At 41.0% G+C, this 221573-nt stretch overlaps 3 protein-coding genes across 3 annotated transcripts; 1 reads left to right on the plus strand and 2 right to left on the minus strand.

Moving 5' to 3' along the window:
* Positions 1-27034: 27034 nt before the first annotated feature.
* On the plus strand, positions 27035-48421 carry LOC126469808 (calmodulin). Its single transcript, XM_050097073.1, has 4 exons — positions 27035-27130; positions 31000-31174; positions 35092-35334; positions 47376-48421. Exons 1-4 carry the CDS (start codon positions 27128-27130, stop codon positions 47402-47404), a joined length of 450 nt encoding a protein of 149 aa, XP_049953030.1. The 5' UTR covers positions 27035-27127; the 3' UTR covers positions 47405-48421.
* An 11514-nt stretch (positions 48422-59935) lies between these two features.
* On the minus strand, positions 59936-68243 carry LOC126470715 (uncharacterized). The gene is made up of 5 exons (XM_050098717.1): positions 68152-68243; positions 62037-62200; positions 61764-61947; positions 61397-61661; positions 59936-60058 (listed from the first exon to the last, which is right to left on the minus strand). Exons 1-5 carry the CDS (start codon positions 68241-68243, stop codon positions 59936-59938), a joined length of 828 nt encoding a protein of 275 aa, XP_049954674.1.
* Positions 68244-90434: 22191 nt separating this feature from the next.
* Positions 90435-217603, minus strand: LOC126469809 (tyrosine-protein kinase transmembrane receptor Ror-like). Its single transcript, XM_050097074.1, has 12 exons — positions 217418-217603; positions 193220-193406; positions 173591-173715; positions 173175-173497; positions 150576-150809; positions 150352-150494; positions 142276-142486; positions 110410-110630; positions 96240-96366; positions 95993-96128; positions 92528-92660; positions 90435-92412 (listed from the first exon to the last, which is right to left on the minus strand). The coding sequence occupies exons 1-12, from the start codon at positions 217504-217506 to the stop codon at positions 91648-91650; spliced, it is 2694 nt and encodes an 897-aa protein (XP_049953031.1). The 5' UTR covers positions 217507-217603; the 3' UTR covers positions 90435-91647.
* Positions 217604-221573: the final 3970 nt, after the last annotated feature.

Raw genomic sequence — 221573 nt, forward strand, 5'->3', positions numbered from 1 at the left:
TCATCATCACTCACCTGGAAAGCATACATCACCAACACAGCAAATTACAAATCGTCCTGGTTTGTTAACATCTAAATTTTTTTATTCTTTTTATTTGTAGTACAAAGGTTGATGATTAGTCACTTGGCTTTTGTCATCCTATCTCCAACACAAGGAAGGTAAATAAGAATGGCGTAAGAAACGTGCGGCATTGGGAGAGTTCCAGTTCTCTGACAAAGAACTACGTGATCATCTGCACTGCTCTACGAAACATAAGGATGAGATAGATGAAGTACCGTAGGATATTATTTACTAGGTGGAAACGAATAAAAGTGCGAGAGGATATTGCCAGAGCTATCCCAGTCGTGCACAGTAAGCTGTAACTCACATGGAGTGACGTCAGCGTGGCTGTAATGCCAAAATGGCCGTCGCCACAATACGAGGGAGTTAAAGGAACGGGGAAATGATGATGATGATTGGTTTGTGGGGCGCTCAACTGCGTGGTCATCAGCACCCGTATAAAGTCCCAATTTTTACATAGTCCAATCGAGACACAGTCACGAATGGTGATGATGATGATGATGATGAAATGATGAAGACAACACAAAAACCCAGTCTCCAGGCAGGGAAAAATCACCATCTCGGCCGGGAATAGAACCCGGGACCCCGTGATCGAGAGGCAGCAATGCTAGCCACTAGACCACGAGCTGCGGATGGAACGGGAAAAGGCAATGTGTGTCAATCAGCGAGGAGTTACGGTTCACTGTGATGGTGTTCTTCATTACAAAATGGGCCAGAGACAACATCTGGACAGCTTCACACGCGGAAGACTTACCAGGAAACTGGAAGAAGGGCGAACTTCGACGAGTGTAGCCCAGGAGTTCGGTATTGCTGACACCAATTCTGGATGTACCCTTATACGGAGAGAGGTGAGAACACGTAACGCACCCTGGAACATTGTCGAACATGATAGTTTTGTTGTCCCAGGTGTGTGGGGAGCCATAATGTTGCATGGGCGTACTGACCTCTACTTCTTTCAACACGGTACACTTACCAGTCAACATTATTGTGGCATTGTACTCCTTCCCCATGTGCGTCTTTCAGAGGTACATTCGGCGCTGATGGATAACAGCACGACCGCAATAACAGCGCAGGCAGAGGAGCTGTCGGAGCGAGAAGATAGTTGGCGATCGAACTGGCCTACCCATTCCCTCTATTTAAATCCCATCGAGTACGTGTGGGATGCGTTGGGAAGACGTATTGCAGCATTTCCACATGCGCTATGCAGCCGTTGTCAGCCACGCTGGTGGAGGAATGAAAAGCCCTATCACAAGAACTCCTTTCCAACCGTGTGCCCAGAATGGAAGCACGTTCTAAAGTATGCATTACTATCCCTGGTGATCAAACACCCTATTAAGAAGCACCTACCGCCGTTTGTAATGTCCAGCATAACATCATAAATCGGAATAACTTCAGTGTTATTATTGTCCGTGAATGAAAGTGCCATTTCTGTTCATCTCATCTCGTATTTCTTTCAGTGGCCTTCTGTATTGTACTTTAGATGTTCTTGCTATGTGTGGTGTCCATTTCATCGAAATACGTTACTTGGCGGTGACATATCATGTCTTAGGTTACTTCTGTCCTTAAGCTTCGTACACCAGCGTATGTGCTGCATGTCAGACACTGTTCATTAATTACTCAGGACAAGGGGTTGCTTTAATATCGTTTTGGCGTATTACAGCTACTTTCAAACAAAACATTAGGCATTAGTATGCCAGAAAAACTGTACGATAGCATGGAGTGTACACTATTTATCAGTATACTGTGCAATCTCTTTTCTTAGTGTAATCATACGTTAACTCATTTTGTATTGTCTATCTTATGATGAAATAGGTAATCAGTTCGGCATTTGTTGAAACGAATTTGGAAACCGCCATTTTATTTGACACTCGAGCGAGTGAACGTTCAATTAGACGGTTGCTTAATAGTATAGCTGAAGTGTGAACTAAATAATACGCATAGACACTCGTAAGACAACGTTACATGCAAAGAAACAAATGAATGGTCGTCTAGATTGTACACACATCAAAAAAAGCTTTGCATCACCTCGGTTCCAAGACCTCCTGAATACAGACGTTGACTGAGGATATTGTATCATAGACACAGTCCCTTTGACTGTTCAGTGACGTGACTAAACCTGCCCAAAGATGTAAACAACCATGCAGGAGCAGCGCCTATTAGACGGAGGGGGTCCGACAGCCGATCGCTTCCAGTCATTCCACCAGAGAGGAGGTACACGGCTCGTGTTTTCTGTAGTTCAACCATGCCTAGACGGCCAAAATCGCGGTTCGATCGCGTCCGCATTGTTACTTTGTGCCAGGAAGATCTCTCAACAAGGGAAGTGTCCAGGCGTCTCGGAGTGAACCAAAGCAATGTTGTTCGGACGTGGAGGAGATACAGAGAGACAGGACCTGTCGATGACATGCCTCGCTCAGGCCGTCCAAGGGCTACTACTGCAGTGGATGACCGCTATCGACGGATTATGGCTTGGAGGAACCCTGACAGCAACGCCGCCATGTTGAATAATGCTTTTCGTGCAGCCACAGGACGTCGTGTTACGACTCAAACTATACGCAACAGGCTGCATGATGCGCAACTTCACTCCAGACGTCACTGGCGAGGTCCATCTTTGCAACCACACCATGCAGCGCGGTACTCATGGGCCTAACAACATGCCGAATGGACCGCTCAGGATTGGCATCACGTTCTCTTCACCGATGAGTGTCGTATATGCCTTCAACCAAACAATCGTCGGAAACGTGTTTGGAGGCAACCCGGTAAGGCTGCACGGAGTTCCCTGCTGTTTTTGGCCGGTATTATTTGGGGCCGACGTACGCCGCTGGTGGTCATGGAATGCACCGTAACTGTTGTACAATACATGAATGCCGTCCTCCGACCGATAGTGCAACCATATCAGCAGCATATTGCAAGGAATTCGTCATCATGGACGACAACTCGCGCCCCCCATCGTCCACATCTTGTGAATGACTTCCTTCAGGATAATCGCTCGACTAGAGTGGCCAACATGTTCTCCACAGATGAACCCTATCGAACATGCAGGATGGATTGAAAAGGGCTGTTTATGGACGAAGTGACCTACCAACCACTCTGAGGGATCTACGCCGATTCGCCGTTGAGGAGTGCAAGAATCTGGACCAATAGTGCCTTGATGAACTTGTGGATAGTATGCCACGACGAATAAAGGCATGCATCAATCCGAGACGACGTGGTACTGGGTATCAGAGATACCGCTGTATACAACAATCTGGGCCACCACCCTTGAAGGTCTCGCTGTATGGTGGTACAAAACGCGACGTGTGGTTTTCATTAGCAATAAAAAGGGCGGAAGTGATGTTTATATTGATCTATATTCCAATTTTCTCTACAGGTTCCGGAACTCTCGGAACCGAGGTGAAGCAAAACTTTTTTGATGTATGTATGTACGTAGTAGACCTGGCGTATGAACTGCCGCCTACAGGGACACTAAACTTTCCAGGTATTCTATTCAAATGCGCTCATCTTGTTGGTGCTGATTTTGGATATCTCCAGATTACGCAAAAGGTACAATATCCAACTGTCGTCAACGTGAACGTTCATTCCTGCAAGAGTCGTGTAGATTGGGTTATAGTTCGATCCACGAACGATGGCGGTTCGCCCAGGTCGAGACACGGATGGGCACTGCATTGTTGTCGGCTCCAAGCGACAGTTGTGATACGAGCACACCATGCTTCGAGGTTCATGAAAGCGTGTATCCCCCAGATTATATCTCTCGCTTGATTGTGTAGCATTTGTCACTTTCCACCACCATCAGCCATGATAAATCACAACAAATGGAATAAAAAGTCACTAAATAATTCGCAACGCTCAAGTTTAATGCTCGTATTGGCTGCGACATCCACAGCAGGGCGCTCAGAACACTACTGATCACTGATTGGATGCCGGAGAATGCTTTACTCAGTTGCGCAGAACAAGTCTCAACTCAATCGCCATCATTCGTGACTCCAACTATAGATACATCACTTAAGCATCTTAAGGGTCGTTAAAATGAAACAGTTACACCATTTTGATTCACTTCTAGCTCACTTCTTTTAATACCTTCTTCTAGATTAACTTCCTCAAAAAGATCAGATCTGTTTGTCGCCAAGATATCTAATATGTTCCCATCTCGAGTTAGTTTTCTAACCAATTGCTCAAGGTTGTATGTTGAGAGCGCTCCTAGAATAACTTCATACGAGTCATTGCTTCTGCCCCCTGTGATAAATGTGTAATTTTCCCAGTCAATGGACGCTATATTAAAGATTCCACCCATAACTAATGGATAATTTAGATATTTATTTCCTATGTACTCAAGATTTTCCCTGAAACGTTCTGCGACGTTTGTTGCGGATGCTGGAGGTCTATAAAAACATCCTAATGCAGTGGTCACTCCTTGTCTGATTGACAGCTTTATCCAGACTATTTCACAATCCGACACAGCATCGATCTCAACTGCGTTTAAACAGCTTTTAACTGCAGTGAACACACCACCTCCCATAGCACCAGTCCTATCCTTCCGAAACATTGTACAATCTGAGTTCAAAATTTCACTGCTATTTATGTCTGGTTTCAACCAGCTTTCGGTACCTAATACAATATTGAAATTACTACTGTTTATTTCGGAGAGTAACTCTGGGATCATGCTACAGACGCTTCAGCAATTTGCTAACATGAGATTCAGCGCATTTAAATCCTTTGGAATGACCTGTTTAGGCGAACTAACAATTTTTACAGTTGGCACACCCATATCAATGTCATGAACTGGTAATTTTTCAGGCCAACGGTTTCTTTCTCGTGGGGAGGAACCTACTGTAACAAAAAAACATGTACTCGTCACTAGTACAGTGGTACCAATATAGCTGCTTCCTGTGTGTAGTGCACCCCTGATCTATCGATGGACGTCCTAAAACCTTCCACCCCACAGTGCAGGTCGAGGAATCTGCAACCATTTTCGTCACAGAGTCGATGTAGCTTCTGGTTTATATTCTCCACTCGACTCAAAACCAGAGGGCCCTGGTCCACCCTGGGTCGATGCTGCAAATCGTCAGCTTGGCTTCCACTCCTCGAGAGATGGCTGCCGCCTTCGCCAATTTAGCCAGCCTTCGAAAGAACCCAAGGATTTCCTCGGAACCCCGACGACTGGCATCGTTGGTGCCGACATGTGCAACAATCTTTAGCTGGCTGCACCCCGCGCGCTCGATATCCGCCAGAAGAGCCTCTCCCACATCCTAAACAAGGCCCCCTGGCAAGGACACCGAGTGAATGTTGGACTTCTTCCCCCCCCTAGCAGCTATGTCCCTGAGGGTCTCCATGACCCACCTAACATTGGAGCTCCCAATAACCGACAAACCCCTATCCCCACGTGCCTGTCCGGACCTTGCAGAAAGAGTGGCCACTATCGTGGCAGAAGGTGCACTCTGATCCGACTCAGACTCTCCCCCCCCCCCTCCCCAGCATCAAAAATGGTTCAAATGGCTCTGAGCACTATGGGACTTAACATCTATGGTCATCAGTCCCCTAGAACTTAGAACTACTTAAACCTAACTAACCTAAGGACAGCACACAACACCCAGTCATCACGAGGCAGAGAAAATCCCTGACCCCACTGGGAATCGCACACTTGAACCCGGGCGTGGGAAGCGAGCGTCAAACATCACACTGAATCTATTAGCAGAGTGCATGGGATTTGCCAGGAGCCTGCATCCCCCATGTAGCCTTCGCCTTGAGGATTGAGACCTCGACACAGTCCGCCACCCACACTGAGGTGAGAGTGGGCTGGCTGGTTCAGTCGCACCTGATGTCGGCTCAGTGACAGAGAGCTGTGACATCCCCCCCCCCCCCCCCCCTGCACGTCAAGTACCGCAGAGGTTGCCCCAGGCACCCCATCACCATCGCACCTCAAGGTGGCACTCTGGAGCCTGTTGACTGTGGCCAACAAAGCTTCCAGCTACGTTTGGACTGTGGCCAACTCCTTCTGCATCCTCACACAACAGAGACAGTCCCTATCCATCTAGCTAATATGTGATTTACTATAAGTAACTTAAGGAAATCTACTGCCACACAAGGTTAACAGCTACACTCTAGTTAGCAGAAAGGACACTCAACAATGAAAACCGTGATATAAAGATGTGACGGAGATTTCCAGGGGTTTCAGGTGGTATGAGAGTCGAAACATCGCAGAAGATCTAGAAGCTAACGGAAATAAGACTTGTGGATACTGTATATCATTTAGTCACTAGCTGCCCGGAAACATGTGATGTGTTTCAGAGCGCCATTACACTGATACCATACACTTACATGCAGAAACAAATAATTTCATTGATAATTGATGTGGTCCATGCATTATGTCCTCATACAAGACAGCAACGATAGGGCAAACGCTAAGGCGCCTGGTGCACAGAGTTGGCGTGGCGCGGGCGTGTGGCGGCGGCGTGGCGGGGACGTGACGCAGATAGGACGTAGGCAAAGAACATTGGATTGGCGCTGCCATGAGATGCGAGATGATCTTAATATAGAATAGTCGCAAGTACTCTGAGGTGCAAAAGTCGTGGGATAGCAATATGCACATATACAGATGGTGATAGCATCACGTACACATGGTATAAAAGGGCAGTGCATTGACGGAGCTGTCATTTGTACTCAGGTAATTCACATGAAGTTTTCCGACGTTGTTATGACCGCGAGACGGGAATTAACACACTTTGAACGCGAAATGATAGTTGGAGCTAGCCACATTCCGGAAATCATTAGTGACTTCAATATTCCGAGATCCACAGTGTCAAAGTTATGCCGAAATTGCCAGATATCAGGCATTACCGATCACCATAGACAATGCAGTGACCGACGGACTTCACCTAACGACCGAGAGCAGCGGCGTTTGAGTAGAGTTGTCAGTGCTAACAGACAAACAACACTGCGCCATATAAGCGCAGAAATCTATGTGGGACGTACGACGAATCTATCGTTAGGACAGTGCGGCGAAATTTCACTTGAATGGGCTACGCCGGCAACGAAAGACGTGAGTAATTTGCTAGATATACGACATCGCCTGCAGCGCCTCTCCTCCAATCTTGACCTTATCGGTTGGAACCTAGGCTACTGGAAAACCATGACTTGGTCAGATGAGTTCCGACTGCTGATGGTAGGGTTCGAGTGTGGCGGAGACCCCACAAAGCCCTAGACCCACGTTGTCAACAAGACACTGTGGAAGCTGGTGATGGCTCCAAAGCGGTGAGGGCTTGTGGGCTGTGTTTACTTGGAATGAACAGGGTCCTCTGGTCCAACTGAACCGATCATTGACTGGAAACGGTTAGTTCGGCTACCTGGAAACCATTTGCTTCATTTTCTGAAACAACGATGGAATTTTTGTGGATGGCAATGCGCCATTTCACCAGGCCACAATTGTTCGTGACTGGTTTGAAGACCTTTCTGGACGATTCGAGTGAGTGATTTGGCCAAGCGTCGAATATTTACGGGACATAATTGAGAGTTCAGTTCGTGCACAAAAGCCTCCACCGCGAACGCTTTCGCAGTTATGGAAGACTATACAGACAGTATGGCTCAGTATTTCTGCAGGGGACTTCCAACGACTTGTTGAGTCCATGCCACGTCGAGTTCCTGCACTACACCCGGCGAAAGTAAGTCAAACACGATATTAGGAGGTATCCCAAGACTTTTTTCGCCTCATTCTATGCTGTCTTGACCAAATTCAGACAGTAATGCACTCCATATTTCGTACCTTGTGGATGTTAGGCTATGAACAAGGTATTTGGCGCTTCCATTATAGTTGAAAAAGAAGAATAAATACAGCATTTAAATATGTATTTCGACCATTTCCAGAATATTTATAGGATGTTTGGTAAGTGTTTCTATATTGTGTTAGTGAAGGACATCATTCAGAGAATAGTAACGAACTACGCCCAATGACACAAAATACCTAATCACTTCGACGCTTTGTGGTACCTGTCCAGTTGTGTCAGTGGGACGACAAACACACAAAAAATAGTGACACGTGCATGCTCGGAATGCTTTAGCGAAATACATCTGCTTTTTTTTGGATGTGTTGTTAGCATTCGCAGATAAAGCCGAAAAGAACTCCTTAATTTACCATAATCAGTTCCATTACCATATGTAACGCTTGAAGTTCTTTCTGTTCCTTGACAAATGGGGCGCTCTCCCCTTGCACAAATTAATGAAATCTTTTTCATGGGACCCACTAACATACGATCGAAGAATATGAAAGTTCCTGGCATATTAAAACTGTGTGCCAGACCGAGACTCGAACTCGGGACGTTTGGCTTTCGCGGTCAAGTGTTCTATCAGCGCACACTCGACTACAGAGTGAAAAATTCATTCTGGAGAAAATAAAACTCGATAGCAGGTTTATTAGGGGACGAAAATCGGCACAATACGCATTAAGTATGCCAATACAAAAAAAATCAGAAACTATTAATACGCAGTTGGGTTGCAAGCATTCGAAAGCTGATGTCATCATTCAAGGCATTTACATGTTGCACTACACAACGTCATTCCAATTTCTGGCAGGACATTCTCAAGACCTCAGCGCGGCAATACGATAATAGGAAGTCGATCTAACTATTAACTACAGCCACATCCGTCATCTACAAAGTTCATTACAAAATGTATTTCCACATAATTGCTTAAATTCTCCCCCATTTCATTTCAAAGTAGCTAATGCATTGACTCAACTCTCGTATGTACGAAATTTGATTTGCAATTGTTTTCCAGATGAAGGTTTAGGTGTTTCACTTACGACAATCACTGAAGTAAAATGCATGCTTTCGGTTAGGCCTTAACCTTACAAACCCTCTCGAGTGGTAGCTCTCATTAAGTTCAGTCTCATTAACCATTAAATCACGTTTGCCCGAGAATGAAAACAACGGCGCACCACTTGGACGTCTCCACCATACGTCGTTTCGGAGCGCCACTCGTGGCTGCAGACGGAGGAGTCGCCGCTACGCCGCCTCTGTGTGCGATCTTCCACTTACACTGAGGTGGCAAAAGTCAAGGGATACCGATACGCACGTATACAGATAGCGGTAGTATTGCGCACACAAGGTATAAAATGGCAGTGCATTGGCCGAGCTGTCATTTGTACTCAAGCGATTCACGTGATAAGGTTTCCGTCGTGATTATGGCCGCACGACGGGAGTTACCAGACTCTGAACGTGGAATAGTAGTTGGAGCTACACATGGGATATTCCATTTCGGAAATCGTTAGGGAATTCAATATACCGAGAATCACGGTGTCAAGAGTGTGACAAGATTACCAAATTTCAGGTGTTACCACTCACCACGGACAACACAGTGACCGACGGCCTTCTCTTAACTACTCAGAGCAGCGGCGTTTGCGTAGAATTGTCACTGCTAACAGACAAGCAACACTGCGTCAAACAAGCACAGAAATCAATATGGGGCGTACTACGAAGGATCCGGTATGACAATATGGCGAAATTTGGCGTTAATCGACTATGCCAGCAGACGAACGACGGAAGTCTCTTTGCTAACAGCACGACATCGCCTGCAGCGCCTCTCCTGGGTTCATGACCATACCGGTTGGACCCTAGGCTACTGAAAAACCGTGGCCTGGTCAGATGAGTTCCTTTTTTTCAGTCGGTAAGAGTTAATGGAAGGGTTTGCGTGTGGCGCAGACACTACCAAGCCATGGACCCAAGTCGTGATCAAGGCACTGTGTAAATTGGTGGCCGAGAGGTTCTAGGCGCTTCAGTCTGGAACCGCGCGACCGCTACAGTCGCAGGTTCGAATCCTGCCTCGGCCATGGATGTGTGTGATGTCCTTAGGTTAGTTAGGTTTAAGTAGTTCTAAGTTCTATGGGACTGATGACCTCAGATGTTAAGTCCCATAGTGCTCAGACCCATTTGAACCATTTGTAAATTGGTGGTGGCTCCATAATGGTGTGGGCTTGCCGGCTGTGTTTACATGGAATGTATTGGGTCCTCTGGTCCTCCCACGCCCGGGTTCCCGGGTTCGATACCCGGCGGGGTCAGGGATTTTCTCTGCCTCGTGATGACTGGGTGTTGTGTGATGTCCTTAGGTTAGTTAGGTTTAAGTAGTTCTAAGTTCTAGGGGACTGATGACCATAGCTGTTAAGTCCCATTGTGCTCAGAGCCATTTGAACCATTTTTTTCCTCTGGTCCCACCGAACCGATCATTGACTGGAAATGGTTATTTTAGGCTACCTGGAAACCATTTGCAGCTGTTCATGGACTGATGTTCTCAAGCAATGATGGGACTTTTGTAGATGTGAATGCGCCATGTCAGTGGGCCAAAATTCTTCGCGACATTCTGGATAATTCGAACGAATGATTTGACCACCCATCGATCATTTATGATACATAATCGAGAGTTCAGTTCATGCACAAAATCCTGCACCGGAAACACTTTCACAATTATAGACAACTATAGAGGCAGTGTGGTTCAGTATTGGATTTCCAACGACTTGTTGAGTCCATGTCAAGTCGAGTTGCTACACTACACCGTGCAAAAGTAAGTCCAACACGATATTAGGAGGTATTCCATGACTTTTGTCACCTCAATGTATTATGCTAACAGCCCCACGTCCCCGCCACTACTCTGCCACATATTCATTTGCAATGAATCTAAGGCCTATAATGTTGCTCCACTTTAGTGTCAAAATGGTGCAGATGGTAAAGTATTGCAAACTGAATGCTTCGAGGTAACACACTAACGCTCCGGAATGACTATTCAAATTTTTATTGGCATGAACAAGTTTACAATCTTCTTTCCATTTATGCAATTTCACAAGATGGAATAGCTTGTAATATTAGCTATCGGTTTCTACGGGTTTGAGAAGTCAGGATTTCAACGTCTCTATATAAATGGAACTCTCTGCAGATGTGGCTAGCACAGATTCATGCATGCCCACGAACACCATGGCTCGCACTCACTTTAGTTGGTGGAGCGGCTCTCTTGCGCGCTATTTGCTGCGTGAGTTCATCCAACACTGCGCTGCTTCTGGTGGCTCATCTTCCCGTCATTTAACCTGTGTCTTACTTCTCTTTAAATCAGAAGGTTTGAGGAGCTGTGTTAGCAGCTCCAAGTGGAACCTCTTCCCCACACGTCAGCAACCTGATCGCCATCGCCTCTGCTCGTCAGGCTGTTCTTCCCCTCGACCCTTCAGAACAAAAGAAAACATGGGTCTCTGTTCGTCTCGGAACATTGTTGCTCCGATACCTTCAAAATTGGACAGAACCCGGACTATTGGTCTGATTTTGATGTGGACTGCAGCAGTAAACTTAGAGTTTTTAGTTGCATGTTATCAAATACAAGAAACAATAATGCCCTTTAAGTAATTTTAAGTTATTATGAAGACTGACATGCTGGAATGAGAGTGGGCAGGAAAATGAAATAGCACTGCCATACCTCACTTCGCCATCAGTGGTTTTAAAATGATTTAGTTTCAAGAATCAATATGCCTTGAATACATTTCTCCTCAAACTTAAATTCTTTCCCTAACCACGTATGCTTCCTTTGATTGAAGAAAATTGCTGTTCTGATGCATTCTGTCAAGAAACATATTTCTGGCTCTGTTAGTGATTTGTTCTAGAAAATTATCAGTCGCAGCGGTTTTAACAATATTACATATATCCCTATCAAAGGTGTTATACGACGCCTCTGGAATAAACACGAATTATCCAAAAAAACTTTCTTCCCACTAGATAAACATAATACGCATTAGCCGGCCGGAGTGGCCGAGCGGTTCTAGGCGCTACAGTCTGGAACCGCGCGACCGCTACGGTCGCAGGTTCGAATCCTGCCTCGGGCACGGATGTGTGTGATACCCTTAGGTTAGTTAAGTTTAAGTAGTGCTAAGTTCTAGGGGACTGATGACCTCAGAAGTTAAGTCCCATAGTGCTCAGAGCCATTTGAACCATAATACGCATTATTGCCAAACACACTGATAATAAAACCTGCATGAACATGAAAATCAGAAAAATATAAGGGGTGATCAAAACGTTTCTAAGCACGGACATTTAGGCAAGGATTAGTGTATCATTCGTGTCTTTCTGCCATGCATGTGGTAAATACAGAAATATGAGCTATGGCGACGTTATTACCTAATGCGTCCAAACAGGACCAACAATCTGTTATTCTTTTCTTGGCTGCCGAACACCAGTAGACATCCACCGGAGAATAAAGAATGTGTATGGGGCAGTATGTCTGACGAAAACCACTGTTGTGACATGGTGCGCCAAGTCTCGCGCTGGTCACGAATCGCCACAAGACGCCGGTCGATCTGCGAGGCCAGCAGAAGTTACACCACCTCAAGTGGTTGGCACCTGAGCGGTCGCCCTATAGTCCTGATCTCTCTCCAAGTGATTATCGCGCCTTCTGTCGACGATTCCTGTCGGACGAGGATGTACAGTAGGCAGTCACAGACTCCTTCACACAGCAGGACACGGTGTTTTATCAAATTTGTCTCTTCAGTCTGCTGTTCGGTGGGGTGATTGCCTCAGTGCTCACGGTGATTTTGGCTGATTGGCGTATTGATTCTGGACAGTATGGCCTTCGAACGGAAACTTTTTGATCGCCCCGTATATAACAACAATACTTTAGTTTTCACCCTTTTGCTAAATCACATCTGACGCGATTGTACTTTTTTCACTCTGTAGAACTTGAATCGCATACTAATGCTCCTTTTACTGTTGAATTCGGTAATAGATGAAACAGAGACAGTCGGCAAGGGCAAGGTGCTCACCAACTGTTCGTTTTCCTTCAGGTGGGATGCGAGCTGTGGGAGGGGGGAGAATATTTCTGCTGATTTCCTCCATCCTCTTCAGTCTTCTACTGCACACACAGCCGTCTAATCCGTAGAATCTTTTCCTCTTGTGCAACTGCAGACAGAGATGACAAATGCCAGAACTGGCCTAACAACTGTGTCATAATGCCTTCGAAGCACCCTTCTGTCTGTCCACACATCAATATTAACTGCCTTTCTAACAAAAGACTTTAATTACCACAACAGAACCGTTTTACAAATGCACCTAAAAATACATATTTGCAACTATTTACACTATAGACATTCAGATGCCCAGGCTATACTTGAATGTCAGAAGATTCAGTCGAGTTGAGCACCTTGTCAGATGTTTCATGTTGATTCTTGATACCACCAGGAAAAAGTCTGTTAACGCGCACATTTACAGTGTGGCTCATTTTATAGATATCATCACAGTCACATGTCCTGTCAGTGGAAATGCCCCACTTGTGCGTTTTGTATTTGCACATACCTTCTTCAGTCAGGAATCTATTGAACTGTACCTGCACCTCCTTGAGATGATGAAAGCCTGGGACTTTAACAATTGGGTTGTTAATAAGCTCGTGATACCGGATTTTCGTGGCTTTCCACTCGCTTTTCCATTCAGAGTTGTGGCTGAATCCAGTGAACAGCATTTGAACTACTTCTTCATATACCGGTTTCTGGATTCGAGGCGTTTACAAGTCAGCGGAGAGTAAATCTTCATGAAAAGGAATAGACTCAATTTACAAGCTTACTGACAAAGGTTGTAGGCAACCACGTTCCAGCCAAGATGAGCTGGACAGATGCCCAATAGTGTTGATGTCAGCATTTAGGTGTACATTTGACAATGTGCATTAGATGAGTATGTGCCAAGCAAGATCGTAAGAGATGGAAAAGAGCCACCGTGGTACAACAACCGAGTTGAAAAACTGCTACGGAAGCAAAGGGAACTTCACAGTAAACATAAACATAGCCAAAGCCTTGCAGCCAAACAAAAATTACACGAAGCGAAATGTAGTGTGAGGATGGCTATGCGAGAGGCGTTCAACAAATTCGAAAGTAAAGTTCTATGTACTGACTTGGCAGAAAATCCTAAGAAATTTTAGTCTTATGTCAAAGCGGTAGCTGGATCAAAACACAATGTCCAGACACTCTGGGACCAAAATGGTATTAAAACAGAGGATGACAGACTAATGGTCGAAATACTAAATGTCTTTTTCCAAAGCTGTTTCACAGGGGAAGACTGCACTGTAGTTCCTTCTCTAGATTGTCGCACAGATGACAAAATGGTACATATCGAAATAGATGACAGAGGGATAGAAAAACAATTAAAATTGCTCAAAAGAGGAAAGGCTGCTGGACCTGATGGGATACCAGTTCGATTTTACACAGATTACGAGAAGGAACTTGCCCCCCTTCTTGCAGCGATGTACCGTAGGTCTCTAGAAGAGCGTAGCGTTCCAAAAGATTGGAAAAGGGCACAGGTCATCCCCGTTTTCAAGAAGGGACGTCGAACAGATGTTCAGAACTGTAGACCTACATCTCTAGCGTCGATCAGTTGTAGAATTTTGGAACATGTATTATGTTCGAGTATACTGACTTTCCTGGAGATTAGAAATCTACTCTGTAGGAATCAGCATGGGTTTCAAAAATAGACGATCGTGTGAAACCCAGCTCGCGCTATTCGTCCACGTGACTCAGAGGGCCATAGACACAAGCTCCCAGGTAGATGCCGTGTTTCTTGAGTTCCGCAAGACGTTCGATACAGTTCCCCAAAGTCGTTTAATGATCAAAGTAAGAGCATATGGACTATCAGACCAATTGTGTGATTGGGTTGAAGAGTTCCTAGATAACAGAACGCAGCATGTCATTCTCAACGGAGAGAAGTCTTCCGAAGTAAAAATGATTTCAGGTGTGCCGCAGATGAGTGTCGTAGGACTGTTGCTATTCACAATATATGTAAATGACCTTGTGGATAACATCGGAAGTTCACTGAGGCTTTTTGCGGATGATGATGTAGTATATCGAGAGGTTGTAACAATGGAAAATTGTACTGAAATGCAGGAGGATCTGCAACGAATTGACGCGTGGTGCAGGGAATGGCAATTGAATCTTAATGTAGACAAGTGTAATGTACTGTGAATACATAGAAAGAATGGTCCTTTATCATTTAGCTACAACATAGCAGGTCAGCAAATAGAAGCAGTTAATTCCATAAATTATCTGGGAGTAGACATTAGGAGTGATATAAAATGGAATTACCATATAAAATTAAACGTCGGTAAATCAGATGCCAGACTGAGATTCATTGGAAGAATCCCAAGGAAATGCAGTCCGAAAACAAAGGAAGTAGGTTACGGTACACTTGTTCGCCCACTGCTTGAATACTGCTCACCGGTGTGGGATCCGTAACAGAAAGGGTTGATAGAAGAGATAGAGGAGATCTAACGGAGAGCAGCGCTCTTCGTTGTATGATTATTTAGTAATCACGAAAGCGTTACGGAGATGACAGACAAACTCGAGTGGAAGACTCTGCAAGAGAGACGCTCAGTAGCTCGGTAAAAGCTTTTGTTGAAATTTCGAGAACATACCTTCACCGAGGAGTCAAGCAGTATATTGCTCCCTCCTGCATATATCTCGCGAAGAGACCATGAGGATAAAATCAGAGAGATTAGAGCCCACACAGAGGCATACCGACAATCTTTCTTTCCACGAACAATACGAGACTGGAATAGAAGGGAGACCCGATTGAGGTACTCAAGGTACCCTCCGCCACACACCGTCAGGTGGCTTGCGGAGTATGGATGTAGATGTAGAATGGTTCTCATAGCTACATTAAAATGGGCGTCAACTTTCTTCATATGAGCGCTGCGGAGCCAAACTGGTGCGCAATATTCTGCTTTACAGTATACCACTGCAAAGGGTATTTTGCAGAGAACTGATGTATTTACGCCCCACGTACTACACGCCAATTTCTTCACCAGGTTCACTCGTGTTTTTACCTTCTTAACTGTGTTGGAATGGTGTCTTTGGTACGTCAGCATTCTGTCTAATGCGAGACCAAGGTATCTTAGCTTCGTTCCATTTGACTATGACAAGAGGATTGAACCGTGACCTGATCTTTGCTGGTGCTAGACGATTAGAGAGATGGAAAAGACGTACGTCTGTTTCAGAAACATTACATCTAGGTCATCACGTCTTAAATAAACATAAGATTTAGTGAGGCGGTTTGTTAGGTGATCGTAACACCCAGAAAGATCTTCGCTCTCATATGAGATTCTACAGTCCTGTCAAAACGTTGCAAGCATCATCGTAGTTTTCACTGTACCTTATGGATCTGTTCACAGAAAAACAGTCTTTAGCTATCCGAGCTTTGGAAAATAAATTCCATTTATCTATAAGTATCACACCTTCAGTTTTACATTTTCCTACTTAAGGTGACTACACCTGTTGTATCAACACAATGAAACTGGTAAGATCATATTCAAGGGTCTTACATACACATACGAGTATGAGTCTCAATTATTAGTCAACACATCACCTTAAAGTAGTGCTGCACAACACTATGCTTGCAGAAAAATTGCAGCATTTATGTGCGGAAAGGCTAAGGAAATGTCGCAATCGTGATACAGTACATACACTCCTGGAAATGGAAAAAAGAACACATTGACACCGGTGTGTCAGACCCATCATACTTGCTCCGGACACTGCGAGAGGGCTGTACAAGCAATGATCACACGCACGGCACAGTGGACACACCAGGAACCGTGGTGTTGGCCGTCGAATGGCGCTAGCTGCGCAGCATTTGTGCACCGCCGCCGTCAGTGTCAGCCAGTTTGTCGTGGCATACGGAGCTCCATCGCAGTCTTTAACACTGGTAGCATGCCGCGACAGCGTGGACGTGAACCGTATGTGCAGTTGACGGACTTTGAGCGAGGGCGTATAGTGGGCATGCAGGAGGCCGGGTGGACGTACCGCCGAATTGCTCAACACGTGGGGCGTGAGGTCTCCACAGTACATCGATGTTGTCGCCAGTGGTCGGCGGAAGGTGCACGTGCCCGTCGACCTGGGACCGGACCGCAGCGACGCATGGATGCACGCCAAGACCGTAGGATCCTACGCAGTGCCGTAGGGGACCGCACCGCCACTTCCCAGCAAATTAGGGACACTGTTGCTCCTGGGGTATCGGCGAGGACCATTCGCAACCGTCTCCATGAAGCTGGGCTACGGTCCCGCACACCGTTAGGCCGTCTTCCGCTCACGCCCCAACATCGTGCAGCCCGCCTCCAGCGGTGTCGCGACAGGCGTGAATGGAGGGACGAATGGAGACGTGTCGTCTTCAGCGATGAGAGTCGCTTCTGCCTTGGTGCCAATGATGGTCGTATGCGTGTTTGGCGCCGTGCAGGTGAGCGCCACAATCAGGACTGCATACGACCGAGGCACACAGGGCCACCACCCGGCATCATGGTGTGGGGAGCGATCTCCTACACTGGCCGTACACCACTGGTGATCGTCGAGGGGACACTGAATAGTGCACGGTACATCCAAACCGTCATCGAACCCATCGTTCTACCATTCCTAGACCGGCAAAGGAACTTGCTGTTCCAACAGGACAATGCACGTCCGCATGTATCCCGTGCCACCCAACGTGCTCTAGAAGGTGTAAGTCAACTACCCTGGCCAGCAAGATCTCCGGATCTGTCCCCCATTGAGCATGTTTGGGACTGGATGAAGCATCGTCTCACGCGGTCTGCACGTCCAGCACGAACGCTGGTCCAACTGAGGCGCCAGGTGGAAATGGCATGGCAAGCCGTTCCACAGGACTACATCCAGCATCTCTACGATCGTCTCCATGGGAGAATAGCAGCCTGCATTGCTGCGAAAGGTGGATATACACTGTACTAGTGCCGACATTGTGCATGCTCTGTTGCCTGTGTCTATGTGCCTGTGGTTCTGTCAGTGTGATCATGTGATGTATCTGACCCCAGGAATGTGTCAATAAAGTTTCCCCTTCCTGGGACAATGAATTCACGGTGTTCTTATTTCAATTTCCAGGAGTGTATAATCCCAGTGCCTCGTCTCGATGTGTTATCAAAATTGCTCGCCAGTGGTGTGTCAGAGAGACATCGACGACACTGGCGTTGAATCAGTGTGATATGGCATCGTGTAATTGCAACAGTTTGTTACAACAATAAGTAATTGATCAAAGAGTCTCCTCACTGTAGAGCACAAAACTCGACTGGTTTTACTGGATGAGATCAAAAAAGGAGTGGGAGAAAGCTCGATTCACATTCGACTACCTTCCTCTCGCCTCCCCCTCACCAGTCTTATTCGCCCCTGGGTGACCTCGCCATGTGTCGTTAGTGACCTTCAACATGCAAAGCTGTAATACGACAGAAGCCAAAAAGTGCTGACAGATGATTAGTCAGTGATTTGTGCCAGAAAGAACATTGCCCCTCTACATAAGCAGCATGGCCTTTTTTATGTTCGTTATTTCATTTATTATAACATATTTGTTGTTGTGTTATTACAAGCATGTATGTGCTAGATTTACACGTATTTATTTAAGTTGAATTGCTGACTTCAAGCATATTGTGTTTAGTATCATTGGAAACATAAGCAAGTGTGCTTTTATTTAAAATATATGTCTAGTTTGTGGGATTTTTAGTATTAAAATGGCGGTCCATTTTGTGCATTTTCTGACATTGAAGAAAGTCGTGTTTTTGTTGGAGGTACCTCAAGTCCTTGTTGGTGGGAGCATTAGGTTACTGGTGAATGCCGGGATGTGGAAGAGCTCTTGGGCGCAAGGGAGACGCGAGAAGGACACTTCTGTATGGGCAATCAAAGGGATAGTAACCAAGTTTTACTGTGATGTCAAGCTATAGAATGATATAGGACCTCATAATTTAGTTTATGTGATAGGAAAGTTTTGCAAAACTTCTTGTCTGGGGCATCGAAAATGCGGTCTTAGTAAAATTCAGCTACAAATGGGACTTGGAACTTTCGAAGAAGCATTGAACTGTGAAATTATTAGGGACTTTACTAACTTTCAGTTTACACAACATCGACCGCTGTTTAATATTTACTATTCTATAACCTTTTTAGCTATATTTTAGGACCACCGTTTCTGCATAATATTGCTTTATTTCTCAATAAATTATCAGATTTGTGCAACTTTAAACTCGTGGTACCGCCTACATTAATTTGCAAATGTTTCTCAGTTATATAATTTCTGATCATTGCTCATAACTACGACTTATTATTATTAATTAACTTGCATAACTTGCTTGTTCTTAATTTATTAGACCTTAAGATCACAATTTACAACAGATCATCAGATTGGTTAGATATCTTAGCTAAAAACTAAACTAAAAAGTCCTCCCGAACAGGCCATGAAGGCCCAACAGTACCGACCGGCCACCGTGTCATCCTCAACCCATAGGCGTCACTGGATGCGGATATGGAGGGGCATGCGGTCAGCACACCGCTCTCTCTGCCGTATAGCTACTGGACTTAAAGATGATGTGTATAGCTCGATCCTACAACATCAACGAGCCTCATTTTTATTTAGAGCCATACACAGCCCGATTCCGATTCTTATTGCTAACTCACATACCTGGGCGTAGGAAAGCGTAAGAAACTCGTAACTCGCAAATGGAGTTTTTCTCGTCCGTGATGTCTCAAAAAATTTGACGCAATCTGCAGTGGCGTGTAGTGTGGCTAGTTTCCGCTCGAGCTTTCTCTAGCCAAAGAACATTATACATTTTCTAACAGGTCAGGGGTGTGGACCGGACTGCACAAGAAGCTATCACCGGAAGGTGAGTGGACATATTCAGTAGGACGAACAAGAATATAACAGTGCAGTTGTAATATGTGCATCCAACCAATTACGTCAACATAACTGTATCCTTTCTGACTAACCTGTGTAACAATAGACTACACTCATTCCCAGATTTTCCATCCGAGTGTATGTGTGTCCCAAGAGTAAGTTCTATCATCACGACTTTAGCTCTTCCACGCAGCTGATGTGCAAACACCACACCCTCCCTAGTACTTGTTTCAATATGTTGATGACACAGACATTTTTCATCTACCCAGCCCTCCATTCATCCCAGGAACCCCTCCAACTCCATCACAACGACTTCACAGACCACTGTAACCAGTGGTAGTAGTGCAGTGAACATGTGAAAACAGAAGCAATAATTATAGCAAAAACCATTCAAGCATACCGTCCTCATCCCCCCACCTAACAAACCACAACCATCCAATCTACATAAATAAAATAGTAAAATATCTAAGACTGCCACTCAGTCGGAAAGTAACCAAGAATACCCATCTGGTAACCATCCAGAAGAATGCTCACAGTAGACTAGCCAAACATGGCGACTAAACACCACAGCCATCTTCAGGGCCCCAATTCTAATGACCTAAAAAACGGTGAAATATGCAAGCATTTATGACATAAAACTTATGGAAATATGACCTTAAAAAAGAAAATACGATTTTCTATAAATTTATTTAAAAATATCCTTACTGATTTCCTTATATACGACGTAATACAAAATTCAGTTCTGAACAAATTGTGAGTATAGTATTTACTTCTTACAGTGTTTGAAACTAACTAGCACTTATTTCTGTAACAGCTCTACAAACAATAAAACCCTGTTTTTACTACTGCACACCACTTGTATAAAGTATTCCAAATTACAGTATTCAATCCACTCGAGTAATTCTAGTGCTGCTACCGGCTAAAGCGCCCAGCTGTTTGGCACCCAGGCCAATACGATGTACGCATGACTCTACACTGTCCTCTACTTGCTGCTATAACAGTTCAAAGATATTTCTAATTCTTCGTTGCTTTCCTGTATCAGTTTTTCAGACGCCGTTTCCGCCGTGGTTATGGGCTGATTTCCGAAACTGTCTATGTTCCCATAGTTCAAAAAGAAATGGTACAAATGGCTCTGAGCACTATGGGACTCAACTGCTGAGGTCATTAGTCCCCTAGAACTTAGAACTAGTTAAACCTAACTAACCTAAGGACATCACAAACATCCATGCCCGAGGCAGGATTCGAACCTGCGACCGTAGCGGTCGCGCGGTTCCAGACTGCAGCGCCTGTAACCGCACGGCCACTTCGGCCGGCGTTCCCGTAGTTCCTTTTAGTTATTCTGACGGGCGGATCTTCATCCAGACAGTTTTGAGTGTATGTGGTTGACATAGAACTTTGATATCCGGCGCAGTGAACTTCATTTGACAGTTTCGCGTGAGTGTTGTTTACGGTTTTAATAAGATTATTGGTGCAGCTTAGAACCATACCTTATAATGTCTATAAGATAATTGTTTAATTAACCTCCATTTTTCTTTTGGGTAATCCGATGATGCCTAACCACGGTGGAACGCGTTATTTTTAAATAAAAATAACTTTGCAACCATGACTTTTATTTCAGATATATTCCAAATTAGTTAACACGTCCTTTCAATCTTCAGTTTCCGCAAGCTGCACTGGATAACTCGGTCCATTTTCAGGTTTTCCATTTTGAAAGAACTATGATTGTCGCTGAGGAAGGTTTTGTACCTAGAAAAGCTCCTCTCCACATCATAGGGCGTCACAGGAGCGTTTCTGAAGGTGGCAAGGTCTCTGCACGCCATTTTTGTTTCCCTGTCTTCGAATGTTGTGGCAGTCCTAGTAAGACTGTCGCTAATTTTGCACATTGTAGAACATACAGGACTCTGCTAGAGTACACTCGGCGCACATCACTCTGCACATGTTGCACAATATCCAAGGAGTCATACAATTGACTAGCAGCAGCTTCCAGTCCTCTGTTACCTTTTGATACTACTGAAAAGTTGACGTTGATGTATGCCACGTTTCCAGACAAGGTATCTGCAAAAACCTCTTTCACAGCTTCGATAGCACTTGATTCATTGCTGTCAAGGTCACAAAAGATTGCCTCTGTTGTGGTGTAGTTGGTGCAATAATACTCAGCAGCTTCAAGCCAAGAACCCATCGTGTAAGAACAGGCTGAGGGGTAAGGGGGAGGTGAAGCTGCTTGATCCTTGAATTTCTGCACCTGCAGTGGAACTTTCACATAGATTTTCTTGCCAATGGAAATTAATTTGTCCACATTAATTTGAACGAACTCTGTGTAACGTCTGCGCAGGCCAAGTGACGCATGCCATACGGTGGCGTGTACGAAGCACCGAAAAGTAGCAAAACGTTCTCTCAGTTCACACCACCCGGCTACAGTAGCTTCACAGGGTTGTCAGACAGAATGGCAGTTGTCGAGAAGTTTACTCTCTTCAGAGCTTCACACGTTAGGAGACGCAGTCCTCCAGGCCCAACAACATTTTTAATATGACGCCCACCCACATCGGTGGCTTCATCTATAGACATCCAGACCTTTTAGTCAGCAACACTATTTTATATATTGTTGAGCACCTCCTCGTACGCTACGGTCGCAGGTTCGAATCCTGCCTCGGGCATGGATGTGTGTGATGTCCTTAGGCTAGTTAGGTTTTAGTAGTTGTAAGTTCTAGGGGAATGATGACCTCAGAAGTTAAGTCCCATAGTGCTCAGAGCCATTTGAACCATTTTTGAACCTCCTCATAGCACACAAATAAATAGTTCTTTCCACTGAAGATCCGTCTGGAGCTGCACGTTTGACTACTTCTCAAAGAACTGCTTCTTCAATTGGATGCTGCAAGATAGTATCCTCTCACACTATTCGTTGAAGAATGATTGTATGGTTGAAGATGGACCTGTCTGCTCAAAGAAAAGTGTTTGCTATCTTTTTCAACACTTCTCTTCACACAGCCGCAGTGATTGGCGATATTACAGTGTTGCTGCACATTAAGGGTATACGGAATGAGTTTTTTGATGAAAAAACGATTTTTGGGTAAATGCATTTTCGAAAAATTTAGACTCTCCCGTTTAATACCGTGTGTAAAATATTTGGATGACATGAATAGAACTATTTTAAATAATTTCGACACACGATGTTCCGCACCTTGTATATGAGACGCGAAATATACCTGATGTAGACAGCCTTGCCAGAGATATAATTGAGCAGAAGAGAGTTAGCTTTTCTGTTGGCTACACTGCTAGACAGTTGACAATAGATTCTGCACCATTTGTATTGTTTCCATTGTGGGTACATCCATGTCACTGTTGTGAAAGTCGTATGTGGAGAAGTCATTGAGTTTTCTTTCCTTCAACATGCCAAGACCTAGTCTGAAGATATTTAGAAAGCGTGTACATTGGCACAAGAAAGTAAAGTGTACTAAAAATTCGTCTGATTCATCTTCATCAGTATCTGATGTCCCAGTAGTGACTAACCTCAACACTGGTAGTGATACATTGAGTGATGCTGCTGCCACTACACCGGAAAGTGCTTCAAGAAGAAAACTAGCTGGAATTGAAGAAGAATACAAGAAACTAAAAGCTGGGACTACAAAATATTAGGTAATTAACGTCTCTTTATTATCAGACGTTTTGGAGAACAATGTGTGCTGCAAAAATGTGGAAAATGTGGTGTTTCATTGAAAACAAACTTACATGTAGGACTTGCTTGAGTTGATTTGCAGTTATTACAAACACAGTGTTACTTTCTTCAATTCCTCACATGTTACTGCAGATACAGGTGAACTATACGATATAAACTGGTTTATGGATTATGGTGTATAGGAAAGGGCAGGGCTGCAGGTGCCATGTTGTGTGGTGTGATGAACCTCCCTCCTCCACCTTCAAAATTTAACAAACACATAATTGCAATAGGCTCTGCTGTAGAAAATGTGGCACAGGAAAACATGAAAGATGCTGTTGAGGAAGCAGTTGTTGAAAATAATAGTAGCAGAGACTTGTCCACAGCTTTTGATGGAAGCTGGCAGAAGAGAGGCCACATCTCTGAATCGTGTAGTAACAGCTACAAGTGTGGACACTGGTAAGGTAATTGATGTGGCAATACTTTCCAAGCATTGCAGATGCAAGGAGAAAATGAAAAATAAACATGAAGAGGAGTGCATGGCAAATTACTATGGGTCAAGTGGTGGTATGGAAGTTGCTGGTGTAAGAAGTATTTATCAACGCCCAGTAAAATGGTACAACGTTAGATACATAAATTATCTTGGAGATGGTGACTCAAAGGCTTTCAAAGAAATTGAGGAACTGAGACCCTATGGTAACGATGTGAAAATTTCCAAACTGGAGTGTGTTGGCCATGTTCAGAAAAGGATGGGATCAAAACTTCGACGGCTCAAGGCTAGCATGAAAGGCAAGAAATTGAGCGATGGAAAAACTTTAGATGGGAAAAATAGACTGACAGATGCTACAATAGATCATATTCAGAAGTGCTATGGTCTAGCAATAAGACAGAATATCGCAGATGCAGAATTAATGAGAAGAGCAGTCTGGGCTCTGTTTTTTCATACAGCTTCAAACAATGAGAATCCCCAACATGGGCTATGTCCAAAAGGAGACGATAGTTGGTGCAAGTACAACAGAGGCAAGGTAACTAAGAAACAATACAATCACCCTCATCACCTGCCACCTGCAATAATGGATGAAATAAAACCAATATTCCGAGACCTCGCAGATATTAGTCTACTAAAGAAATGTCTTCATGGCCGGACTCAAAATCCAAATGAGTGTGTGAACCATGTGATATGGAATAGACTACCTAAAACTGTGTTTGTGGGTATAAACACACTTCACTTTGGCGTTTATGATGCTGTTTCATCATTCAATCAGGGTAATATAACAAAGTGCAAAGTTCTGCAGAAGTTGGGGTTCTGTGTAGGACTACAAACTGCCGCAGCTATGCTTTGTTTGGACAAGGAACAGCTCAGGTCTTCAGATAATGCCATAAAAGTATATTCAAAGATGGCTAGACAGCATAGCAGAGCCGTCAAGAGGAAGCTGTAAACTTTGAAGCTAATTTCCCGTAACTTTAGTTTTTTGTGTATAAGGTACATTTTCTCAGGGCCTATTTATAGTAGAAAGATGAAATTTTCTGTAGTTGTTCCTTAAGACCTTCTAATATATCTGAATTAAAAGATATGTGGAATTATTTTGTATTAATGGATTTAATTTTAAAATACTTGTTAAAATGTATAACTTTTTTTAACATTTACAAAAAATAAAATATCTGAAAAACTATACATTATTTTTTCAAAATTAATAATTCAGCATAAAAGTAGAACATATCTCTGCGTTCTGTGAAAAAATCAAGAGTATCGTCCTAATAACAAATGAGAAAATGTTCGTAACTTTTAGCTCAATTTAACATTGTAAGCATAGGGCGTTCCGTATACCCTTAAAGCGCTTTTCTGCACTAACTTGAACTTCACATTGCTTACAATATATTTCTCCGTCAGTGCCGAAGAATTGCTCTTCAAAATCACGTACGAAGCCTGGCAACTTCATGCCGTTGGAACACTTTACTTTTGGCATGTTCAGCAATATTGAGTTTGTATTCAGACTAATGTTATCACGTCAGAAGTCGCCTTAGTTGGCTTCGAGAGGATTTTGTCTACCCCGCGCAACAATGTCTTACGTCAGCGGACTGCTAGTGTGTTACGCTGCTTGACTATATAGTCCTGATAAATAAAACTTAGTAATTGTTGTGTTTGTGACAAAAATCACCTGAGCGATTGTCATGTGAGCAACGTTTTCACGTTTTTATTCTTGTGCCCTTAAAGATACGACAAATATATGTATTTTTCGCAAAAGTTGGTCGAAATATGACTTATTACTAAAAGGTATGCATATGACTAAATGCAAAATATAAATACATTTTTCTACAATACAATACCTAGATTCGATCATGAATTATTCTAAACTCTTTCCTAAATTTCAGGGGGAAAAAACATTACTTTGATTAACATACGGGCTCTAGTCCTCCCTACTTACAAAATCCACATCCGACTGAATCTGATCTACTGAAATGCATTTAGTACTCTTGAGGCATCTGCGACACCTTCACTTGTTCTGTATTTCCTGCAAACTCGCCTCAGCACCCTACTGTATCTGCCATCCTTGGTAACCCTATCCTACTGCCATGCGTCTTTGAACAGATTCCACTTTTTACTTTTAAAGTTTCGTGAAACGCACAGCTTGAGTTTCTTTTACGTTCACAACTCTTTGTCAGCCTTTGCGGTTCGCTGATATCTTGACGAGATCTAACTGCATACTTCTACTCTTTATCGGCTAAAACTTCTACCTGCGTAGACTGAGAAAAATCCGCGATTGCAACCAACACTATCCATGAAGTCACAGATGTATATCGCGAATATTATTTGCCCTACTTCAGTTCCCTGGGACACACTCGGTATTTATACTTTCGCAGTTATTGCATTGTCTAGGGCATCAGAATGGACGACAAAACGCTGATTCGCCCACGCGATTTTATGTTCTGGGAATAAATAATTGAAACATTTGACAAAGAAAAGTGGTATGAACTGACAAAGAAAGTCTCTCCCTTCGGGTATCATGTAAGTTGATTGTACTGTCAACGGTAATGAGAAATCAAATGATGCACCGGTAGCTAGGCGACTTCTTAAAACCTCTAAGCCACTGCCTGTTGGATGCCTTTTTTTTTTTTTTTTTTAATCCTGAAGACAAACAGGAAATATGCACGACATATCAAGTCAGAAGATACGAGTCTTTTACGAAATAATCACCCGAAAGTCCTTCTTCAAGAATCACTAATACAACCAGCCTAACAAACCATGTTACATTCATTCATTCATAGAAGGAAATAAATCTCATTTTATTCGCTTCGACAATCAAGTTACGTATCTTAATTTACGGCAAGACCAGCCTCTACCACCCTGTTTCCTGGACGCCCGAGCTGGCACAAATGCCCGCGTTTCAGTACCACACGCAGCTACTTGACGCATTGCAGGTACGCCCCAGCCAATCAGGGAGACGCTGCCACAATACAGGCAAGAATGTCAGTAAACAGCCGCACCCTACGTCAGGGGAGCAGTTCTCTTGCGCGCAGAAAATAAAGTCCCTAATAAAAACACTTGTCTCGAACTTAGAAAAGACCAAGAGTATGTTTTAGAAGTTAGTTTCAAATGTTCTATGCAAATTTGATATATCTATACTGTGTATTATTCATATTATGATAAAGTGTTTCTTGTCGTGGCGGAGCAATACATGACCGTACTGTGTACCAGGCTTCTGTGATTCAGAGTAGCCCTTGGCGTCACGTCGTGTAGTGTGCTCGGAAGAAGGGTAGTGGGTGCTACGCAATGGTGAGTTTAAGTTATAAGATTAGGCGAAGCTTGACCGGTTTCTTATTCTATTTAGATAGAATGTGATTATTTTACTAAAGAGTTCTAGAATAACCTAACGCGAAACAAATAACGTTTTCCAGTTCTTATCGTTTTTAATGATGGAAAAGTTCGAAACTTTGCCGCTCTGTGGTTAGTGTTGCTGCTTAAATTTAGTTTTACTATGCTAACTGATACATATGTAGTATTTCTTTTCCGGCTGTTCAACGTATATTCAGTTTATTGAACGTTGCGTTTTCCTAGTATGTCATTCAGATAAAAAAACTATATACACTCAGGACATAGTTTTCACTCCATTTTGTGTACATAGAATTAATCAGGTGGTGTGAACTCGCATCCGGTCACGAAGGTTATGGGCCAGACATCACATGGACATGTTGTCACGCACTCATGAGTTTACGCGTTAGTACACAACTGTTCCGAAGATCCACATCAGTTGTCTGTGGAAAGGTCCCGTGTCAAAGCAGCATCCGCTGTATTTGAAGCCGCTCTTTTTGTTGGCATTGTTGTAGAGCAGAGTTTCAGCACGCGAGTTGACTTGGATTTCCTCTTAAATACTTGCTCAAGAGTGCTCATTTTTTGCCTCATGTAATAATGAATAGCAAACGTATGTTAAACATACAGACTGCAAAAATTTCATTACTTCACATAGTCATTTAGACTGCTTAGAAATCCTAGAACAATGTATCGTAGAGAGTAATCATTTGTTATTTCAAAAGAGGTGTTAATTTTGGTACCTTGAACAGGCTTGATTTTTGTTTTGAAAGAAACTTGGATATGCATTCACTAGATCATAGTAGATGGCAGTCAGCAACTTTGACGGAATAAAGGACGCTGGAGAGGCTTAAACTACTTCCGTATCAAATCAGGTATTGCTTTTGTTCGTAAATTACTTAAAGGGACTTGGGTTCATATCCATAAAAGTAATTTCTTATGCAGTGCACATTGCATCTGATATAAATAGGCCTACATATGTCATTATTAGCAGTAACTTATATTTATATTGCAGTTGGTAATATATACAATCTGTTCTTCATATAACACCTGACAGGATACCATGTCTGCATTAACATGTCACAACTGCAATACGCAATGTGACCGACTGGCAGTTTTTTGTGATATGGAGGTAGGGGCAGGCACTTCTTAACAAAGTAATTAATATAGAGCTTTAAAAAGAGTATGTAATTGTGTTGCAATTCATAAATTTCAGAAACTTGACTGATTCACTTCAGTAGGCAAACCTGTCCACCCTCCCCCCCCCCCCTTTCCAAAAAGAAGGAAAAAAACCTAGTTAAATGTCAGAATTAAAATCTCATCTACTGCTGAATTTTCAAAGAATTTCAAACTTTTTGTATCATATTTTCATTTTTTACTAACTTGTCAACTTCAAGCATTAATTGTAGTCATTAAAATACCCAAAAAAGAACTGTAAATGTGAAAGAGTTAATTACAAATATTTTCTAGACTATGACAGTGTTACTGTCATAAATTTAGCTGTCACATTGTAACATGAATTCATCAATTGAAGGAATTACTGCACTGCTTTAAAAGAAAACTTGCATGCGGACTGATCACCACATAGTAACAGTAGCATTTCTGAGAAAATTACAGCCAGTTCATATTTTCCCACATCAGAGCTGTCACTAAACCATGTAAAGCATTGCATTTAGTGTAACGGGGGGGGGGGGGGGGGGGCAGGGAAGGGAAGGGAAGGGAAGGGAAGGGAAGAGGATTCCAAAGTTTGTGAATGGACTTCCAATCTTCAGTGGGAGGGCTAAAGTCCCAAATTCAAATTTTGGTCTTCTGTGGTGCCACAATATTGTTAAAGCAAATGCAGGCATGGTTCCTGTCATTTGAACACTGTACTGTAGATTTCCTTTACCATCCTTGACCAGTCAATCCGTATTTCACATGTCATGATTTCATTCTCAACAGGAAATCAAACCTTTTTTTTCTTCAGTGGTGGAAAAGACAGCTATTAGGATTTTGAAATTTTTGCTTTAGCAAAGGAATATAGTGTTATAAATTAGCAATATTTACTGGAACTGCTAGTCATTTAGGTTAAATAAATTATTTTGTTGTGAATCATCTGTTGGGAAATTTGATTTGGTCCCACAGTGTATTCCACAGTAAAAAAGCTGTAAATTGTATCCCATACAGAAAGGGGTACACAAAGTATAATCTTAAAATACTGTTATTGCCATCTGATGTTCATTACAAATTTAGAATAAAAGTAACATAGGTTAGTAGGTTGACAAGTTACAATACATCCATTACACTTACTGACAATAACTCATTATGGAATATTCTACATCCATATTCTTCAAACCAGTGAAGTGCACTGCAGAGGGTACATCCCATTTCACCAGTTATTAGGGCTTTCCTGTTACTCGTGTATGGTGCACAGAAAGAGTGACTGCTGAAACCTCTGTCCATGCTGTAATTAAACTTTGCAGTTCCTATTAGACCAATAGGTGGTTGCAGGACATGTATTCATTACTGAAAGCTGGTTCTTGACATTTTGTAAGTAGGCTCTCACTGTATAGTTTCTAATCTGCAAGTGTTTGTCAGTTCAATTCTTCTTCTGGTGATTCCATATGTCCAACATCCTGTACTCACTCTTGCTGCCCTTCATATCTATTCACTATCCCCTGTTAGTCCTATTTATGAGACAATGTAGTTTTCTTCCCTGAAGATTATATTGTCTTTCAATTGTTTTCATCTTGTAAGCCGTGTTATGTTGGTAGTGGTTTGAAAAGTTGCTATTGTCACAGCTGAACTGCTTGATACTGTTTAACTTGATCTTGAGGGAGATGTCAAATTGCTTTTCTTAAAAATGAGATGCAGTTTGTTGTGGAGCCTTCTTCTTCTTATAATATTTGAATGCAGTTGAGGCTTCTTACATACTGTCAGCGTTCACATTTCATAGTGATGTGATTGTACCTAAAGCTGTATTCTTACTCTGCAACTTACTTTGACTCTGTGGCCCCATAGGTCCTATTTTACTGTAATCATGGCCTTGACAGATAAACTTTTTGTTGCTATCTCAAACTGAGGGATAATTTCAGTGCTTTACAGCTCCTCATTTCATATTTATAGATATTGAAATATTGTACTCAGTATTCATTTTCTTATCTGGTGGTAATATACTGTCCCAATCTAGTGAAATATGCACTCTGCTGTTAAAAAGTGAATACAGTGTTTCTGTAATGTTGACTGCTCCAAAGCTACAAATGACATGCACTCCTGGTCTATAGACCTTCTATGTTAAGTGTTATTGACTGGTTTTATGCAAATGGCATCAACCTAAATTTTAAAAATACACAATGTATTCAGTTCAAACCAAAGCTTATAAATGTTAAAAATGTAACCATAGTTACAAACTAACCTGTTATGTCAGTGTAAAATTGCTTGTCCCACATCGACTTATCTTGCAAATGATCCATGAAGTGTGAATCTAAGATGTTACCTTACATGTTTGGAATAGTGAGAAAAGATTAGTTCTGATGTCATAGCTAAACTGGCAATGAGGCAAGTACTACACAGTAGTGCTTTAATCATTCAGAATTTAGCTAGTGATTAAAAGCAGCAACACTTATCTGAAATTGAAACGTCAGATGTGTTTATCATAAGAATTGACAACACTTACACGTATCTACATTAATATTTCACCTCTTTACTGTAACAGACCTTTGACAACTGACAGGATGGTTTTTGTGTGCCAAACATGAGTCTTCATTGTTATGTTAAGTACTGTAGTGAAAAGTTGATATCCAGATTTGTATGTGTGCTCCTTGTGTACTATTCCATGGATTTGTTTAAAATTACAGGCAGATCAGCTAACAGAGGAACAGATTGCAGAGTTCAAAGAGGCTTTCTCCCTCTTTGATAAAGATGGTGATGGGACAATCACCACAAAAGAACTCGGAACTGTGATGCGCTCACTTGGTCAAAATCCAACAGAAGCAGAATTACAAGACATGATAAATGAAGTTGATGCAGATGGTAAACTTCGCATATTTTTCCTTTTCTGTTGACTGTCGTAAAACACTGAAAAACAAAAGTACCATCAAATGGGATGAAGTTGACTGATTTTGGACTTTAAATACTTCAAAATGCAGTAACAGTAATGTATTGGTTTTTCTTTCAGACCTTGGGTACTGAGCTGTGGTAGCAAAATTTTTGATCTATCACCTGTTGCTGTAACAGGTAATAAAATTTAAAAAAGCTGTCAGTCAACTTTATCCCCAGGTGGGGGTGAAATTGATGAATTCTGTCAAAATTGTGGATTGTTAGTGGCTCAGGGGGACTTTGTTCTGAAATGTCCAATAACTGAAAAATAAATCTGGTACAATAATTAAATCTTAATACCAGTCTCATAACATTACAAAGAAAGGTTGACAAAAAATGTGACCAGATTTCTTTAGCACTAAAAACCGGCTGACCACTTTTTGTTTTACTAATATGACCCTGAATCCTATTTATTAGGGTTTCTTTGGGAATTTGAAACATTTGGCTAGCTTTCTTAATGTTTGTTTTTCAATTTAAAATTTCTGAGAGGCATAGTTCTAAAACATACAGGCTATATTTCCTCTATTCACTTCTTTTCATTGTGTACACACACAGCATTTTTCGCACTGACAACTCTTATTAACTGTATGGTGCAACAAACAGAACAGTGGCCTACAAGACAAATTCGCAAGTTAACATACACACACTTCCTCTTTCCACCATTAGACTTGTTTGTAGAAAACTATTGTTGGATCCTGTGAGTCATTGTTGCTGCATTCATTGGGTCACATTCTTGCCACATTCACAAATTTTTTCGTATAACTGCTAAAGCTGACAGTCAGCCTCACCCTAATTCCACCAAGAATTTGCAGTGTCTATAAATAGAAAAGTACAATAGATTAGGTTTTGTTATTGCTCTAGTGAAGGGTCATTGTACAACATACACAAGTTATTTTATGTTTTATGACAGTCACATTAATAAGTTTTAGCTCATTAAGTTAAAGAAAAAAATCCTTCTGAAAACAATGAGTATTCAGATAGAGATTCAGAATATTGTACATTGAGCCATTGCCACAAATTAAAAATTTATCACCAGTATGTAGTTATGACAATTTTTGTAACTTCATGGTGAACTTCACTCCATCTGATAACTTCAACTGATAACTGAACTGACATACATTTATATTATGAATAAATGTAGGTCAGCAGTTTTATGGATTTTCAAACCAGAACACTGTTTCTTATTTTGCATTTTATGTGGGAGTTGATAGACTGAATCTGTTAGTGGTACATTTTTAATAAAAGCAAAAGAAAGCTGTAGTACTGATTTCATGCATGTGACATATTTAGTTTTCAAACATTGGTAGAAACCCAGTAAGTACTGATTTTTAGATCAGAGCTGGAAAATTAATTTTCCATTCAGGATTACAGTGAACTAGCTGTACAGGTACTGCACTCAACCTCATTAGATACTAGACATTTGTAATCCAAATGTATTTCTGTAGCAGTGGCATAGGCCAAACTACTTGGGGCATTAACTAACCAGTGGGAAAGGGTGTACTTGGAATGTTCCTGAGTGACAACTAATGGTTGTAATGTTGTTGATATTACTCATGGCAAACGTTTTTGAATGGGGTAAATGCAAAACTGACACACCTCATTGTGGTAGGTCCCTAGTCTGTCTGTTTAAGAGTGTAGCAAAGAGGTGTGCTTGAAATTTATTTTCCTCCTGTAATTACATACATTAGCTAAATTTGGTAGATTCTGTATTTGTAATGTAAATGTATCCACCATTCAGAGATTAGGCCTTAACCTGTCCCTGCTGGCAGACTGCTGCCTAAAACACAGGAGCAGTCTAAGATTCTGAAATGTGATCGCTGTATCACTGAACTTCCCCGCTGTAATTGTCAGTAGATGAATCTTGGTCATATTGCTGCTTCTTTATTCAAACAGATCCTAATTTGGCATCACAAGGCTGAATGTACCCCATTCCAGGCAATCCCACATCAGAAACTCTGAAGTGATGCTGAAATTGAATCCAAGTCCTTCCACACAGTGCTAACCAGTTAGAGGTGGTCATTCTGTATTGAAATTGTTTTTCTGTTACATACATCAAATTCGGTAGGTTTTCTGTTTTTACTGTTTATTTGTGTAGTGTTTTTGCATTGTGTTGGAGATGATGATAGAAAGGAGAGTGAAATCTGGTGCTGACACACAGCTGCTGCCTCCTCCTCCTTCTCCTTCTGAACAGGGCCACTGAGCTTAACATCTCCATCTGACAGACGAATCACCATCAACAGTTTCAGATGCAGTCACTTAGTGATGGTGGAGAGAGGTTTGGAATTTATTCTGGGACATTGGTGCAGAATGGTGATGGGGAACTATTTGCCAGCATCTTTCCTCCCCTTACCAGCCACCATCAGAATTTGAACAGGCTTACCTCAGAGTAGAGCACCACTGCAAAAACATGAATAGTGACCTCAGCCGTGGAGCAAGGTTATATTTCTGTAAGTGCTTATCAGTGGATTGGGACATAAATCTATTGCTAAATTGGATTAAAAGATTTTAATTTTACCAAGAAATTGAGAACTTACAGAATGTGAAGACTCTGCTTCTGATGTAACCTTAAAAGCAGGAAGGCAAGTGTTTGATTCAACACTTATCATAAAATTACAGGGTCAGTGATGCATTATTTACCCAGTCAACACATGTGCCTACAGAGTATTAGAGTATACAGTTGAGTTTACTTATTAGTGAAAGACAGTCAGTGTGTCATTCTTACTAAAGATGTCAAAAGCAGAAGTAGCATCCAGCATACTAAAAGGATGGATGGTAGGTACATTAGTGTTGACAATATTTATAAATGTCCTGGCATGTGACATTTGTAGCTCTCTAAAAGTGCATTTATGAGCCATATCTTACGGCACTATAACAGTGTAGTGTTGCTGTAGTGTGACTGCAACAGATGGCAGTTTTATTGTATGGCTGGGTAATATTGCTGATATCACAGGTAGTTGCCATTTATATTGGTGAGGGATTGCTGGTGTTGCCCACCAAAGGTGGAGAATATTTTGTATTGTAGGGCAATATTTATGTCCTTATCTCTAAATGGTTGCCACTCACTTTCACCTTTATTTCCCACATCTCCCACTGAGAGCAGTTCTCGGACAAATTGCTTGTAAGAGAGTTTAAAAGTTCTGACATTTTGGTAAATTCTGGAACATGTATGTTCATTAGTTTAATTTTCTGAAGCATTCTCCTTGCTTAAAGATCACATCAGTAAAACCCAATTTCTCTTGATCTTTTTAACTTGATTCTTTGTGTGATATTAAAACAGTGAGGTGGAAAAGTGTCCAACAATTTTTTTTAATATTTTTTGTTAGTGTGACATAGTAGTAGGATTAATAAACAGGAAGAGAATATTTGCAGAAGCTAGGCCTGTTGCATTATGAGTATGCTTAGTCATAGTTAATACAGCAGAAATGTTCAACAAGCCCCAGTGGGAAATGATGAAAGAAAGGTTCTGCATGTTGTGGAGAGACATATTTTCAAAATTATGCAGGACCAGATTTCTCGAATGTACATTTCACATTATAGCCACATCATCAAAATTTGAGATATTTACATTATGCAGAATATCAATAATAGTTTTATTGTGTGCATCTCTAAATGAAATAGAGAGGAAGAAAATAATTCTGGTATGTTGTGTAACCTGCATAGCATATTGTACATGGAATTCAGGATGCAAAGGTAATTAAAATCCTAACTTGTGTGGAAAAAATTGCCTATATTATGGAGCATTAAGTGAACATTTATTTGTATGTCAGAAGTTAGTTTTCACTCAGAACATAATGTATTCCATTTATTATTATTATAATTATTATTATTAATATTATTGTCATTATTTTTAGGAAATGGTACTATTGACTTCCCTGAATTCCTCACTATGATGGCAAGAAAAATGAAAGACACAGACAGTGAAGAGGAGATAAGAGAAGCCTTCCGCGTATTTGACAAGGATGGTAATGGTTTTATTAGTGCTGCAGAGCTAAGGCACGTTATGACAAATTTGGGTGAAAAGCTGACTGATGAAGAAGTTGACGAAATGATAAGGGAAGCTGATATTGATGGTGATGGACAAGTTAATTATGAAGGTAGGAAACAGCAGCAGCATTGTTTTTTTACTTGTGTGTGTGTGATCTTGAACGTAGCTTTTCCCCCATATGAAATGGTACCTGGGATTATCTGTTTTCAGTTGTTTCTTCTCTCGCATATGGCTCTTTTGTGTGTTGTAGATCAACTTACCCATGTTTTCTTCTGTCAGAGGAGGATGATGATTGATTTCATTTGCATGTAGGCACTTAAATGTTCAGATTGAAGTTGCTGGTACAAGAACAGTTCACTTGAATCCTAATACCACAAAAGTATTACAGAAGAAGTCTTTAATTTTTTGTCTGCCAGATATTCCCTCATATTGTGTGGCTGATAAATTCTTTAAAATAGAAAATGCTTTAGTTGTCTTGCATGATAAACAGCACAAATCTTTTTCTGGATATGTCTTCCCTTGACCATATTGTGTTCCACATGACTGTGACCCTGTGCCCCAAATTAGTTGACTATTCTAAGCTTTCATTGCAGCCAAGTTGTGTATCAAGTTTAATTTCAGTATGTGGCTTTGCTGTCAGCTTTCTACCAGTTCAGTGACAGCATAGTTCTAAAATATTTTAATTACTCAGCTCTCATGGCTTCATTCATACTCTCACGGAGTGTGAAAAAGTCTGATATTTTGTGTTGAAGCTGCACTGAAGTCTTTATTACAAGACCTAATTCTTAGGTATGATGTGGTGGTAGTGGTGACCACAATACACATCATATCTGCTCACACACTAAGGTGTGGAATTTGATTTTTTAATGCTGAAAGTTACACATCAGTATTGTGAAAGAATTCAGCCATGTATAAAATTGTATAGCATTTGAAACTGCATTCTGAAATATTATCATTGCAATTTTGGTTATAATAAATACTTTTTTATTGAAAATGGGACAAAAGTGAGATTTCAGCAGGTCTATTGGTATGTTGACCAATGGGTGGGGATAGGGACAGAATTTGCAGGGGTTGTCAGAAAGGAATTGTCCTGTTGGTGTTAAGATTATAGTCATAGTTCATGGAACATTAGTTCAGCTGAAAGGTATTGTGGAAATTCATTTGTGTCAAGTGTGCATTTCTCCTAAAAAGAACTGTGATGCTAGTACTTATCTGTTATATCTTTCCTGAAATTACCAATGCGGATTGCCTCTAACAATTAATGGAAGCAAATCCCAGGGATTCCCTTCCAGATTTTTAAGATTGTGCGTGAAACTTTTGTTCATTTAGAGAGTGGAAGATCATTTTAATACAGGGACCTTCAGTGTATTTCTATAGTTTGAAAGAAATATACCACTTTAATCTTTGTTTCAGGACGTAGACATTATAGTAAAAATGAAACTATTAATGTTCCCTGCAGTGAAGTAGTTTCATTACCTAGAGGTAACAGCTGCACTGATGGTAAATTTGTGGTGGCCAGGTGCAATCATCAGTAGACAAGCTCTTCAAAAAAGTTGTACTCCTGAACATTGAAGAATTTGATGATTGTATCTTACCACACACATAATAATACTTAGTTTCAAATTAAATTGTGTAACTGTAAATATGTCAGACCTATAGCCGTGACTTTGTATGCACAATAATGCTTGTATTATGAAGTGGTCACTCTTGATTGCAAATTTCTCCTCTTGCAGATTTCCATGCCCTTGCTCAAATAATTTTCACTCGGTGTAGCAGTTAGACTGGGCTCAGGCCAAAGCTGTCTAAAGTTCCGGTGGTCAGTGCTTTAAAATGCTTTTTCGGAATGTTATTTGTCTTCAAGCACCCCCAGTATAAGGTTCTCAGTGACTTTTTGTTTCATTATTTTTTTTAATGTTTATGTATAGTTTTTACTTTTCTAACCCATTATTCATGCAACCAAACAAAGCATTGCTGTGCATCGTACAGAACATTTTAACCCTGGACACAGTTATTGTAGGTTTAGTCCATTTTACTGACTTTAGTTTCTTTGTCACTGTTGGTACATGATTTTTTTTTCTTTGCAAGCCAGTCTACATAATTTTCATTTTGTGAAATTGAGTGTTTAGCTAGTTAATGGACAGTAAATGTAAAACAGCAGCTTTTAACAGTCCCTGCAAATTGTGTTAATAACTAGAGGACTGAATTAGCTTCTTTTGTAATTTTTCATGTTACTAAATTATGTAACTAGCAGACTTTTTTGTCCTATAACATAACTGTATAAGCTGTTGGCAGTGGAATTAAGTGTTATAGTTGCAGTTTGAATGCAAGTGTTCCTGAATCATTACTAATGGCATGGTTGTCTTCTCACACAGTCATAATAATTATTGTATCTGCAAATGAGGGAGGATCTCTAATTGTGTGCTTTGATATGTTAGTTGTGCTAAGCAGACGTCTAAAAGATTTTCTGCAAGGGGCTGTCATATTTTGTAATATGCGGTTATATAATAAACTGACATTCATGAGGTAACTGACATTATTGGGATTAATAAGAAGTGTCTCCATTAGAATGTTCAGCATCCATTTCATCTAATTAGAATACTCAGTTAATTGTAAGCATATTTAGCATTGATTTTGTGTAGGCTTGGGGTAAAACTTTTTTTCAGTTCTGGTAATACCTTTTTCACAATACCAATTTCTGATTTTAGCTTCCTATCCGAAATGTTGACTTTATAGCCATGTTGGCTACTGCTGAGAAAAATTAAAACCTTAAACATCATTATTTTTATTTTTTATCCATTTCTCTCACAGTGTCCTCCTTTGTAGATTTTAATTTTCTTGGCATTCCAAATTTTAATCAGTGCTAAATAGCATGCAACAGTTCACATAGCTTGAAAATTAGTCTTCACTTATGTGTTTGACATTCACAGTATGCTTTTTATCTTAAATTTAGTGATACTTTTAAGATTGTTTGCCATTTTAGTAAGGCAGAAACTGCTGTAGATCTGCATGAATAACAGATAAATGGAATTATCATATTTTGCTGCTAAGAAAGAAATTCTTACACTGCAGTGTTATGAATATGTAGATGTTGATCCACTTTGTGTTACTTCTTCTAGTATTTTGCAGTTCAGAATTGTAATTGGTAATTAGTTCCCCATTGTTTAGAATTTGTTCCTGTTTGTATGTGAAGATATTTGGTTAATTGGTATTCTTTGTAGTATGTATGTTATGTTGCAATGCTTGAGAGAGAAAAACGAAGTTGATGCTCTTGTATTTAGTGCAAGTAGATGAAGTCTCTGCAAGTAAAATTAAGGCAGATAAATCTTTTTGACAATTGAGTTTTTTTTTTAATTTCATCATAGATGCATTCATTTTTTGTACTGGGAACTAATATCAAACTCGTACCAAAAACGTGCCTATTCATAATCAGAATGAATTTAGTTTTTATTAATGTAGGAGTTCGTACAACAATGAAATATACTGTAAGGAAGATGATAAATGAGGAAAGCAAAATGACTGTTAGTAGACAGGCCTTCTAAGTTTGGATACAATAGTACATTCAGTGCCAAATTTACAGTATGTCTACAGTGCCGAATGGAGTGGTGACATGCCAGTCAACTGAAGAAAATCATGACAATGTATCTGATCACTATTACATGTTTCCTAGGCAGCAGTTGCATTTTTATGCAGGAATTTCGTGTTCTGGTAGTAAACTGTTCACTCCTTGCAATTGATTAGTTTTTCCCCTGATCACTGTGGAGGGATGTGGTGGGAATGTCAAGTTAGCTTTAATAGTGCTTGAAGTGAAAATGGGAAATCTGTACAAGATTTGGTTTGGGGACTTGGTATGACCTCTCAGGCTCCAAAGGACAAAATTATGCCCAGAATGTTTTGGGTGGCATAAACCACTCTGAGATTAATGTGAAGAAATCTCTGTTGCTCTGGATAAATCCCATGTTGATTCATATTCATAAAAATGTGACCAAAGAGGAAGGGCTTTAGATTAGTGATCAGTTTAACTGTTTGCTTGTAGCACAGGAGATAAATGTGGTAAAATTAGTTCTGTCTGTTAGGATTGATGACTGGAAAAGTGAAATGGGTGAACAGGGTTGGTACCTAATGTTACATCCAGGGAGGAGGAGGACTGTCATTTTGCAACAATTAGTCGTGAACTGTTGGCATGTTTAAAGACTGATCCAAATCTATTTGGACAGTAAGACAGCTGGTGAAACAAAAACATGTTATTGGAAGATTTCAAAAGGCAGATTCTGACTGACACTAGCAACTCTTCTGAAACAAAACAAAAATCCACAAGGGCAAATCAATAATGAAATAATGTTAGTTTTCTTTCATTCAAGAGTTGATTGAAATGGAATGTGTGTCTGCTAAAGGAATAGAGAATGGTAAATTTTACACAAGTGTGTGTGTGTGTGTGTGTGTGTGTGTGTGTGTGTGTGTGTGTGTCTGTGTGTCTGAAGGTTATGGTCCACCATGTTACCAGATGCCCCAATGTGAGGGAGGTGCTGTTCAGATTTGCTGTGGAAACTCTTCTCTAGATCCTAAAGTCAGAGTGGGGTGGCACAGTGTTTAGCTCACTGGACTTAAATTTGGGAGGATGATGGTTTCAAATTCACGTCTGGCCAACCTGATTTAGGTTTTCTATGATTTCCATAAATTACTTCAGTCAGATACTGCGAGTGTTCCTTTGAAAGGACATGGCAGACTTCTTTCCCCATCATTCCCTACTCAGATGAAATCAATGACCTCACAACTTCTTTCCCCAAATCAACCAACCTAGATTTTAAAGTCAAGACTTAGGTCCCCTGGACTTCTTTCCTCAAACATGTAGTCTGCAGTGACCACTGCAGGAAATTTTAAAACAGATACGGCAGTTGAGCATGAATTTGTGATCTGTTAAAAGATCTCCTCTGCAGTAGATGCAGATAAAGCACGTTTGTAATGGGTCTGGATACATTTTGAGCACGATAAGTATACACAGTGCTGTTTTACATAGTTCCCATAATTAAGTTACTTTGACTTAGGAGTTCCAGACTGTTCTTATATTCAGTGAAAACAACTAAACAATCGCATATCTTTTGAGAAATATGAACAGTAATAGTTTTAAGCAATGAACCAACCATATATTGCCCTAATAGTAAAGCAGTTATAATTTAAACAATTATTTGAAAATAGTTGTCTGTTCTGGTTTGTTGCAAAGAGGTTAATGTTTTATGTGTGCAGTGTTTTAAAATTATGGCAGTTGTGCGGTTGTCTTTGAAATCATTATAAGTGAAATCCCACTTTCTCAATTTTCAAGAAAATCGAGAAAAAAATATCTAAAAATGTGACAAAATATAAATGTGGGAAATAACTTTTTAAGCAGTAAAGGTTACGTATAGGAACTTCCTTGCCTATGTGTAGTTTATAATACGCTCTATACTCACCAGGGTCTTTCATTACCTAATTAAGGTTATCCAATTTTTATACTAAGTTTAGCTATTGAAATAAGTAGAGCTGGTAACTGTCTGGGAATTAGAAATTTTGACTTAATTTCATTTGTTATAATGAATATTTATGAAAAGCCTGCAACTCTGTCTTTCATTATTTAAATAATGAAACAGTGCACAGTTACTTTTTTTGCTTTGCATGGTATTTAGAGAATTTCTGATTGTCAGGTGCAAATATTTACTCAGGTATTGTGTGATATTTTGCCTCTTGCACAGTTGTAACTTTTTTGTGGTTATAAGGTGCTGTGCTGCCTTCATGATGCGGAAAACCATACTGTTAGTGAAACATCACAAAAATACTTAAGTAAATATTCACACTAGACAATGAAAATAAATTCTCAATGTGTCATGTTATGCTTAAAAAGTATGTAACTTGTGCAGTGTTTAGTTATTCAAACAAAAACATTGGAGCAATGCAAAGGGAAGATAAAGGTGTCACATGGCACTGCTAATGGCCAAACAACTAAACACTCGAAACGTGTGTAATGCAAAGTTTTCATGATGATCACAACCATCATGAAGTGGTGCATGCACAGAAGGGACAATTTGAAAACTGTTAAGAGGCCATGATACCTTCATTTGAATGAACCTGGTTTCTCCCATCAACCGTCATGTCAAATAGAGCTCAGCAGTGACAGGAACACAGCACAAATTTTTCAGATTCTTACTGACTTGGATGTGTTGAGTAGAGCATTAAACACTACTTTTAAGGCCAGTGCCATACAAGCTTAATTTTATGTCCATTGCATCAGTTTGTTCTTCAGACATTGTTTCATAAACTGTAAATCATGCAAAAAGTGTATGTTAATACAAAACCTGGTGTGAATTAACATTGTGAACATACATAATTTAATGGGAGTGATAAAAATGTTGTAGATTGTTGGAAAATGTTAATTCTGGGAATGTAAAAGTGGTCATTTCTTTTAGTATGAATGAAATATGCAAGTGAAAAAGAACCCTAATTGAGATCAGAGATGCAACTAACATGTCAGCAGCTATAACCAAATCCACATCACTAAGAGGTAGCCTGAATACAAGAGTATGAGCAGCTGGAGCAGGGTTGTGCAAATACGACTTTCCTTCATACTCGTGTTTTCTACATTTTGCTCTAACAGCACCTTCATGGCACTGACTTTATAAATTTCAGTTCTCTGAATGGTGTCCACAAAAGCTGTAGGGGTTTCTCTTCTACATTCTGTTGACCAGTGAAGCATAGTTGACAAAGCATGGGCAAATCAGTTGTAGCAATTACACACTGTTGACTTAAAAGTGGATGGTGTGTGTGGTGTGTTTCAAAAATAGGTTTACTGATGACTCTAAATAGTCAAAAGTATCTACAGATATGCTGCCACAGTTACTGGAAATCGTTCTGCTGGGCATACAGAAATCCATGTGATGCCATCATTACTGACATCACCCATTCTTCACAAATAACTACATATCTGAACATGCCATTTGGAGATTATTGTATTAATCATCTGAGGACTTGTAATGGCCTGTGTACTCACTAGAAAACTCCAGAGTATTATCTGTGTGGGAGGGTGGAAGTAGAGGTCTGCTATTAGATACTCCAGAAGACAAGAAATGCTGTATAACCTGACTTTGACAAGTCCAGATGAAATGGAGAGAGGAACTTTCGTATTGTGAAGAAACAAAATATCAATATAATAGGGCAAAACACACAATCAAGTGTCATGACTTACTGCTGTATTTCCCTCTACTTGAAATACCACAATATTAGCAAAAAAACTTTCTACTGATATGTTTTGTGTTACAGATATGAAGTCCAGATGTGGGATTTCAGTGAAGTGGTCAAAGCAAATTGAAACAGAATAGGCACATTTGAATAAAGCCTTTGTCACATTAAGAATTGCTTATGCATTCAAACAATCCAGTCAAATGCAAATGTGATTACATTATGAAATGATGCTTTGGGACTGCTTGAATGCAGAAGCAATGTTGAAAGTGAAAAAATGGCTTTTGTCAGCTGTGCACATTACGTACCATTTGACTTTGGCCACTTCATTGAAATCCTACACTTCCATTTTGAATAGCTACGTAACACTGCCAGGTCAGTAGAGAAGTTTGTTGTTCAGATTGAATAAGAAGTCACAGCACTGAAATGTTTCTAGTCGTAATATATTGATGTTCGTTTGTGTTTGAGTTCCCCCTCTTAGATCTTAAGTGATCAGTTCTCATGGTAAGACACAGTTTTCCATGTGAACTATTCATGCCACTGTTTTTGGAATGATTGATTTTATATTCTGGGTAGTCTTCTGCAGTTCTGTGTGTTAGAGATAACATACTAAAGTTGTTAGTGAAAACTACAGCCTGACACACATTCACTCCTGCTGGATATATTTAGGGTGAGCACTCTTAGCAGACCCGTCAACCTAGTTTTATTACAAAGCTGAAAATGAATGCTGTTGACACGTGGAATAGCTCATTTCACTAGTTTCCAAGCTAGTGCTCTTCCTCTAGCTGTAGCAAACGCTGACCTATGTTCCCACTAGTGGCTCTCGGGCTTTCCTCCAAGCGAGCCGTGTTGTGAAAGGCATATTCATTGCTAAGGAAGTGGGTGCTCTCTATGTAGTAAGAATACTAACAAATAAATTGTTGTGAATACATAGTGGAAAACTGTTATCCATTTAAGATACTAGTTTCTGACCACTGGCCTTGCACTTGAGTGACTTAGTAAAAATTTTATTTTTGTTGAAGGTTAGAAAGGTTTGGTTGATTTATAGATCTGAAGAAGTTTAAGAATGAGGAATCATTATTGGTTCTGTAAGGTGTAGGTACTGTAATGTGAGCATTTTCAGAAAAGGTGCCAGCTACAATTACCCATGGATGTGTACATTTGGATTCTGAAATTTTTACGTAGTTACTCTTGTCAATCAAAATTTACCATCAGTTAGCAGACTACTGCAAGCCTTCTATACCAGCCTTTTACTGGCTTGTAAATGGATTTGTAGGTAGTGAGTGAAGTGACATGTTACTTCCTGAAAATAGGTTGAGAGCTTGAAAAGTATATGCTAAGTTATTGATTTTGAAAAAAATGTTTTTAGTAGCTTACTCACATGCCATAATCTTGTGCTATCTTAATGCATTTGTGTGAAGATTGTAGGGTCTATAGACCCATTTCTTTTTCACACTTACGGTCATGCGTATTATGCATGGATAGACCTTTTTGGGAATTTTAATTGTTCTGGAATAATGTTTAAATCTAGTCTTTTCCAACGTATATTGCTCACATAACTGCAATATTTTCTTATTTCCATAAATCATACAAGTACCCAACTACAGTGTTCTTCAGTAATTTGAGCAAGTCATTTTTCTACTTCCTTGGAAAAATTAGTTCACAGGAAAATGATTGGGGGGGTGGAGGTAATATTTGGTCGGTGCAAGACATTTTAACCCTCGAGCAGTTTAACACGTGGGCATGTGGCACACTTTGTGCAGCGTAAAGAATAGTTGCCCTTTGTTAACAAGGTAAACATGTATGAGCAAAATCACAGTTTAATCTTAGTTTAATTAGACAATGTTATCATAAACTGAGATACATTACTGTTTACTGAAACAATAATAAGACTTTCATTACGGACAGATGCAAGTGTTACCCTCAGTAATGAGCCCCTCAGAGCATTAAACAGTAAAGTTGGATCAGATGCCTACCAAATGCTCATTTGATTACTAATTATCTTGTAGATAACAACCCAATTACAGGATTCTGCTGCAAGCTTGGAATCTGGGTGTTTTCTTGCGTGGATTGTAAACTTTTTCTTGCCTACATTGCTGTTTATTTTATATTACTGCTGTTCATTTGGATACATGACAACTTATTACTGTGTTACCGGAAGCAATAAAGAAGCAATAGGTAAAACAGTGGAACAGAACAAAAACAGTCATTTGTTGTTGGTGTGCTTTATACATGGGCACACCCACTTGAGGGTTAACATAAGTATAAAAGTTAGTTTTGGCAGCACCTACCATTCAAATTTCTTTCCAGTTTTGTTTGTTCTTCAATTTATGCAATGTGAAAGTTGATATGATAGTATATAGATCGGCAAATGTTGGGAAGTAATGTTTGGTTGTGTTATAATAATTACTGTGACACTTCTCTTATTCTAATATTGGTTCGTGTTGGTAATTGCTGGTATTGCTAGTAATTGTGCATGGGTTGTAAATGTATTTTATGTCAACATTTTTGATTTGTGTGGAAAAGAAATATATCCATTGCTTAATTCAGACTTTTTCCTTTATTATAAATGTGGCCAAAATGTACTGGGAAAGTGAGCCTTTGATTTCTGGCAGTTATGTAGAAGTGTCACTTACCCTCAAGTAATTCTGTTAGGTTGGGGACAATTCAGTTAGGTTGTTAATTTTTCCTCTTTTTGCATTTGAAGTTGATTGTATTTTTGGCAGGTTGCATTATTCATGAGATTTATTTCTTTAATATTGGCCAGGGAGTTACAGGTAGCCCTTGTGGAATAACATTGTGTTCCTTCTGTCATTTGTAGTCTGTTTGGTGCCAATCAGTGTATGTTTACACAAATTGGGATAGTCTCTTAGTATAAATAGTTAACATTCTGCTCAGAAATTATTCTGCTGCTATATTTGTCATGCTTACCCTACTTAAAAATTTAATTACAGGATTTGTGCTTCATACAAAGTTTTATACTGAAAGCTGGTACTACTATAAATCAAAAACTTTCATAGTTGTTAAGGTTCAAAACAGTTAATAAATATTATGCTGTGGTTTGAGATTTTCTTGAAAATCTTAAAATTTCATCTGCTGAGAACAGAACTCACTTCTAATTGAACTCAATTTTTGTTGCAGCTACAACCCTGCAGATGTGACATTGCTTTTTTAAATTGTGGTTCAGTTTGGCTGTTACTTTTTGTCAGTCATTACTGATATTTTCGTACAGTGAAAAGATGTTTCATTTCAGCTTCAGCTCCAAACACTAGATGCCATTTTGCTTTGTCTTCATCTTTATCATTAAAATCATGTCATCTGTAGTAATCTCATATCACTTCTTTCTTCACAATGGGTTGCAGTATCTGATCAGTGTTAATCGGGTATGGCTCTTGGTATTAATACTGTAGCTTTTTCACTGTGTATTAAATGGATTGATGAAATTGTCCTAACTCTCTCTTTCCAAAAATGGATTGGTGTTCCTCTGTCATCTTTTACCTTCATTGTCCCACATAATCTGCCCCATAAAAAATTACTGTTTTCCTAATGGTTCTGTTCTGTATAAAAGTTTTAGTGATTCTTTTCTTACCCAAGCATATGTTGAGATTGCTGTTGGTTGGCTCTGCATCCCCACCCATATTCTCAACAATGGGAATTTGAATTCCAAAAATGTAATTAACTTCTTCACTAGTTGCCTGAATTTTTGGTGTAACTTGATTCATGTGTCCATGAAGAAAACTTCTTTCCTGTTTGCCAGGCCTCCACATTACAAATATATGAACAACATAACAGCACCAGATTCTTGGCCTTCAAGTGACAGCTCCTAATGGCTGTTACTAAATTTTTCCCCATGACGTTTGACATCACTGGACTTAGGGAGGACTAGAAAAATTAGAAATATAGTTATGAGCAAGTTTACATGGTCAGGTGACATGAAGAATAATGAAGGAACAAGTAGAGGTACATCAAGGCAGTTGTCAAAGAGGAAATGGGATAAATAATATACAATGTAACTTGCCAGAACTCGACCAAATAAAGAGCCTGTGAGTCTTGAGTAAATGCGAAGATAGTACAGAGAGGTAATATATAGTCTGTTATTTTAACTGGAGGAAAGAGGACAATTTAAAGCTTGATTGTTTGTTTCCTAAAGTTGAAAAGGAGTGCCCCAAGTCTTCTACAGGGGACTATTGAGGGTGTGGGGGGGGGGGGGGGGGGTTGCTCCATAGTGGTAGTGCAATAGACACTGGCCAAACTGTGCTCATTATAAATTGTCACCCCTCTGTAGAAACGTACACTGCAACAGAAATTCACAGCAACCTGTAGCAAGCCACAAGGTACATTGATCAGATATTGAAGCCAAGTGGTGCTCTCTGCAAATGGGTCTGGAAAGTTGGAATTTTCAAGTTAGTTACATAAACCTGAAAAATTTTGATGTGCTGGATATGATAGTCTTGAAAAAATAGTGCAAAAGGGATGGTCATTAGATAACAAAGTAAAAACAATATGGGGTTGTACCAGGCTTGTAGGATCTGAGTAACATCATTTCTATGCTAGAACTTTGTTAAACCCAAGTGCTCATTTCTGTTCCAAAGTATATGTGGGAGAGTTCATCCATACATACATATTCAGGCAGCTCTTTGCAACCATGGAAAAATTCAGTGTACATAGTCATTTAGTTCTTTCACTTGAATTATCATTATTTTATCTACATATTTATGTATACAGACGTATTGGTTTGGAGTGATTCATTACTAAGGCATGAGACTGCACTCAAAATTTTAGCATATTGCTGTGTGCTCAAGTTTCTGCTAGCCTTTAAATTTTATAGATGTGATGTGTGTGTGTATTGCTGAAATGTGCTCTTCATGTAGTAGTGTGTGAAGCTTCTTTTTGTATTGTTTGACAATTGTGGATTGGCAGTTGCTCACCTTAATACTTAATTTTCAGAATTCGTCACAATGATGACATCAAAATGAAGTGACAGTTCAAAGTTGACAGTGGTGGAGAAGAACGCTGAAACCAAGAATTAATGAACCTGCATTTCTGCTTTCCATTTAACACTTCTTGACAACACTTCTTGACAAGAGTAACTAAAGTGGAAAGAAGCTTGAATCAGTTCAATGTATCTAAGTGGTTGTATAAAAGAATTAATGAATGAAAATTTTTTGTGTAGTTTTCTTTCATGTAATGTTTTATCCCCAATGTGCAGTTTGCAGTTTTATTGATCATATATTCAAAATTGTGTGTGCATTTCAACTGGATTCATGCTGTGTAGTTCTTAAGTACTTAATGCTACTTACAGAAACTCACCTATTTGTCTTTCCTATAAAGGTAACAACAGTGTTACAGAAATCCTTTCATGAATGTTGGTCATTTGTGTATATTTTTAAGTACTTTTCTAAACCCAGTGCTGCAGAAAAAAGTGCTGTGGTGAAGGGGTGGTTGTTCCAGCCTCTGACATTCCTTCAGTAGCTTGTACAGAGTGTTTTGTGATGTGTCCTACACTTCTGAAATGTAATATGGAGTCAATGATATCAGTGTAATGGGCAGTTTCTTGCTTCACTGGACTTCCTTCACAGCATCACTGCCTACTTCTGCTGCACTGAATGTAAAAGACAAAATTGATCTGTTCCTTCATGTGAGGTATTGTCTGACAGTTATTTCATTCCTTTCCCAGTCTGAGATTTTTCGTATTGTTAGTATAAACAATGAGTATGTGTTAAATCTTTAAAGCTATAAGAATACATATTTGTAAATTGTCTTCAATAAAGAATTTCATTTATTGTGTATCATGTAAAACTGTTAATAGTTAATATATCTTCATTGGATTCTTAACCTTCATTCCTAGCTATCTTGCAAATTAGTTTGGAAAAATGTCAGAATACAACATGCTTGGCAGGCAGAACCTAGATTCCTTCTGTCCTATCTCAGAGCTAAAAGTGCAATGTGTTGTAGAGAAGTTGTACAATAAACTATTACTTTTTGGCTGTGAATATCTTCTGTGCCAATTTTTCAGATATTTAATGCCACCTGTGTTCAATGTTACCTGTACCATTATAAACTGAAGTTGGTGTCAGAAGTTTCCTTGTGTACAAATCATGGGGCAGTGGGGTGTTGCAAATGGGAGTAATGAGAATGCAAAACTTCTGTGAAAGGGTGAAATTTTTGATAAAGAAAATATGGTCACTTCTTTTGCAGAGAATGTTTCTGGCAGAAAACAAGATTGGCCTGCTGTACAAACAATAAGTTAGGGTTGCATTCTATAGAATATACTTGAAGTGCTAGATTTTACTGTAGTTAAGCCTTTAACAAGGTGTGTGCATGTGTACACACACACACACACACACACACACACACACACACACACACACACTCTTTCCATTCAAATTGGTTGAGAAGAGTGAGTAAAGTGGAATAAAGTTTGAATCGGTTCCATGTTTCTAAGTTTTGAGCAGTATTATGCACTTCGTGTGAGCAGGAAAGAGTTGTACATAATACAATATTTGTAAAGCATATATAGGGCAAAAAGAGGAAATCGTGGTTGAGGATTTCACAGAAGTCCTTGAAAATAGTGTAATAACTTTGTTTCCAGTGAAGCAGGTTCAAAAGTGGAAACACAACTGGCAAGATTCATCATCTAAAGAACCATGAAATATTTAGTGAGTTTTACATCTAGTAGCTCTTCTTTGTAAGTTAAGGGTATAGGAATAACTACGGACTGGGGTTAAAAATTTAATGTACATTAGGGATCAAATATTTTGAATATCTTAAAGTGCTGTATTCATTAGATGGGTTTCCTTTGTAATAGCATCACATAATTACTTCCTTAACTGCCTCTGACCTGTGTTCATGTACACTGTGAAATGTTTTGCAACATATAGATAGTAAGGTTTTGGAGCCTATTAAGAAAATTGTGTTAACAAGAATGTGTACTTCAGGTTATAGATGCTGTAGTATTTATTTATGTCTGAAGTAAACAAAATAATTAGCCACAGGTATGTTTATTGCTGTCAAAAACTGTAATGTGCACTTCCAAAGCAATTTAATTTTACTATCATATCTTAAGAACTGAAAATTTGTAGATAAGTATGGAGATAATACTCAGAGTAGACAGTTACAGAATTTAAAAATCTGAGTGCAGTACAACATATAACTTGGTTTTTGAAATTGGGTGGTTGGGGCGTAAGTCCACAAGATCATTTATTTCCCTCCTTGGCACTGATTGAACTGTCTTGTAAACAGATCATTTACGAAACATGTCTCGGAAATAATCAGCATAATATTACTGTTAAATACCTGGTAGGGAGATCTTTTATATTACGTCCAGTCGTCTTTCAGCCTTTGTCCCACTTCAACATGGGGTCGGCCATGTTAGTATGGATTTTGCAGTGTTAGTTGCAGAGGGTGGCTGGATGCCTGTTCTGCTGCCAGCTTGAACCCCCCAGGATGTAAGTAGTGTACCCCAGCTATCTGCGTCTACTGTAAGCCATGAAATAGTGCAAACATTTTCAAATGTCTGCGAGTTGTGTAACTGAGGCAGGTAGAGACCAGCCCGGTATTCACCTAGTGGATGTGGAAAACCACATCCAGGCTGGCTGGCATATCAGCCATTGTTCGCCAGGCAGATTCGATCTGGGGCCGGTGCACCTACCCAAATCCAGGAAGCAGCGGGTTTTGTATATTATATCCAATGATGAATACAAATTGCAAAAATTTCAACAGCTGGTAGGTACTATAAATTGAACTATCCTCGAAGTTGGGAAAGACAATACTAAAATTTTGTGATGGGAGTACCAGTTCTAATGTATGGGTCAAAGAAGTTGTCTGCCAGTCAATGGAGGTGGATTGAAGCAACAGAGATGAGACTTACGACCACTAGCTGGTGAGACTCGATCAGATAAAGAATAGTAAATCCAGAAATGAATTGGGTGTCAAGTGTGTGTCATAAAATAGAACAGTACAGAAAGATATGGAATGAATTAATAATAAACCTGAAGGGAAAAAGTGATGTCAGATATCCTAAAAGATGGAAAGATCAGCTGCAGTCCGCTTGAAATTGGAAGAGGCAAGAATCCCTTAACCAAAACTAAATATGATGATGATGATTAGCTTATTTCATAATTTATGTGGCAAGTCATTTCCAAAAGACAAGCAGCTTTGATTTCCTGTGTAGTGAGCCAATAGGTGGAATGATAAAAGGATGGTTGGCCATATGTTTGTGTTAAATGTGCTTTGAATTATAAGGGCCTAAAGCACACTACCTTTGATTTTGAGATTGTAGCACGTGTGCATTCCCCTGGTGTACTTGGCAGGGCACAAGATTGACATTGGGGGGAGGGGGGGGTCTGTAGGCTGGTGGTTACATCACTGGCAGTTAGCTCAGTTCCTGGTGACCAGCTCTCTAACATGTTGTGGGCAGATTGAAACATCTACTCAGTGTAGTGTTATCTAATAAGCTACTTCAGCAAGCAAGCAGGTAAACTGATAAGTGAATTGCCATTGTAGTGTTACAGCAGAGGGCTTGCCACAGGTTGGCAGTGATTATATTCCTGCAATATTTATAGTACAAATTGATATCAAGCAGGAAATTGAGGAGCTTGGAACATTTCATATACATCCCAGAAGATACATGTAGTGTTGTAAAATCAATAAATGAATAGGCTGTGATTGAAGAATACTAGTAGCATACTGAAATCAAACCTGAATATCATGCTTTTCACAGGCAGTCGCCTTAATTGTTAGTCTATTTTGACATGTCTCCAAATCTGATTTAAACATTTTGTTCTATTCTTCCCAAACAGTCAAAGGTTTTCTATACCAGAATGGGATCACAATGGAGAAATGTGGTTTACCTTGCCACAGGGAATGTGTACTAAGTGAATTAGATTTAGTGGACTGAAGCAGGGTGATGAAATATTTATGGTGTGTGTTTGGAAAATGGATTCTAAATTAATGAATATAGCATGACTACCTAATCAGTGGGTGTACCAAGAAATATGTTTAAAGTGTATCCAGAAACAACACCTCTGTCTGACCCAAGGTACTTCCTTGTGATTCGTCAAGACATGTCAGACTGAGCACTCACAGAAAATTGGAATACAAAAGATAGCCAAATTTCCGTTGAAAAAGTATACAAAACGTGTATTCAGTACCATTTTAATTTTCACTCGCAAAATAAAAAAAAAAATACAATAGACACGCCTATTTGTTTCAAAAACCAATAGGAGAGGTTGCATTTGCGGTCCTGAGGCATTTTCTTAAATTTAGGATGACGTGGAGAGCAGCTTATGCGAATAGTGTCTACAAGGTGGGCGGCCGTTCATCTGGAGCGATACTTGTTCTTAAAAAATTTGGAAATCAAATTTCACAAGTATATGTGACACCAATCATAGTAGCCAGGTACACGGCTAGTATTTTTTGAAATTTTCATATTTTTCTGGGACATGTTTACTGCAAAATTCTTCAGCGGTTGTTATTTTATACGTTTGTAAGGAAATCTCTTTATGCAAATGTATTATCTCCATACAACTGCGCAGTCACATCCGTTCATTCCGCAGCTGGAGAAACTTCACAAGGCTATTTTAAGAACCGCGACAGCTTCTCCATCTTTGAAAAGTCTAGGAATCTTGCTACAAATTCCTTCTTAAGATCTGACAAAAAATTTTAGAATACTGAAATGTCTGTTTAAGAATTATTTTTATATTCAAAAATGGTTGAAAAGTGACAAAGTAATCGACTTACAATGATTTTTTGAAAGATACCCAACTTGCGACGCACAGAAGACACACTTCGTATCCGATCGTATATTAATTTCGCATTTCACTGTAGCCTGCTACTAAGCGCATTTAAATGTTTCAGAATGTCCTTCAACAAAGCCACAGCTTGCGCACTGCATTAGTTTGCTAGGAACTCAGATTGTTTCTTGCTCCTTGTGAATCCGTTTCGTAAGAAGGATGCTACTTTTATTTGCTAAAAACGTTCAATCACTTGATGTTTACGTAGTCAACGAACATTGTTGTATTTCAGTAAGTCAGAAAGCGCCGAATCACACTCAGAAAGAAATTCTATGCACTGTCTGTGCCGTAGAGCAGAGAGAGATCTCGTACAGTTAATCAGCTTGATAAAATCTGCCCATTACTTCTTTCAGAGTCACACTGTTTTCCAAAAAGGGCTGCCTCGTGAACTATGCACAGACTAGTAGCCCAGCATTCTTATCTTTGATTCTCTTTACTATTCCTCTTTCGTTGCCGATCATTGCTGGGGCCCTGACAGTTAAGACACACCATTTTATCATAACTAATGTTTTGATTTTGTCATGAAGTCATCAAAAGTCTTGAATAGGCCTAAATCTTCTCTGCGAGTCTTGCCTTTCAACGGTAATGTTGCTTGTAATTCTTCCCTAAATTCTTTGCTTTCAATTTTCAAAAATCGCATGAAAATGATAGACATTCGTTCTTCATCAACAACGTCGCACAATTCATTTAGTGCTATGGCGTAGCAGGGCGCATTCTGCAGACGCTCGAGCAACCTACCTTTATTTTCAACAGCCAAAATTTCGGTTCTTTTTGTATTACTTCTTGCTGACAATGGATTACCCCGAATTGTTGCAACAACATCCTTTTCCTCTTCAAAAGCGTCAATGCCATTTCCAATATATATATATATATATATATATATATATATATATATATATTTTACACCATTTCAGTCAGAAAATTGTTTCTGGTGTTTGTTTAGCGTCGAACACAGACGCGTTGCTGCTTCTGCAGATTTTTCTTGCTCGCTCATAGAGCGAACTAGGAGGGCCCTGCTTGTCTTGTAAGAGCTAGATATGCCTGGAGTTTTTCTTTGCAAGCTTCACTACCCAGAGGAAAATTTTTATGGAACTGCTGATGAGCTATTTCGTAGTGTCGCTTTAAATTGGCACTTTTGACGAGAGCAACAGTTCTTCGACATATGAGGCAAACTGAGACAGCTCCAGGCCTATCAGGCAGCGCAGAACAATATTGTTCTGTCCGATCAGTCAAAAACTTCCTATTTCCACTATCAACTTTACGCATTTTTGGATCCATATCGATGCAAAAAAAAAAAAAAAAAACATTATAAGCCTCGATAGTAACGAAACGCTCCGTACCAGATCGCAACAACTACTGTCGAAGTGGCGATAAAATTTGTATATTTAGATTCGTTCCTCACAAAAATCCGGCACACAGCATGAGCCGACGTGCAGCAAAGGAGTGACTTCCCTGTCTAAGGTTATGCTATATAAAAATGTAACAATTTATAAATGTAATGTATACAATCAATGTAACAGTATATTAATGTAATGTCAAAAAGATCGCCACCGCCAACTGAACTCGCCCAAAATTTCATAAAGTAGCTTTAAGCTATCGTTCGAGTTACGACCACACAAAATTGTGCTTAAATGAATATGACTTCTCCAATTTAATAGAGGTTGCCAGACTCTGGAATAGGTTTATAAAATGTCCTTGTTCAATAAATAAATTTTTTGTGTTGCATTCATGTGTACAGAGCTTGCCAGCCGGCCAGCTTGCTTCCTTTCGTCTTCGCTCGTCAGCACTCACTCCTGCGTTCTACAGCATGGCAACTACGTATTTAATCTATCTGTAACTAAGCATTAAGAATTCTAATTATTCAACAGGCAGTTGTATACTACTAGAAAAAAACTATAAGGGTGTCGCTCAAACGAATTGTGATTTACAGAAAATATTTTATAAATAATTTGAGTACATATTTATTCTTTCACTATATTTTTGGCGGGCCAGTTTTTCACCTTCCATTCACTCGACTACAGTGTGGGAGAGAGCAAAAATATACTTCGCATACTTTGGTGGAAGTTGGCGAAGATTACCGATGCTGCTTTGCCTAATGACTGCTGCAGAAGGCTTTGCCACACGGATCTCTCATGCTTGCAATCATTTGCACATAGTCTGTGAATCTGCAGTGTACGTGTACTTCATTCACTTCACTTACCACCAGAATTTTTTGTTCCAATAGCGAATACAGATAGAAATTATTTGTCATTTGTGAATAACCAATATTATTCAAAACATTATTCACTTACATGAATAAAATCCTTCATTCGTCATCTTTGAATAAAAAGTGTTAACAAATAATAAATAATTTTGAAAGTGTATGACATTTATTGCTGAAGTTCTTTGTCGTTTATTAAACGAATGTACTTCTTGTTGTTTTTAAATTAGGTTTCAGGACAACTCATTTTGTCAACCTTCTCCTCAGAAACTTTATAATTTTGAAAGGTTTGCCGTTGTGACACCGAAGAAAATATATTAGACTCGTGCACACAATATATCAGTACGGCTCCTGAATTCGTCTTTATTTCATGATAACTATTTATGATTTTCAGCTCCCAATATTCTGTGACAAAAATTGAGAAATCAGTGGTAGTTTTTCGCAAATAATTCGTTGTTATTCCACGTTAGCTTCACTTCCCAAATTACATCTAAAACAAAATTTTCGTTTCGTCACAACATCATCTGAATCTTGTGACCCAATTTCATCCGTCTTCCTTTGGCTGTCTGTAATTTGCTGTAAACCTCCCTTCGTCATGGACAGCGATATGGGTGGACGATTTGTTTTTAAATCGTGGATAAGATATTGCTGTAAGAATTGCAGCCTGTGTAGAAAGGCGAAAAACGTCTTCCAATCGCCTCTTGACATTTTCTCCATAAAAACTTTGCCAGTGTGCGCGGCAATATTATTAACTCTTTAATGTAATCAAATCAGTCTCTCTTCCGAAACTCTTAAATGCCAAAGCTCCATATAACTGCATCCACGCATGTTGGATCGAGTAACTATTCCATATTATTGCGCAAAATTTACTTAGGGCAGGCAATTTCAGAGGGGACCAAATTCATATTATTCAAGAAAAAACCCTTGTTTCACAAAGCACCTAGCACCCAGTGTACGTTGGTCTATCCATTATTCATATGGTTTTGAAACGCATCGCAATTGGTTTTTGAACAAGTTTGAACACATTCTTTCTGAACGAATCATAAGTTGATTTCTAATGCGTGCATAGTGTACGAGATGTCTCTGCCAGGGAAATCCCCGTCGCATCCAGAAATACGAAACTCCCTGCAGACAAAAGGCGAGGGTGGTATAAGATCTGAGCCGAATAAACCCCAAGGGGTGAATGCCAATCGCTGTTTATGTGGTTGACTGGGTGTACAATGATAAGCGTTGTCATAATCATTAGCGAAATCCCTATTGGAGTAAACTACTGACATGAAGAACTGGTAAGAAAGATTACCTATCTTCTTGGTGTAGCCAAGAAAATGAAATTTTGACACAAAATTTTTGCCAGATCGTTACACAAGTAAGGGCCAGTTGTACAGTCCCCGGTAGCAACCGCTTATCTTCTGTTCTCGGAATAGCGCGAAAACGCGTTGTACGAACGCGTAATAGTGGCTGATCTGAGAATAAACGCAAGATAACTAAACTGACGACTCTCGCAGGGTTAGTGAAGTTAACCGGAGAATAAGTTTTGACAATGGCAGGAATAGTTACAGAGTTGGTGATGATATGATTGTTGGAAGGAGGAGAAACAGGGACATCCCACAAATTATATGGAAGAATATGACGATTCCAGATTTATGTAAAAATTTCCTACAACTACAACCTTTCGATTCATGCTTGAGGAACTGGAGCATGTAACTCAGATTTGAAACTATTTCCTCAAATAAAACTTTCTGCTTATAATAGACATAATAGGCATTGGATATTGGTATTACGTGAATTATATTCTATCGTGTTGTTTATGTAAATGAGGTAGATAAAAAATGACTATTTGTGTCAAAATAGTCTCGCTTATTTGGCGTATGACAAAATAGACGTAATTAAACCACACCAGTCTTGGGAACTACCCGTATTAACAGCTTTTACAGTATTAGACAACGATTTTTCATGTAGCAAAAAGTTTGACAAACTTTACTGTGGCAACAAATTCTTTCGCAGAAAGGAAAGCACACCGTGTAAGGCTTTAGCAAGATTAGAGAGAAAAAAATGCTGAGACCTAAGGACTGTAGAAGTGCGTGTACTGTCTTGCTTATCTCTTGTCTTTACTAGTTTTATGTCACACAAAAGAGAAAGTTCTTAGCTAATAGGCAACAAACAGTGCGAATTTTCTGAAAACTTCTTTTTCTCCCAGTCACAAATAATCCCACCCAGTGAGGGTCTGGTTTAAAAAAAAAAAAAAAAAAAAAAAAAGTGGGTTGGTTGTCAAACCCGTCGACAGAGAGTAGGAGAGGCATCACATAACACTTTAATTTCCACTGTCCTGAATATGGGTTTGATAGCTTCCATTACAAAATATACAAGTTTGAATTCCACAGTACGAAATACAGTTACGTGCGATAGAAGAAAGCTGTGTCAAGATGTGTGGCACTGCACTCTGGCACACATGAGACCAAATAACTTGTCTTCCATTTCCTCACACATACATATTTTATACAACAAACTCTTCAGAAAGATGTGCGCAACAAAATGAATATATTTTTGAGAAATTTAGTTGGGGACGCCACTATCAAGTTTTTGACCTGGTTCGGAAACATCGTAGATCCGGGACTGACGTAGAGTTAATCCCGAAACGCTTTCGGTTTACTTTGGACATCCAGCAGCATTCCACAAACGTTTTAGGAGCTCCTTAAATTTTAAGTCTGTTGATATTAGTCGTTAACAACTGAGTTCTAACTTTGTTCACTCGTTTTGTAGCACTACAAACCGAGGAACTGTGTACTAGTAATTATATTGTGGTGACCACGAGATCGACCAATCGACTAAGTACAGTGCTAAGAGTTACGTGAAGTGATATATTTCTCTCAGTTTGCTTTTGCGTGTTGTCTTGTAGACTCGTATGTTAGTAGCGATCAATTCAAATAAATCTTCACTGAATCGTTATGTTTTCCGTACATCATTTCCTCATTTGTAGTTAGCGTAACAGTAAAGCTTAAACCCTGCATTGGTGAAATATGGACAAGAACACACAAACATTTAATGACAACAGCATGCTCATTCTTATTGACAATGGAGACAACACTGACGCCCCTTACTAAAGCACTTAAAGGAGAAACTGTTGTTCTCTTCTCCAACCACTTCAATTCCGACTACAAATGTACTGTCGGGTTTCCACATCAAACTAGATTTGCAAAATGCTTCATCCTCACCAAACATCGGTAATGTGAAGCTCCCACTATTCTGGTCAACAAAGAGTTAATTCTGGTTTCTTCAAGTGGAAGCGATTTTTCACAAACACCAAGTGGCCAGTGACTTCGACAACTATGAGTTAGTGCGCACAGTTAGATAATGATCACATGAAAAACATTGAGAATGTGCTAAACGAACAATCATACGCACATGTGAAAGACTCGTTGATTGAACGTTATTCCCTGCCAGAGCACGAACGTTTGAACCAACTGCTTTCACCTCACACTTACTTGCAACTGAAATCATCTGAAGTGCTGAGGGAACTGCATTCTTTTGCAGGTGAAGATCTCGTGACTGGAACTGCTTTACGTCTGACATGTCTTAGCAAACTTCCTGCAAAAATACATCCTGTGTCGGTGGCGGATACTAACCAGCGATTGACAAATCTAGCAAAGAAGGCAGACATAATGGCTGATTACGTTCAAGATAATGATTTCTGTGACCAGATTTCATCTTCCGACAGCAGCCCCAGAACGTACATGATGAACAATGAAGATGCCCCTGGCCCCGGAATGCACATGACATCTGTAAATGCTACTGGCCCCAGATCATGAGACTTCACGAGGAGGAGGAGGAGGAGGAGATTAGTGTTTAACGTCCCGTCGACAGCGAGGTCATTAGAGACGGAGCGCAAGCTCGGGTGAGGGAAGGATGAGGAAGGAAATCGGCCGTGCCCTTTCAAAGTAACCATCCCGGCATTTGCCTGAAGCGATTTAGGGAAATCACGGAAAACCTAAATCAGGATGGCCGGAGACGGGATTGAACCGTCGTCCTCCCGAATGCGAGTCCAGTGTGCTAACCACTGCGCCACCTCGCTCGGTACTTCACGAGGAAGATGCCGCAGTCACGACCAGCAAATGGCTAAGGCAGTGAAAACCAGTCAATGAAAATCAATGGCTGGTCACATATAGGTCAGTACCTACAAACAAAACTTGGATGCACAAAGAACAAAACTTTGATGGCAGTGTAACTGCTTCACGTAAAAAGACAACTTGAAGTTGATTCCACAGAAAGTTTGGACGCAATTCAAGACAATGTACAATGCTGCGCAATTACCCAAACAGGCACGATGAGCTATAGTGGGTGGCCACAGATGCATCATGCAGATAACACCACCCAGAAAATAACAAAAATAAGTGTAGTGTACGATGCAATGCTAACCATCTGTCTATTACAGACAGAAATATTGGATGCACATTCCTGGTGGATTCCACTCCAGAAATTAATGTTTTTCCGTGGTACTTCTATTCTGAACAAACATCAGCCACATGCCATAACATGATGGCGGCAAAACAATAACTGCTTCATCACCTATGATGAACGAGACACTTCGTCACGTTTGTCTCCTACTTACATGCCGAATGGAAGTTCGTCAACGCTGCTGTCAGTGGTGCAACCATAGAAGCTGGCTTTCTAAGAGTTTTCAAGGTGTAGCTATATCTGATTAATGGTTGTTTAGTGAGTGCTAACACAAACACTTTCTACCTGTCACGTTGACTGTGCCAGAGCTCTCTCTCTCTCTTGCCCACATGAAGATTTCTATTGTGTATTCAGTGGATCCACAAGTCTCGTTCTTCAGCAAATGTGGACCAAGCAATCTGTTTCTTCTGCTACAGTATCCATGATAGGTGAACTAGGTGCCAGATCCAGCGACGCTATATGTACACAGTTGTTGAATGAATTCTCTGCATGGACAGACCCAGCCAAAGCATGAGAAAAACATTGCCGCACAACGCAGCATCATATCAATACCGTACCCAGATAGCTTGTATTTTGCTGTGCACATCACCCACCTCGGAAGAAATTTGCAGCAGCACAAAAAGAAATTAACAAGACGTTAGCATAAGGCATTGTGTCTGTGTCAGCAACTGGGCATCCCCACACTGCATAGTTGAAAAGAAAGATGGTGTGTGGAGTTTATATCGCAATTACCAAGCACTAAATACTCTGACAAAACCAGACCACTATCTGGAACAAAATATTGCCGATTTTAATTATGCAGTTACTGGTGCGCCTATATTTAGCGTCATTGTGCTAAGGCATTCTCATAGATTTGAATAGGAAAGGATGACATAAATTGAATGGCCATCATCACACCATTTGGATTATATCACGACAATTTCATGCTGTATGGATTAACAAATGTCACACAGACGTGTCAGACATTCACGCACGGTGTTTTACATGATCTCTCATTTGTCTTTTGCTATCTTGATGATATTCTGATTTTTTCTAAATCCTTGCAATAACATTTAAAATATTTACGCCAACTCTTTCAGTGTCATGAAGATTTTGTCATCCTCATTAATACACATAAATGGATGATTGCTAAAGCACAGATTTCTTTTCTGGGCTACAATGTCTCCTGCACTGGATTGCCACCACTGCAAGAAAAATTTCATGTATTCAAAATTTGCCACACCTACTACATACAGTGGCCTGCTGCGATTTATTGGCGTGATGAACTTTTACTACCTTCATTTATGGCACATTGCAGTTGTGCAGAAGCCTCCCATCTGCTTCTCATCAGAAAAAAACACTTCTAACAACAGAAAAACTGAATGGTCTATGGAAGCATCTAAAGCATTCGAAGATTTGAACACAGCACTATCTAAGACAACATTGCTAACACTTCCAAAGCCCAGTGCACTGACTGGATCATTTGTAAATGCCAGCCAGGTAGTAGTGGGTGCTGCCTTTAGCAACAAATCCACGGATCTTTGCAACCCTGGCGGTTTTTCCATATGTCTTAAAGAGGCACAAACTAACTAGAGCGCTATAGGCAGGGAACTACTTGGCATGAACCTGTCTGTTAAATGCTTCTGACCTATTTTGTGGACCAGCACTTTGCAGTTGTTAGGGGCCATCAGCCACCTAGTTCTTTTCTACAGTGAACAACTGAATGTACTGGGTGGTTATAATTAAACTGCAATTACTTGCAAAGGTCCAGTGTGGGCTGTAATTATTGTATGGCAATGAAACTTGTTAGACATTGTAATACGGTAATGGGGAATTGATGCCTGCTGGAAAAAACTACTTCCAATTGTGGCCACCAGTTGCAAATCTGGCGCTGTGAATCCAAGAAAGAAGTATGTATTTCCATATGCAATGGACTTGGATAGGCAAGATCGAATAAGTGAGAAAGTCGTAATTTCAATTATATTATTAACCACCACTTACGCCTTACTGTTCAATATTAGCACTGGAGACATTGATGAGATGCTGTATCCATTAAACAATGTGATCAACTGTTGCTCCTCGCAGTTCCAATGAAATCTGACCACTGTATGGTTGTATACTAACTTTCATATCAGGTAGAGACCAAATATGTCCTTGGTAAACACGTTGTTTTAGATAGCCCAGAGCCAAAAGTCATATGGAATCAGATAAGGTGTCTTGCAGGCCATGTGTCTAGAAAACCTCTGGAGTTAAGGCGTTCATGGAAGATTGCATTAGGCAGATCTTCCAGTTTGCATGAAAACAGTGGTTCCCACACAGCTGCGCTCTTCCAAAGCAGGAATCACATGCTGTACAAGGAAGTCGCGATAACATGCAAGCATCATGGCGCACCTAGTATTGCTGTTCACAAATCTGGTCACACTGTTCACTGCAAATGAAATATCTGGTCGAGAGATAACTGACAAAAACATAAGAGATCCAATCGCTTCACGATATGGTACTTTTTCACCACTGAACTCTTTATCATTAGGTAACAGACTCACATCAGGATCAGCAGGAACACTTAAACCTTTTGCTTCAGACATTCCAAATTTCTCAATTATTCTTTTCATATACTGGTGCTGACATTTTAACATTATCTTTCCCACACGATCTCGCTCAATTTCCACTCCAACAAAGCAATGACCTTCACCGACAGTGATTTGAAAGGCTTCTTTTAGTGATGTAACAACTTTATGAATTGCTTCCACTGACTTTGATGCAATAAAGCCATCATCAACGAATAATGATAACAAGATAACATCACCACTGAATAAACATGAATCAACGTCAGTTGCTTGAAAGCTATAATGTGAAATAAAGTCTATAAATTTCTTGTTCCAACACCGAGGATCTTGCGCAAGTCTGTACAGTGATTTCTCAAGTTCACAGACTACAGGTTTCTCTGTTTTAACCACCACTCCCTCAGGTATAACCATGTAAACTTCTTCAAGGCTTCCATAAAGAAATGCTGTGTGAACATCGAACTCTACCATCTCTGGATCATTATATGCGACAATTGCCATGAAAAATCTGAGTGAATCATATTGTATCACTGTTGAAAAAGTACACAGTTGTAGTTAACACCATAGTCCTGTTTGAAACCTCTTGCGCACAGCCGTGCTTTGTACCGCGTGATGTTACCATCTGGGTCAAATAAAACCTTGAACACCCATTTTGAGTCAATAACACTCTGGCTATTAGTTGTAGGAACTATCTTCCAGGTTTTGTTGTCTTCATATGCTTCCAGTTCTCCAATTGCATTTTTCCAGTATTTTGAGTCAGGACCAGAAATTGCTTCTTTGAAGCTTAAGGATTATTATACTGAGCAAAATCAGCTTCATATCTTGCTCGCTTGCGGATGATAGAACGATCTCGTAGCTGCATCGACGGCACTTTGGTAGGTTGCTCTTCAGTTTATCCTTATTTACATCATTTTGTGAAATTTCCATCCCTTGCTGTGCTTGCGCAGGTCCACCAATAACTTGCTTGTGCCAATCCACGATGTCTTGTTCTTCGTCAGTCTTGAAGTTTAAGTATGTGTCATCAACTTCTTGTTGCGCAGACGCTGAGCTTTTGCTAACCTCATTGAATGTGACATCCTTCGATACAATACACTTTGTGACTCATGAGATCATAAAGTTGATTCTCATTGACAAACAACAAGTGCAACTTTTCTGGGTTTGGCATCAAACTTGTTGCGAAATTGTTTTGGTACATGAGCGAAGGCATCTGACCCAAATACTCGAATATGTCCAACATATGGTTTTCGTGCATTCCACAACTCATATGGAGTTTGCTCCAAATTACGTTTTGTTGTAACTCTGTTTAATATGTTTACAGTAGTTTTAACCGCCTCTGTCCATAAAAACTTCGGAAGGTCTTTGGCTTCCAACATCGTGCATGCACTTCCAAGAATGGTGCAACTGTACCTCTCAGAACGACTGTTGTGTTCTGGTGTATAAGACGCACTTGTTTCTAACTGAATTCCATGGTTTCTCAGAAACTGTTTCATACCATAATTAATGTATTTAGTGCCATTGTCCACACGTAATGTTTTGACATTCTGACCAAACTTGTTCAACACATGATTACTGAATTCACGAAACCGATCAATGACATCGAATTTGTGTCTTAGAAAATAAACAACTCTGTATCCAGTTGCATCATCTTTGAATATGACAAAACAAACTTTGCACCACTAACTGATTCAACTGACATTAGCCCACACACGTCTGAATGAATAAATTCCGCTGGTTTTGTTGAACGATTTGTGTTTTTGTTGCTGAACTTCAGCCGATGTCCCTTGCCTAGCTGGCATGATTCACAGAAAATATCTTCCTGGTTTTTTACATTTAGTCCTTCGACCACACCTTTTGATGACATCTGTTGAATTGTTCGTATACTGACATGTTCTAACTGTTCATGCCACTGTTTCAGATCAGTCACTGCAACATTAACATCACTCCCTAGTGTAGATTCTGTCACGAAACACATCCTATAAATATTCTCTTCGTTCACCCCTTCAGTTACAGTCTCTCCGTCACGTATTAGTACAACTTGATCTTCTTTGAAATCTGCAGTGATTTTCCTCGACATGCATACTCCGACACTAGACAAGTGCTTTTTGATACCTGGTACACACAAAACATTTTCGAAACATGCCTCACTCCATTTGCGACTAACTTCTTTGCTGACAATAATAGTACCAACACCGGCGACAGCATTCTTTATCATTGCCCAGTAACACATGCTCCCAAGTCACTGGACAGAACTTAGAAGACCATTCCCGTCGAAAAGTCATATGACACTATACACCAATGTCCAACAGCCACACATCTGACTGCTCACGTTCAAATCACTAAGCATATGTGTCTCTTGACTTTGACAACTCGACACATGTTATCTGCTGACACGATAAATGCACACACGGATTCATTTTCGCCACTCTTACGTTTCTCTGTGTCTCGTTTTTTCTTCTGACACTCGTGAGCTGTATGACCACGCTTCTGCAGTAAAAATACACCACATCTGATCTTGTTTTTCGTTCTTGTGAACTTTTGGTTTTATCAGGATATCTTACGTTTTCCTTTTGTCTGTTGATGGGCATCACTGCAAATGCACCAATTTCTTCATCCCTCATATTCAAATGGGACTCTTCTTTGATGAGACGTTCTATCAGTTTCCACGTTTTGTTGACTAGCTGGCACACTGTCCCAAGCTGTTTTAAATGTGTTAATTTTGATGGTAATGACGCACTGACTTTCGCCATTACAGCTACATCTGAAACCTTTTCTCAAACATTTCTGAGTTGTAATGCTAGATTTTCAGCTTTAGCTGCATGTGCAACTACAGAATCATTTGCATTCATCCGATATTCATGAAAACGTTGAGTTGTTGTTACTTTACTGACTTCTGACCGTTACTCATGTATTGATCTCAACTTGTACCACATTTCATGGGCTCTCTCACAAAACAACAGACTGATGTGGAAATCAGAAGCATACCTTTTGCATTTTTTTTTTTATCCACGCTTTCAAGGCGGCACCGTCGTCTTCGTTGGGTTGACCTCGAGTACCAATTACAACATCGAGAATTCCGTAAGCCTTTAAGACTGCAGTTATCTGGAATTTCCATGTCTGATAATTTTTCGCGTCCAGCTTAGAGATGTATTTTGGAGACACTACTTCTGCTATTGCAGACTACTTCTCTCTTCTTTTCGTCCGAACACGTCACAGTCGGGATATCGAATGTTTGTATGAAATAACAACTTTCCTCACGCAAACCGAGCAATGCCTGGGCCTATAACCTGATGCGGATAGTGGAGGTTTGCTAAGATAGATTAATAAAGCTGTGTATGAACTTATTTTGTTAATTAAAATAACTGGATTTCTTTACAATGGCTGACTTTTCACATGCAACAAACACAATACAAAGAATACTACTACTGCAAAGAACACAAACAGCTGCATTCACATAAATAAACTCTATGCACTAGTGGTCAGAGCATGGAGCTACCGAAGCACGACTCACGCCCGGTACTCACAGCTTTACTTCTGCCAGTATCTCGTCTCCTACCTTCCAAACTTCACAGAAGCTCTCCTGCGAACCTTGCAGAACTAGCACTCCTGAAAGAAAGGATATTGCGGAGACATGGCTTAGCCACAGCCTGGGGGATGTTTCCAGAATGAGATTTTCACTCTGCAGCGGAGTGTGGGCTGATATGAAACTTCTGCATGGTTCGCAGGAGAGCTTCTGTTAAGTTTGGAAGGTAGGAGACGAGATACTGGCAGAAGTAAAGCTGTGAGTACCGGGCGTGAGTCGTGCTTCGGTAGCTCAGATGGTAGAGCACTTGCCCACGAAAGGCAAAGGTCTCGAGTTCGAGCTCTGTCGGGCACACAGTTTTAATCTGCCAGGAAGTTCCATATCAGCGTATACTCCGCTGCAGAGTGAAAATCTCATTCTGGAAACCTCTTCATGAATTTGTATGGGAAGGTTTAACTGCTGTCAGGTATCGTGATGAGATCTTCACACCTCATATGGGGTTGCTGCAAGGTGCTGTGGGTCCATACTTCGTACTGATACATGATTATGCTTGCTCTCATAGAGCATGGGCAGTTGATGTTTTTTTGGAAAGAGAAAATATTGCATGCATGGTGTGGCCTGTTCACTCTCCCAATTTGAAACGCACACAGCACACCTGGGATGCACTAGAGACACAGGTTGCATCACGTCAGCATCCACCAACCGCTCTCCAAGACTTGAAAGCAACTCTGCAGGAAGAATGGACGTTATTGCCTCAACATGAGACTGATGACATCATTCACTTCATGGCCCATCGTTGTCAGGCCCGTATTACCGCCAGAGGTGGCCACACCCCATACTGAGCACATTAAGCAATTGTCGGAATGTGTGTGCGAAAAAAACGAAGAACATATTTGCCTATCCCTATGCATGTTGCAGTTGTTGACATTTTGTATTCTTAATATTGTTTCTACTCTTCTATCGCCTATTTCTACAGTTTTGTGGCAAAATGAATGCAACCTCGCAAAATTTCGCTTTGTTGATTTAATTTTGGTCATCAGTGTATACATCAGTGAGCTTTATTTGCATTACTGTAACTAAGTTTAGGAACTAGAGCACACTTACAAACAATATTGAGATGCACTGACTGCAAAATAAACATAACAAATCAATAACTGTCATAGTTATTTGTTTTTATGTCTTAAGGGGTAGGGGGGGGGGCGTATGTGAAGCTGCAATACTTTGAAGAAAACATTATAAAATTCAAAGTTTTCAAGGCAGTATAAGTACATTGGGTACAGTTGTTAAGGAATGTTGTAGAGATACACACACACATTTTTATTCTTATTGATGTTATATGTTTTTAATTATAAACAACTGAAATTTTTTTCAACAAGATGAGTATAAAAGTTACTTTTTTGAAACATCTGTCAGAGCAAAATTAATGTACTTTTGTAAAAACTTTGATCTACTATTATTAGAAATATCTGTGGAACAGAACATTGAGATCTTCTTTTGCTGGATTTTGACAGCTCCCTAAATTTCTGTGAGAGAAAATATACCAAATCTTAGGGCTTTCCTCTTATACAAATGCCTTACTATTGTAGTAAACGTAAATTCATTCCACAGAATGTTTCTCTGTAGTATTGACTAATTGCATGCCAAATTTAAGTGCTATAATGTCAGTGGTTTGTGAGGGAAAGATACATAAATTTGCTAAAATTTAAGTTATGGCAAACCTGAATCAAAGTTTGATGGAGTTTGTATTAGGCCTTATCTTATCTGGGTGAACTATTGCAAACCATATACATTCTCCTCTTCATCCTTAAGCAGTATTTACTTTGCTTGTCGTCTTACGCTAACCTGATTTTCAAACTGAGTGACAATAGTATCAACTGCATCAGTTCTCATGCTATCGATTTCCTTCAATATGAACAGGATGAAAGCTCCAGGATCAAATCCTAGCCTCTGTAGAGTCCGTCGTCTGCAAAGATTAGCACAGTTAAAAACTAAGCAAGCATCATACGCTGCTACTTCATCAGCAGCTGCGGAAACAAATGTTGTCTTAGGGCTCTCCTATAAGAGAGTTGTGACTATAATACAGATTTTGAGTTTTCCCATGCACACACCTATGTAGAAGTTCTGTATTTGCCAAACACTGAAATATTCCCCACATTGTCACTACATAAAACTGGAAGAAAACACCACAGGAATAAATAATATGAGGAAATACAGAACAATGTAGAGGCATGGGCCCGTGCAAGCTTTTGTTAATTATTTTTATCACACTTAGAAGTGGAATTGGAACGTAATATTCAGGAATTAAGATTTCAATACCATGTACACCTTTCCTTAAGCCTGCTGAAAACTAAAAAGATCATTCACCCGACAGATTAAATTGTTTGGAGCGTTCCAGTGGTTATACTGTAAACGTTATGAGTAGGTCACACGTCTTTTGTTCATTATAGACTTTGAAAATGTATTTCTTAAGAGCGCTGTCATTGGCACTATCCTCAAAATAAAGGAACAGAAATGAATAGATAACAGCACAGCTCTGATTGGAAAACGTGAACATCTACAGAGAGACTTTGTAGGCTAAGAATAACATAAAGTTCCAGATCTAGAAAGTTTACTGTGCATGGAAACCATAGCCATGACCGAAAAAATGGACTCAAGAAGGAGTGGAGAAAGTCAAACCAGCGAACATGAAAGGAGACACATTTGTCACCAGAATGTGGTACAAGGAAAACAAAATTCTGATAATAATGTTTAGAATAAGTCGTCCTTAAGCAAAATTGTCATTCAGTCTACAAATATTGAAAAATGACAGAACTCATCTACTTGGAATGACGAAAATATTACCACTTCTGGTGCTTCGTGAAACTCATCTCTGCTGAAGAGCTATTCAATTTGCAGTACGCTAAAAACAGAGAACCAAGCTTAGTGATATTAATTTTCTACGCAGCACTTCACACTCGGCACAGGGTGTTATTAACTTAGTCAATGATGGTTTCATGCAAATGATACCTCCACCCTATCACAATATTCATATGAGGATTATTGAGATGTAATGCGACGGCTGCGGTAGTAGATGGCTCCCTCTCATGATATAGTGCGAGCAGGATCATATCAGGGAATGGAAATCCTGCCCTGCGTGACATGACGACCATTTGTTCTTCCTCATCTGCTTATCCTTGGGGGGGGGGGGGGGGGGGGTATACTATAAAACCCTTACCCATTCACATATCTATTAATTTCTATACCACCCTCCACCTGTTCTGAACTCACATTGGACCAGCGTGAGAACGTATGATCCAAACCTTCCATGAGCGAACATGTCGAACTTTAAAGCAAACACACCCCAGGCAGGTAGAGCTGGAGGTTCGGAATATTGCACTGAAATGTCAGTTTGCCCTATTGATTCTGGGTCGAGGAGTGGGGGTGGGGGTGGGGGGGGGGGAGAGTAATGATAAAATTCGACTAATCAAATTAAACAACATAATAAACACAAGGAAAGAACATCTCAGCTGTTTGGAACGTTAATTGCAGAAAATCAAACAGGACATATTCAGAATTTCTGAGACAAGGCTCAAAGACCAAGCTACTATGGCCCTCAAGTCTGTGCGCCTTCTATTATACAACAATTTGGGCGTAAATTCGCATATTGGCGGCATAACTCCGGTAATTCACAGCAGCTAACTCCTTATCACCACGACCATATCTATTTCTCACAGAATGATTTATATGATCCTTGAGTTGACAGCTAAGTTAGCATTACAGTCGTTTGTGCCTATACACCTGCTTCCACTGCATCCAATGAAGAACTAGAACAGTTGTATCAATATCTGGCAACAGCAAAAAATTTCAGAAATTACCAAATGACCATTCTTTCATTGGAAATTTGGTAGAAGAATGTACATGGTACACTGTCCTACACCATATAGCCTTCATAGTCTAGCAGAAGGCGTTCAGCACGATCAAAACCTGGACAGTATTGAGGATGATGAACAGAGCCCACATTGGCTGTTTAAACAAGCTCCTTGCAAGACCGTGAAAGCCCAAGCCGTAGTGTCGTCTCAAGCCTAGCAGTGTCATGCAGATGCAGTATGGAGGGGCATGTGGTCAGCACACTGTCCTCCCTGCCGTTCTGCACACTTTCAAGACCATGGAGCCGCTACTACTCAATCAAGCAACTGTTCAGTTGGTACCACAAAGTTGAGTGAATACCACACTATTCCTCCCACCAAAGATTTTTCCTTGGTGGGAGGAATAGTGCAGGATCCTTGGTAGTATCAAGATCGAATCTGGGTCCTCCACATTGTAGCCTTCTACACTGGCCACTCAGATAGAGAGGCAGATCCACATTGACTATAGATATACCAAATTAATACGCTTCACTTACGAGAATGTCACTAAATCTCTGAAAATAAAATAAGATTGGATCGTCAGAAAGGTTCCCATGAGAGGCCTGTCAGGCAAGAAGACACAATCTCACCTAAGTTATTCATCTTGACTCAGAAGAATGTGTTAAAGTGTCTATCCCAGGGATATAGAGGTAGCAAATGTTTCAGATGTCTTTGCTTTGCGGATGATATTATCCTCTTTAGCAATGACACAAACAAACTGTCCAAAATAATTTAAGAGCTCAAAGATGGTTCCCAAGCTGTAGGCCTCAAAATTAATATTCAAAAGACCAAACTTATGAGCCCAGTCAATATTATGGTCTCTATCAAAGACCATGCTCTGGAAGTAATAAATGAATACTTCACCACGTTTTGAATGGTGGAGCTGAAAGAATGGAAACATCAGATACTTGCCTTGCAGAATATTCGCGTTTACATTAAGGATTCATTTTAAGAGTAGCAACAGAATACCTAGTCGTTAAACCTGACAACGCGAAGCTGGTAAATTAGTTATAAATCTGTACCCAGTATCATAATTTAGGAGACATTCACTGTAGGTGTTTTTGGTAGGAGAAGAAAGTGGGCGTGTATGATGGTTTGGTAGATTGTAACACTTGTTTACCGTATCCACAATGAGGTGACAGTCTGCTGGGAAGGAAATTAACTCGCTGGCAGAAAGATGCAAGCATAGGGGCATTTTGTTGTGATTAATGGCATGTAATGAGTCTGTTTTGATTATGAAGTGCAGTGGCGCTGGTGCTATTCACACACTGTTGAATAATTCTTTCACTGACAGAAAATAAGTCTGGGTTATAATCTGGTTAACAATGACACTATTAAAATAAAGTAGTGGTAGTTTAGCATCATGAATCAGCAGCGTATTGATACTTTCTGCAAATTCTAGAGCCATCTGTCCCATGACGTTCTTCTTCAGCCACTAGATATGCGCTCCTGGACATGACCTCTTCCAAAGATTTCCATGTCGATCTTTTCTTGGTGACCTGTATCCAGGCTTTTCCTGCATGTCGCTGGATGTCATCTCTCCATTTTCTCAGAAGATGTCCATCACTTCTCTTTATGTCCCTTGGACACCACTGCATCAGTGTTGTGGCCCATATGAATTTGTTCCTGACCACATGACCTGCTCCTCTTCCTGTCTCTTCATTCTTGATCCTGTCTCTCAGACTCACTCCAATGCAGAGTGCATGTTGCATGTGTCATAGATCAGAGCCTGAATGTTGTTACTGGCAGGATGCGTGAGTCATAAAGCTTCGTTTTTAATTTTCTAGGAATGCACTGTTATAGAAAATGTAACCGAGTTTTCCACTTGCTTGGTTTTCGTTGGAGGCTGTAATATTGTCATGGCTCATGACTTTGGTCTTTCGAAAGTTAATTCTGAGGCCTACGGCTCAAAAAGCATCTTTGACATCTCAGCTCATTTTTGATAGTTCATTTGTGTCACTTATAAAGAACATGGAATCATCTGCAGCGCATAGGTGGTTGAGACGTTTTCCATGCTGATACCTTTATGTCCACAGAATAAGCATTTTAACACATCCTCCAGAGCCAAGATGAATAACTTATATGATATTGTCTCTCCTTGTCTTATGGTGTTTCTCGTGGGAACCTTTACAGTGATACAGTCTTCCTATATTTTCACATGTAGAGTGGCATTCTTACACATGTAGCGGATTAATTTGGTATTATTTACAGTCAATGTGGGCTCTGCTCATCGCCCTCAATACTGCTCACGTTTCAGTTACGCTGAACGCCTTTTGGTAGTCTATGAAGGCCATGTGATGTGGGACATTATATCCCATACATTTCTCTGTCTGTGTGTGACTGGTTAACTCGCCCTTTACATTGCTGTTTATCTGTCCTTCCCAGCAGTGGGGCCAAAGCTACAAGTAGCCAAATCGAAAATGTATAAGGAAAACTTAAGAATACTTCTCCAATAAAATTAGTTTCGCTACTTCCAGTGCTCCTGGTGTAAGAACGAAGAACTTATGATACTTCACAGCTGATACTGTCTCTTTCCGCTTCTGCTGATATAGTATTGGTAACTGTCAATACACAGTTTTATTTATGAAATGTCATACTTACATTTTACTTGAACCGCACAAAAGGCAGTAAATAAACATAGACCATTTTAAAGTCCAAAGACAATAATATCTTACTAATTCATGCCGACATAGGCATATTCGTGTTAGACATACTTTATGTTTTAAGATGGATTTCATTTGTATTAGCACAGTCCGTATTTTAATAGCGTCTTCCATTATTTTATTGAACGTAACAGTAAACATTGATCAACAATACAGTATGCCCCCATAGGAAGTCTATTCAGGGATATGACAGGAACGATATTTCAAAGCAAATCCTGAATATTGATCATTCCTACTGGGACAGCCTGTATATTCTTTCAGAGTATTTGAAACAGTCTGACAATGCTCAGGTAGTCTACCGATTTCATGCCTGTAGAAACCTACTGGTTCTAGAAGATGGCAGAAAACCAGCTTTCAGCTGCATTTTAGTTCGGAACGGAATTTTCTTGACAGTTCTTCGACAAGGATCGAGAAAAGTAAACATTTGGGGGCATAAGGTCAGAAGAATAAGTGCGTGGGAGATGATTCCCAAACAAACTCCCGGCAAAGTTTTGGAAAGCAGCAGATTGCATTATCTTTTAGTAACAACACGTGATGCAGTTTTGTCACTAGTTTTCGTTACACTGGAACCGAACGGTGTCTCAGTGGTTAGCAGCAAATACCAGCTGCGATGGACAGGTTCGTATCATAGTGCACAACACCCTTTTTGAGCAACCAGATGAAAAATATTATGTTTGCACTGGCTTTTGCTCGATTGTGTATCTTTTCTTAGGGCTCAGCCGTTGATTTCTTCTTAAGAAGTTAATATAAACGGATAATAACTCATCACCAGTTACAATGTTGCATATTGCTCAATAAGCAAACTATTGACGTCCAATTCTAAAAATAATGTATCCATTATAGCTAGGCTTTTCCTGGAAAATTTTCTGACTGTATGACACCTATAGTTTCTTCATAGTGTCTCCAGTTACATTCACAAACAAATATTGCACACTGAAGGTGAAAAAAAAGATTTCAGTGGAAGCGTATTCTGTACTCAGTGGTACTGTGTCAACTCTGCATGACAAGGCTAAGAAGAAGTTTGGTTTCCTGAAAGTAACAGATTTCATCTCTAAATGTGACAATGATCAGCTTGTTAACGTGTTAAGTAAGGATATGAAATCTCTTTATTCTGTTTGTAGCAATTACATTAGGAAAAGGATGAGCAGAACCAGGGCAAGGCAAGTGGTTTTCAAACTGGGAAAGGCTGCGACATTTGACGATTGGAAGTAACCTAGACCATGGTCTACGCTACAGATCAGTCACTTTCATGAGAAAGGGGGGGGGGGGGGGAGGGACAATATCACACCCTAGTCAAATGTTAACGTACTGCACCTTCTTTCCGTTTCATATACTAAATAACATCAAAAGCTAACTCCAAGATAAAATCTATAGGTAGCTTATTTATCCCCCAACGTTACATTTCCCTACAGTTTACCACAACAAATCGTACTAAATGCATTTTGTAGAGCGTATGATAGCTTCGCTGCATCATTAATGTTATTGGTATTTTCATTCCTAAACTTCGAACGTTTAATGTTTCCTGCTCTCAAATCACGGCGTTTATGAGTTCCTGTGATGAAACAGTGATGTTTCTGTGACGTCACGGAACTTGTGCTGTGATTGGCTGACAAGAGCAGCCTGAGCAACCGCCATGATAATTTACGTACCATATTTGTCGTAATTTGTTGAATGATATCCCTTTCCCTGCCTACATGTTCCATCAGATGCAGGGATTGATGGGTGGTACTATGTTTTGAATGGTAATTAAACTCCTCAGGGCTGATTGTACTGTTCTCTTTGAGGAATTGCGTGAGGGCTCTGTGGATAAGACACTCCAGTACTTTCGCTATAAAGCACAAGAGTGAAATGAGCCTGAGACTTTGATTAGACTAACCCATTACAAAAATACGCATTGTAAGTGATACAGCACACACAACCACTCAACTGCATTGTACTTTGCTCTGTTAAAATTGTGTGTATAACTTTGCCTGCATTTACACTATTTTTGTTCTTGATTCATGTTTACATCGGATCTTGGCGCACCATGTTCCTTAACTTTCATCCTAAACACACTTTCCATAATTTTACTTGATAAATTGCACACTGAATTCACATTGCGTTGCTTTCCAACTCTTGGTATGCTGCTGTTAGTCACAGGAAAATAAAACTCTAAATTCATATGTAAAACACGCAAAAAAGGAAACTTGCTAATAATGCATGTTACCCTGCACTTCGGGAAGATTTCAAGAGGTAGCTTGCTCATACGAAATTTGGTCAGGCTGTCAGCGAGTTCATTCCCCAGGATCGCAATGTTACCAATGTCCAGACAAAGACCACTGAGCGTCCACATTGTTTGAGGGCAAAAAGGGAATGCTGGATAGTCAGGAACGAGGGATGGTGAGGGTAACAATGGTCAAGAGCTTGAAAACTGCTCAAGGAGTCAGTACAGATGAGGGAGGACTTACCGCTGCAGGAATGCTGAAGAGCACGAGAGATGGCTACTAACTTCACAGTGAAAACACTGCAGCCATCTGGCAAGGGGCAGAGTTCATTGCATCCCACACGAACGTGAGCAAACCCAGTATGACCAGCAACCATCGAGCCATCAATACAGACCACTATGGAACCCCAAAACGTGTCAGGAATGGAGAACTGGTGGCGGTGAATGTCAGATGGAGCTGAGTCTTTTGGGCCTTGTGACATGTTAAGACAGAGTTGCAGTCAGGGGATGCACCACAGAGATGTACATGAGTGGGCTCAGAGAAGAGGTGGCAGAGGGGAGAGCTGGAGGGACCAGATGCCGGTTGCAATCACAACCCCAGACCTGGGCTACCATTGTAAGAGATCGATTGCTATATCGGGAAAGAGGAGACAGTAGCTCAGGCCTTCTTGGGAGCAGCAGATGTGTAATGCATAAGTGATCAACTCTTGTAGAACCCGCAGCGGGGGAATCTCTGCCTTGGTTAGGAGGCTGATGATGGGGATAGATCGACAGGCACCAGTTGCCAGTCATATCCCACAATGGTGTGTCTGGTTCAGCATCTGTAATGTCGAAGGTGGTGATGAGCTGTATGGAAGACTCCTGTTAGCATAGATAGGACACCAGTTCCGATAAACTATGAGAGCCCACCACATTGAGGGGATGGCCGTCAAAGTACAGATACAGATGGGGATGCACTGTACGGTGATGACAGCAGGTCTTGGCAGCTGAAAACTGAAAGCTACGAGTAAGAGCCCAAGATTGTGCTCTGTGTATAGCTTCCTGCAGTCTGCGTTCAGCAACAATCATCACAAATGACACAAATCAATGCAAAAATCACCAGCATACAAAGAGGGTAGATAGATCACTCCGAGGAGAAAATGGGTTAGTCTAATCAAAGTCTCAGATTAATTTCACTCCTGTGCTTTATAGCGAAAGTACTGGAGTGTCTTATCCACAGAGCCCTCACGCAATTCCTCAAAGAGAACAGTACAACCAGCCCTGAGGAGTTTAGTTTCCATCCAAAACATAGTACCACCCATCAATCCCTGCATCTGATGGAACACATAGGCAGGGAAAGGGATATCATTCAACAAAGTCTGGCACTATGGCTTAATTTACAAACTGTCCCACTTTGGCAGGGAGGCAGCACTCTGTCAGGTGTGGCAAATATGTCAATACAATCAAGAATGCTGTGGCCAGGGCCCAGTATGGATTGGTTCTGGATTCCATACTATACTCTCTATGCCCACCATGTTCCGAAACTGCAAGGTGACGAAAACACACTGTACGCAGATGGCACAGTGGTGTATAAAAGCAGCAGCAAGCTAAACTTCATAGCTTGAAAGCTGCAGCAACATCTCGATGCTATCACCCAATGGTGCAACATCTGGAAAATAAAGATAAAGCCAGAAAAAAGCATCGCAGACATGTTCACAAAGATGGCAACTCCACTGACAGATAAATCTCTGTTGTTGGGAAACTATTGGAATGGAGTGACTCAGCAATGAATCCGAGCTTACAGCTCAATAGGTACCAGATATTCGATAAACAAATTAATAGAAACAAGGGTTGCACTACTTTTTACCTACTGTATCCATTCCTAAAGGGTGGAGAGTTATCTATTAAGACTGTAGAGGAGTGTCATCTTGTCAACGGTCCTGTACGGATCAGAAACACAGTCTATGCCACCGATTACACACCTGAACAAACTCAAACCCTTCCGAAGCAAAGTCCTTCACATCACTACATACGCTGGATGATAGGTGCCACACACACATATTACCGATCTATGAAGTGAGCCATCGATCTTGACATACATGAAGAAGAGGTCTGAAGGTCTCTGCAAGTAGGTCTCCACTGCAAAAAGACCTCCAGGGGATTGACACTTAGTGCAGGAGTTGACAGCTGACATTCAACGCAAATAGAGCGAACATACTGTGCATAAATAGACAAAAAGAGACACGTATCAGGTATGATTGATAGACGAAACAGGGAAGACTGAAAGGAGATCAGCACCTTTTGCCGTAGGTTTGTTTAGCAAGTACTAAACAATTCTGAAGATGTTCATGCAACTGTATTGACAGATTCTACAAGAAAGGCTTTGTGCTTAACAATGTGATTTATTATTAAAATTCTGAGAGCGCATGTTTCTATAAGTTATGGTAGTATTTCCTCTTCTGCCACAAAAAGACTGTGAAAATGAAATTAGAGAGATTCAAGGTAATACTGAGGCCGAACTGTGCCTGGAACAGGAAAGAGGGGATATGTCAGAGGTACACAAAGAACGCTCTGCCCCAAGTTGTAAGGTGGCTTGTGGAGTATAGATGTAGATGTAGTGGTTGTCAAATTTTTTAGATCACAAGCCAAAGCTGACCCTGTGGGGTGTCGCTTCGGGCCCCATATGTATCAATCTCATTATTAATTGGTAACCTACATAAATTAGTGTGTTGCGAGGTCCTCAATAGGCTAGCTACAGTAATAGTGCAACTAATAGTTAAAAGGCAGCACCATTCGGAACTCTTCATGTTGACTGTCCTCTGTTTTAGAATATAGCCAGCGGCCACAACAGAATTTCACACCTAATGCTGTGGCTTGGTATGATGGTGAAACATCCATTGTCATACATGCAGCAGTCAAGGTGTTAAAGAAAAACACTGTGGAATGCATCAGCGGACCAAAAGATCAGTTCCATTGCATCAGCATGCTCCACTGCTCTTGTCGGAGTCACAAGACCATCATGCACTTTTCTTTGGTTATTTTTCTTGATTCCACTGCAGGTAGTATGTCTGTCTGTTGTGAAACTTATTCCAGTAAAAATGTCAATTATTCTATGCAGCTGTTGTTATACAATTTATTTTACTGTTGGAAACGAGCAGTTCTATGTAGTCTCTTAGACTTAAAACATGGCCACTGGACAGCTGCCGTAGAGACCAAGTCTTAACCCTGTGTTGAACTGTTACAGTGCTGTATCAGCTTGCAGCCCAGGGGTAAACGTCATCAAAAATGTAGACACACAGTCGCGAGTTCGAGTCCACACATTCCCCAATTTTCTAAGCTGCATTTTGGTTATGCAAATGCAAGTGTTTTGCCATCTGGAAGACACCAAGTAACATCCTATAGGGAAGTTCAGTTCATATGTGTACAGAGTAAATGCCAGAGGACTAGTACTGAACCCAAAACTAGCAAAGAAGTAAATAGAATGTGAGCAGCCCCAATCTCTGTCTCAACACTGCATGCTGTCTTCATGAACAAGATTTAAAGGAGTGCATTATTACAAAAAAAAAATAAGATGAAAACAATGCAATGGGAGGGTGCAGTAATGATCCACAGTGTTATTAATGGATGAATCTAAGTTTGAAGTATTTGGGAGCCATCGTCAAATGTTTGTTTCTCAAGTTTGTGGAGACCATCAAAACTGAAGCATTCATCAATGTGTGGGCATGTTTTGTGGGTGATAAAGTTGGTGATCTAGTGAGAATTAATGGTACATTAAAGAAGTTACGATATCAAGATACTGACCAGCAATACAGTTCCATCTGACAAGAGACTTATTGTCCATTTGTACATTGAAAAAAAAGCATATATTTTTATTATGGGTGATCAAAAACTTTTGACTGTGTGTGTCTTGCAATTACATTTTGGATTCTGCACACTTGAAACTTATGAACATTGTTTAAGCATTGTAAAATAAATTCACAAGTGGAAAAAGTATAACATTTGTGAGCTGAAGGCAGCGCTGGCAGCTCGAATATGTGTGCAAGGGGGGATTAAGGGAGAGTGGTGTGCTGACCATATCTGCATCCAGTGAGACCTGTGGGCTGATGATGACACGGCAGCTGGTCGGTACAATTGGGCCTTCATGGCCTGCTCGGCTGGAGTTTAGTTCTTAGCACACATATCCCTGTGCATTTTGTTCAAAAATTTAAATAAACCCTATTGCCTCCCCTCATTCCTTATGCAACGCATCTTTCCGATTTTTCCTCCGTATTACTCATTATACCTACGTCAGGTTCCTCTACCTTGTCATCACAGTATTCATTCAGCAGGTGAAGCCTTGACATTTCCACTACTTGGCTGTCAGCAGCCTCATCATGAAAAGAAGACTCCTCTAGTTTTACCTCAATATCATCATCAAGTTCACTCTTAATTACTACTTTATTTTTGGCTACAAAGTTAAACTCTTCCATTCCACCACTGTTTTTCTCCTGACCACTCACAATATTTACCCTCTGGCCATTACTATTACACTGTCCTCAACCTCATAGTCACTCATTTTTGCAAATAGTTACTGACTATTGCACAATGCCAATTTAGCTTTTTATGATATTTCACATCAGGTGCAGCTGCCATTGTATCATATACTTAGTGTGTTCTAAGTTCCCCCACAGTAGGTAACACACAAGGCTCATAGTCTTAAGGGAAAGAGTTTGTGTCTCCCTGGGGCACCATATGCAGCCTAGCTGATGTACCTGCATGTATGTCCTTGGTAGCCAGCACCTCCTTCAAAAGCTGGCTGAAAAGTCAGTGGTGAAAGTAGGCTACTGTCAATAATATAGTCCACAACAAAACTTTCAAGTTCAAACACGTTAATACTCCTTTGATGTTGTCTGTACTGCTGTTTATGACCAGTTGTGGTCTCATACACTTTAATTAGGTACAGATAAATAGGTAGTAACATACAACACCTGGTAATAGTTCTATAGTTGCAGTTTGAGTGCAGTAACCTAACACCAAAACAGCAATTCATTATTGTTTAAGTGTGGCAAATAAGTAGTCAATGTAAGTCAGAAACCAACTCACTCTGCAATATCAACATGGTTTAGACAGGATATCACACTGTTCTTCAAACCACATAGAATCATTAATGTTAGTCATAAGTGCACAGTAACAATCTAATGTCATTAAACAACACTGTCATTATAGGTCATAGAGATCGACACAGTCAGTGGTGTCTGGTACTGTTTGACAACATGATTGACTGTCAGTCACTGGAAACAGTTATAACTGTCAAGTAACTGTATGTCCAAAATGGTTTAAAATAAAATAAACGCACAAATCTAGCAGAGAAAAAGTTTAATGAGAAGATACTAAAGAAGAGTAACTGGGTCATTTAATATGTCACTCATAAAACCCCCATTCAACCAGTTTTTGAGTATTGTCAGACCCTTATCATGCTGGTCTGTTCCTGTTGTTGTTGTTCCCTTAGGGCAATAATATTGTGTTTATCTGTATTCTGTTTTATACAAGATTAATGAATGAGTGTCAGGACATTCAAAGAAGAGCTGCATACTTCAGCAAAGATTTTATTCAGTACTATTGTGACAGAAATACTCCTCCAAATCAGATAGGAAACACTGAATGAAAAACGTTGGGAATCATTGAAAGTCACAATTTCAAAAATTTGAGAGCCCATGTTTCAATAATAGTCAGATTAAGAATTTTCCTATGACATACACCTCAATGGTGAAATATATAATCAAGTATCTCACAATGTTCAGTTCCACCCTGTCACGAACCCGCTCTACTGTGCAGGAAAAGTTATCTCCATAAGGACACCGTTACGATGTGGCTAATGGCTGTATAGTACTTTAGTAGAGCTGGCCACGATGTCTCCTTTGTTGATGCTGCTGAGTCTGCGTTGTCCATGTGGCTTCTCGTTGTCTAGGCGATGATTCCTTTGCTGCTCTGGGTCCAAGAAAAGGTGCGGGTTTTTTAATTATTACTGGATTATCAAAAAATGATGCAATATTCCACTGTTTCTTTGTATCAAAAACACATTTATTGCCAAAACTATATAAACAACTACACTCAACCGCGGCCAACACTCAAGTGGCCGAAAACCCGTTGTAGACCAAAGATCACGGTCATAAGCTACAAAGAACATACAATTCCAATATTTATTATTGATCGCAACACCTAACTTAGTATTATCTTAAGCAAAAGCTTTTTTAACACGACTTTAGTGTATAATAAAATAAAATGACGTCTATTTGTCAGTTCCATTACAACCCATACCTTGTGGCAGGTGAAACTGATGACTGAGCACACATAAGATGCAAATGCATAAAAGCAATATCTGCAGAAAGAGGTAGGACACTGAAACTACCACTACGCATTAAGTGGTTGCACAAGTGATTTGCGGGACACCATTCATCGAACATTGTTGAACAAGGAGTTTTGCAGCAGACCACCCCTATGTGTTTACAAGCTGACCAAACGACATTATCGATTATGACTGCAGTTGGCATGGGACAGTCGGGATTCAATCGTCAATCAATAGAAATGTGTCAGTTCTTGGGTGAATCACATTTTTGCTACACTAGGTCAATAGTCCTCTCCACAAATGGTGTCATCGATATGAATGGCAGCTTGGAATGTTCAGCACGCCACGGACGCAGACTGGTGGGGGCCGTATTATAGTAATCGAAAACACACCGATAGCTGTGAATTACCTGCATCCCTTCATGCTTGACGACTTCTCCAACAGTGATGTCATCATTCAACAGTACAATTGTTCATGCCTCAGATATGGAACCAAGCTGCAGTGGTTTGAGAAGCATTATAGTGAACTCACGTTGATGTCTCGACCAAATTTGCCTGATGTAAATCCTGTGGTACCGTTTTGGGTCACTATCGGGGGCCATCACCGTGTATGCAGATCAGCGGTCTGTTTGTTATTCAAATTAAATGACCTGTGTGTAGACATGTTATGACACATACCTCCACAAACCTACCAACAAACTGTTGGGTCCTTGATATGCAGAATGAGTGATATATTTCATTCTAAAGACAGACAGACAGACAAGAAATCAGGCAAGAGATCATAATGTTTTGGCTCATAAGTGTAGTCCTGAGCAGCACAAATGGCAGCCAGGAGAGGAACATCATTCCTCCCACTGTTGTTCACTTCTTCTATAACTGCCACTGAGAAGTCTTTAAATCGCCCCATGACTTAATACATGCTGTTGCCATAGTGTCATTTATAATGCAGCATAGTAAGGAAACAAAGAAAACCAGACAAACACCTCTTGTTGACATCTTATGAAGACACAGTGTATGCGGTCCACACAGATGCCAACAGCACGTTTTGCCACTCTCTTGTGACTGAGTCAACTGTTTTTGTATTCACTGTGTGTAAGCTTTTGTTTCCCAAAGTTTAATTTTCATATTTACCTCTTTTGCACTATTTTCTTGTTTTACCATGGTTCAGTTCCAAAGCACATTTGATCAAACAAAGGGAGCCGTGCACTATCTAATCAAATGTAGCTGGACACCTATTAGTGGGCATTATTATTGGATGTGTTCACTCTTCACCATTTGATGGCTTGAACTCTGTTGGAGAGAATTTCAGTGAGGTGTCCGAATGTCTGTGGAAGAATGGCAGCCCATTCTTCCTCAATAGCCGAAACCAGAGTAGGCAACGATATTGGATGGTGGGGTCTCGGGTGAAGTCGATGTTCTAACTCACCCCAACGTTGTTTCATTGTGTTCAGGTTGGAACTTTGGACAAGCTTGTCCATTCCAGGAATGTTCTTGTCCCATGGCCAACAAAGAAGCCAAGGAAGCATGTCAGGATGGTGCTGCCCATCAATGTCCCATCTCATTTTCAGAGAGACGCATCATGCATCAGTGGGAGACTGAATGGCCATAGGTGACAGAAAACAAACTGCAGTCACTCAAATCAACCACACAGGTATGGTGAACTTCATGTCAGCCTTGCTACTGGAAGGAGGTTCTGCTTTCCAGGCTGCGCATCGGCCATAGAGCTTTAACACACGGTTTCCTCCACTGTCAGGAGCATCCATCACTCTGTGAACTTTGCGGTGTGCCATTTTCAGTTCAGCATATTTTGGCAACATGTGTCCTATATACTGATATTAGGGCAGCCCTCAGTCTCGATGGATATCTGCCCCCCATCCTCCCCTATACTGATTACAATGTTACAAGAGTGGTGAAATCTTGTGAACTGTCTTACAGATGCTGCTTTATGACAGGGTGGACTGACATGCTGATAGTCACCTCTGAATTATTCCTCTACTGCAGGCAGTACACAATGCTGTAAAAGTTGTTCATATCCTGCAGTTAGCATTTTCTCAAGCACAATATGTGGACCATGTCCTAACCACGGAAAACACCCCAATGCAGTAACATCACCTCCTCCTCCCATCACTGTTGGCACTATACATGATGTCACATAATGTTCTCCAGGCATTCCCCAAATTCAAATCCTTCCACTGGATTTTCATAGGGTATAGTGTGATTCGTCACTCCAAATCACTTGTTTGCAGTAAGCCACTGTCCAGTGATGTCACACTTTACACCATCTCAAGTGCTGCTTACCTGACTACTGAAATGTGTGGCTTAATGAGAAGCTGGTCAACTATAGTACCCCATTCTTTATAACTCACTACACACAGTGAATGTGGTAGCTAGACTGCTGGTAGCACTTGGGAACTCTTGAGTGATTCCTTCTGCTGGTTTCATGTGATCGTTTTACAACCACCTCTCAAAATATGTGATGGTCTGTACATGAGGTCTGCCTGGTATTGGTTTAGTTGAAGTTGTTGCTTCTCATTTCCATTCCATATAACTTGGGCAGCTTTAGAAGGGATTTGTTACTCAGGTGACATCCAATGACTAGGTCATGCTTGTGGTCATTGAGCTCCCCTGACTGATCCATTCTGCTGTTACTGTTTCTCTACTGATAACATAATACTATCATCCACCTTTTATACTGGCACCTCTCAAGACATATAAAGGCCAATTCCACATTACACAGGGGTGTCCAGTACATTTGATCAGTGTACACATGGTCTGCAAATTTCTTCATGGGAAGCAGAGCTCCAGAAGAGACCAGTCAGCTATTGAGATCTCAGCAGGAAAAAACAAAAAACTATGTTCTTCATTCAAATGGTACACATTAAATGTGCAGGCACACGGGAAATAAAAAAACAGAGATGATAAAGACTAAGATTCAGTCTACAAGGGAAAAATGTTATTGGAAGAACAATAATTCCCAGAAGGAAATTTATTTAGAATTCTATACACATGATGAGTATCCCACAAATTGGTGACAGATGTTGTGAATGAACATTTGAGATGACTTTCAGAAGGTGAATATGTAACACAATGTAATAGACAAAATCACCATTGCTTCAAATGCCTACTGTGAGTTTTAGAATTCACTCAAAAGTTCTAAAGAGTAAGGCAATTACAAATCAATAAATTAACATTTATTATGGTTCCTCATATCCTCCTCCTTTCATTATGGTTCCTCATATCCTCCTCCTTTCGTCTTAGCTCTCCCTAATTTATCAAATCATGTCACAATAGCCTCTGCCATTAATCTGCCCATACTGGCAGTTCATTGATTTTAGTTGTGGGGGATCTGTGGACCAGGTTCGTACCTTGTATAAAAGTTAAAATTAAAATGTAGAGCAAATAAACACTTAACTATTCATCTTATCAAACATAGATTGCTTTATAAATAGAGAAGTGTTCAATATGCCTGGCTACAACATTCAGTACACTTTTGGCAATAATATGGAATGGAATGGTTCAACACTGGATCCATGATGATGATGATGATGATGATGATGACGATGATTTGAGGTGAGCGGTGCTCAACATCATGGTCATCAGTATGACAATCTCGTGGGTAGGGAGGAAGACTGTCCCCCCACGTGGCACAGTTTATAGTGCCCCCTTCTCCATCAATTTAGGGCTTAAGCTTGACAGTTCACAAAATTTCACCACTCTTGTTAAACTGGAATCAATAGTGGGGAGGATGGTGGGCAGACCTCAATTGAGACTGAGGGCTGCCCTAATATCAGTATACAGGACACATGTTGCCAAAACATGCTGAACTGAAAGTGGCACACCACAAACTGCACAGTGTGGTGCATCCTCCTGCTGGGGGAGGAAGCCATGTGTTAAAGGGTTATGTCTGATGTGCAGCCTGGTCAGCCATGCCTGTGTGGTCGATTTGAGTGACCACCGTTTGTTTTCTGTCAACTGCAACCATTCCGTCTCCTCGTCTCCCACAGACGCACAACACGTTTATCAGAAAATGGGATGATGGCATACAATGGGGTGGGACACTGACGGATAGCACCATTCCGACATGCTTCCTTGGCTACTTTGTCAGCCATGTCATTTACCTGTATCCTGATGTCGCCAGGTACCAGCAAAAAGATCATGTCCTTGCCACAGTCTTGGAACTACTCTAAGGAGCTATGGATAAGCTGAATCAGTTGGTTTACTAGATACATTTGGTGAAGAGCTTGTAGTGCACTAAGCGAGCCACAACAGAAAAGAAACCTTGTACGGTGATGTCCGTGAATCCTTTCTAGCACCATGTGAATGCCATATAACTCCGGATCATAATTTGTTCCCAAATGGATTGGCCACATGCGGCCAATTCCTGAACAGCCATTCAAAGGTGGGTTGGACCACCACACTAAATGCCAGTGACTGAGGTGGCGCTGAGATTTTCAGTGCCTGTCAAGCCAAAAGGATACATCACTGAATCCAGAGTGCTGGTTCATCAGCCTCTGCACACATTCTGAACTGGGCTGGTCCGAAAGACACAAATCATTATCCAAATGCCCTCAAGGTGGACAGCATCTATCATCTTGAGGTAGAAAATACAGGCTGATGCGTAGATCACACTGTCATAATCTAAGCGTGATCAAACAAATGCCCTATAAAACTGCAGGAGGTGGGACCTGTCAGCTCCTGCTAAGGTATTTCAATATACTGAATGAATAGAAGCCCTTTGTTCATAGGCCTTTCAAGTGCGGGAGCCAAGTTACTTCCAAGTCAAATAATACACCTCAAAAGTGCACAGTTTCTTGAAAATGTAAAATATTGTGCCCCATTGTGAGAACTGCTTGGTTAAAACTTCAACAAGCACAGTTAAAATCAACACATGTTGTCTTCTCTGATGAGAATCGAAAACCAGTTGTTCTGGCCCAGGTTTCCAGCCTCCTAATGGTCAGCTGTAGCGGCCTCATTGTCGTCGTAAGATCAGAGGAAGAGTAGAAGATTGCATAGTCATCCACAAACAAAGAACATTTGACAGGGCCCCTGACTGCAGAGAAAATGCCATCGATAGCAATGGCAAACAACGTGACATTGAGTAAACTGCTTTGGGTGACCCCATTCTCTAAACATAGCAGTCAGACAAGGCATTGCCAACGTGATATCGAAAATGCCAATCCTCAAGAAAGGATTGTATAAGAAGTAGCAGGCATCCACAGTCCCCATAAATGAGGTTAGTGAAGGATATTGTAGCCCCAAGTAATGTTTTACGCTTTTTCAAGGTCAAAGAACACACAGACCAAATGGTTTCAGCATAAGGATAACTCCTGTCAAGTTGTCAAGGGTGGAACAGTAGCACCTGAAATCACGCTGGGAGTGGCTCAGCTGACCTCGAGATTCAAGCAGCCAGATGAAGCGGCGGTTGACGCACTCAAGAGCTTTGCCCACACACTTGGTAAGGGCTACACTCGGGTAACTGTTAGGAACACTACGGTCCTTGTCTGGTTTCCAGAATTGAATTAATATTGTCTCCTTCCAAGTCATGGGGTAATGTCCATCAAACCAGATCTGATCGAAATAAGAGAGGAATTGTCCTTTTGTTTCAGAGCACATGTGACAAAGCATGGTATAATGGATCTCATCAGGTCCTGGAGCAGAGTCTCTGGCCGCAGACAGAGCTCATTCCAGGTCCCACATGGAGAATGGGAAGTTGTAGACTTCCTCATTATGCAAGAAGAAATGGAGCTTCCTCATCTACGCAGTCCTACAGAACACCTGAAAAGCAGGAGCTTGTCTAGATGACGTAGTGACACTAAAGAAGTGTTCATCAAAAACCTGAGCCATGCCTTCTGGCACGTCCACCAAGACCCTATTACTTGACAAGGCCATAAGGGGATGTTTACTTCCCTTGCCTGATCGTTCTCGCTTCCCACGCCCGGGTTCCCGGGTTCGATTCCCGGCGGGGTCAGGGATTTTCTCTGCCTCGTGATGGCTGGGTGTTGTGTGCTGTCCTTAGGTTAGTTAGGTTTAAGTAGTTCTAAGTTCTAGGGGACTGATGACCATAGATGTTAAGTCCCATAGTGCTCAGAGCCATTTGAACCATTTGAACCTTGCCTGAAATCCACCTTACCGATTCCCAAATCGTGCAGTGAAAGTGGACAGATTAATGGAAGTTGTCACTTCCTTCCAGGAAGCCCTCTTCGCTCTCTTATCACTCACCTCCCATGTGCTCTCGCTTGATGGCATGAAGATTTTCTGTAGTTGGATGGTGTCTGAAATTCCGCAGAGCTGATCATCTGGTTCTCATTTACAGTCGACAGTCGTCATTCCACGAAGTTAGAGGCCGTCGTCTGAAGTGGTTACTAGACAAGGGATGGAGTCTGTGGCAGCCCACTGGATCTCACAAGTGATATGGCCCACTGTCTCCTGTCCACAATCCTTTGTCCAAAAATAGCTTGTCGACTGTACTGCAGCCAATTTTCCCTTCGTATCATCCATCTTCGTGGTCTGCTGTCAGCCACGGTCCAAGTCAACAGATGAATCCACACTGGGAAGTGGTCATTAGAATGTAAAGCTGTACCAACTTTCCACTGAACTGCGTCTGCAATAGCCAGGGAACAGAAACAAAGGTCACTGACTGAAAAAACCCTGTAGCTGTGGAAACGTGTGTTATCTGAACCAAGTTCATATGACAGATATTCTCAGAATGGACGAGTCGCTCCATCATCTGACACCTGGAGCAAATGGTAGCCAAGCCCCACAGCACATTGTGTGCATTAAAGTCCCCCACAAGGAGGAATGGGCACACGAGTGCATGGAAATGCTGTATCAGTGCATCTGCATCAAAAGCATCATGAGGTGGAAGATATAAAGAACACACTGTGGTGTTGAATGGTGATACAACTTTCACGGCAATCACTTGTATGGTCATGGTAAGAGGGACAGGAGAGGAATGGCATCTGTCATCAATGAAAACAGTCACTCCACCTTTAGCTATGTCTCCAGTAATATCATCCTTCCTGTAAGGGTGGTAACCCCGTAATGCTGGTGTGTCGGTGACTTTCAAATGAGTTTCTTGTAAGCAGATGCACAACAGTTTCTCCTGGACCAGGAGCTTCAATTCTTCCAAATGTTATTGGTATCCATTAAAATTCCACTGCAACACACAAGCTCCTGTGGGAGCCATTGATCAGCGATGGTTGGTGTTTTCTACCTCCTCCGGAAGCAGTGATTTACCGGGGAGGTCAGGGGAACATTAGCCGGTTCCTGGTTCCTCCAACTGTAAATCCATATCCTCAAGAGCCTAGTCCTCTTCTGAGAGGGAGAGAGCTCACCGATCTGAAGGTTTAACTGCCTCTTTCTTCGACTTGAAACTAGTTTTTGAAGGACGTTTTTCCTTACTTATGGTAGGAGTTGGTTGCTTGGTTTGAGGGGATGGCTTAGTAGGCTTCTGATGGTAAGCAGTGGTACGTGGCTTAGGTGGTAAACCCATCGACAACGGCTTCCGAATGATTTCTGTAGCGTTTCCCCTACAGGTACACCAAGAAGTGCATGTGCTCATACTTGAATCTGTGGTCAGAGTTTGTGTGGAGTAATCACCCTTGACGATTGGTGTCTTCAGGGCCGATGCAAAAGAAGTAGCAAAAACTGGAGGTTGCCTAGCTTTGTAAGCTTTTTTAACGTCACCATAGGGTATGTGTCTCTTGCCTTTCAACTCCTGAATTTTACTTTCCTTGTTGTAAACCTCACACTTTCTGCTCCACACTGGGCAATCACTGGAGCAGTTTATACATTTCGAAGGAAGTGTACAAGAATTTCCTGATCATGAACTCAGCTTCCATAATTGCCATATGTAGCCCTCCCATTATATCCCATAGTGGTATGGCCAAATCTTTGTCACTTAAAGCATCACACTGGGTTAGGAACAAATGGGTGAACGTTAAGATGGATATAGCGTGCAATGATATGTTGAGCTAATTCTGGCATACTAAATGTTAGAATAAATGTTCACAATTTTTCCATTTTGCCACTGACTCTTCTCATATAGTTCTGCACTTCCATGCTGCCCATATTTTTTCATTCTTCACACAACTCTGCGCCCTTACTAAAGTTAAGGGTGTTATGCAACTCAGCCTCGACTGGGTAGTCACATAAGGCCTTACATCCCAGAAGCTTAGATACTTGGTTTGAATTAGCACTTTCAACAAAAGGTGTTCCATTATGAAGTCATTTAACACTTTTTAGGGACCCAGCAATACGTTCCAATGCCTTGTGAACCTTCTCAAAGGTACCTCTGTTCACTTGATTACAGTTAAAGTGTTATGGCACACTAATGCTCTGTTAATATGATTCTTAGACTTATTTTCTGGAGGACTGAACAACTGAGATCTCTTTGGTGAGTGTGTGTAGGTACTACCTGCCAGTATACCTGTCTCATGAGTAGTAGTAGTTTGATTACACTCTTCCATAGGGATCCCATGAGACGCTACGGAAACAACTGTCAACCCAGGCAGAGCCCTACATGCCTGAGCAGGCCTTATACAAGTGGGGGAGGGGGGCAGGTGCCCCAAAGACTGTCCACTGGAGACTGTTTTAGCTCTTCAGCTATTCACCTCATCAGCATGTAGCATATCTTGATGCGGATATATATAAGGTGTGTACCTTCCATGTGGTCCAGGCAAAACATTCCACCACTGCACTGCAATGGTGGTCACTGAAGCATGCCTGGAGCTTATGGTGACAGAGGACTGACAGCACTTACCAGTCCCCAGCCCAGGAAGCCAGGGTCACCAAGCCCGCACTCAGCAACCAAATGCTGCATCCCTAAGGATACTGGATCCACATTTGTAATTACACTACAGTATTGTTTGATAGCAAAGGTGGGTTAACATTGAATACAAAATACTATTTGAATGAAGGCTTCCATCTTTTTCAGTTTTTTTCATTAGTAGGCCTTCCTCACACCCAAGTTTTGTGGAGTTTCACCATGCATACAACTTATTTCCAATAGTCTGGTTTTGTTCTTTCACTATCCTTCTATATACTATCGTATACTTGAGATTTTGTCTATTCATCTACGTACAGTGCTATAACACATATAATACACCAGGTTTGTCTGCTTAGTAGGTTCAAGACCTTATGACAATAGACACTCGTGGGTGCAGGCCCAAGGACTACAGATTTCTGCAAACTGAGGATGAGGGTGGGGATGTGACTGAAGGAGCATGCAGACTAGGTGAAAGGGGGAGATTGTTATCCATTGCCCCTGTATCTACTGCAGCATGTTATGGTATTGTATAAGTGAACAACAGTATACAATAAAACGAAAACTACTTGCAGTCTATTTTGTCTCCCCATAGCTTGTCTGTCATGGTGTTTCATACATACATTAGGGACAAAATAGTCATGTATTACAGGTACTTCATTACACTTACAAACACACACACACACACACACACACACACACACACACACACACACACACACACACGTCTCATACATTTTTTTTTTTAAATAGAGGGTGGTTATAAATAAACTTTTGTTACTTGAGAGAGGCCCCATAAAAAATGAGTGAAACTTTGTGGAAATATTTGTAAGGTCATGCGGAAGAAATAGTAACTAATAAACTGCTGAAAGAAACACACTTAATTTCCACACAAGAGGGTAACATTTGTTAATTGCATTCCATGTTTATGGCTCAGATTATACGTTGCTCAATGTGGCAACCATTTGCATCCCCAAAAGCCTGCAAGTGCAATAGACATTGCTCTACTGCTGCCTCAAACAATGGTGGATCACGGAATGTTTAGCTCCCATGACATAACTCATGCACTACCTGAAGATCATATGCTGCACCCATCATTCTCAGCAACAGCAACAGAAACTTCAACAACTTGTGGCACAACTGGTTGTTGGCCTCTGACACAATTTCAACTTCCAAATAATGTTCTTCAACCCCAGTGTGCAAAGAGGACCTCTCTGTATTCCTTTAATGTATTGATACTCGCGAAGAGCAGCAGCACTATTGCTGTTATTTTGATGAAACAGCTTCGTGAGTAGAGCCCTGCTCATCTTGTCCAGACACATGTTGATTGTTTGCAACTGTAATGCACACTGATACTTGTGTTCCAACCCTCTGTCGCCTTATCAGTACTGGCACTTAACGGCAAGTAATGACACTAACAATACTAACAACACAAATCCTGCAGCGCACAGTCTGAACAGTGCACAGTCTGAACATCACTCCCAAGAAAGTTGAGTACCCATATGGTAAATAGTTTTTGGTTTCCATTGACTCAAGTAGCAAAAGTTTAATAGTACCCACACTGTAAATGGAGGAGGAGTACATGCAGGATACATATGATTTTCATTTGCTAGTTCCGCAGAAGAAAAACCAGTAATATCACTGCCATAACAACTCTATAAAAATGTTTAATTTGTGCAATTTATTATAACACAGACCCTGGGAATAAATACGCATAAAACTGATTTTTTCTTGCTTACTGTGAGGCATGAATATTCACAGTCAATACACTACAAAATGCGTGCATCACAGAGTGTACAGTTGTTCATGATTTCCTAACATGAGATGCAACAAAAGAAATATAGAGCAGTGCATCAGTGGTCCCAGTCAGGCAACCGAGTATTTCAGCATTTCTATAATGTTCCACACAAAAGTAATGAATCAAAAAGAGATCTGTATTACAAATCACATACAATGCATATTTCATTGATATTGACGATTATGAAATAAATTTATTTTAATTAAACGTATTCAGTCAAGTTGTCCACAAGCAGACTGGAAATTGCATATTACATCACACAGCACCTACCAAACTGACAAATGATATTAAGAAATATCTAATTAATTAAAATAAATATAACATGAAATTAAAACTTACAACAAAGTGTCTCTCTGTTACAGATGATCACAGAACTACAAAACTAGTCATCAAATAAAAGGCAACATGAAGTTGATATGGATATAAATTCTGGGAAGCGTTACCCTATATTCATATACACAAATATACAAAATAATAAATTTTAAAAAAGCTGCCGATATGATTGTTTCTCACTAGTATGGAAAGTAAGTACACTTCTAAAATACAACACAATGTACAATGTTGTCAACATAAAACATATAAATGCTTTTAATAAATACTGCAGTCACTCTTCACAAGTTCTCCATACACTTCATCCAGATCTTAGAGCAGTTAATTTATTTTATACATTTAAGTCAAATGTTTATTATTTACATACAAAAATAAAATATGAAATATCTTACAAGGGATATGAAATTGAAACTTTTTTTCAAATCTGTGGCAAAATTAAAACTTATCTGTCACAATAAAGTATGAGCTCCAGTTAGCAGGAAATCTGCGAATGGAGATCACCAGTCTTTTTTTCTTACAAGATTTGTTACAATGGTGTCCTGAATTTTTCTTTTATTTGCTTATTTATTGTGGAACTTCTCTCTTGTAAACTGTAACAATCCTTTTTTGTTGCTGAGCTGCTTCCAAGAGAGAATTTTATCAAAAGGTCTGCTATAAAAGGCAGTCAGTAACACTTGTAATTTCCAAACACCTGACTAGTAACTGCATTTTGGCTTAAGTGCATTTTCATATTATAACAAGCAGTACACTGCCGGCAAGAAATGATCAAATATCTGATATTTTTGAATCATGTCTGTTGCCCTGTTTTGTGTGTGGTGATGGTAGTCTCACTATAATCTGTGCTGGAGCACTATTTGAATATTTACTCTGGTGTCTTATGTTCCCAGTTTCCTGAGACAATGGCTTTGTTGATGAACACATGGGCTGCACAACACCTATGTGGAAGTTTGCATTATGTGCAAGATGCTGAACAATGTTCTGACACTTCTGCTGTGGTGCTTCATCCACTTGCATTTCATGATATACAGGTAACGAATGCTGGTTGCTATTAATTTGTGCTGTTGTCTTCGGAGCTGAAATATAATGAAACTGACCACTCGATTCACTAGAATACCGGGGCATACCTTGTATTTGACGATGTTCAAAATTTGGAGATGAGCATGACGATGAATTACATGCCTTTTTGTAGTGTTCAGAATTCAATCCTGCACTATCAGCATGAAAAGGGTAGTTTTCAAAATCTACAATGTTTTTACTTGGTGAACTTGCACAGCTTACTGAATGTTCATGTTCTGGCGTTTTTCCTGAAAGACAATGATTCATTAATCTGCTGCAACTTCCTGGAGAGGTTTTACACAGAGAAAGCAGTCTTGCATTTATTTCGGGAAAGGATGGCCTGCGGTTTGGTATTTCATGCCAGCATTCAATCATAAGTGAATATATACTTGACGGACAGTCTTCGGGGCATGGAAGAAGCTGACGAGAACGAATCATGTCTATTACTTCTTGGTTACTGTAACCATAGTATGGCTGCAACAAGAGTAAAACCCTGTTAATACATTAATTTGTCTTACCTATGCATAATTTTTGGATTTTATATACATCAATTGGAAATATTCAGAAATAGGTTAATGAAGTCAATCACCTGTAGACCATAACTATAAATCTCCCAAAGAACCACACCATAGCTCCATACATCACTTTCAGTTGTGAATTTCCCATAGAGAATAGATTCTGATGGCATCCATCTAACAGGTAGCAGAGATTTTGACTGAACTCTAGAACACACACAATAATTTCATTTTACAATTTAAAAAAGAAATGAAACAAGCATAGCAACAAAACTTATTTTTGCAGTAAAGTATTACAATACTTTCACCTTGCCACAACAGCTTCAATTTCCTGACTGCATGAACGGCAATAGAGATCGATCCCTGCTCTTGTTAAAAATGGTGATTTGACGGATGAATAGAAACAATATTATCCTCAGAATAAATACTGTCATTAACAAACTATGTGAAAGATCCATTGTTTTATATTGCTGCTTTCTCAACACTATATACAGCACTATAGTTCAATTCCACCCAGATGCAGGAGATTGCTGCGTTAACAGTTGCAAACAACGCACGCGCCAAGAGAAGCAGCGCCATAGTATAGTATAGTTCGCAAACTTACTTTTAGGGGGGGAGCTCCCCGCATCCCACGCTGTGCGCAATTTTGTCATCACTGCACTGCTCGCCTGTGCTGACACATGGTGTTCCAACTGCTTTGACACACTTATCATTCGATTCCACAAAAACTATTTGGCCCAAAAATTTGATTTTTACACGTCTTCTTGACTGATACCTTTCCCCCGTAAATGACTTAATTTTGTTTCGATGGTCAATGCAGTTATTGTGCAGCATTAAATGTAGTAAACCATTGCACGAAATTTTGGAGAGTTCGCAGAGGTAAAAGTCCATAGCGTTTACTTTCTCTACGGTCAATTTTAGTTGTCACAATGTTGAGAATGAAATGTGGACAAGATACCTAAATTTCAAACTTTACTGTATAACAATATCTCATTTAATTTAAGTACCAGATAGGTGTCGTATGTAATATTGAGAAATATTCTGTCTTTTGTCTGTAATAAAAGTTTTATTTATACAAGAGTCATTTCGCTTTTTTCTAAAAAGTTCTGATCAAAACAAAGTTGAGGAAGTACACAAAACTGAATTGTGGATGAAATAAAACATAGAAACTAAAATATATTGTCAGTGAGGCGCAGTGCGCAAACAATTCGTTTGTCACAACGGACAGCAAAACATAGATCAGTCGACAAAAACAATGAATATGATGATGTTGCCAAAGCAGCGAAGCAAAGAATTGTGTCAGACAATCAAGTAGCTCGGCAACGTACGAGCCGAAATTCTGCTGTAAATAATACTTTTAATACTGTCGCAAAAGAATATATCTCAATATGAATAGTAAAACAGCGACTGCAGAATAGAAGATATACAAACACATAACATTAATATTTTATGTGTGCCTTTTCATTGTTTTTAATTGCTGTGAAAAGAAATATTGGAGGACAAAATTAGAAAAACCGAAAAATTATTATGATTATAATGAAGAGACAAAGCACTAGAAATTTCAAAAAATTACATTCAAGCGAATAAAATTCTTGAGGTAAGACACTTCGATATTGTTTTAAAAACAAGAAAATATTAAGCATCGAACAAGGTTTGAACTCGGAATCTTTCACTTAGCAGTCAAACACCTTAACCATTACGCTAACATAGCTCGTCATTCGAACAAATACCTGGAGGATTGTAAAATATGACGCAAAATACCGACAAACACTGTATACACACTGATATGACTATGAATTACGTTTCGTCGAAGAACAATAGGAAATAAAAAATTAACGCTGTTCTTTATTGCGAAAAAGCAGTTCGTGAGAATGATACAAACACCTTTCCTTGGTATCTACATCTACATCTACATTTATACTCCGCAAGCCACCCAACGGTGTGTGGCGGAGGGCACTTTACGTGCCACTGTCATTACCTCCCTTTCCTGTTCCAGTCGCGTATGGTTCGCGGGAAGAACGACTGTCTGAAAGCCTCCGTGCGCGCTCTAATCTCTCTAATTTTACATTCGTGATCTCCTCGGGAGGTATAAGTAGGGGGAAGCAATATATTCGATACCTCATCCAGAAACGCACCCTCTCGAAACCTGGCAAGCAAGCTACACCGCGATGCAGAGCGCCTCTCTTGCAGAGTCTGCCACTTGAGTTTATTAAACATCTCCGTGACGCTATCACGGTTACCAAATAACCCTGTGACGAAACGCGCCGCTCTTCTTTGGATCTTCTCTATCTCCTCCGTCAGACCGATCTGGTACGGATCCCACACTGATGAGCAATACTCAAGTATAGGTCGAACGAGTGTTTTGTAAGCCACCTCCTTTGTTGATGGACTACATTTTCTAAGCACTCTCCCAATGAATCTCAACCTGGTACCCGCCTTACCAACAATTAATTTTATATGATCATTCCACTTCAAATCGTTCCGCACGCATACTCCCAGATATTTTACAGAAGTAACTGCTACCAGTGTTTGTTCCGCTATCATATAGTCATACAATAAAGGATCCTTCTTTCTATGTATTCGCAATACATTACATTTGTCTATGTTAAGGGTCAGTTGCCACTCCCTGCACCAAGTGCCTATCCGCTGCAGATCTTCCTGCATTTCGCTACAATTTTCTAATGCTGAAACTTCTCTGTATACTACAGCATCATCCGCGAAAAGCCGCATGGAACTTCCGACACTATCTACTAGGTCATTTATATATATTGTGAAAAGCAATGGTCCCATAACACTCCCCTGTGGCACGCCAGAGGTTACTTTAACGTCTGTAGACGTCTCTCCATTGATAACAACATGCTGTATTCTGTTTGCTAAAAACTCTTCAATCCAGCCACACAGCTGGTCTGATATTCCGTAGGCTCTTACTTTGTTTATCGCCTGTATTAGGAGGCTTATTGCTTGTTAGGCGCTCCGCAACTTCTATGTACCTATTTTATTTGTTTGACAAACCCTGTTGTCAGGGCTATATTTTATATGATTAATGTAACTATGCAGATGTTTGCCTAAACGATAAGGACATATCACTTCATGTTGTTATAATACTGCCGTCTTCTGAAGAAGATAGATTTATATCTATTGAAACATAGGTAAAGATTACTTTATCCTTTGCAACTGGTCGGCTGTTCTTAGTCTGATTTACGTGGAACCATTGCTGTAGCGCAGCTATGTTTAAAGTTTAATTAATTAATAGAATATGAAACAATTGGTATAAAGAATGCTTTTTCCAAACTTTCTATAAAAGAAAGTCTGCTATCAAGACATTGCTTTTGCTCAATTACTTTATTTATGACTGAACGTTTCTAAAACTGAAGACACTCGTCCGTGCTCTGCACTGCAGTCGAGCTCTGGCAACGTCGTCGTCTGTTCATTGGCTGACTATATTTTGTGATGTCAGATGCGCAGAACAAACCTAAACTCGGCCACCATCGTAAATGACACGCACTATAGTAACGTGCTGAATTAGTAAGTCTGCATACCTGTAGTAGTCCGAAGAGTAAACATCCCTTGATAGACCAAAATCAGAAATTTTAACAGTAAGGTTATCTCCAACCAGACAATTTCTAGCAGCTAAGTCTCTGTGAACATAGTGGTGGCTCGATAAGTACTCCATCCCTAATAAAAATGAAAACAAATTGAATGAAACAGTACAAAATTTATGAACACAGCATGATTCAAATAATGTCATTTGAACTAGAACATTACTATTTCATTATGACTGCTAACCTGCGCCTATTTGCATTGCAATATGCAAAAAGTCATTCTGGTCCAGAACATGATTATTCCCTTCATCATTAAATGCTGACACATCAGAGCGAGGTGAGTGGCAAATTAGGAATTCATGAAGGTCACCCTGTAAAAGTTCAAATAACACCGCTGATAAGAAAACTACCACAAACAAGATAAATTAAAAGAATTTTCTCATAAAAATAATTACAGATACTCAGTTTTAGAAATGCAAGTTCAGTTCATCAATACAGATATGACAACATTAAAGTAAAATATTTGTTACATGTTTCCAATATGGTTCCCATGTGCTCTCAAAATGAAATGCTTATGCGAGTTACAGCAATTCAATTCACAATCATTACCACAAGAATAAAATGCCTTACTCAAAACTTATTTTTTCAGTAACTATTTCATAGTATTTTTGTTTTAAGTTCATGGTTAACATACAGCGAACAAGATGAAAATACACACACATATATAAAATCAAGTACAAACTGTATATGGGATGTGTTACGCTACTCAGGAAAGTGTTCTCTATATGTAATACCAGCAGTTTCAGAGTCAATATTCTGTTCCAACATAATTATATATTTTTTAAACATCCGTATGTAACAACGTTATGTAAAAATGTAGCTGTCTTTCCGAACAAAGTCTTAAGTCATAAGTAGAGACCGGATTTTCATGCACTATCAAATCGAAAAACATGCACGCATTCATGTAGTACATCACTAAACATGCATAATGAGGCAGCAAAAGAATGTACACTCCTGGAAATTGAAATAAGAACACCGTGAATTCATTGTCCCAGGAAGGGGAAACTTTATTGACACATTCCTGGGGTCAGATACATCACATGATCACATTGACAGAACCACAGGCACATAGACACAGGCAACAGAGCATGCACAATGTCGGCAATAGTACAGTGTATATCCACCTTTCGCAGCAATGCAGGCTGCAATTCTCCCATGGAGACGATCGTAGAGATGCTGGATGTAGTCCTGTGGAACGGCTTGCCATGCCATTTCCACCTGGCGCCTCAGTTGGACCAGCGTTCGTGCTGGACGTGCAGTCCGCGTGAGACGACGCTTCATCCAGTCCCAAACATGCTCAATGGGGGACAGATCCGGAGATCTTGCTGGCCAGGGTAGTTGACTTACACCTTCTAGAGCACGTTGGGTGGCACGGGATACATGCGGACGTGCATTGTCCTGTTGGAACAGCAAGTTCCCTTGCCGGTCTAGGAATGGTAGAACGATGGGTTCGATGACGGTTTGGATGTACCGTGCACTATTCAGTGTCCCCTCGACGATCACCAGTGGTGTACGGCCAGTGTAGGAGATCGCTCCCCACACCATGATGCCGGGTGTTGGCCCTGTGTGCCTCGGTCGTATGCAGTCCTGATTGTGGCGCTCACCTGCACGGCGCCAAACATGCATACGACCATCATTGGCACCAAGGCAGAAGCGACTCTCATCGCTGAAGACGACACGTCTCCATTCGTCCCTCCATTCACGCCTGTCGCGACACCACTGGAGGCGGGCTGCACGATGTTGGGGCGTGAGCGGAAGACGGCCTAACGGTGTGCGGGACCGTAGCCCAGCTTCATGGAGACGGTTGCGAATGGTCCTCGCCGATACCCCAGGAGCAACAGTGTCCCTAATTTGCTGGGAAGTGGCGGTGCGGTCCCCTACGGCACTGCGTAGAATCCTACGGTCTTGGCGTACATCCGTGCGTCGCTGTGGTCCGGTCCCAGGTCGACGGGCACGTGCACCTTCCGCCGACCACTGGCGACAACATCGATGTACTGTGGGGACCTCACGCCCCACGTGTTGAGCAATTCGGCGGTACGGCCACCCGGCCTCCCGCATGCCCACTATACGCCCTCGCTCAAAGTCCGTCAACTGCACATACGGTTCACGTCCACGCTGTCGCGGCATGCTACCAGTGTTAAAGACTGCAATGGAGCACCGTATGCCACGGCAAACTGGCTGACACTGACGGCGGCGGTGCACAAATGCTGCGCAGCTAGCGCCATTCGACGGACAACACCCCGGTTCCTGGTGTGTCCGCTGTGCCGTGCGTGTGATCATTGCTTGTACAGCCCTCTCGCAGTGTCCGGAGCAAGTATGGTGGGTCTGACACACCGGTGTCAATGTGTTCTTTTTTCCATTTCCAGGAGTGTATATATGTGATACGAAAATTCAGTTCTATATTTTTATTTTCTTCTAAAACAATACACAATAACCAATTTCTCCAATTTTTTTTGACTTAAGCTCATGTGTTTATCTGATAGAACATTTTTGTGGATAGAAAATAACATTTCTACTTCACAAGATGTGATAAATGTATACTTAAGTGTAGAAATTTCAGACAGTGTCGGAAGCCATCACTAAACTTTATGATTCGACATCACAAATGTATGAGGTACCTGAATTCATCAGATCCCAGGCAGTACAGAATTCAGCTGCTTTCCTTTGTTAGTGACAATGAAAAGCATTGCATCATCAACCAACTTCGTAATACAAATGCAGTAAGGAAATGGTTTAGTGATGTGTTGTTGCCATATTTTACACGCAGTTCTACAAAGCCATGTCCCGCTCAAAATTGCTAAAACATCTGCAGTACAGACTACTGAGAGACATGCAGGAAGACAGTCAGTGAAGTCCTGGAAGGTACCAAAAGGGATGTGGAGCCATGCTGGCTCCTGTGTCATGGGCAGCTGAGCTAGGTTTTTCAGTCAAGGATCCATGGCGCGAACATCCCTAACAAGGTGGTGCCACAGATTCTCAACTGGGTTTAAATCTGGGGAGTTTGATGGCCAGGGGAGTACAGTTCATCACAGTTTGTTTCGAACCAGACACATACAGTGCAAGCTGTGTAACACATAGCATTGTCCCACTGTTAGATACCACCATGCCAAGAAAAAATAAACTGCACATATGGGTGGTCATTGAACTTGATCCCCAAGGATAGATGTGAACTAGTATTGATCCAGTGTGCCTTCCAGAATAACGAGATTATCCAGGGAACGCCACAAAAACATTCCCCACATTATAACACTCCCTCCTCCAGCCGGGATCCTTTCAATGATTTTTAAAGGGTTTTAGCTTTCAGATGTTTATGCTGATGGAGCATAAAACATGATTCATCTGAAAAGGCCACCTATATCCAGCCAGTGAATATCCAGTTGAGGTACTGGCAAGCAAATTCCAGCCTTCGTCACTGATGAACGGCAGTCAGTAGGGGTGCATGAACCAGGTGCCTGCTGTGGAGACCCATATGCAGCAACATTCTCTGAATAGTCATTGAGGAGACACTGTTGGTGGCCCTTTGGTTCATGTGGGCAGTCTGTTGCTCAATCGTTCACATCTATTCGCCTGTACTTATCTCTGCTACCATTGTTCATCCCTGTCACCATGGTCCATGGTGCATCTCAGTTGCCTTGGCACTGGTTTTCAATACTGCCATTTTGCCATGCATGGTATACTTTAGCCATGACAACATGTGAAAAGTTAACAAACCTGGCCATTTCAGAAATGCTTGCACCCTTGGCCCACACACCAATCATATTTACCTTTTCGACATCAGATAAACGGCTCCGTTTCCACATTATGACAACACCTGCACTCTTTTCTGTGACCCCAGCACGCCTTTATATACCCTCCCCTGCTAATGCCACCATCTGCCACCTGTGAGTGGTTAATGCAAGTTGACATTGAACATAGACAGTGGTCACATTAATGTGTAGTGTATGAACTACTTCAGGATTTTACACACAACCAATTACACAAAAACACATTTGGCAGGATTTAGAAGAAAACCCTAGCCCTCCTCAAGGGTTCCCTTCCACCTTTTTAATAAGAGTTTATGCCAGAACGCTCCTGTATCTCCAAGTCATAATGGCCTACTAAGGCTATGTAAGGCTGGATTGCCCATGATCCCACTGGACCTAACACTGGAACATCCACCTATTTTGTAACTAAACGCTTTACACTGAGGTGGAAAGTAATGGGATAGCAATATACACTTATACAGATAATTGTAGTATCGTGTACACAAGGTACAAAAGGACTGTGCATGGACAGAGCTGCCATTTGTACACAGGTGATTCATGAGAATAGGTTTCTGAAATGCTTATGACCGAATGACGAGAATCAACAGACTCTGAACGTGGAGTGGTAGTTGGAGCTAGATTAACAGCACATTCCATTTTGGAAATTGTTAGGGAATTCAATATTCTGACACCCACAGTGTCAAGAGTCTGCCAAGAATACCAAATTGTAGATACTACCTCTCATCAAGGACAACACAGTAGCTGACACCTTCACTTAACAACTGAGAGCATGGCAGCATCGTCAGATGAGCCCAATTTCAGTTGGTAAAAAGTGATGGTAGGGTTCGAGTGTGAGGCAGACCCTACGATGCCATGGACCCAAGTTGTGAACAAGGGCCTATGCAAGCTGTCGGTGGTTCCACAATGGTGTGGGCTGTGTTTACATGGAATGGAGTGGGTCCTCTGGTTATATTTGACTATTTGGAGACCATTTGCAGTAATTCATGGATTTTATGTTCCCAGAAAATAATGGAATTTTTGTGGATGACATTGTGCCACATAACTGGGCTACAGTTGTTTGCAATTGGCTTGAAGAGCATTCTGGACAATTCGAGTGAATGATCTGGCCACCGACATCACCTGACATCAACCCTGTGGAACATTTATGGGACATAATCAAGAGGTCAGTTAATGCACTAAATCCTGCTGTAACAGCACTTTTGTAAATACCAATGGTTATATAAGCAGCATGGCTCTACATTTCTGCAGGGGCTTCCAACGACATGTTGAGTTGATGCCACACTGATTACTGCACTACAACAGGCAAAAGGAGGTCTGAACCGATATTAAGAGGTATCTCATGACTTTCGATGATGATGATGATGATGATGATGATGATGATTTGAAGTGAGTGGCACTCAACATCATGGTCATCAGTGCCCTAATGAAAACTCAGCATGACAATCTCATGGGTAAGGAGGAAGACTGTCCCCACAAGTGGCACAGTTTATAATGTATTAAAGAATGCCTCCCTTCTCCACCAATTTAGGGATTAGGCCCGACAGTTTACAAAATTTCACCATTCTTGTAAAACTGGAATCAATAGTGGGGAGGATGGTGGGCAGATCTCCATAAAGACTGAGGGCTGCCCTAATATCAGTATACAGGACACATGTTGCCAAAATACGCTGAACTGAAAGTGGTACACCACAAACTTAACAGTGTGGTGGATCCTCCTGCTGGAGAAGGAAGCCATGTGTTAAAGGGCTATGTCTGATGTGCAGCCTGGTAAGCAGAACCTCCTTCCAATGGTGAGGCTGACATGATGTCAGCCATGCCTGTGTGGTCGATCTGAGCAACCGCAGTTTGTTTCCTGTCACCTGCAACCATTACGTCTCGCACTGTTGCATAATGTGTCTGTCAGAAAATGAGATGATAGTGTGCAAAGTAATGGGACATTGATGGACAGCACCATGCCGACATGCTTCCTTGGCTGCTTTGTTAGCAACGATATTTACCTGTATCCAGGTGTGATCAAAAGATCACCTTGCCACGGTGTTGCAACTGCTCGAAGGAGATATGGATGAGCTGAATCAACTGATCTACTGGTTACATTTGGTGAAGTGCTTGTAGTGCACTAAGCGAATTGGAACAGACAAGAAACCTTGTATGGTGATGTCTGTGAATCCTCTCCAGTGCCATCAGAATGCTATATAGCTCCACATCATAATTTATTAACTGTTCTGGAAGATGCACTTTGCAGGGAAAACAGCGGAACAACTGAGGACATTCTCTTGCTGAGATTCATCTGTATAAACTACAATAAAACTGTGGTACATACTTAAAATGAAAGAAAACAAAGCTGTAAAAATGTAAGCTGGAGTACAGGTCGAAGACACCAATGCGGTAACATGTTCCATCCCTGGTTGTGTATTTGGAGGTCTGACAGATCTAGATCTTTGAGACAGTCAGTAGCACATATTCCGAATGGCTTGGTTGCATGAAGCTAATTCCTCAACAGCCATTCAAAGTTGGGTTGGATCACTACACTAAATGCCAATGACTGAGGTGACACTGAGATTTTCAGTGCCTGTTGAGCACAACAGATACAACGACAAATTCAGAGTGATGGTTCATCATCCTCTAAACACAGATTCTGAAATGGGCTAGTCCAACAGGCTCTAGTCGAAATGCGAATGCCCTCATGGTGGACAGCATCTATCATCTTGAGGTAGGAAATATGGGCTGATGTGTACACCATGCTGCCATAATCTAAACATGATTGAACAAATGCCCTAAAAAACTACAGGAGGCGGGACCTGTCAGCTCCCCATGTTTTTTCACTAAGACATTTCAAAATATTCAATGACTGGAAGCCCTTTGTTCATAGTAGGTCTTTCAGGTGTGGGAACGACATTAATTGGAAATCAAATAATAAACCTAAGAAGGGCACAGTTTCTTCAAAACTGTCAAATTTGTCCCCCATTGTGAGCACTGTTGATCAAAGCTTCGATGAGCACAGTTAAAATTAACACATTTAGTCTTCTCTAGCACAACCAAAAATCAGTTGTTCTGGCCCAGGTTTCCAGCCTCCTAATGGTCAGCTCAGCTGCCTCATTGTCACTGGAGAAAGAATAGAGGATTGTGAAGTAATCCACAAACAAAGAACATTTAACAGGGCTCCTGACTGTGGAGGGAATGTCACTGACAGCAATGGCAAACAACGAACCACTGAGTACACTGCCTTGGGGGACGCCATTCTCTTGAACATAGCAGTCAGACAAGGCATCGCCGACATGATGTTGAAAACATCATTCCTCGAGAAAGGACTGGTTAAGAAGTGGCAGACATCCACATAGTTCCCATACATGAAGTTGGCAAAGGATGCTGTACCTCCAAGTAGTGTTGTATGCTTCTTCAAGGTCAAAAAACACACAAACCAAAAGGTTTCGGTGTAAGGAGGACTCCAGTATCACCGCATATAGTGGACTTAAGTCGTCAAGGGTGGAATGGTAGTGCCTGAAAGTGCACTGGGAGCGGCTCAGGTGATCTTGGGATTCAAGTAGCCAGACGAGGTGGCAGTTGACCATGCATTTAAGAGACTTACCTGTACACCTGGTACGGACTACACTCCGGTGACTGTTAAGGGCGCTACAGTCCTTGTCTGGTTTCCAGAATGGAATTAATATTGTCTCCTTCCAAGTCATGGAGTACTGTCCATCAAGCCAGATCTGATTGAAACAAGACAGGAGCTGTCCTTTCACTTCAGGGCGCAGATGACGAAGCATGGGCATAACGGATCTCATCAGATTCTGGAGCAGTGTTTCTGGTTGCAGACAGAGCTCATTCCAGTTCTCACATGGAGAACTGAAAGTTGCAGACTTCCTCAATACACAAGAAGAAATGGAGCTTCCTCATCTCCACATTCATACGGAACACCTGAAAAGCAGGAGCTTGTCTGGCTGATGCAGTGACAGTTAAAAAACTGTTCAGCTAAAACCTGAGCCATGTCTTCTGGAGCATCCACCAAAACCCCATTTACTGACATGGCTATAAGGGGACGTGTACTGCCCTTGCCTGAAATCCACCTTGTTGACTCCCAAACTTGCACAATGGAAGTGGACCAATTAATGGAAGTTGTCAATTTCTTTCAGGAAGCCCTTTTCCGTTCTTTTATCACTCGCCTCCCATGTGCTCTTGCAGATTTGACTGCATTACGGTTTCCTATAGTTGGATGGTGTTTGATGTTCACAGAGCTGTTTGTCTTGATCTGATTTCTGAGCAACAGTTGTCATTCCACCAAGATACAAGCTGTCGTCTGAGGTGGTTATTACATTGGGGGATGGACTCTGTGGTGGCCAACTGGATCTCACAACTGATATGGGTCACCATCTCTGTGCAAAATCCTTTTGCTCAAAAATAGCCTGCTGACTAAACTGCAACCAGTTTGCCCTTTGAAATCATCCGTCTTTGTGGTCTTCTGACAGCCACTGTCCAAGAGGGGATGAAAACAAAAAGACACTGTAGCTGTGGAAACGTGTCAACTCATGCCCATTCAAAAAGCAGATACTCTCAGAATGGATGAGTCACTCGATCATTCAATCCCTGGAGCAAGTGGCAGCTGAGCCCCACAGCACATTGTGTGCACTGAAGTGCCCCACAAGGAGGAATGGGCGTGGGAGTGTCCGGAAGAGTTCTGTCAGTACGTCTGCATCTAAAGCATCATGAGGTGGAAGATATAAAGAACACACTGTGATGTTAAGTGGTGCTACAACTTTCATGGTAACTGCTTGTATGGCCACGGTAAAAGTGAAGGGAGAGGAACAGCATCTGTCATCAATGAAAACAGCCTCTCCAACTTTACCCACATCTCCAGTAATATCATCCTTCCTGTAAGGGTGGTAACCCCGTAATGCAGGTGGGTCAGTGACTTTCAAATAAGTCTCTTGAAAGCAGATGCAGAACAGTTTCTTCTGGACCACGAGCTGTAATTCTTCCAAATGTGATCGGTATCCATTTAAATTACACTGCAACACAGTAGTCCCTGTGGGAGTCATTGATTGCAGATGGTTGGTCTTGTCTGTCTCACTTGGAGGCCGTGATTTACTGTGGAGGTCAGGGGAACGTTGGCCGATTCCTGATTCCTTCGATCGGAAGTCCATATCCTCAAGAGCATAGACCCCATCTGAAGGGGAGAGAGCTCACCGATATGAAAATTTAACTGCCTCCTTCTTTGACTTAGAACTAGTTTTTGAAGGACTTTTTCCTTACTTATGGTGGGAGTTGGTTGCTTCGGTTGAAGGAACAGCTTATTAGGCTTCTGATGGTGGGCAGTGGTATATGGGTCAGGTGGTAAACCCATTGCCGACGGCTTCCCAACGATTTCTGGTTCAAGTGTAGCGTCTCCCCCACAGGCACACCAACAAGTTTATGTGCTCATACTTGAATCTGTGGTCTGATTTGTGTGGAGGCACTTGGCTATTGGTTTCTTAAGAGCTGATTCAAAAGAAGTAGCACAAACTGGAGGTTGCATAGCTTTGAAAGCTTTTTCAGCTTCACCACAGGGTATGGGTGTTTCGACTTTCAGCTCCTGAATTTCCCTTTCCTTATTGTAAACCTCACACTTTCTGCTCCACACTGGGCGATCCCCGGAGCACTTTATACGTTCCAGAGGAAATGTACAAAAATTTCCTGATTCATGAGCTGAGCCTCCACAATTGCCACACCTAGCACTCCCATTACATCCCATATCGGTATGGCCAAATCTTTAACATCTGAAGCATCACATTGTGTTATGAACAAATGGGCGAACGTTAAGAAAAATATAGCCTGCAAGGACGTGTTCAGGTAATTTTGGAGTACTAAACATTGGAATAAATCTTGCAGGTTTTTCCAATGTGCGACTGACTCTTCTCATACAGTTCTGCACTTCCGTGATGCTCATATTTTTCCATTTTTCACAAACTCCACGGGGTCCTTCACCATTATATTGGAGCAGGTAACTATGCCCTTACTAAAGTTAAGGGCGTTATGCAACTCAGCCTCGACTGGGTAGTCACATAAGGCCTTACATCCCAGAGGTTGGTTTGAATTAGCACTTTCAACTAGAAGTGCTCCATTACGAAGTCGTATGACACTTTTTAGGGACCCAGCAATACCCTCCAATATATTGTGAACATAGAAAGAGGAGACCTTCTCAAAGGTTCCCCCTGTTCTCTTGATTACAATGAAAGTGTTATGGCATACTAATACCCTCTTACTATGATTCTGAGACTACTTCTAAGGAGGACTGACCAGTGGAGCTCTCTTTTATGAGTATGTGTAGGTACTACCTGATGGTACAATTATAGTCAGGAGTAGTAGTTTGATGAGACCATTCCATACGGATCCTGTAAGATGCTAGGGAACAACTGTTGACCCATGCAGAGTGCTGCATGCCTGAGTAAGCCTTGTACGAGGGCAGTTCAGTTCAATAAGTAATGCAACACTTTTTTTTCTCGGCCAATTTTGGTTGAAAAAACCGGAAATTTCTTGTGGAATATTTTCAAGCATTCCCGCTTCGTCTCGTATAGTTTCATTGACTTCCGACAGGTGGCAGCGCTGTACGGAGCTGTTAAAATGGCGTCTGTAACGGATGTGCGTTGCAAACAACGGGCAGTGATCGAGTTTCTTTTGGCGGAAAACCAGGGCATCTCAGATATTCATAGACGCTTGCAGAATGTCAACGGTGATCTGGCAGTGGCCAAAAGCACGGTGAGTCATTGGGCAAAGCGTGTGTCATCATCGCCGCAAGATCAAGCAAGAGTGTCTGATCTCCCACGTGCGGGCCGGCCGTGCACAGCTGTGACTCCTGCAATGGCGGAGCGTGCGAACACACTCGTTCGAGATGATCGACGGATCACCATCAAACAACTCAGTGCTCAACTTGACATCTCTGTTGGTAGTGCTGTCACAATTGTTCACCAGTTGGGATATTCAAAGGTTTGTTCCCGCTGGGTCCCTCGTTGTCTAACCGAACACCATAAAGAGCAAAGGAGAACCATCTGTGCGGAATTGCTTGCTCGTCATGTGGCTGAGGGTGACAATTTCTTGTCAAAGATTGTTACAGGCGATGAAACATGGGTTCATCACTTCGAACCTGAAACAAAACGGCAATCAATGGACTGGCGCCACACCCACTCCCCTACCAAGAAAAAGTTTAAAGCCATACCCTCAGCCGGTAAAGTCATGGTTACAGTCTTCTGGGATGCTGAAGGGGTTATTCTGTTCGATGTCCTTCCCCATGGTCAAACGATCAACTCTGAAGTGTATTGTGCTACTCTTCAGAAATTGAAGAAACGACTTCAGCGTGTTCGTAGGCACAAAAATCTGAACGAACTTCTCCTTCTTCATGACAACGCAAGACCTCACACAAGTCTTCGCACCCGAGAGGAGCTCACAAAACTTCAGTGGACTGTTCTTCCTCATGCACCCTACAGCCCCGATCTCGCACCGTCGGATTTCCATATGTTTGGCCCAATGAAGGACGCAATCCGTGGGAGGCACTACGCGGACGATGAAGAAGTTATTGATGCAGTACGACGTTGGCTCCAACATCGACCAGTGGAATGGTACCGTGCAGGCATACAGGCCCTCATTTCAAGGTGGCGTAAGGCCGTAGCATTGAATGGAGATTACGTTGAAAAATAGTGTTGTGTAGCTAAAAGATTGGGGAATAACCTGGTGTATTTCAATGCTGAATAAAACAACCCCTGTTTCAGAAAAAAAAATGTGTTGCATTACTTATTGAACTGCCCTCGTACAACTGGGAGAGGCAGGTTCCCCAGAGGTTGCCTGCTAGAGACTTTTAGCTCAAAAGCCATTCACCTCAACAGCATGTAGCACACCTTGTGGTCAAGGTTTTTTTTATAGAGGTGTGTACCTTCCTCACGGTACAGGTGGTGAAGCCAAGGCCCCTTCTCCTAAACACATTACATTCCACCGCCGCACCCCACGGTGGTCACTAAAGCATACCCAGTGCTTATGGTAACAGAGGACTGGTGGTGCTTACCAGTCCCCAGATCAGGAACCCGGGGTTGCCAAGCCTATACCCAGTAACCAAATGCTGAGCTCCTGGGGCCCTCATGACTTTTGTTACCTCAGTGTGTATCACTACTGGAACCCCTCTTAGGCAAATTCAGTCACATCATCGGGAAGTTTGAGGACTCCATAGGTCACCTGAAAACATATTACAACCACTGGATCTCTATGTTAGTTTCAACGTAGTATCTTTGTTTACAAAAGTCCTTTATAAGTCTCCTTGGAACTCACTGGCAGCCCATCTGAGGAGGAAATTATGGCACTGTTCAAACATGTGCTTAACTTAACATACTTCGTACCCAACAACCAGTACTTCCGGTGAGTACGTGGGTTTCCGTTGGGAAGCCCTCTGTCTCCTGAGAATGCCAACTATTTTATGGAGGACTCAAAAGTAAAATCACTACAGCTGACAGCCCGAAAACCTTTCTGCTTTTGGCAGTACACCAACAACTCATACATGATGCGACCTTTTGGAGCCAAAGGGCCATCGATGTTTCTGAAGCATTTCATTTTGCACTGTCCAAATGTTCTAGTTACAATACAGGTGGAAAAATGTTGTGTATTACCCTTTCTGGATATTTATGTACAAAGCCAAATGAAACACTAGCACAAAGCAAGTACTAAAAGGCCAGTTCACACTGATGTATATTTGCAGGCTACAAGTTCTCACAACACTGAACAGCATGGCAGCAAACTGTGAAACCTACTTCAGTGAGTATGCAACCTTTCCCTTCCTGCTGCCACATGAGTTTCAACAGCCAATGACAGTTTTCTGACAGGATGGCTGTTCAGACCAGCCCAGGGAACAAAATCAAGCAATGGAAGCATCCATAATCACAGCCTTCTTACTACACTTCAGCAGTAAATTTTCAAGAATTGTAAGAATCCTCAATAGAAACAACATTAAATGTTTGTTTTTCCCATCTGTGAAACCAAGAAACTTACTGGTGGTGACGGTGGTGGTGGTGGTGGTGATGGTGTGCCTGACGTTAGGTAACCCAGTTTCATTCATGTTCTATGAGTGAAATATGAAGTAAACATGACCCCAGAGGTAGTTCACATAATAATAGTTTTATGGCAATTTGTGCAACACGGTGCCTGATTAATACCCTGTTGTGATACCATACCATGAAAGCATTTTAAGGAGCATGCTTAACTACCTGTGTATTATTGCCTATCAAGCAGTTTTGTGAAAGGTGGCATTCATTCATGATTTCACAATCACGAATGGGCCATTAAATGCAAGCTTCTAGGGGTTCTTCACTACAGTCATCAAAAATGCATAAAAAATGTTGAGATGCAATTCATACGAGATGTCAACATGCTACTAATTAAATTCCATTGCCTACATCTGCAACTTAACTACAGATGGTTGTGCATATGATAATTACAATAGTAGACGACAAGCAATCAAATCTCTTTTTTTGGAAATGGTATGGAAAACTACAGACAAATATGGAGGACTTGTACTCTGCAGCTTTGACCGTTACTGAGAAATTTATGACTGATGTGCAGTAGAAGTGCCTATCCATTCATTAACTTTGTGACTGGAATCCCACAGTGTTGTCAACATTTACATCTATCAGCTGATCAAAGACTGCAGATCCATCTGTTTATAGTTAAGGCAGTACGTATGGTAATCTGATTGTCAGAGAAATCATAGCCTCACATCTCAACAATGCTACAGCATTCCAAATGTATCAATGTTTTGTACTGTCTTTTCTACATGAAGTATGACTAAAGGAGCACTCTAAAATGCATTACTGCTAGTAGTCTCAGTTTTTCTAAGAAAATGGGTTCCAGTTGATTGTATATAGGAGTTTGACCAACACTGAAATTGCTCAAGTTATCACACGATTTTAAGTAATAATGCCACTACTTGCTCCTGCTGTCTATCTACTGTAAGTCATATCTGAAAATGAAATCACAATGGAATTTTGAACTGCAACCACTTTCAACTAAATATGACTAAAAACACCACAAATTTTGCTCCAAACACTATTTACTGAAGTACTTGAACTTTTTCTTGAAAATATTTCATATCATTCTCAAATTGGTATGCAACATCATCATGAGCATTCACCATCAGTCAATTGCAGCTTGTCATGTTGACACAACAAAGCACACATGGGTTTAAATGTGTTGCTGAATAGATCGGCAAAAAAGAAACAAATATACATGCTCCTCCAGCATGTCCATACCATATACTGACTAACACTTTAACTGCAGTCTGTGCTGAGAATTAATTTCAGTTGTGCTAGAAACATAAGAACATGAAATAATATAGGTAGGGTTTACTTTTTTCTGACCACTGATACAATCCTGTTCCTAGCAGTGTCAAATATACTATTTTTTCCATGTTCAGAAAGTTTTACATTAAAAAAAATTATGATAGGTAAAATTAATGCATTTCTTGTTCTTTAGATATACAGTACATTCCATCTGAAGACTCTGCACACACAAAGCAAAACCAGTTTTTATAAGTGGCACAAAATACAAACAATATATTTAATTTATAACTCAATCACTCACCTGTGTCATGTACTCAAACAACATACATAGTGGTTCGCCCCTCATAACAACTCCAAGTAGACATACAATATTGGAATGCCGTAGATCAGTCATTAGTTCCACCTCTCTTCTAAAGTCTGCCTGTGTCTTTGGAGTAGCATTTTCCTTCAGAGTTTTTATTGCGACAAGCAAAGGTGTATCACCAGTATCACCGGTTGTCACCTCCCCTTTATAAACTTTCCCTGAAAAATTAAAGCTTGCTCCAGACAAATCTACTTTTGAATATGAAACATCTTAGCCTACAGAGAAGAAACAAATTAAACATAAGACATTATGTATTGTTTGACAAATGAGGATTCAACTTCCTTCAAGCCTATATGATCGGATAAATTTAGTTCAGTCAATTTTGAATCATGTTTCTACATATTTCTCCATTTGGTTTCTTACACTGCAATTAAGTCAAGTCAGATAAGTGAACATCAAGTATATAGAGTCTCAGTGTGCAAATTAACACACATGTAGAGTACTGTTTATTCAAGACCTCAAACAGGTTAAGTTTTGCACAGATATGTAAAAAATATCATCATCAAAATTATATAAAAGGCCCAACTGTTATAACAAACATCTCAACTGAGTTCATGAAAGCAATACATGTTATGCTGGTATTGTTGAGTCAATTTTATGGTAGAAAATATTATCAGATAACAGTTCCTGAACAACTGAGATATGTGAGAAATCTAAGCTTTTCATAACTTGCTCCTTAAACCACAGCAACTCATTCAGCAGTATATAACTGTATGGTGATGAAGGGATTTATGGCACACATGGTCTCTGGTTGGAGTAAGAATGACAAGTGCAGCTAGAGTTGTAATCTCCCACATGTCCTGTAAGGAATGAAAAAAATTCATTATGATTGCTATGCAAGTTAAAACAGGAAACCCAAATGTGAGGGCTTAAAAAATTTGCTTCCATGTTTGTTATCATTGTACGTAAACATGATGTTTTTGTGTATACAGTATTTCCAACACAGAAATATACAGGGTGGAGAAAAAATGCACTCAGCGATGAGTTTGCGATTCCTCATCCTAATTCAAGACAAAAGTATATCTGGCAAAACCTAGTCTTGCCAATAAGTTTAATAGATATTGATTTAAAAAACAAGGCTCTGGCAACACTAACTGCATGCAGTGTGGCCAGAACAGGTAGCATGAACTCTGCCCTGCTCAGTGAGATAAGAGAATAATGTGGGGAATGGATATGCAGGCTCGTCAAGTTTGTGAAAAACTTTTTTTTTTTTTTTTTGGTTAAAGCATCAAACTGTATCCAATTTAAACATCCACAATGCAGTATCTTGTGTATTTCTTTCTGTTCCTGTTAACTTCATTTAAAAATTAAGATATAACGTGCACTTCTTAAAGACATAAACAACCACTTTGTTCTGTCCATGACACAAATAAAGTCAATAGAAAATAACAGTGGATACAGTAACATCGCCTGTATGCAATAAGGTACAAAAAAATACGACAGAAAGGCTAAATTAGACTGCACATGCACGATAATTCAGTACTATACGTTTGACATCCAGGCTTATTTTTACACTGCCAGTATTGACGCACACGAGCAACATTAACTTTATAGAAGATGCTCAATGCGGCCACCTTGCATTTGCAAACACTTTGCCCCTTCCTGCGTCATACTTGGCTAGATCCTATGCACCACACTTGCATCCACCATTGCCAAAGTGACGTGCATGCAAGTTATTACGTTGTGTACATCCATGGGTAGAGTACTATAAACCTGTCCCTTTAAATGTCTCCACAAATAAGAATCTAGTGGATTAAAGTGCAGGGAACATGGAGGCCAGAACTTTTGACCTACATGACCAATCTATTTCCCTCAAAACGCTTCATTTAAATAGTTACGCACATTCATTCCAAAGTGTGGAGGTGCACCATCACGCTGAAATCATAAGTGTCATTGAATATCAAGTTGAACATTTTCTAATGTCTCAGGCAATGAAACATACAATACAGGGGCCCACTGAATCTGTCTGGCAATAGGTACAGGGCCAAAAACACTCCGCCCACGATTTCAGCCCAAAGGTTTATGACAAAGCATGGCTGCAAGTCATGTTCATGGGTGACGTGTGTTGTGTTCTGACCAATAATGGCTATTGTGGAGGTTGAAAATACCTTCATGAGTGAAGCTAGATTCATCATTATATATCATGTTACTAACAAAATTTGTATTATTTTCCACTTGGTGCACAAGCCATCCACAAAACTGTACTCGTTGAAAGTGGTCTTCTGGCTGCTGGTGTTGAGTTAATGTGTAATGACATGGATGCAGTTTTTCATTGTGCAACACAGCAACAACCAGTCTTCGATATATCTGTAACTATCCTCTAATACCATGGGTACTTCGCCAAGATGATTGGTGAAAGGTTACAAGAATCGTGTCATCTGTTTGTGGAGTATGTCTAGTCCTTGGATGACCTCTGTCCATTACTTGCGGACAAAGATTACCAGTTTCCCAAAGGCATTGCTTCAGGTGATGAAAAACATCCTTATTGGGATGGCACCTTTGAGGGTACTGCACAGCAGCGATAAGAAACGCGCTCCGTGAACTCGCTTTAAACTTGCCATTGGGTCCTCTGACGTCATCTCCAAACTCATCATCTCTGTGTGCTCAGAGACTGGACTTTCAAGTCTCCATTGCAGCCCCTGTAACCAACAACATGCCCCTTGAGTCTGTTGTCAGGTACAGCTATACTCTGCCACCATGGAAAGGAGAGCCAGTACACAAGTTCGCGAGTATAACCAATGACTCACAGCACTGCAGCTAATCGCACATGGGATGACAACTATCTGAAGTCCCTCGTCACGGTTTTCTGCCTGTATGTGAAGAATAATTTCAGAAGCTATTGTAGGGATTTTGATACTGTTTCACTGACAGATAGACTGATGCACGATGACAATTTGTGTACATAATATATTACCACCAAATCTGACATGTCATCCGGCCATAGATAACCAGCATGAATTTGGGGCGGGTCACTGGTTACTTACTGATACTGATCTGTTCACGCAACCGCGAACACACACAATCACTCTCACTCTCTCTCAACAAGTTATCGAGTCCAAGACAACAGTACAAGAATATGAAGATGTGGTGGTGTTAAGTACTAAAATAAATTTAGAGCAATCATCACAACATTACAGAACTGAACTAGATGTTTCTAGGAAACTGCTGGAAAGGATCATTAAATTTAAATAACATAATGTTGTAATGTTAACTTTAATATCTGTATAGTATCACCATAAATTAATCTCTGTCAAAATTATTTAACAAATCACTTTTCAGAATGAGATTTTCACTCTGCAGTGGAGTGTGCACTGATATGAAACTTCCTGGCAGATTAAAACTGTGAGCCGGACCGAGACTCGAACTCGGGACCTTTGCCTTTCGCGGGCAAGTGCTCTACCAGCTGAGCTATCCAAGCACAACTCACGCCCAGTCCTCACAGCCTTACTTCTGCCAGTATGGGGTAGCTCCGCAATATCCTTTCTTCCAAGAGTGCTAGTTCTGCAAGGTTCACAGAAGAGCTTCTGTGAAGTTTGGAAGGTAGGAGATGATATACTGGCAGAAGTAAAGCTGTGAGGACAGGGTGTGAGTCATGCTTGGGTAGCTCAGTTTGTAGAACACTTGCCTGCGAAAGGCAAAGGACCTGAGTTCAAGTCTTGGTCTGCCACACAGTTTTAATCTGCCAGGAAGTTTCAGATCACTTTAACTTTGAAAAAGTGAAACATCATCCACAAAATTAGGGTTCAGATGACTGCGATGTTCAGCAACAACCCAGCCTGGAGCACTGAAGTTTGTCTCACTAGATCCTCTTGAGGCTGGAATACCTAGTATGCTCTTAACCAGAGAGAGTACCTAGAGACAGAACTGTCGTGTCATGTTCTTTCCACCATCCAACAATATCAGTTTCCACCTCTGCATGTTTTTCAGTAGCAGTGACTGGGAGGTACAACAATACTTCGTGATGTTTGTCTGATGGTCCAGACTTCTTGCATACCTCTGGAACTTCAACAGCTGTCGCAATTCTGATGGCCCTGGCGCTCTTTCATGAGAACCACGATTAACTACAAAAAACGGATGTCGCAATTTAGAGCAACATTCACTCACAATCATGTTGCATGAGCAAAGAATACACTCCTGGAAATTGAAATAAGAACACCGTGAATTCATTGTCCCAGGAAGGGGAAACTTTATTGACACATTCCTGGGGTCAGATAAATCACATGATCACACTGACAGAACCACAGGCACATAGACACAGGCAACAGAGCATGCACAATGTCGGCACTAGTACAGTGTATATCCACCTTTCGCAGCAATGGAGACGATCGTAGAGATGCTGGATGTAGTCCTGTGGAACGGCTTGCCATGCCATTTCCACCTGGCGCCTCAGTTGGACCAGCGTTCGTCCTGGACGTGCAGACCGCGTGAGACGACGCTTCATCCAGTCCCAAACATGCTCAATGGGGGACAGATCCGGAGATCTTGCTGGCCAGGGTAGTTGACTTACACCTTCTAGAGCACGTTGGGTGGCACGGGATACATGCGGACGCGCATTGTCCTGTCGGAACAGCAAGTTCCCTTGCCGGTCTAGGAATGGCAGGACGATGGGTTCGATGACGGTTTGGATGTACCGTGCACTATTCAGTGTCCCCTCGACGATCACCAGTGGTGTACGGCCAGTGTAGGAGATCGCTCCCCACACCATGATGCCGGGTGTTGGCCCTGTGTGCCTCGGTCGTATGCAGTCCTGATTGTGGCGCTCACCTGCACGGCGCCAAACATGCATACGACCATCATTGGCACCAAGGCAGAAGCGACTCTCATCGCTGAAGACAACACGTCTCCATTCGTCCCTCCATTCACGCTTGTGGCGACACCACTGGAGGCGGGCTGCACGATGTTGGGGCGTGAGCGGAAGACGGCCTAACGGCGTGCGGGACCGTAGCCCAGCTTCATGGAGACGGTTGCGAATGGTCCTCGCCGATACCCCAGGAGCAACAGTGTCCCTAATTTGCTGGGAAGTGGCGGTGCGGTCCCCTACGGCACTGCGTAGGATCCTACGGTCTTGGCGTGCATCCGTGCGTCGCTGCGGTCCGGTCCCAGGTCGACGGGCACGTGCACCTTCCGCCGACCACTGGCGACAACATCGATGTACTGTGGAGACCTCACGCCCCACGTGTTGAGCAATTCGGCGGTACGTCCACCCGGCCTCTCGCATGCCCACTATACGCCCTCGCTCAAAGTCCGTCAACTGCACATACGGTTCACGTCCACGCTGTCGCGGCATGCTACCAGAGTTAAAGACTGCGATGGAGCTCCGTATGCCACGGCAAACTGGCTGACACTGACGGCGGCGGTGCACAAATGCTGCGCAGCTAGCGCCATTCGACGGCCAACACTGCGGTTCCTGGTGTGTCCGCTGTGCCGTGCGTGTGATCATTGCTTGTACAGCCCTCTCGCAGTGTCCGGAGCAAGTATGGTGGGTCTGACACACCGGTGTCAATGTGTTCTTTTTTCCATTTCCAGGAGTGTATTAGGTGTCTACAGTCATTCACTAACCTGAAATATTTGGACACAGAACACCAACCTCTTTGAAAACATTATCTCAGTCTTCAGTGCTTAGCGTCAACATATCATGATACATGCGGGACAAAAAAATGTTGCGATCTTGGGTACCAGGTAGTTTAACCTTATCATTACTTCTGTTCATGTAAGTTCTGCATCTTAATTGAAGTATTTCCATGGCATCACTAATTTATTAGGGCTGAAGTGCTCATCCAAAAGTTTACACTGCACAGAAGTACTAAATGGGGAAGTGGATAGTTGTCACACTCTAGATCATTATTAGCTTCTTTGATTGGCCTGAGGAACATGGCAAGCTTATTTAGGGTATGCTCATCTATATTCTTAGCAATTCCTTAATCTCGATCAAAGTATCCCAAACTGAAATTATGGTTCCATTGGACTTCAATTTCTTGTTTCAGTGATTTTGTGGGTCTCTTTGAAAGACCAACGTTCTTACAATATGCCACTACTGCTTTACCCAAGTTTACTGTCTCTCCTACATGAGTTAGCTCTGGCTGCAATGTTGAAAACTCTGACTTAAAAAGTATGTTTGAGTCAATTTCTCAAACTATGATAAGTGTAAGGAAGTTTTGTGACATCTTTCAGGATTGATCTGTTATGAAAGGTGCTAACTTCATTAAGTCCTCAGAAAATGTCAAGGACTTGTAACAGTGAACAAACTCCGATAAGATGTTAACTGCTGGTTCCCCCCACCCTCATCACGAAATGGAGTGGTGAACAGTACTATGTACTTCACACATCACATTCATCTAATAGTGAATACAGTCACTGTAGTGTAGTTATTTTATGTGTATCATCCATCCACATACCAGTTTGGAAAGAGGCTCTTATCAGTAATAGCAGCAACAGCCAGTGGAACCAGCACCTGTTTAATAGCATCCGCAGTTACATTTACTCTATTCCTAAATGCAGTCAGATGACAGAGTATCGCCTCCACATCATCGTCACAAGCCACTTCAGCTCCTACAGATATGAGTGCTTGGGCTACCTTTTTGAAACTGGAGCCATGAAACATACTGAATGGTCTAATATATTCGCTGCACAAGAGTGCCACTGAATCAAAGATAGCAGGCTTTTTGGTTGCAGGGATATAAGAGTGACATTCAGAAGAATGCAAAATTCCCAAGACTGGCTAAGTTTCACGAAAGCTCGAAATTGAGTGTGGATGTCAATGCGAGATGCTTTTAATAGTTTCCACAATGAAATATTGTCTCAAAATATGGTAGAAAACCCAGAGATATTCCGGTCATATGTAAAGTACACCAGTGGCAAAAAACAGTTATTACCGTCACTGCACAATAGCAATGGAAATGTTACAGATGATGGTGCCACTAAAGCAGAGTTACTAAATAAAGTTTTCCGTAATTCCTTCACGAAAGAAGATGAAGTAAATATTCCAGAATTCGAAAAGTAGAACAGCTGTTAGGATGTGTGACATAAAAGTAGATATCTTAAGTGTTGCGAAACAACTCAAATCACCTAAGAAAGGCAAGTCTTCCAGTCCAGATGGTATACCAATCAGGTTCCTTTCAGAGTATGCAGACACAATAGGGCCTTTCTTAGCAATCATATACAACCACTACTTGACGAAAGGTCTGTTCCTAAAGACTAGAAAGTATCACAGGTCACACCAATATTCAATAAGGGAAATAGGAGTAACACATTGAATTACAGACCCACATCACTGACCTCAATTTGCAGTAGGATTTTGGAGCACATACTGTACTTGAACATTATGAATCGCTTTGAAGAAAATGAATTATTGATACATAACCAACACGGATTCAGAAAATATTGTTCTTGTGCAACACAGCTAGCTCTCTATTTCCCTTGAAGTAATGAGTGCTGTCGACAAGGGATCTCATATTGATTCCATTTTCCTAGATTTCCAGAAGGCTTTTGATACCATTCCTCACAAGCGACTATTAATCAAATTGCGTGCATATGGAATATTGTCTCAGTTGTGTGACTGGATTCGTGATTTCCTCTCAGAGAGGTCACAGTTTGTAGTGACAGGCAGTAAATCATTGAGTAGAACATAAGTGATATCTCGCGTTCCGCAAGGTAGTGTCATAGGCCCTCTGCTCTTCCTGATTTATATCAATGTTCTAGGTGATAATCTGAGCAGCCCCCTTAAATTGTTTGCAGATAACGCTGTAATTTACTGTCTAGTAAAATCATCAGATGTTCAATTACAATTACAAAATGATCTAGAGAAAATTTCTGTATGGTGCGAAAAGTGGCAATTAGCACTAAACAAAGAAAAGTGTGAGGTCATCCACATGGGCACTAAAAGAAATCTGATAAATTTTGGGTATACGATAAATCGCACAAATCTAAGGGCTGTCAGTTCGACTAAATACCTAAGAATTACAATTACGAGCAACTTAAACGGGAAAGACCACATAGATAATATTGTGGGGAAGGCAAAACAAACACTGCACTTTGTTGGCAGAACACTTAGAAGATGCGTCAAACCCACTAAAGAGACAACCTACATTACACTTATCCGTCCTCTGCTGGAATATTGCTACATGGTATGGGATCCTTACCAGGTAGGATTGACGGAGGCAGACACGCCAACTTTCAAAAGTGAAAAATCAGGAGAATTTTAGCAATGTAGCATTGTAAATTACAACACATTCCTGATGATTAAAGTTGCAATAATTCAATACCTGTAACAACTCAATTACATTTGCTTTATTATTTACATGTAAATACAAAATAATGGACATACTGAGCCTTCGGATTGTATAATTTATCATTTAACATGCTGAACAACATGAATGATGAGCTCTGCAAGTTTCTTTGGATTCACACACATTCAAGTGAAGCACTCTCGAGAGAACTACAGTTTGAAATTAAGATCCGAGGGAACAAATTAACGTCTATTAGACTTCTGTTTTGACATTAGCACAGTTTTCATTTCATAATGCAACCCATATTTGCATGGCATCTTATATCCCTAAGACATCTTACCAAAATTTAAATCAATTTTATACAGGACGTACATGTTAGGCTTAGGAAATAATCTGAATAGTTTATCAGTCTGCATTTGTCTGATTACGGTAGTTACTTATTCAGCACACCTGTAGCTGACTTAGCCTTCTTCAAAAACTCTGAACTAAATTTCTGCTCAAAGCACTTGCCTTTTTGAGCTGATTTTAAAATTAAAAAATTCTCCAAAGACACTTTTGAAAGCATAGACCTGAACCGAGTTTTGGTCTTTGTAACTGTGCTAAAAATTCTCTCACATTCCACATTACTATGTGGAATTGACAAAATAGCCAGCATCACCTTTGCAAGTTTATCATACTGAAGAACCCCATCAGCCGATTTCGTCTGACCTACCAACGCCCACTGAACATCAATTCTCTCTGCTGCCAAGTTGGTTTCTTCCAGCTGAAAGTTACAGAACTGAGAGTGGAGAACATCAACTTCTGTATCTAAGTGTTCACTTTCGCTAGTTAGAATATTAGGACATCTATTTAGGAAAAATCTAAGGCTGGAAAATGATGCTTTGCCAATTGTACAAATATTTGCAACTTTTGCATGCATTAAAACTTCATCTTTGAATGGAAATTTGTGTATTATGTAATCACATGATAAGAAACATTTTCTTACAGGCTTAAAGAATATAGACTTTTCCTCAGGCTTCAAAGTGGTCACCAAAGCAAATGTAGAATTCCCTATCATCAGATCACAATCATCCTTTTGATTTGCTGGAGTGTGATAATCTTCATCAATAAGAGAGCTGGAGGCTTTAATAATGAGTGGTCTCACAAATCTGGCCATCACATTCTTCAATAGTTCCTCCAAAATTGACCTCAATAAGTGGGGCACTTGACTGAAGAGCTATATTTGGGCTCTCAAAGATAAGCATAAAACTTGAAAGGAAAAGGCATAAAGATTTATGTAAATTTGATGACAGAAACATGAAAAGTCATTCCTCATGTGATAAAGCATAGTCCACAGTGTCAATGGTTTTCTGTAAAACTGATAATTGGGTTTTTATTTTAAGTGAGGAGTGTGGTGAAATCTTATCACAGTGCTGGGACTTGTGATATGAAGTAGACACATCGACATTTTGAGTGTGTTTTGGAATTTTATAATTCTTCAGAGTTTCCACTTCAAAATCCTTACTTACAATTTTACTCTTGAACAAACTAACCAAAGGGTCCCACTGCTCCAAAATCCTATCTAAACATCTTTTCAACGATAACCATCGTGTAGGCACAAGTTTCAGAATTTTCCTCAAAGTTTGAAACTTTCTAAATTTTTATTTCCTCTTTACACTCCTTTCCAAATAATAAAATATATCAATAATATTTTCGTCACCATTTAAAGGCAAACATGCCGCCCCCTTCTCAGCGGCAACATTAATTAGGTGACAAGAACAGCCTACAGTGATTAAGTTAGCAATTTCTTGCTTCAAACATCTTGCCACATCCTTTTTTATACAGAATTGCCATAAAGTAGAAGATCAGCAATATTAGCTCCAGTGGCATCCCCTTTTAAATTAGGCCAGAGAGTAGGCAATTTTGAATTTCATGGAGTTCAGGGCTGAATAACTATACGACAATAGGATATAACTTAAAGTCCATTTTATTACTAGCATTGGTAGCAATAGCAAATGGATTCGACTGCAAGTGTGTAATAATTTTCGCTTTTTCTTCCATGCACATTTCCATACGGATAGTGACTGTTTTTGTTCTGGCGCACCCATATTGTTTCGCAATTTCATAATCGGGAAACATTTTGCAAAACAAAGGCTCAGCATGACTGGCACAGTTTAAAGTAAAGTTATGCTCTACAATAAATGAGGTAAATAAAGCTTGAACACTGCATCGTATTTCTTCACCATTCTACATGAAAAATAATCAACACCTCCAAGATATGCAGCCAACAACTACTGCAGAGTACACAAATCGTGCAGCAGAACCATGAACATAATTCTCCTACATTGTAGACAATGGTCTTGTAGCAGTGATACCAACCCTGGCGCACCATTTCCCCCTATATTGCACTTCAAATTCTCCTAAATAATTTATCGGGTAAGCAAGCGGGGTGGGGAGGGGCAGTAAAAGGGAGTCAAGAATGAAATTGTCGAGCGGAGGGGTGGGGAAGGCAGGGTAGTAACCCTTAATATTTTTCCCCCTGAAACATTAATCCCTCTAACTTCCCCCTAGACAGCTTAATTCCCCTTAAATTTAGGGGGAAATCCCCCAACTTGGCAACACAGCCTTGGAGACACAACAACACTAATCACTTCGCTTGGAACAACTATCGACTACTCCTTGTCCACGATAACTTTACGATTGCACTGGTGCTACCAGAAGCGGAGGAAATTGGCACTAGTTGAAATATATTCATTTGTCTCCGAACGCTGCCACCAATAAGTTCCTTACTTCCTTATAAATACGAAGCATGAGCTACGCCTACTGCCGCTCCCGACAGCCAACGCACGAATCTTCCAAGTTAACATAGACAAGTAGCAGCCATACCTTGTCATCTACCAATATATCAAAGGAGCAGGATTCTCAAATAGTAACGAAAGTATTTAAACAGCTCTGAAAATCGGGAGATCGGTCTTCACGGTCGGGAGATCGGGAGGAAGAAGGAAAAACTGGGAGTCTCCCGCTTAAATCGGGAGAGTTGGCACGTCTGCGGAGGACATCGAAAAAGTGCAAAGAAGGGCAGCTCATTTCATGTTATCGCAAAATAGGGGTGAGACTGTCACTGATATGATACGCGAGTTGGGGTGGCAGTCACTGAAACTAAGGCGGTTTTCTTTGCAGCCAGATCTATTTACGAAATTTCAGTCACAAACTTTCTCTTCCGAATGTGTAAATATTTTGTTGACACCCACCTACGTAGGGAGAAATGATCATCATAATAAAATAAGAGAAATCAGAGGTTGAACGGAAAGATTTAGGTGTTTCTTTTTCCCACGCGCCATTCGCGAGTGGAATGGTAGAGAAGTAGTATGGAAATGGTTCGATGAACCCTCTGCCAGGCACTTAAGTGTGAACTGCAGAGTAACGATGTAGATGTAGACATTGAGCTAGGTCATGTTTTCTTTTGATGGCTTACATATGTTTCCTCTTGGTGAAAGTAGATTAAACAAGAACGAAACCATTTTATCTGCACTGTACAAAATAGCATCTTTCAAGACCTCACTCTTTCTATTTTGGAGCACTCTTTGAAATTATGTACACTTCATCATTTAATTTTTATTCTACATCCTCTAGTCTCAGAAACCACAGCATTGTTAGAGTCAGTAATTTTTGTCCTGTTGATGCTACACACCACAAAAAGATCGTGAACTCAACTTCCGTGTTACTTCACAGCTAGACACACACTCCCGCATATTTAAGAAAGAGGGAATAAGTCAACGAGTATGAAGCAACCCTACTGCCATCATCTCTGACTTGTAAAACTCACAGAACTACATCTGGAATGGAGATAGCAGGTACGACACTGAAGTAACACTGGTGCCTTGATTTCTAGTGTATGCAATCCGCATCATTGGATTCTTACCTACTCCGTTTCTAATCTTCACAGTGCAGAATAGCAACAGCACCATCACCAGCTTCATTATCTGATGGTCCCCACACCAAAAGCGTATTGACATACTCATCATCTGTGTACTCCCATTGGGAAGCCTCCTACATGAACCTGACAGGATCAGTGAAGGTTGTGCACTGCGTGGTTGGTAAACATATTCATGCATTTTAACAGACCCCATTGTCATATGATAGGCTGCTGTCACGCAACAAAATGATGTCCTGCTTATAAACGACGAGAACTAGACAAAGGATACCTAAAAAATAAAAAAGGAACACAATGAGGATCCAGACCCCAACTCCACAGCGGATGTGCGTTTGATGTCTCAGCAGTCTACTCAGTAAGTTACGACGGCTGGAATGGTGGTGCAGGGTGACACGCATTCCTCTATACATTCCAACGTGCTGCACGAAATGCTGTGTTGCCAGCTCCTTGTTTTCAAACATGTGTTTTCAAAATGCACCCAAAGAGATAATAACATGGAATTTTTTTTTTGTGAAGACTATCATATTGCCACATAGCCACCCGAATTGTGTATCAAATTTGAGGAAACAATCATAATGACACACAACACTTAATACAGACAGCAGGTAAATTTTAGAACCACCACACAAAGCAAGCATGGAGCTAACTGTCTTCTCAATGTTTGTTCCAATTTGATCAATATGAATATTTGAGTAATTTAAGCATTTTGTTAGTAAGTTCTGGCAATCTCATGAAATTCTTAAACATTACGCCATAAATACTGAAACGAGATTGGGATTGAACCTTGGATCTGTCAGCTGCCAGCCAGTAACTAACTGTTACATCATGCATAACAACAGTATTGCATCACCTCCAGGTAAAACAGACACACAAAGATTCTCAGGCTGTTTTAAAGTATCTTGTCAAAGGTTATTAGCACAACAATGCTTGACCATCTGCATGTTCACGTTGACTTCTCAGATCCTAAACACCACTGTGACATTCAAAGGTAGCACTGCCAATTAAGGTCTGACAACCTCATATAAGGAGTCTAGTATCCACGTCAGTGGACATAACAGTGGAGGCAAACGAGCTTGTGTGGTTAGCAAGACGAGACAGTGAGGGAACCTGTCATGAAAGGGGCAAGCAACGTGTAGTATGAGCAGACCCGCTGGCGGGGAGTTTGCCTGCAGGCGGCAGTGGGTCAGTGCTTACCAGTAGTTCAATGAACTTGGACCTCATCCTGTGCTTTGTGCCCCAAGTTGCCGAGTGCTTAGCCATTAGCTATCAGTACCAGCCATGTACAGAGTCAGTCCCGTGCTACCCTATGTGGGTTTGGACACTCTGATTCCCATAGACTGACTCACACAGTGAGTTCGTTGTCACCTCAGGGGCTTCTGTTGCTGCTATTGTTGAGCTACTGTCGGCCAATGAAGTATTCGCACGAACTGTTCAGTCTAGCGGCACTGGCACACCTGTGCAGACACCAAAGTGGTTATGAAGGATATTCTTACAGATGTAATGCTTCTATTTTTTTCTTTTACACTTTTCCTAGTGTTAACTTAAGCCACCATGGACCTGGAAATTCTGCAAAGTTGGCAGGAACAGTTGCACCTACAGAAAGAACAGCAACAGCTGCAGAATATGAAGTTGTCCAAATTTTGAAGCATTCCACTGAGCCTGAGAAACTCTCCTTTGATGAGCTTTGTCAGTTACCTACACAGTGTTTTGGATATCAAACCCACATGGTGGCAGCACAGTTGCAGTTCAGCCAACAACAGAAATGCACTGCAGGGCCTCTCACGCCAATGATGTTTTTGAGGTCCCAACTGTGCTACCTCTTACACAGACCCAGTAAATCGCCACATGTTTGGTTAGTGGACTAAGGTGTTGACCTTATCCAACCCCTCCTTAGCCAACATAGCCCAAACTGCAGAATCACATGAGGTTACAGCGGTGACAAGGAATGTCGTTTTTGGTAACTGGCAGATGGCACAATTATATATGCATGGTAAACAATCCTCGACACCCCATGAGATACTCCAGGTGGCCTTACCTCCCACTGAATCGCCGTGTATTTCCAAAGTTGAGGATTCAGGTACAGTGGCGTCGTAGGGCTGCCCATCCTTGACTGTGCCAAGCTCAGCGAGTACGCACCACAATGTCGTAATTCCCACCAGTGGCATTTTTTAGATATTAGGCATCATTCTCTTTCCACCTGTCAGGCGAACCAGTAATCCTGCCCTGGCTGTCATTTGCTGCTTGTTTGCTGAGACTGCCCACATGCGGAGGCCATGTGTGAGGCATATAATCAGATAAGCCATTTGGCAACTGTTTGTGACAGCTGGTGGGCCATGAGTCAGTCACTGAATGCCCACACGTCGCCCTAGTGTATTTTGCTGACATAGTTAGTGGATGGACTACTGGTCAGATTTCAGGAAGACATGAGAGCGATGATCAGCCTCATTAATTTAAACACATAAAAACTCTTGGGATGCCCGGAGTTGCAACGGCTGCTCCATCAGGTTGTGTTTATTAGCACACAGTGCACTTCTTTGTGGGAGCAATTCTCCATCTCAGCACTTTATAAGAATGTGTAACAGTGATCTCTCTGCGCTCAATGCTTTTTCTGTTTTTGGCTTCCAAATCATTAACAACGGGAATTTAGAGACTCAGTCTGTTCCTTCTCATGATTTGAACTTCTTAATGTGGTCATACAGCCCACTGTCTGAGAATACTTTGTGCCGAGCAGAAAATTTTGAGGCATATGTTTCTCTTAAGCCGTAGAGGTACCTAAATTCTGTCGTCCTGCCCCATTCCCTTTGCAATGTGCGATGAGGTAAAGGCAGAGTTGCAGCACAGTCAGGCTCAAGGTGTTGTTGCTCTTATTTAGTCAAGTCAGTGAGCCGTCACCCCTTTGGTGGTTATTAAGAAGCCCAATGGTGCCATGCACCTTTGTGGAGATTTTAAACTGACGGTCAATGTGCCATGTGTTGCAGATTCATATCCCATTCTGCAGCAGGTGGAATTATTGGTGAAGTGGTCGGGGAGGGGGGGGGGGGGGGGCAGGCAGTATTTTTCCCACATCAACTTGTGTGATGCCTATCTCCAGTTGCTGTTGGATGCAATTTCTCAGACATTCCTGGCCCTGAACATCCCCTTCAGACTTTACCAGTTTCATCACTTGCCCTCTGGAATCTCATCTGCACCTGGAATTTATCAATTATAAATGGAGCAAGTAATTCAGCACATTCCCTGTTGCATCAATAACCTTGATGACTGGCCCTACTCAGGAGGAGCATTTCGATAACTGCAGTTGGTTTTCCAGTGCCTCATGGAGAATGGCAGTTTTTTTTTCTCCCCAAAGGTGTGTATTTTGGGACATGCTTAGTATAGATGGTCTCATTTCTACAGATGACCATATCAAAGCCATCATCCACTTGCCTTTTTTTGTACTGTGCTCAGTTCATTTCTTGGCCCCCCCAAGTCTGCTAGCTTCTTAACTGGGTTTGCTAAAAGGGTGTTAAGTTTGTCTGGTCTGCAGATTGTCAACAGGCTTTTCAGTCTCTCAAGCAGTGTTTGTGCTCGACTCCCTGTGTGGTTTCCTTTACACTGGCTAAACATTTAACATTGGCCTGTGATGTATCCCATTATGGCCTCAGTTCTGTAGCAGGGTGGGATAGCTGTGGAGAACCCAGAGTGAAACGTGAGCAGTTCTTGCTTGTCAGGATGGGTTCGAGTCTTCCTGTGGGTGTGGTAAAGTCTGTATTTGGTATAGGAGACAGTAAAGATGTGGGATGAAGTGGCAGACAGACCAGTAGTGAACATATTCACAGTCCTTTATGCAATCATTGAATCTGATTCCTCCATGAACATGAACAAGCCATTAATTATTCCATCTGGCTAGTACAGTTAATCAAGTGGATTTCCTTCTTCATGTAATATTCTGCACTGAGCAGTGTGTGATTACATATGGAGAGTGGCGTGCATGTGCTGCTGGAGAGAGACAGCACTGCACAGGGGTCTCCAGTATGTGAGGTGAGCTGAGGCAGTAAGACGGAGCCACACTGCAGTCACGGATGACCACCACGTCTTCTATATTGTGGAAGTTCGTGGGGCCCAAGCAGCATGGTGGTGGTGTTGCCTGAAGTTGACCTCTGGACTGAAGCTGAAGAGCAGGGGCAGGCAGCTGGTGCAGTGGTAGCTGCTCGGGGTGAGCTGACGGGAAAAGATCCCTCATTCATGCCTGATGGCAGCAGCACTGGCACTGGCGCCGACAAACACAGAGTGGGTGTCACTTACTGCCCAGTTGGCCAACTATGAACTGTTAAGTTCATGATTAAACACTGCTTCCTCCTGCTGATTCCATGGTAACAGCAGGGTTTTTGGGTTTTGTCGAAGTGCCTGGAGGGTGTCAATGTCCGAAAGGTGTGGCGTAATCAGCATTAGATCAGCCAAGCTGCATCAACTGACATTGGGCTATGGCCTGGCCTCAGCACTTGTGGCCTGACGACACAGGAGCTGTTCACACAGTTCAATGATCAGTGCCAGCTGCCTGGCTATGCAGTTCTGGGATCTCTGACTTTGCTTCAGGTTTTCCTGTAGCTTTATCCTTTACAATGCCATCTTGTCCCATTGGAATCCGGATGGCACCAAACAGCCCATCACTTACACCTTGAAGACGCTTTCTGCTGCACAGCATAATTATTCACAGGTGGAAAAGAAGGCACTAGCTATTATTTTCGGAATTAAAAAGTTTCACATTTTCCTGTATGGAGTAAGGTTCCTCCTCATCACCAAGCACACGCCGTTGGTTTCCTTATTTGGCTCTCATTCCACACTACCATATAGGACTGTCCACCGATTGCAGAGGTGGCCCCTCTTCCTGAGTAACTATTGCTATGACATTCATCACCACTCCACTGACCAGCATGTCAATGGTGATACACTATTATGGCTGCTGGTAGAGTCCAATCCGGAGTTAGACCAACAAGAGGCTCTTGTGTTCCGTGTTGGATGATGCCTTGCTGCGAACCCTGTCGGATTTTCCCTTGACAGCATGTGAAGTCATGACTGCCATGGCTACTGACCTGCTTTTCCAGAAAATCATTTCAGCCGTCCAGTTGGCTTGGCAGGAGGGCATCCCATTGGGTGGAGATCAGGTGTGGTGTATATTTTTCCTCCTATGCATTCTTGGTATTGTCAGGAGAGTCCTCAAGGTTGCCAAGGAGGAGCAATGCTGTTGAGTGGCCATTCCCAAGGCACTGTGTCCTTGCATACTCCAGCTGCTGCATGTGTTGCTAGGGGTATGATTTGTATGAAGTCACTGGCACAACATCACATCTACTGGCCAGCAATCAATCATGACATCGAACATCTGGTGAGGGCTTGTGGGGCCTGTGCACAGAACCAGGTCATGCTACCATGCCAATTCTATCACTGGCTGGTCCCAGAGCACCCTTTGGACAGTGTGGATGTTGGTTTTGCTGGTCAATTTTTGTGCAACACGTTGTTGTTGGTGGTCTGTGTATTGTCCAATTTCCCGTATGTAGCCAAGCTCTCATCCACGTCCTTGCCCCACAGGACCTTCATGTACAGTAACGGTAGGCAATTTGCGTCATGGGAGTTTGAGGACATTTGTTTTCACAATGATATCCAGCATCTGACTACTGCCCTGTTTCACCTGGCTTCCAACTTAGAGGGGGTGCACTTTGTGCATACATTCAAGACCCAAATGAAGAAGTCTGTGACTGACTCTTCCCGTGAAAACGTGTTGAAGATTTTTCTGGCTATGTACTGGGCAATGTCAAAAACAGAAGCAGTCCGGCAGAACATTTGCACAGGCACCAGTCATGGAGTCTCCTGGATTTTCTGCACCTTCAGTCGCATGCCATGAACCACCGTGGACCGCTGACTTTTCCTTCCGGAACTGCTGTTTGGGCCTACTTCTTTGGCAGGTGGCAGGTGGCAGAGGTGGCTGCCGGGCGTCGTGGTGGGCCACAAAGGTTGGAAGTTGCTTGTAATGGATGTTGGCAGGGAGTAGCTGACCCATCGCGCAAATCAGCTGCACACATGTCCTGTTGGGACATCACCACCACATACTTCTGGTGAGCAGGAGAGCAGGGTTGGTCATGACTAGACCGCGGATTTTAGGTAAAAACTTATTTTGTTCCTGAGTTCCTATTTGCATACAAATTGGTACTTATGCGTTTCATGACTATTTACACTTAATAGCGTTAATTCTATAGGACCTAAAAAAGCCTATTTCGACGTTAGTGCCTATTTTTGCCTATTTCGGCTTTAATATCCTAAAAAGTGCCTATTTCATCATATAAGACAGTTTTTCCACACTATACGACAGATGGAAAAAAATATTTTCTGCCCAGCGTGCAGCAAGGTGGCTAGTTAATATGCGCTCATGCTTTGTATTTGCCTAACACTTCGGTCTTTTTTTATTTTTTATATCGCTATCCCTGTTAATACCAAATACTCTTTATAGGTGTTTTATTATTCATATGTAAAAAATAGATCACGGATCTTTAGGTTAAAACATATTTTTTTTCCTAAGCTCCAATTAGCACATAAGTTGGTAATTAAGCGTTTCATGACTAACTAAACTGAATACCGTTAGTTCTATAGGACCTAAAATTGCATATTTCGACTTTGACTCCTAATTTTGCCTATTTCGGCACCAAAATCCTAAAAAGTACCTATTTCGTTAATCTGACAGAGTTCTTGTGTTTTCAAAGATTAGAAAAAGGAAGTAAACTTTGGGCTTTACATCTCGTCGAAGGCGAAGGTCGTTAAGAGACTGTTTACATTTCCTGTGCTTGCCTTACTACCAACAGCACTTCGCGCGGTTGAATGGTCATCCATCCAAGTACGCGTCAAGCGTGACAGTGCTTAACTTCGGTGAGCGAATGGAAACCGGTCAAAGATTTGAGTTACACATTAGAATCGAACGTGGGAGTACTAAGTGTTATATTTGAAGATATTTCGTTCGTAGGATTCTGGCCAGCTGTGTATTTTTGCAAAGAAACGGTTTCATAGGCCTTGAGCATGGATTAAAAAATCACAATGTTAATTGTATACGCCCTCTATAGCTAAATTACTGCCCTTCGCGCATTTTCTCGCTGCTGTCTACAGGCAGTCCTATCAAACTACTCTGTTTCGTGAAAGGTATTATACGTGAATTTTCCGGTTCGAAAAATAATTTGCCAGTAGTGAGATGTTTTCATCTGAAGCACCGGTAGATTCCATTCGCTTGTTCAGAAGGGGCGGCCATCTGTCAGGTGCCATACGTCCAGCAACGAGTACTGTACTTCCCCTATCGCTCCCATGCACCGCAGTAAAAGGAAAAAAAAGACAGGTCATTATTCACTTTTTCCCAGCTAAAACAAATCAGTACATTGTGTAGCGACCGACAAGTTAAGTGTTACTGATGTTCTAAGTGCAAAATAAATTCTAGTTTCTGTGTGAGAATACTACGCCATGCCGAAAACAGCTAGTTCAAAGTCTACTCATATAAGGCAGTGGCTGCAAGATTTTCCACATTATACAACAGATGGGAAAATTATTTTCTGCCAAGCATCCAACAAGGAGGTTAGTTGATTTTTTTCTTAGACTTCTTATTTTCCTGTCACTTAGGATTCTTTTTTATCGCTATCCTTTAGTAATATGAAATACTCTTTATATGCGATTCTAAACTGCGTTTCCCTTTCCTCTCATATTAGGTTTCGAGTGTTAAGAAGTCTCACTTAACTCAGCATGAAGATGGAATTGCACATAAAGCTAATGTTGAACGAAAGTCAAAATTGAAGCAAACTCTTTTAACCAATAAATCTGGTGAATCCTCTGGAAAAAAACAAGTTCTGCAGTGATTTGTGTCATGCACTTGTGGCAGCAAACATCCCCTTTCGGAAACTAGATAACCCTATTATCAGAGGTTTTCTTGAGAAGTACTGCTATCAGTCTATTCCTGCAGAGTCAGAATTATGTGGATTCAGCTTACAATGCTGCACATTGCAAAGAATCCGAGAAGATGTTGGAGAATCTTGTATATGGATTTCTGTGGATGAAACTACTGACGGTCTTGGCCGTTACATTGCAAACCTGATGATTGGCAAGCTAGATCCAGATGCTCCATCCAGGGCTAATTTGATTTACTCAAAACAGCTTGCAAAAACTAACCAACAAACAATAGCACAGTTTGTGAACAATGGGCTTAAGGTGCTATACCCAAACGGAGTGGATGAGAATAAGGTGCTTCTGGCCGTCCCTGATGCTGCTGCACGTAACTTGTGTAGTGCATAGGATCAACCGCATAGCAGACCAAGTAAGGCTACAATTTCCTAAAGTAAATAAAGTAATATCTATGGTGAAGAAAATTTTTGTTAAGGCACCATCAAGAATACAGGCATTCAAAGAACAGCTTCCAGATTTCCCATTGCCGCCAGAGCCTGTTGTCACCCGCTGGGGCACGTGGCTGATAGCAGCAGAATACTATAGTACGCATCTCTCAGCTGTCCAGAAGGCGGTTGAAAATATACCGGAGGATGCTGCATCCATAACTCCAGCAATGGAGTTACTCAAAGATTCTTCTTTAAAACGGGACTTATCTTACATTAGGACCCACTACACATTTATGGCAAGAATATTTTCACAATTAGAAGGCTCAGGGAGACCTATCTACGACAATATTTCTTTGCTTGAAGAAGTCAAAATGAAAATTAATGAAGTGCCAGGTGAAGTAGGGGAAAAAGTACGGGCAAAAATGCAAACGGTTTTGCAGAAGAACACTGGCCTGAAGGAGCTGTGTGCAGCTGCCGACATACTTAGTGGAAAATCCAGCACTCCTGACTGCGGCATTCCTGTCCAACCTGAAGTACGCCCCTGTCACATCTGTTGATGTAGAACGCTCTTTTTCAGCGTATAAATGGATTCTGACAGACAAGCGCCACAGTTTTTCACTAGAAAACCTAGAAAAGATTTTGGCTATTTATTGTGAAGCCAACTATGGTCAGAATATGCGAAACTATGAATGTATTAATTAAACTATTACCACATCTTTTTTACGAAACTCAAAAATATTTGGAGTTATGTTCAACATTAATGTTGTAGATTGCTGTGCTCTGTAACTGTGTAAATATTCATTCTCCTTGTTTTAATGACTAATACGATGTTCATGCTGTCAACACTGTGTATTTTAATTTATTTTTATTTTCTCTGCATCATTTTTATTAGAGCCTATTTTAGGTTTTATATAGCCTAAATGAACTACTGAAGGAGCCTATTTTAGGTGCCTAAAACACACTTTTTTACTACCTAAAAATCCGTTGTCTAGTCATGACATTGTTAGGGGTGCGGGCACTCACTCGCTGCGGCATGCTTCCCTGTTGTCTCCCCCTCCATGCCCTCCATCTCCGTTATCCTCCAGTCATCTACCACCTCAACACCAACTGAAACTAGCACCTGTGCTGCCAATGTGGAGCCCATGGATTATGCAATGACAAATTTCTGTAACTATACAGGGAGAGATTTTTTTATCTTGAAACAATGAAATATCTCAAAAAACTATGCATTGAATTAAGAAATGAAAAATTATGTGTTCAATATTTTTAAAAATGCTATCCGGTGATACCAATGTTGACCCCCTGTCCCACATCCAGAAGGTGGTGAGTGGAAAACTTTGAACTCTTAAATAGGAACATTGCATTCTGATTGTAGATTCAGAGACTACATGAAAAAATGCATAACTTTCGTACATAACACTTCTGTTATTGCACAATAGATGATGCAGTTGGTTGGTGGAAAACTTGACTGTTGTTTTACATCTACTCCATACATCTGAGGTAGCAAATAGCATTTCTCAAGATTATTGTACATGGCAGTAAACACATGTATCAGAGATCAACACAATTCTTTAATTGCTATCACCAGCCATTTGAACTCTTATTTTTATAACTGTCAAAAACTCATATGTCCCTTCTTTTACTATATATTGTATCGGGGACGTGAGGTCCCCGTGGTCTGGTACTGATTGCCATGGTAGAAGTTGGTCAGAAGGATAACATGCCAAACATAATCTGCTATGGCTTCATTACGTGTGAAACTTTAAAAATTTAGATCAGATTTTTGTAGTACAGTGCTGAAATACATTGGATGTATGATTTTATAGTCTCCCCAATACACTGGAATTTGTTTGTCGATGTTTTACCACCAAGTAGACTTAATGCTGCTGATAGTCATAAAAAAAACCACTCAAGCAGGAAACCCATACTCATGTTACGATCATCTGACCACATCCTCACCTGTTGTAGTTTTGCAGGTAAAACAGATCTGTTGACCTATCTATTGATGGCGGGCAACACTAATTTATCAGCTAAGTGTAGGACTGTCTGTGCTGATGCACCTTTAAGATCCTTGTCAGGAAGTGAGTTAGCTGTATGAAATCAGGACAATAAACTGTTCACATGCAACAAAAAAGTATAAAGTGGCATGAGAAAATTTAATAGGCTAATAAATATTCCAGTGCACAGTGCATTTATTGTTTATGAATCTGTTGAAAAGGCAAAGGAAGATGCACATTTAAATGACTGGCTGCGTCTCATAACAGAACTCCTGGAAACTCATGGGAAAAAGACTGTGGTGTAGGACTTTCATTTCTTCAAAATGATTATGTATGTTTTAAATGTAATACAGGTTTACTGTTGTTAATTCACGACAATTTCATTAATTCCCAACAAATAATTCTAATGCTACACAAAATGTTGCTGTCCTGTACTAGATGCTTACGTAAACTACTGCCACTAGGCTAGGCACAAGAACAGAAACTAACAGCTTTAAATGTTGATATCCACCTGAAACTTATAACAGCTAGTGAGATTGTCTTTATTATTCTTGATAGTTTATTCCAGCCAAGTATAAGATATTGGTAAGACATTATATCATCTCATCTTTAGTTACGTTGGCAACTCAAATTCATGAACAATTTGGCCTTATCCTACCAGCACCTCATGGAAACTGTTATGTAAACCTGACACTTTGGCATGTGCAACCACTAGTCCCCTGACTGAATGCACTTTAATTACATACAATGAGTAATTGGATTTGTGGTCATGTATGTCTGCAGTGTAAATTGGATCCCCAATGTTGTCAACATTCTAAATTACTCCACATTTCCACACAAAACTAATAAAATCCAGTACATGGATTAATGATGATTGTTGATGGTATTGGATGTGAGACACTCAAAAGCATGGTCATTAGCACCCTTACAATTTGTCTGCTGGGGGGAGGATCTGTCCTCAACAGGTGGATCATAATGCATGAAAGTCCACCTTTCAAATGTAAAAAGCCACAATCATGATGCACTACACTGTGAAACTGAAAACCAATTAATAAAAATGCCAAATTGTCTGGGCAGAGCATGCTGACATTCCCCCCCACAAATTTTAGGGGTGAAGCCAGACAGTTAACAAATTTTCAAAACCCTTTTCTACATTGGTGCCAGTGTCAACAAGGAGGTGGGAGTATCTGCTGTCAAACTGACGGTTGCTCTTAAGTCAGTATGAAACACATGTAGCCAAAACATGCTGAACCAAGAGTGGCACGCCACAAACTTCACAGACTGGTGGATCATCCTGCTGGAGGAAGAAACTATGGGTTAGTGGGCAATATCCTGTAGATACATGCGGTGAAATGCTTGTAGCATACTGAGTGAGCCTGAGCGGATGAGAAATTTTGTATTGTGATGCCTCTGAATCCAGTCCAGTGCCGTAATAATCCCATATCTTTCCACATCACAATTTGTAAAATGTTCTGGAAGGTCTACTTGGAAAACCCTATCAGGGAACATCCGGGTGCATTCCCTTGCTAGGAGCCACCTGTATACACAATGGAAAAACCATAGTACACAGTTAAAACTGAAGACAATACATTTGTAACAACCTAAATCAAGCTTAAAGTGAGTTTGGGCCTTTGAAGACACCGGGCAGCAATTTGTTCCATCACTGGCTGTTTATTCGTAAGCTAATATATCCAGATCTGTGAAACAGCTGGCGCATGTATCCCAAATGGCTTGGTCAAATGAGGCTGATTCCTGAACAGCCATTCAAAGTTGGGGTAGATTACCACACTAAATGCTCATGACTGAGACACTGCTAATATTTTGCAGGCCCATCAAGCCAGGAAGAGGTACCGTCAAAGTCAGAGTGGTGATTCACCATCATCTGCACATAGACTCTGAATTAAGACAGTCCAGTAGGCTCCAGTTGATATCCAAATGCCCTCATGGTAAACAGCATTTAACACCTTGAGGAAGTAAGTACTTGCTGATCAATGCTGCTGTAATCTATTCATGATTTGACAAATGCCATATAAAAATGCAGGCGGCAGGACCTGTCAGCACTCCACGCCTTTTGGCTGAGGTATTTCAAAATATTCAATGATTTGATACTACTATAGCCTGTGTCATGTAGGATGGTGCTTCTGCACATAGGGTCAGAGTGATAGGGAAGTGTGGAGGGGATGAGGTCTGCACATGTGTGGAGGCAGAGAGCAGGCAAACAAGGTCCGTGTTGCTGAACTGTGTTGCTGCGGACAACAATCGGGCCCATTTGCCTTTGGTACATCATATTATACGTTCAAATCTATGACGGAATAATGCATTTTAAAACCAATTTTGATCATTCATCTACAAGAGAGAAGTCTTACTTCAGATCCTGAGGTTGTCTCCACTGCTCCATAACAATTGTCTGTGTGACGTCGGTAGGAGCGCCCAGCTGACGAAGCTTTGTGAAGATGTCAATTACAATTTTTCTCAAAACAACAATTGTCTAACAACGAGATCATCAGAAATGGTTGCAGTAATTGCCATTTATTGTGATTTGGACTATATTATAAGTAAAAATGTAATACACATCAAAATAAAGTCAAACCAAAATCATCACAGTTGTTTGATAACTGCATCTACTCCATGTAATTTTTTAAATGTGTATAATGCACATATGAGGGTGGGTTTCACTGCAGTTCAATGTAAATCACTATGAGTAAACAAGAATTGCTGGTAGCAAAGTCTAGTGGAAAAGACTAATGGAAAAATTGTTAGCATGTCATATTTTTCGGTGCCAAGAGGCATTACGAGTTTAAATTAATTTGTTCAACATTACAGAGGGAGAATGCATTTATGATCCATTGAACAAGTAAACCGTGAATAACTCAACGGAATGCTGACAATAATGTCGAAAACCACTGATATCTCGACAGGTAACTCTCCCTTTCATTTTGAGGCATTTTCCAATTTGTGTCTTGAAAATGGCAGGGGTTTACTTGTTGAAATACTGGAGTGTTTGGCAAATTTATCTGGTCAAATTCTCATGAGTAATTAGAGCATACAACACGCTGGGAAAAGCTTAACTTTTCCTTGGGCAATGTGTTGAACATTACAATGTGAATACTTCATAGGTTACATATTCCTAATCAACAAAACCTAGGAAGTTCTCATATACTATGTATGCAGTTGATATGTTGACAAAAACATTTTTAAATGAGTCTTTTTATTATTACTTTTGTTTCAAAGTCTACATTGTAATACCAACTGCTATCTGAGACCATGTTCAAACCATTTGATTCTAATTTAGGATGATAAATTCAAGATTTTTACCCATCTTCACCTCCCTGTCAAAGTCTTATTTCTGAATGTGTGCCCACACTGAAAGGTGATGTTGTCTATTGCTTCATGCAGAAGAATTTCAGAGTCTGTCCGTTATCTTGAATATTTAATTTTTTTCACCACATAGCTTGTAACCAATGAGCAAATTAATTCTATCGGATTATACTGACAGTGATATGTAGGTAAATGCAAAACTGTGTGGCCACATACACATGCAAGAAAGTCAAATTTGTACATTCTGTCACATGACTTTTATAAATTATCAAGATGCATGCAGGAATTTAGCACGAGTCTGGGTTCCATTGCCAGAATATTTTTATTTTTCAGCTAGAGCATGATATCCCCTTTCCAGGTGCTTGTACTTGGTCTTTTCTCTGTAATGGCTGAGTGATAACAGCCACGATAATTACAGTGACCAAATTCGAAGCAAGGTATGGCAAGAATTGTTCAATGAACTGCTTCTTGAAAGTGACAGCATTCATTTCCGAATGGTAGTCACTACTGATTTTCTTATGCCTAAATACAAGTTTGCTCTCAGGAACCAAATCAGAAGAACAGCCAGCATGCAGAATATGTATCAGAGAACCTTTTCCTATGGGAACTTTAAAACTGCCAGTACCATCACTCATTTTCCAGCAGGTATTCATGGAATGATTCCAACTCATCCATGTTTCATCAATGTAATACACTGTAGAGCTACCTCCCCCTCTTGTATCATGCATCTTTATAAGGGATGTGGTTCGTGCTGCTTCTATGTCACTTCTTTCAATTATAAACTCTCTTCTTAACATAACTGAAACCAACGTCTTTTAAAATTCCTTGCATTGACGAAGTGTAACTTTGAGGCCAATTTGCTCAGGCATAATTGTAACAAGTTTTTTTTTTCATGTTGGGTATTCCCTGCTTATATACATTTCAAACATGGAGTGCTTTAAAATATCGTAGTCAAAACCATCCATTAGTGTTACAGGTTTCTTGCAATTTTGATGCTTTCCAGGCAACACGAAAACAAATTTGCCTGAGGTTTCTACAGCCCCGACACTTTTGTTTACTATTCTCTGTTTAGTTCTCTTGCTGACAAACACTTTTGCAGTTCCTTCTTGAGTCTTCAAAAAGTCAAAAATAGAAGTCTTGCTTTTAGATTCACTTTTGAAAAAGTTATAAACTGAGGATGCAAACATCCTTGACTACTACGTCTACATCTACATCTACATGATTACTCTGCAATTCACAATTAAGTGCCTGGTAGAGGGTTCATCGAACCACATTCAAGCTATTACTCTAGCGTTCCATTCTCCGACAACGTGTGGGAAACATCTTTTTGTGAGAGCTCTAATTTCTCTTATTTTATTCTGATGATCATTCCTCCACATGTAGGTGAGCACCAAAAAAGTATTTTCACACTCTAAAGAGAAAGCTGGTGACTGCAATTTCATGAGGAGATCCTGCAACAAGGAAAAATGCCTTTGTTTCAATGATTCTCACCCCAACTCATTTACCATAACCATGGCAGTCTCTCCCCTATTTCATGACAGTATAAAATGAACTGCCTTTCTTTGAACTTTTTCGATCAATCCTATTTGCTGTGGATCCCACACTGGATAGCAATGCTCCAGAAGAGGGCAAAAAAGTGTGGTGTAAGTGGTTTCTTTAGTAGATCTGTTGCATTTTCTAAGTGTTCTACCAATAAATCGCAATCTCTGATTTGCTTTCCACACAACATTATCCATGTGATCGTTGCAATTTAAGTTCTTTATAATTGTAATCCCTAAGGATTTATCTGAATTTATAGCCTTTAGATTTGTGTGCTTTATCCTGGGCCAAACTTCCATCCTCCTGATGGTCAGCTGCCATTGCTTCATTGTCATTGTAAGATTGAAGGAAAAGTAGAAAATCGAGAAGCTGTTCAAAAACAAAGAGCAAATAACAGGGCTCCTGACTGCAGCAGAGATGCCACTGGTTGTGATTGCAGTGTGACTCTGGGTACTCTGCTTTGGGAGACCTAATTTTCCTGACTAAAGCAGTCAGACGAGGTATCACCAACACAATATTGAAAGCACCTGTCCTGGAGGAATGACTGGATAGGAAGCAGCAGACATCCATGTAGTCCCCATTCATGAAGCTGGTGAAAGGTGTTGTACCTCCAAGCAGTCTCATACACTTTTACAAGAACAGAAGACACACCAACCATATAGTTTTTGTGTAAGGATTCCTGTATGATACTTGCCTGGTTTCCATAATTGAATTAATATTGCCTCTTTCCATTGGTGGGGCCCAAGTCCATCTGATTTAAATAAGAAAGGAGCTTGCCTATAGCTCTGGAGTACAGATGATGGAGCATTCCATAGTGAATCTGATCTAGTCCTGGAGCAGCGTCTCTGGCTACAGACAGAGCTGATTCCAATCCCCACATGGAGATTGTATGATGATAGACCTCCACAAGAAGTGGAGTCTCCTCATCTCCACATTCCTAGGGAACATCAGGCACTCAGGAGTTTTTTCAGATGATGCAGAGAGAGAAGAAACTGTTCAGCTAAAAACTGAGTCATGCTTTTAGGCATGTTCAACGAGATTCCATTTCTCAACAAGGCCATAAAGGGAGGTGTACCACCTTTGCCTGAAATCTGCCTTATTGATTCCCAAACTCATGCAGTGAAAGTGGACCGATTAATAGAAGTCTTGAATTCCTTCCAGGAGTTTTTGTTCTGTTCTTTATCACTTGCATTGTTTGTGCTCTCGCACATCTGAGGTCCTAAGATTTTCTGTAGTTGGATGGTGTTTGAATTTCCGCAAAGCTGTGCACTTAGCTCTGATTGCTGAGCGACATTCTTCAATCCAACAAGGAACACGCTGCCGTCTGAGCTGGTTGCTTGACTGGTGTGTGGAATCGAGGGTGCCATCTGAGCTGGTTGCTAGACTGGAGAGTGGAATCGGCGGCAGCTCAGTGGCTCATACAGGTGGTTCATCATATGGCCACATTCCTTTTGTTCGAAGGCACCTGTTGACTGTGTTGCAACCAATTTGCCCTTTGAAGCATCCATCTTTGCAGTCTGCTTTCGGTCAATGCAAATCTGTGGCCACTTCCCACTGAACTGAATTTGCAAGAGCTGGGGAGCAAAACCGAAGGTCAACACCCAGAGATGACCCTGTGGCTGTAGAAAAGTGTCATGTGACCAGAGTTCAAAAGGCAGACAGACTAAATGGACAAAGCACTTGATAATTTCACCCCTGGGGCATGTGGTAACCAAGTCCCACAGCACACTGTGTGCAATGAAATCACTCTTGAGAAGGAATGTGTGGGGAAGTGTGTGGAATAGCTGTCAGTGCATCTACATCCAACAGATCATGAGGTGGAAGATATAAAGAACACTGTGATCTACGCCAGTGTGAGAACTTCCACTGTAACTACTAGTATGGACATTGTAAGAGGGATAGGAAAGGAGTGGTATCAGTCATCTACGAAGACAGCCACCCCTCCCTTAATCCCGTCCCCAGTATCATTGTCCTGCTTCTCAGTGTGGGTGTGGCAGTTTCAACTAGAAGTGCACCTCCATTACTAAGTCGTTTAATGGAAAGTTGGGAAGTTGTGGTAAGGTCTTATGGGAGCAAACTGCTGATGTCATTGGTCCCTAAGCTTATGCACTAATTAATCTAACTTAAACTAACTTACACTAAGGACAACACACACACACACACACACACACACACACACACACACACACACACACACACACACACCTATGCCTGAGGGAGGACTTGAACCTCTGATGGAGGGAGCCGCGCGGACCATGACAAGACGCCTCAGACTGCGTGGCTAACCCACGCGGCAGTTGTTTAATGCTTTTTGAGGACCCAGCAATAGCCGCCAGCCCCTTGTCAATATTGAAAGGGTCTTCCAGAAAGTTTCTTCTGCTCTCTTGATAACAATGAAAGTGTTATGGCAGTCTAGTGCCCTGTTACTATAATTCTGAGACTACTTCATGGGCGGACTGACCATCTGAGATCTCTTTGTTAAATGTGTGTAGGTACTAACTGATGGTACACCTGTCATGTCACAAGTAGATTTCCATTGAGGTTACTTCACAGAATTCAGACGAGTCACTAGGGAGAGAAATGTCAACCTAGGCAGAGTCTCATGTGCCTGAGCAAGCCTGATACAACTGTGGGGCAGCAGGTGCCCCAAAGTTTTCCCGATACAGACTGTTTTACTTCAACAGCCATTCACCCCATCAGCATGAAGCACACCTTAAGGCTGAGGGTTTTTAAACAGAGATGTGTACCCTCCTCACAGTCCAGGCCGTGCAGCCAAGGCCAATGTTCTCCAAAACGCACAATGTTCCACCACTGCACCTAACAATGGTCCCTGAAGTATGCCCAGAATTTATGGTAGAAGAAGTCAGGTGGGGATGGTCAGTCTCCAGTTTGGGAAATATGGGGTCACTGTGCCCATACCCTACCACTGTTGGTGGAGCTCCCTATGGAAAAAACAGTCTTCCCTTCCCCAAGTTGTCGAGTACTCTTTGTCAGGCCCCTCTGCTGAGATCTGTCCAACTTGGATAGCCTTGCCAGTAGCTATGCCACCACTGGCAAAGCCCTCAGCATCATTTAGGCATACAAACCCTCCTGCCTGGCAAAATTAAGGTGCCTATGATAATGCACTATCCCCTGGTAGTGGGTCATCAATGAAAACCAACACTTAATACTAAAGAGAGATTGATAACACGAATACAATTCAAAATACAGATGAATCTGAGTTGTCTCCCAAAAAGAATGAGCCACTGCTGACATACAATACTGCTCAAGCTACAATGGTCGAAGCAGTCTTTTAAGTTCCTAGACACTTCTGAAGTTCTTCAACATTACATGACAAACACTGGCAAAAGGTTGGACGCTATCCTGGGATCTGTCTCTTACCAGATAGCAACTAACAACCACAGTGTACTTCCTGGCAGATTAAAACTGTGTGCACAGGCCATGAGTCGTGCTTGCGTAGCTCAGATGGTAGAGCACTTGCCCCAAAAGGCAAAGGTCCCGAGTTCGAGTCTCGGTCCGACACACAGTTTTAATCTGCCAGGAAGTTTCATATCAGCGCGCACTCCACTGCAGAGTGAAAATTTCATTCTGGAACCACAGCATGATGCACAATACCCAGGATGCAGCAATATATCATAAGCCCAACTTTCAAAAAGTTTGAAGTTGAATGCCTACACATTGGAGATGCAGCTAAATAACTGGAATTTTATTCATGAGCAACTGACAACTACAAATTTATTCTGCTAATAAAGCCTGTATTTTTGCCTGTGGTAACATCAACACTATCTGTAACTAACATAGCCAGTCCCACAAAAACCCACATCATACTACTGAGATGCAGTTGCAATAGCAGTTTTATGTAAATACAATGAAATTAACCTAATGGTTAATTTATCATTTTACAGGAATCCTGTTTGTAAATTTAGTGCAAATCTGGTTACATTATTATTAGAAGAATTTTATATGGTTACAAGTCAATGTTCCATCACTGGGACAGTCCCTGCACATTCTGACCTACTGTAGGCTGGCCATTGCACTCATTATATCTCAGTACTGTATTTTTGCTTGTAAGGATGGATGAAATGTTAAGTCTACAGAATTACAGTAAACATAAAAGAAAAACTGGTCACTCACATTAATTACAATCAAAACATCTCCTATGCACTTGAAAATAATTAGCTGAATAACTGTTAAAAGAGCTGAAAACTTTCAACAACTCACTTGTATGATTTTTTTTACATTTATGTAGGGTTTCATTCAGACAGCTTAACTTCATTACTGTTGAAAAATACACAAATCCTTAAATTAATACTTATGTTAAAAATTAGCATTAGTATCAAGCGCTTCACATATTGTTTGAAACACTGTGCACCACCAAAAGAACTGCATGTGATGGTTTGGAAAGAAAACACACACACACACACACACACACACACACACACACACACACACACACAAATTTTGCAGGAAAAAAATCTCACCAAACGCCCCTTCTCCAAGTTCTTGCAAAAATTTCACGTCTTTCAGTTCATATTCACGTGCCCTCAAGCCTGCTGACACAGTTTCTTCAGCTTCTCTAGTTGCTGGAAGCAACAGGTTCATTTCCATCATCTGGTTGTAGCTGGTGTTACAATTGTTTTTATTGTTTGATTTATTAGGAGAAGAATTTAATGACGATTTGAGAGCAGCAATCTGTCAATAAATGCCAACAAATAACTGGTCAATAAATATCAGCATAATACCACTAAAGCATCTCTTTATAATACCATTCTCATATTACTAACAAACACATGCAATATGTTAGGGTATACTGGTTGAAGACAATGATAACTGATGTGCTTATGGTTGACCATTCTGATCTATGATTCTAGCTTGCTGAACTACATTTAAATGACAAAGTTGTCTTCATCAGGAACTATGAGAGATGGTTTTACACATGCTTGCTGTCTGATCTTAAAAAAAGAATTAGTGTCATGGCGATGCATCACTATTTATACCAGAATCCACAAAATCCACTTATCTCTGCTACAATCTGAACAGCACCAAATTTCTGCTGATAATTCGAATTAAGAGAGCTCAACAATGCAGCTGCTGGCAACTAAATAATATTTCTGGAGAGAACAACTTTACACAGTCACAAAATTCGTAAGCAATACTTGACCCACACCATCAGTAAATCATCCAAATAATCCATCTTCACATAGTTACTCAGCATACAGGGTACACTATACTCTGACATGCCCAATGGGGCAGTAAGCTAATCATTATATTTTGTGTACATTCGAAACTCAGTAGCCCCATCTGAGATTTTTTATCTGCTTTTTACACACTACGATATGACTAGGAACTGTGTTTGTTTTGAGTGGACACAGGGAGAACTGGCTGCAGTCCGTAAACAGCTGGAAGGTGTGCTGGCTACAGTCAACATACTTCTGACTAATGTTCAAAGTTGTGGTGACATCAGGGTGCTGGTGATGAGACCTGCGACACCTTTGGTGCCGCTGGAAGACCCTGGTGACCCAGGTGCAACAGCATCTCCTGATATGCAACATCTGACCGATCCATCCTCACCTGAGAGCAGGTGGCAGCCAGTGGTGAGTTTGCGCGTCACTGCTTGGAAGGCAAAAGTGAGAGCAGATCACGTGGCTGGTTCCCTATGCATTGGCAACAGGTATGAGGTACCACACAGTGTTGATGATAACTCTGAGCCAGCATGCGATGCCTCTCTTGTTGGGCCTGCAGCTGGTTTTCCTGCCCAGTTCGGACAAGTGCAGAGAGTGGTATGCTTGTCATTGGGAGCTCCAGCATTAGGTGAGTAATAGAGCCGTAAAGGGAAACAGCATGCAAGGTGGGAAAGAATGCCAGTGTACATTCACTATGTCTGCGAAGGGGAGGGTCTCGCCTGTGAAGTGGAGGAGGCTCTACCGGCAGCTATCGAGTGGACTGGATGCAACTGGCTGCATACAGTGGCACATCATCCATCGCACACGTCATCAGCTGCCAGCCGCTCATGTTCTGAGGGCATCCTTGGGTCCTTTCGGCAGCTGGCTGATATGGTGAAGGGAACTAGCATTGCACACGGGGTGCAGGCTAAGCTGTCTATTTGTAGCATCGTACCCAGGGTTAAGCACAGTCCTCTAGTCTAGTTTGGAGCAGAGTGGAATGTCTAAACCAGAGGCTCAGACAACTCTGTGACAGTATCGGATGCCAGTTTCTTGACCTCCACTATCAGGTGCAGAATTGTAGGGTTCCCCTTAATATGTCAGGTGTGCACTACATGCATGAAGTGGCTACTAGGATAGTGGAGTGCGTGTGGCATGCACAAATGCTTTTTTTAGGTTAGAGAAACCCTCCCTTGGGATCAAAGACAATTTGCCTGATAAATTAGCCACAATGTCCTCAGAGAATGTTCATCATCGCAGATCAGAAATAGAAAAGGTTAATATGGCTTTAGTAAACTGCAGGAGCATCCAAGCAAAGGTCCAGAATTAGTATCACTTACTGAAGATTATAATGCAAAGACAGTATTAGGAACAGAAATCCGGTTGAAACCAGATGTTAATCGCAACAAATCGGAAGTTCAGATTGGACTATTTATTATAAAGATAGGTGAGTCACCAATGGTGGCAGCATCTTTATTGTAGTAAAGAATTAGATAAAATCTAGCAAGGTTGTCATGGATTCTGACTGTGAATTAATGTGAGTGAAGTTAAGTATCAAAGTTCGGTTTAAAATGGTAATCGGATGCTTTTATAGACCGTATGGGGTCAAGAGCTCTAGTGGTAGAGCGATTCAGACAGAACTTTCAGAATATCATTAATAATTTTCCTGATCATGCTGTTGTAATAGGGGTGACTTTTGAGAGTGTCATGCTACCAAAACTTGCGCCAGAGACAGAGATTCATGTAACTCTGTTCTGGATGTCTTGCCTGAAAATAACTTTGAGCAGATAAGATAGGCAACCTACTTGTGAGGGTAATGTTTTAGGCCTCCTGGCAATAAATAGACCTGAACTTATTGAATCAGTTAACCTAGAGGATGGTATCAGTGATCATAAGGCTGCAATAGCATCTATGACAACAGGTTTTACAATGCATGAGCAACAAAGGGTACCTAGCAACTGGAAGAGAGTACAGGTCATTCTCATTTTAAAGTAGGGCTCTAGGGCAGATGCAAACAATTATAGACTAATATCGTTGACGACAATCTGTTGCAGAATTATGGAACAGGTTCTATGCTAAAAGAATTATGACTTATTTGGAGAATGAAATTCTCCTCTACAAAAATCAACATGGATTCTGCAAACAGAGATCCTTCTTATGCCACCACTGTCACTCCTGCTACAGTTCCATCAGCTGCAACACTTACAGTCAGCTCTCAGAGTTGAAGGACCACACCTGCCCCCTTGATGGTGGGGGACACTTCACTCCCTGTTGCTCCTGCTCCATCTACTTCAGGAGCAACATCCCCCCCCCCCAAACCATCGGGGACATCAGTTCCCCCTTCCCAGCCGGAGAAGCGTAAGACTTCTTCGGCTCCTCTCGCCAGGAAGGGGTCCCTTGGGGACCTCCCTTTGCAAGTTCAGACCAGCAGAAAAGCGGATACCCGCTAGTGGCTGAAACAACCACCAGTTGCTGGTCGTAGGGCCTCACGGTCGTCGTCCGTCCCTGAGACTGACCCAGGGAAGCCCTCTCAGCCAGAACCACTGAAGGCACAGTGCGAGAAACAGAAGAAGAAAAAGGTTCCCAAGAATCCCAACCCTACATTGCGGTGGCATCCGACCCACCGCTTCCTACAAGCTCAGTATCTGAGGATGAGGTCGAGATTCTGGCGTCTGCTGAAGACCTGGATCTCGCCGGTCCCTCAGACACAATGGATGTCACTCGCGCGGGTACTGAATCAGTGGCAACAAGTGACCCAGTAGCGTAAACTGCCTCCCCAGTCCCTTCACACCTTTCTCAGCCATGGACAATACCATCCTCCAGTGGAACTGCAGCGGTTTCTTCAACCATCTAGCTGAGCTCCGACAACTTCTCAGCCTTCACCCTTTCCACTGTATTGATCTACAAGAAACTTGGTTTCCGGCAATGCGAACACCCGCCCTCCGTGGCTATCGGGGTTATTATAGGAACCGGGCAGCTTATGAAAGGGTATCTGGTGGCGTCTGCATCTATGTCCTTCACTCCCTTGACAGCGAGTCTGTCCCTCTACAAACACCTTTAGAGGCTGTCGCTGTTTGGGTGTGGACGCCACAGGCTGTTACTATCTGCAGTCTTTATCTTCCACCGGATGGTGATGTCCCACAGCATGTCCTGGCTGCACTGATAGCCCAATTACCGCCAACTTTCCTGTTACTGGGCGACTTCAACGCCCATGACCCTCTGTGGGGTGGGTCAGTGGCAAAAGGTCGAGGAAGCACCGTTTAGCATGTATTGACACAGCTCGACCTTTCCATTTTAAATGATGGTGCCTTCACACATTTCAGTGTGGTGCATCGCACGTACTCAGCCATTGACCTTTTGATCTGCAGCCCTAGCCTCTTACCGTCTGTCCAATGGAGTGTGCATGATGACCTGTGTGGTAGTGACCACTTTCCGATCTTTCTGTCACTGCCACAGCGTCACTCTTCTGGGCCCCCTTGCACGGGATGAAGCCGTTCAAATTTCCGCTTGGCCTCAGTGTAGATCAGTCGATCCAGGGTCTTTTATTCCATTATTTTCTGTTCCTTCTGTAGAATCTTACAGTCCGGCGAGCAAGGGGGATGGTGCTCTCCGCAGTTGACACAGATGGGAGGCGGGTCACATGGAGTATCAGGATGGGATGGACGACCACAATCACAACACATGAAGCTGGAAGCACAGCGGGAAGATATATGGCCGAACTTCCAACACTTGAAGCACCGCATCGGGGGAGGGATAAATGGCTTGAAATCACAAAGGTAGACCATCACCTTGACCTTCTCAGGAAATGTGTCACCCTCAAAGGCTAAGATGAAGGCACCGGTGGCAACTTTATGATCCCTCGGACCCTGGTGGACGTGCCGGACGAAATGGACACCTCGTCGCTCTAAGTCATCGGACTGTAAAAGGAGATCCCTGTGGAAAATAATGCCCTGGACCATATTTAAGCTTTTATGGGGAGTGATAGTAACTGAAACATTCCCCAGCTTCTTACAAGCGAGCAAGGCCCGTGACTGGGCAGACGATGCTGTTTTTATCAAGACTGAACCGGACCGCATTTTGGACAAGCCCTCCGCCTCCCTGAACTTGTCCTGTAGATGCTCTACAAAGAACTGAGGCTTCACAGATACAAAGGATTCCCCATCAACTCTGGTACAGACGAGATACTGAGGCGAATACGTTTCACTGTCATTCATATCCTTTCGTTCCTCCCATGGTGTGGCCAGGGAGGGGAAAGATTTGGGGTCATACACATTAGCTTTAAAATGAGCCCTCGAATGCTTAGAGACTGCTGGTGGCTGGCCACCAGCAAGAGATGATGTGCCACGCTTCATTGTGTGTCATCCACCCTGATGCCACCTACTCCGACCAAGGGCCCTCCCCATGGGCACCACCCAGCCACAGCAAGGGCCACCTGGCAGGATGGCCCTTGCCGGGAGTCCTGATGCCCCAAGGAGATGGGCATCTACTCCTTGGCATACATGGGGAGTAAATGGCGCAGGCATCAGCAGAGCGATCCCTGTGTTGTCAGGGGGGCTACAACCAACAGGGTACATGGCGGCCCCATCACAACGGACTGGCTACCGTGCTGGATATTAGGTGACATGTAGTCCATGGTCGCCGTCAGTGCAGAAAGTGGCACTGCACTTCGCATGGCAGAAAGTACACACAGGAACATATCCATGCCCAAGAGATGGAGAGCAGGCAGGACTGCAATGCAACAACGAATAAGCTGGTGAAAGGTCGGACCGCAAGATTGACACAATGCACCAAGTAAGGCGCCCTTCCCCAATCGGCTCACTCTTCGGAAGAATTTTGAGATATGGAGGTCAAAAACGACAGGGGACCATCACATAAGACTGAAACTTTTGAGACTCCTTTTAGTCGCCTCTTACGACAGGCAGGAATACCACAGGCCTATTCTAACCCCCGAAACCACAGGCGGGTGCACAGTTCAGGAAATGTGTTATTCAGAGACTGGGATCATGTCTGATACATTGAATTTATGATCCATCATGTTGCAGGTACATTTTCCATTGCTGCTTTAAAGTCACATCTTCCAAAAATGCCCGTGGGTCTTCTATTAGCTGTCATGTGATTTGGCACAATCACAGGTCCTATTACCATGTCATCAACCATACCACACCAGACGCTCACTGAGAACCTAACTTGGAATCATGTTTCCCTAGTGTTATGTGGGTTATCCATTGGCCATGTATGAGAATTGTGGGTGCTCATGATAGTATTGCATGTAAATGTAGCCTCACCTGTAAACAAAGTTAGTTCGACTGATTGATTGATTGATTGAGGGTGGGGGGTTTATTGAACTAAATGTAAATAAAGTGACTCTGTGTACAGCCGACCATTCACACATTTGTCGTCTGCTTACTGAGTCACCTGGATGTAGATGTTGCATGCGCAGCATGTGGAATGGATACAACCCCTTGCACCAGCCTCACATTTGTAGGATATCAAGCTGATGGCTAATGTGCCATGTTCTGGTGTTGGGACTCCATTGTACATTGCAATGTCATCCTTTTCCTCAATTGACTGGATGGCCTCACGGTCTGACATTACACATAAACTGGGTAGTGTTCCAGATTCAAATAATGTTTGAAAAACCCTGGGAAATACCCTGACACAGGGGGTTCATCGATTAGGGACATATCTCTGATATTTTTCCAAAGCCGCACAGGCACTGTCATTACAGTACCCACACACAAACAACATGTCTGCATAGTCTGCATGGGTGAACACATGCAGCATGTTGGCATTCACAGACACAACTGACTTAATGAAGCACCACTCAAGCACGACATGCACATGACCTTATGATGGCTTACTGACCCAATCCACGACAGCACATTGGGTGTGCTTGCAGCTGTTGCCACAGTATGTCGTCACAGTGCTGCCACCTGCCAGAGAACCCCCATACCTCTTGTAGGATGGATCACTCATCTGACCCACCATTATTCTGTTCACCATAGAGCCTACACAGCATTTTCCCAAACCTCATCAGTCCTTCTCCTTCACCCCCCTTCCTTCCCCTTCAAACCTTCTGCCAGATGAATAAGCCACTGGCTCTGAAAGCTTACAAACTTTAATACCTTTTATATGTGTGTTCTCCTGCCAGTGCTTGGTGAGTAGATATTTTTATAAACGTTAATATTCATACAGCTTTAGGTATACATTACTAGCTTTGGAAACTTTATGCTAATTATCTTAATTACAGGCAAAAAATGTGAATCAGAAAATTCTGAGTGCACCACATAAAAGGTAATTCAAAATCTTTTCAGAATATCATATTGTATGTCAATCTATTGTTAATTTAAACAGCCAGTAGAATACTTGTTATGATTAGACTTATGTTATTGCTACTGTATTGAATGGCACATCAGCATATTCATTTTGATGCGTTTCCATTAAATGTAGCTTGTATAGTTTGAATGTTGAAACAGAAATTACTTACTGGTGAGGTGCAAGAGTAAGTGGCCATGGCATATGGTGAGAATGGTGAACACACCGCTAACTGTGTGAAGGGATAAGAGTATTGGTAGCTTTCAATGAAAATGCTGTGTCAGTCAGAGCAGCAGTTAAACCTGAAGTGTTAGCCAATCATTGTTGAACAGATTTACACACTTTCACAAAGAGAGAGTTATATAGTTCATAAAATTTTGAGTTAAGGCTTAGGACTGGAAGAATTTTTAAAAAATCTGTTATGTTCTGAACTCAGAATTTGGATTGTGTGATGCTACTTTGGACTTAAAACAAGCAGTCAAAATTTCAATTAATATCCAATGGCCCCACAATTAATTACTCACTAGCAGTAGTTCACTGTTTTGTTCTGACTGAATAATTTATTGTACTGAAGATTGACTCATTGTTTATCACCTGAAGTCAATTCAGCCACAAGCCTAAATTTCAGTTATTTTAAATTACAGGTTAAGTAGTTGCAGGTACTAAGTTTTCAGTACCATACAGCAACACCATATGCAAGGGGCAAAACCCTTGACTATCATAAGGCACAGTTTATCACTGAACATACACTGTTACACTGACCTCTCAGCAAGTTGCCAAACAATGTTTTACTACAGGGTGTAATACTTAACACTACAGTTAGCATGTCACAAATCAACAAAGGTAGGGAAAATGTACAATGTGCAGTTACAATTTCTTTGTTTCAGTTTATCTGTGGACTACTACTACTACTACTACTACTACTACTAAACAAAATTCCTACAACTAATGCCAGAGAAAGAAAGTCTTTGATAATTTGTTAAACAGCACTGAAAAACAATTTATCTATTTTGCTCTCATAAATGTGTTTAATAATGCATTCATACACAAAAATACATTAATTATATAAAACATATTTACCTTAATACCTTGCGGTTCATTGAAATTTTGATTTGTATTGGATCTTGGCGACTGACGGAGACAGAAACAATACAGCAAAAATGCTATGATGATGATGACAAATGCAACTGAAGCTATGGTTATGTATAGCCACAAGCTTTGCACTGCAAGAAAAATCAATGAATTAAACAACAGTTTCAAGAAAGTTTGGTAATTTCTCATAACAGTAAAGAGAAGCAGCATACCGCATTGAGGAATATCACATGGCTCTTTTCTAAACTGTTCATCATTAACAATGAAGCACCAAGGTTTGGGTTCCACCCCACCAGGATTTCTGCAATAATTGTGCCCACCACCTATTTCTGGATGATCAGAAGATTTATAACTGAACTGATGACTCCACAATGAGCAACGACCTATAGAGGTGGTCTCCGCTACTCCTCGATATGACTCGCCACGACCCCAATAGCAGGTTTCACCTAAAAATTGAAAATTAACCAAATATGCACTCAATTCACATGAAAAGCTAAGGAAATCACAAGCTTAAAGAATTCTTTCAAAGTTTTAATAACAAAACATTAATCTATACTTATCTGAGCTACAGTTTACATTTTGAAGATAATAATTTTGTTTCCTTAAACAATGCAAAAATGAAAACGACTAATAACCCAGTCAACAGAAGAAAGTAAATCACAAAATGAAGGGAAATTCAAAGAGATACAAATAACACAGCCCAGCGAAAAAAAAAAATTTTAACTTTTTTTACCTTGATAGCTGATATTTACAGATTTTTTGGAGCTGGATCCAAATCTACCTTTAGTTTTTTTGTATCACCCATAGTTCTCAAGCAATATGCTTTTTATTATTTAGTATAAAAATTTTATGCTATACGGTAAATGGGGAAATTAATGAAACGCTTTGTTACAACATAAGCATGGTTTGTATTTATAGTAAGGTACTTAAAATAATGAAATGTGTTAATAGAGGTTTCACTTGTCAGCTGGAATTGGTTTGTATTTTCTTTTTCTTTTTTCTTTGATGCTTCTTGTGTAGCTTTTCCTTTGATGAGTCACTTGCTGAACTTCTCGGTGAAGTAACGAACAGTAGTCCCCCATCTTGTTGGTGTTCCAGTGGCATTGGCAGCATTTTTCCATAAATTTAATGTCCTGGTGAAAACACACTCCTTGTTCCTAACTAACATCTCCCATATTGTCCAGGAAGTAATCAAGGTGACAGTTCAAAAAGTGAACTTTCATACTCATTAAACATCCTAAAGTTTCAAACTTATTTAACATTGTAGCTATAAGAGAAACATATTCTGGGTCTTTTTCACGTCCTAAGAACTTTGTAACAACTTGCTTGAATGATACCCATGCTTCTTTCTTATTTAAGGTCGTTGTGGATCCAAAGTTAACATCAAACATCAATTTTCTAATGTCAGGTCTGACAAAGATGCCTTCTTTTAGTTTAGCTTTTGAAAGGTGTAGAAACTTTTGGCAGAGATACTTAAAACATGGTCCATCTTTAGGCAAAGCCTTTACAAACTGTTTCATTAGGCCTAACTTTATATGTAGAGGTGGTAAGAGTATGTTTTTTTGGATATACAAGGTTTTTGCATACAAAGTTCTTCTCACCAAGTTTTAAAGACTCCCTCACAGGCCAGTTCTTTCTGCACCAGTGTTGATCCCTAGCCCTACTGTCCCTTTCACACAAGAAACATGGAAATTTGGTAAACCCACCTCGCTGAGCAAGGAGCATGCATGTTACTTTTAAATCACCACATATCATCCAACCACGAGCAGAATAGCCTATTTTATTTAGCACTATTTCTAGGTTTTCATAGCTTTCTTTCATATGTACAGAATGTCCAGCAGGTATAGATGCATACATGTTACCACTGTATAATAAAACAGCCTTTAAACTAGTTTTGAATGAATCAATAAACAGCCTCCAGTTTTCCTTTTTGTATTCAATACCAAACCCATTCATCAGACCAGGAATGTCTGAGCAGTACACTAAATCACCTTCTTGTTGAAAAAAATTGGAAAACTGCTGCTCTCCCTTTCTATACATGCATATGCTGGCTCTAATTGCCAAAAGTTCTTTTCTTTTAATCTAGAGCCAAGCAATTCAACTTTTTCTTTCATTAAGCCCAGATCCCCAACCAAATTGTTAAGCTCAGCCTCAGTAAATTATTTGGGCTCTAGACTTTCTGTATTACAATGGAATTCTTCATCATCATCTGGTTCATCTAAATCACATTGTACATCAGAAAATACTTCTGTTGGAATAGAATTTAAATTGTCTGTTGTTTCAGGAACTGGCAAATCTACACCATGCCCTACTGGTTGGACGGCGGACGGAAGGTTAGTGTAGCTTATTACCTTCTTGTTTTTCAAATTATGACCAGTAATATCAACACTGTAAATGTAGCAATCATCAGAATGATTTCTTGGCTCCCTCCATATCACAGGAACAGCAAATCTAAAGGCCTTTTTCTCCTTTTTGGACCATTTTCTCAGATCTTCAACACACACATAACATACCTTATGCGGCACCCAAGATTTATCTCGATCACCAAGTTTAGATCCAAAGTATGATAAATAAACCTTTTTCACAAAGTCTGTAATGTTTCTTTGGTGCTTTTTAATCACAAATTTGCCACAAATATAACAAAAACTGTCAGCAGAGTTTTTACAACCACAATTAGACATTGTACTTAGCACATGAACAGGAAAAGGGAAAGTAAGGTTAGGTTCATTACACCACCTTTTTACATTATTTTAACTATATAAAAACTTAAATTCTTTAAAAAATCACTTAATTTAATAAATCGCTTAATTTAATAAATTTAACAGTAAAATAGTGAAGAAATGGTGGGTGATACAGTTTAAGTATCATATTTGGATTTACCACTCTAAAAAACATTAGAATAAGGTATTTTCAGCAAAAAAGTTCTTCCATCATTGGCCTGTGCAATTAAACAATTTTGTGCACTGTAGAAAAGTTGTCTGAGGGCAATCTTCATTGAAGAACTCTTCACTTTGGGTTGAATTTTGTAAAAATTCCAATGGGTGAAATAAGTAACTTACAGTCTCCTGCTATCTTTAATTACTTCTTTTTCATTTTTTCTCATCAAAGGTATGGTAACCCCGACAAAATAGTACCTGGGCCCCACGGCTGGGGGTTGTGCTTAGGGCTAATAACCCTCTCATGCAGAAACAAATTGTTACAAATCTCTTGTTCATGTATCAGGATGATTTATGAAACAACCCTCTACAACAACATGGTAAATGAAAAATAGACTTCGGAAGCAGTACGTGGAGTGCAAAGAGTCTGTGGAAACTTGGGCATATGTGAAGAATACAAGATGAATTAGAAAAGTACAATGTAAACATAGCTGCAATCCAAGAAATAAGACTTCCTCGAGATTACACACACACAACCTTGGACAGTTTAAACAGTGATCAGGGAAATTAATGAAAGAATATGCTCCATATGAATGAAAGGCTGATCGTCTCTATTGACAATGTTCATGCACCTACAGGCAACAACGAAGATGCTGTAAAATACAGTTACTATGAACCACTATAGAATGTGCATGACAGCCTATTACAACACAACATCAAAATCGCATTGATCATTGACACCAAGGTAGCAAAAGAGAAACACTTGCTACTGACAATATGCCACAATAACATGCACAAGGAAACCAATAAAAATGGACTCAGAATTATCTCGTACACTGAATCAGAAAGCATGGCTATTAAAGCACAACAAAGAGACATGGTATTCAGTAGATGGAATGACAACAAACCAAATAAACCACATATTAATCTAAAATAGGCATAAAATGCCATTAGTAATATAAATATGTACCGAGGCACCAACAAAATCTCTGACCGTAACTTGGTGCTTGCATCTGTGGAAGGAAAACTGAAAACAAATCACAGAAAACACTAAGGATTTGCAGTGCAGTATTAAGTTCAACCACTGATGGACAATTCTGAAACTTTTGGGTCTAGGGAACGAAAACTGAATCTAATATAATCCAATCTCTGTCATAACTTGAAGTGAGCAACAGATTTACAGTATCTGATAAAACAATAGAAAAAGTGAATAATAGTGAAATTAAATACATAAATGGACTTTGGATGGACTTCAAGAAATTGATTCAAATGTCAGTCAAAAACGCATTACCAAAAGTAGAATGAAAGAGAAAGAAATGGTTCAATTATATATGCCACCCAGCAGTAAAAACTAATGTCACAGCCAGGAAGGCATGGCTACATAACAAGGGGAAAAAAGAATAAGAACTGGACTACAGGGAGACACAGAAAAGAACAAGTAAGACTCTGGAAACAGAAAAATGCTGTACCTGGAACACACTGTAAAAAGTATTGAGAACAACCAGAAAGGAAACAATATCTGCGGAGTACACTGCACTGTAAATGACATCAGGAAGGAATATCAACTGTGGACAGCAGTTCATGACAATAATACTAACATTGAGTGCTGGATCAAATGATATATTATAGGCTCGGAAAAAATATTTTGATTACTAATTGAACTGCCCAGAACAGGAAAACAAATTGGTGAAAACTGGCCCCTCCCAACAACTGAATCTCTTGTAAATGACCCAATGTATGGAAAGGCAACCAAACTGCAAAACAACTGAAACTAACAGAATACGAATGAGATGAATGGAAGGAAACCATCATTGCCCCTATACATAAAAAAGGAAATAAGTGAAACTACAGGAATTACACAGGAATCTCCCTAATAACAACATACAAATTACTGTCACATTTAATATTACAAAGACTCACAACCTATACCAAGAACATAATAGGGAACTACCAGAATGGATTTTGGAAAAAACTGAGCAAGAAGAGACAGCATATTCTGCACCAAGCCCACTGCAAATTTATGGGAACGCAACCAAAATATCCATTAACTGTTCACTGACTTGCATAAGGCCTACTTTGAGAGCAACTCCAGACTGGAACAAGATGATGCGCTATCTCCACATATTTTCAACCTTGTCATGGAAAATGTAGTTAAACCAAATAAGCAACAAGTGGAAACATCAAAGATAACCAACTAAATATACTGGCCTATGAAGATGAAATAGTTCTAGGACAAAATAACAGTGGTGGATCTGAAATGCTGCTCAAGGAAGTAAATGAAACTGACTTGAAAACAGATTCAAAAATTAATGAAGAAGAAACAGAAACATGGTCATACAAAGGGAAAACATGACTACATAACAATGTCATGATCTTCATATAGAAAACCGTGCTTTCAAGAGCACTCCCAACTTCAAATACCTTGGTGTAAATATAAATGACTGCAAAAGAAGAAAAGTCTAATACCAAATAGATGATGAAACGCAAACAAAGTTTACTCTTACTTCCAAAAATTTCTATCCTCCAAATTCCTGACTGGGAAAACCAAGCTGAAACTGTACAACAAAAGCATCATGCCAGTACTGCTGAATTACATGGCAAAACAGAGCATGACCAAAAAAGAAGAGCAATAGCTCCCAATCTTTAAAAATAATAAATACACAAAATTTCTGAGCAGACATTTGGCCAAGCAACACCAATATGAGTATCTGAGTTAGCCAACCAATCCTTGGTAGTGAACAGCATCACAGCAAGATGTTTGCAATGGGCACGTCATGTTGTCAGACTGGTCCCTGACATAATAGCCCGTCAGACATATGACAAAGATGGAAGGCTGATGGTCACCTGGATGGCCAAGAAGTAGATGACAATATAAGGTACTTCAGACTGCAGAGTGGTGGGTATCACTGGATGGAAGGAAGCAGTGCACCACTGGAAGAACTGGAGATAGATAAATAGACAGATAAATACAACAAAGTGGGACTGTCATGTCCCAAACACGCCAATGGAGTGAGCAAGCTTGTATAATTACTGTGGTGTAAAATTTTGGTCAAGATAACATACTGTGCTAACATCACAAAATACACTGGAGCACAACACAATCTATAGCTTCAGAAAATCTCTTTTTGTTCTATCATTCATATTGTATAATATGCAAGACAGGTGAAATTATGTTACCACATACATAGCTGTGGCTGCATTCTTCATAATACACTGATATTTATTAGTTAAATGCTCTTTAAAAGGCACAAAAAAGATTTATGTAACAGTGACACATAAAGCATGTGATGTACATACATTTCATGCCAGAATGAAAACATTCAGAGACCTTGCAACAACTCATGTGGGCAGAGGTGACTATAGTGTGTGTGTGTGTGTGTGTGTGTGTGTGTGTGTGACAGAGAGAGAGAGAGAGAGAGAGAGAGAGAGAGAGAGAGAGAGCATCTGGCATACAGCTTCAAAATGTAAGGAAACTGTAGGACCAGTTGGTTGGTCGGTTGGTTGCTGGGGGTTTAAGGGATTAAACAGCGAGGTCATCAGTCCCTCAGTCAAGTGGTGGGTCATCTGGAATTATTCACGTCATATAGAAATTTGATTGAATTATGGAAGTATGTGCGAGTGGTAAAATCAAGGCACTGAAAGCAACACTGATGCCAGAGTTGATAAATAATTTAAAGAGAGGTAAAAGTATATGGTCTGGGACAATACGCAGGTCAGAGAGCAGATGAGGGTACCCCCAGGTCTTATCTGTGGTGAGAGAAACCTCCCCACATCCTACTCCCTGTCAACCTAATCAAGGGCTAAGACAGTTATAAATGAAAGAATACCTTCTAGCCAGGAGATTTGCAACAGTAAAAGTGAGAAGGCTAAAAACATTATGAACATCAGAGAGACCAACAATAGTAAAATAAGACAACAGAAATAATCAGATCACCAGGCAAGTGGGGGCAGACAAAAACAGTATGTAGCAGGAAAAAGGGATAATCACATCTAAATGCAACAATAACATAGTAAAAGAGGAATGACAATGGCAGGGGAGGTAAGATCAAGGGTTGTCCAGACCCAGCACATGACAGAAGACGCCATAGCCCCACCTCCCCCACCCCCATCCTGAACTGAAAGTAAAGTCTGATTTAAACTAGTTGTCACTTGATAGGCAGCAGACTGAACCGCTCCCACCATCTACACATCAAAGGGAGCCTGGCACTATCGGCTCCAACAGTGCTGCCACTTATGATGCATTGCATAAAGAACACTGCCAGCCACTCTTCAGTGAGCCACTGTAGTAAGAGATTCAGGCAACTTTTAGCTTTTCATGTAGTCAAAACAGGAGTAAGATCAAGGCTGCCCACTCCTAGGACACTCCAAAAATGTGTTGAACACAGTTTGATTTTAGGCAGTCAGTCATGTGAAGATGTGTGTTCCTTGAAGCAATCCCAAAATATTACAGACTGGCACTGGCATTTTGTTAGTGAATCATTAGGGGAAAATTTTGATGATATTGTTTAGCTTGATGAAACATGGGTGCATGTAGGGCCCAGTTTCAGAAAAGGCTGGATAGACAATACCATCAGCAGTAGTATGGCAGCTCTGAACAGCAAAGAGAATAATTGCAGCACATGCTGGAAATTCAAGATATTTCATTTCTAATTGTCTGTTGTTATTCAGATGAGACATCTGACCACCACAGCACTTTTCTGAAATGTTTTGAAGACTGTGCTTCCAAACCTAAAAAAAAAAAAAAAAAAAAAAAAAAAAAACTCTACAATTGTTACAGATGACACGCCATATCATTTGGTTTGTACAAGATATGGTGCCCACAGAGATAATGAAGGAAAACAACATTTTTTGAGAAATGTAACAAACTGATTGACAGTAATTTGGTAAATGCAGAATTATTAGAACTTGTGTTGCAACACAAGCTCAAGTATCAAGTTTACCTTGTGGATGAAACAGAAAAAAATAAATAAATTTGGGGCATAAAGCGCTTATATTGCCTCCCTACCATTGTGACTTCACTGCAATAGAATTCATTTGGGCTAAGACTAAATGACATATAACTACAGAGAATAAAAAAAGTATTTTTTCTGAAGTAGAACATATTTATAAGGAGGCAGTTGATAAAAACACTAAAAGACTGACACAAAGTAGTGACAAATGTGAACTGGGTGATGCAGGAAGCAGGAAACAATGAAGGTGTATACAACAGTGTATCAAAACTTGATTATATATCTCACTATAAGCAGCGACACCAATAGTTCCACTAACTTTGACTCCGAATTAAGTGGTGTTTTCCCATCGACTAGTATAAAGTGTAGTTTAATGAATTTCTTATTTTCATCAAATCTTGTGTTTGTGAATTTATTTTAAACATTAATTCTTTCCTGTTGGGAGCCTAAGGAACACCATTCAGTCAGCTGCCATCATCTCTCTACAGCAAGTTGAGACTGCATTTGAAATATATTTCATTTTATAACTTATTAATTAAGGTTTCCATCAGAGTTACATATATAGTGAAACCCCTCTTTTACACTTTTCAATGAACTCCAAAAAAATGGTGTAAAATGTGGGAAATGACGTTTTAAGCAGTGAAAGTTATGTATTGGATAACACCTTGCATTTTCACACTTTACATATGTGCACATAATAGGCATCAAAACACTCATGTCAGGGACTTGTTTATTATCTATCAATGGTTTATTATCTAATAAAAACTGCTGATATAATGGGAACTCATAATTGGGAAGCAGAAACGTTTAACTCAATTTCATTCGTCATTATTGATGTTTTTGGAATGCCTGAAGCTGTCATTCATTATTTAAATAATGAAACACTGCATCAGTTAAGATATTTTTTCATGCTTAGCACAGTGCTTTTTGAGAATTTTTTCTCGCTATCAAGTGCAAATATTTATGTGAGTATTTTGTGTGGTGTCTGCATATGTGTTGTTCTGTGTCTCTTAAACTGTAGTCATCTTTTTGAAGTCATCTGGTACTGTGCTTCCTCAGTTATGCAGAAAACCACACACACGCAAACTATCACTCACATTGTTTTTTGTGTAACATCACACAAAATACATACATAAATATTGCACTTAACAACAAGCATAAATCCCTAAAACACATTTTGTTCAGAATGAGAATATATGAAATTCGCACTGTGTTTAAACCAAAAACATTTGAGCAGCACAAACTGAATGAAGGTGTCAACTGGCACTACAGGCATCCATAAGACGAAACATGCTAAATATGGTTCAAAAGAGGTGTGACAATGATTATAACAATTGCAAAACTGCACATGTGCTATAGAGACAGTTTGGAAATTGTTGTGATTGGTCATGATACCTTTATTCATACAGAACTTGTCACCCCTATCAGCCACCATGCAGGGTAGCATTTGGTAGCGGCAGGAGATATGGCACCAATTGTTCCAACTTTTACACATTTAGTGGTTTAAATCCACTAAGGAGAGCACCCTGGTGTCAAGAAACTTAATCACATAGTATTTGTAAACACTATTTGATGGCCAACATAATGCCAGTGTCATTTTACATAAGTTTTTTTTTTTTTTTTTTTTTCCACGAACATTTTTTCATCGCAGGAAAATTATAAATATGTCGACACAAAATTGGGTTCGAATTAACATTGTGGACATAGGAAATTTGACGGGAGCAATAAAAAATGTCATAAACGGTGGCAAAATGTTAATTCCAGGAGCGCAAAAGCGGGGTATATTGTAATATTTTTAATAGTTACTAGTTTCAAATATTTTTGTTCATTTTTTTTGCATGCATTTCTAATGTTTCACAGTATGTAATACACCTGTTTCTACATTAAATCAGTAAAACAAACATTATCTGATTGCATTATGATTGTCTTGATACACTCAAAATTCGACAGGTGTCTTTAGTTGTTTATACATCAAAATTAGAGACACTAATAAGATCAATATTGTAAATGAATTTCAGAATTGCTATGTTACTTTTGTAGGAGAGGCAGTAAGCTTATACTTGTTATGAGTTAAATATTGACACAACTACATAAAAATGACACTGTAAGTTTGTGAATAGTAAATGCAATGCATTACACAACACTGAAACAATTCATTGCCAAGCAATGTATTTTGACAGTCAAAGGAAAAAAGTATTGGCATAGACTCAATAGTTTTTAAGATATGATATGATAAGTCTAAAGTTGTTTATGAACAGGAAAATTTCATTGGTATCAACAAAAGCAATCTACCTCTGGCTATAATTGAAATTAAGAACAGGTTTATCATACTGTGAAGACACTACAGAGATCTATATTTTGCATGAATTTGAGATTTTTTCCTTGGTTTTTGTTGGAGATTGAAGCTTTAAAGTGATTTTCCACCACTGCGGAAAGCAATGCACTGTTGCAGCCACCTGCAGGCAGTACCCGACACGACAATGACTCAACTTTGGACCTTAAATGTCAGATGCCAACTAGTTTAAATCAGACATTACCTTAAAACATTATACCTGAAAATAAAAACTACATTCTCAGACAAAATGAAAAACCAGTTCAACTGTCCATACATCATCCATCAATATTAGAGACAAAAAATCCAGATTACTATGCTTAGCATGGAGAGCCAGAAGGATGTGATGTAGAAGCAGCATAGGTCGGTATATTCCTTCCAGTAGGAACAGAATGGGGCACGTCATGCTGCCATAGTCACCTCGATAGCAGGGTGCAGCAGACCACCAGGTGTCGTTCAATCTCTGAGTGAGGAGAGGTTTTGTTTGGACCCACAAATCCACCCTTGAGATTATCATGGTGAATATTGAATGAGTAATTGATTCTCTAACCAAACAGTCAGCCAGTTCATTCGCTGGGATTTTCACATGACTCTGGACCCAGAGAAAGACAACTAAGCAGGTAGTATGCCTTAGATCACAAGAGCTCGTGAATAGCAAATATCACAGGGTAACAAGATTAACTTCAATCAATAGCCGGTAGACTGTGCACTGAGTCACTATAAATTAAAATGCGGATGAGAGAGGTCTGTTTAATAAAAGACATGGCTCCGACCCTGACTTCTATCAAACATTTTCAAAAGGTGGAGGTCCAACCCAGACATTAATAGAACCAAATGGTGTAAAATAATGAAAAAATGTGGGGAAAAGCCATAGTTGACACCCTACAAACAAGCTTGGCTGTGAGCAGGGATCTGTCCTACAGACTAACAAGGAGAGGACGCCTCCTCATCATTGCCGAATTCGTCCATATTCATGGTACATGTAGAGCATGGTAAGACAAGAAAGTGCCCCAAGTGGAGACTCCAGATGGCCAAGTGTTTAGGAAATAAAAGGAATTTTGATACAGATCTATTGCCATGTGCACCTTATCGACTGTCCCTGTGACACTATGTTCAGGAAGTGGTGTTTGGCTCAGCGGTAAGAGATCAGATTCTCATTAAAAGGGTCACAGGTTCGACTCAGCCCGGTGGCAAATATTTCTGTGCTCCTTGACAATGCATACACTACTGACATCACAATTAACCGCAATATCATATAGGTTATTTTATTAATTTAAACAAGCACAAAAAGTATAGGCATAGGATGAAATGCGGGACTGCAAACAGTTCAAAAGGGATTGTAGTTAACGCGTACACAGGAACGTCATGTATGTAAATCGATACTTCCATTTTTTTTTTGCAACTGATCAATTACTGTACTGGGGTGATATTCATCAAAGAAACAGGGTAAGCAATAATTTTGACTGCCTCTTGTGCACATTATAAACATCGCCTTTTTGCAGTGACATGGTTTTTTTCATTTCTCATACAAAAACAAACTTGACTGACATTCTGAAAACAGCTTCTTTCATCACACAGTCCAGTGGCGAACCACGTGTAACGCAGCACATCGCTGAATACATGCATGGATAGCTGGTGATGTACAATGGAATGTAGTTTGATGCAAGTTACTCGGGAAGTGATTTCTTCTTCTTTCTCAATGAGGTAAGTGCAGTTTTGACATTTTTTACCTCATGATAAAAGTATACATCGCAGGGTTGCACTAGTGGCATACATTTAGGGGGAATTACTTTGATACTGCACATTGTCAATTCGTCATCTTGGAACAGTCCATCATACACTATGTGATCAAAAGTATCCGGACACCCACAAAACCATGCGTTTTTCGTATTAGGTGCATTGTGCTGTCACCTACTGCCAGGTACTCCTTATCAGTGACCTGAGTAGTCATTAGACATTGTGAGAGAGCAGAATGGGGCACTCCGCGTAACTCACAGACTTCGAACGTAGTCAGGTGATTGGGTATCACTTGAGTCATATGTCTGTACATGGGATTTCCACACTCCTAAACATCCCTTGGTCCACTGTTTCTGGTGTGACAGTGAAGTGGAAACATGAAGGGACACGTACAGTACAAAACCATACAGGCCAACAGTAGGAGAGGGTTGTAATGTGTAATAGGCAGAAATCTATCCAGACCATCACACAGAAATTCCGAACTGTATCAGGATCCACTGTAACTACTATGACAGTTAGGTGGAAGGTGAGAAAACATGGATTTCATGGTCAAGTGGCTGCTCATAAGCCGCACATCACGCAGGTAAATGCCAAACGACGCCTCGCTCGGCGTGAGGAGTGTAAACGTTGGACGATTGAACAATGGAAAAATGTTGTGTGGAGTGACGAATAATGGTACACAATGTGGCAATCCGATGGCAGGGTGTGGGTATGGCAAATGCCCAGTGAATGTCATCTGCCAGTGTGTGTAGTGCCAACAGTAAAATTCAGAGGCGATGGTGTTATGGTGTGGTTGTGTTTTTCATGGATGGGGCTTGCACCCCTTGTTGTTTTGTGTGGCACTATCACAGCACAGGCCTACACTGATGTTTTAAGCACCTTCTTGCTTCCCTCTGTTGAAGAGCAATTTAGGGATGGCGATTGCGATGGTGATTGCATCTTTCAACATGATCGAGCACCTGTTCATAATACATGACCTGTGGCCGATTGGTTACTGGCTTGGGACACTACACAATAGAAGCCACATGTGACCCACAGGAGTTTTCTGGTGCACTTTGTATCGGTATATATGTGTAAGACGACGACAATATTACTAGGGCACTTTTTAGTTCACACATCATCCATTATTGTCATACTGTTTCATGGTTTTGGAGATTTCTTAACTTATGTCTGTGTGAATGAAACAGTGAACCATGCCCAGTGATTCCCAATTCTTCCTTCAAGTTATAGCAGGCGAGAGCCTAACAGCCATATTCATTAAGTTGCATCCACAATGGAGACAATAACAACACAGGCGTGTATTTGGTGCTTTAAGAAAAATAGGCAAATTTGAAGCCAAGAATTTCATAAGTATAGCTTCCATGCTAACCACTTCCCCACACTTTGATAGTGTTTACACACCTGAAGTACAAGCTTGCCATCTACTTATACACTACTCTTCCAACATGCTTCGTGGACTACACTGCACATCTGGTCTAGGAGCAACTTGTAGTAGTTTCAGCATGGAGCTTGTTACAACCAATAAGTGCAATGTCCTTATGCTCTCACAGCATAAAAGCCCATGTTCAAAATATCATTCCTCTCAAAGTCATTCCTCAGTAATTCTATATGTTTCATTTCCTGTAGATCTAATTTAGATCTTGTTGCATTTTGTTAAGTTTCTGTTCTTATTTAATCAATGAAAAACTTACAGCACATAAGAGTAAATGTAGAAGTATAACTACTACAGGAAAGGAAAGAGAATTTCACATACATAAAGGCAAGCAATACAGTCCACACTGCTGAGCTTGCATTGGTGTGTTATAAACTTTCAGGATTTTGGCTAAGTTCAGGAATATGTTCAACAGGAATATGACAGAGATTTACTCTGAGGTCCAAATAACATAATTCTACAAAAAAGTATCAGGTACTTGTTGCAAAGACTGTTAGAAGAAAAGGTTGTATTAAACTGCACAATAATTTCTGGAACGCTTGAATTGGGTGTGGTTCTCGAGAATTGGTCACACAGGGCAAACGGTTAAAACCATTCAAACGAAAATAATACACTCACCTTGGTCACTGTATTATTATTATTGCTCCTGATCATGCATTCTGCTTTAACAGTACCTTCAGATCAGATCATTGGTTCTGAGAACTAACATTAAAAGGATGGAACAAACTTTTATATAAAAACAATGTTTAGAGTAATTGTGGTGATGCATAAGTTAATCACATACCTTATGGAACGTAGTATCTAGGCAGAGTTTAAAACATCTTAGTCAAATTTGAAATGCAAATTGATGCTTACCATATGGCACATTATGAAGTAAACATGTTTAGTGTATAGTTTCTTTTTATGTGAAACAATTATTCCCTCCCTAAACATTCTAATTACAGCATGAACATGTAACATTTTAAAATTGTTTTACAGTGGACATTACTGTGCAACAAAAGACGTGACACTTGAATCGTGAAGTGCTGCATTTACAACAGTACTCTTTTTTTATATATATATAGAGAAACAAGACTAATTGTTACACGTGCAGAAAACCATATGACTGCAGTATTAATGCGTAACTGTAACAAGCAGTGTTACACGTGTAGAGGAAAACATACAAGAAACTTTATTTTTGAGACCGGGAGAGGAAAGAAACATTATGTACGACATCTTAGATGTGGGGTCATGTGAGGGTTGCTCAGAAAGTAATGCACCACAGTTTTTTCTTCAACAATTCTTCATTGATTTATTGAACATAATGAGAATTACACACATGAAAGAATAGCATTTTACCTACAACCCCTATTTTTCCACGTAAACTCCATCCCGTACTACAGCCTTCCTCCAGCACAAAACAAGGGCACGTATGTGTGTGTCGGTGCCAATCTTTGTCCTGGTGGCGGAGCCAGTGCCTCACTGTGTGAATCACCTCTTCATTGTCCTCAAAATGTCTTCCACAAATGGTATCCTTTAATGGGCCAAACAACAACATTTTGCCGCAACATGTCAGGTGTGACAGCCGTGGATGGTCTCCCTGACCGCTGCAAATCGTGAAGCTCTGCTAAACTGCCTTCTGATGACCTCACCCTCTGTGCCCATCAACTAACTGTACTTCTGTCAACAGCAGATGCTCCATAGACTTTGCAGAAGTGTTTGTGAATATTCCCCACAGTTTCTTTCCTACAGTGCTTGTAACGTACATCACCTACAGATGTCATTTTGAAACTGTCCTGCACTTATGCTACCCGTAGGAGGTGACGGAAACTTGGTGCGCTCACTCAGGAGACTTCAAATAATATGTATGTAATGTTTCGCATTCGTAGCATTGTTTTTTGGCTGAGGGAAAAAATGCAGTGGATTACTTTCCAGGCAACCGTCACACAAAAAAATGAAAATGACTGAAATAAACATAATGGCAATAATGAAAGTAATAACTGAAGACAGTAAAAACACTGATAACAATAATGATAGTGAACAAAATTGACAGTGGTGGTACATGACACACTTGTATGTATTTTCTAAAGTATCACATTCTCAAGCGTATTCATATGCCTTACATATAACATTCTATCTGAAGTTTCTATAAAATTAAGTAATCTGGCTAGTTATTTAACAAAAACAACATCCATCCAACAACAGTAATGTGCAATGTGAGGTACATGATACCGGAATTGCAATCCACAACAAATCCCATGTGACTTGCACAGCCACCATTACATTTAAATGAAATTAAAATAAAGTCTGAAAATATGCTGTTGAGAGGAGAAATGGCTGCAAGATCACCAAAGGCCTCATCAATTAACATGTTGATGTTGGAACACTGCCAAAGTCATGCAAGAACAAGAATCCAGAGCTAAATGGAAGCAGTTCCACTGTGCTACAACCTCATTTGGAATATCGTCATATATGCCAAAATTACAAAATACCATCAGTCTGTTCCAAAATTTCATTTGAAGACCATGATGTCCACAACTGCATTTGAAGAAATGATCCAGAGAGAAAACAAAAACACACTTAAACTGTATCAAATACCTCACATCCCACATTACTATTGATGTATTATTGATGTTTTTGTTGAACAACTACGCAGATTAATTATGATTACATGTATTTTCTGTTATGTATTAATTATAGTTTCACTGTATATAAACTGCATGTAATGCGTATGAATTCACATGAGAATTTTAGACTTTAAAAAATACCTACAGGTAGTCATGTACCAGCAGTGTCAATGTTGTTTACTATCATTACTGTTATCAGTGTTTTTTACTGTCTTCAGTTATTACTGTCATTACTGCCATAATGTTATAACTGTCACCATCATTTTTATATGATCACACAGCTACACACACAAGATGATGTATATAACGCTTCTTTCCTCACCTGGCCACAAAAATAAAGTTACCTATACATATTCCTCTATACATGTAACACTGCTAGCTATAGTCATATATTAATACTGCACTCATATGTTTTGTCTATGTATGTAATAATTAGTCTTGCTTCTTTATAAAAAAAATAAAATAGACAGTATCATAAATGCAGCACTTCATGATTCAAGTCACACAATTTTCAATGCACAGTAACATCCAGGTATAATGATTTTAAAATGTTATATGTTCATGCTGTAATTAGAATGTATCGGAAGAGGAATAATTGATTCACGTTTTTGACTAATGTGGGAAATTATATTTGCTATATGCCATTCACTACAGCCACCTGGTAGCCAAACATGTTTATTTTGTAATTCCCTGCATGGCAAGATCCAATTTGGCTTTTAATGTTGACTAAGAGGTTTCAAACTCTGTCTAGATACTATGTATGCATAAGGTAAATGATCAACTTACACGTCACCAAAATTACTCCAAACATTGTTTTTATATAAAAGTTTGTTTCATCCTTTTAAATGTTAGTACTCTTTACCCCAGAATTGATCTGAAGATGCATTTAAAGTGAAACACATAATCAGGAGCAATAATAAAGAAAGATAGCGACCAACACAAGAGTGTCTCATTAAACTCAGTTCAATGAACTACTACATAACAGGAGCCAGCATCCAGGAAACTATTACAAAACAGAATTCTCATTTTAAGACAAATGTTTTTCCATGGTTTGATGCTTCCATGGTCAAATAAATCCAGCTCCATCTACAAAAGTTCCACACAGGTAACACCAGAAACATGATATGTTGATGATTTATGTTTCTATAATAATGTTCTGATCAAGCCTGTTAACACTTTAAAGTTAAGTCACTTAAATTTTGGACCCAGAAAACCAGCCATTATGCCATTATTTAAAATATTACTGCCACAGCTTTGTTAGAAACATCTTAAAGGGCAATACATAATTTAAAAAATACCGAAATTTCAAGTTTATTTTTCACTTTTATTTCAATTCTGTGACAGATCACAAATTTCACAACAATAATGATAGGAAATCTAACTATCCTTCCAAAAAAAGTGCAGGTTGAGTTCTTGATCAATTTCACACATAACTGGCCTTTCTTTGTAAAAGTCTGAAATGTTCTAATATGCAGACAAGTATACTGCAATCAGGGCAATGCCAGCTTGTATCTTTCCTGCTTACTTTACCAGTAGACTGTGTCATCTCCTCCAAAGAAATCTTGCAAACCCTTGTTAGATGCTGCTTCATCTCAATTGTAGGAATTTTATACGAAAGGTATCATCCTACAAGTCTATTGCTAATAATTGCACTACGAACAATTTCTTGAGCCAGTGCTGTATCTTTGTAGACGAGTCCTTCACCAATTTCTTCAGACTGTTCCCACTCAGATATTTCTCCTTTCAATCCAGACGCATTCAATTTTTCCTTTAGAATTTCTAAAATTTCTTACTCAGTCAACAGATGTGACATATTTGAAGCAGATACAGGAAGTGTCAAAACTAACAAGTACACACATGAATCTCATGACAATGCACACACACAGTGGCTGAGTCAGCCACGAGCACAGCTCTTATGTTTGCTACAGCTTCTACAGAAGTTATTCTATAAACTAACAACAGAGGGCAGCACCTGTCAAGGAACAGATAGCAAGAAGTCAACACATTGTTCTCATATGAAACCAGTCCCATTTTCGGGCAATAGGTGGCTGGTGACTCATGCCTCATATAACATCATGACCCGAGATATACTTGGGCATGGCCCTCTGAATGCATTGTTGTGTCCCAGGCATGGCCCTCTGAATGCATTGTTGTGTCCCGAGTTCTGCTTCGACTTGCTCACCAAAGTCTTCAGGCCCACATAATGTCACACAAATCCCTGTATCTGACATCAATTACAATCACATAAGTCTCCCAGTTTATACCTGACCAACTGAAGCCTCTCCCTATTAAAATAATGTGATCAAGAAACTTGTTAACAACATTCTTCAAGGTCTCTATAATGCAGTGTGCCATCACAGCTCCTAAGGCAGGTGGTCCACAAAAGCATTCAATTACAGTGTTTGACCAACTTCTGATGCTTAACTTCACCAAGTTTATTTCACACTAGGAATCCATGACAACCTCACTAGTTATTACTGAATTATTTACTGCAATACTGCAATTACTTGAGCTACCCTTGTGATACATATTTCATGTATTTTTAATCTTGTTTCTATTCACTTCTAGTTGCAACCAACTTTCTGTTCCTAACATTATCTGGGCATTATTACCTTTAATAAGCGATACTAATTCTGGGACCTTACTATGGATGCTCCTGCAGTTTTAGAATATCATATTAAACTTTTATATTTTGAATCTACAAGCACAAACATTCTCCGAGAATATTGTGGTGGATCTATCTTTGATTTCCACAGGCATTCATCACTGATCCCAAGGCGTGTTCCTCAAACTTATGAGACAACTGCTGAAAGGAAGCAAGGATGACCTCAGAACCCCCAGCATTATACATGCTGACATGAGCCACAATTTGCAGCCAGTTGCACCCATAGTAATCAACAGCCACTGGAAAATCCTCCTCCAAATCTCTGAGTGGCTCCATTGCCCACCTAACATTGGAGCTCCCAACGTCCAGCCCTCTGCACTTGTTAGGACTGGGCAGGAAAACTGGCCACTAGTCCAACACGAGAAACATCCTTATTCACTGTCGGTATCACAGTTATATTGAAAATGTAAAGTAGTAAATGTAAGTGATGGTTAGTTGTAGTTTCTTTTTAATTTTGTTGAGGTTTTTTGTGTGTTTTTTTTATGATAGTTTCGCAGAACCTTTGAGAGATCTGAAAACACAGTTTAAGATATACTGTATCTATATGAAGGTTGCACTGTCAAGAGACAGTAGTGAAATGCAAGATGACCTGCAGAGGATCAATATGTGTAGCAGGGACTGACCCTGAATATCAATAAGTGACACTGTACACAAATAGGTAGAGAGACCCACTGCTGTTAAATTACACTGCAGGTGACAAATCTCCAGAAACAGTAACTACCATAAAACAACTAGGAGTAACCATCTGGAGACAATTAAAAGTGGAATGACCACATAAAATAAATAACACAGAAAGTGGTTTAAACGCACAAACAGGGTCTGTGGCTCATTTGTTGCACACTACTGTTGGAAACTCATTGTCATTGCTCTTAGCCAATCGCATGATAGTAAATGACAAATAATGAGAATCACTTCAATCGAATCATGCTTTTTTCTGAAAAATGTTGCAATTTTCAAGGTCATAGTTAGTCTAGGACCTAGTAGTTTATAATCTTGGTTGTCGCAAATATCTGACTGCTTTTCCATCATATATCACAATTTCTAAGACTGTCATTAGTGTCAGATGAAACAGCACAGTGTAAATTGCTGTGAGGGGAACAAAACACCAGATACCTTCATTTAAAATGCATAAGGAATTATAGACAAACAATGTGGCTGGCTACTGCAATGCTATATTGTGTAGTGATAAATGATATGACTCGAGCCCTCAGTGGTGGATAACAACACACCATAAATTTAGTAAGCTAGCTAGAAAACATCAGGTTGTGTTCACAGCTTTTAAAAAAAAACATTTTCCTCTAACTGTTGTGGCACACAGCACAATTATCAGAGTACAAACTGGGCCCAAATAACAGAAGTCCTGCGACTGTGCCAGAAACTAAGTTGAGATATTGCACAAAATACATCAGAGTCCACACGGGAAGTATTTTCAAACACCTATGTCATTACTATACCATTGCTCAAACCAATCGTCTCCAACTTCCAAATTCTGACTGCCAACCCACAAGGCTGTGAGAGACAGAGAGACCACAAGGAACCTGGCTGCAGACCTTTTAAAGTTTTGGTCACCCCTCTCCGGATCCCCCACTCACGTCAAGTGCACTCAGTGACATTGCGTAGGTCCCTCATGTGATCACCAGCATAAATTCACAATTTTTTTTATACATATAGTTAATTGAAATTGCAAATATGTCACTAGCTGCATTTAAAACTATACTTCAAAAACATATATCATAATATTTTCTAAAAAACCACAGTTTGCTTGTAATGGCTCTGAGCACTATGGGACTTAACATCTATGGTCATCAGTCCCCTAGAACTTAGTACTACTAAAACCTAACTAACCTAAGGACATCACACAACACCCAGTCATCACGAGGCAGAGAAAATCCCTGACCCCGCCGGGAATCGAACCCAGGAACCCAGACAGTTTGCTTGTAAATCAGAGTTTAATTATACACAATTTGAGCTTTCAATGTCAGAAACTGTTTATGTTCTTGGCACCTTTGTTATTTATTTTACAATTACAGATGGCATATCGTTTTCATCAGATGTTGTCTCTTCTTTTCATTGCTGTACTCAGAATTTATGTACCTTTCATGAAATTCAAACTACCGAAAAAACTATGTACATTTAACTTTAAACAATACAAATGGATAATAAAAAATAATAATATCACAGTCTGAATAATGTATGTATTCACTGCCAATACATACTGCCATGTTTTCAGTGTATCTGTCTTTGTATGCAAGTTCTGCTGAATTTATTTAATTTCCAAATTAAACTGATTCTCTCGTCTTCATTATTAGAGTTATGGACCATATGATAATCTCATTGATGGGGCTCAGCGAGAGCAACAATTTGATTGCTCAACCTCTTTGGTGGTGTGATCCTATAAAATTTATAAACTATCAAGTCCATACGTTATAAGCAAATCTATTTGTCTCTGTAATATCATTTATATAAAACACTCAGATGACATCTCTGTATCATTAGAGGCGCGATTGAACCCTCTTTCGTATTACGCCTTCTGTGTCTCTGTACATAATATTGTTTGTGCTGCACATGCATAGATGATTACAAAGCTATTGAGACTTTATAAAGGCCACTCGCTTCTGTTCTCATGGGCTCGAGAAGAAACCCACACATGGTTGGTGCTTTGTCCGAAACCAAGTGGACAGACCTCATGGCAACCATGCAACCTGCACCCATAAGGGCTCCCAGCAGAGCAGAAGTTGCCTTCAGCCAGCAGCCAGAGGCAACATGCATGTCCCTTCCATTGCATGCTGGGTGGGCTCGTAATTCGAACACCATGCCTGAACAAATTGCATTCCAATAGATCTACACAGATATGCCTTGTCCTGTTACAGCTACCCACATTCGATTAATGATTTGTCTTTTTCATTTCCTATCATTCACCACAGGGACTGCTATCAACAACAGCATGAAATGGAAATGCCATGGGCACCAAAAGTGCACTTTTAGCACAAATGCTGATGCCAGGCTGAGATTTATTGGAAGAACCCTATGGAAACATAATTCATCTACAAAAGAAGAGGCACACAAAACACCCGTTTAACTATTTCTCAAGTACTGTTAATGAGCCTGGCACCATTACCCAGCAGGATGAACAGGGAAGGGAGGGAGGCAGAGGGGGGGGGAAGAGAGAGAGAGAGAGAGAGAGAGAGAGAGAGAGAGAGAGAGAGAGAGAGAGAGAGAGAGAAGAGGAGAAGGAGGAGGAGATCCAACAAAGAGCAGTTTGTTTCATCTAAGGAACATTTACTTAGTGAGACAATGTTATAGAGATGCTCAACTAACTCCCATGGTAGACACTACAAGGGAGGTGTTATGCATCACAGAGTGGTTTACAGTTGAAATTTCAAGAATGTACATTCCCAGATGAGTTGCTTAATATATTACTTCCTACCATGTAGTCTCGTGAAATGATCATGACAAGAAGATAGTAATTAGAGCTCATACGGAGCTTTACCAACAACCATTTTTCCTACACACCACTTGTGAATGAAAAGGCAAAATGGGGGGGGGGGGGGGGGGCATTTTGGACTCTCTACTACAATATTCTACACCTTCTGAGTTCCCAATAGCAGTGGCAACCACATACTTCACATTAAACTGCTTTGACAAATAAAAGGAGTATAGTAGAGTATGAAGTGTGACATATTGACATAGTCTGCTGACATATACCACCATTGCCCTCCGTTCTTGTTTTAACTGAATGAATTTACTTTGTATGCTTTCTTCTTTTCTTCCCAAATTCCTTGTATTCCTAAACAACCATACTGTTATAAAAATTTATTATGTGGAACTGCTATTCACTACGCTTCTTCAAGCAATTTTCTTTACAGGAAGGAACAGTAGTTTATAGCATTTGTTGATGTTTCAAGGGTTTTCTCTTCAAGTCCGAGTTCAGAAGTTTTAAGATCATTAACAAATTTTATTACTTTAATTTCATTTTTCAAGTGCCACAAATGTATAAAACCACCATGGAATATAGTTGTAACCTCTACTCTGTTGAATAACACTGGAAGTGGCACAGAAATACTTAAAGACTGTTTGTTTACAATATTTAAGAACTATTTCTACAATCAAACAACGTAGTCATATAAGGAATTCACTATCCAACAGAAATGATCAGTAATATTAACACACACAGATAACTAAAAACACTACAAAGGAGTAATTTAAGGACTCACTTGGCTCAATGTTTCCTGCACGTTGAATACCAAGACTTATACAGTCCTTGCTTGCCTGAGATCCTTGTACAGGTAAATGATCACATTCAGGTAACTGTACCTGTTGCCCAATCAAGGGATGTCTTTTGGCAATTGCATATTCCATACTGCACATTTCATTTTCCAAAATTTCACAATCTTCTCTACAAATACGCCTAGGTCGTGCACCTGGTTTACAGTTCTCCTTTCCATTTTCAGGAACACAACTTGACATGTGACACAATGGAAATGCAGAATAGCATAAAGAAGGTCTTGCAAAGGCTTCACAACCTTTTGAAAGATCTCTGTAATGTTAAAAACAAAATGACTGTAAATGTTAAATTTAATTTACAAGCGTTCTCGAAAGGATCGTAAAACATAATACGATATAAACTCACTTTGAAGTTGTGACAACCATAAATGCTTTCTCCAACTTACGCTCTAGCATAATCTGGGTCTGTGCAAGAGGAATGTACACACTTTTATTTGCAAGAAATGTGCTGCATGTTTTTCCTTGGTACACCTGTAAGTAGAAAACATGCAGCCATTAAATTAAATTGCATACAGATTCCACAAAGCACAAGTTCCACAGAACCATGTTTTACTGCACTCATCATTCTTACTACAGTGTTCTAGTGATCTATGAAATTAATCTTAAAATATAATAACCCCAGATGCACAATCAGAAACTGACTCATTACCCACAATGTGGATCGCGAATTTTTATCAAGTTTCTATATGCCACTTGCAATATAGAGACGCATAGACCCACAACAGGCTACAGCAGTCCACTCACCCCTCTGCGCCACCCTCCACACCGAACCCAGGGTTATTGCGGGGTTGTGCCCCCAGTCAGCTGCTCCACAGTACTATGGCTGTTAAAACACTCCCACAGTTCTGGTAAATGTGCTGACAACACAATCAATACACTTAATAACAACAGCTTTCAAAATATCTCAGAAGCAGCCATTTGATGAATGAAAGAACTATTAGAACCAACATGATCTGTCTTTGCTCACTAAATATATGTAACCAGTTCTGTAGCTGAGTACTACAAGGTTGTATGATAAGTCATTATAAAAGTTAGATGACAACACCTACACACACACAACAGGCTCACAATTAAATTGAGTTATCACACAGCATATTTTCATGCCCTAATGCTGCATTTACATTTTGATGATAGCAATAACTTATTTGACATTTGATGATAAGAATTGTTATTTTAGGTAATGTTAATCATACAGTTAATACATCTGCTATTATTATACTCCTTTTAATGAACTATTTTTCCTTATTTTACAACTGTGTTTGATTAAACAGGCAATATCTATATAATACTGTATATACCCAAAACTGCCAAAATACTATTTGTATAATACTTTACTGACACCTTTTATTGATGGTACAGTTTCCAGTATGCTGATGCTAGAGACATATTTAGTTTTGTCTGAAACCTAGCTTGCTAAGAGAAATTGGTAATTGTAATTATTACAACAGTGTACAATGGCAAAATTAGTGTGAGCTAATCAGTAACTTTAAGAAAATTGACATAGCTAGTTGAATAGCCCTAATTTCACACTTTTTGGTAACTAGTTTCACTTTTCCAAAAATAAATTAACTTAAATAATATCCGTAATTAAAAGTTCAGCCACACCCAAAAAGTCTTTCGTTATTTGAGCTCTTTAGCTTGCTTAATTCCAGGTTTGACCTTATACTTTTGTTGCCCTAATTGTTATGCATCAGGTAGTGCCTTTGGTTATCTAATTAAGCCACTATTTAAGAATTTGAATAAATTAGCAAAATTTTGAACACTGCACATTTTACATGAGAGTAGGGAATCCACTGCAGGTGCATACAGGGTATTAATCAAGTAGTATCTTGAACTTTAATACTTTCATGACCAACAGCCATTTAGTTAAACCAGATTATTTCTGGAATCAACAGGCTGACAACACTACTGAATATTCACCTTCCAGTTTTATAAGCTAACATGTAAATATCAAAATCAAAAAAATATCCAAATGAAAGTATTTATATACTCCCAAAGGCAAAAAAACCCTGTAGCGTAAGACAGAACGCAGGTCAGCTTCGGAGATGCCCATCTCCAGAAGCTGTTTCCATGTAGACTGATTGGCCAGCCTGTCGGCAAGTTCGTTGCTTGGGATTCTGACGTGTTCTGGGGTCCACACAAACACCACTGAATGACAGGACCGTTCCAGGGCATAGATGGACTCTTGAATGGATGCTACCAAAGGATGGCAAGGGTAGCACTGGTCGATATCTTGTAGGCTCCTCAAGGAGTGAGTACACAGGAGAAATGACTCGCCAGGGCATGAGCAGATGTGCTGAAGAGCACGAGATATGGCTGTCAGCTGTGCAATGAAAACACTGCAGCCATCTGGCAAAGAGTGCTGTTCAATATGTCCTCCATGAACTTATGCAAAGCCTACGTGACCATCAGCCATCATGCCGTTGGTGTAAACCACTTCATGGCCCTGGTACATGTCGAGAATCAAGAGGAAGTGATAGCGGAGAGCCGCAGGGTTAACGGAGTCCTTAAGGCCATGCGAAAGGTCCAGAAGAATCTGCGACCTAGGTGTACACCATGGAGGTGTGTGTGAATGGACCTCAAGGAGAGGTGGTAAAGGCAAGGACTCCAGTTCAGACAAAAGGGACCGGACGTGAACTGCGATAGTAAGCCCTGACCTGGGACGCCGATGTGGGAAATGAATCGCCGTGGTTGGGAAAAGGAGACGGTAATTTGGATGCGCAGGAGAACTACGAACGTGTGCAACGTAACTGGTGAGCAGTTCTGCACACCTAACCTTCAACCTGGTGGAGACTCCGGCCTCCACCAGGAGATAGTCGAGTCCAGGAGATAGTCGAGTCCAGGAGATAGTCGAGTCCAGGAGATAGTCGAGTCCAGGAGATAGTCGAGTCCAGGAGATAGTCGAGTCCAGGAGATAGTCGAGTCCAGGAGATAGTCGAGTCCAGGAGATAGTCGAGTCCAGGAGATAGTCGAGTCCAGGAGATAGTCGAGTCCAGGAGATAGTCGAGTCCAGGAGATAGTCGAGTCCAGGAGATAGTAGAGTCCAGGAGATAGTAGAGTCCAGGAGATAGTAGAGTCCAGGAGATAGTAGAGTCCAGGAGATAGTAGAGTCCAGGAGATAGTCGAGTCCAGGAGATAGTCGAGTCCAGGAGATAGTCGAGTCCAGGAGATAGTCAAGTCCAGGAGATAGTCAAGTCCAGGAGATAGTCAAGTCCAGGAGATAGTCAAGTCCAGGAGATAGTCAAGTCCAGGAGATAGTCAAGTCCAGGAGATAGTCAAGTCCAGGAGATAGTCAAGTCCAGGAGATAGTCAAGACAGGATTTAACAAGGGCTCTGTAGAGCTGCAGCAGCGTAAAGCGAGCTGCACCCCAGTTGGTGTTGCTCCAGCGGCGGAGGGCATTGAGGTGCTGCCAGCACTTCTGCTTAAGCTGACGAAGGTGAGGTAGCCAAGTCAATTGGGCATCAAAAACCAGTCCTAAGAATCGATATGACTCCACTACAGTGAGTGCATCATCATTAAGGTAAACTTCTGGTTCTGGATGAACAGTGCAACACTGACAGAACTGCAGGACACATGACTCCATGGCTGAAAACTGGAAGCTGCGGGCTAGAGCCCATGACTGTGCCTTGTGAATGGCTCCCTGTAGGCACCGGTCAGCAACACCAGTACTGGAGGAGCAGTGCGAAATGCAGAAGTCATCCACACACACACACACAGAAGGTGAGAACGGCGGACCTACATCTGCTGCTAGACCGTTAATAGCCACTAAAAATAGAGACACACTCAATACAGAGTCCTGTGGAACATCATTCTCCTATAAACTGGGGGAACTATGGGAGGCACTGACTTGGACATGGGAAGTACGGAGCAACAGGAAATTTTGGATAAAAAGCAAGAGTGGGCCTCGGAGACCCCACTCATACAATGTGACAAGGATAGGATGTCGCCAGGTCGTGTTGTATGCTTTACATAAGTCAAAAAAGATGGCAACCAGATGTTGGCATCTGGAAAAGGCTGTTCGGATGGCAGACTCGAGGGACACAAGGTTATTAGTGGTAGAGTGACCCTGGCGGAAGTCGCCCTGACATGGAGCCAGTAGGCCACGTGACTTGAGGACCCAACCCAACCGCCGACACACCGTACGTTCCAGCAGCTTACAGAGAAAGTTGTTGAGGCTGATGGGCCGGCAGCTATACACATCAAGCAGGTTTTGAGTGGGTTTGGGCACCGAAATGATGCTGCTATCTCACCATGGCGATGGAGAGATGCTATCGCACCAGATCCAGTTGAAGATGATGAGGAGATGTCGCTTGCTGTCAGACGAGAGATGTTTAATAATCTGACTGTGGATCTGATCCAGGCCAGGAGCTGTGTCGGGGGCAATGTGCTAGTGTGCTGAGGAGCTCCCACTCTGTAAATGGGGCATTACTGGGTTCACTGTGGCATGTAGTGAATGAGGGGACTTTCCTTTCCATCTGCCATTTGAGGGTGTGAAAGGCTGGGGGCTAGTTCTCCGACACAGAGTCTCGAGCATAGTGCTCAGCAATCGTGTTTGCATCGGTAGATACCACGACATTGATATTATGTTAATGCCAGGGACACGTGTTGGGGACTGGAACCCAAAACGACATTTGATCTTCGTCCAGACTTGGGAAGGTGACATATGGCACCCAATGGTTGACATGTACCTCTACCAACACTCCTGTTTCCCTTGTTCTATAAGCTGGCAAATGTGGGCACAGAGCCACTTAAAGGATATTAGGTGCTCTGGGGAAGGGTGCCACTTATGTCACTGTAGAGCTCACCAACACTTTTTAATTGCCTCAGCAACTTCCAGCGACCACCAAGGGACTGTCTTTCACTGGGGGCACCCTAAAGTATGAGGGATGCGTTTTCCGCCACAGGAACGATCGTTGTAGTGACCTGCTCAACGACAACATTGATGGCACCATGTGGGGGAGATTCGGTGATGACAGCAGAGGTGAAGGCTTCCCAATTTGCCTTGTTTAAAGCCCATATGGATAGGCATCCACGGGCATGATGCCGGGGGAGTGACATGAAGATGGGGCAGTGGTCACTACCACACAGGTCGTCATGTGCTCTCCAGTGGATGGATGGGAGAAGGCCAGGACTGCAAACCGAGAGATCAATGACTGAATATGTGCCATGTGCCACACTTAAATGTGTGGGGGCACCTGTATTTAAGAGGCAGAGGATGAGTTGTGACAGTAAATTTTCGACCTCCCTACCTCGGCCAGTAAGCATGGCGCCACCCCACAAGGGGTTGTGTGTGTTAAAATCTCCCAAAAATAGGAAAGGTTTAGGGAGTTGATCAATCAGTGCAGCCAATACGTTCATGTGTACTGCACCATCTGGAGGAAGACATACATTGCAGATAGTTATTTCCTGCGTCATCCTTATCCTGACAGCCACAGCTTCAAGAGGGATTTGAAGGGCCACAGGTTCACAACATACTGAGTTCAGGACACAGACGCAAACTTCACCTGACACTCTATTACAGTCACTGTGGTTCCTGTAATATCCCTTATAGCTGCAGAGGGCAGGGGTCCGCATTGCTGGGAACCAGGTTTCCTGGAGGGCTATGCTGAAAGCAGGTGTAAAGCTTAACCGTTGCCATAGCTCAGCCAGGTGGTGGAAAAAAAACCGCCGCAATTCCACTGGAAATTGACATGATTGTGAGACTGGGAAGGCATGAAACACTCAATGAGGCAGTCTACACCTCAGGGTCACCTGCTGCCACCAGATGAGTACCTGTGCGATCGACATCCAATGTGTCTGAGGGCCCAGCAAAATCTAGGTCCTCAGCGGACGCCAAAATCTCCACCTCATCCTCAGACACAGAGCTTGTAGGTAGTGGTAGTGTGGGTGCCACCACAGTGCCTTGGTTCTTGGGGGGTCTTTTCTTTTTAGGTTTCTCTCACTGCTCCTTAGGTTTGTCCAGCTGGGAGGGCTTCACTGATTCAGTCTCAGGGTCTGAGGAGGATCGTGAAGCCCTACGACCAGCTACCTGTGGTTGCTTCAGCCACTGGCAGGTGTCAGCTTTGCCACTGGGAAGGGAGTGGCAAGAGGAGCCGAAGAAGACTTAGGCTTCTCTAGCTGAGAAGTGGGGACTGACATCCCCGATGGTTGGGGGGATGTTGCTCTTGAAGTAGGTTGTATAGGAGCGACAGGGAGGGAAGTGCCCCCCACCATGTAGGGGGCAGGTGGAGTCTGACGGCTCCGAGAGCGAACTGTACATGGCAGAACGGAAGATGGTAGAACCACTGTCATAGCAGCAGCGTAGGTTGACGTCATATACACAGGATCTAGCCTCTCATAATTTCTCTTAGCCTCAGTGTAGGTCAGTTGGTCCAGGGTCTTGTGTTCCATTATTTTTCTTTCTTTCTGGAGAATCCTGCAGTCTGGCAAGCAAGGTGAATGGTGCTCTCCGCAGTTGACACAGATGGGAGGTGAGGCACAGGGAGTATTAGGATGTGAAGGACATCCACAATCCCGACAAGTGATGCTGGAAGTACAGCGGGAAGACATGTGGCTGAACTTCCAGCACTTAAAGCACCACATTGGGGGAGGAATATATGGCTTGACATCACAGCGGTAGACAATCACCTTGACCTTATCGGGTAATGTGTCACCCTCGAAGGCCAAGATGAAGGCACCGGTGGCAACTTCATTATTCCTCTGGCCCCGGTGGACGCTCGGACGAAATTGACACCTCACCGCTCTAAATTGGCATGCAGCTCGTCATCAGACTGCAAAAGAAGGTCCCTCTGAAATACGATACTCTGGACCATATTTAAGCTCTTATGGGGCATGATGGAAACAGAAACATCCCCCAGCTTGTCACAGGTGAGTAGTGCCCGTGACTGGGCAGAGGATGCTGTTTTGATCAACACCGACCCTGACTGCATTTTGGACAAGCCCTCCACTTCCCCAAACTTGTCCTTTAAATGCTCCACAAAAAAACTGAGGTTTCATTGACAAGACAGAGTACACATCAATTCTCATACATACGAGGTACTGGGATGAATAAGCTTCACTGCCATCCTTAGCCTGGCGTTCCTCCTATGGTGTGGCCTGGGGGTAGGGGAGGGATTGATGGTACCTTGACCGCTTAGAGACTGCTGGTGTTTGACCACCAGACGTACTACACTTAATGGCGTGTCATCGCTCACAGCTGCAAGCAGTGCTGACTTCGGTCGCGCAGCTTGAGGCTGTTGCCAATGGGCACCACTGTGGGGAGCCGGACTTTGGTATCATGGGAATGTCAACCTCATCCCGTCTGTCCCCAGATCGGTCTGCTGCTGTGGTTGTCCCGGTTGCTGCCAGCAGTGGGGCTGAGCCTTCACCTGTGGTTGATTGGGAGGTCATTCCAAGGCATGGTAGGCAGCGAAAGATGTCCCCGGAGGCTGATCAGAAAGGTTTCGGGTACTGTCTCTGGCTGAAAAAGATGCAGCCACCTGCCCTGTTTCAGAGGATGATTCTCAGCCTTCAAGGTCCGGGCAATCGCAGAGGGTGGGCTTATTGGTAGTTGGGAGCTCCAATGTTAGGCGCATAATGGGGCCCCTAAGGGATATGGCGGCTTAAAAGGGGAAGAAATCCAGTGCGCACTCCGTGTGCATTCCGGCTGGAGTCATTCCTGATGTGGAAAGGGTCCTTCCGGATGCCATGAAGAGCACAGGGTGCAGTCAGCTGCATGTGGTGGCACATGTCGGCACTAATGACGTCTATCGCTTTGGATCTGAGGAAATTCTCTCTGGATTCCAGCGGCTATCTGATTTGGTGAAGGCTGCCGGTCTTGCTTACGAGATGAAGGCAGAGCTCACCATCTGCAGCATCATTGACAGAACTGACTGTGGACCTTTGGTGCAGAGCCGGGTGGAGGGTCTGGATCAGAGGCTCAGACGGTTTGGGGACCGTGTTGGCTGCAGATTCCTTGACTTGCGTCACAGGGTGATGGGGTTTCAGGTTCCGCTGAATAGGTCAGGAGTTCACTACACTCAGCTGGCGGCTACACAGGTAGCAGAGGCTGTGTGGCGTGGACTGGGCGGTTTTTTAGGTTAGAAGGCCTCGGGAAAGTACGGGGTGGGCTGCAATCTCAAAGGGTGCATGGCAAATACAGGACGTGCTTGGATCAAGGAACAGTCGGAATTGTAGTTGTAAATTGTTGTAGTTGTGCTGGGAAAGTCCCTGAGCTTCAAGCACTAATAGAAAGCACAGAAGCTGAAATCGTTATAGGTACAGAAAGCTGGCTAAAGCCTGAAATAAGTTCTGCAGAAATTTTTACGAAGTCTCAGACGGTGTTCAGGAAAGATAGATTAGGCAGAATTGGTGGTGGAGTGTTTGTGTCTGTCAGTAGTGGTTTATCTTGTAGTAAAGTCGAAGTAGATACACCGTGCGAATTGGTATGGGTGGAGGTAATATTTAACAGCCGAACTAAGTTATTAATTGGCTCCTTCTACCGTCCCCCAGACTCCGATGATATAGTTTCTGAACAGTTCAGAGAAAATTTGAGTCTCGTAACAAATAAATACCCCTCATACGGTTATAGTTGATGGGGACTTCAACCTTCCATCGATATGTTGGCAAAAATACTTGTTCAAAACCGGTGGTAGGCAGAAAACATCTTCCGAGATTGTCCTAAATGCTTTCTCCGAAAATTATTTCGAGCAGTTAGTCCACGAACCCACGCCAATTGTAAATGGTTGCGAAAACACACTTGACCTCTTAGCCACAAACAATCCAGAGCTAATAGAGAGCATCATGACTGATACAGGGAATAGTGATCACAAGGTCGTTGTAGCTAGGCTCAATACCATTTCTTCCAAATCCACCAGAAACAAACACAAAATAATTTTATTTAAAAAAGCGGATAAAGTGTCACTAGAAGCCTTCCTAAGAGACAATCTCCATTCCTTCCGAACTGACTATGCAAATGTAGACGAGATGTAGCTCAAATTCAAAGATATAGTAGCAACAGCAATTGAGAGATTCATACCTCATAAATTGGTAAGGGATGGAACTGATCCCCCATGGTACACAAAACAGGTCCGAAAACTGTTGCAGAGGCAACAGAAAAAGCATGCGAAATTCAGAAGAAAGCGAAATCCCGAATATTGGCTAAAATTTACAGACGTGCGAAATTTGGCACGGACTTCAATGCGAGATGCCTTTAATAGGTTCCACAACGAAACATTGTCTCGAAATTTGGTAGAAAATCCGAAGACATTCTGGTCGTATGTAAAGTACACAAGCGGCAAGAGGCAGTCAATACCTTCGCTGCGCAGAGTTATTGAACGCAGTTTTCCGAAATTCCTTCACCAGGGAAGACGAATGGAATATTCCAGAATTTGAAACACGAACAGCTGCTAGCACGAGTTTCTTAGAAGTAGATACCTTAGGGGTTGCGAAGCAACCCAAATTGCTTGATACGGGCAAGTCTTCAGGTCCAGATTGTATACCGATTAGGTTCCTTTCAGATTACGCTGATACAATAGCTCCCTACTTAGCAATCATATACAACCGCTTGCTCACCGATAGATCTGTACCTACAGATTGGAAAATTGCACAGGTCGCACCAGTGTTTAAGAAGGGTAGTAGGAGTAATCCATCAAACTACAGACCTATATCATTGACGTCGGTTTGCAGTAGGGTTTTGGAGAATATACTGTATTCAAACATTATGAATCACCTCGAAGGGAACGATCTATTGATACGTAACCAGCATGGTTTCAGAAAACATCGTTCTTGTGCAACACAGCTAGCTCTTTATTCGCACGAAGTAATGGCCGCTATCGACAGGGGATCTCAAGTTGATTCCGTATTTCTAGATTTCTGGAAAGCTTTTGACACCGTTCCTCACAAGTGACTTCTTATCAAGCTACGGGCCTATGGAGTATCGTCTCAATTGTGCGACTGGATTCGTGATTTCCTGTCAGGAAGGTCGCAGTTTGTACTAATAGACGGCAAGCCATCGAGTAAAACTGAAGTGATATCAGGTGTTCCCCAGGGAAGTGTCCTGGGACCTCTGCTGTTCCTGATCTATATAAATGACCTGGGTGACAATCTGAGCAGCTCTCTTAGGTTGTTCGCAGATGATGCTGTAATTTACTGTCTAGTAAGGTCATCCGAAGACCATTATCAGTTGCAAAGTGATTTAGAAAAGATTGCTGTATGGTGTGGCAGGTGGCAGTTGACGCTAAATAACGAAAAGTGTGAGGTGATCCACATGAGTTCCAAAAGAAATCCGTTGGAATTCGATTACTCGATAAATAATACAATTCTCAAAGCTGTCAATTCAACTAAGTACTTGGATGTAAAAATTACGAACAACTTCAGTTGGAAAGACCACATAGATAATATTGTGGGGAAGGTGAGCCAAAGGTTGCGTTTCATTGGCAGGACACTTAGAAGATGCAACAAGTCCACTAAAGAGACAGCTTACACTACACTCGTTCGTCCTCTGATAGAATATTGCTGCGCGGTGCGGGATCCTTACCAGGTGGGATTGATGGAGGACATCAAAAGGGTGCAAAAAAGGGCAGCTCGTTTTGTATTATCACGTAATAGGGGAGAGAGTATGGCAGATATGATACGCGAGTTGGGATGGAAGTCATTAAAGCAAAGACGTTTTTCGTTGCGGCGAGATCTATTTACGAAATTTCAGTCACCAACTTTCTCTTCCGAATGCGAAAATATTTTGTTGAGCCCAACCTACATAGGTAGGAATGATCATCAAAATAAAATAAGAGAAATCAGAGCTTGAACAGAAAGGTTTAGGTGTTCATTTTTCCCGCACGCTGTTCGGGGGTGGAATGGCAGGGAGTTAGTATGATTGTGGTTCAATGAACCCTCTGCCAAGCACTTAAATGTGAGATGAAGAGTAATCATGTAGATGTAGATGTAGATCCGCCCTGATGCCATCCACTCCAACCAGGGGCCCTCCCCACGGGTGCCACCCAGGCCGCAGCAAAGGCCACCTGGCAGGATGGCCATTGCCGGGAGTCCCGATGCCCCAGGGTGATGGGCATCTATTCTTTGGCATACGTGGGGACTTAACGGCACGGGTAACAGCAGAGCAATCCCTGTGTGGTCAGGGGGCTACAACCAACAGGGTACATGGCGCCCCCACCACAACAGACTGGCTACCGTGCTGGGCATCAGGCGCAAACGAGCTAAGTAGTCCATTATTGTCAACAGCGCAGAAAGCAATACTGCACAGAGGATGAAGGGAAACACACCCAGGAGGGTGACCTCACCCAACAGCTGGAGAATGTGCGGAAGTGCAGATCCACATAGGATGTGAGAGGTCTCAGCACATGATGGACACTATGCATCATGTAAGGTGCCCTTCCCCATTTGGCTTGCTCTTCGGGAAAATTTTGAAAAATGGAGGTCAAACCCTACAGGGGACCATCACGTAAAGGCCAAAAAGTGCGAGACTCCTTTTAGTCACCTCTTACGACAGGCAGGAATATCTCGGGCATATTCTAACCACTGGACCCGCAGGGGGGTACACAGTTCAATGGTAGCAATGTATCATTACCAACATTTTTGTTTCCGTCATTTTATTAGTTGGTGGATCCAGACCTGGAGCCATTTAATGGCAATGAGATGCTCCGTTGATGGATATTGCTTATGGTGTTGGAGAGCATGTCTGTGACCTGTAATGGCCACATCGATTTCTGAAGTTCACCAAGGTACTGTCTTCCATTGGGGAATCATGAGCAATAGCAGGTGATAGAATGAATGTAGCTGTGGACTGGACAGACGTGTTGATACCTCCAAGGCATCCAGTCAGCACTGTTGAGAGCCCAACTGGCTGGATGCCGACTATTACATAGGTCATCACGAACTCTCCAATGGATAGAGGGGAGAAGACCATAGCAAAAGGAAAGAACAATGGCCAAATAGGATTCATATGCCATGCTGACGTGTGGGGGCACTGGTATTCAAGAGCCAAAGATAAAGCTCTGCGAGCCAAGTTTCGATGGCTTCACCACGGCCAGTGATCATAGTGCCACCAAACAAGGGGTGAAATTCAGAGAGTTTCTTACATGAATGGTCACAGCCTTCCAAGTTGTCACACGTTCGCCATAGACAGAGACAAGAACGTACGTGCAAATGCCATCTGATGCTCTGGAATAGTCAACTCAAGTCTTAAAATAGCTCCGACATCCCTGGAGGGTAGGTGTTTGCAATGCTGGGAACCACATTTCCTAGAGGGCAATCCATAAAGCAGGAGAAACACTTAAGAGGCACTGCAAATCAGCTGGGTGGTAGAAATAACCACTACAGTTCCACTGGAGGATCACACTACTAGTATACTGTGGGGGAATGAAGGGACCCAGGGTTGCCTGCTGCCACTGGTTGTGAGGATATGACATAAATACACATAGGTTCCTAAGCAGGCTGTGGTGGTGGTGGTGGTGGTGGTGGTGGGGGGGGGGGGGCGATATGGTTACACAAAGGTCACCAGGAACTCCGCCTTGGGTACAGAGTCAGGACATGAAGGGTCTTGTGGCAGGGGTACAGGTGGAACTTCCTTTTTCTTGGAGGTCTTTTTCATGTCCTCCTCCTCCTCCTCGCATGATTTCGATGTTTGTGGGGGCTTTTCTGCCCTAGATTCAGGGAGAGAGGAGGAATGTGAAGCCCTACGACCATAAACCTGTGGCTTCTTCAGCCATTGGCTGGCGTCTGGTTGCAGATCTCCAGAGTTCTCGGAGCAGAGCATCCCAAGGGATGCCTTCCCAGTGAAACTCACTGGTGGAGGAAGTTGCTTCATGAACTGGGGGTTGAGTATCAATATGCACTGTGGGTAGAAAGTCTAGTGGGTGTGGGGGAAAAAGTAGGAGGGCTCCCACTGATCGTGAGAGTGGGCAGAGTCGAGTGGCACCACAGAGACAACGTAGAAGGCAAGAAGAGTGAGGGTACTATCACTAGAAAGGATGATGTCGTAGCAGTAGCAAATGTCATTGCCATATGTACTGGTGTACTGGATGCAGATTATCATATTTCTTTCTGCCATCCTGATACATGAGTCAGTGAAGTATCTTATATTTTCTTTTCTATTTGGAATATACTGCATTCCTCTAGACAGGGGGAATGGTGATCCCTGCAGTGGACACAGACCAGATGAAGGGGGTGGGAGAGCACCAGTAGCATTCATGCATAACTGATGTCCGCAATCCCTACAGATGGGACTGGTGTTAAAAATGGGAAGACATCTGCCTGAATTTTGTGTCTTTGAAGCACCACATGCAAGAGGGAACATAAAGAGTTTCACAATGGATCAACACATCATCACCTTGACCTTTTCAGGCAACAAATCACCTTCTGCCATCAGTGTCAACCTTATTGTCCTTTGCTCCACACTGTACATGATGGAAAAAATGCACATCCCATCTCTCCAAATTGGCCTGCAAATCATCATCGGTCTGTGAAAGGAGGTTGCATTGGAAGATGATACCCTCTACCACATTGAGACTATAATTTGGGGGGGGGGGTGCATATAGTTACAGGAATGTCACTGAGCTTGTCACAGGCAAGCAGCAACCGTAATTGAGCAGGGGATGCTGTTTTAAATCAGAACACAACCCCTCTCCATTTTTAAATTCGCTGCTACTTCCCCGAACAAGACTTCAAAGTTTTCAATAAATAATATGGCTTTGTGACCAAAACAGAATCCCTGTTGATCCTAGAGCAAACTCAGTATTGTGGCGAGTATTTCTCCCCTTGTTTCTAGCCCAATGTTCCTCCCACGGCATAGCCAGGGAAGGAAACATTGTGGGATCTTCCATCTTCCCATTTTAGCAATCCTTTCCTTCAGAAGAGACTCCTGGGTCGATGCGACCACCAACAGAATGTTTGGGGTGATTCATTTGCAAGCCTTAGTGCGACCACTTTGAATGGGGGTTTTACCCAGCGGCACCACCCATCCACAACAACAGATACCTTTCTAGGTAACCGCTGCCCGGAATTACTGTAACCGAGCCACAATGAACACCTACTGCTTTGCGTATGTGCAGGCACCAATAGTGCGATGGATGCATGATCAGAGGACTAACACTGTGTAGGCACTTGATGAATCTCCCACTACAAGACGGCTACCGTGTTGGGATCTGGGAGTATTACTTTTGCCAGAACGGAAGGATGCAAAGAAAGAAAGGCACAAAAGGTGGAACGCACAGTCTGCACTTCTGTAAAATTTGGCCAAGGAATGGTAGATCAAAACCCAACAATGGGGACCATGTAGTGAAGAATAAAACATATGAAGTGCCAGAAGAGAGAAAAACAATGAGTAGGAACAGGAAAAAATCGTTTGCTGTATGGCCAAATTCAGTGTTATTTTTTGCCAAATTTGGAGTTGTGTTTGGCAAATTCACTTTCTTTTTTTAAACCAAATTCAGTGCTATTTTCATTTGTGGGAAATGAACTTTCAATTTAAGATTATACACAAATCTCAGCCTTGAGGAGATCAAAAGTTAAAATACAATTTTAACAGTCAATAGCTATTAGTTATGAATATCAGTAAACTGCCACCTCTGATTTATAAAACTTTTATACAGAAAAATTAAAAATTTCACAATATCTAATAGAAACTGCCAACTTTGCTAAAATCAATAATTTTGCATTATTTTTTAAGTTATCATTTTTGTGAAATTTTCCCTACCCTAACAATGAGTGTCCAAATTCATAAACAAAATGCAGGCATCATCAGCGCCAAGAAGACCACCCACAGAAATGAAGGGGATGTAGAAGGATGGACTTACAGCACAAAAAGGGAGATAGTGCTGCAAGGTGTGGTGGTCCCATGCTGGTAAAGCATGTTCTCACTTGATGTGAGCCCCATGGCGGAGATAATTATGGGATTAAATTACGTGGCTGTATATAGTGGACATATGCTTAAAAAGAACATGGCTGTTACCAAAAATGGCAATGAGACATATAAATAGAGTAATCCATACATATATTTGGTGTGAAGCGTTTGGGCAGCATAAATACTTATTAATAATTCCATTATTTAAGCAAGTAAGTGTATTGACGTACACAGTCCAGTCACATTAATATGAAAGTTGCCTATGTTTGACAATGATATGCAATAGCCGCTCACATAAGACAGGTGGCAGAACTACCAATGGAGGGTTTACAGGGTGTGTCGGGGTGACATGGAAAACAGTGCACTTGCTGTCGTGCTGTCAGAATGTGGAAACGAAGTGAATTATATAATGTCCACAAGGGCTTGATTATTGGCATTCAGGCCCAGGGCAGAAGCTTTTCCAAAATGGCTAAGTTTGTAAACTGTTTGCATGCCACCATGGTTAAAGTGTACCATATATGGCAAAATGGCACTATCCAAACACTGTGCTATGAATCAGTTTGAAGCAGTAATATACAAACTGCAATGAGAAAAATATATAAAGTAGATATAAAATTTACCATTGGTTTTATGTTATCCACACTTTCAAGTATAATTACTGTATTATCATTTTTCTAGCACCTGTTAAAAGTTACTGATGACTCCATGCAAGAAAGATACACAAATCATCAGTCAGCCACCATAATATTTGTGCACCTTGTAAACAAATATGCAACTGTCTCACATTCTATAAATTCTGCTGAAGAGTGCAGTGATAAGTGTCGAGAGAGGCAATGAACAGTTTATAATTGTTCTCCATGTTATCAAGCTAACTTGTTTCATGTATCTATAAACAAAAGAGCATTGTACTCTAGGTATAAACCAAATGAGTAGTAGTAGTAGTAGAGGGTTTTTTTGGGTGCACAACAGCAAGGTCTTCAGTGCCCGCTCAGTAACATAGTGAGACAGGTGTCAAGAAAATATTCAGAACAGTAAGATGAAACAGAACATAAAACACGGGTAACAAGCTTTGAAAAATATGTGCCTACCCACACCGAAGCATGGGATGAAGCAGGGCGTCAGCAGTAAAACATGGACAACACAGGAAAAAAGTGGTAGAGGGAGCTAAAACAATGTAGCAGATGGAAGTGGCTGGCTGACTGCAAGGAAAAAAGGGACGCATCAGCCACTCTGCAATACACTAAAACCTCCAGCCTAAAAGTTTAGGCCAGAGTCCAGACACACCACAAAACTTTAAAACCCTAGACACACACGTCTCATCGTTAGCTAAAACACAAGGCAGATCCCCATCAACTCGTGCTTCTGCCCTTGCATCACGGTATAAAATGCAGTCTGTTAAAATGTGCCAGACAGAGATTTGCACACCACAAGCATCACAAAACGAAGGATCCGTAATAAAAAGCTATGTGTGAGAGGACAGTGCCCGATCCAAAGACATGTGAGGGCCACTTCTTCCCGCCTGAGCAACCGGCAGGAGGAACACCACAGCCGAGATGTTGACTGCACCAACCGCAGTTTATTGGCCATCACCGACAGCCATTCTTCCTCCCACATCTCCATGCACTTCCTGTGTAGGGAATAGGACACTGGACCATATCCTGCTCTCTGCAGGCCTCCTTGGCAGCCCGATCGGCCTGTTCATTGCCCCATATTCCTACATGACGAGGCACCCAGCAGAAGGATACCTCCTTACCCCGCTGTTGGAGCAAGTACAGTTGGTCATATGTCAGCTGGACCATCTCCTCAGTTGGGTACAGATTCTACAGTGATTGTAAGGCACTAAGAGAATCGGAGCAGAGAAGAAATCGATCGCCCCGAACACGATTCATCTACACCAGTGCCTTCAGCAACCGATGCGTTGTCGTTGCAAGGCTTGAAGAAGAGCATAACAAAGAGAAATCATCCACAAACAAGGAACACTGGACAGGACTTATCACTATGGACGTAATGCTATTAATAGCAATGGCAAAGAGAGTCACACTTAAAATGCTACTCTGACGGACACTGTTCTCCTGTTCAAAGTGATCAGACAGGACGTCACCAATTCGGTATCTAAAATATCGTGGCAAGAGGAAAGACTGAATAAAAAGAGGAAGACAACCACAAAAACCCCATTCGTGAAGTTGCTCCAGGATGAGATGCCTCCAAGTGGTATCGTAGGCCTTCTCGATGTCGAAAAATACACCTAGAAGGTGGTGATGGCGTAGGAAAGCTTGTTGAATAGCCGCCTCCAGGAGGGAAAGGTTATAGAAGGTAGAAAGATACCTCCTGAACCCACACTGAAAGCAACTAAGGAGTTGCCGGGATTCTAACATCCAGACAAGGCGACGGTTGGCCATCCGCTCCAAGGTCTTTCCCATGCAACAAGTGAGGGCAACACTACGGTAGCTACTCGGGCTCGTGCGGTCTTTCCCAGGTTTTAAAAAAGGAATTAAAACTGCCTCTAAACCAAATGAGAGACTGCACCTGTTAAGAACACTGCTTCAGATTGGAGACGATGGAGGTTTGTGCCCTATCCAGCCGTTCTGATATCTCGTAGGTTTATCTAAATCATTTTTAATGCTGGGATGGCTAGTTCAATAATGTCATGAATGGACCAAATGTTCTTTCCTCATGAAGCACATCTTTACACATTTATAAGTTGATATACACAGCTTATGTTCTTTCCTAGTATTAAACGTAAAAAAATAAAACAAAACAAAACACGACTCACAGATTAGGTGCGAGACCTGTTCCAGCAGGCCGACTGCTGCCTACAAGGCAGTACAAGGAGCAATCTATGATTGTGGGATCAGCAGGTTGCCAATCCCTACAGCCATTATTGACAGCAGATGAATCCTGATGATTATGCTGCTGCTGCTGCTTCTTTATTCAAGCAACTCCTCATGTGGACTCACAAGGCAGAGTTCACCCTTTTCCAGACCTCCCTACCTCCGACAAATCTAAGGCAATATCAGGACTCTGAACTATCCTTCCACACCAAAGGCAGCGGACACAAACCATCCAGCTAAAAAGGTGGTCTTTTCCTTGTATTAAGCTGATAAATCGTGTATCATCAAAACATTACTAAGTGCATCTGCTAACCCATTCAGTACTAAATTGTGCCCTATCATACCCGCAAACACTGAGACCACCACCAACCACTCTACTATTGTTGCTCTGTCATATGTCTTCATGCACTACACTGTTGTGTTCTTACTGGGGTAACGGTAACACCACTGATCTAAGTGGACAAAGGCAACCTTTACAAATATGACTGTATACATCGATAATCAGGATTCTACAAGTTGCAAGGCTTGTTGCATTTGAATTTAATTGCTCCCTACACTTATGGGTCTAGAATGAGGAGGAACAATAGTCCCTGGCTGTAGTTAGTTGTTCATGGATGACTTTGACATTATTATTTTGAAATACCTCCTCCAGTGTGTTAAAAGTGTATACACAGTTGTGACATTACACTTTTGGACAATCCAAACTATGTCATGCTGTTTTGATCAGCTTTTATGTTCCTGTAGACAATGTTGTACTACATGATCAGCTTCATTGAGCTCTTAATTATTGCAACTCATTTACATGTGTGTGGATACAATATAAGCAGTTAAGTTTTGAAGCAGCAGACCAAATAATTCAAAGAGAGTTGAACTGAAGCAATACTTACAGTCCACAATAATACAGGGTGACCCACTCAAACCTCCCTGATTTCAAGGACGGAGGAGAGAAAAGCCACAGTAGATACGGCAATGAAAAATGCACCACATTGTAGAGCATCTCAAAGAATTTATATGCCTGCATCAGAAATGCCAAGTATCGTCACCAGAGTGCAGCATGGTCGCATGAAATGAAAAATAGTGCCTCCACAGCAGCGCACGCAAGAAGTAGTGTGGTTTGCAGAAACAAAATGGCTAATTACTGTGCAAAGAAATTGTGAACCTGTGTATGAATGCGATCCACCTGATGTGAAAACAATTAAGGAATAGCATAGGAAGTTTTGGCAACAGGAAGTGTTCTGAAACATTCTGGCTGTGCACGTTATGGAGTTTCACAAGAGACAGTGGAGGACATCGGAAAAACGTTTCTCAGAAGCCCACGTAAGTCAATTCGTCAAGCATCTAGGCAACTTGATGTACCTCGAACAACAATGCATCGTGTAGTTCACCAATGTCTTTGTATGTGTGCTTACAAAGTGCAAATTCTGCAACATCCAACGACAAATCACACCGACAACAATTTGCTGCGGATATGCTGCAGCGTATTGATATGGATGCCAGCTTCCTGGAAAGATGTTTATTCTCAGATAAGGCAACGTTTCATCTTTCAGGAAGCATTAACAGGCATAATGTTCACATTTGAGGTTCGCAAAATCCGCACATTGTCATTGAACATGTTTGTGATAGCCCTAAACTAAACGTCTGGTGTGGGCTAATGCATGACAGGATTGTTGGACCGTTCTTCTTTGCAGAACAAACAGTGAATGGGTCAGTGTATCTGGACATGTTGGAGCAGTTTGTGTACCTTCAGATACAGGACTTGCAACCCAACATCATTTTTCAACAAGATGGAGCTCCGCCGCATTAGTCAACAGCTGTTCGCAAGTTCCTGGATAGGAAATTTCCCAGTCATTGAATCAGATGTGGAGGACCCATTGCCTGGCCACCACATTCACCCAAAATTACACCGCTTGATTTCTTCATGTGCGGATTCGTGAAGGACTGCATGTATGCAACCAAAGTGGACGACATTTCTATGTTGCGACACCGTATCTTTAAATGTGATTGCAACAGTAACATAGGAAAGGTTACAAAGAACTTGGCACGAAATTGAATATAGACTCAATATTCTTCGTGCTACAAATGGTTCACATGTAGAGGTGTATTGATGATAAGTTAATAAATTGTTTGAGATGCTCTACACTGTGGTGCATTTTTCACTGTCGCATCTACTGTGGGTTTTTTCCTCTGGGTCTTTGAAATCAGTGAGGTCTGAGTGGGACACCCTATAATTTAATTCTATTATGATCCACTTAAATCTTGAACTAAAACACTGAATTTACAGTATGAACTGGAATACCAAATACTCACCTCACAAAATCCCTCATCCACTGGCATCTGATGAATACGTTCACTTGTGGCTTGTACAGCTTTTCCCTCAAGCAAAGTCATGTTTTCAGGTAATGCATCTTGCCTGAAATTTTCTGCTCCTAATAAATTATCTGATAATGAATTTTTATCCTGTTCAGGCTGTGAAGTTAGGTCATCGATACAGCATCTGACAAAAAATGTACACAAATTAAAACACTATAAAATGAAAAAGATTTTCAGTATGGTAAAAATCATGCTACATATCAAAGCTAGCACTACTCAGTTTTAAGATGACAATGCATGCTATCTAATAGTCTGAAGTTAAATCTTTCTATGTGAGAAAGGTATCAAATTTAATGGTTTAAGGCATCAGCAGCCAAAACTCATATTTGTATTACATACGTCTTAGGAAAGCACTCCTACATTCTGGACTGCACTTGTAGCATGCATGTGGAACTCTGCAGTCTATGCACAGCTTCATCCCTCTTTTCTAATATGCAGCTATGCAAAACAGTCTGCGTAACAACATTTACTTTTTAACTGCACTGATAGAAAGCACTGAAGCTGAAATCATTATAGGAACGGAAAGCTGGCTGAAGTCAGAGGTAAATTCTGCCGAAATTATTACAAAGGTACAGGCGGTGTTTAGAAAGGACAGATTGCATGCAACCAGTGGTGGCGTGTTTGTCGCTGTTAGTAGTGGTTTATCCTGTAGTGAAATAGAAGTGGATAGTTCCTGTGAATTATTATGGGTGGATGTCATACTCCAACAACTGAGCTATGTTAATAATTGGCTCCTTTTACCAACCTCCCAACTCAGCAGCACTAGTGGCAGAACAACTGAGAGAAAATCTGGAATACATTTCACATAAATTTCCGCAGCATGTTATAGTCTTATGGAAATTTCAATTTACCAGATATAGACTAGGACACTCAGATGTTTAGGACGGGTGATAGGGACAAAGCATCGAGTGACATTATACTGAGTGCACTATCCGAAAATTACCTCGAGCAACTAAACAAAGAACCGACTCGTGGAGATAACATCTTGGACCTACTGATAAACAGACCCAAACTTTTTGACTCTGTAAGCACAGAACAGGGAATCAGTGACCATAAGGCCGTTGCAGCATCCCTGAATATGGAAGTAAATAGGAATACAAAAAAAGGGAGGAAGGTTTATCTGTTTAGCAAGAGTAATAGGAGACAGATTTCAGACTACCTAACAGAGCAAAACGAAAATTTCTGTTCCGACACTGACAATGTTGAATGTTTATGGAAAAAGTTCAAGGCAATCGTAAAATGCGTTTTAGACAGGTACATGCCGAGTAAAACTGTGAGGGATGGGAAAAACCCACCATGGTTCAACAACAAAGTTAGGAAACTACAGCGAAAGCAAAGAGAGCTTCACTGCAAATTTAAACGCAGCCAAAACCTCTCAGACAAACAGAAGCTAAACGATGTCAAGTGAATTCTAAAGTAAAATTCTATGTACCGACTTGACAGAAAATCCTAGGAAGTTCTGGTCTTACGTTAAATCAGTAAGTGGATCGAAACAGCATATCCAGACACTCTGGGATGATAATGGCATTGAAACAGAGGATGACACGCGTAAAGCTAAAATACTAAACACCTTTTTCCAAAGCTGTTCCACAGAGGAAGACCACAATGCAGTTCCTTCTCTAAATCCTCGCACGAACGAAAAAATGGCCGACGTCGAAATAAGTATCTAAGGAATAGAAAAGCAACTGAAATCACTCAACAGAGGAAAGTCCACTGGACCTGACGGGATACCAATTCGATTCTACACAGAGTACACGAAACAACTTGCCCCCCTTCTAACAGCTGTGTAACGCAAGTCTCTAGAGGAACGGAAGGTTCCAAATGATTGGAAAAGAGCACAGGTAGTCCCAGTTTTCAAGAAGGGTCGTCAAGCAGATGTGCAAAACTATAGGCCTATATCTCTGACATTGATCTGTTGTAGAATTTTAGAACATGTTTTTTGCTCACGTATCATGACATTTCTGGAAACCCAGAAGCTACTCTGTCAGAATCAACATGGATTCCGGAAACAGCGATCGTATGAGACCCAACTCGCTTTATTTGTTCATGAGACCCAGAAAATATTAGATGCAGGCTCCTAGGTAGATGCCATTTTCCTTGATTTCTGGAAGGCGTTCGATATAGTTCCACATTGTCGCCTGATAAAGTAAGAGCCTACAGAATATCAGACCGGCTGTGTGGCTGGATTGAAGAGTTTTTAGCAAACAGAACACAGCATGTTGTTCTTAATGGAGAGACGTCTACAGACATTAAATTAACCTCTGGCGTGCCACAGGGGAGTGTTATGGGACCATTGCTTTTCACAATATATATAAATGATGTAGTAGATAGTGTTGGAAGTTCCATGCGGCTTTTCGCAGATGATGCTGTACTATACAGAGAAGTTGCAGCATTAGAAAATTGCAGCGAAATGAAGGAAGATCTGCAGCGGATAGGCACTTGGTGCAGGGAGTGGCAACTGACCCTTAACATAGAATAATGTAATGTATTGCGAATACATAGAAAGAAGGATCCTTTATTGTATAATTATATGATAGTGGAACAAACACTGGTAGTAGTTACGTCTGTAAAATATCTGGGAGTATGCGTACGGAACTATTTGAGGTGGAATGAACATATAAAATTAATTGTTGGTAAGGCGGGTGCCAGGTTGAGATTCATTTGGAGAGTCCTTAGAAAATGTAGTCCATCAACAAAGGAGGTGGCTTACAAAACACTTGTTCGACCTATACTTGAGTATTGCACATCACATCAGTGTGGGATCCATACCAGGTCAGGTTGACAGAGGAGATGGAGAAGATCCAAAGAAGAGCAGCGCATTTCGTCACAGGGTTATTTGGTAAGAATGATAGTATTACGGAGATGTTTAGCAAACTCAAGTGGCAGACTCTGCAAGAGAGGCACTCTGCATCACGGTGTAGCCTGCTGTCCAGGTTTCGAGAGGGTGCGTTTCTGGATGAGGTATCGAATATATTGCTTCTCCCTACTTATACCTCCCGAACAGATCACGAATGTAAAATTAGAGAGATTCAAGCACGCACGGAGGCTTTCCGGCACTCGTTCTTCCCACGAACCATATGCGACTGGAACAGGAAAGGGAGGTAATGACAGTGGCACATAAAGTGCCCTGTGCCACACACCGTTGGGTGGCTTGCGGAGTATAAATATACATGTAGAACTACTTTCTTAGATGTGTACAGTGAAAATTTTTGTTAATGATTCAAGTGGTGAGACAAGATGGTAGGTGTAAATCTGATAGACATGTCCACAAATGAGTGAATAAGTGTTGGTACTTACTGGGAATGTCAGTGAGTGGAGTGTGCAAAAACTGCTGAAGCTTTCTGCATTCAACATTTCTATACAATATGACACACATGTATAATTAAAACTTGGTGTGCTCATTAAACAACATAAAAATAACTGTAAATATCTGCCTGGATGATTCACTTATGCCTGTGAGGAATCAAAACACACTTTGCAACTGTCAGACATACAATGCTGCATACCAATGATCTCAATAAGTAGATAGGGAATATATATACATTTAAACATTCATAGTGTGATGCAATTTAAATTAAACCCCTCTGATATTCAATTTTCCATTCATTGCAATTTCCCAAACACAAACTATGACAAAAATACACACTCTCAATTTAATTAAAATGTTTCATTTCTCCTCTTCACCCCCTCTCTGACCATGAGCCTTATTTATTATTATTATTCCAAATTCAGATTCTGAAATATTATTGTAATAATGAGCCAATAAGCTACAAATATAGCTTTCCTGATTTATGCAAAATGTGACTGCGAGGAAGAAAACAAAATGGTACATTGCTGCGTATACAATTTTTGTTTAAAAATATATCTACTGAGGAAGAATATATACGTAAGAAACAATTTTTCTAATGGTTTAAATGCCCTTGATATTGTAGTTAAAACTGAGTGAAAGGAAGAAAACCAAATTACACATTTTCACAGCATAGTGCAGCACAGCACTTTCTTTCTCACAGCCAGTTATAACAGAAACCTCGTACATTGTTGTTTAAAAAACTGTATAGCCTATGTGTCTGAATATTTATTAGACTATTGTGTAAGAAAATGAAGTCAACTGGTCAAGAATTATTCGAGATTTTTGCTAACAATGTATCCCTATAATATATTGTCCAAATATACATTAGAATATTATGTAAAAATTTCAAGTAAACTGATCTAGTACATTTCCAGATTTTTGTGAACAACATTAAACAGTGGCTTCCTTTATATAGTAGTAAAGATATTTGTTTACATATTATATATGTTAAAAAGATACATGGCCTATGTCTGCCCAAATGTTCATTAGAGTAATGTGTAAAAATCTGAAGTAAATCAATCAAGAACTTTTCAACATTCATTTGAGTATTGTGCAACAATTTTAAGTAAATCAGTCAAGCACTTTTCAAACAATGTTAAACAATGACTTGTCTTTATATAGTAGTATACACTTAACAGCCAAAACTTTACGACCACTGTCCACCGTGACACTGGATGCCAAATGGTAGTGTTGCAGGCACATGACATGGTAACAAAAGTATGTAGGGGATCACCCTACCAAAGATACAGGCTGCAAATGGGGAAATACACGGAGATAAGAAGTCTCTGACATAGGGCAGATTATTATTATTACACATGACTTGTGAACGAGTATCTTGAAAATGGTGGAGCTGGTCGAATACTCACATGTTACTGTCATGAGCACCTATGTAAAGAGGTAGGAGGACAGCAAAACTACCACTAGACGTCACATTGTTGGATGTCCACTACTCTTCGCAGAATGTGGGTTTTTGGAGGCTCGTCCTGCTCTGTAAAGTATGAAATATTCGGATCTGTGGCATCTCTGCCAAAAGAGCACAATGCTGGTGCATGACCATCAATCAATGGACACATGTCGGCTCTTCATGTGAATCACATTTTTGCTACACTAGGCCGATGGTCATCTCCACAAACGCTTTCATCAAGGTGAATGACAGCTTGAAACGTACACTGCGCCACGGATGCACGCAGGTGGGAGCAGTATTATGGTACAGGAGACATTCTCCTGCACTTTCATAGGACCTGTGGTAGTAATCGAAGACATGCTGACACCTGCAAACTGCCTGCATCCTTGATGTGCTCCCCACCAGCAATGTCATCTTTCAGCAGTGTAATTGTCCATGTCTCGGAGCCAGAACCGCGCTACTGTAGTTTGAAGAGCATTACAGTGAACTCATGTTGATGTCTCAGCAACTAAATTCACCTGATGTAAATCGTATGGAACCCACCTGTGTCACTATCACGTGCCATCACCACATACGCAAATCAACGGCCCGTTATTTATGTGTGTGGACATCTAATGTCACATACCTCCACAAACCTATTAATGAACTGTCAGATCCCTGATATATATATAGAATCAGTGATGTGTTTCTTTCCTAAGATAGACAAACAAGCTATTATACAGGTGGTCATAGTGTTTTGGTTCGTCTGTGTAGATACAGATATAAGCATGGGACTTATTTTTGTACAATTCCTTAACCTGCTTACTTATACCAATTAACATGACTACAATAATCACAAATGAACAGATGTGCATCACAAACTGTGGCAGATGAGTTGAAGCACTCCACATGTTGTCAATAGGACCTGTGTCAAGCGTGTGTTTGTAAATTCTACACTAATTTCATACAATAACAGGCCTGTGGTGATACAGGTAACAGAATATACACAATGTGATCAGAAGTATCCAGACACGACCAAGAACATACGTTTTTCATATTAGTTGCATTGTGCTGCCACCTACTGCCAGGTACCTCATATTAGCAACCTTAGTAGTCATTAGATATCATGAGAGAGCAGAATGGGGAGCTCCGTGGAACTCACAGACTTTGAACGTGGTCAGGTGATTGGGTGTCACTTGTGTCATACGTCTGTACGTGAGATTTCCACAATCCTAAACATCCCTAGGTCCACTGTTTCTGATGTGATAGTGAAGTGGGAACGCGAAGGGACACGTACAGCACAAAAGCGTACAGGCGAACCTCTTCTGTTGACTAACAGAGATCGCCAACAGTTGAAGAGTGTCATTATATGTAACAGGCAGACATCTATCCAGACCCTCACACAGGAATTCCAAACTGCATCAGGATTTCATGGTCAAATGGCTGTTCATAAGCCACACATCATGCTGGAAAATGCCAAATAATGCCCCACTTGGTGTGAGGAGTGTAAACAATGGACGACTGAACAGTGGAAAAACGTTGTGCGGAGTAACGAATCACTGTACACAATGTGATCCTATGGCAGGGTGTGGGTATGGCGAATGCCCAATGAACATCATCTGCCAGCGTGTGTAGTACCAACAGTAAAATTCGGAGGTGGTGGTGTTATGGTGTGATCGTGTTTTTCATGGAGGGGGCTTGCACCCGTTGTTGTTTTGCATGGCACTATCACAGCACAGGCCTACATTGATGTTTTAAGCACATTCTAGCTTCCCACTGTTGAAGAGCAATTGGGGGATGGCGGCTGCATCTTTCAACAAGATCGAGCACCTGTTCATAATGCACGGCCTGTGGTGCAGTGGTTACACGCCAATAACATCCCGGTAATGGACTGGCCTGCACAGAGTCCTGACCTGAATCCTATACAACACCTTTGGGAAGTTTTGGAATGGCGACTTTGTGCCAGGCCTCACAAAATGACATTGACACTTCTCCTCAGTGCAGCACTCTGTGAAGAATGGGCTGCCATTCCCCAAGAAAGCTTCCAGCACCTGACTGAACTATGCCTGCCAGAGTGGAAGCTGTCATCAAGGTGGGTCAACATCACATTGAATTCCGGCATTACCAACGGAGGGCACCACGAACTTTTAAGTCATTTTCAGCCAGGTGTCTGAATACTTTTTATCACGTAGTGTATATCCATGAACAAAAGCATTAGCAAAGTACATTAAAACGATTTACTGATTCTATGATGAAGTTTTAGCACATATAAGCAATTCATACATTATAGAAGTTAGCAAATGAGCTGGATTCAGAAACTTAAGGAGAAGTACAACTGAAAAGTTGCAGTCAACAGTCATCTGCAAAGTGAGGAGGATTGGCGTTTAATGTCCTAGTAATGATGAGGTCACATGAGGATGAGCACAAGCAAGGGTCAGACACGAATGGGGAACATAATCCATCTTAACATTTTTTAATGGAAACATCGGGGAATTTGCCTTATGCTAGTCAAGGAAATGTTAGTCCAACACGTTTACCAATGCACCACCCTGTCAAGCAAACAAGCCAGCCAGCCAGCTGTATATAGACTCAAAGGAAGGAATACTTTTTAAGTCATAACTGGAATATAAGAAGGAACACAATAAAGTACTTTAAAAGAAACAACTTACTGTGTTGAGAAAAACAAACAAACAAGTGCAACATCTGATTGGCCACACTGTAGGATAACAAAGCAACAGCTACAGATGTCTACAGTATGGGACTGTCCATTCAGTGAAGATATGGCAGCGATAGTTACATGAAATCTACCTTTCACCTACAAAGTAAGGGAAATACAATGATTGAACAAAAATGACTGGAAGTTTTACATTCAGAGAGTTTTTAGCATTATGCTGGGAAAGTTATGGAGCACGTGCAAACAATGAACAAACTGTTAAATGATGTACAACATAGCTGCATGAAAACATATTCATTTACATATCTAGGCAACCTAAAACTCTTCTGATTACAAGGATACTGGAAAAATGTACATTGTTTGTAAACAGATTAATTAGAACAAGTACATACATAGGAATATATTTTTTGCTTATTGTACTTTGTTAAAAATCCACTGCCTGGATATTAACAACTAAATCAGAGTTATTATTTCAACAGTAGAATGCCTCAATTGTATATCGTTGGAGGAGATCTTTAGGCAAATCTACAATTTTTTGGAAGGGGAGATTGTCATGTAGACAATAGAAATGAAGCCACAGACGAACATAGAATGAAGACGAACATACTGTACAAACAAGAATGTTTGCATTAAATGAAGTGTTCTATACCACTTTGCCAACTTTCAACCAAACTGCAATGTTTCAACCAAATCCATACCTCAACCTAAATACAGATCAGTCTCTTACCACAACATACATTCCAGAAACTAACAAACACAAAAGAAATATTGTCAGTTCTCCTCTTTCTCTTTATGACATATAACATCATACATCACATCATCATTTTCGTAATTATGTTATAGGAGAAAGCCAACATCGGGTATCAGCAGGTTCAGCTGATCCACATATTTTGTTAAGTATGCTACATACAGTTGAAAGCTTTAAATATTGGGGGAAACAGAATTGTTGAAAAAGCTGTTAACTACCATATTTATATGGGTAATTCTCTTGAACCTGAAAATGCACTGCAACAGGAAAACCATGTGAAACAGACAGAACACATTAAAAGAAGTTGTAGTTAGCAAAAGAAATAAGGTTTGCAAGGTATGATGATTGGAAAGTGATCATCACTTTCCCCCTTTCCTTTCCATCCGTGAATGGCATATGGGAAGAATGACTGTCAGTAAGCTCAAATTTCTCCAACTCACTGGCAGACTAAAGGGTTGGCAGAGGTGGCAGCCTGCCTCACGCCTTTGGACCTGGGAGGACCAGACCATTTTTAATGAAATCCAAAACAAGGAGTACACCGTTTGTTTATTACATATCTTTTCGAGTTTCAAACAGGAGCAAGTTCAGAAATGGATAGGCACTGTGATTGCTGTGTACAGATGCGAGCTGAATTGGTGACCCTTCGCTCACAGCTGCAGGCACTGTTGGCTTCCATCACAGAGCTTGAGGCTGCTACCAAGGGGCATCACTGTGGGGAGTTGGACGCGGAGATGCGAGGGACATCGAGCACCACCCACATGTCCCCAGATCGATCCACTGTTGTGGCCGCCCCAGATACTGCCTGCATTGAGGTTGACCCCTCACCCGTGGTCGAGTGGGAGATCATTCCAAAGTCTGGCAGGCAGCGAAGACTTTCCGTGGGGCCTACTGTAGGGCCTCCCCGGTTCATTTGACAAACACGTTTTGGGCGTTATCTGCAGCTGGCAAAGTCTCTGAGCCAGATGCAGTCGTCTATCCTATTCCAGAGGAAGCTTCTCGACTCGCAAGGTCTGGACATTCCCAGAGGGTGGATTTGCTGGTAGTTGGGAGCTCCAACATAAGGCGCGTAATGGGGGCCCTTAGGAACATGGCTGCCAATGAGCGGAAGGCAGCCAGTGTGCATACCGGGGGAGTCATTTCAGATGTGGAAAGGGTGCTTCTGGATGCCATGAAGAGTACAGGGTGCACCCAACTGCAGGTGGTAGCCCATTTCGGTGATGGTAAAGACTGCCAGGCTTGCTTCCAAAATTAAGGCGGAGCTCACCATCTGCATCATCGGCAGAACCGACTGTGGTCCTTTGGTGCAGAGCCGAGAGGATGGTCTGAAACAAGAGGCTCAGGTGGTTCTGTGACAGTGTAAGCTGCAGACTCCTTGACTTGCACCATTGGGTGGTGGGTTTCTGGGTTTTGCTAAATAGGTCGGAGTCCACTACATCTACATCCATACTCCGAAAGCCACCTGACGGTGTGTGGCGGAGGGTATTTTGAGTACCTCTATCGGTTCTCCCTTCTATTCCAGTCTCGTATTGTTCATGGAAAGAAAGATTGTCAGTATGCCTCTGTGTGGGCTCTAATCTCTCCGATTTTATCCTCATGGCCTCTTCGTGAGATATATGTAGGAGGGAGCAATATACTGCTTGACTCCTTCGTGGAGGTACGTTCTCAAAACTTCAACAAATGCCCGTACCGAGCTACTGAGTGTCTCTCTTGCAGAGTCTTCCACTGGAGTTCATCTATCATCTCTATAACACTTTCGCGATTACTAAATGATCCTGTAATGTAGCGCACTGCTCTCCGTTGGGTCTTCTCTATCTCTTCTATCAACCCTATCTGGTACTTATCCCACACCGGTGAGCAGTATTCAAGCAGTGGGTGAACATGTGCACTGTAACCTACTTCCTTCGTTTTCGGATTGCATTTCCTTAGGATTCTTCCAATGAACCTCAGTCTGGCATCTGCTTTACCGACGATTAATTTTATAAGATCATTCCATTTCAAATCACTCCTAATGCCAACTCCCAGATAATTTATGGAATTAACTGCTTCTAGTTGCTGACCTGCTATATTGTAGCTAAATGATAAAGGATCTTTCTTTCTATGTATTTGCAGCACATTACACTTGTCTACATTGAGATTCAATTGCCATTCCCTGCACCATGCGTCAATACGTTGCAGATCCTCCTGCATTTCAGTACAATTTTCCATTGTTACAACATCTCGCTATACTGCAGCATCATCCGCAAAAAGCCTCAGTGAACTTCCGGTATTATCCACAAGGTCATTTATATATATTGTGAATAGCAATGGTCCTACAACACTCCCCTGTGGCACACCTGAAATCACCCTTACTTCAGAAGACTTCTCTCCATTGAGAATGACATGCTGTGTTCTATTATCTAGGAACTCTTCAATCCAATCACACAATTGGTCTGGTAGTCCATATGCTCTCACTTTGTTCATTAAACGACTGTGGGGAACTGCATCAAACGCCTTGCGGAAGTCAAGAAACACGGCATCTACCTTGAAACCCGTGCCTATGGCCCTCTGAGTCTCGTGGATGAATAGCGCGAGCTGGGTTCACACGATCGCCTTCTTCGAAACCCATGATGATTCCTACAGAGTAGATTTCTAGTCTCCAGAAAAGTCATTATTCTCGAACATAATAATTGATCGACGTTAGAGATATAGGTCTATAGTTCTGTACATCTATTCGACGTCCCTTCTTGAAAACGGGGATGACTTGTGCCCTTTCTCAATCTTTCGGGACGCTACGCTCTTCTAGATACCTGCGGTACACCGCTGCAAGAAGGGGGCAAGTTCCTTCGCGTACTCAGTGTAAAATCGAACAGGTATCCCATCAGGCCCAGTGGCCTTTCCTCTTTTGAGCAATTTTAATTGTTTTTCTATCTCTCTGTCAACCATTTCGATATCTACCATTTTGTCATCTGTGCAACAATCTAGAGAAGATCGCAGAGACAATCACTACATACAGGAAGCAGCAACACGGGTAGTGGGCGCTGTGTGGAAGGGACTGGCTGGTTTTTTACGTTAGAGGGTCTCAGGAAGCCACAGAAAGGGCCCTGTCTAAATGGCAGAAGGTACAACATAGTAAGTTAGTTGTAGAAACAATCAGTATTGTAGTTGTAAATTGTCGTAGCTGTGTTGGGAAAGAACCAGAGCTTCAAGCCCTAATAGAAAGTACTGAAACTCAAATAAGCTCAGCAGAAATTTTTTCTAATGATCTAACAGTGTTCAGAAAGGATAGATTAAATGCAATTGGTGGTGGAGTATTTATTGCTGTCAGAAGTAGTTTGCCTTTTAGTGAAATTGAAGTAGATAGTTCCTGCGAAATAGTATGGGTAGAGGTTATACTTGACAATAGGACTAAACAATTAATTGGACATTTTACTGACCCCCCCCCCCTTCCTCCCCCCCCCCCCCAACTCAGAAGATATAGTTGCTGAACAGTTCAAAGAAAACTTGAGTCATTTCAAATAGGTACCCCACTCATATAATTATAGTCTGTGGCAACTTCAATAGATATGCTGGAAAAATTATAAGTTTAAAGCCAGCGGCAGGCATAAAACGTCATCCGAAATTGTACTGAATGCTTTCTCAGAAAATTATTTTGAACAATTAGTTCATGAGCCTACTCGAAGCGTAAATGGTTGTGATAGCATACTTGACTTCTTAGCAACAAATAATCCTGGACAAATAGGGAGTATCATGACGAATACAGGGATTAGTGATCACAATGCAGTGGCTGCTAGGCTGAATATCGTAACACCCACAACCATCAAAAAGAAATGCAAAGTACAGCTATTTAAAAAAGCTGATAAAAATGCTCTTAATGCCTTTTTAAGAGACAGTCTCCACTCCTTCCAATGTGCTCACGTAAGCGAAGAAAAGTTGTGGAATGATTTCAAAGAGATAGTATCGACAGCAATTAATAAGTGATGGTACTGATCCGCTTTGGTACACAAAACGGTTCAGATCGCTGTTGCAGAAACAACGAAAAAAAGCATGCCAAATTTAAAAGAATGCAAAATTCTGAAGATTGGCAAAGTTTTGCAGATGTTCGAAATATAGTGCATGCTTCAATGTGAGATGCTTTTAATAATTTCCACAATGAAACTCTGTCCGTGAATCTGGCACAAAACCAAAAGAGATTCTGGTCATATATAAAAAACACCAGTGGCAAGATGCAATCAATACCTTCACTGCGTGATAGGAAATGGTGAAGTCACTGACGACAGTGTAACCAAAGCAGAGTTATTAAACACGGTTTTCTGAAACTCCTTCACCAAAGAAGATTAAGGAAATATTCCCGAATTCCAATCAAGAACAACTGTGAAGATGAGACACATAGAAGTAGATATCCTCGGTGTATCAAAGCAGCTTAAATCACTTAATAAAGGCAAGGTTTCTGGTCCAGATGGTATACCAGTCAGGTTCCTTTCGGAGTATGCAGATGCAATAGCTCCATATTTAGCGATTATATACAATGACTCGCTCAAAGAAAGTTCCGTACCTAAAGACTGGAAAGTTGCTCAAGTCACACCAATACCCAAAAAGGGAAATAGAGTAATCTGCTGAATTACAGGCCCATATCACTAATGTTGATTTGCAGTAGGGTTTTCGTGACATATACTGTATTCGAACATTATGAAGTACCTCGAAGAATATGAATTACTGACACACAGTCAGCATGGACTCAGAAAATATTGTTCTTGTGGAACACAACTAACTCTTTATACTCATGAAGTAATGAGTGCTATCGACAGGGGATGTCAAATTGACTCCATATTTTTAGATTTTCAGAAGGCTTTCGACACCGTTTCTCAGAAGCGTCTTCTAACCAAACAGCGTGCCTGCGGAGTATGGCCTCAGTTGTGCGTCTGGATTGGTGATTTCCTGTCACAAAGGTCACAGTTCGTAGTAACAGATGGAAAGTCATCGAGTAAAACAGAAGTAATATCCGGCATTCTGCAAGGAAGTGTTATAGGCCCTGTATTGTTCCTGATCTATATTAACGACATAGGAGACAATGTGAGTAGCCCTCTTGGATTATTTGCAGATGCTATTTACCATCTTGTAAAGTCATCAGATGACCAAAACAAATTGCAAAATGATTTAGATAAGATATCTGCGTGGTGCGGAAAGTGGCAATTGACCCTGAATAAAGAAAAGTGTGAAGTTATTCACACGAGTACTAAAAGAAATCAGCTAAATTTCGATTATGAGATAAGACACACAAATCTGAAGGCTGTAAATTCAACTAAATACTTAGTGATTACAATTGCAAATGACCTAAGTTGGAACAATCACACAGATAATGTTGTGGGTAGAGCAAACCAAAGATTGTGTTTCATTGGAGAACACTTAGAAGGTGCAACAGATATACAAAAGAGACTGCTTACACTACACTTGTCCGCCCTATTCTGGAGTGTTACTGTGCGGTGTGGGATCCGTATCACGTGGGACTAACAAATGATATTGAAAAAGCTCAAAGAAGGGCAGCTCGTTCTGTATTATTATGAAATAAGGGAGATAGTGCCACAGACACGATACATGAATTGGAATGGCAATCATTAAAGCAAAGGCGTTTTTCGTTGTGACAGGATCTTCTCATGAAATTTCAATCACCAGTTTTCTCCTCTAATTGCAAAAACATTCTGTTGGCACCCACCTACATAGAGAGAAATGATCATCATGATAAAATAAGAGAAATTGGGGCTCTCGCAGAAAAATTTAAGTGCTCGTTTTTCCTGCATGCCATTTGAGAGTGGAATGGTAGAGACAAAGCTTGAAGGTGGTTCATTGAACCCTCTACCAGGCACTTAATCGTGAATAGCAGAGTAATCACGTAGATGTAGATGGACAAAAGATTTTCAGTAAATATGTGGCAGTTTGGAGTTTGAAGCCCAATACATATACAAAATACAGGCTGATTATGTGATGATATTACAAACTTTCAGGGATGATGGAGAAGGGTAACTATATCAGTTTTAGGTATGGGACCCTGATACGGAAACGATCGAGTCAAAAGTTATAAGTGAACATTGTTCTGATACGTCTGACACTGGTATACATGTATTGGCACTGTTGTTGCTAAGACTGCAGGGTACGCTACTTTCAGAGGTTGTAGTATAGACGAGAACAAAGTAAACATGGGATCTAAAATGCAAGCCTTAAGAGTTACGAGCATTACTTCATCTTTGCTGCTGAGAGAGACATCTATTCTACCGAACAAGTGGCCATAGTTCTTAAGGTATGCATTTTAGAGTCAATATGTAATGCATTTTCCCCCCCTTGTTTCAGTCTATACTACCTCCTCCAAAAATATGGAAAGCAAAGACCATACAGTAGAAGCAATATGTCTCACTGTAGTGAAGATAAACAAGTGCTCTTAACATACACATTTTACAGCCCATGTTTACTACACTTTTCTTTTAGGAAGTTACCACTCTACAATCTTAGCAACAACAGTACCAGTGCATGTATTCTACAGTCACAGGTATCAGAATGATTTTTGCTTATAACTTTCGACACTGTCATTTCCAGAAAAGGGACCTTGCCTCAAATTGATACATTTACCCTTGTCCACCTCATCCCTGAAAGTCTGTTACATCATCACGAAATCACCCTGTACAGAGGTCTCTACTTACCTGTTAATCAAGATAGTAATGATGAGAAAATTGCTGAGAATGAAAATATTTGTGATGCATCTAAATTCGACTCCTCTTCTTCCAGTGGTACTGCACACTGGCAAATAAATGTTTCCAGAGCATATCAAAATTGTGATTATTGAACAGAGTAGTGAAGTATATGAAAACAAGGTGGGACCTTTTGAATCTATCGAAAGATCAGGTGAACACACTCATAGAACACACCTTTGTTGTAGTTTTATCCACATTTGAACAAGACTAGATATGTAAAGAAATGAATGCTATACTCACCATCAACAAAGAAACTGTACTGCTTTTGCTGCCGATTATTTGTCTCTGAGGGTGATACAAACAAAAATAAATTTATTTGTGACATCCGTCAATCGTGTAAATTGAATCCAAAGATATCAAAGTATGAATCATCACCTGAACAACTATTAAATTTAGAAAAATGGGATACACACTGTAAGGGCTTGATGCTTAATATAACGACTGACAAAGATAATCAGAAGATTGTTAATGATAAGGCCAAGAAATGGAGAAACATTTTACATCGCTTTTTCGATATTAAATGATTTGGAGCACAGCTAAACCTCATTTCCAGTAGTCATCGTGAAGAAATTTCATTGGAAAGCAGCAAATTTCTCAGAACTGGTGCAACTGATGATGAAATGTGATCCAGTATTGAAGGGGCATTGTTTAAAACTTGGCGAGTACACTGGTGATCAGAGAATGCCTTCTTATTTGTCAAAAGGGACACAAAATGAATTTATTTTTATTTTGTGCAAACATTTTAAGGAAAACATTATTGTACAGATAAAAAGGGATAAATATTAAGGAATAATTTTTGACAGCACCAACGAGGTGAGTCAAATAATTAGATACACCTATACAGAAGACAACATTGTGGATGTTCGATAAGCCACTTTATGTATATTTTTTTGTCAGGGAAGACTGCAGAGGGTATGTGAGAAGATACTCAACAGCAGCTTAAAAAAGATGAGCTGGGTACTGCATCGTGCAGGGCTCAAGCTTATGACAATGCCGTGTGAATGTCAGCTGTAGTAGTACAACAAAAAATTTGAGAACTCAGTCCAAAAGGTCTGTTCAGTCCCTGTACCGATCATTCTTTAAATCTTTCAGTAGTTCCTGCATTCCCTTGTGTTCACTCTAACATGGCCCGAACAGCAGAGAAGTTGTATACATTCTTCTCATGATCTACACACAGATGGGAATTACTTGTAAAAAAAAAAACAGGAAAAGTTGGAAACAACTAATACTCGCTGGAGTGCTCAATGCAAGTCAGTTAAACTCATAAAAGAAATCCTGGAAACAACTGTTAGCACATTAGAAGATATGCATGATCTATCCAAGGCAAACCTTGATACTTAGACCTACAGCAAGCTTGCTCCTTCCCATTATGTGAGATTTCACCTTTTGACCTATATCAAATTTTGACACACACTAAGGGAGGAAATAAATTTAATTCAATAGTATCCACAATCTAGAAAAATGACTTAAAATAAAGGACTCACAAACTTAAAAATCCTGAATGAGTTATTACTAATAAAACAAACTACAATTATAGACAATGCTGTTACTTTTGGCACTAAAAAATCCAATGATTAGACATTAACATTGATTGACGAGGAAGGAGAAGGGTAAATATAGCAATGCTGGGTGAACTAGTTCATGACACTGGATTATCGATTTGAGAAAATTCCATCAATCAATGTTTAAATGAATGGGCCAATTTATACAAGAACTGTCACAACTATACACTGTGATGAAGGGAATCACCAAACTTTTCCAAATTGTTGAAACAAAATTTTTGCTTGAAGCTTCCAATGACACTCTAGATGTAACACTCTTGAAACTGAGAGAAATTTACAATGAGTTTCATAAGGATCAGGAGCCAGAAGAAATAAAAAGGTATCATAGGCATCTAAATGCAATCAATAAAAATGTGGAAATTGCCGCTAGATGGGCAGCCCAAGAAATCCTTCAATTTATAATTAAATAGGTCTTCGGTGAATCACTGCCTTGCACGTCACTTATACTACAACAGTTCTTGATCATTTCTGTTTCAATTGCTTGATGCTAGAGAAGTTTTTTCCAAAGTGAAACAAATGAAAAATTATCTTCGTTCTATGCTAAACCAAGAATGACTAGCCAATTTGTTCATTTTATCAACTGAAAGAAAAGTTTCAAATGAAATAGATTTCAATGAAGTTACTGGGGTTTTCAGTAAAATAAAGGTATGAAAATGTGCTTTAATGTAACCACTATATCAGGTTGCGAAAATAACAGATATTATAATTGTACAAGCTTGTTTCCGGACATATAAAAGAAAATGTAATTTTTTATCCTATTCTATATTATTTTGTTGCATTCTACCTGGTGGCTGCTGTGCTAAATGTTGATCTGTCTCTCACCTATATCTTTCAGTATGTATAGTACATTTTCTAGAGCACAGACTACACACACTATAAATACTTGATATTTTTTGTCAGACATTACATCTATATTACTCATTTTTTACAAAATGTACACAACAAATACATCAATTTCTAATCGGACTGTGTGTGTGTGTGTGTGGGATTTAGTTTTAGTGTCTTGAGTCTCCAGTGAGCTTGGACTGCCACTCCTCCAACTTCCTCAATATGGGTATTTCATGAGATGTGGAGTCTATATGGGAGGAAGTAGCATCTTGCTCAACTTCTCTTGGAATGTATGTTCTCGGAATTGCAACAATAAAGCCTCACTATGATTCACATCATCTTTCTTGTAGCTTCTACCATTTGAGTTTAATGAGTATTAAATCTGCTACACTTTGTTGGATCTTCTCTATTTCTTGCATTAATCCAACTTGGTAAAGATCTAAGACTGATGAACTATAATCAAGAATTGGTCAAACATGTGCTTTGTAAGAAATTCTTTGGTGCGTGAATTAGATTTCCATAAGTTCTGCCAGAGCATCTTAGCCTGGAATCTGCTTTCCCTACAGCTAGTTTCATGTGGCCATTGAGCTTAACTCCAAACAATTATTCCAAGATATTTTACACTGTTAATGGTTTCAGTAATTTATCGCTAATACTGTAAGCCAACTGTAATGTGCCTCTTTGTCTACTTATATGCAATAGGTTATATTTATGATCAACTTTCAAGTCCTGTCCCAACCACCGATCCTCTGCAGGCCTTCCTGCAATTTGCTACAATGTTCTGATGTTGCAGACTTCCTATAAATAACAGCCAAGTTTACAGATCTTGAGCAAGAGATGCAAAAAGTGCAGGATGGGCTAAGTGTACCTAAACGTCAAATTTTTAAGATATATGTGGTGCACTTCTGCCCCCTTCCCCCTTTTGCACAGTGTTCACTGTTCATGTATTATACATAGTTTTTTATATTGATGTACAACATACATAATGTGTTGTCCGAGGTTGTGTAATTAAACTTTTCTGAATTTACTTTGCTATTTGCAATAGGGAAACATTCCACGTGGGAAAAATATATCTAAAAACACAGATGATGTGACTTACCGAACGAAAGTGCTGGCAGGTCGAGAGACACACAAACATACACACGAAATTCAAGCTTTCGCAACAAACTGTTGCCTCATCAGGAAAGAGGGAAGGAGAAGGAAAGACGAAAGGATGTGGGTTTTAAGGGAGAGGGTAAGGAGTCATTCCAATCCCGGGAGCGGAAAGTCTTACCTTAGGGGGAAAAAAGGACAGGTATACACTTGCGCACACACGCGCACACACACACACACACACACACACACACACACACACACATCCATCCGCAGATACACAGACACAAGCAGACATGTCTGCTTGTGTCTGTGTATGCGCGGATGGGTATATATATCTGTGTGTGTGTGTGTGTGTGTGTGTGTGTGTGTGTGTGTGTGTGTGTGTTCGCGAGTGTATACCTGTCCTTTTTTCCCCCTAAGGTAAGTCTTTCCGCTCCCGGGATTGGAATGACTCCTTACCCTCTCCCTTAAAACCCACATCCTTTCGTCTTTCCCTCTCCTTCCCTCTTTCCTGATGAGGCAACAGTTTGTTGCGAAAGCTTGAATTTCGTGTGTATGTTTGTGTTTGTTTGTGTGTCTATCGACCTGCCAGCACTTTCGTTCGGTAAGTCACATAAAACATTCTTACATAAGGGGCCTTGGTTTACGATACAGATTAGTTAGCTACCACTATCTTCATGTTGTATTCATGTTTGTTGGTTGCATCACATCACCACCAGATTCACCAAACTAACCTTTACCTTGGGTTACACTACAGATCAGTCTGTCACCAAAACCACGATTTTGGCAGATACAACCACACTCAAACACAAGCAATGAAGCAGAAATTGCAAAAAGAATCCTTCAATCATGGATTATAAAAGAATGCTGAACCATTATGAAAGATAAACAAAAATTCCATGTTATAAAGGGAAGTCTTTATATTTGTGGGCAACAATCTCGTCTTTCATATATTTATCCATAAGTATTTAATAACTGCTCCAACATTCTCAAAGAGTTACATTTATTCTTTTCCAATGATGCCTATATAATTCTTATTTTAATAGTCCCCCCCCCCCTTTTTCCATTGGGTATGAAGGTATTAAATCAGATGTTTTGCCAAAATTGCTTGAAATAATGCCCAAGGTGTTTATAAGAGACAGCATGCAGGCTTTGTCGTACAATCCTAGTGAGGGTGACATTTCTCAGCAGTTTTGAATCTAGTATTGCCTCATGTAGATACATTAGCTATCAAAATTATGCAAGAGCACAACATGAATGTGAAGAGTTCACACACATATTGAGTTTTGTTTCTGGTTCATGCATGCTTATATGCTTCAGAAATACGAGCTTGTGGCTCCAACAATAGATTTTAAAGAAACATTTATGTCCACAGTTCTTATGATGTCATGGGTCTAAATAGATGGATGGTACTGACAGATTTGATATTTTTCTGTAACTATAGTAATTGCATGCAGGACAACACTTTGCAAGATAAAAATTTCTTGTCCTAAATTTATATGTAGCCTGATAACCTGCAGGTGAAGGAGAATCTTTTTGATATGCTACAAAATTTTCTCTGTTCTCAAGCACATACCAATTCAAGTTTTTTTGTCTGTTGGAAACTTTAAAATCACTAGAAGATTGTCAAAAATTGCTTCTTAGTATGCTAGAGTCTACGACTAAACATTTGGCCTGTAAAAGAGAAAAGGGGGAAACATGCCGAAGTCAGTAATGGTATCTGGCTGTGAATTTGAGAAGGTTGAGTTTAAATACCTGGGATCAACTGTGACCTACAGTGGTGACACTTCATGTGAAATTAACCACCACCTAGTGGCAGCCAACAGAGCTTATCTGTCCTAAAACAATATTTTCTTCAAGGCCCTTATCTCGGACCACTAAATTACTCATCTACAAAACACTTATAAGACCAGTGCTCACTTATGCCTCAGCCACTTTGACACTAACCAACATGCTGGATGTCTTTGAGAGGAAGGTACTCTGCAGAATAACGGGCCCCTGCTGCAAAGGTGCAACATACAGAAGACTGTATAACAATGAGCTTCATACCACATACATATAGCCACCAGAAAACAGTACAGACAGCAAGACAGGTTCGCCAGTGATGTGGCACGGATAGATGATACAGAGGCATCTAAGAAGATACTAACCAGAAAGGGCAAAGCAGTCACAGCTGACTGTAAACCAGGTGAATAAATGAAGTCAAAGAAGACCTGTAGACAATGGGATACAGAAACTGGAAAGCACTAGCATGGAACCAGGGACATCTGGTGGAAAATTGTTGAAGAGGCACAGGTCCACAATGGACTGTAGAACCACAGAATGCATATGCAGGAGTAATGTTAAGTCAATAATTTGCTGCTGCAGTAAATTCATGAATACTGCTACTCTCAGTCTGAAACTTCTGCTAACTTGCCATGAGCTTGCACATAATGCACTACCCAAATCTTAAAACTGTGTACTGAAATGGATCTCAAACCCAGCTTTCTGTCAATACAAACGATGCTACAAAAACCCAGCAATTAGAGAAAATTTCACAGCATGACTCACAGTTTCAATGATCCAGTGTGTTGTTCCTGCAGTTCTGACCTGGCTCAGCAGGTACATATTGCATATTAAAAGCGACTGTCCTCGTTTGAATACTGGTCTGCCTTCAAATGGCTAATAATGCTGATGACAAGCTTTAAAGCAAATAAATTGGTTTGAGGTTTCTGTCTTGAATTCAACCTAATAATCGGCAGTTTCATTTGGTGTCAGGAAAAGCAAGTGTTTCATGGATGTTCACCTATTACATTATGCAGTGATATATTCTAACTTGTGGAAGAATATCATGAAGAATGTCCTAATGGAGTTAGTTGACCACTGACTCCTCCAGTTGGGTGGGGGGGGGGGGGGGGGGGGGGGGGATGACGCCATAGTGCGGATGACAAATGATTGTGTGTGAATTGTAGGCTTATGTTACTGATGATTATACAGCACTGAGTATCAAAAAGCACTTCAAAGCTTCTGCTGTTCAGTTGCATGGGGGAGCTGGGTAACAATAATTATAGCAGTATACAGATAATATAGAGGGGACAATCATGTACACTAATAAATTAGTCTTTGCTGGACATAAGGTTAGTGAAAAAGTCGCCGTAATTGTTTGTGGGAGGTTTCCTACAAACTTTGTGAATTATTCTGCATCAAGGAAGCTACATCTCAACGCATTGCACAGCTTCAACACGTTTCCTCTTATAAATAGCCCCGCAAGAATTGATAAACAGAACATTAAGATTTATAGACAACATATTTCCAAGTATGGACACCACAGAGATAGAAATTATTAATACTGATGTAGTGCTATTTGATCACAAAGCCCTCATTCTTACAATTCCAGCTATAATTGTTAAAGAAAGTGATGTACTTCTTTCTCAGAAAATAAATTTTTGTGGAGAACTGTGCTGGTTTTGTTGATAGTCTAAACAATGAATCTTGGTTAGAAGCACTTGCACAATCGGGCACTAACAATGTTTACTCTTCTGTATTCACAATCAATTTTGAAATGCATTTTCTGAAGAAAATGACAAAATACCATTCAAGCCAGATCATTAAATTTAGTTCCTGGGTTGCGTTATGTATTAACACTCCCTTTAGGTACGTAAAAAGGCTCTCTCCTGAATTAAAAAGATCCACAGACCCCCAGTTCGTAGAATATGAAAGATTTATGAGATTACTTAATAAATGCTTCCCAAACACTTAGCTTAAATTTCACAAATCAGGATAAACTGATGGATCGTACACTTGCATACAGCTCGAGTTTAGTTCCAACTAGTGAACATAAAGTAGTAAATTTAGTTTTTTTAGATCATTATATACCTGTGAAAAGGTGATGAAAAGCCTCACATACAAAATGTCATTTCATATTGTTAATTTATCATTCACTGAGGAAGTGTTCCCCCACAGAGCAAAAATCTCAAAAGCAACACCTTTATTTGAAAGTGACAATAAGCATTAAGTAGAAAACTGTTGATCCATATCACTCCTCTCAGTATTCTCTAAAGTAATTGAAACATTAATGAAACCACAAATCACCAAGCACTTAAATGACCACAATCTACTGAACAGTAATCGACACCGCTTTCAAACAGGTAGAAGTATGGAAACAGTAATAGTGGATTACACATATGAAATAATTAGAATCCTGGATAACAATAAGAGCATGGTTGAGTTATTTTATATCTTTCCAAAGCTTTCAATACTGTTAGTCATGAAATTCTTTGTGGAAGCAATGGGGATAACAGAGAGAAAATAAATGGTTTCAATCATATTTGTAAAATAGATCACAGGTTGAGGATGCCTTATGGCACCAAAGAAAAGTGGAGAAACATGTAGTGATGTGATAATAAAATAATATGTGAAGAATTTGTGTGTGAAAAAACTTTACTAGAATAAGTTACAAAATGTGAAATATGGCTAGACATTAGAAATACTTAATACATCATCATTTAAGGTGGTATCTAGCGATAATGTAGCAGCAGAAAGATCATGGGAATTTTCCACTATAATATTAAAAATGCAAGTCTAGCTACATTCAAAAGATGTACATGAAGGCCTAACACACGATGTTTCAATGAAACATGGTAATAATCAGGCACTATCACAATTATCATAACACACTAAACATGTGGCAGTTTACAACATTCCAATAGTAAATTATGAATCACAATGGCTTTATAAATGTACCACTTGAGTGGTATCTGGATATTACTGTAACAGATGTGGAACTTCACTGTGTCTTGAAAGAAAAATGGACAACAGAACTTTACACTTGCTACTGGACTGTCAACAGTAACAGGAAAAGAAAAGGATGCCTCAACACAAAAGAGACAAGACCACATTACTCATTCATTTTCATTTCATTGGCTCTTCCAGCGGGGGTTGAGTTGTTTGGAGGGAGGATACTAAACAGCGAGGTCATCGGTCTCATCGAATTAGGGAAGGAAGTCAGCTGTACCTTTTCAAAGGAACCATCCCAGCATTTGCCTGGAGCGATTTACGAAAATTACAGGAAACCTAAATCAGTATGGCCACATGCAGGATTGAACCGTCGTCTTCCCAAATGCGAGACCAGTGTGCTAACCACTGCGCCACCTCACTCTGTTGGCTCTTCCAGGGATTATCTTACAATGATGTTGGATTTGCTATAACACTATGAAAATAAATAGCTCAAAAAATACACACACACACAAACGTATCATCCATAAACGTGAACCACCACAAAGAAAAAGGCAGTACATTCCCAGATATTTCCACACAGACATTATCTCTGTCTTATTCATTAAGAAACAGGGTTTATTATAGACTTCCATATTTTTTTTAGGCATTAATTATTATCTGGACGTTGAGTATTTGTGTATCATGTTAACATTGGGCCACTTTAAACTGTAGCAATTTGATCATGACCAAATCTCTGAAGAGACCTATTTTAACACTCTACTGCAAAAGTGTCAGCCCTGTTGAAACCCAATGGTATATCATGGTGCAAACCAAAAATGTGATAAGCCATAATTTTCGTAAACGTGAACGTTTGCGCACGCTAAATGTTGTCAACGGAAGACCGATTAACCGCATTTTTTTTAAAAAAAGTAAACATTCTTGTACAGAATTGTAGCTGTAATTGGCTCACGCAATCTAAAACATAACAGTATGTGTCTCTACTGAAGTAACCACATCAAACTGTCCTTTCCGCTGTCGGCAATGTAAAATAAATAGTAACATTCAGACAATTAATACTCACGACGTATCATTCGCCATTAAATCCTCCTGTGGACTTCCAAAAACGTCTATAACCATAATTAAAATTTGAATGTAGCACAGATTCCACATACTGGCATGTCATTTCATTCAAACATTCACTTTGTTTGCGTCCTCTCAAAATGTAAATAACAAAACTTCACCTACACCTATACTGCTGCAAGCCGCAAGCAAGGATCTTCGTCAATGAGAAGTACAACTCATATCGATATTTGCGTGAAAGGATATATCTTTCATTTTAAGTAAGAAATATCTCACCTCACTATATCGTGTACGAGTTACGCTCAGTACAATAAACAATACGATGTACTTTTTTTTATAATCGTTTCCTGGACATATATTGCAAAGTAGTATGTATCTAAAAATTATGATTCCAACAGAGAAATAAGGGCTCGAATTGAGACTAATATTGATTACAAGCACGTCCTTTCGTAGCTCAGTTGTCTCCGAAATGTAGCAACAATGATAATATGACTGTTCAGTTGACAATGACAGAATATGGTAAGCCTAAGGGTCACTTGTACAATGTCGCGTTAAATCCAGGGATAGCTAACCATAGAACAGGCTAACCACTGGTTAACTTGGAGCGCGCCTTGTACGACACAATTTTATTCCCCTGTTATTTGTTCCCGGAATAGCGTTCCGGTCGAGGTAAGTCGGCAACAACTTAAGAGCACACTGGATATCTTCGCGTACGTTACTTCATACTTAATTTAGTCGTCGTCTGCAAAAATAGCGCCTCTAACGTGAGCGATAAGCGTTCCAGACTGCAAAATTGTGAGTTTGAGGATATTTTGAGGCTGGTAGATACTGTACATGAATTCACGAGTGTAGCAGAAAACTCGAAAAGGTTCTGTGATCTCATTTAATGAAAACATTAGTGCAAAATATTTAACTAAGTTTGTAAAGTACTTGCATGCATAACAGTGTAACGGTCTATTGTAAAATTAGTCAAAGGCTCAGGTATTTGTTGTTTGAGCAGTAAGAGATCTGTCTAGATCTCCGAATAAAGTACGAGAAAAAATATACGGTATTTTCCATTCATGAATAACTTCACACAGATGGATAGAGGAGCTGCAACAGGCGAACGGTTTTTCCCCTTAAGAAAGAAACATGAAAGTATTATGACTAGGAAAGGTAGCAGTGTCTCCCCATACGTGTAATGTAAGTTCTAAGTTGTGTACAATGAAATTACGATTTGATAAAGCTGTCAAGGAAAGGACGCCACAGTCCATGTAGGGACATACGATTTGATAAAGCTGTCAAGGAAAGTACCCCACAGTCCAAGTAGGGACATACTATAAAAATAACTGTGAAATGCCATCTGCTTTGTGAAATAGTTGGTCTTTCCAGAGTTCCAACAGTCACAACACAGACATCATTCAGACTGATTCGACTGACAATCCTGAGAGGTGTTACTGGCTAACTTGCTGTTGTCTTTATGTCTTACAATGACTACATCATTACAGCAGTGAGGGGTTTCTACAGAAAGTACCTTTGCTGAATTACTGAACACAGTGCACCTACTTTTTCAGTTATTGGGCACATAGAACTATTGTCTCTATGATGTGGTTATTAATAATTATATTGAGCGTATACAGAAAAATTAGATGCCAGCATTTGCGATAAACAACCATAATTTTTTTTTTATAATCCCCGCATAGAAACGCACGTATGTCACATATCCAAACAGGAAGCTGTTATCTATCTCATCCCAAATGTGTGAGGAACAATAACTATTTCATATATAGTTTTCGCTTTTGCAATCATCTTCAGCAGCTGTATGTAATCTGGGAGGGAAGCGGAAGTAATTTAAGGCATGGCACCTTCACTGTGTTCCTTTTCTATACTCATTTCAACTTAAAACTGTCCTTTTTGTTTTCAGAATAAAAATACCTGTTCTCAAATGTGGAAAAATTGGCGGAGTTGCAGATGGCACTGCTTCAAAAGTAGCATGACAAGAAGCAGATAAGAGAGAAAGAACTGTATTGGCTTAAAAAAAGCATGAATTTCAAAATTAGGATCAGAAATTAAAAATTAAACAAATTGTTTCACAATAAAAGTACGTTATTCGATATATATATGTTTCTTTTAGTTTCGCTTTATCACATCAAAGGAGTGAAATAATTAACAAAACTGTATTTTGGATATGTTGTACAGTGTCATACACATCCCTTTAATAATCCTATTGGCTGTCCCCTTGTCAATACCAATGATGTGTCCAATGGACAGAAAAATTCACCAGAGGAAATTATTTGAGTGTCAACAGTAGCTGCTTCATTGGTGGAACAGTCATTTCTGAAAGAAAGAAAAAGAATAACATAAGACAATTTGTTTCATAATTCAAGAGAAATTTTAAAACATAGCATGCTAGCCACTCATTTCACTGTTTCGTTTATGTATATGCGAGGTTCCGGAGCTATCAATGTATTTAACACTAAATTCTTCTAGAATCTTCACATGGAAATGATGCTCTAAGCCCCCCCTTTTCTAACTCCGACTTTTGCTGTTGCATATGGATTAAGAAGAAAAGCGAACTGACTGTAATCGACCCTGCAAGTGGTGTAGAAAAGAGTTTGGCACCTGCAATAATTTAATTTGATAGCAGTTAATTAGATAAAGGACAGTTTCATTAACATAGTGAGAAATGAAAGGGTTGCTCTACCGATTAACAGAATGGAAGTTCTGTCCAAAATAACAATTTGATTTATTATGACTAAACTCAAAATAATAAACAAAACACATTTAACATTTACAATACTTCAAAATGGATACTCAAATAAATGCTGTGAAGGTGAGGTTGTCCATAAACTAGATTATGACATTTATGACCAAGCTGTATGTGGAGCCAATTCCTTGCAACTCAAATCTTAAGAGAAACACCCAGCCAACCCAACATTAATTGCTGCTACAGTAGTGAGAACTCAGATAATGAACACCCAAGAGTGAACAAAGTTAGAAAAGACGAACAGGCACGCTCTGCTGAGCTCTGATTATCACCTAGCAAAATTCCCTAATCTGCCAGTGCTGCGGACATACATTACCAACCTGTCTCCTTAACAGCAAGGATACGATCTAGCGTACTGGAGGCGATGGCTGGTTGCTTCGACGTCCCGTCATGGTGATGATAATGTCGCAAGTATAGCCCCAAACAAATTATCCTTGTCTGGGTTGTTCTAGACTGAAGACTTCCTAGCAATACAAATGCACCTCTGAGGGAGACGAAGAAGGCCCGCCACACCATCACTGATGGTACAGTGACTGATTTTAATAAGCCAAGTCACACAGTAACACCGATACAGTCAACTTTAGCCAAAACTGCTCAAGACAGACAACATAGGTCGCTTGTATGCAGAACGCTCAATTGCCAACTGTACTCGGAAAGTTACGTTGAAGTCGAAACTTCAGCAACTGCATCAAACAGTTACAATTAAATGAAAGTATATTAGACAACCAACGGAAGACAGGCTGTACAGAGCAGCGAGAGCTCAGTCTTATAATCTACGCCGACCGAAAGGCGAGAGCCGACTCTCTCAAGAGCACCTGTACAAGCCGAACACAGAACATTCTTCCCACCCACACGACAGTGGCCATGGTTAAACTTTCCAATCAGCAACTTGAAAACCGGTGGAAAATTCCACTCTATTGCCGGCGCACTACTAGTCCACCGATGGAGATACTGGGCGCCAATTTCTGCTCCGATTTTGCTACGTCACGGAGCTATCCCGTGAGCAAGCCACTCACAGTTATGATTTGCAGAAAACATGGGAATTTGCCCGCCAAGACTGCCTGGGAACACAAGTCATTCCCAAGCCTCGCTGGTAGCTCGCCAGAAAGTGTTTTAACTAAGTTTCTGCGAAGTAACAGAATCTCTAGCCCAGACGCTCCGTCAGGCCCTGTGGGCGTGTCGCCGCCGCTCTTATGTCGGCATCTGGAAAGCATCCACTCGACTCCCTCACACCCGTTGGCTTAACCCTTTCAAGATCATCAACCCCCCCCCGTCATCGGACCACCAGGGTGACCAGAGACGCTTCGTGGGGAGTCCGAGTGTGAAGGAATAGCAACTTTTCACCACATGCAATTAGAGAGGAAAATCGAATTACTCATTGAATAGTAATCTCACTGTGTTACACATAGAA

Source organism: Schistocerca serialis, chromosome 3 (assembly GCF_023864345.2).
Source record: "Schistocerca serialis cubense isolate TAMUIC-IGC-003099 chromosome 3, iqSchSeri2.2, whole genome shotgun sequence".
Classification (NCBI taxonomy): Eukaryota; Metazoa; Arthropoda; class Insecta; order Orthoptera; family Acrididae; genus Schistocerca; species Schistocerca serialis.

Excerpts from the sequence above, each read along its gene's own strand:
- LOC126469808 (XM_050097073.1), top strand. Across the intron at positions 31,175-35,091 it reads AAATGAAGTTGATGCAGATG|GAAATGGTACTATTGACTTC; the intron begins GTAAACTTCGCA and ends CATTATTTTTAG. Across the intron at positions 35,335-47,375 it reads TGGACAAGTTAATTATGAAG|AATTCGTCACAATGATGACA; the intron begins GTAGGAAACAGC and ends CTTAATTTTCAG.
- LOC126470715 (XM_050098717.1), bottom strand. The coding sequence starts at position 68,243 with ATGGAAGGTTTGGATCATACGTTCTCACGCTGGTCCAATGTGAGTTCA. Across the intron at positions 62,201-68,151 it reads ATTAATAGATATGTGAATGG|CTTCAAAGAAGCAATTTCTG; the intron begins GTAAGGGTTTTA and ends ATAATCCTTAAG. Across the intron at positions 60,059-61,396 it reads GTGTTCCTGCTGATCCTGAT|TGGTGGCAATCCAGTGCAGG; the intron begins GTGAGTCTGTTA and ends TTTTTCTTGCAG.
- LOC126469809 (XM_050097074.1), bottom strand. The coding sequence starts at position 217,506 with ATGTGGAATCTGTGCTACATTCAAATTTTAATTATGGTTATAGACGTT. Across the intron at positions 173,498-173,590 it reads ATGGTTGTCACAACTTCAAA|AGATCTTTCAAAAGGTTGTG; the intron begins GTGAGTTTATAT and ends TTAACATTACAG. Across the intron at positions 96,367-110,409 it reads TGTTTGAGTACATGACACAG|GGTGACCTTCATGAATTCCT; the intron begins GTGAGTGATTGA and ends GAACTTTTACAG.